The following is a 207,247-nucleotide window of genomic DNA, read 5'->3' as shown; positions in this document are numbered from 1 at the left end:
CAATTGTACAAACAAAACCACTGTCAAACCGTAGATAATATTTATGATCGCTTTCACAGTAGTACGTGTGCTATTACTTATTTGAACAACTTGTACTTTTGGCAGTATTTTCAAAAGTATTAGTACTCCATTTAGCCAGTTTCAACTCCATCCATCCATCCATCTTCTGCCGCTTTATCCGGGGCCGGGTCGCGGGGGCAGCAGTCTGAGCAGGGACTCCCAGACTTCCTTCTCCCCAGACACTTCCTCTAACTCCTCCGGGGGGATCCCCGAGGCGTTCCCAGGCCAGCCGAGAGACATAGTCTCTCCAGCGTGTCCTGGGTCTTCCCCGGGGCCTCTTCCCGGTGGGACATGCCTGAAACACCTCCCGGGGGAGGCGCCCAGGAGGCATCCGGAACAGATGCCCGAGCCACCTCAGCTGGCTCCTCTCGACGTGGAGGAGCAGCGGCTCTACTCCGAGCTCCCCCCGTGTGGCCGAGCTCCTCACCTTATCTCTAAGGGAGCGCCCAGCCACACGGCGGAGGAAACTCACTTCGACCGCTTGTATCCGCGATCTTGTTCTTTCGGTCACTACCCAAAGCTCATGACCATAGGTGAGGGTAGGAACGTAGACCGACCGGTAAATAGAGAGCTTTGCCTTTCGGCTCAGCTCCCTCTTTACCACAACGGTCCGATGCAGCGACTGCATCACTGCAGCCGCTGCACCGATCCGCCTGTCGATCTCACGCTCCATCCTTCCCTCACTCGTGAACAAGACCCCGAGATACTTGAACTCCTCCACTTGGGGCAAGGACTCCCCACCCACCTGAAGGGGGCAAGCCACCTTTTTCTGGTCGAGAACCATGGCCTCGGATTTGGAGGTGCTGATTCTCATCCCAGCCGCTTCACACTCGGCTGCAAACCGTCCCAGTGCATGTTGCAGGTCCGGGTTTGATGGAGCCATCAGGACAACATCGTCTGCAAACAGCAGAGATCCTGTGGTCCCCAAACCGGACACCCTCCGACCCCCGACTGCGCCTAGAAATTCTGTCCATAAAAATTATGAACAGAACCGGTGACAAAGGGCAGCCCTGGAGGAGACCATCATACACTGGGAACAGGTCTGACTTACTGCCGGCAATGCGAACACAGCTCCTGCTCCGGTCATACAGGGACCGGACAGCCCTGAGCAAAGGGCCCCGGACCCCGTACTCCCGGAGCACCCCCCAAAGGACACCCCGAGGGACACGGCCGAAAGCCTTCTCCAGATCCACAAAGCACATGTGGACTGGTTGGGCAAACTCCCATGAGCCCTCGAGCACCCGATGGAGGGTATAGAGCTGGTCCAGTGTTCCACGACCGGGACGAAAACCACTCTGCTCCTCCTGAATCCGAGGTTCGACTATCGGTCGGATTCTCCTCTCCAGTACCTTGGAATAGACCTTACCCGGGAGGCTAAGGAGTGTGATCCCTCTGTAGTTGGAACACACCCTCCGGTCCCCCTTCTTGAACAGAGGGACCACCACCCCGGTCTGCCAGTCCAGAGGCACGGTCCCCGAACGCCACGCGATGTTGCAGAGACGTGTCAACCAAGACAGTCCTACAACATCCAGATACTTTAGGTACTCAGGGCGGATCTCATCCACCCCCGGAGCCCTGCCACCGAGGAGTTTGCGAACAACCTCAGTGACTTCAGCTTGGGTGATGGATGAGCCAGCCTCCGAGTCCCCGGTCTCTACTTCCTCTTCGGAAGACGTGACTGAGGGATTAAGGAGATCCTCAAAGTATTCCTTCCACCGTCCGACGACATCCCCAGTTGAGGTCAGCAGGCCTCCACCCGCACCGTAAACGGTGTTGGTGAGACACTGCTTCCCCCTCCTGAGGCGCCGGACGGTTTGCCAGAATTTCTTTGGTGCCGACCGATAGTCCTCCTCCATGGCCTCCCCGAACTCCTCCCAGGCCCGGGTTTTTGCCTCTGCGACAGCACGAGCCGCGGCTCGCTTGGCCTGCCGATACCCGTCGATGACCTTCGGAGACCTACAAGCCAGAGTGGCCTGATAGGCCTCCTTCTTCAGTCTGACGGCATCCCTTACTTCCGGTGTCCACCACCGGGTTCGGGGGTTGCCGCCACGACAGGCACCGGAGACCTTGCGACCACAACTCCGAGCAGCCGCATCAACAATGGAGGCGGAGAACATGGTCCACTCGGACTCAATGTCCCCAACCTCCCCCGGGACATGGGAGAAGCTCTCCCGGAGGTGCGAGTTGAATACCCTACTGACAGAGGGCTCCACTAGACGTTCCCAACAGACCCTCACAATGCGCTTGGGTCTGCCAAGTCTGTCCGGCTTCCTCCTCCGCCAGCGGATCCAACTCACCACCAGGTGGTGATCGGTTGACAACTCTGCCCCTCTCTTCACCCGAGTGTCCAAGACACGCGGCCGGAGGTCTGATGACACGACAACAAAGTCGATCATTGACCTCCGGCCTAGGGTGTCCTGGTGCCATGTGCACTGATGGACACCCTTGTGCTTGAACATGGTGTTCGTTATGGACAATCCGTGGCTAGCACAGAAGTCCAATAACTGAACACCGCTCGGGTTCAGATCGGGGAAGCCGTTCTTCCCGATCACCCCTCTCCAGGTGTCACTGTCATTGCCCACGTGGGCGTTGAAGTCCCCCAGTAGAACAACGGAGTCCCCGGTCGGTGCACTGTCCAGTACCCCTCCCAAGGACTCCAAGAAGGCCGGGTACTCTGCACTGCTGTTCGGCCCGTAGGCCGCCACAGCAGTGAGAGACCTGTCCCCCACCCGAAGGCGGAGGGACGCGACCCTCTCGTTCACCGGGGTAAACTCCAACACGTGGCGGCTGAGCTGAGGGGCTATCAGCAAGCCCACACCAGCCCGCCGCCTCTCCCCGCGGGCAACACCAGAGAAGTGGAGCGTCCAGCCCCTCTCGAGGAGATGGGTTCCAGAGCCCAAACTGTGTGTGGAGGTGAGGCCGACTATATCTAGTCGGTATCGCTCAACCTCCCGCACAAGCTCAGGCTCTTTCCCCCCCAGCGAGGTGACATTCCATGTCCCCAGAGTTAGTCTCTGTGTCTGGAGATCTGGTTGCCGAGGCCCCTGCCGTCGACTGCCGCCCAGATCTCTCTGCACCGGCCCCTTATGGATCCTCCTGCGGGTGGTGGGCCCACGGGAGGGCGGCCCCACGTCGCTCTTTCGGGCTGTGCCCGGCCGGGCCCCGTGGGGTAAGACCCGGCCACCAGGCGCTCGCCATGGAGCACCCATCCCAGGCCTGGCTCCAGGATGGGGCCCCGGTGACGCCGATCCGGGCGACGTAAACGGCCTTGTTCGTGTCGTCGTCGTCATAAGAGGCTTCTGAACCGATCTTTGTCTGACCCAGTTTCAACTCCTTAACGCTTTAACCGATTTCAACATGTTATACCTCATTATGATCGCTTTCACAGTAGTACGTGTGCTATTATTTTTGACATTTGAACAACTTGTACTTTTTGCAGAATTTTCAAAAGTATTAGTACTTTTTCCCCAGTGAAATAAATGGGGCATGAGGGTGAGCAACCAACCTACAAGACATCTGGGTTTTATTAAAAGTTCAAGTTAAAAGACGATTGTTTGTTATATAAAAAAGAAAAGAAAACAACAGATTTCTAACATAGCTAAACCAGGAGTGGCTCAATTGTACAAACAAAATCACTGTCAACCCGTAGATAATATTTAACCTTGTCATGTTGTCCATTTACAGTGAAGAGTGAACATGTCCAAAGGCTCAGTGGTCTTGGCCTACAGCGGGGGTCTGGACACATCCTGTATTCTGGTATGGCTCAAGGAACAGGGCTATGATGTCATCGCATTTTTGGTAAGACAAATTGAACAGCCGTTTGTCGATGACTAATCATTACCAGGAATTTCGTTAAAACCGGCTCTGTGTACTTTTAGAGTAACAATAATAGAAGTGATCAAGGAAGTAAACTTTATTTAGGTGATTGTGCTTTTACTGCAACTTCAGAACCGGTTCTTGTGACAACTAAGGTGCGACAGGGTGGGATCCTACCACCTCCGCTCTTCAATCTGTATATGGGCAAACTATCTGAAAAAAACAACACAATTTAAGACAGCCAGATAGACAAGAGATAGACTCTTGAACCATTGGCTCTACACAGATCCTCCTCATGATCCCTTTGTCTGCAGTGGCTGCTGAGAGTCTGCTCCGACTATGAGGGGAAATAAGACATCAAGCTTTACTCCAAAAGAACAGTGGTAAAGGTGGAGAGGACAAAGGAGCATTTTAAGACTGTGTTTCCTGCTTTTACCTGTCTGGAGCTGAGCTTTTGGTTTTGGATAAGATCAAATATCATGATGAGTGACCTCTGACCTCTGGGATGCAGGCATTCAGAGCCAGTACTGTAAATTATATGTACAAGCTAACATGGTGGTACAAACAGTTTAAATGAACATCACTTTATACTGAAAGTACACTTTGTGTTTTAATGAAAGTCCCTCGGCCCAGTCTGTTTTTCTGGAGGGCTCTAAAAGTAAGCTACATTTTTTATATCATTAAATCAATCAAATATTTTACTGGAAGCCAGGAGCGGGACATCCGAGTGGTTCCTGTTAAAAACCTGGTAGAGTTTTACACAATTTTGAAGTCTGTTTAGAGTCGCCCTTTTAAAACTAATTTAAAACAGAGTAATCAAGCCGCGATTAAATATGTTTCTAAAAGAGAAAGTTTAAAGATGTTCCTCAGATGATTGAGCTGTTTTGAGTGGCCCTCAATAGACTGGACCAGTCATGAAGTTTACTCTGGTAAACCCTCCAAACAGGTCTCATAAAGCCCAGCAAATCTGTCTGGATTTTCTTTTTGTCCCAGTGCACTATAGAACTGCACAGCAAGCAGACCGTGGCATTGTTTAACTTTTTCTGATGGACTGAAGTTTGTGTGAGGAGTGGTTATCTGTATTCACTTTTATCCCTGAGACATATAAAATGTGAAAAAAAATAATTCCCGATTAAAACAAAAAACAAATGCAGTGAAGTTGTTGATGTGTATGTTACAGTGACTTTTGATGTACAATAAAACTGTCAGTTACTCATTGCACTTGTTGCAGGCTGATATTGGACAAGATGAAGACTTTGTGGCTGCTCAGGAGAAAGCACAAAAACTTGGTGCAAAAAAGGTAATTCAAGATTTAAAACCCCTATTTGATTATTTTGATTATTATATATGGATGATCTCCCTACTTCCATATTCACCTGCTTGTATGTTACGTGACCCATGCCATTGGATCTGTTGTAGGTTTACATTGAAGATCTTCGTGAAGAATTTGTACAAGACTTCATCTGGCCTGCTGTTCAGGCCAATGCTGTTTACGAGGACCGTTACCTGTTGGGCACTTCAGTAGCTCGGCCTTGTATTGCCCGACGTCAGGTGGAGATTGCCCGTAAAGAAGGTGCTGAGTATGTCTCTCACGGCGCCACAGGAAAGGTACAAATCTACACAATGCTTAAGGGAAATGTTATCAGGTCAGATAATATGTGGCAATTGTAAGTGCATCAGATTGAGGCAAACTGAGCCTAATGTTGTTTCAATTATTGGCCAATAGATGGAGACAGTGAACAAGCCAGGCAGTATATTAACGTTGCTTTTTATATTTTAGGGAAATGACCAAATACGGTTTGAGCTGTCTTGTTATGCGCTCTACCCCAAGGTCAAGGTGAGTTCATTCACTATCAAGACCAAATGCAATCCCCAGAGACCATTCAAGTGACAGAGATCTAATTTCATGACTTATTTCTGTGTTCAGATCATTGCTCCTTGGAGGATTCCAGAGTTCTACAACCGCTTCAAAGGACGAACAGACCTGATGGAGTTTGCACAGGTTGATTCATAAATAATAATTATGATAATCCATCCATCTTCTACCACTTGTTCCCTTTCGGGGTCGCGGGTGACTGGAGCCTATCCCAGTGACTTCGGGCCTTAGGCGGGGTACACCCTGGACAGTGGCCAACTTGTCGCAGGGCCAACACAGAGACATAACAGACAGTTCACGCTCACATTCATTCACTAGGGCCAATTTTAGAGTCACCAATTTTGCCTAACACATGCATGTGTTTGGACGGTGGGAGGAGCCGGAGAACCCGGAGAGAACCCACGGTAACACGGGGAGAACATGCAGACTCCACCCAGAGAGATCATGTAATGTTGGCCTGGTCCGGGAATCGAACCCATAATGAATAAGATATTTTGATTTGAAGTGGAAAGAGGGGCAAATAAACAAACATTTGTGTTTAAAAAATGCATGCAAAGCAGTAGCATGAAATACTTATATTTTACCCCAAAGATATTTTTATCTTAGATGGGCTCTGTCACCATTACCCTCAGGAGTAAGTATCAGTTCAGGAGCTGCTGAAGTGGGTGTAATTGGTTGTAATGTTTTGTTCCACTAGAGGGTGATCTTGCTCTGCCAGAAAGACTAATACTGAATGTAGAACTTGTGTGAAGGTATTTTAGTTGAATTCTCTAAATAATTAGCTAAGCATTTATCTGTTGAATGAATTCATTCATATGAATTAATTTAATCTTTCTGGAATAAGTGATATAATGTGATCTGTTTTTACATTTCCAGAAACATGGTATTCCTGTTCCTGTCACTCCCAAGTCTCCGTGGAGCATGGATGCCAACCTCATGCATATAAGGTTGGTGGTTTTGTTGTCTCCAGTGATTTATAGTTTATAAAAACTGAGAATATTGAAAATACATTTCTTCACTCTTCTGTTTTTCTTCAGCTATGAGTCTGGAATACTCGAGAATCCAAAGGTTAGAATTTAGTATTTTATCTTACCTTCCTAATGCTTCTGTACAATTTTTATGTAAAACCCAGCAATTTACTATTTGTCACTGCAGCATATTGGGAACTTAATCTTTTAAAATAGCACACTCCACTTCCGTGCTGTATATTGCCAGGTTTGGCTGGACCGAGCTCCCACGGTCTTGTGTGTGAGAGGGCTAAGCAATGCCGGGGTCAAGGGTCATAATTGTACATACAGGTTGCCCCTTGTGACCCCCCAAAGCTCCCATCTCTTGGTGGCTCTGTCTGTGTCTTTCTCTGCTCACCCTGGGTCCTGTTGGGCCCTGGGAAGAGCCCGGGACACACAGACACTGACTTGTCGTCAGCAACGCTTTGGCTAATTCCCGATTTCATGGGAGCCAAGGAGGGGGAAGGGTTAGGGCGTTGCGCCCAGCTTGGGCCTCCTTGGTTCCAGCCACTACTTCTCGGGACTTTATTGTTCAACTGATTGCGCCGCCGCAGGCTGCAACGTGGGAGGGGAGCCATTTCAGGGTGACACCGTGACACCAAAATGTCACCAGTAACAGTAAAGTACAAAGAGCGTGCAGCAGACAGATGAGCCCGAATGGACGGGGTGTCAAAGTGAGGCGACTGCTGCAGCAGAGATGTAGGGGAATGGCAACTGTAACTCACAGCGCGCCATCTTCCTCACCCTTTCAGTAACTTTCCCACTCCTTCACTGGCGCTTTAGTGGTCGGCCTGTTCAGAGACCTTTGAAAAGAAGGCTCAGCCTGCTCAATGGCATAGCGATGCATGTTGACTGTATTGTGCAATGGATTGAGGGGTTTTCTTTTGGACAATTAGCCCTAAACTGTATTAATAGCATTAGACACAATGAAATATTTACAATGTATAATTCCAGAGAAGTAAAAGGATTTGAATACATTACTTGAGGCACATTGTGATGCTTTTAACCTAAAACAATGACTGTATGATTCAATGTGAACAGATCAAACTTCTCCTAATAAATAAGAGTTTGTTACTCAATGCCAAAGTAATAGTCTCACCTGAATGCTTTAAAATGACGGATTCTGGGGTCATCTGAAAGAGGTCATCTTGTTCTGTGTATCAGCTGTCCTTTCTCCTCCAGTTACAGCCCTAGAGGCTCACTGTGGACCTCAGCTATTGAAGCCTCCTGTCTTCCCCCACCTGTAGTACAATAGTCTCTCTTTGCTCACGCCGTCACATCAGGAAATGTCCAAATGGTCGCTCATATGTTCTTTTACTGATAAGACTCACTAGAGTTCGAGTTACTCTCTGATTATAACACTGTATCCTTCCTGATAACCTCAAGCCCTTTTGCCTCTGCACTACAAAGCCCAATGGACGTGATTTATTTACCCCAAAGGCCAATTTGGAGGCATTAACTAGGTCCGCTCTCATGTGATGCATGTTTTTGAGTATTCCCAAGTAGAAGTATTACATCAAGAACGCATTCAACCCTTTGGTTTTTATATTTTGATGGCATGTGGGACAGTGATGAATCCTTTGTGTACACTAAAACACTCCTCTTTGTGGCATACCACTTTGTTTAAAGTTTTCTCATGTGAAATGGGGACATTTTGTATGACTGACTGTTGTTGCATCGTGTCGTCGGTGCAACAGCAGTGAGCCCTCCCTGAGGCAGTCCGACACTCGTCCCGACTCATTAGAACATCACCTCAGTCTTAATTATGGTTTGTCAGAGGGCTTCCTCCAGTCTACGCTGGCCTTTGATCAGAGGTTGATGGGCCGAATTATGTGTTGACCAGGACTAAAGGAGCGTGAAGCAGACAGAGTCCCTGCTAACCTAGAGGAAATAAAGACTTGTTTTCAACTGTTGAGATCAGGGGACAGACTTCTGCCTGTAGGGGAAGGAAGTGAGCTTGTAGGTGTGTGCATGCCACTGTGAATGTGTGCTCTGGAGCAGAGAGGTCAGAGAATGCCATGTCCCCTCTCTACCCCCAGCGCTGATTTGTTTGACCTTTAAGCTTCAGCCTTTTGTGTCTCGTCATTGTTTAAGATTCTCTGCAAAAACATTATTATTATTGTGATTTTTTTACTCCCATTATCTATGATATTTAGTTGTATTTAAAAAATATGTTTAAAGTGTCCCTGCAGGAAATGGGCTATATATCTTTAGGAATTACTGGCTAAAATCGAAAACCAATGAAGTGGCAAATATGTGGACAAAGAGAAATGTATTTCCTTTAGGTTCATGTGTTAGACTTTGCGTTAGTTGTATTTTGTGTTTAGTACAACAATATGAAAAGAGAAAAAAATACAGAAGAACCTGTTCTACGCTGCATGATAGTGCGCTTCACGCCCCATTTCCCACCAATACCCCCTGCCCACCTTTCCCTCTCTTTCAGGGCCATGGCTTTGGGACAGGTCCACCTGCAGGGGGTTAGAATTGAAATGCATTGATCTTTCACACAGGAAACAAGCCTATTGCTGCATGCTCCATTTTTGACAGCCTAGAAATTTGATTTCACTTGAGCATGCATCAGATCCAGTCATTTATTTTAAGGATTTATTGCAAACAAATCTGTCTTGTATTTCTGAGCTTAACAACATGCTGTACCAAGCCAAATTACTTATGTAAAGATAAGTTGGTTATATTGTGTGAAACATCACCAAAAACACAAATATTTAAAATTCAGTCTTGCTTTCCCCCCATCTTAGAGTTTGCATCAATAGGCTTTTAGAGTAGTCATTTTAGCCCTCTTCTGTTTGCTCTCATTTGGCATCTTTCAGTGTACTGAGGCAGAAAATAAAAGAGAGACAGATGCCTCCAAGTCAATTTTGGTGTTTAGTTAAAAGGAAGGAAAGTGATTGCTCGTTTTCTCCTCGGTGACAGGCCGCGAGTGAATGCCGATTAGTTATTGTATGATTTAGTGTCTAGTAAAGCTTTCCATTTAAATGCACCCGGTAGTTATTTTGCATAGTCTCCCTGCAATTTGTCTCAGCTCAGAAGACATTGGCCATCGTCTTTTCCTAATGCTGTGTAATTGTTGGTGGTGCACAGCGCTGGATGGATGGATCAGAACTGCACACTCTTTTTGGCGGCTGCCGTGACTTACTGAAATTGCTTCCAGCTCAGGCCGACTGGAACAAAGCGGCAGATGTCTGTATTATAAAAGCATGGTATTTTCAATTATTTTACATATCCAGTATTGTGTACACATAGTTTTTAAAGGAAGGTGGGAGAAATTCGAGTTTATAAATAACTTGAATTCAGATCAAATACAAAAAATCTGGAGTGAATCAAGCGTTTGTTTTAAAAATGTGACTCATTTCTTGGTCTTTCACTTCCTCCTTCAGCCTATTGTGTCCTCGTGCCCTTGTGCCAAGCGATAACACAGAGATTATCACACCCAATTGAGGAGAAAAATAAAACATTGATTTCTTTTCTTTCTTTTTTTCATTTAATTTAATGACGGCCTTTTCAGGTTTCTTTCTTGACTTTCATGTCCCAATTCACCCTTTCTCTTCTCACACTAGTCAGTGCTGCTGCCTGTGATGAGGTCTGGGAAGGGAACAAAGTGAACAGAGAAAATGGAGGTGTGTATTGTGTTTTTCAGAGCCACGCTCCAGCTGACCTGTACCTGATGACCAAGAACCCACAGGAATCCCCAGACACCTCCGATCTACTTGAAATTGAGTTCAAAAAGGGTCAGTCTATGTCAGTTTTCCTGTTATAAAAAGTTAATTCTACCTGTTGTGTTGATGATTGACAGCATCCTATTTTAGACACTTTTTAGCATAGAAAATTATGCAAGTAAGTATAATGCATAAATATGCGGAATAAAATATGTTCTCCTGTTTTAGTTTTTCATTTAGTTTTACAGTACCATTATGTGTTGTCATAGAATAGTCTGTGCAGTTTGTCAGAACTCATCCTATTCATTTTGCTTTTACATAAAAGTCTCAGGCCACAGCCACACACTGACCCGGCTGCTCTCTGTCACCATTCCTGACCACCCAGACTTATCCACAAACCTTCACAGCTCGACATGGTCTAAAGCTGCCATGTTTAGCCCTGGGGCACTCACACGGGCCGGAAGCATTAAGTCTGTTTAATACCCTGGGCCCTGAGGGCCAGAGTAACATTCATTATATATGATGCCATGAGGTTTGGCCTCTGTAGTAGAAAGTGTCACATGTTTGCATAAAGAGTAAAATGACAAGAAACATCCCAGCCTGGGGCGTTTGGCCCAGATGTCCCTCATTCCTAGTCACCAGTAAATGCTCAAGACCACTAACATCAATCGACAGATGGACACAAGCTTCTCTGATGGCTCAGGCCTAGCCGACACTTTTATGGCCTCTAAGAGAAATTTAAGGCCAGTCCAGAAGGTTACATTTATTCCAATTATACAAATGGACTGAAGTGGCTTTGGGATTTTACTTTACCGCCATAGTCTACAAACCAGGGGTTTGGTGCCAGATCAGCAGGAGAAGAAATATGCTTTTGTACAACTTCCAGGCAGTTTAGGGCCTGGTGTGGTTTCGCGGGCTCTTTGCAGGCCTTGGTCTGTTTTCACACATATTCTCTGTGCCTTTATTGAGCACCCTACGACAAAAGCTGTTTTAGTTGTCCACACAAAGGCTGGAGCCTGCTCCTCCCTCTGAGCACAAGATCAGCAAAAGAATGTTTCATTTCATTACCCCTCCCACCTTTTCATCCCTCCCATTCTCACCAAAGTTTTCTCACTGATTAAAAAAGAATATTTAACAACAGGAACCTTTTCCCCGTCAAATACTCTGTTTTCTGGTTTTCTCCCTACAAAAATCATCCCTCCCTCTTTTCATGCCAAAGGACTAGAGAGGAACAGGAGACAGAGAGGAAAAATGTAGAGCAGTAATTTTTCCTACAACTGTGTCTGCGCTGCCATTGTCCACACTGTTAGGCTCCAAATAACTGAAGAAAGGGATCACGAGGAGAAAAAGGCCCTTCAGTGAATGATCAGAACTTACAAAATGGAGAGAGGAAGAATAAGAACGAATGGCCAGGCACTACACTCCCACGTTCAGATACTCACTTAATTTGTTTGAACTTTTAATCTAATTATTAGCTATCTGGGAGGGGCGTAGTTTTCAATAATGCCAGTCCATACTAGCCATTTTGTTCTCCCATGGGAGCCAGCAAGGTTCCCGTGATATGAGAATGGGATGTCCACAATGCCCTTGTCTAAGAAAATGTGTCAAATCCCTCATGTGTCATTCCAATGTAGGGCTTCAAAAAGCTGACTGAAATGCTCATAAAGTTTTGTAAAGAGCATTAACTATTCTGTTCTTTCAAAGTGCAGGTTTTAAAATAAAACCTTAGGACATACAAAGTGCACATTTTAACGCTTGTATCTGAGTCTATGCCTTTTCACCAAAGTTTTTGTTTTCCGTGCTGCCACCTTTGGCCTGTTAAGCTCATTGAAGGCCATGAATAAGCAAGTCCAGGACAGTGATTGATGCATCCTTGGTTTAGTGGACTATAGGAGGAAGTGCATTTTGTGAACATAGCGTTTGTGTCTTAAAGATGTGGTGCTGATTGGACGGGTGATGAATCTGCCCGAGCTTTTGTGTCGTGCACATGAGCAAGTACACACAAACAAGCAATAATGCAAAAAACTCAGAGTGCAAAAGAGAGTTTGGGTTACAAAGCTGTGTGTGTAATTGCATTAGGTAAAGGCCTGCCCACAATTTCACAGTTTTCAAATGAGCTCAGCCTTTGAATTTATTAGCTGTTCACACCACCGCCTTTTGTAGTGCCTTTCACTCTCTGAGGAATACTATTGTGTTGTCAGTGACTCAGCTAATGAGCACTTGTCAGCACATTTAGTTTAGTTTACCTTTTCTGTCAAGTTGTATTTTACTTAAGGTTTTCTTCTTGATTGTAAATTGGTGCCATTTAAATACATTTAAATATTTTCAAGTATTAAATTTAGATACATTTTGTTTAGTTTGAATTAAAGATGCACTAAATAGCTTTTGTTGTCAAGTGTCTGCCACTTGCTCGTTTCATGGAGATGTTATTGTGTTATCAAAATTATCATTGCATTTATTCTCCACAGATCCGACCTGTACAGTGAATTGGTCTATTGGCATAATCTGTTTGCCTTCATGGAGATAGATATGTTTAATGCCATACTGTCGAGCATCTCCATGACCAGAAAAGTTACATTGTGCTGCTTTAAAAAAAAAATAACATTGTTGAAATTCAGTGTTTGGAATATAACAATTTTCTGATTTACATGTTTATATTTGTTTTCTCCACTTATGTTGTCGTCTGTAGGAGTGCCTGTTAAAGTGACTAACATGAATGACAAAACTTCAAAGAATTTGCCGTTGGAGATCTTCTCTTACCTCAACCTAATTGGGTAAGTCTTAACTCGTGTCACAAATGTGTAAGTATTCTCTCGGGCTAAAGCGCTGGTTAAGTTCACCACCTTGGGATTTATCTTTGTTCATCGCTGTTGGATCACAATTCCGACTCACCAGAGTTCTCTCCCTCCTGTGTTTTCCATTTGCTGCACTTTTGAGGTGTCCAGAAAGTCAGATGTATAACGTTGAGAGCGAGGCATATCTTGCAGGGTAGAAAATAACGCCAGGAAGTTTAAGTTCCTGTAAGTGTAACTCCCTGTGTCCGGCCTGTTTTTCTTTCAGGGGCAAACACGGTGTGGGGAGAATTGATATAGTAGAAAACCGCTTCATTGGTATGAAGTCCAGAGGTGAGTCATTATCGTAAGTGCATTCATCAATATTTCTTTTTTGAATCCGTGCTATTTGATGCTGACAGGTGGCATCATTTCCACATAGAAATAACTGTTCAGGACGGACAGGCAATCATATTTTCATCATTCTGAAATATGTCTCAAATCCTTTTAGAACCAAAAAGCTTTCATGTAATTTGCAGTTATTCGACATGAGTCCTTTAAGTGTCATTCTTCCTGTTCCACTCTGTAAAAGTGGACTGAGCGCCAAACGCGTCCTCGTCAAAGGAACCATTTTCTTTCCTGGTGATTTACCTGAAGTCATAGAAACCCAAGTTATTTACATGCACTTCAGTATTGAAAACACACTGTGAACAAAATAACACTTCACGTCTGACTGAATTCAATCACCAGTCTGTCATTTCTGCGGGAAAGGGTGTTTCTCAGATTCTTATTTTTAGTAACTTTATGTCTTTTGTGTGGCATGTGGTAATAAAAGTACCGTAGGCTACATCAAGGGCATGTTTGTAATTAAAGTAGAATCTTTAGTCTGCTGGTCATCTATTGTAGGTTAAAGTACCGGTACAAATAATCATAAAAAGGAAAGAAACATGTAGTAATTTCCTAAACACAAGTATGAATTGATATTAGTGCTTTTTTTTTTTTTTTGTTTAAAGTCCATTTGCCTTTTATGTATTTTTTTGATCCTCCACCAATTCATTTAGAGGCACGCTTTTGCACATTTATAATAGATTCAATTTAATTAACCTTTTTGGATTGTTGCGATAACAACAATTAGATTTTTTTATACATCTATTTCTGCTGCTGGTGAGTATTAAAATCTATTAGTACATCTATCAATATCTACATATATTATAATTGCCCACCCTTACCTAATATTGAATTCAATTGGCACTCAAAAATAATGTTTTCAGTTCAGTTTTATTTTAAAGCATATTTAAAGTTGATCATTGATACATTTTATGTTTTAGTCCTGACCCATCATTTGGATGAATTGCATTGTTTTTGTGATCCAAACAAATATTTAATTTAATCAAAGGTAATGATTTTTATGTCATCGATTACCTACAAATATTACAATTTTTCAGTGAACCTCCGACCTCAGTTTTCGAGCAGTTCCATAGGCCCTATAGCAGTTCTTTGCTGCACACACAATGGATACAGGCCTCTTTACAACTCCACGTGTTTTGATTGAGAAATTGACTGACTGCGGATATAGCTCGTCTTGGCAGGTAGAAATTGGAAAATGGGAAGCCCACTTTTCTCTCCCCTCTGCAAACAAAAGATCAAAGCTTTCTCTTCCACCGGCACTGAAAAAAGAGGTGGAGCATGAGATGTCCAAGCGCTCCCGTAACTACCGTTCACTGTACACACTGGCTTCCTCGGGATTGACAGTCTGGTTGCACAATAGACAGTCAGCCAGATTGAATAGGGACGTGTCATACGTGTTTGTCATGGGTCATGTTTGTTTGTGCTGGGTCAGGGAGGCGGCGGACAATTGTAATGGGTTGTCAAGGATGTTGTCACTCTGTGCTGAAAAAACACAGTGTGTGCGAGAAGAACATTTCCACCTCTCAGTCTGATGGCTTGAAACCTGATTGTTGAAATCTTTGCATCAATCAAAAAGGGACACTTTGATAATAGGCCTGAAGATTTTACATGTTTCATTCGGTATTATGTTCACTAATAAACTCTGCATTAATTTGAGCAAAGACATTATTTTACTTAAATTATTACAGATGGTTTGCAATTAATTCTTCGGCTGTATTAAAAATATTAATCGAAAAGGATGATTGTGCCCGCATTGGTGTGTTTGTTTTATGATGGTAAGGATAGGATCTTAATGATGTCTTCAATAAAAGAGGCAAAGAGGCATCCGATATTCTGCCATCTTAAAAAAATTATAACTGGTTTAAAATTATTATAAGGTTGTGGGATAGGATTAAATCTTAGCAATGAATACCATTTATTTTGTATTTATGTAAAACGGAATGCTGTGATTAAATAAATTAATTGCACTAGATTTTTCCCACAGGGTCAAGGGAGATTAACTCAATAGGCCTAAAAAATGTGTTAAACCCCATAGGCAAGTTAGTATAGCCACACTAATGGTAGAAAAGACACATTTATTGCGGTTTTATCTGTGAGCGCAACAAAACCTTTGCTGTTGGAGCTTACTGAGATTGCATTTCATTGTTTACTTGTGTCACCTAAGCTACCTCTTTTTTGAGCTCTTAAGCCAAGTTGAGTTGGAGGGCAGTTTTAACTTATTTATCTGATTGAGGCAGCGGAAATGTCCCTACATGCCCCCTTTTGGTTCTGGATTACCCGAAAGGCACAAACACTCATACACCTTTGAGGCTTGAATGAATTAGCCGCATTGCTAAGCTCGGTTTTTGGCCAGCAGCAGAAAGTGAGCACTTCTCTGTTTTGTACAAAGAGCACAGGTTTTACAGCTTGGTGCTTCGCTGCTCATCAGATTGAGCAGCAGCATCTATCTGTGAAAACAAAACAGAATAATGACTGTGTAGTGCATGGACTTGTGTTGTCTAGAAAAGTGGCTGTCTGGAAGTACACTTTTTATTTATACGTTAATAATATTTATTGAGTGGAGTTTGACACCAGACTGCAGAGAATCTGTGAAAACAACACAGGCTTTCAGCAATCATGAAATTCAAAATACAGGCCTTAAGAAAAATCTCTATTTTTATTATATATGTCTAGTAGCGTTCCTTTTCTCTTGTTTTAGTTGACGTTTGAGTGACGGCTTCATTTCTCCTCGCATCTACCTCATCTTTTCTGTCCCCACCCTCAGTATGGGTCCAGAGGGGGTAAATTACAGGGTAGACCAAGCCCTGGTCCAGACTCCAAGCTGGCAGGGGCCTGCTACCCTGTCATTTATCCGGACGCACTCCTCTGTGTTTTTGAGCTCTTTGAAGACCTGTCCATCAAGAAGCTTCAAGGCCCATGACTAAGCTGGAGTACCGTAGTTTAAATGAAAAGAGCTTTTTCCTTATCTTTTATCAACGTCTCATTCTGCAGGAAATTGCATGGATTAGTCTGAGAGTGAATGACTATTTTCTCCTCAAACACAAATGCATGCTCCATAGTGGAAGTGAAGTAGTAGTAGTGGTGGCGGAAGTAACAATAACAATGCTTTTGTAAATTATTTTAGGAATATATGAAACACCAGGAGGCACCATTCTGTTGAACGCTCATCTGGACATCGAAACCTTTACCATGGACAAAGAGGTTCGCAGAATCAAACAGGGACTTGGGATAACGTTCTCTGAACTTGTCTACAATGGTACGTTACTTACTGCATCATCATCTGTTCTCTTAAGGCACCTTCACACTTACACATTCACCACATCAGAATTGAGACTAAACCAGGCCTAACCTAAAACTAAACCTGGACAAGGACCAAATTAACTCCAAATCAGGATTAAAACAAGCTAAATTTAGAACCAAATAATGACAAGTGTGAACAGACCCTTAAAAACCTTATCAAGACAATATTTTTAAGCCTTAAACGTGCACTAGGCAACTTTTCTGGGAGAGGATACACCACTCACATTGTAGAGGCGAGCCTGTTCTTAATAAGAATGTTTTTTTTACCAATAAAAAGATGTCTAAGTGAATAGATGTAAGATAGGTACAAGTTGCATAGTGCACCCTTTAAACTGATAAAAGTGCTTTTATTGATTCCATCTTGGTTATAATTGTGGTTATGTTGTAAAAATCAGTGTTGTCTAAATCTATTTCCTAAAGGGCCACATATGGAAACGTAAACAAAGTGGACTTCCACAGACATGTAAACAATAAAGTGAAGTCCCACAACAACATGTTTGAATGGTTGAGAATGCAGAATGAAGTACTACTTATTGTTATCAGGTCGGCATTTGGCACCACAAGCTTAGTTTGGATACCTCTGGTATATACCGAGTTGGTGAACAGATGCATGTCCTCATAACATGTTTGTTACATTAGAAATGTAGGTGTTAAGTATACACTGACATACTCTCTGAATAAAAGAGCTGCCATTTTTTTTGCCAAGCAGGACCTTGTGTTATTGCTACATGTTTTTGTGTGTGTGGAAGCTCAGGTATCTTAATCCTTCCTTCTGCTCGGTGTCCAGCCCCGCCACTTTTATCCACATAATAGGATCAGTGCCATTAGAGCCTCAGTACTAGGCCACTTCAGTCATACCCTCTGGAGACTGGAGCGAGCGCACGCATGCATCATGGCGCTACCTTCAGGACGGGGGCGCAGATTAAATCCTGCACCCGCCACACTTATGTTAACTACCCACCTGTCCTGCATCTGCTTAGCATCAGTACAGTATTTAATTTCAATGGCTGATTAGAAATCACTCTTACTCAGCTACACTAATTAGTCATTTTTGTGAACTCACTCGTCTTTTTGAACAGGTAGAAGTAACATTTTATCCAACAATAGCACATGTCAATAAATGACAAGTAAAGCACTTTCTTTATGGTCAACTCATTGTGCCAGATCAGTATAAGAGGAAAAGGGATTGGATTGTGCCTTTGAACATGACCAGACAATGAGGTGGAGGTCAGCTGCTGATGAGACGAGGACCCCTGCTGAGTGGGGCGTTCCTGACCTTTGAACAAATACTGTCCCGGGCCCATCTGTCCAGTAGACTGACAGCTCGTTTGAGGAAAATGAGAGGGCAGAGACTGGGGAGGCTGGGAAGAGACAAAAAACAGCCCTAATAACTGGAGTTGTTTTTTTCCTTAGGGTTATTTTATAATATTTAAATGCTAACGCAATTAACTGTTTAATTTCCTTTTTAATCAATGCCTCTGTTTAACAGACCTGGTAAATCAGCTAATTTTTTGTTTTAGGTTTCTGGTATAGTCCAGAGTGTGAATTTGTGCGTCACTGCATAGCCAAGTCTCAAGAGAATGTGGAGGGAAAAGTGCAGCTGTCTGTCTATAAGGGCCATGTCTACATCTTGGCCCGCGAGTCACCCAAGTCCCTCTACAACGAAGAGCTGGTCAGGTACGTACCGGTTGAAATGTGCGCTTTGTGTGTGCATACAGTCAGTCTGAAGGCATCTGGTGTTTCAAATGACAGCTGTGTTTGGCTGCACTGAGCACAGTTCAACTCTTGCACATGTTCTAGTCGATCTGTTGCCCAACTTCTTCAACCATCAACACACTAAGTGACCCTCCTCACAAAGACATCAGAGAAGTGTCAAGCTCAATTCCTGGAGGGCAGCACCCCAGCCCCGCTATCCCTCGCCCCTCCTAACTGTGGTAACAGTGGGTTTGTTCAGGGGGCTGACCCCTGGTGCCCTCTGGGCAGGCTGAGCACTGACCAAAGCAAAACCCTCCATATGCCTCTCCACATCCACTTGAATCCCTCTCCAAACTCATACCCTGGAGTCATTCAACTAATGGCGTTTTCAGCCAGAGGATAGAGGTGATTTCTCTGGGCTTTTAACTGCAAAGTACCAGGCAGTTATGCTTGTTAGCGAGGTCAGAAAGAGTAAGGCTAGAGCCGACTGCACACTCTGCAACAAATGGGAAAGTAAAACAAATAATCATAAAAAAATCATATGTATCCATTCTTCTTGTGGGATCTTCTACCAAGATTACATTAGGCTCATAAATATTTAATAAAAGATGAATTAAGCCATATTGATCACCCAGTTGGTTTAATCCTTGATTAAAGGCAGCACATCTTGACAGAAGTTCTGTGTGCTCACCACAAACTCCTCAGGGCATTAACAGATGGACTTGATGCTTCCACAAAAAAGTCCATAGACATTTTGCCTTTTGCACCACTGAGAGCCATAGTATAATCACTTTCCTCATAAACTCTTACCGGGGGTCACTAATGGAAAGTCCAAAGGCAAACATGGTTCCTGATCAATTGATGGCAATCCTATTCAGCATAAAGCATGCATGATTTTGGAATTTGACCCATCGTAAAGTTATTTGTTTTATTATTATTAAAACTAAACTTAAAATTGTATTATTATTTGTCAAACACAAGGGGAGATTATACAGATGAAACACAGAAGTGAGGATCGACACATTGCCATCACTGCTCTGCAAGACCCACTGTCCCAGAGTGGAGAGAACAGTTTTCTCTTTAAAAAAAAAAAACCTAAACGCTTTATCTTGTTGTGCAGCTTCTCCTGGATATGGATGGCAAGACAATCTTTACATTTAAAATAATCCGTCAATCAAACCAGTGTCCACGGACGCTTTAGGTGAGACACAATGGAAAGTGAAGAAATAAAGACCTAGAACAGATATGAAATAATCATGTAACTATTTAGCTATTGGTTTGATATGATTAAGCTGTAATAGAAGTGCCCCTTATTTTCGTATGTAAATATTCTTTGTGCATGCTAAAGATATTACTAATGAATGAATATGTTTAAAATAAGATAGTGCCTTTAGTCATGTGCCTGTTGCATCCTTGCATACAGTGTTATTTCGGGGACAGTCCTTAATGATAAATACACGGAGCATATTTGGTCACGATGGCCCTGCTGACATCCTGTTGGCTCTCTGCAGGCATCGGTAAACGGCATAATTATCACAGTAGTGTAACAGCCCATCACTGCACCCGCCTGAGAAACAAATGTCACCCTGCTCGCTGCCGGCTCTCTCCGCTGCACGACTTCTTGAGCGGAGAAACCGAATATCACATGCTTGCACACACGCACAAAGAGGGCCATATTCTTTGCAGCCACTCGCTCATAATGGTGCTCAGGTGCTAGGTAGGAGGCCGTGTATTGAGAGTTGATGATTTAGTTGTCGTTCTTTTCTTTCTCTAGTGTTTATCCTATCATTTGTTGGCAATTTCCTCCTTTGCTAAGTGCTCGTGAAGGATAAGTGCAGGCTGTACATTGAAGTTTGGGGGTTGAGCGCAGGAGAAGGCTCAGTCAGGGAGTGTATTAAGCACTGCAGGTAGAAACTGCTGTAATTATATAGCACATAGACGCGCTTTGTGAAAGACCGGCACACTTGAGGAAAAGCGGAGCGCCCAAGCATCCTAAATAACACGGATATGACAGATTTGATAGAAAAGACTCAACTTGAAGAACAAAAACCTCTCACCATAACAGCGCCACTGCTTTACGTTATCACAAGGTTGATATGATTGGAAATGTACTTTAGGTGCACCTATTGCCATCATGTGTGTGCAATTGTGTTTTCATTCGTTAGTATTGATTCTGTTATTCAGGACAAACAAACCCAACGGGAGCATCGAGAGGAAAATAGACCAGGAAATTATTTCAAAAGAGCAGCTTATTGGTGATACAATTATCCCTGCGTGTCTCTTCAGAACTGACACCAAACATTTATTTTTTTCCTTTTTTTTTGTAGAACAGAGTAAATTGTCAGAGTCGGTAATCGAACTCACAACACTGCATTTCATTTATTTTTTTATTCATAAACATAAAAACAAACACAAAGAATGGGAACAAGATAAGAGGTAAAATACTTCTAATAGTCTATAGTCTGTCAAATTTGTCTATTTTCAAATTAAGTCCGAAAGTAATCCTTTCCATTTTACGAATGTCCAAAGTAATGTCTGTCCAGTCCCTGATTGTCTGTGTAATTTGTGTCATCCTTTTTTTTTGTGATGGCCTTTTTCGCCGCTGCAAAGAGTGTGTTCCAGAGGTAACTATTTATTGTGTCCATGGCAGGAGTCCTCAGGCCCAAGTCAAAAACTGTCTGCAGTGCATCCTTATTTTTAGTCCCAAACTGTTAAACAACAGGACTATCCCAAAATATGTGATAGTGGTTTGCCCCCTGACTGCCATCTCAGTCTGCATTTCCCTGGTGTTAGGGGTTAAAAACGTGAGATATTCTTCCAAAAAAACTCTTTCCAAACATGTGATTTTGTAGTCCTGCACAGGGATGTACAAACATCTTCCCACTCTTTGTCTGTCAAAATAAGACCACTCTCTTTTTCCCATTTGTTCCCAATATATTTAGTAGAGTAGCTATCCAAATTAGAAATGCATTGATATAATCCAGATTTTTTTCTGAACGGTTCTTTATCTGCCTGGAAGAACTGGTTCTCCTCCTGAGTGGCTCCAGCTCCACTGTCTATCTTGTGTCAGTCTGAAGGAGTTGGATCTCTCTTTCACTGTGGAACTCCTCCAGGTCGAGAAGGAGGGTCTAAGAACGGGGGACCCTGGGACATCCTCCCTCGTCACTATGGACATTGTTTAATCCGTTTTTCACTGCCACCCTCCGAGACAACTGCTGTTGTGATTTTGGGCGTTACATAAATAAATTGAATTTATTTAAATTTAGATATAATCCCCCTTGAAAGTTCCGATTTATAAGCCTTAATAAACATCTCAATCAGAAGTCTACAATGGTAATTACCTTGTTTAATTTCTTGGTTATAGTAACTCCTTATTTGTAAAAACCTATAAAAGTCCTGTTTCTCCAAGCCAAAGGATTCCTTCAACATATAAAAGCTTTTCATGTGATTATCGTCTACAATCTGGTGAAAAACCTTTATACCTTTTGTAACCCTGACCTTGAATCTCAGGTCAGTTCTATTTGGTACAAAACCTTGGTCATAACCAGTTTAATATCCTTTTTTAGTTTGTATGTTTTAAATAGCTCAGATTTTACCCAGGGATTCTCAACTTCCTCCAAATGACTCGACCGTCTGTCATCTCCCAGTAAGGCCTGTACAGGAATCCTGTTTGATCATTGTGGACCCCAGAGATTTATATTTCTTTAATCTTTTGATTGCACCTTGTATTTCCAAAACTATTATTGCAGCTCCTAATTTTGTATGTTTCTCTGACATAAGAGGCAAATTGAGAGGGTCCAGAAAGGAACTTGTATCATCTTTATCATCTGGAATCTTTGAAAAAATGGTTTTATAGAAGGATTCAAAAGCTGAAAATATGTTTTCTTCTCCCCTCCTCAGCATGGATGTACAGGGAGACTATGATCCATGCGATGCTTCGGGGTTCATCAGAATCAACGCTGTCAGGTCTGTAGTTACGTACTAAAACTTTGATTGAATTATTTTTTCTTATATTCTGCTATTTTGTGTTACAGGCTGAGAGAACACCACCGTTTGCAGGGTTTTTCAGATGTCAAGAAGTAACAAATATCTACTTCTATGAAAGTCCAGATGAATTTAGTAGATCATTTTACATCTGTTATCCCATGGTGTCATTAAATATTTAGTTTTTCTTTTGTAGCTATATTGTAAGATAGGATGCCGTCTCTTTTGGATGTACAAGATGAAATAGGTCAAGTTTAGCCGCTGTTACTTTAGATTTTCAAAATGAGAACTGGTTGCGTAGAATTTCAATGTTGTTGTGCCTTAGTGTGGTTTGGTGAAGGTGTTCAATAAACTTTGTGTTAAATTCAGTCGCTAGAAATTATGAAATTGTAGAATTAAGGCTGTAACTTTTTTATCATATCAGATAAACAAATGTTGCTGATTTCACTTTGTTAGAATAATAAACAAATGCCTTTGCCATTAAAGAGTTTAAATAAATGATAATTGATGTCATTGTGAAAGTCTTTTGTATAGCATAATACCTTAATCTTACAAAGGTTGAACTGGATGGTGAACACAGGCAAAAGTGAAGGTGGTGGCTTGCTGATAATCACTGAAGCATAAGTAACCAGGCCATTTTGAGCTCAAATGGCACAAGTCAGATGGAAGGAAAACCAATTGGTCACGTATGTATATTTGCCTGCTCCACATGCGGTCTTTAGACTCAAAGAATAGAAGAAAAGTAGGAGTATTTAGCAACAAAGACATGGCAGTCAGTAAAGCCGTTCTTTTCTTACCTATTTAAATGAATTGCAGATGAGATGTCAAATAGTTTTGAATCAAATATTTGTTTTACACGGTTTATCATTTTAGGACAGCCGAACTGAACTACAGGGTAATAACAAGCATTATAAATATTTGAAATTTCAAAATGTTAAACTCATGTGCAAAAAGATAATAAAATAGAAGCTTAAATATTGCTTTAATACACAGAACAGCTGCAAACCTCTTTTACCCCCTTCTCAACGGTGTCAATGTGCTGTATAAGCCTGCTTTTGCTGAAGTCCACACGTGGACCCCCTGCCAGGTCTAATGGGTTAGGAGCGCTCCTCGGACCCTTTCAGTCCCACAAGAGCCCCTCTGACCTCAGCTCAATTACGCGGCAGGCGTCTCAGTCTTTGCCCGGCCAATTACCAGTCAGCCCATGCACTTATACTGTCGTGCACACACCCGTCGTAAAATAATCAGTGTCCAAAATTGCATGTTTCAAATGAAAGGATGGATAGTATTCAGATTAGTCAGTCGAGCTGAAGGAAGGTAGGGGCCAGGTTTCTGTGTATCGAGGGGGTCTGCAGCGACCTTCTAAATGTTTCTGGGAAAATATGACACCTTTTTCAATTTTAGTTAACGTTTTTAGTGGTGCTGGCATCTGAGGCGTTGTTCTCACATTCATTCACTATTGGTAAATTAGAGATACTAATGACCTATTATGGTACTTTGTAAGGGTGTCTATTTAGCTCCTGTTCTGCCTCTGAGTTTACCTGAAAAACTCAGTTATATTTCCCGCCGTCTCGCCTACCTGTCTGCTCACTCAGCCAGGTATGAAATAGCTGACACCTGACCGAGGGAATTAATCATCCTTGACCCCAGACCAATTACCCCTCATTACCCACTCTCTGGGGAGAGCGCTGTAACAATAGTGCGACATGAAAGTGGGCTGGGGCGCAGGATAAGTCCTAATGGACATTCTTTAGTGTATGTGGCTCTTCAGGAGTCCCAGGTCTGCCAACCTGCACAACCTTGTCACTCCAGGGCCACGTGTACAAAGAGCCCATTGTTCATGATCAAGGCCTGTGACCTCAAGTGCACAGAGCCACTAGCGATGCAGCCATGCTTGAAAAGCTCCATTCATCAATACTTGTTGATTCTCAAGCATCTGTTGACTCTTGACTAATCTCAGATCTGTTAATGAATTAAAACTGAAGTAAAGTTGTAATTATATTGTTATACAAGCAGTGGCCATATACACTTAGTGATGTGTTAATTATATATTCATTTCCCATGATTTTGAACATTTCTACCACAAAGAAATGATTGAATTAATGATGTCAGAGGAAACTATGGGCTGTCGTTCGTTGCTCCTGTAGTTAGCTATCGTATTCATTGACCTTTTAAAGCAGCTCACCACACAGTGAACCTGGAACAATGACAATGGGGACCTAATTACCATCAATTAGGCGTCTGTGGTGCCCCACTTTAGTGTGGTTTGTATGTAACTTAAGCTCGGGCCCAGAGTGTACAGCTCTATTGTGATTACGTCTTGTCACCTGCTTTAGGTCTGTGGGTGTATCAGGGGGTTGGACCCACCAATGTTACCATATAATCTGTATTTAAATACACGCGAAGACATAGGCTATAGACTAACTCTGGTCACTAAATGACTCTTAACAATGCATACTGCTATGCATACTGTAGTAGTAATGGTAATATCAGTTTTTGACACGTATTCCTTAATAGGTTTTTTATTTTATGAAACATACTTAATGCCGAATTACTAAGCAGTTAAATGGGTGTTGAGGCCCCTTGAGGTTCCGGCATACAGCTAATGGGCCTCGCAGAGATGAGATCATTCTTGCCCCAAGAAAAATAAGAGGGACTTTACATCAGGATATGCATGTATGTAATCACTAAATGCATTCACATTTGACAAGTGCTGCAGTAATATCAGATTAACAAAATGTTTTTTTAGAAAGGTTTTTGGTGTTTTATTAGAAAAAAATACTGTTATAATTATATCATGTCATAATACTATCACTTAATTTTACAGTACTATTTCTATGCTATTTGCCCCTCTGGGCAGAACACTGAGAGACACATGTGAGAAACCTGATCTCTTGTTGAACATTGAGGCCATCTGTGAACAACCATGAAAACCAAGCAGGATACACTTTGCCTCCCAGGCTGCTCACATCCACAGAGATGGCTGTGTTTCCATTGATGTCGAAGTCTTTCCTGGTGTCAAAGGACATTCGGTGATGTCCTGGAGATCTATAGACAGATGGGACCATTAGGTCCAAAGCCTCTGGCTTTGTTTGGCCTGTGAAAGTGATGAAATATTGATGTAAAAATAGAAATATTTTGCCTGCTGCTCAGTGATCATTTAAAAAGGTTAATGAGTGTGGAGATTTTCCTGTCTCATATTACCACAAAATGTAGCCACCTACCCCCTAACATCGACTGGAATCGCTCACAGGAATCAATAACCTTTTCCCTGGACAAAGTTGCCTCTTTTGATTGTATGAGCTTTGACTGACTTGTGTTTGCTATTTCAATCTCCCATCTCAAAAGAAAAGGGTATATAAAAAGATTGCAGAGATCAATAGATATATGTCTTACTAAAGACATATATTTAATTTCATTGAGGCATCCTTAATACAAAACAAATCACTGTATTTTCAAAATTGCACATTAGCCTTATATTATACCCGACTCCACTTTCTCCCTTGCTCGGGGCGACATGAGTAATGTAGTGTCGGATCAATAGATTTAGATCCACTGTTGGCAATGGTCTCCCCTGTTCCCCTGCTCTCTCCGGGGGGCTCGTTTTTCGGCTCTTTATGCTCTTCGATCTGTTGCTGGTTCAAGGTGGCTCTGCTGCAGTTGTGTCTGCCCCACTCTCCCTCAGTCCCAAGTTGATTTAAAAGTTTAATGCCACTGGTTATTTGGTTGTTATGGCGTATGTGTTATATCTTTTGATTGATGCTAATGTAATGCCTCGGATAAATGCTGGATTATTACACCACTGGGTATAGTTGCATTCTGCTCAGTGTTTAACTGGTATCACAAACATTTGTTTTCAAGACATGTTAATCTTCTGGTGTACCGCTCATGCAAACTCATACAAGGGGACTCGGTTTTGAGTTTTTTTTTTAATTCAATTCAAACCTTAAGCTCTTTGCCATTGTGCTAGTTTGTCTGTAGTGATTGTTGATTGTTTTTCAAATAAATACTTTTGTCTTTTAGATATTTTGGGGCACTGGAAATACTGTACCTGACCAATCCAGCCAAGAGGTCACATATATAGGCTATATTCTGATGTTTGTCCCATGCAAGCCAACACAGAATTAAAAACTATATGCATGATTTTTTTAATCAGTTGCCTGTTTCTTAATGCAACCCCAGGAGGAAAAGGTTGTGAGAAAAAACAAGCATTTACAAACGCGACGAATCAGATTTGTGCTGCTTTATTATGTTTGTATTCTGTCTGAGAACAGGTTTCACAAAAAGAGAAATAAAACGAACTGCTGTTGAAGTATCTATTCTGAATGCATCATGGAAGGGAAAATATGTTTTCCCTGGAGACTTAAGGTGGTCTGTATGAGTTTGGTTGAGCATTACTTGGCGCCTTGCACTTCTACAAGTTGCACAGCGGTGGGTAAAGACTGCATTTTGAAAGTATGTTTGTGTCTGGAGATGGCTTCCACTCTCCAGACCCCCAGAGGTTGTTGTTTAAAGGAGCTGCACAGCATCACAACAATGTTTTGCTTTTAGATGAATAAAAAAAAACGTCTGCTGATGCACTTTTATGTCTGTCAAGTCTGGTGTTCCATAAGCCCTTTATGTCATTCTTGGGAACTCTCTCTGTCTTTTTGTCGCATGCTGATGGTAAAAGAATTACCGTCAAAACACTCTTTGTGCAAGGAGTCGCAAACAAGACCATTTAGCTATTATTTCCTCTCAGTCGCAGATACATCACACCTCAAAGCAAGCGTTTATCAAGTGGAGAAGGAAAAGACATCTTGAGGAAAATGGGACAGGTGTAGAAAGAAGCCAGGAGTGGCACACAAGAGGCTAGGAGGGGTCATGGAGTCCCAGCGGAGTGAAACAGTGAAAAACATCCATAATTGTCACCACAGGATGCTTTGTGTAATTGCATCATTTAAAATACAGATACAGTTGTGAAGCAAAGTGGCCCAAAAAGGGGGAGTGAGTGTCAGGAAGTAAAGGAGGCGGTAAAAACAATTGCATTATTGTAGTGCCACTCTGTTTATGTTTGTCGTCCCTCACTGTCCCTCAGACATATTGGTCTGATAGTGTTTCTCATGAAAAAGCCAATTTACCGACATAATATATAGTAAAACAATGAGTGAGGGTTTCTGTCCTTAACATTACATCAAACATATTTACATCTTTTACAGATTATTATCGTAACAATAGAACACAACCACAAAACAAATAGATTACGGTCAGGTGAATTAAGATGGCCTAGTGTGCAATAGATTTCAAAGATGCTGAGTCAATCTATAAAACATTGTGATGATGTGTGTCTGTTTAAACCTCTTCTGAGCGCGCAGGTACATGTATATGGCTGTTGTAAAATACATGTGCTCAGTCCACTTATCCTTCATACACAGCGGATCATTTGTTCCTGTGTGAAAACTAGTGCTGGAACACCCCAGAGGTTTACAGTGAAACTTTATCCATGTCTCTTATCCTGCCTTTAGAAATTTATGCCCATAGCAAAACTGTGGCAATTATAATGTAATCACAGTTAGCCCTTTCTCAGAATAAAGTAGAACAAAGTGGAGATGTACAACTTCTGCACATATTCCTGGCTATTTATTTTCACAAATTGTGGAATGGAACAAGACTTTATTGAATAATTCATCCCGACTAAATGTTATGGACTAATTTCTGCAATGAAAATGATCTCTGCTGATATATCTACCACAGTGAACCCTGGGAACAAGAACCAATTCTCTTGGAGACAAAAACAGAAGGACACTTGATCGGTCTGCTATCAACCACAGCCTGCTAACACATGGTGCTCCGTGTATCGCTTCCCATTCTGCGATTGGCAAGACTCCAGGGACCCACACCTGCTTTAATGGCTCCTTTTCTCGTCTGTTTGGCCGGATGGAGGCTGAATATTTCCTAATTGTCTGTCATTGTGTGCACTTGTATCCCTGCTGCTTATGCATTCATGTTATTTCTTCCAGTCCCTGGTTTACCCTTTGATACCAATGCTCTCAAATGTGTTTTGCAGCCACCTAGGTGTGAATATATTGAAGAGCACATGGTAGCAATATGTTTGCTGGATCCAGATCATACTTCACTCATGTTAACTATGTGGATCTGGTGGTGGTCTTGAACTGTCCTGTGCAGAGTGGAAGTTCCCACCAAATGTCTTTGCTTCTTCTTTGGAGGTGATAACATGCCCCGGGGTGAGCCTGAGCCAGCAAAGGAAATGTGTATGGTTACTGGAAGTTACACTGACACTGATCTTTGGAGGGCCTGTCGAAAAAAACAAAAAAACGCCAAACTATGAAGCAGACTTTTACGTAAACGTAAAAGGATGCAGCAAAACGTATCTTTGATAAATTATCTTAAACAAATAAAAATGTTTTATAGCCTGAACAATGTACAATAGCCAAGATTTTGACACGTACCATAATTCATTTTAGATCGCATAAAGGAGCACTTCATTTCACAGGTTTTCCTGTTTCACTAATCATTACCTTCTTTGGTGGGAATATTCCTGTGTTAAATAGGGTTGATGATTGTCATTTTACATCAGTCAAGTAGTAGTTTGTGAAGAAAAGTCCAAATCAAACGTTAAAACAAAAGAATCCCTCTGTCTATGTCATCAAACACAGACTTCCATCTAAAATGCAGGGACAATTGTATGCGCAAGGATCACAATTTTGTGACTGTTTAAACATTTATTTTACAAAAAAATGTGTTGTCAAGAAGATTTAGTCGTGAAGTAATAACAAGTAGCCTAACAGGTTTTGGCCCTTATGGTTGCTAGGTAACAGTTTTGGAATTACCCCTACGTATGTCACTTCTGGTGCCCACCAGGAAGTAGAATTATAAACACACCAAAATTCTCAAACTAAGTAAATTCTGTAAAAGTTAACTATAATTATCATATGCTTGTTCCCTTTCGGGGTCGCAGGTGACTGGAGCCTATCCCAGTGACTTCGGGCCTTAGGCGGAGTACACCCTGGAGGTGTGGCCAACTTGTTGCAGGGACAACAGAGAGACATAGACATGACAGACAGTTCACTCTCACATTCATTCACTAGGGCCAATTTAGACTTAGAGAGATCATGAGAGATTTGTTGGTCTGGTCCGGGAATCAAACCCATGATCTCCTTCTTGGGAGGCAAGAGCGCTAACCGCCTTTGCCACCGTTCACCCCAGGGATTGTGCCGGTATTTATTATATATATATTATGATTCCCCCCAGTTTTACAATTTAGTTTATAATCTGGTTGGACATAGGCAGCAGATGTGATATACATAGAGCGTATACTGTAAATGAATGGACCCATTCAATTAGCCAATTAACCCAGTAAATTGCTAGGTTCGCTCTGTCGCACTAAACCATTTGTCATCATTGTAGGAATGTGCAACATAATTTAAATTGAAGGAAATAGAACTTAATTGCATAGTGTAACCATGGAAACCAAGGTTGTAACCAAAGAAACAAGCAATGGTACTGGTCATTTTCTGGCTTCATTCACACATAAGCCATCCCCGCATTAGTTGCCAGGGGAAATGCCAGATTAAAAATTCAGTTCTGTCTTATTTCACAAATGTCTCTGCTCTGACACAGAGCCTGTTATATTCCCAGGTAAGGCTGCGTGAGCGGGTGGAGCTATAGACACGAAATTGGTTGCTACAATACAGACACTGCGTTGCCACATTGGTCTAGTGTATGTGATGATACAAATCAGTTGACCACAATGGTGAATGGTCAATGCTTTCCGAAGAGATCGGGTTGTCATAGTAATTAATTATCTTCTGTTGCTAAACTAGTCTAAGCTGTTACATTCTTGACTGGTTTATGTTTTATTTTATAGCATAAGATTAGATAAGGCTATGTCATGACTTACACGTAATTAGGCCCGAGCGCCACAAGCTGGCGAGAGGCCTATTAATCTCGTAAGGCCGTGCGAAGCACGGCTGCGAAAGTGCGCACATAGTGCGCACGAAATCGAGCGCGAAGCGCTCGCCCACTTCCAAACACTCACTAACGCACTCCTCCACTCATGCACGCCCCGTGCATACTAATTAGTTGTAGGAAAATGGAACATTACCGTTGTAAACGGGCGAAGCCCGTGCAAAAGTTCGCACTAAACGAGCACTTTACATTGGGATGACGACCGCTTCGCGGTCGTCATCCCCATATAAAGCACTCATTTGCGCTAAGTAGCTCACGAATACGTTCCCCATCTCTTGCATGTTCCGTGCATATAAGCATGTAATGCAAAAATTGAACATTATTACTGTATAGAGGGCCAAAAACACAAAGTGGGCGGAGCCCACTCAAAATTATCGAAAGTACCCGTCAGTGACCAGGGACCCACACCATGAGGTAGGAAAGCGCGAGCGCTTTCCGAAAATGTATAGTTTATGATATTTGAAAAATGGGAAACATTGTTTTCGCATCGGAATATTTAGGCCCGAGCCCCAGCAGGGCGGAGGGCCTATTGCTCCCGCAACGCTGCCGAAGGCAGCGTTGCAACCGTCGCCCCTGGCAAGTACAGTAAACTAGCCCATGCCGAAGGCATGGATCATGCATACTTACTCCTGCTATGACAGAAATAGTCAACAATTTGTGAATGGGCGTAGCCCATTCACAAATTGTTGACAACAGCAGCGCGAAGCGCTGCATTCCTCCAAAAACCCTCCTGGCATTGTCCTGTACGCGAGAATCCATGCCGCAGGCATGGGCCATGCTTGTATCTGCTCAAATCAATGGAAGTCTATGGGGAGTGGGCGGGGCATCCCGACGGAATGGGGAGTGACGAGCGCGTAAGCGCTCGTAATGATGATTCCACCCCATGGCGGCATGGGGAAGGCTTAGAGCTTTCAAACGATGTATAATTTGTTGTTATAGTGGAAACGGCTATATTGTTTTTGCTAAAAATATTATTATTTTTATTATTTTTCTTGTTCTTCTGCTTTTTGAGCTCTAATTTGACCCCCTGAACATGCTCAAAAACTCACCAAACTTTACCCAAAATTCAAAATCGGCGAAAAATTTTGTTTTTTCTGGGCCATTTTTTTTTTCGTTAAAAAATGGCGCGACAGCGCCACCGACAAAAGTCAAAATACATTGCGCCTATGGGAGACGCCCGGAGGTCAACTTTGTCGTAGAGCTACGAAATTCGGAACACGCATTCCTCTTGTGAGGACAAAAAACAAATATTATTGTGGCCACGCCCCCAGAATTACCCTATGCCCGCCATCTTCCTTTGAAAATGAAAACACGCTGTGTTAGCCATTTTGTTCACGTCAAACTTTGACGAACTCCTCCTAGGGCGTTTTGCCCACCGACTTCAAAATCGGCTGACGTCCTCTGGACAAGTGGGGCATCTAAAGTTATTCAATTTTTTGAGATACCTTTTACGGTCTGTGTGCGGCGCAGCCGCAAAGTTGGACAACTTATTTTGGGATATTGCAGATCTAAAAATTGTTCCCATTTGATCAAAACAAGTCCGATTAGGACCAAATTTGATTCAGTTGTTCAACTTTCTAGTTTGGACCAGTTTATGATGACAAAATTGAAATGGGCGCGATAGCGCCCCCTACAGAGTGACCTTTAAATTAACATTGAAGGTCAAAAATTAGTTTTACCAAAATTTTCTAAACTTTACCCAAAATTCTATTTTGGCGTCGCGATCAAAAAAGCCAATCAGACAAATGCCCTAATTTTTACGGCGTAGTCGTAGCGATGACATAAACCTCCCATGTTATCCCTATGGGAAAACCGCTAAATCTCTCGAATATCCACATTTTTCTGTTTCACACTTTAACGAAGTCCTCCTAGTGCGTTTTGCCCACCGACCTCAAAATCGGTGTACGTCCTCTAGACAAGTGGGGCATCTAAAGTTATCTAAATTTTAAGGATAGCTTTTACGGTCTCTGTGCGACGGAGCCGCAAACGTTTCCCAGAATTCTGACTATTTGGCCTTCAGAGTGGCCTATAAACAATAGTTTTTCCAAATGACATGATATTTTGAACAAAATTCTAATTTGCCATCCTGATCATAAAAGTATGAGAGCCAAAGTCATATTTTGTACGGCGTAACCGTAGCGTTGACAGAAACATCCCATGTTATCCTTATGGGAAAATCGTAGAATCGCTCAAATCACCACATTTTTACGCTTCACACTTTAACGAACTCCTCCTAGGGCGATTGTCCGATCAAGTTCATATTTGGAGAATATCATCTACACAAGCGGGGCATCAAAACTTATCCATATTTTGATTCTAAGTGCTACGGTCTCTGTGTGGCGGACCCGCAAATATATGTCAGAAATGGGAAAACAGCGAAATCTCTAAAATCACCACATTTTTACGCTTCACACTTTAACGAACTCCTCCTAGGCCGATTGCCCGATCAAGCTCATATTTGGGGAAAATCATCTACACAAACGGGGCATCAAAAGTTATCCATATTTTGATTTTAAGTGGTACGGTCTCTGTGCCGTGGAGCTGCAAATATACTGTCAAAAATGGGAAAAACGCCAAATCCTTGAAATGTTCACATTTACGCTTCACACTTTAACAAACTCCTCCGTGGGCAATAGCTCGATCAAGCTTTACTTTGGGAAAAATCATCTACACAAGCGGGGCATCAAAAGTTATCCATATTTATATTCTAAGTGCTACGGTCTCTGTGCGGCGGCGCAGCAAATTTGACTGACACTTGTGTTCATTTGCACTGGATTGGCCATGTCCAATGTGTCGCCGTCTGTCAAGTTCTTTTTTTATTCAACACACAATAAGGGCGCCATCTTTATCAAGTCAAAAGCGCAGAGTCGGAAGGCCGGCGGCCCGCGAGGGCCGTTGGATGCCGCTTGCAGCTTTAATATTCTTTCTTTCTTTCTTTCTTCTTCTTCTTCTCGGGACCAACCCCCCTATTTTTCACCCAGTGAACATTGACGAAAAGTCACAAAAATTTGCACACCTCTAAAAATCGTGCCTCTCTACATTCTGGCTATTTCCCTTTTCTAAAATAAAAAAAATTGGCGCGTCAGCGCCACCAAATGTACCAAAAATGCATTGAGAGATGGGAAATGACCCCAAAAAAATCTGATCGTAGAATCATGAAATTTGGCGCAGAGGTAGATGGTGACAAGAGAAGTAAAAAATATTATTACGGCAACGCCGTCCCCCGAACCAAATGTCGGCCATATTGCTTCAAAAATGGCTAAACATGACTTCGGAGTTTTTCCAAACGTCGTACTTTTACGAACTCCTCCCAGGGCGTTGGCCCTAAAAAGCTGAAATTTGGTGAAAATGCTACTGAGGAGTGGGACATCAAAAGTTATCCAAATTACATTGATACCTCTCACGGTCTCTGTGCGGCGAAGCCGCAAACTGTAACTAAAATTTCAGAAATCTCCCATATTTAAAATTTCTGCCGTTTGCGCAGATAAAGTCCGAATTGCATCAAATTAGAATCAGTTGTTAAACTCTTTGCCCTAAACCTACTTGAAGTGAAATAAATTCATTTGGCGCCACAGCGCCCCCTACAGATTTTATATGGAGGTTAAATGTTAAGTTTTGCGAAATTATATGAAATTTGACACACAACTCAATTTTAGCATCCCCATCAAAAAAGTCAATGAGACCCATGTCATAATTGTTATGGCGTTGCCCAACGATGACCGAAACCTTTCATGTTATTCCAATGGGGAAATCGCCAGAACATGTTTACACTTTAGACTTTCACAAACTCCTCCCAGGGCGTCAGCCCTATTAACCTGAAATTTGGTGGGACTCATCTTCAGGGGTGGACCATCAAAAGTTATCCACATTTTCATTCAAAGAGTCACGGTGTCTGTGCGGCAAAGCCGCACATTTTGCCAAGAATTCAAAATAAAATAGCTTTTTGATGGTAAAACAAAGGGGAGAAGATGTGACAGCGTCACAGATTCAGCAGTAGGCGTAATAAAAGGACAATTGGGGCGCGTTAGCGCCCCCTCCTCTTGCGGCGTGGCGGCGGTGTGGCGGCGGCGTGGCGAGGGCCGATCATTGCCGCTTGCGGCTATATTTACAATTTATTATCAGGCACGAGGTTGTAGAAGCCTGCACTGCTGGTTTACAGGGGCCCCGGGCACTTAGCAACGAACCATCACTAAAAACCTGAAATGAGACATCGAGAGACAGCGGCACCTAATTGGTCAGTTTTTGTCGTTCATGTCTTGATTTACAAAACCAATAGCAAAAATATAGCCACAAGCGGCAATGATCGGCCCTCGCCACGCCGCCGCCACACCGCCGCCACGCCGCAAGAGGAGGGGGCGCTAACGCGCCCCAATTGTCCTTTTATTACGCCTACTGCTGAATCTGTGACGCTGTCACATCTTCTCCCCTTTGTTTTACCATCAAAAAGCTATTTTATTTTGAATTCTTGGCAAAATGTGCGGCTTTGCCGCACAGACACCGTGACTCTTTGAATGAAAATGTGGATAACTTTTGATGGTCCACCCCTGAAGATGAGTCCCACCAAATTTCAGGTTAATAGGGCTGACGCCCTGGGAGGAGTTTGTGAAAGTCTAAAGTGTAAACATGTTCTGGCGATTTCCCCATTGGAATAACATGAAAGGTTTCGGTCATCGTTGGGCAACGCCATAACAATTATGACATGGGTCTCATTGACTTTTTTGATGGGGATGCTAAAATTGAGTTGTGTGTCAAATTTCATATAATTTCGCAAAACTAAACATTTAACCTCCATATAAAATCTGTAGGGGGCGCTGTGGCGCCAAATGAATTTATTTCACTTCAAGTAGGTTTAGGGCAAAGAGTTTAACAACTGATTCTAATTTGATGCAATTCGGACTTTATCTGCGCAAACGGCAGAAATTTTAAATATGGGAGATTTCTGAAATTTTAGTTACAGTTTGCGGCTTCGCCGCACAGAGACCGTGAGAGGTATCAATGTAATTTGGATAACTTTTGATGTCCCACTCCTCAGTAGCATTTTCACCAAATTTCAGCTTTTTAGGGCCAACGCCCTGGGAGGAGTTCGTAAAAGTACGACGTTTGGAAAAACTCCGAAGTCATGTTTAGCCATTTTTGAAGCAATATGGCCGACATTTGGTTCGGGGGACGGCGTTGCCGTAATAATATTTTTTACTTCTCTTGTCACCATCTACCTCTGCGCCAAATTTCATGATTCTACGATCAGATTTTTTTTGGGTCATTTCCCATCTCTCAATGCATTTTTGGTACATTTGGTGGCGCTGACGCGCCAATTTTTTTTATTTTAGAAAAGGGAAATAGCCAGAATGTAGAGAGGCACGATTTTTAGAGGTGTGCAAATTTTTGTGACTTTTCGTCAATGTTCACTGGGTGAAAAATAGGGGGGTTGGTCCCGAGAAGAAGAAGAAGAAAGAAAGAAAGAAAGAATAATATTCCGATGCGAAAACAATGTTTCCCATTTTTCAAATATCATAAACTATACATTTTCGGAAAGCGCTCGCGCTTTCCTACCTCATGGTGTGGGTCCCTGGTCACTGACGGGTACTTTCGATAATTTTGAGTGGGCTCCGCCCACTTTGTGTTTTTGGCCCTCTATACAGTAATAATGTTCAATTTTTGCATTACATGCTTATATGCACGGAACATGCAAGAGATGGGGAACGTATTCGTGAGCTACTTAGCGCAAATGAGTGCTTTATATGGGGATGACGACCGCTTCGCGGTCGTCATCCCAATGTAAAGTGCTCGTTTAGTGCGAACTTTTGCACGGGCTTCGCCCGTTTACAACGGTAATGTTCCATTTTCCTACAACTAATTAGTATGCACGGGGCGTGCATGAGTGGAGGAGTGCGTTAGTGAGTGTTTGGAAGTGGGCGAGCGCTTCGCACTCGATTTCGTGCGCACTACGTGCGCACTTTCGCAGCCGTGCTTCGCACGGCCTTACGAGATTAATAGGCCTCTCGCCAGCTTGTGGCGCTCGGGCCTAATAAAAATAAGTACAGCTTTTTATTAGCAAGTATTTTAAATCCAGAATGTTGAGGCTGACTGCAGCAGTTACAGAGAAAGACAAGCAGAGGTTTCAATAGAAAGTGAATGGGAACTGAAACTCGAGGTGATTAGAGGTAATTCCACAACTGTAGAAAACCTAGAAACCATAGGCTGCTGAAAACAAGTGCCAAAATCCATATAAATGAAAGAATAGTAAAAATAATACCCCGTAATACACTTTTTTGTTAGATAATTCTTCTCCCTCTTTGGTGTTTTATGGCGATTGGTATCCACGTGTTACATTACCACTAGACTCTATTCTTTTGACTTTATTCTTCAGACTTTATTCTTTAGACTTCATTGGCCGCCTATATTTCCAGAGCTGACTCTTCTTCTTCTTCTTTGGTGCTTCCGCCGTACATCTTAGGTTTTATTCTTTAGGCTTCGTTGTTTATCTTCTTCTTCTTTGGTATTTTATGGCGGCTGGTATCCAAGCGTTACATTACCACAACAACAACAACAACAACAACAACAACAACAGATTAATTCTTCAGACTTTATTCTTCAGACTTTGTTCTTTAGACTTCATGATCAGAACGTCTGCATTTTCGATGGAACGTCGCTTATGACGACATAGTTAGATGGATTCCATTTCAGAACACTTTGAACTTTCATGTTTCCATGTTTATTTACAAACTGCAACTTGACTCATATAAATCTATGATACATATTCACATTCACAAATATTGTCACAAATAGTATAATCCCACCAAACTAAAAAAAAAACATGAGAACCTGTCCTGTGCACTTTAAAATATGAACTTGGCCACGACTTTCTTGGTTAGATAAAAGCTCAATAAAATGAAATATTGAGTTGTTTTGATAAAGAGCGTCAAGACCATACGGGGTGTCAATAGATCCCCTCGCGAGATCGCCAAAGTCTCGGAGCTTTTGCCTGGCACGTGTCTTTTTTATTTTTTAAAGTGCACCGTGCCCGTGTGCCTCAGCTCTGCTCTCAGCTGCTGCCGAGGCGGAGGAGGATGATGGCGGAGTTGCTTCATGGACAGGCCTCGGTAGCTTCGAAAGATGACTTCGCGGACACGATTCGCCGGGTCAGACAGGTAAAAAGCCCCTCGGGGTTGACGAAGAGTGACGTTTCCGGACCGTAAACGGAGTTGAGCATGTGGTGGGCTGTGGCGGACCCCTGCTCCAAACAGCCCCGTGCACCCAGCGTGCTAACATGCTAACACTCGAACGGGACAGATTAGGCAGTGCACACAATGACTCCCGTTACCGCGAGGCCTCTACTTTGCCAAGCGACAGACGGTCCCCGTGCAAAGTAACGACGTGTCCCATTGCTGTGCCAAAGTTTTTCGACTGTAATAACTTGTGGCAACACGCTGCAACCTGTTGTCAAGTCACAAAAGTTGTGGTTAGCCTAGCATGCTAACCCATTACTGCGCTGTCAAAAAGTTAACGCTGCTTGTCAAGCGTTGATATGAAATGTTTTAAAGTGATACTCGGTGATGTGCAACCGACACGTCATCGTTGCCACGTCAGCCTGACTAAACTGCCTGCAATCATAATTATTTAGAGTTACTTGAACCAACAGGTACCAAAGCTATTTTAGCTTGTTAGCCTGCGTGGTGTCAGGTCCAACAGGCAGAGTCAGGCCACACATGTATCGTCATCTGTTCAAATAGCCCCTAGTTCTCCCCAACCGTGTGTTTATCTACTCCTGCAACGCACCCTAAAGGTACATAATCATAATAATAATCATAATAATAATAATAATAATAATAATAATAATAATAATAATAATAATAATAATAATAATAATGATGATGGTCACACATTGTTTTCATTTATGCAGGCCATAATAACCATTAATTACTCACATGAGATATTATGGATTTTTCTCAGGGAATTGCAGGTTTTGTAGCTTATTTCTGAGACAACACTTTCTATACTTTAGGCTTAAATCTGATGCCTGGACTTAAATGGTTACAACCAGGCCTCATGTCCAAATTCAACACTCACCATGTATCCTAGTTAGTTACTGTATTCTACCTACAAGGGAATATGTCTTCACAGTTGCACATTTGTAAAGGAAGGCCATACCTTCTTATTCAATGTCTGAAGCTCAGCAAAGCCGGGCCTGGTTAGTTCTTGGTTGGAAACCGCTGAGAAAAACGGGTGCCACTGTGAGGTGGCTGTGGCTCAAGTGCAGGGGTCTCCAACCACCGGGCTGGGCCCAAAAACCGGACCGCGGGCCATCTGCTGCCAGTCCCCAGATGCAAAAGCAACCTATGTTTTTCTTATTTTTGTTTTATATCTGTCGCTATGTCCCTATATTCCCCATGCAATTTACCATGTAAATATGAAGCCCATTAACCTTATAAACATCAAACATTAATAAGGTATTTTAAAAGTTATACACATTTTGTACACATTTTACACTGTCACTAGCTCTGCCCCTTCAAATGGTCCCTGTAATGTTGGTACCGGTCCTTGGAGATCCCTGCTCTAGTGCTCACTGTCGTCGTGTCCTTAGGTAAGACACTTCACCCACATTGCCTGGCATGAATCTGGTGTGTGCACGTGAATGATTGGTGGAGGTCGGCGATGCCAATGGTGCAGATTGCTCATATCAGGCCATCTCAGGGCAGCTGTGACTACAATAGTACCTTACGACCACAAAGTGTGGAATTAATGAATGAATGAATGAATAATGCAATGTAAAGCAAATTTGAGTGTTCGAAAAAGTGCTATATAACTGCATTATTATTATTTCACAGAAAACGCGCTTCAAACATGACATACATTTACGTGACATAACATACAGATTACATAATTCATTAATGGAACAGAATCGAGGGACATGGTTTACAGTTTGTTACAGAGTGTTAATGGCTGTAGGGATGAAACTGACACACATTCACTCGACTTCAACTGCATGGGAGTTCATTCATAACAGCTATTTTTACAGTGTAGTGCAAGGAAATGGCAGAAAACTCCAGAGTCACTTCCTGTCAAGAAATTACACATGAATCAATGCTATTACTTAACAGTCAGAGAACATAATTCAACTTAGAATATTAAACGACACAGAAACGTCAGTCTTTTGTGTGGCTTGCAAGGGAGAGGAAGGCTTAGCCGAGTCAAGATGTTGTAAGCAACCTGAACGACTTTCCAAAATCACTCTCAGCGTTCCTCCCTCTTACAAGTCATTTTATTAAAATCACACATAAAATGGAGGCGGGTCACATTTCTCATTGGTCAGCTTCACATCAAGGCACTTGTCTTTTACGACTCTTTGGTATTATCTTTAGAGATAAAAACCTTGGTGAATGTTCTACCCATCTGGTCCCCAGGATGGGAGGAACATTCCTCACGGCTGTTTCTACAACATCTTCATACATGTTATTAGAAATACATGCCTTTCCCTCCCCCCAGGCTAATGATGCAGATAACTTTTAACACACAAATATAATCATATATTTACATTTTATCACACTTCCAAATCATCATCTTACTCACAGAACACCTTTTCCTCTCTGTTGTCCCATAGTAATCCTTTACTAATCCTCCTTTTAGCATTAAACCCGTTTTACATTCTTGTACCAAATTTGCATAATGCTCTTTACGTTGTAAGGACTAAAGTGTGTGGAGCACATATTTGGACACATAGCTCTCAGTTGACTAAAACACACCTTGACTTTGTAGGTTTCAGGCACTCTTGATCATTTACTGAATCTTTTTAATACTTCCCTTTTCTTTAGATGTGGAATGGCCACAATATTTAACTCTTAACATGCTGCACACTGTTGCCCAGTCTCTGCATGTGTACCTGGTGTTAAAACACAAGGAGACTGTAAGAATATTTCGGAAATCATATTAAACTCCCCTTGAGACGTCTCTCAAAGCTCTTTGAGGTTTGCCTTCTCAGCACAGGTTGGACATTAGAAGTATTTTTCGTATCAAAGGGAACATTTTCCACATTTTGAAGCCATTGAAACATGTCTTTTGAATTGTCTAATTAAGTTTCTCTTTTTTGTTCATATTACAATAATTTTTGTGCCGAGCACCAGTAGGTAATGACTCCTGAAGCAATGGAAGATTGATTGCCACAACTTAATTTTCATATTTCTTTTAAAATTGTGAATGGGGCTGTCAGGGACAGATATCAATTTAGTATAATTATCTGTAATTTTATACTTCCATATAAAGGAGATGGATTTCACAAAGTGAAAATGCTGTCTCCCCCAAATTGACATCTCTAGTTGGAAATATCTTTTCAAATACATAATGTACGTAAACATTTCTGAGGCAAACGTGTTTCCTTGAATAAATTGAAAACTATGAGGATTATACAAAGGTTGACTTTGCTTGCATTTCTTAAGTTGATGCTCCATTTTATTGTTGGCATAATGTGTATTAGTCTTGCACAGTGTTTGTTACAATAAGTCTTGCATATCATCTCTTCATGCTGCTTTTTGCCTTGTGTCTCCAGATGGCTGCCAAAATGGGAGGAGACCCGATGCCCAACCTGAACAACTCGAGTCCAGTTATAGATGCCTCTCTCTACAGTTTCGGAGCCCATAAACGGTCACCAGATAATGGAGGTAACGGTCACCATATTAGTGTTGATACAACACAGGATTTTAGATTGTGACTGCAGTGATTTCAGCCTATTGCAACTGTGCAAGCAAAAAACAACTGAAAAACAAAAGGAGAGTTGTAGACCTCGCCCCGCACATGAAAAATTTTTCTTCCTCAACCCTGAATGTCTGCTGCACCAAAATACCGATGGCCTCTCACACTCAGCAGAGCCACTCGCGTCATCTCCAAACTTTTAGTCGCACTCGCACCTGCCCCAAACTTAAAACCACTACCACCACTTGCCTTTCCATTGGCCTCTCGGCTTTCACTGCGAAGTCTTGAGCTGTCGACCTGACTTATGTGAGAGATGGTTCAGTCCCCTCTCGTCCAGTCCATGTGCAAGTACTGGGGGTAAATTGTATTATATAGAACTAAGTTGCAAAGTGGTTATTTTTTCATGATGAAATGTTGATAGAGCCTTGAGGAGAGAAGGGGCCATGCAGAAATTCAGACATTGAAGCGTTGCATGTGAGCAAGAGCATGGGAGGTGATCGAGGGACTTCTGGTGAAGGGAGAGAGGATGGACCTCTGTGATTTGTCCGTAGATGAACATCCATTACAACCCATGCTTTAAATGCCACCTAATGCATTTACTTGGATAATTGTTTGTAATTGTTTTAAGTTGTATACAATAAATGTGTTCTGCTTTGTTCAGCTATTGATTATTTTCTTGGATTAATAGAGTAATTGGTTAATATATTTTTACATTCTGTAAATCATTTTTAAAAGCATCATCACATTTTATACTATTTTTCCCGTTTCGTAGTCTACTCTAAGGGCAGATTTGATGATGAGGGTTGTGCAACACTCATAACATAATAATTATAAAATATTACCCATATCTTGGACCCGCTCACAAACCTGGAAATGCAGACGGGTACACAGGCTGACTCATCCTGGCGAGTAGGCCCCGTCCGTCTGGATAGAGACCTTTCTCTAGCTAAACATTGCAAGAATAAATCAAAAGAACACTTTGGGCACATATATGAGGTAACAATAGCACTGTAAGAAGGTTAAAAGCTCTGAAAAGTTGATTTAGCATGATATGGGCCCTTTAAATAAACGTAGTTCATAGTAATAAAACAAATGGCAAATAAGGAGTTTCTGCTTAAAATAACTAATTTTATTCTTAATTTCACCAAATTGTCCCCAAAAAAAAGCATCGTTTCACTTCACTAGTCCAAATTGTTCTGTTAGGTTATATATAAAGGACTCATGAACTTGTCACCAGACTGTGTTTTAATAATATTTACCGTAGCTATAACGATTTGCATTTTATTTCGCATAACTTAAAATGAGAAACTTGTTAATACAACTATGTTGAGTGAGGCCAGTGATACCTGGTGTTTTGAGTTGAAACTCTGCAGTAATTTTGCATCCGTGTGCTGTTCACGTTGGCCTCCGTGTCTTCGCCCCGTCATCGCAGACCTTGTTTTATAATAGTCCTTTGTGCTCTTTCACACAACCTTTTGCTTTCATTGCTGCAGGTCCGTGCGCCACAAGTCGTTCCATGCTCTCCGCGTGCCACAAATTCATGTGTATTTAAATAAATATGTAAATTAAACAAATTGTCGAGGCATTAAAATATTAATCAAGGTTATTTTGTATCAAATTGCTCGATTTACTCTTACTGTAATCGTTTCAGCCCTAATCATAACCACATTTATATACCTTAACCCGTTTTGTCTTTGCTATATTATTATTTATACGTGTGTGAGTCAGTGCAACTAGTTCTTATTCCTTCAAGTGTTTTTTATACTATGTTGTTAGAGCCTCAAGCTTGTGAGTGGACATTGAAGTTTTCTCAGCTAATGTCGCCATGGATACTCACACCCAGGTAAAGGGGGTGGGGCTGCTTCTCTGAGAGGAGCTCAGACTGACTTCAGCTGAGAAAACTACTTCTGACTACGCAGAGTTCAGGGGTGGGAATTCAACATGAAGTGGAGTGAGATAATAGTCACAAAGAAAGACAAAGGCTGTTGAATTAAGATGGGGGGGATAAAAACAAATGCTTGATTTATTCCTTTTCTGAAAGTACAAATTGAATGTGTACATTCCTTTTGATGGAACGCTTGATTGTTAAAAGTTCCTCGATGCATACCAATTGTTTGTTTGGCCTACTTCACTATTTTAATTATATTTATCAGAGATTCTCCCTGTTCAACGATTTTTTTTTATATCAATCAGCATTCCATTTGCTTTTAAAGCATTGTAAATCAGTGCAAGCGACCATAAAATAGATTGAAAGTGCTAGATTTCAGCTCAGGTGTTCAAAATGAACACTGCACATCCTCCACTGACCCTGCAGGACCTTTGCTTAGTGCTACCTGTCAAAATTCAATTCAGGACTGACAGTCACTGACCCAACTGCTCTGTGTTTCTTTCTGAGTGCGTCTGATTGAACCGCTCACTCATACACTGTCAGGCTGATTTCCATGTTGGTGAAGGCGTCCTGCTGGGGGTCACACACCAGCACGATGGATTGGCAGAGCCATCGCCTCAAGCAATGGCTCTGTTCACTTTTCTGTTATTGCCTGTTGGCAACACATTTCTAATATTTGCCTCTATTGCAGGTAATCAATTCAGTACGATGCTAAATTCAAGGTGAGTTAATATATTTATTTCTCAGATAAAAAATTATATTCAGCATGTTCCTGAGTATGTCTTTATTTCACGTAGGGCTCTCACAACAGAAGACTTCAAAGTGCCTGACAAAATGGTGGGATTCAGTAAGTGACACAATCCATAATGTACATTATGATTACGTATTCCATTAAAAAAGAAACTCCTCCATAATCTTGATTTCGCTTCTCAGTTATCGGGAAAGGGGGCGAGCAAATATCAAGAATTCAGTTGGAGTCCGGTTGTAAAATTCAGATTGCATCAGGTAAGATTACAGTGCACGGAATCTAAAAGCGGTAACAATTAAATATCTACTGACTGCTTATGACAAAGGCATATATGCTGTGTATCTATCTATGTCTATGTATTGGCTTCATTTTCTGCACAAAATCTCACACATGCTAGCAATCAAGTTGATGCACTTAAAGCTAAAAGTCGTCTTGTAATAAAACAAATGCAAATTGGGGACATGCGATCATTCGCAGGTTGTTTACTGTTAAAGGTTGAATGGACGATTCTTTTGGCCCAAATCTGAGTCTTATTTCCTCGTGGCGTGGACTGCCGATTAGTCCTGCCACGTATCGATCATAAAACGCACCTACCGCTCACCTGCAGCCGCGTGCGGCTCGTCCTCCGAGAGCAGCACGGTTCCACGTGTCTAAGCGCATGGATCTATCATAATATAGTTCCCTCAGTGCACGGGACAAAATTAGGACGGAGATAGACTGTTCGAGCTGACTCCGAAATCTACGAGAGATGTGATGCGCTAATAAACAAACGCACGTGTGTGTTGTATCAGTCCGCACGGGGGAGTGCGCATGCTCACTGCCGCCTGCGTTCTCAAATCGCCGAAAAATCGTCCATTGCGCCTTTTAAATATCTTCCACAATGAGAAATGGACCTGTAAGAATGATGTGCTGCGTTGGTTGACAATAAAAGGATGGAGACTTTGTTGTTAAAGTTCAATGGTTTCCCCTTTTATTCATTGTAATCTGTAGTTTTCATCTAAAACTGCTGTGTCTGCCCCGCCTCTTCATAGTGGCATTTCACCATAGTAAGCGTGCTGAGAACACAGTGGGGCTCTAGGCTTCAGCAACCAGTCAATACATTCTCATATGAAAGGTACAACTAACTAATTGGGCAACCAAATCTAAGACGTTCTATTTAAAACAGTTGCCTTATTTAAATGTATGTTTTTGTGCAAATTCAAAACCATGTTGCTGAGGTGTGAGGCATCACTAATATACAACATGGGGAAATCTTGAATACATTGTTTTGATATGATAGTTCTGTACCCAGCTAATGTTTGCATACTTTACAGACAGTGGAGGTATGTTGGACCGGCCCTGCACACTCACCGGAAGCCCAGAAAATATTGAGTAAGTCCAATTTGACAACTATATTGAGGATCCACAAAAATCTTTCATCTAAATGTCTTAAAATCATTCAATCACCTGCACTCCACTATCCTAGAAAAGTGTTTGTTCTATGAAGGAGCTGTAATTATGATGAACCCTGTTTTGGTCCACTCAACCAAACTCGCTCCTCACCCCAGGCAGGCCAAGAGACTCTTGAATGTGATTGTGGAGCAGTGTCGGTATGGGCCAGGCTTCCACAGTGAGATGGACGGCAACAGTGCCATCCAACAGATCCTTATCCCTGCCAACAAAGTGGGTCTGGTCATCGGCAAGGGAGGAGAAACCATCAAACAACTCCAGGTCTGCTTATAGGCCACACTGCACTCTCAACCTAGACTGTAGTTTATATTTGATGATTTTACAAACACATTTTAAAGTGGTCTTTAGTGCCACTGACCAGTTCAAGGCAGTGTTGGTCGACATGCAATCTAGTGGATGTCGGTGTCTTTTATCCTTTCAATTTGCCCTTTTCTGCTTTGCACAGGGCACTTGGAAGTCATTATTGGGTTCAACACAAATTTGAGAGTTTACATGGAATGCTGAAGCATTGCAACACATAGAAATTACTTTTAATTCATTTTTTAAATGGCATCTGGGGTGTTTTACTTTAATCATTTTCAGCTAAATCTAAAATGCCTGGTATCATGTGTTACTGTTCCAGAATCCATTTACATCAATAAGTGTATGTATGTTAAATTTCAACAGTTTGTGCCTGAGCTGAAGGAATACATGTCACATTTTGCAACAAAGAAAAATATCTTAACATATTCGAAGTATGTATACAAGCATACACTTTTTATTTCAGTCATAAAATACTTTGTCGACTGGGTGCCATAGTGAAGAGTGCTCATTGTCATTGAACCTCGATGTCTTCATTTGTTGACATATATTTGTTAGCATTAGCGGTCTTGTTGCTAAATGTTGTATGAATGTATATCACTTTGTCTATTGCAGTGAAAGTTTGTGCTCCATCCCATGTATAGGGTCAGGAGTAAATCGATAAATTAAATGGGAGGAAAGGAACTTGGAACATGAAATAAAACATTTGATCCAACATTTGTCGAAGTTATTCACAAACTGTAGGGAACTGTATGTCACGAAATAACAACATAAATGAGCAATTAACACAATGTACATGTACTTTGCGCTGTGAGCTCTAGCTCTGGATAGACTTGCCTTCGTTGCTTCTCTGCTGCCTTTTAAAATCCATCTTGGCCAACATGACATTACCACGATAAAACGCTTAGAAGCAGTGTACTTTGTTGTTGTGTGCCCAGTGTTGACTAGTAGTGAGGATGGTATTTGTCATTTACATGCATGTAGGGGGTAATTGTGTTATTTTTGCAGCATACTAGGATAACGCTAGGAAAAGGATAATTCAAATGGACTTAAATCTAATAAAGAGTGTATGTAAACTACTCCATGTAATCGTAGTGAATGTTTACTGCTCTGACGCCGTCATTTAAGAGGTGGAGTAGGTTTGGATTTGTCGGTGTAGATTTAGAAGTGTTATTAAAAAATGTCACTCGGTCACAATACTGGTTCCGATACTCAGATGCTGGTATTGTGGTATTTTGATGATGCCCATGCGTATTATTGAGGTTGCACTGTTGCTTTGGATATCTGTTGATTTCAATGTCAATACTGGCCAACTTGACTAAATGTGCCAAGACAGTAGAGGGCAGCACTGAGCACCCATTCCATTTTAAATTGCTGTGTTTATGACAATTGGTTTATTCATTTTAGAAACTGGATGTGCCCTATCAATACTTTCCCCCAGAATTATTCAGTATCAATACCAGGACTTGTCTATATGAGCTGTGTCTGATTTTATGACTAATCAAAACTGAATTTGAAGAGAATAAATACAAAAAATAATAAAAAATATCATTGTAATTTGACTTGTGATGCGTATCGTCATATTGGAGACACTCCCCTAGTTGGATTATTGTCATGTAGTTGAAAGTTTTAAAGTTACACATTTGCGGAGACAAAGGTGGCATTTTGAATGTTTTGTAACAGTGCATTGTTTCTCTGCTCTTAACTTCTGCAGGAGAGAACAGGAGTGCAGATGATGATGATTCAGGATGATCCCATGCCCACCGGCGCAGACAAGCCTCTGAGAATCACCGGAGACCCCCTGAAAGTCCAGGCAAGTGTACATCAAACTCTACTCTAGTTTCATTCTATGTCATTCTGAAGCGTGTTTGTGGACATCGGCGCCATCAACCGAGTGTTGGATCCCAATAGCGTAGTGAGTAACAAAGTATTCTTCTTGTGTTACAGCAAGCCCGTGAACTGGTGACGAAACTAATCAGAGAAAAAGACCAAGCAGATTTCAGATCAGGCAGAGGGGACAATGGATACAAACTTGGTGGTTCCACGCTCGATGTAAGAAGCTGCTTACTTGCATTGTACAGGGTTGTAATGTATTCTAGATTTAAAGAGGTTTTTTTTTTTGTTAACCTTTCGTTGTAGATGGCTGTGCCCAGGTTTGCCGTCGGCATCATTATTGGTAGAAATGGTGAAATGATCAAGAAGATTCAGAATGACGCTGGTGTGCGGATTCAGTTCAAGCAAGGTCAGTGAAACCTTTTTGTTCACGGGAAGTTTTTATAAGTACCTTCTTTTAGTTCAGATTGTTATGCATTAAAACTACACCAGCGCTTTTAATGTTTTTTTCTTTCTTTTTTTTTTTTTAGATGATGGAATAAGTCCTGAACGAGTTGCACAGGTGATGGGTCAGCCCGAGAACTGCCACCACGCGGTGCACCTCATTAACGAACTGGTTCAAACTGCTCAGGTGCTTTAAACACACCAAATGTAATCGATCTTTGTTAAGTTGCGTTCCCACTTGACCAGTTTCGTCTGGACTAAACTGATCCGGCTCAGTTGGCGGCCAGCCTTAGACCGGATCAGTTGACTATGCGTTCACACTCGGGAGCGAGACAGGCGGCGGAGTGTAGTTGCCCCAAACGGACACTCAATTGCCGGTCTCTCTCCTGGCTGGTCCCACACGCTCCGGCGCGAACCCGGGGCCGATCTCGCTTCTCGAATCCGGCAATTGGGAACAAGTTGGAGAAAACTGATCCGGGGCGATCTCGACTAAAACGCAAGTGGGAAGGCAGTCATGCATTTTTAGAATTCTGACTTGATTCTGTCCATGATGCAGCAGTAATCTCTTGATCTCATGTGTCATATTAATCCCCCCTACCCCTTCATCTATCATCTATAAAGTGAAATAAAAAAACTATTGGTATGGCAGATGAGATCTCCCTAACTTACTGGGATAGGCCCACGCTCAAATCAGTTTATCGGCCCATAGGCTATACTCTTTAAATGTAGTAATTGTTTGATATTATGAATTAAAAGTAGAATCTTAAAATTCAATGTACTTTTTGAGCCTAAAACATCAACTGAACCCTCTGTTGGGCCTTTTGTAAACCTTTTCACAATGGGGCCCTTTCTGCAGCTTGTCAATGTAGTCACTTTTTGTTGTGGATTTGGGGCTACTACTGAATAAAGAAATGAACGCGGCTCTGGAAGAGAATGCTTACCTGTCTCGCTCCACGTCTTCAGCTGCATGCTCTTCTTGTATTTTTCACATCTCATCACACTAGCTCGGCCCCCGGCCCCCATAACCCTTTTACAAACTCGCATGGACCACAGCCTGCTCCTTTACAGAGCACCTGTTTATTTGAGTCGCCCCCACTCTTGGACCCATCTCATGTCTCGTCTTGTGGGAATGGTCTCGTCTCATCCCCTGATATCATTACATCACTACCAAAGGCTGATGGGGTTTAAATACATTATGATCACTAAGAATTCAAATGTATTAACACAGTATGACAAATATTGTTCATAAACAGTATTCGTGCTTTAGGAGAGAGATGGGTTCGGAGGCATGACTGGACGGCGTGGCCGAGCGGACTGTAGTGCCGGAGGAGGGCTCAGTGGCTTGCAGGAGGTGACTTATGCAGTTCCTGCCGACAAGTGTGGCCTGGTCATTGGAAAAGGTAAATATTTTCCTCCATTTGATACTTGTGCCCCGAAAATGCAACATTAACATTTCCAAATCATTTGAGTCCCTTATCCTTTCAATATGTGCACCCTGTTTGCTCAGCCTCTGCGTGAAACTGATGAGAAATGTAGGGGGGTGAGTGACCACCCTCTATTCTCCCTCCAGGCTCATGTATACAGCACAAGTGGCATTCATTGGCTTCACTAAGGGCTTAATGATGGGGATAATGCGTGTAATGTGACATTAATTGTTAAAGGTGCATAATAACAGCTCTCAATCATGTGGAAGGCTGCCTGGCATCTAATGAGGGTCTTTCAGCTCAATAGAGTGCAGCGAGGAAATGAATAGAAGGAATTAGCTTATTGGCTATTCATGCCCACTCTATTGCCAGCTATTTAAAAGTCATTGACCATTGCATTGGAAGGAGACGCGACTCTTGTGTGTGTTGCTTAGCGGTCGTGTGTGTGTGTGTGTGCAGTAGTGGGCGGGGTCTCAGGGGGCCTCTTTACCTAAGATAAAAACATGGCAATAGAAATGTCAAGTGGCTTTTGTGTATGTAAGGTGGCGAGGGAAACAAATAAACCTGGGCGTTGCGTCCCCCGCTCTGAGCATTAGCATATGAAGTGGGCCAATATGGTGAAGATGGCGGTGGGTCTGGGTGCTGTCAGAAACCCCTTAAAGAGCGCAGTGATTAATATCTTTACGATGCCATATGTAGCCCTGTGCCCCTCCATTTTGACCCCAGCACTACATGATGAAGCAAGCCACCCACAAACCTGCTTCGACACAACCGCAGTGAATACGAACGGGTAGATTAATGTTATAGCTTTTAAACTCTGGCTTTTAAACTGATCTCAATATAACATTCGCAAAACTTAGAGACGGTTCAGTCGTGTGAATTGAGAACTGCAACCAGGCAAAATGAGGGCGAGGAATTAAAATGTTTCAAAAGTTTCCTTTCCCCAAATATGAATTTTTTTAGTTTTTTTTTTTTTTCATACTACAGTTGAAGCATGTGCAGAAGTCTTGCATTTGTTTTTAAATCTGCTGGAGTATGTGGTGTGATTTTTCTTTATAATTTTGTACATTTATGGGTATTTTTTACCATGGCTATAAGTCCATAAAAGCTAGAGTTGATGATGTAATATTAAATCCAGCTTTTATGGACTGAACAAGGTCAAAGTGAATTTAGGGATTAAACCGTCCTAAACAAAAACATATTTGATGGCAAGATTTTATGTAAGAGAGACATTTAAAGAGATTAGTCTTTAACTCTAAAAAGTAAAAACATTAACATAGAAACAACACACATTTTCTTAAACGTCTGTCTAGTGGCACTGTTGTGAATACAGTCACCAGTTGCAGTCTTGTATGCCGCCTTCTCTCCTGCTCACTAAACCAGTCTCATGAATACGGCCTGTATTATCTGTCCTAACTGCAGGCCAGTCCATGAAATGAATAGTCGGGGTCTTCATTGCTCTCTGCTGTCTGACTAGAAGAGCTCATAATGGCTTCATTAAGGCAGAAGTTTCATTTGGTTGACAATGGGTTAATGGCCTGTGCTCAATCTGTTGCGAGCATGCAATAGTCTTGGGGAGGAGGCGAGGGTTTTGATGAGCGTTTTCATTGAGGGGTCAGTGGAGGTCATCTAAGTGTCAACCACAAGTGAACAAATGTGTAATTGATGTTGGGACAGCCCCAGTGTCCCCCGGGTAAGCGCCCTCTGCCTTTCTCCTTCACATGGGCACTGGGGGTGAAGTGCCCCTCGACACTCCCTCTGCACATCACAGGACAACGCCGAGTCAAAAATGAAAAGGCTAAAAGACACAAACGATATCCCAGAAGGAGGATACGCTTTAATTTTGGCCTTTTCTCCCACTAGCTATGTTTCATTCCCACTGCTGGTGTAATTGCTTTCCATACGACAGGAAGCTGGCATCTGGGTTTCAGGACGGGGGGTGTGTGGAATATGTCCCCTTTTGTTTCCTGATTTTCATGGATGTTACCAGAGAATGGCAGATAAGTGGGGAGACACAAGCCAACGTGTCAGAATGTAGCACGATCATTTCTGCCAAGTCCATAAATGGAAAGTAGATTGTAAAAGAGCCAAATACGATTCATATTTTGTTCATTTTAACTTGCCAAGTGTGATCTAATCAATAGTGTAAGGCAAGATGAGGAAGAAAGAACAGTAAAGTCTATTAAATAAAGTTGAACGACAGCATTTGCCTGTAACACTTTCTTATTATTGTAGGTGGCGAAACTATCAAAAACATCAAGGAGCAGTCCAGAGCTTTTGTGGAACTGCAGCGGAACCCACCACCGAACACCGATCCAAACATGCGCATCTTCTCTATCCGTGGGACGCCTCAGCAGTTGGAGAAGGCTCGTCAGCTGATCGATGAGAGAATTGGGGTAGGTGGTCTGCTCATGCACCATTGTCTGGTCACATTCATGAGCAAATGTCAGTGACGCAGGCTGCTGTGGAGCTGGTGGCCAGCAGAGTGTCAGCAGAGGTTAAACATGAAGAATCCATCAAATGGCCTTAATGGAGTGCATCAGCGCCTGGACCTGCCCTTTGACATTGCCTTTAAACGCAAGTGTGGTCTTTAAATGGTGTCGTCCTCTGCTTTAGGGCCCAGGAATAGGGGGTAACGGCAACTTCAGTGGGAGCCCCTATAGCCAAGGACCCTCCCCTCCACCACAGCAGTAAGACTAGAGTGCTTGCTATCACAGAATCCTTTTCATCAAGTGTTTCTTACTAATGCTTTCATTTTCTGTTCCTCGCAGTGGGCCTCAGACCTACATGACTGGAAGATGGGGCACTTCATTTCAGATATGGCAGCCTCCGGGCCAGCAGGACCACAGTGAGTGAATATAGTGTATCTGAAAACACTTGGACTGAGAAAGCAGGTGGAATAAAGGGGCCGAGCTCCTTTGACACTGGTGTTGCGTCTGGTTTCAGGTCACAATGGATCCCAGACGGGCCAGATGGACTGGGAGCAGTATTATAAAAAGCTTGGCAAGTGTCACTCAGAGAATTAGTGAAACATTTGGTTCACATTAACATGGTGATATATGTATTGTTTTGTACCGAACAAAGCAAGGCAGTAATTATTTATGTCATGAATTAATCTGACAGCTTCTTTCACACCTAAAGAATGAGACGTGTGGTCTATAGAAAGTGAATGTGTGGAGCTTTTCATTGTCTAAACATAAATCCAAATCCACTTAAAGCTAAAGCCTGTCAAACCTTTATTATGTTGCACAATTTTTATATATATATATATATATATATATATATATATATATATATATATATATATATATATATATATATATATATATATATATATATATATATATATATATATATATATATATATATATATATATATATATAACATTTGTTTTCAGTTACTTTTCATCAGTTTTAAAATGGTTTTGATGTTTGTTAATGATTGATGCTCTTTGCAGGCCAACAAGCTCAGAGTAGTCCTGAATACAAAGGTTGGGGTGAGTGTGCTTTTTGTTTTTGTCGTTTATTCTCTTCTGAGCAGGCTAAACTTAAGTAAAATGTGGATTACAAATTCTCCTGGGAGCTATTAAAAAGTACAGCTCATATTGTAATTAGAGTGCTAATTTCAGTAAAATATTTTACCTTAGTTTTCTCTAGACAGTTTTGGTCAAGTTTATAATGTTACTTCCTGGAGAGTTTATATGCGACCGTACTGTGAACAAGGGTCAAAGCACCTCTAATTTACACTATAGTTGATGGATGAATACTGTCAGAAAAAAATTGTTTTTTGGGTGTATATTGACGACATGGATGCAATTGTGATTTGTGTCTAAATTCGATCTGCCAAGCTGCTTCTGCACAAACGTGTGGTCTCCTGCTACGGCAAACATTTAATATGCAATCAATATATTTTACTCTTGAAGCACGTGTATTTTTTGTGTTAAAAAAACCATGAGCTCATATTTAACTCGGCATTTAACTGCAATTTATAAGAGAAACGTCAACGTCAGCTGATTTTAGTGTAGGTTGGTGCGATATTTTATGTGTCTATCTGAAAATAAACTTTCTTGGCAAATAATTTAACATAAATGACTAATGCGGACTAATGTTATAAATGACAGATCTCATTTTCAACACTTATTTGTGGTATTGTGAAATTAACCACAAGCATCTTTTACGAAAGACAATAATATATTTAAGAGCACTACAAAGCATTGTTTTTGGTATGTTTTTTCCCTACTTGTCTTCACACAAACTGCCACTTAACTGGTGTCTTGTTCAAATCGAATAACCGTTAACTGGTCAATACATTGGTTCTAAAACATACTGCAAACTAAGAAAAGACGTTTCATGTTTCAAATTGAGCCGCAGTTGCTTGAAAATGACACGGCAAATGTGTAAATTGAGTATTTGATGAAAACACTCTTAAATACACAGAGATCCTTAAACGGCTTCACGTCACCGGCTAATCTGGATCTAATTCAATACGAATCTATTCATCACCTGACTTTGGCGATTACGCTATAGACTAATGGATAAGCAAAATGATCATAGTTGCAGCCCTAATATATTTACCACATGTACTAAAGTTTAAAAAAAGAAGAAGAAAAAAGAGAACCTGTCATGTTTTTCTACTTTGCGCAAGTTATTTACAGCGTTTGTCCATTTTCAGGACAAACCTCTGGCCCTTCATCTCAACCACCTTCGACCGACTACAACGCTTGGGTGGATTTTTACCGACAACCGATGGCCTTCTTTAATCAGGGTGCGCAGCAGCAGCAGCAGCAGCAGCAGCAGCAGCAGCAGCAGCAGCAGCAGCAGCAGCAGCAGCAGCAGACCACAGCTCCAGGCCTCCAGGTCAGACCTACAGACACCACATGATCATGAATCCTACTCTCTGCCTGTTCAAATGTGGACCTAACGCTTCGCCCTCTCTGTAAATGCACACAGGATCATTAAGGACTTGAATCACACAAAGGATGGAAACAACCCGTTTTGTAAGGGTTTTAGATTTGCAACGCCTTGAAGATCTTTTCTTAGTGAGCAACACTAGCTGTAGAATAATAAAGTAATATTTCTAAATAAATCAGGAACTTTTGTTTGTTACTAAATGCTTCTGTACACTGTTATTTTGAATAGATTGTATTAAGGATCCCTTTTGGACTTGAGCTGTTTGGTTTATGTTTTTCTGTCTGACAGAACTTGTCTGACATAGATTGTACTGCCAAAACCAATCCAACTGTTGTAACATTTCAAAAGGCAATATAATCTAGTTTTCTTGAAATATAATGAAACTATGATAATTTGCTTAGCAGTCTTGAATAATGTTGTATGTCATTAATGTTGAAATGTGTAAAAGTTTTCCTTCATAATTCAGTGAGCCAACACTGTTTGTTACAGACTTTTTTTTTTGTTACAAGATTTAAGCTAAAGATTCAATGCGTGACAGTTGTTTAATTTAATTCTTGTGCATTGTAAGCTGTTTTTCATTGTCATTTTATTGTTGTCTCGTTTAAAAACAAGGTGCAATATCTCATTTCACTTTTGAAACAAAGATGCTTTCCTAATACTTTGACAAAGTTTTAACTTGTAGTTTTAACTTTTTTTTTCTCTTTTTTTTTTCAAATCGAAATGTAATTGATAATTTATTGCATTGATCTGATATAGGATTAATGGGAATGTTGCATATAGCTTTGTTGCCTTTACTACCTTTGTAAAACATGTATATATGCTCATATTTGACTGTTAATTTAAATGTATATGTTTCAGTACTTTCCTGTAATCATATTTACAGGGGAAGGGTCCCTTTCTGTTTTTCATACTGAAAATGTTCAAAGAACGTGAATGTCTTGAAATTAGATGTTGCATCTTTATGAAGAAAATAACTGGTTGATTTTGTGTATTCTATTGTAACTATTCAAGACTGCTAAGCCTTTGTAACTGTATGTGTGATTATTAATAGTATTTTATGTTTTAAGTATTATCAAAGTTCTTATTTGGTACCTTGGTTTAAATGTCCTACTTTGGCTGTGGGCTTTGAGATTAGTCCTATCATACTTTTTAATTATTTTATTTTTTTCACTTGATCTAATATAAATAAGATGAATACAACATTATGGAAATGTGATTATGGTATTAATGATAATTTTATTTGATTGAAAAAGGGATATTAATTTCTAATAGTGTAATCATGGTGTTTGTTTTCGTTATCTAAACCATGTATTAAAACATCAGACTACTACTCCTGTTTACTGATAATTATTATTGCTGAGCTTAACATTTTGAAGACTTCCAGAAGCGGATTGTGAACCGTGTTAATGAAACGTGACATGAAAATACTAAAGCCAACTCTGAGTTGCAAGTGTGAGGGTTTCTTTTTTTTTTTTAGTTGAATATCCTTTACAGTTTCTCTAGTGTTTTAAAACCAAAAAAATATTACAAATAAACGCGCTGCGAAAACCCGATGCACATAATATGATGTTGCACATAATTTTAGTTTTGTAAACCATAGATTCCCAGGTAATATCCAAATAAAGTGGTATTGAACTTAAATTTGGCAGTGTAGTTTTCATTTGGTGAAGTGTAATTTGTTGAATAGTTGTTGGAGCCCTCAGTCTTGAGCACGTCCATGAAGTGACCCCCTCCGGGCAGAGCGGGGCCGCTTTGTCACTGCATCTCTCTCTGTCGGGAGTCCATTTCCACAGGACCTGGTCCTGCCTCATTGACACTGAGCAGCTGTTTTCAAATTCATCCTTTGATTTTGAGCGTTATCATTTTTTATCATATCTTCCTTAAAGCTCCGACTCTTCAAAACTATAAAAATGAAAATCCGACATATTAAACCTAAAAAAAATCTTATTGGATGTTTAGGTTTGGTTCAACATTAAACAAGACACTAATTAAAATCGTTGAACAAATACGCTCGGAAAAGGTAACATTTTCTGTCCATTAATCTTGCCCAGTTGGGGCAGACGGGTGCGGGGTCTCAAATGCGCAGAAGCTGTGCCCCCCTCTCACCTTTGCGATAGATAAGCCGCGCGTCCGCATTCGGCGCACACGGCGGCACCTCCTTTAATCTGTTTTTAATGATCCTGTTCAGAGGGAGACCTTGGTCCCAGATGACAGCAAACTGTCGGCTCCACGGGCCTTTCCTGGTGTCCTCCCCCGGTGTGGGCCTCCAGGCCTCTAACGGCCGGTGCCGCTGAATTAGACCGCTTTCTTCTTCTTTCTCTTAATTTAATCTGGCTGTAAAGAAGGGAAGTGAGTGCAGGCGTATGAAGGCCTGGTTGGCCTTCAGCCCTGAGAAGGACAAAGTACATTTCTCATAATATTCTGGTTGGCCAAAAGACTTGGTGTGCATCCAAATGTGTGCAAATTCATGCATTCGTTTATTTCCAAACGAACGGTCGTCTTTGATGGTTTCCAAACAGCTCTTTGACATAAACAATTACGACACTCTTTTGTGCAATAATTGTCAATCATCCTCATGAAAATTGATAGAGTTTAAATGGACAGAATAATGGCGTAAATTGTTTTACAATAGGACTGTTAAGCTGGATGATGTGCTGTTCTTGACATGCCCGAGGCTTTACCAGATATACATAATGCCATAGGTTAAAGCATTAATAAGCAAATCAAATCCATGCGTTACCCCAATTCAATTCGTTTAATTCCTCTTTAATAAAGAGCGGCCCCGCCCCCCTGTCTCTGCCATTTACCTCGGATTTGTGCAGTGAATGCCATAAATGTAAATCAATCTAGATGAGAAAGAATCCTATTCACACAGCAGAGAAATTTCATCTGGGAACGGGAGACAAACGAAGGAGGGGCGCCCTCATAAAAAGCAGCTGTTTCGCAGTAATCTTTTTTCGTGCCCTGTCACTCACCTTTCCTTTTCACTATGGGCCTATCTGCGCAGCACAAGAACTCCGCGCCATTGTATTTGGTTGCCATATCTTCTTTCCCATTACACTGCTCCGTCCATATTCGACCAGAGAAAGAGAGCGCAAAACTTTCCCGTTTTTTCGGACAATCCCCTTGTAGTTGTAGGAGTGAAAAGGAGTGCATGGATGTCAAATTGCCCTCAAAACACCATGAAAGATTGATTTGCAGCACTTTTCAGGTCCCTGACATTACTTGGAGGGGAGTTGAATAGGAAACCTGTGAGCCGGGGATGGAATAAAGATGTCCTCTCTGCTGGAAAAGAAGGAAAACTGCCCATTTAGCCCCAGTCCATCAAGCCCAAAAAATAGGCAAGGGAGGAAAAAACGGAGCGGATTGAGACTATTGAGAAGAAAGGGGCCGTATACTCATCTAAACGTCGCCACAATACCAAGGGGCTCCGAACATCCATGAATATTAAACCGCTTACCTCAACAAGGGCCGCAAAAGTGAACCACGTCAAAACAGCTTTGCATTTTTTGCATGTGAACAATGCTGTAAAACACGAGGAGCTTGTTTCTATTCTTGTTATTCCCGCGCTAACTCTTTACAAAAAATAATATTACCACCACATGAATACGCAATGCCTGAGAAAAAATGAGCGAGGCACTCCCAGACTCATGACCCACTTCTGTCCAGAACATCGTTGTTTTATAAAACAAAACATGGTCAAATAATAACGTTGATGCAACATACCAATGAACTGCGCGTCCATTGAGTCTACAGGATTTATTTTGAGCAGTTCAAGGGTTGGTTGCATTAATTCCTAAGCCTGTATTTTTCTCAGCCAAATAATAGCAATTCTTGTTATTATTGTATTTTATTTATGGGCAATTTATTTGTATACACTATTTTCTTTTAGCTTTTAGGCCTCATCTTGTTACGGAAGCCTGCGTTGTGATCATAAACGTGTTATAAAGTAACTTAAGTTCCACTCCAAAGGCACTGGTCGCATTTTCAAGTGAAGTTTTGTCTTGGTTTTGTTCCTCAGAGTGGATTTAATCTGCGGAGCTCTGCAGCGGCGGCGGCGGCTGCTCCACACGGCGAGGGGTGTGTCATTAATAAGTAATTAGACAGGGGTCACACAGCCTCTTGTATAAAAGCGCCTCTTGCAGCTCAGGCGCACAGCTTTGCGCACAGACCGCGTGGAGAGAGAACGGCTCACATTCTCCGCGTTTGCTCCGTGTCCATCATTTGTCGTGTTCCTGGTGCATCATGGGCTCCGTGTTACCCGCAGACCCTTTGGCTATGAAGTCTGGATTTAAGTGTCCGAGCCGCTCTTTGTCAGACGTGATCACTTCGGACATCCTCCACAGTTTCCTGTACGGCAGGTGGAGGAACGTGCTCGGGGAGCACCTGGGCGAGGAGCGCAGCGGCAACAGCAGCAGCCCCAAAACCGCCTTCACTGCAGAGGTGCTCGCGCAGTCTTTCGCTGGAGGTAAACTTTCTGTTCTCTCACTGAAATATGAATGATTACTTTATTGTTCACATTTACAAATGTGTGTGAAATTACGGACGGGTGTTATATTGTGGCGTTTACATTTCTGTTGTGATAACACTTTAACACTCTTAGATAATGAACTGCAACAGCCCCCTTTATTATACACTAAAAGGAGAAATATAAAATTTACGTATTTATAAGAAAATAATTGTTGTATGTGACATAAACTTGCAAAATGTGTTTTCCGCATGGATAATAAATGTCAAATATCCACAGTTTGCGTCTGACTTGACGCAGTTATTGTTTATTTAAATGAATGTTTAAGACATGTTGCGCTCTAGTGCTTTAGTCCGTGCGGCTCCAGGCCTCGCGTCAGGGGTTTGTTAGAGGCGCTGATTGAAAGGCGCTTGGCATTAAATTAATTTGGTTAACTTTGTGCTTGACCTGGGAAAGTTTCCACTTAAACCACGCAGAGAGAAACGTTTCTATTCTTTAAGATGTCCTGGGTTTTTATCACGCATTCATCAATCTCCGGACAGTCTCTTTTCCCTCTCTTGGCAGCTATGGGGCTCCAGAGCCTTTCTCTTTCTCCCTCCTTAAAAGATTTGCTGTTCCTCACATAATGCACCGTGAAGGGTAAATCTAATGCTATTCATAGCATGTCAACCATCTAATCGCCTTTCCATTTTTTTGTTGCAGAAATTCCTGAGCCTTTTAAACAACTCCTGGTCTCATTCATTGCAGATTTATTGCTACAAAGTTCTTAAAAGGATAATGAATTTGGAATTAGCCGTTTCTTTTCCAGTAAACTTTAATGAATATCACATCTGAAGCATGACAAATTGTGGGACCCTAAGCAACAGAGGGCCATTTAACTTTTCTTCAGTTCATCCATTTAGTAGACTGACAGAAAAAAAATCTTTGATTCTGACTTTAAAGGGACTCAGTTTTTTTTCTTTCCCCTCCATTCTGCTGGGTATGAAAATGGTGCCCAATGGGTTTTTGTGCTCAACAAAACTTTCAATTCAACCACGTAATCGAATTTAACGGGGGATAATGTGTAGCTTAATATTTCGTGACTAAAATACGACCCAGTTCATTTAGTTTTTTCAGGGTTTCTGCAAGTGTATTTAATGAGAACTGTGAAGCAACTTTTACGCACCTTTGTTTTCTAGGTTAAAACGTGTATGGAATTCCACCGGTTTAACGGCTAAGTCCCTTTGTTACTCACACATTTACTCTTTATCCTTTCAGAAGTGCAGAAGTTGTCCAGCCTGGTGTTGCCCAGTGAGGTGATCATTGCTCAGAGCTCTATACCTGGAGAAGGCCTTGGCATTTTCTCAAAGACTTGGATCAAAGCTGGGACTGAGATGGGGCCCTTCACTGGCAGTGTGTTGTCACCTGAGCACGTGGACCTGCTCAAAAACAACAACCTCATGTGGGAGGTGAGAGTCTTCATCTCACTTTAACACAAGTCACATCATTATCATTCTGCAGCGGGAGTATTGAACAAGTGTCTGTTTACAGGTGTTTAATGATGATGGCACAGTGCGGTACTTCATAGACGCCAGTCAAGAGGATCACCGCAGCTGGATGACATACATCAAGTGCGCGCGAAACGAGCAGGAACAAAACCTGGAGGTGGTGCAGATTGGCAGCAGCATTTTCTATAAGGCAGTAGAGGTAAAAAAGTTACTGTTTTAGCTGAACATCACCACCATCTAGTGGTCATTTGAACAAAGTACATGCTTGTGACGTCTTCTATTGGATTTCATATTAATTAATCAGTTTTATTCTCCATCCCAGACAATTCCTCCAGACCAGGAGCTTCTTGTATGGTATGGAAATACCCACAACACATTCCTGGGGATCCCAGGTGTTCCAGGAATAGAAGAGGACCAACAGAAGAAAAGCAGAAATGGTGAGACATGGCTCTAGTCTTGCATGTAAATATGCAAATCAACAAGTGAAAGCACAGTCAAACTTATACTGCCCCATTGTTTCCCCCAGATGACCACCCATGTGACGGCTCCTCCTCCTGTTCTCCCTCCTCTGCGTCCACCACTGCTGGGCGCATGCGCTGTGTCATTTGTCATCGTGGGTTCAACTCGCGCAGCAACCTTCGCTCTCACATGCGCATCCACACTCTGGACAAGCCCTTTGTGTGTCGGTTCTGTAACCGGCGCTTCAGCCAGTCGTCCACTCTCCGTAACCACGTGCGCTTGCACACCGGGGAGAGGCCCTACAAGTGCCACGTGTGCCAAAGTGCTTACTCACAGCTCGCAGGCCTCAGGGCTCATCAGAAGAGTGCGCGCCACAAGCCAACGGTTTCATGCGCTGACGGCCCAACACAAGGGTCCCCCCCTCCTCCACAGATGACCCCCATGCCCCATCAGCACCAGATGCCCCTAGTGCACCACATCCCCACCATGGTGTTATGATAACATAAGGACAAATGACACAAACTGGAAAATGTTGCACTTTAGGTCAGTGGAGAATTTTGGGTCTGTTGCTTTAAATTGAATGATCATGTGATCACAATTCAATCAAAAACATGGGTTTGTCTGTTGTTTTTGTTATTGTTATCAACTTATTGCAGATGTATTAGTTTATGTCCAAGCCCTGCTGACTCAGGTGATCCAACTGTCAGACACCGACAGTTGTACTGAGTTGTACCTCACTGATTCAGGTGAGATGGAGCACTGTACACTGATATGGCCACTTTAATCTTGTACAGATATATTATACTACCGACAAGTATGTATTCCCAAAGTTATATACAAGCGAATGTAAATACATTTGTGCTTTCTTTTATTGCTAATAAATACAATGAATAGAATCATTAGTATGTTGTATTCATGAAACAGCCTTTGATGAAATGGTAAATGTTCACCTTCTATATGGAACATTTAGTTTATTAATCTTGCATCACAAGCACACATGTGAACAAATCCTCATCGTACATGAAGATTTGTTCACATCTAATTCCAAGCCTTATTTAATCAAGTTTTAACTTAAAAAATTAGGCAAAAGTTGAATTTTGACGCCAATCTTCAGTAATCTAGTTTCCAAAATCCCCTCTGTATATTTTGTTTCTGACATATCAACAAAATGAAGCAAGAAATTAAAAGTTGGCTATACACATTTTTTAGATTTATACATCCCAAATATGTATAATTTTTGTAATTTATACACATTAAATGGTTTGTATTAACGCAACATTATGAAAAACCTTTTCTGATGTGTTTCATGTATGTTCATTAACATGCACAATCCCAACCAAATAAATGTATAAATATAAATGTGAGAGAAGTTTCAAATTGATAGCTCTAATTTGAAGACTTTTAGATGTTTTCCGCTTCACCTGCAGTGTCTTGTTTTAACACATTCAGTGAATTGCCTTGCTCAAAGACACATCAGTGTGAAACATAGATTGCAGCAAACTTCCCCCGAAATAAACAAATATATCTTCAACATTGCAAACTGATTGAATTGTGTAGTAAATGTCCCATAAAAATAGATGTGTGAATGAATAAACTAAAACATATTACACACATTTATTGTACACTCTATAAGCCACTGCAGTACTTGTTAGTTCATCAGACATGATCCTACTTCCCAGTGGGAAGTTTTCAGAAAAGTCATCATTACAACAAGTGCAGTGAAGGTCACAATGGACCTGTTACTTGTTAGGCCCAGTTTTAAGAGGAGGATTGTTATTCTTCTCTTCATTGTTTGAGACGGTCCACACGTCTTGTCCTACAGGTGAGAGAGGAGTTTTGTTAATAACAGTTTTTGTTTTGTTTATAAGAGATCTTCTTTTAAGAGTGTTTTTTTTCTGAAACTTCCTATAAGTTATCTGTCCTTTCCCCCTGTATCTACTGCGTCATAACAACAAAATTTCCCCATGTGTGGACAATAAAGGATTATCTTATCTTTATACCTTTGCTCTGGGATAGTCATCCTGCTGATGGTTTAGTCCTTGACGAGCCACAGCAGCTAACTATCCAGTCGGCGACATGGTCCAGAGCTAAACAAGAGGCATTGTCTGCTTACATTGTAATGTCAAACACAAAACAGTTTTAAACTTCAGTAAAAAAAAAATGCTAGCTTAAAGATAAGATTAGGCTATGGTTATTATTATTTTAATACAGGATATATAGTCTAAGAAGTGTATTTCCCTTTAGAAAAAGTCCCATTGCTTACCAGAGAAGATTAGTCAAAGCATTGTCCCATGAACTTGAATATAAAATATTGTTGAATGTTGGTCCGCTTCAGCCTCTGTAATTCTGGCACTGCAGCTCCAGTGTCACAGCATTTATCCTGTGGGAGCAGTCTTGTTGCAGTTACCATGGAGCTATTTCAATAATTAACACACTTGAATATAAGATATATAAACACTGGGCTGTTGCCATAGGTCTGACGCATGTTTGTGGATATCTGTCTGCACTGTGAGCCTTCTCTGCATTGGCTCAGAATAAACTATGCACCCAAGTCAGATGTTAATGTTGAAATTACCCCTGAATTATAGGCTACATATAAACCTTCTTATGACAGTAAGGTTTAATTAAGATGGAGCAGGAATGCATTTTTGTGGGTATAATAACATGGACCTAATCACTTCAGGTATTGAATTGTGAATTGTCTTTTTGCACATTCAAGTGTCTAGATTGTGATTGTTGTGATGCAGAGGCATATCTATATTGCACTTTTAATAACAACAGGGGGAAAGAAATGTCCAGAAATGTCAAACCTGTTCACATATGATTCAAAAAAGACATCCGGATAAAAAGAAGTGAGTGGCAAATATATGATAATATTGACACATTGAAAATGTAAGAAAACTGTCAAAAATGATCTGATAATGAAAAAGATTGACTGATATAGATCTATGTTCTGAAATGCAGGTGCAAGACAAAAGGTTCTCTGGAGATGAGCCTTGTAACTGCCAGAGGTTTTGGTTAATGGTGTGTGATTTATCTGCAGGAGACAAAAAAGAGAAAAAATATCAATGTATTCAGCACTAATTGATAAACTGAAAGGTTGTCTAGTCTTTTAATTAATTTTATTTTGGAGTATTTGTATATGAAGTTCATGTTAACCCTGTAAATACTCAACATGGACATAGATATTAGCTTCTGACATTGATAAGCCCTCACACAAATAAGTACACCTGCTGTGTCTTGGTGTTCCAACACTGCCCTCTAGTGGTGTTTGTGATGATTGTTCGAGTCTGTTTGCAGTGTCTGTGTTGATTGTTTGTGTCTGTTTGCGGTGTCTGTGTTGATTGTTTGTGTCTGTTTGCAGTGTCTGTGTTGATTGTTTGTGTCTGTTTGCAGTGTCTGTGTTGATTGTTTGTGTCTGTTTGCAGTGTCTGTGATGATTGGTCGAGTCTGTTTGCAGTGTCTGTGTTGATTTCTTGAGTCTGTTTGCAGTGTCTGTGATGATTGGTTGAGTCTGTTTGCAGTGTCTGTGATGATTGGTTGAGTCCGTTTGCAGTATCTGTGTTGATTGTTCGAGTCTGTTTGCAGTGTCTGTGTTGATTTCTTGAGTCTGTTTGTAGTGTCTGTGTTGATTTGTTGAGTCTGTTTGCAGTGTCTGTGTTGATTGGTTGAGTCTGTTTGCAGTGTCTGTGATGATTGGTTGAGTCTGTTTGCAGTGTCTGTGATGATTGGTTGAGTCTGTTTGCAGCGTCTGTGTTGATTGGTTGAGTCTGTTTGCAGTGTCTGTGATGATTGGTTGAGTCTGTTTGCGGTGTCTGTGATGATTGTTCGAGTCTGTTTGCAGCGTCTGTGATGATTGGTTGAGTCTGTTTGCAGTGTCTGTGATGATTGGTTGAGTCTGTTTGCAGTGTCTGTGTTGATTGGTTGAGTCTGTTTGCAGTGTCTGTGATGATTGGTTGAGTCTGTTTGCAGTGTCTGTGTTGATTGGTTGAGTCTGTTTGCAGTGTCTGTGATGATTGGTTGAGTCTGTTTGCAGTGTCTGTGATGATTGGTTGAGTCTGTTTGCAGCGTCTGTGTTGATTGGTTGAGTCTGTTTGCAGTGTCTGTGTTGATTGGTTGAGTCTGTTTGCAGTGTCTGTGATGATTGGTTGAGTCTGTTTGCAGTGTCTGTGTTGATTGTTCGAGTCTGTTTGCAGTGTCTGTGTTGATTGGTTGAGTCTGTTTGCAGTGTCTGTGTTGATTGGTTGAGTCTGTTTGCAGTGTCTGTGATGATTGGTTGAGTCTGTTTGCAGTGTCTGTGTTGATTGGTTGAGTCTGTTTGCAGTGTCTGTGATGATTGGTTGAGTCTGTTTGCAGTGTCTGTGATGATTGGTTGAGTCTGTTTGCAGCGTCTGTGTTGATTGGTTGAGTCTGTTTGCAGTGTCTGTGTTGATTGGTTGAGTCTGTTTGCAGTGTCTGTGATGATTGGTTGAGTCTGTTTGCAGTGTCTGTGTTGATTGTTCGAGTCTGTTTGCAGTGTCTGTGTTGATTGGTTGAGTCTGTTTGCAGTGTCTGTGTTGATTGGTTGAGTCTGTTTGCAGTGTCTGTGATGATTGGTTGAGTCTGTTTGCAGTGTCTGTGTTGATTGGTTGAGTCTGTTTGCAGTGTCTGTGTTGATTGGTTGAGTCTGTTCGCATTGTCTGGTTTCAGTCCTATTTACAGGAGCGCAAACAATCAGTGAAGACAAACGACACTATCTCCAAACCCGCAATTATCACTTGCGGTGTGCCTCAAGGCCCGATCCTTGGGCCCTTACTCTTTCTCATTTACATAAATTATGTACCTTCAGCCGTCCGATGCAAGCTCCTCTTGTACGCGGACCACTCTGCCCTAATTGTTGCTGGTAGCGACCCCATGGAAATTCAACGCCAACTGTCCGTGGAACTTGAATCAATCAGAGAATGGCTGATTGATAATAAGTTATCATTATATCTAGGAAACACTGAGTCAATACTCTTCGGTTTGAAGAGGAAACTCAGTAAATATAGTTCCATTGAGGTACAATGCGCTGGTAATACATTGGCTTGTCGTACCAATGTAAAATACCTGGGGGTCGAATTAGATCAATATCTTACTGGAGAAGGAAATGCAGATCAAATAATTAGCAAATCCAATGCAAGGTTAAAATTTCTCTATAGGCAGACTCGTAATGTCAACTCGGAGACAAAAAAAAAGTTAGTGTCGGCCTTAATTCAATGTCATTTTGACTACGCCAGTGCATCATGGTACTCCGGATTAACAAAGACATACAAATCTAGGTTACAATGTACACAAAACAAAGTAATTTGGTTTCTTTTAAATGCACCTGCCAGAACTCATATTGGTGCTTCGGAATTTGAGATGGTCAATATGTTACCGGTTGAACTACGTGTACAACAACTAAAATGAAATATTTTTCATAACATTCTTAATGGTAATGCTCCAAATTATTTATCAAATAATATTCACTGTACACGTAGCCAGCATAACATCAACACGTTCCAGCACATCATCTCTTCAGATTCCACATGTAAAATCGTTTGGCAAATCCACTTTTTTATACACTGGAATAAAAGCCTGGAATCAATGACTTAGTCATGTACAGAATGCTCAAAATAAGTCTCTTTTTAAATCTCTAGTCAAAACCTTTTTATTTGAATGTCTAAATAGCCAAGAATCAAACTTGTATGTATTTTATTAACATGTTTTACATTTCCTTTTTACTTATTATACAAGGACCACAATGGAAATGAGTGCTTGCGCTTTTTTGTGTTATCCTGGCTTTTTAAATTGTATTTACATGTGATTTTATATATATATATATATATATGTTTACAACCATTTGTTTATGCTATGTTTATGTATTACATGTTCATGCACTTTATGGCAAATAAATCAAATCAAATCAAAATTGTTCGAGTCTGTTTGCAGTGTCTGTGTTGATTGGTCGAGTCTGTTTGCAGTGTCTGTGTTGATTGGTCGAGTCTGTTTGCAGTGTCTGTGTTGATTGGTCGAGTCTGTTTGCAGTGTCTGTGTTGATTGGTCGAGTCTGTTTGCAGTGTCTGTGTTGATTGGTTGAGTCTGTTTGCAGTGTCTGTGTTGATTGGTCGAGTCTGCGCATCGATAACTCTGTTTTCCTCTGGTTGAGTCTGGCGTCTCCTGCAGATTGTTGTTCTTCTGAAGCTAGTAGCTCTTTGCGCTTTTCTACTTTCTCTATCCAGCAGGTAAGCAATCGTGTTTATCCTCCACCAACAAACGTGACAATGTTTTTTTCAGCACAGGCCAGACTTTATAAAGGAGATGTTGCTGCTACAGACGGACACACGTTGTCAGTGAACACGATCGCGTTGCCCGAGCAGATAAACTGGCTACAGTGATCATAGTTAGCCTGATGTGACATTTGCAAAAACAATGGCGTAGAAAATGCTCCTTTATTCCACTCACGATTCACCCGTGAGCTTCATCGGTCCGTGTCGCGACGCCTCGGCGAGGGTTTGACACAGGACGGACTTAAATATAACACAACTCTAGCATTTCAGTACGCACAACGCAAACGTGTCCATGTAAGGTCATCCTGCTTAATCACGCAGAGCTAACGTCTTTCATACAATTTGAACCGTCTTCATGAGCATCTTAAGCCTAATGGAAATGGGGCAGTACTTAATTCGTCAATTTTAACTTAAAAAGTGTCCTCTGGTGAACGGTCATTCGCCCTTCACGTGGTCTCGTTGTGGTTTAGTTCAGGGGTACAGGCAGGGCCCCCCAAAAGACACCCGTTATTTCCTTTACTCAAAAAGAATAAAGTAGAACGAGCCTTCTCCTGGATAACTGCTGCATGGTTGATGATCTTTCAGCTGCGACGTGATATTCAAACAAACTGATCTCATTTCTGAAACAACCGTGTGGAAAGACAAATCCCGTGGTCATGGAAAAGATGTCCGTGTGTTTGAGAAGGGTCAAATCATTGGCATCAAGCAGTGAAAAACCTAAAGGAGAAGCAGAAATGAATGTCACATCATCAATACAAGATCAACTGGTGAAATATAATTCAACACTGGATGAAATAAAATAAAAAAAACATTTAATAGAAGGTTATTGCAAATGTGTGTAATCAAAGCTAAAGGCGGTCAGACGAGTATGAGCCCCTTTTTAAAAAGAAATTTGGGTGGGCAGTGTACCGTATGTTACCTTCAACAATCAGAGTTTATATGATACACTATATTTTATTATGCCCTTATTATCAGAATACACATGAATAATGTCAGTAGTGCTATATTGTATTACTGTATTATTTTCGTAAGGTCCTCCTGAATGTCCTTCTCAAGGATCTCTTTTTTTAATTTAGGTTTTTTTGAGCAATGTGGTCAATGGTATTTCAGTGTGGTCCCCAGTCCAATATACCGGTTTGTTAAATGTGTTGTTGTTCCTTGTGTGTGACTCTGGTCCAAAGGATGTTACAATGGAGTATAGCCCACTGTTGCCGGACAGCCTGGTGTTAGAGATCTTCCTGCGTCTGCCTCATGATGCTGTGCTCAGAGCAGGCTTGACATGTTGCCAGTGGTTGGCTGTGTCCCGAGATGAGTTCCTGTGGAGAGAGCTTTTTTACAGCTACTACCGCATCCCGCGCGCTGTGCCCAGACACCCAGGTACGGCTTTTAAATGAAGCACATGACATTTACCTGTCACAACTGATAACACTATAAAGAAGCTATTTTCATTCTATAAAAAAAAGCCTTCAGTTTTTCAGGTTTTTGTGTTTACGTTGCATTCATGTTATCTTTTTAACTCTGTACTTTGGGATGTCAAGATTATTCATTTTTGTTAAATGCGTTGTACTATAATTGGTTTTGTCTCTGTCTGCTAGGAAAACTAAACCATTAATGATAATATTATAAAAAAAAAAAAAAGATAACTCAGTTCAATCGATAATCGTGATTATTCAGGTCACAATATAATGGTAAGAAAGCAAAAGTCATAATTGTGGCAACCATGGCTAATTTCAGTTCCATCTATTCTCCAAAAACATCGAGCTACATGTAAAGATTTTTTTTTTTTACTGTTTATGTGACGATATCACAACATTTTCATTCAGAAGTTTGATTTCATGAACTTTGACTTGTGAAAGAAAGCTAATGATTGAGGGTTTGGCGCCAACAATCTTGAATAATCATGAAACTGTGATAACATTTTTTGACATCCATACTTTTATTGTTTGCAGCACTAATATTTAGTTGATATTGATACATTTATGTGTTACATCAAAATTGTATGCTCTTCATCTGCGATTAATTGCTCTTTCAATTGTATTTAAACTCTTACTGTTGTTGCAAAAGCTCAAACGCCCCTCCTGACCTTTGTTGACAGCGGCCGTGTCCTGGTACAGAGAGTTCAGGCGTCTGTTTGACTGTATTCCCTGCGTGGAGGTTCAGACTCTCAGACAACACACTGACCAAGTCCTGCACCTGGCCTTTTCCCACAGAGGCCACCGCTTCTCCTCCTGCTCCAAAGACTGCACCGTGAAGGTAGAACGCTGAATGCGTGAAAAGCGAATGCTCATTTGGCAGTAAATGCAGCTGTAGGTCGTTTAGTCGGTCGTCTAACATTGATAAGAGCAACGTTCTGCAAAAAGAGATTGTTTAATGCCGTGGTTCACAACCTTTTTCAGTGGCGACCCCCAAAATAACAACCGTTGGCATTTGCGACCCAAAAAAGATAAAATGAGTAATGATGTACTAGTTAGCTCTATTAAACGCTGTTAAAAAGTGGGTTCCTGAGGGGGACATGAACGCAGCATTAGTCGAGTTTGTACCCTTTTTACAGTGTGGTTGTTAGGCAACGGCTGTGGAGTCACCTGTCACATCTGCTGCTCATGCCAAACCAGGAAGTAATGTTATCAACTTCACCAAAATGATCAAACTGGGGAAAAATGTGAATTTGTTTTAGTAAAACCCATAAACAGAATTATGTTCCTTGTCATATGCACTTTAATAGCTTTGAGACGACAATCCCTTTTAGTCGATTAATCAATCAGCAGTTTTAGACGCCCTAAACCTTCTTTAGTCATCCACAGGCCTAATGATCGTGTTCTCCCTCAACAGTTGTGGGACACAGAACGACCAGATGGCAACATTTCCTTGGTGCACAGTTCTAGTATGCGGCCGTTTAACTGGGGCTACACACAGTTCTCCCAGTTCAACGCAGACGACACACTGCTGTTGGTGTCTGGAGTGTATCTGGGCCCACATCATTCCTCCTCAGGGGAGATAGCGGTCATCAGTTTGGGTAGGAAACTCATGTCATCAACATCACAATGATATGCCAACCTTTCTGTACTTTACCAGCCTTTCTTTACCGTTTTATTACAGAGAACTATACATTGTTGTCAAGAGTGAGGAACAAACCATATGATGTATTCGGCTGTTGGCTGAATGAAACTCATCTAATCTCCGGAAACCTGCACTGGATTGGGAACACGACATCCTGTTCGGTCCTCTGGCTAAATAAAGCTTTCCAGGTAAAAACACTGATGATGTTTACCTTTAAACATGGTACCAAAAGTAGTGCCTGGAGAAATAAAAATGTGCCATGAACTGAAATAAATAAACAAAAGTTGAAATATTTTCAGCATGTTAAAGCTATCCAATTTTAAAAAATATATATCTATTGGTTTTGACAAATTTGACAAGGTTTTTCAAAGTGTTATTACATCATACTGATCTCACTGTAGTTGACTAAATATAGGAACTCTTGTCTGTGCAACACTATGCAGGCCTTAGTTCTTTGGTCTATTTTGTGATTAACTGATTTTGTGAGTTTGAATTTACCACAGAAAACAACATTATCAGTGACACAAATATGCCAACAATTACACAATCAAGGACTTGTTAAACAAAGATAAGCCATTTAGTCTTCCTTCTCACCAAACTCCACTTCTGTTTACCCCCAACACTGCACACGGCCTTTACCCCCAGGCCAAGATCATTTTCACTGGAATCAGTCGTGACTTCTCAGAAGAGCTGCTGACAACACTGTAGAATACTGTCCTCAACCACATGGCTCTGACATGACAAACGCATACATTTAAAGCTCCAAGCTGCTGTTAAAATAATTCAAACAAAATAAATAATTATAATAGAAGTCTATGGGACCAAAAATGTAAAAAACAGTATTAACAATTATGTGCACGATATATAATGGAGACAAATTGACAGAATTGGACAGTTTAAACTCCAAATAAAACACTGATCCTGGCCAAATTTAGTAAATACATCATTGACAATGACAAAATGATTGAATGGTAGCTAGGGATGCATAAATGTTTATATCCCAGTATTGTAAGCAGCAGTTGAGGCCATCATAAATGTGTATTAAAACTAAATATACTGTGGAAACACTGGCTCTTCTGCCACCACAAACCAGGACGTAACGACGGCGGTTTGTCTCCATTTTGAAGGATATCGAGTCGGAGAACGTAAACGTGGTGAAGCGCCTCTTTAAGATTCAGAACGTCAACGCCAGCACCATCCGCACTGTGATGGTGGCCCACTGCCGTCGCCATGACAACCCCGACCTGCTGCTGGACTACGACGCCCAGTCTGAGGCCCGGCGAAAGAGGGGCCATGAGCCGCCGCACCAGCCGCTCCTGTTTGACCTCGGGACGTCGGGCAGCGAGGACGAGGAGGAGGGGGGCGGCAAAGAGGAGTGTGGCAGGGGTTTCTCGTCGCCGCGCCACACTCTGCCCACTTACTCGGGTCTGGAGCACGTCATGCAGGTGAAGGCACGCTGCGGCACTTCTTAAGTCTACTGTTCCAGGAGTTCAATAGCCGTGTCGTTCTGTCTTCTAAATCGATCCCGTCAGGGCCCAGTGCGATTCAGTCGTTTCAGATTTAACACCGACAAATTTGACATTTCCTTTTTTGTGTGTTAAATGGAAATGATTAAAAGTATGTCTTGTTTATGTTCAGGAAATCAAAATTGGTAGCCATTTTTATTTGTTCATTTTTATTTGTTTTTAGCGAGGCATAATAAAAATGAATAAAAATGCTGATCTGTCAGTATGAGGACTTGCAAATGTAACACTTAAGGACAAAAGGCGAAACAGAATAAAATCTAAAATTGAGATCAATCACTATAAGGACGAACAAACTGTGACCGTTGCCTAAAGTTGATAACCATTTCAAACAAAATGGTGTATCTATAGAAAGGAAAAAAATCCTCAGATTGTTGAAAACCATAAATATGAATGAATATATGAAACTACACAGCATCATGACTATTGTATAATGTCAAATTGGGCCATAACTCCACTTGCCACATCTGATATTTTATGTCGTTTCATGTCTTGTTTTCAGAGTTGTAAAAACGTTGGCCAAAGGGAGCTCCAGATTGAGACCCATGTGGCTAAGATGATGGGCCGAGCTCACACGAAGGCGCCCGAGTCGAGCCTCATCGATCACTGTGATTCTAGTGACGGAGAAGACAAAACGTATCTGCTGTTCACAACTGGCAGTCTTACGTATTCCCCGCACCAGATTGGTAAGAGCGATTACTAAAGCTACAACTGACGGAGAACGTTTTGAACCGTGTCTGGTGTTTTAAAATGATGAATATAGAGTGAAGCCAACAACTAGCATGATCCAAGCCTGTGGAATCCCTCATGTGTTCAGGAGTGTTCCATTGTAGAAAAATATTTGTTTTGTTCTACAACGGGCACGATTGTCTCAAATTGGGGAATGGCAAAACATAATCCCTCTGTGATGTCATCAACAAGCGACACAGGGATGATTTACATGCAACTTTTCTGACATTTTAAACTATGATTTAACAAAATAAAGGCATTATCAGGTGTTATTATTGTGTAATTTATGTGGATTTTGGTCCTAGTTTACAGCATGGTTGCTAGGTAACAGTTAAGGAAGTACCTCTACTTACATCCAACCAGGAAGTAACGTTATAAACTTAACAAAAATTGTCAAACTGCGGAAGAACAGGCAAAATCTTTAGTCAAATCTTAAATATAATCATGTTCATTATGTGTTAATGACATGTGTAGTCTAACATCACGTCATAAGCACTTTAGGGTGACAGAGAAGGCCGTTGTGACAAGGTGAAACACGACAAGAGGGTGTTCGTCTTCACACAATCACACGCGCTTAGTGTCTGGAGTCGTTTGTGAGCGAAATATTGTGAAATTACTCAAATGAATGTTTTTGTGTTGTGCCTTTGCAGGTATAAAACTCATCAAGCCTGACCAAATGACCACATCCGGCCCTGTTCTGGGGGAGGAGCGCAGTACTGACGAGTTTTTTGATTCTCTGGACCACGTTATTGACATTCACGGTCACATTATTGGAATGGGCCTTTCCCCAGACCACAGGTTAGGGGCACGAGGCAGTCTTTGCTCTGACTGTGTTACTCGGGAAATGGTGTAACTTGTTCAATTTCCCCCCTCCACAGATATCTGTACGTTAACAGCAGAGCTTGGCCGGCTGGATGTGTCATCTCGGACCCCATGTTGCCGCCTCCAATCGCAGAAGAAATAGACCTCCATGTCATTGATCTGAAGAATCTCAGAGAGGAAAGAAGGAGCTTACGTGCGCACAGAGCCTTCACTCCCAACGACGAGTGCTTCTTCATTTTCCTGGATGTCAGTAGAGACTTTGTTGCCAGGTAAGTTACGTTTGCCTGGTTTCGACACTGGGAAATGTCCAATTGGCTTTCTTCTACCGAAAACGTACGGTAAATTACCCATAGTTATCAGACAAATGTGAAATGTCTGTCAAATAATTACCTTGTACCCTTATTTGAAAGTTTATAACATAACTTTCGATCAGCCATTTTGTAACAATATACTCGTACTTCAAAACGACATTCCCGATTAATTGTCTAAAGCTCAATATATTCCCCACCCTTAAGTGAGTGACGACTATAATGTCTTGAAACTAGAAGACTTTTTGCAAATCTTTGATAAAAATAGTTCTTTCCCTTTAAATCTAATTTCAATAGAATCTTAAAAGCTAAGTACTAACTAAGATTGCTTTTTTCAAAACTTCTATGCTACAAACAGAGAGCGTGGATGGATAACACTACAACATAAAACTTCTGATCACCTCTTTATGGTTAAGGCACATTCACCACATATAAACCTGGACTGAAGCTTGAACTAGACCAGAATTAAGCCTTCATCCCCCACATCCTTGTCTTGCAGAACACAAAACTAAAATGGAACAAATGGCATCCTCATTTTCATTGATGTGTTCTGCTTTGTCGTGTTATTATGTGTATGTTTTGTTGCATTTGTCAAGCATCAGCTCAATTTCGGATTAAAAAACGAATGTGAACGCACCCTAAACAGACCTGTAAACCCCCCCCACATAACCGTCTCATCTTTGGCTCGTAGTGGCGCCGAGGACAAACACGGTTACATCTGGGACCGCCACTACAACATCTGCCTCGCCCGATTGGCGCACGACGACGTGGTCAACTCCGTGGCCTTCAGCCCGGCCGACCAGGAGCTGCTGCTGTCGGCCAGCGACGACTCCACCATCAAAGTGTGGCGCTCCCCCCGCATGGTCCGCCTGGCTCAGACTCCGGCTCGCCCGCACAAACCTCGGAGCCTGCTCACGTCGTGGCTCAGCCGTGGCAAGAACTCCACCCCGGGAAGTAGCGTCAATGGGAAATCTTGAAAAAACCAAACGGAGGCAAGACTCGGATTGCATTCTACTGTAAAAGAGGGTTCTCGTTTAATTTATATAGTGTGGTGAACGCTAAATTCATTTGTATTGTGTGTTGAAGTCACTGATGGAGGGCTTGGAATGCCAGCAGAGGGCAGCAGTCGCCATAAATGCAAAGTAACAGCAGGACTGAGTGAGTCTGAAGCTGCAAACCTGGTGGAAAAGGAAGCGTGCCTCTGATTGGCTTGTACCAACCTTTTCCCCGACCTTAACCATTTCCAGCCAATGCCTAACCTGACTCCGAGAAGAAGTGCAGCCAATCAGAGGCCGCGCATCCTGTAGAAAAATATTTTTTGTGTCCCGGAGTTGCACCCAAGGGACTCTTCTTCTTGGCGGTTCTCAGGCTCCCCTTAACGTCCCACTTTCAAAATGAATTATTATTTTGTAGAAATATGTTAAAGGAATAATAGAGGATTTTTTGCAGAGTTGAGAACTCAAGCGACTGCGCACACTCACCCCCACCTTCCTGTTGTTTCCAAGAGGCCGCCTCCCATCTAACAGCCCCACTGCTACGCGTGCGTTTGTTTATTAGTGCGACGGATCGCATCGCATCGCTCGTCTCTGTGCATTTACGTCTCTTCTGAGCTCGAACAGTCTTTCTATGTCGTCATAACAACCATGCATGCACAGCCAGGGAAACGTGCTGCTATCCTGGGAACAAGCCAGAACGAGGCTGCAGGTGTGCAGTAGCACGCAGGGAATGATTGACATGTGGGAGAGCTACTTGGCTGTCCACGCCACGAGGAAATAAGATTCAGATTGCTCGCCAAAAATCCTCTATTATTCCTTTAATCATCAATGATTGTAGTGGAACTAAACCGACAACACTCCTGAATTATGATGATTAGTATGAATAAATCGACTACAACATTTATTTTTAATGCAAACTATTTCTATAGGGATTTTTGGGTAATTGTGAATATTAATCTTCACTTTTTCTCTATTTATTATTAATATGATGTAGTGATCCCAAACGCAGCACTTTTCCAGTCAATACATTATGTAACTTTTACCTTTTTAATCTGAAACTTATTGTCAGGGTGAATCGTGATGATTTATGAGATTTAACATTCAATCATTTAACATACTCTAATTTACCGTCACCAAACTGGCATTGAGAATGAGCTATTGAAGTTTCATTTTGGTAAAGCCCCTGAACAAATATAAATAAATGTAGTTATAGTTAGTTATGTGCTGTGTCTTTGGTGTCTCTACATCAAATCATGTAAAAGATGTTGAAGATTAACATTCATAAATCATCATAAAGAGCAGTAAATGTTGTAGTAAATGGACATCGTCATAAGTTTAGGGCCACTATACAATCCATTAATCAAAACGACTGACTTCTACTTCTCTAATTGTCTAAAGAAAAAGAAGGTTAAATCTAAAAGAGTTGCTTGTGGTACATTTCGTGCTGCTGTTTGTTACTAAATAATAATCTGGTTTGACGGAGGACGTTACGACAGCCAAAAGAAAGAAAACCCTGTGAGTGCAGCTCCGAGTTTGCAGTTTTACGCACAAGCCGGTCTGGGGCATGTTTAGCCTGTGACGTGTTTTACTCTTAATTGTCAAACTAAAATGGCTAATGAAGCAAGAGCTGCTCCTGCTTCTTTTTAAAATGTTCTCGAGAGACGGCGTCGTACAAAGAGCTATTGTGTGATGCTGTAACACGCTGTAAACTTTGCTCTGTTGTCATCTTGGGGTTTTAAAAGCAAACTTAAAGACACTATCTCATTTTTAAAGGAAATGTAATTATGTTTAGGATCAGTGGCTGGGAAGAATTTGTGGTTGGGTGTAAAAGTATATCTTTAAAGGCATGTGAAGCTGCAGATGGTACCGTTTGTCATGTGTGCCTGGCCCCGTCATTAAACTAACGTAAGAATTGGTCTGTACTTTAATCTCCATCACTACAGTAATTTTACTCGCATCTTCTAACAGTAATGAATGAGTCAGATTAAGCTTAAGGTTGTGGGATGTCATTTATGAAACATGTGCTCCGAGAACTGTGATGATTGTGTAGTTTCACACCTGAACATGTGTACAGAAAATGATTCAATTATATACATCTTACAACCCCGTTTTACTCAGATTTAGAGTTGTACTAATTTAACAAGTACTTTTGACTGCTTTGAGTACTTTTGAGCACTAATGCAAGAACAGAAGTTCACGTTTACATTTGAATGTCCCAGAGTGACAGTGGTTATTGATGTGTGTACTTTCTGATCTCAACATTCTCTACTGATATTTCACTATTGGTTCCAATTAAACGGATTACAAGCAAATGATTGATCACCAGTTAATAACAGTTACTCTTCTTTGAGACCTTAACATGTCAGGGCCACTCTTTGTAACACATATTTTTAAAATACTAAAACTACTCTAAAAGTGGCTTTTCCTCTCATCAACAGCATTTAAATTTTGTGATGTTCAAAATCACAACTGCAACTGCCTCGATGCGCGACAGTGAAATCGAGAAGCAGATTAAACAATGTTCACAGAAAACCTTTTGTGTTTTTGAGTATTCAGGTTCCAAAGCGTTACGTAAAGAGATCTGTATAAAAGTATGAGAATTTGTTTTCTGAGAAGAGCAGACAGAACTGAATGTGCAGCATGACTGGAGTTCCCCTTCAGCGCTCACACCAGAAGCCAGGGATCAAGTTTGTTTTTCTAAATGATTCCTGCATAAAAGTTCACAAAGTCCTGACAGCATTTTATTTTGCAACAATTATATTTTTGTTAATAGTATAATAAAAAGTCAATAGAACAGATGATACAAAACTATGGTGTTGATTACACAGTAATTAGGAAGACACACACACTATCTGCTTATGTAGTCGACTTGCAATGGTCAACCAAAGCAAAGCAACATCCAGTGTATTATAAAACATTACCTAAAGTCTATACAGAATACATGATCCTGACAGGTTCTATTATATCATTATGAATTAAAGTGTTCAGTGTTATTATGAGTAGCATTAAAGAGGCCGGTTAGTTGGGCAGGTTATTCTAATTATCATGAGGCTGGTGAAATCTGTTATAAATACATCACAATATAACTGTAAATGTACCACTCGCTCTTGTTCACTTTAAACACGTCTTTCACGCTCAGCAAAACATGTTGATCTTTCAGGAGATCCTCCACTACAACTTGGCTCAAGTCTTTCTCAAAACAGTTTAATCTATTTAGTTTTAGTTCAGTTTATTCTAGATGAAACAAGATGAATAAGCAATAGCAAATCTGAAGACCACGGTCACAGTAACTACATCTTAAGTTAAGTGTGATACACAGTGTTTGTATATATATGTGTACGCCCCATTAATGACACTATGAAATATATATTGTAAATATACAGTATATACTATGTATATAATAATAGACTATTAGACCGAGGTAGTCGAATATAAATGATTATAATGTATTTGTTAATTATATAATAATATAGGTGCTCTTTAATATATAACGATATCTTTCATAAAATGTTTTAGAGGTGCAGAACTTCCACAGTTTTTACACCTTATAAACCTGTGAGATCCACAATAGCTTTGATAAAGATGGTGTCATCGCGCAGATACGGGCTCTTTCCTGCCAGTTTGGCCAGCGGGCAGAAGAGCGGGCAGCCGCTGGCGATGTTCATCTCACTGATGGGCCGCTGGAACGACGTGGAGGTGACGTCAGGCCGGAACGCATCAATAATGTGCTCTCGGTTATTTTGATCCAGGAGCATCAACGTCACCTATTGAGGAGATTTATCAACGTCAACTCCACCAACTGGATGTCTGTAAACTCACTGCAGTGAAACTTACCTTCTGACTGAAAGGCCATTTGAGAAGCGCGTCACATTTGCCCCTCATCACCACAAAGAACAGAGACAGGTGAGTTCCTCTCCCAGTGCCATCTCCATTCAAATACAAGCGCAGGCACATTTTGTAGCCATATTTGCTGGAGTAAAAGGCTGTGAAAAGACACCAAAATGATTATAATAACAAAAAACAGCTTCACAAATAACAGCTTCTCAAAATATGTCATGTCGTTTGCTTCATTTGTCCAAGCACACACTTTCGCCCTCTCACCTGGGGAGAACATGGCAGGGGTGCGACCCGCAACAGCCTCTTGTCTGCGTCGGGAAAACTCCGTTATCTTCCAGACAAAAATGCCATCGTATGTGCAAAACTGTAGTTCCCTCAGAATCTGCTCAGTCTCTGAAAGCTGCAGGTCTCTCATGGCCAAAGTCCTCTCCAGCTGACGCACTTTATTAGACAGGTTTTCGATTTTCTCTTGATCCAAACGATGCTGCTGTGCAAACGCCTCCATCGTAACAGAACTCCGCTCCACCTCACGGTTCAAGACGCACACTATGTTTTCCAAAGCGGTCACCTGGCAAAACAAGGACATTGAACAATTTGAGAAAGTCATCAACTCCGATACCGCCGACGCAAGTTTGTGACTGATGGCAAGAAAACGTCTGATTCCGAGATGGCAGAGACGATTTACTATTTTAAAACAAATGTCCAAAAAGAAAATTCAAACTTTTGGGTTCACAATTTTGCCATATAAACATATAAACTGCAGAATAAACAATGAGGAGCCATGTGTTACATAATTTGAACGCACCAATGCAGAGTCTAGTAGAAAACACTTATTGGTGACACATAAACACAGATTTGCTGTATCTCAGCAGTTATCTCAGTTTTAGTTGAAGCTAGTCCCTTCCTAAGAGTAGCTCATTTGTTTACCTATTGCTATGGTGATTTCCACAGCGTAGTGATATAAAACGTGATTAAGTGTTTCCAAAACAGCCTATGCAGTTATTAAAAAATACCACAGCAGTTACGCTGCTTTCCAGTCGCCTGCGGAAGTCAGATTCACGAGTTCCGACTTGTAAACTCACAGTGGAACAGGAACATCCTCACAAACCTAAGTTTATCCAAGTCAGACACTCCAACATGGCTGTGTCCTGTGTTTGGATAATGTTTTCCACCTGACAGTTGAAATATTGATAGTCCTGGTGTTATTTTCTCTTTCGTTGCTGAGGTATCTGGCCCAGAGGAATGTGTTTTCTGTACTAGTATTCTGACACTTAGGGGCCTCTCTATTTATGATAAACTTTGGAAAGGCTCTGCGGAGATGTCCATGTAGAGGCATGATGGGGCTTCGCATAGGAACGGCCATGTATGGACACTTTACAACATCTGGTAAGCGTAGAGAGGTCAAAGTGCAGTCTAAGGGGGGTTTCTGCCTTTGTGAAGGAGAAGTATAAAGTCTACTGTAACACTAGAATCGAGGAGGCTCTGATCTGATCACACTGGAGCTCCCAGGCAAATGTCGACTTGTCTGTTGTATTGATGCTGTTTTCTGTGAATAAATCCTTTCAAAACACAGACGCAAGTGTCAAGCGAGTTCTTCCTCTGCTACCAAACCACCTCGAACAACACCTTTAAGACACCACATTGCTCCCTACTGCCCCCTGCTGTCTGTGAACTTGCTGCCGTTGAGCCTCTGTAGTTATAAATGCATTGTGCTAATGTTGCTACATGGAGCTAATGACAACAAAACAAAATTGTTGATTCATAACAAAGATGTAACATCACTGTATGGGTTAATAAATTAACTTAATTAGATCCATCATTTGGTTGATTTGAACACGTTCTTGGGTTTTATTGTTTGATTTGAGTCGTTACAGTCCATACACTGTCCAACACCGCATTAGTATTACAATTCTCACTGACCATGGAATAACTATCTCCAAGCCTTGAATTAAAGATGGCACGATTGACTAACCTTGCCAGTAAGATGAATTTCTTAGAGTTCACAAACATCTTGAGAATCCATCTTGTTAGGCTCCCACAGGATTGTGGTTTGGTCAGAAGTTAAAACAACCCGAACCTAAACAAACATGGCAGTGATGGTTGTACTTAAGACCTATTTTAAGAAATACGGACTATTTCACTCAATTCAGAGTGAGATCAATCTGACGCCTGTGAGTGAAAGTCACCTCACTTTGAAGCTAGGGAAAAAAAGCTAGAAAATGTCAAACCTTTTTATCCAAGTCCACTGAGGCACTGGCGCCCATTGAGACCCCTTCCTCAGGAGCCCGGTACAGGCCCAGCCCAGAGTCCTCCTGCCACTCGCCCAGACCCGAGGCGTCCACTCTTGTCCGCACCATGGACAGAACCATGGGCAGCAGCAGACGCAGGTGCTCCACGGTGCAGCTGCTCTCATGGTCACTGAGCTTACCATTGTCAATCTGCAAATGAACATCAGTGCGTTTAGTGTCGACTTTTCAATGTGAACTTCTCAAACATGTGCTAGCACGGCCAGCCAAGACTAACAGTTTTCCAATTCACCGCATTCCGCCCCGCCCACTTTTACCTCTGACCGTTACTGACCTGCACTTTACTGGTCCTGTTGGCATTTCCAGTTTAAGTTGATCATTTTGATATTTTAACACCTAAATTTCATATTTCTTGTGACTAATTTATTTGAAACACTGAGTTATAAATGTCTCTTGGTGCAATACTTTAGGTAAAAAAGAATTAAAGAACTGATTATTTACCCCCCAATTTACTACCTCAGCCCCTTCGAGTGGCCACCAGAGGCGTAGCTACCCCACAGGCAAGAGGCCCCCGGGAGCAGTCCTTAGGCTACGACAGGCTAATTACAGTAATTACATTTCATTGACAGGTCGCTCTACTGACTGTTGAGTGTTAGATTGACCACAATAGGTGGGGGACGTCAGTGAGCAACTGCAATAACTAAATGTAGCATTATTGTTGCAAAGCAGAAGAACCACACTAATGTTTATAGGACTTAGGAGAAGAAGGGGTGGAGCCTGTCTGGAAGGCCCCTTGTGATGTTTCGCTTGGGGCCCCAGGACACCTTTGCAACACCACTATGTGCCACCACATGTCACCGTAGAAACGCCCCTGGTGGAAATTAACTCTTAATTTCAAGGGAGAACTAGAGAAAAGTCTCATGGCGCTGTGGCATGTTCACGGTTACATCCTTCTCACAAGAATCAGACTTACCACAGCTTTGCAGCCCACTTCGCTGAACGGACACGCGCTCTTGGACTTGGCACAGGAACGGAGGTGGTCACTGAACTAAAAGGTGTAAACAGACACACAACATTAGAGTTGTCCGCCGTGAACTGAAAGCGACCCTTGCAACAGTTTACTCCACGTCGTTGCCGGTCATTCGCAGGTAAATACGAGTCGTCGACAACAGTAATAACCTTTTCTCTCGGGATCTTTTTCTTGCCACAGTCTTTGCATTGCAGGGGAAACTTCAAACATATTTCATCATGTGCCTGAAGAAAGAGGACGGAAACGTTCAATGCCCGCGCCGAGATGTGCGCCGATAACGCGAGTCGTGCGCTACACTTGCCTTGATCTCCTTGTAGTTGAACGTCACTTTGCAGTATTTACAGTTGAGCGTCCGCGCTTCGCATTCGCGCTCGTTGTGCTTGTCCCTCTCTGAACGCAGAATGTAGTTTTGACAGCTGCTGCACTGTATCTTTTCAAATTCACAGCGGCCTTCGTGTTGAGCCTGAGGGGAAATGACATGCAAAGATCACGTACAAACCCACAGCCTTTTCGTTCAGGAACACGGTGTTGTTCCACGAGCTTTATAACGAGCGTTGTGCAATTAATCAAATTTAAATTGTAATTATTGTGTAATAGCGAAAAAGAAACCAAGAGAGAAAAGAGAAAGAAAGCAGGGATTTTTCTTATATAATGCTTTTCACAGATAAAAATCACAAAGTGCGTTAAATGAACAAATTTAAATCAAATTAGGTAAAAATACTGATCAAATAAATGAAGTTACAGCCTAGTCAACTAAAAGATGTTCTTGTGTAATAGAAAACTTTAAAATTGTATTCTGAACATGGGAGTTCTTTTGCCTCACAAACCTGGAGCCTTTTGGATTTTAAAACTTCCATCATAAAACGTCACTAATAAATGATGGCTAATAATCTAATAAAGGGAACTTTCCACAGCACATCGTTTCAAATAATCCCGATTTAAATTATGACTCAAACGATTGTGACTTTCCTTTCCCACAATCAAGCGGCAATTTTTATATAAAGGACCTGCTGTCGTTAATTATAACCGCCATATTGTGTCAGTTCAACCGTCAACAGCCATAAAACTAGATGTGGACTATAATGTGGACTATTTGGTTTGACATTTCAACAAAGCAATCAGAGTCTCTGAAACGTGACTTTTCGATGCGAATTAGAAAACGTAGCGCTTTGATTGAACCTTGTCGTGTTTGGGTTTAATCGTGTAGTGTGTAAAAGGCTTCGGTGAGCTTTGCAATACTTTCAAAATAGTGGGTAATAAAGACTCTAGGCGGGGCGACATGTGAAACTCAGAGCTGAATCAGCCTCAGTGTGAATTCACAAAGCCTTAACCATAGGCAGGTTCTTTCTGACTGCGCTTTGGACATTCACAAGAAAATTACACGTAAATAATCCACAAACCTTATTTTCTTTCTAAAATTGACTATATTAGGTTTTTAAAGCAGTATTTTGACATATAATTTATGACAGTGCCTTGAACTTTTTATTTATTACATCTACTGTAACATTGCACATTAGTTTCTACATTCCAGTTCAACAAGATAAACCGACTCAACGTCAAGATTACTAGTGTTCACAAACTAACTCATTCCTTTTGACACACATTTACATACAATGAAAACAAACTGGAGTTGTACAGCCAAATCTACACATAAAAACACGCCACATTGTCTCATCAGAATAATATCTGATTCTGTGCCAACACATTTTCTGGAGCTGGAGTAATAATAGCAGCCTCTTTGCACTCGGAGACAATTAGCCCTGTGAACCTTTTATAAAAGGTCTTGGTATTCCCCCACTGAGGCGGATGCTCTGTGGTTACAGGGACTTTCCAGACCATGTCCAATTTCACTTCCTGTTTGCTGAAGCACATGTTGTAAGAGGAAACCTTAAAGGGGAAATTCACAGAGCAGCAGCAGCAGCAGCAGCAGTAGCAGAAAAATGCCACAGGGAAAGCTTTTCTCAATGAGGAGCTTGTCAGATGTCTGGACTTTTTTTACAGCGCGACGTGCACCTCACCTCATAGTCTTTGATCGAGCCCGTCCACAGGCAGCCCTCGTTCAAACACCTGGCCGGCAGACTGGCGATCTCTCGACCGGCCGCGTTGTCCGGGAAGGCCTGGATACAAACCGCATGAGTGAATCGACGCCCCAAAAACCCCCAGTCAGACTACGACCGACCTCAAGTATGCTTCCTTAAACGGGGCAGGTCCGAGACAATGAATGATTTCGACTCCCGGTCAACTCACCTCATTACTATTCAAAATGGAAATGGGTTCTTCGTAGATCTCCTCTTCCCGACAGGCATCACAAGGTTTAGGGCCAGAACTAAGAGCGAGCACAGGGTCAATAGTGACAATAACGGGTCAATCCAAACAATAAAAGGTCGTTACGCAGCCTTGATATCAGATGTAAATGTACAGAACGTTGTGTTGGGCTGAATATGAATTAATATAATAAATGAATATTTTAGCAGTCGACTATTACAATATTGTGTTAACTAAGGGCTTCCACTTAGAGAATATTCACAAATAGTGCATTATTGACAAAAAAAAGAAACAGTTTATTGTTATTTTTTTTTATATTTTATATTTGATAACGACTGTTCGGCCAGGTTTAACCCTGCGACGAGTTGGCCACTGTCCAGGGTGTACCCCGCCTAAGGCCCAAAGTCACCCGCGACCCCCGAAAGGGAACAAGCGGTAGAAAATGAATGAATGAATGTTTCGGCCAGGTTTCTGTTTGAGTAACGATTCGGAGAAAGGCGTGGCCGCGGCGTTTACCTGGTGAGCTGTTTGAAGCAGTGGACGCAGAAGCGATGGCCGCACTGAGCCTGGACCGGCTTCCGCAGAACCTGAAGACACTGCTGGCATTTATATTTGTTTTCCATCGGCACCGACAGCACGCTCAGGGGGATCCCTGGCAGCGAGTTGGCGCAGTCTAACGAGATTCGAGCCATTGTACGCCATTAAACTGGTCCCCTGTCAAATACACAGATACAAATACAAAATTAACTTCACCGTGACGATCATGACGACCTCTTTGACACTTCATACAAAACTATAACGCACGTGTTATTATATATTTAAGAGGATACAATCAATTCTGCGTTTGAAGCAGCAGAAGCTCACGGGAAGGTAAACTCATCACTAAAACGTGTGCAAACATTTGATTTAAAATGTAATCCTCTTGTGACTAGGAACAGCTTAACACCCAAACACTTTTAAATGTAAGAATAACCTAAAGAAAATCAAGTATTCACGGTCTGAGCTTGGTCATAACAGGGAAGTGGGGGGGGGGGGAAATAACAGACAGATCGATTTTGGTAAGCTATTTGAATCTTGCTCACTTCCGTCTGATGCGTTTCATTTGCGCACGTCACATTTGCCATTCGTGGTGTGGGTTTTGCGGTGCGATGATGTGCAGTTACTATAAGCACCGACGCAAACATGCAGACACTTGCTAAATGATATGCGTCGTTCACAGGAAGGTGCAAAAAGAAAAAGAGTATTAGCACACATGTAGAAGCGTTTTCCAGCAAGGTCCACAGCAAAACAGCACATTATTCATATTGTATGACTAACCTTGACTGAAATAAGAGTGTCTTTTGTAAAAGGCGCGACAACCAGAAAGACGACACTGCCCGGATCCAAAACAAACAAGGGAGTTTTGGTTTGGTTTACTGATGTCAACTTGATATTGGTTTTAAACATTCAGAAATTGAAAATAAAAGGAGTTTGACAGAGAGGAACTGCAGACGTTCTGTTTTGGATAAAACACTAAACACTATCGCTCATTTCAGTTGCATTCCTGTTCGACAAGAGGCTTGACGTAACCTATAACTAATTCTCACAAGAGTCACAAGGGTTCAGACGCAGCTCGTGACCACGGGACTGTTGAGACTACACAACGACATTTGACCCGCACAAGAACAAGTAGTACAAGGCACATAAAGGTTAAGAAACTTGCTGGGGAGGTGCCATCTTATCTACAGTGTGGGCCGCCCGCACTGCCAGCTTCTCACACAATGACCAACAGGTTTATGGATCGTCTCTGTAAGAGTCATACACTGTGCGCCACCCATACTTATGTTTAAGCTCTTAAATATGTCGAATGTACTAGAGCTGAACATTGTGAAAGTGCAACTGAAATACTGCTCAGTAAGATAAGATAAGATAAGCCTTTATTCGTCACACAATGGGGAAATTCTAGTGTTGCAACACAAAGCAGGTACAGAAGTGAATCATAAAATAACTTATAAACCTACAATAAAAACACTCTTATAGAAAAGCTCCTATAAAAGTCTTATTAAAAGTCTTATTATACTATATGATAATAACAATAGTGACACTCTTATTTACAGCTGTTATATGGACAGAGAAAATTGAAAAAATTGCACATGATTATGAAGATGAATGAGCAACACTGTCATATTCATGTCCAATACTGTTGTTGTTGTTTTTTGTCCTGAGAGTCAGACACGAAGTCAGACACAAAGTCGACTAAATACATTCTTGGTCGACTAAAAACGTACTCTTGTCAATCGATTAAAGGGGGTGTGGCAAAAGCTCTCAAACTATTCAGTATTTGATCCAAACTGCACAGAGTTCGCGCAAAAACACACAATTTCTACAGAAAAGTACTCGGAAACGGTGCGATTGTGTGCAATAAGGCCGATTAAACTGCCGATTCACTCACAAACCCTCAGTAATCTTGACTAATTACAAATGTTGCTCGACTAAAACGCCACGCACCGATTAATCGACTAAACGATTTTTTTTTTTTATCTCATAGCAAATTTAAATGATTTTCTTCAATGCATCTTGAGTCTTTACATCTTGTTTTCATGTTCATGTTGCACCGCTTGAATGTTTAGCCAATACGTAGAAACAGTACAATGATCGATCTGTAAACACAACAGGTTGGACTGTACAACACACTAGACTGTACAACACATATCCAGCACACACTATAAAAACACACAACAAAAGCAAGTCTTTGGGTCTATTTACAGCACATTTACACCCAAGATCATCTCCAGGAAGCTCAAGTCCAACACAACTGCCACAGAACTAGTCCCCCACCACCTCAAAACCAGTCTGAACGTGTACTCACCAGCTGCAGTCGACTTTATACCACCACAGACTCGTATAAGAGTATTTGAGGAGAGACACGCCCACTCGCTACGATCCATTCACCAGCGCGACCACGTGACTCACAACACCGACCGCACACGTAAAGTCATGCTATTGTGCCGTGTAGTGTTGTGGATTAGCTAATCATGCGCGCGCGGGGGAAGCACACGGAGCAGAGAAGAACGTTTCAAAAGGAGACATTTCGCAAGTCACGGAAAAAACACGCCGCGTCAGGAAACGGAAAGTGTAGAGAGGAGATGAAACTACGCCACAGTGTGCTCGCCACACGCACACACACACACACACACACACACACACACACACACACACACACACACACACACACACGACGCGGGTCAATTAGTCACTTGCACGAGTTAAGGCTGTACGTGTGGAGTCACTACGGGGTTTCTGGCGGCGGTTTGAGCGAATGGAAGCCACGTTTACCCGAAAGCGGCTGACACAAACCTGTGCTGGTGCCTTTTGGCAAACTGACCTTTGTCCCAGTGTGGATGTAGCAGTGAGACGTAAAGCGAAAGTCCTCCCGGAGTGGAGAAGGACGTCTCAACCTTTGCTTGTTTACAGTGAAAGATACAATCTGGATTCAGCGCGTTTGATTTGTGCACAGGAGCCGCGGAGCTGTGCGGCCATAGAGTTTAGTTTATAGCGGTGCTATAAGAATGACGGGCTCTTGTTGCCGTGGCGATGTCGGCGGCCATCTTAAAAGGGGAGGATGAGCAACGTTCAAGCGATAAATAATGTAAAACAGTCAAACAAATGTATTGATGATTGACATAATGGTATGGTCCTTTTTATTTGATGTATTCATACTGATTTTATATGTATTTATTTGTTTATATTTATATTAATGAACATATGATACATATAAGATAACCTTTATTTGTCCCACAATGGGGAAATTCTAGCGTTGCAACACAGATTATGTACAGAAACAGATTGGGCACAGAAGTATAATAATACAAACAAAACGAATTACTTAAATCAAACTCTCTACTAAAACACTCTTGTAGAAAAACTCTTAATAAAAAACAATAATGACACTCTTATTTACAGAAAATGTTGCACCAGGATGATTGACAGTATGTCACACTTTCACAGTATTGCACATATGTAAATATGCCACAGGCTAGTTTCCAGGTTGATGTACCTCTTCAAAGTTAACAATATTAAACAACAACAATACAGAACACATCACAAGCACACTCTAGGTCTAGGACCACAGACAATTACTCCACGCATAAAATATGTTTTATAATGTAGGTAAATCTACAGATGTCTCAATTGCTCATTGAATTAAGAAAATTAATATTCACCCTAAAACACTGCACTGGTCTGATCTATTTCTACAGCCATTATAATAATGTTTGTGTGTCAATACACCATATAGACACAACGATTCATTTTAAATTCTGTTTACTTCAAAACTATTACTACAAACTTTATTAAAAATCCAATTTTACACTCACAACATGGCTGTTTCTGTAGGTTACCGTGGTGATGGTCTTTCTAGCCTATTCATGTGTTCTAGTTTTCTGTTTTATTCAACATTATAAGGACTTTTTCTCATTCAAACGTTATAATATTTTTACATTTATGATAGCTATGGCAACGATCCTAATTTCCCATTATTGTGTATCGTATGACTGATTGGTTTTATGTTAAACTAACATAACCCCGCCCGCCTGGACTGTCCAGGCTGGAAAAGCACGCTAGTATGCGGAGCAATGCTGGCGCATGCGCAGTACGGCTCAGAAATGTGGCTGACTGTCAGTCGCCCTGTCAGTCGCCTGCTCCGTGTGAAACACCGAAGATGTGGACTACTCACCGCAGGTACAGCTCTATAAATGCACTATTAACACGTTAAGGAGAGAAACAAGCTTTAGATAACATTTATTGTGAGTTTATCACTGTAAATATATCTGCTCACGCATGTTATCATCTCTCTAGGACCATGTTATAAAGGATCTTACAGAAGCTGCAGCGACTTCACTCAAACTTATCACGACCATGGTTTATATCCAGGACACATCCCCACTACTGTCCTGCAGAAAAGTCTGCTGGCGGTCGGCTCTGGAGTGGCTGCACTTCAAAACCCATACAGACATGGTAAGAGCTGTATATAGCACTCCAGGGTAAAACCCCACTGTCTCCACTGAGCTGTCAGAGGACAGTGGAGACAGTGGAGACATTGGGGTTTCCTTGTTTTGGGGGAAACATTTAAAAAGCTGTGATGACATTTTCTCTTCAGGTTGTGGTCTAAGTGTCATTTGCCATGTCATTACTCTGCCTGTGTGAAGGCGTAGCATAAAAGGTTCATTATCCATTGTAATCATTTCTGAATTGTAAAAAAAAATCTGCAATATAAGTTGCATCGCAAATACATTTAGTAACTGTTCAAATCTTCTCTAACAAAATTAGTAATCCAATACTCATTAAGTGGTCTTTAGGCTCCATAACATCCCGTGTGCTGAGAGAAGAGGTTTTATGACAGAGCATTGACATACAAATAACATGGCAAATGTGTAAATGTGTGCTCTTTTTTGTTTTTTATTTATGAAAACACTCTTTCCACTGTAAATGTACTACACCAGAATGTCCTCACGCGGCTTCACTTCAACTTCATCTTATTTAGTGCAAATCTCATATCTCATTTTGCATTTGAAACCACCGACATCTGCTGTATTGATCGATTTAAAGTAGGCTGATTACGAGGCATCGGTTCAGCAAACACACACGTCTTTGGCTGAAGTGAGGCAACCGCAAACTTAGAACCAATATTCGTTTAATTCTCCATTCGCAGTTCTTATATTTCCTTTCGCCTCTTCCCTGCAGATATGGTGGCTGTTCTGGGAGAGACGACGGGTCACTTGGCGCTGGTCAAACTCCGAGACCGCATGAGAAATGACCCGGAGGGCTACTCTATACTGCTGTGGGTGAAAACATGGCGCAGTATTTGGCCGTGTAGTAGTGTTTTACAGGCATAACACGTACATTTGTGTTCATATTCAGGGAAAGGCCCAGGATACGACTTTCTACTCTAGATCTAACAGCGATGTCCTCGATGCCTGACGGGTCATTTGGAAGAGAATACCTCAGTTTCCTGGATGATAATGTTTGTTCAGACGCATTTTATTCAACACGATTCACATATTTGTTCCCGTTTGTATATGGTTGTTATTTTACTTGGCATTTTTGTGTCTTTTTCATGGTTTTGCTTGCGGCCTCAGCACGTCACGCCCGACTCGCGGGCTGAAGTCAGGTTTGTGGACGACGAGGAGCTGGCGTACGTCATGCAGCGATACAGAGAAGTGCACGATTTCCTGCACACTCTACTGGGCATGCCGACCAACATGTTAGGTACGGTCCCAAAAAGCCCTGTCAATATCGACCGCTTTTGAAGTGCGATGTATCGTCAGAGGAAATGTCACGATGAGCGGAGATCTTGCCTTTGACACAATAACCTTAAAGCAGGACAAACCCGGTGAACCCTGTTGTTTTTAAATGAACAATATCATCAAAAGCATGAATTGCAATAACTAAATAGCAGAAGGAAATGATGAAGTTGCTAGTTAGTATCATTAATGAGGTGTAGATGTTATTATTCAAACCTCTACTGCTCAAAAGAAAGGTTTCCATTTAGTGCCAAGAAAAGCGCCACACAAGAAGCAAAAAAAATATATAAATATGTTGTTTTACGATTATTGTGAGAAAAAACGTCACAATTATTGAGACTGTAACCGACCAACAGTGAAATATTACATTTTCTTTCATTGTCTTTGTCTAACATGTGAACTATTCCTCAAGTTTGTGTCTGACTTTACAAAATTCAAGTTAAATGTGACAAAACACAGCCAGATAAAAAAAGTTCTTTCTATTTAGGTCTATGTTTTGGGTCTGAAACTGTCACGATTATTACTTTTTGGTTCTTGCGATTATATTGTGACCTGAATAATCCTGATTATCAATTAACCGAACGATCTTGACATCCCTTGTTCCAGCTTTCAATCATTGACCACTGAGTCGAAAGAGCGATTGTGGTTACCTGAATCTGCTAGTTTAATATCAAACTGTCCTGGATCCTCTCATGTTTTAACACGATAAAGTGACACGTTCGTGCTTTTTAGGCGAGGTCGCTGTAAAATGGTTCGAAGCCGCCAACACTGGACTCCCGATGTGTGCGCTCGGAGCCGCGCTGGGGCCGCTCCGGCTCAAAACCAGGTAATAGAAGCACTTCCCATGTTTACTGTGTTGTACTTTTTGTGAATGCCCATGTGTCTCACTAAACAAACCACAAAGAGAAAGAGCAGCTGTGTGTGGGCGCAAGAGGAAGCGGCTCAGACTCCAATAAAGCAATTTCAGTTGTCATGTTTTAACGGAAGCGTGCGTGTCCTCGTTTTGCCCCCGTCGCCGCTCGTCTTGTCGCGTTTTTACACTAGCGTTTATTCTAATGTCGGTGTTTGTCTTGGTCTTCGAAAGTCAGTTGCAGAAGCTGTTCCAGACCCTGGGCCCGTGGGCCTTGCAGAACGGTCGGAAAGCTCGGTGTGTGCTGAACGTTTTCTATGAGAGACGATGGGAGCAAAACGTGGAGAAGCTTCGTGAGGAACTTGGCATCGAACCGCCGCCTGACGTCAACGGCGGCAGAAAAATGGACTGACCAGGAATGATGAGAGACTGGATGTTTGAAAATGAATTATAGCTTTTTTGCCATTTTTTATTGTTGGTTTAATTTTGCCCCTGTAATAAAGAAAAGAAGTAACTAGGCTCATGTTTCATTTTTCTACTCAATACATCCAAACACAAGTGACAGTTGGTTCTTTGACGCTGCTGCCCTCTAGTGGTAGTGAGCGTAAAAAGAATGTAAATTGGCCAGACTCGTTAAACTACTTACAGTCACATACCCCACAATAAAAAAACACAGTACTTTTTTTTTTCCTTCATACAAAGATATTTATACTACTACAAAAATCAACTCAGAAAAACTGAACTGTAAAAAAAGTACTGCAGATAAGCTTTAAAAACAAAATACACACGATTTAAGAAAATACGAATTTAAAAGTAAATGTAAAAGTACAAAATAAATACTTAGCTACTTATAAAAAAATAATTGAACAGGCCTTTCTTACATTCGTGGGTCTGCTTTTCGGTATTGTCAGTGCACAATGGTGATACTCTGGTCGGTCACAGCACACGCAGGCAGCAGTGGAGCTGTAAAGGTCTGTGTTATTGAGTGTAGAATAGCGTTTGAGTCGGGCTCGTAAAACAGCAGCGTCTGACTGGGCCAGTCCAGCAGAACGCCGATCTTTTGGGGCCTCTTCACAATCTGCAGGGGCACTTTTTTCCCAGCATGGCAAAAGGAGTAGTCCCCATCGTAGTTGGACAGCACCCAGGACTGACTGTTATAACCCAGCCGGGCCTCGTTCCCGGAGCCTTTGCGCTCTAAGCTCGAATAGCAGACTCCAACCTTAAAGGCCGCGCTCTGGCCCACATCCAGCACCCAGCAGTGTGTGTCCGATGACAGAGCCTGGGAGCCCAGAGCGTTGGGCCAGCTGTCAAACCGGGCAGGGTCGTAAGGACAGGGCTGACGGGACCTTTTATTAGTGAAGGTCAGAGTGAAGAGGTCCTGAGACAGGGTCAGGAGAGGGCCGACGGTGCGTTCATCGAACTTTAAAAAGGAGGTTCTATGAGCTAGAGGAGACATAAAAAAGAAAATTACACTAACGCAAATCTAACTCATTTTATTGAGATGATTCACAGAAAATGTATAAACATTCTTTATAACTGGGGAGGATCCTTCAGTAAATTTCTACAGTGTATGTTCTAGGAATGTCACAATATACACTTTATTGTGACAAGAAAGATTTCAATGTAATTATTCACAGGGTTAGATAATTAGGTTATTATTATTATTAGGTTATTATTATTGACACCATGACCAAAACGACAGTATTTCCGTTAGCTTTCCTCCTGTAAGTGATCGGCTCTATCAAATCAAACTTTGCGATTGATGACGTAAAGTTTCTGTGACATAAACTAATATAAAAGCACTTTAAATTCAGCTTTACCTTTTCAGAGTACAATTGAACTGAAATCACTTAATTTTGTTTCTAAAATGCTCGCTATACAATATTTTATGCTCTCACAATTATTCTGTAATAATCTTGACCATTGATTAACCAATTCATCTTGACATCCCTCCACATGGCCGGATGGAAACAACACCCTCAGTGGGCATAAAGGTGCAGGCAGAGAAATAAATGGTAGCTCACCGTTTCGTCCGAGCAGCACTGCAGTGGCCCACAGACCTCTGAGCAGTTTACTGTTGCTGCAGCTGGCGTTCAGGTTGAGCTGCTCAGTGTCACAAGGCTCCCCGACTCCCTCCGCCTCCTCCACTCTGACGCAACAGAAGAACCAGGCGTTACGTCACAGCACAAGACATGGCACTTTATAGGCTTCTCCTCAACCTCTTGTTCAGTACATGAGTTATTCGTGGTGGGCAGTCGAATACAAAACAAGTATGACTCATCAAGCGCTGCAGTTGACCAAAGAAAACTGGCAAAGGCTCTCCAAACTTTTCAGTGTCAGTGTTTATTTGCTAAAAGGCTGATTAAACTCACGATTCACTCCTAAATCGTCAGCTAACCTCACTCCAAATCCAAATAAATAAATAAAGTCTAAAGTTCACCAGATTCATAATAGATACAAACTAAGTGTTTATTTCTGCCATGTATTTATTCAATTATACATTAGAGTAGTATTTTTGGGATAATCCTTCGTTAAGGTTATTGTGTCAAAAGTTAGCCTCTATATTATCGCACCTATATTTTCTACAGCAACTTCAACATTTGTTATCGTGACAGGTCTAGCAGCATGAAGTATTTTAAAGAGGTAATTACCGGTCTGCTATCTCCTGGGCGGAAGTCTAAAGAAGAAAATAGGAAACAATTAGAGTTAGTTCCTAAAATCTAACTTTAAATTGTTAATCTTGGAAATATGTAATATTCTCTTGAGTCCCTCACCACGAGCTGTGCGTCTGGAGTGTGCGTGAGCGTGTGCACCAGATGGACACGTGTTTGGGAGAGACGGGCCAAAGCCTGCTTCCAGTGGGCCTGTTGGGTCAAGAGACACTGCTCCACCCGCTCCTCCTCCCTCTGCACCGCCTCCAGAAGTCGCTGCTCCTCTTCCTCCAGGGCCTCACGAGCCGCGCTGACCCGGGCCAACACCTGCTCACGCGCCCGGCTGGCAGCGACCTGACCACAGTAACGGCACAATAGAACGTGTGTTACAATAGGTTTGAAATAAAGGAAATTATGGATGCAAGTTTATCTACTTTTTATGGTCCAAAGCAAGGGAACAATTAAGTGAGGAAGTGTTTATAAGGGCAAAATACATTCATGTTTGAAATACAAAGTGGAAATGACACAGTGTTTGGTTTTCTCCATGGTTTATCTCCATGGAAACAAGTGTGGGCACAAAGTGTTTGAATTTTATTCGCTCCCCACTCTCGGAGATGCAAAACTACTGCTGTGGCCGTTGACTGATGAACTAACACACACACACACACATCTTGAGAGACGATAAATCTGATTAGAAGATGTTTGTAGATGTCTACACAATAGGTTTTACATAAGGAAATGATTGTTTGCAGAGAAGATTATCATAATTGAGTAAATGCAGCAAATTGCAATTTTGATTTCATCGCAATTAATCTTGCTGACCTGCGGCAGGGACCACATTGCTTATATTAGTCAAGTTGTTTCGCTTGAGTCGGGTTAAAAATGTTTAGCGTTTCATCCTAACTTTCAAAGTGACACATTCAACATTAACAAAGTACATTTGCATAAGTTTCACGTACTATAACAGGTAGAGTCTATATGACAGGTTCTCCTGTTTTTCTAATTATTACTTAGTTTGGTAGGATACCACCTGGGCTGATTATTTTTCGTTACGTGGCAGTTTGTGAAGACATTTTGAAAAATAAAGGTTTAAAAATTACAGGAAGTAGAGCTTTTTTTTTTTTAAATTAGACATCACATGAAATTAGACATACAAACATACCATACATAACTTAAAGCAACAGAATATTATAAATTAAATATGACTTTTTACAGGAAGTAGAGCTGAGTTCTGAACCAGAATCTCTGTGATATTGTCAATGTGCGACGAGCCGTTAAAAACACAGATAATTTACACGGCTTAATCAATCATTCAACAAAATAAAGCTGTTCTCTGATGTTTTTGTCAACTCATATGTGTAATTTATAAGGATGTTTGCTCTTGTTTTCAGTCTGGTTGCTAGGTAACAGCTGTGGAAATACCTCAACCTATGTCATATTTGCTGCCCATGTCCAACCAGGAAGTAACATTATAAACTTTACAAAATTGTCAAACTGGGCACCAATAGGCAAAATGTTTAGTAAAATCTGAAATATAACTGTGTTCACTACGTTTTAGTGACATGTGTATTCTAACCTGTCATACAGACTTTAAGAATACATGAATGAAATAGAATCTCAGATAAACCAAGACTAAAAGGCCTAAACTATTCATCATATTAACTATGTATCATACTGACTATCATACTATATAAACTTAGTATAATATAACATCTTACATTAAGCACTGCTTTGTGGGAACAGTTCTTCTCACCTGCAGGTTTTGTTCCTTGTCTGTCAGAGTGTGTTCGATGAAACGATCAATCCTCAAGGCCTGAAGCTGTATTTTCTCACAAACGTCAACCAGCTGATTCTGTTAAAGACATGCATGATTATGACCAAAAAGTCAACAGGAAAATCCTGTTTTCCCAAAACCCGGTGGAGGAATCATCAAGAAAAAACACTTGCGAAACCTGGCACACCCAAAACACAGCTGAAATAACTTTGACAGTACTGAACTGTCAAGGTCATATTTTCTATTGGCAAAAAATATTGTAAAATGTTAGTGTAAAGGTCAATTCACTGTAGGACAGCCTATGTTTACTTGGTTGAAAAAAGCTCAGTGAACTAAAAATAGTCTTGGCAAATAATAACTGAATGTTAGTTAATATTTAATAACCACAAGGTGGTTTGAGACTGATGACTAAACTCAAGTGAAGAAACAAATGCACACCTACAGGAACGTCTGACTGAAGTCCCCATTCACACTTACAAACTATACACACGTACAAACACCACATTAGAACTGGGACTAAACCTGACCCAGAACTCAACAAAGCCAGGGCTAAACCAGGACTAAACCAGTGCTAAACCAGGACTAAACCAGGACTAAACCAGGGCTAAACCAGGACTAAAACCAGGACTAAAACCAGGGCTAAACCAGGACTAAAACCAGGACTAAAACCAGGACTAAAACCAGGACTAAAACCAGGACTAAAACCAGGACTAAAACCAGGACTAAAACCAGGACTAAACCAGGACTAAAACCAGGACTAAACCAGGACTACAACCAGGACTACAACCAGGACTACAACCAGGACTACAACCAGGACTACAACCAGGACTAAACCACATCTGTGTCAGAATGAAAGTGGGACCCCACTGTACAAAACACACCCTAAAACAATCCCATTGACTTCCTAAAAGCAGAGGTGGAAAGCAACAAGACAGCAAGTACAAAGTAAAAGTACTCTTTTAGGTGCACTTTACTTCAGTAAATATCACAGTTGATAAGTTTTACTTTTACCACTACATTAAAGAGTGGATATCTAAACTCTAGTACATTTAAGTTTAAGACACTTCCTTGGACCAAAAATCAGCACTATTCTTCTCAAGATGTGTACACTAACAGAAACTAACTGCTACTTTAATACTTTTACTTTTTATGCGGAGGCCCACTTTTAATTCGACTTGAGTAATAGTTCTGTTCTGCAGCACGGCCTAAAAGAGCACACAGGTGTAAGTGTCGGGTCAGCTGGAGAATACCCTCACTGTGGAGACGCGCGTGTCCAGCGGAGTGAGCGAGTGCGCGCGGCAGGGGCCCAGTATGGCGCAGTGGGAGCAGATGAGTTTCTGTTCCGTGGCACAGAACCAGTCCAGCTCAGCCTTGTGCGCCTCACACAGCTCACATTCACCGGAGAAAATCCCGGACTCGTTGTCAGAGGCCGCCGCCGTTGGCAAGGACGCGCCGTCACCACGTCCTGTCGAGAGCCGCTCCTCCTTCAGCGACTGACCGCGGCTCGAAACTGTCAAAAGTGCCCGGTCACTTGCCATAATCGCGTTTTCCGACGGTTTTGTGTTTCCGTTCTGTTCATCCGACGAGCACAGAAAGTCACGAGTCACGAGTCCGTCCGACATGGCACAGGGAGCAGCAGGTGCACCTCCTCCTCCCGTGTGTAGATACGCAGGTGTAACAGGTGAACGGGACACGGAAGTGACGCGGCGCTTACGTCAGCACACGTCATGTTTGACTGTGGCTCACGCAGCCTTTACCGGCATGAAATAATGTGTTCCACAGTCTAATGTTCAATAAATACATACACAGTGATGATCTGTCATTAGCTAAATAATTAAACAAATAAATAGACAATGAATTAATTTAATTTGTGTAATTACATTCCCAATTAATGTAACTAATTTCACATTTTTTTCAGTAATTATGAACTAATCCTGATACATTCTGAAATAAGTAAATGTACAACCAGTGGTGAAAGAAGTACTAAATGTAAAAGTACAGATATGTGTGCAAAGAATAATCCGTAATTTACTACAACAACAATAACAAAAATCTACTTAAGTGAAAGTTTTGAAGTACCTGATCAGGTGAGTAATGAAGGCAGAGTCAATAATCTTTTGGTAGGCAAATTTAAAGCACTTTCTACTTTCCATTTTAGTTAAAAGATCTAGTGGAGAAAAACGTATATTTTGGTCTCAAATGTAGGGAACTAAATGTTATCACTATAAAAAATGAAAAGACCTACAAATGTTACTTAAGTATTTCACTTTTGGTACTTGGTTGTTTTCCACCACCGTGTATAACACATTAATTAAATAAAACATTTTAAGAACCACCAAAATATATAGCCTATTTTATTTATTTATGCTTATTTTCAAAGAATTATGAGAATTATATGAATCAGCAAGTCAATTAAAATCAATAGCCTTTTAAGCTTATGACCTATGTCTATTTATGTTCTTTCAGAAGCTTCTTTAAATAAATCATTTGAATGTTAAGAAGTAGGATATCAATACCCAATGCTATAGCACAGAACTCTCCTGTTTTGACCAATGTGTAATTTGAGAACAGTGTTTAAAACAGAGCATGTTCCCAGTGACAGTTGTGTGTGACTGTATTGTGTCAAATACAAAGACAATACATGACCACAACAAAGGGCCCTTCATCTGAGTTCCAATCAACGACTATCTTAAATGGATGCCTGTTTAGGTAAGTCAATACAATTGACCCATAAGCCAGTGTATATATATATATATATATATATATATATATATATATATATATATATATATATATATATATATATATATATATAGCTAACTCTCACCTCACCCTCCGCGGGTGGTCTCCTTTCAAGCTCAGGTCCTGGGAGCTTGAGGGTTCTTCAGTATCTTTGCTGTTCCTGCACTGCACTTTTCTGGACCCAGATCTCCGACGTCCTTCCTGAGATCTGCTTGAGCCATTCCTCCAGTTTGGGGGTCACTGCCCCAAGTGCTCCGATCACTACGGGCACCACTGATACCTTCAGGCTCCAGGCCTTTTCCAGCTCCTCTCTGAGGCCTTGGTATTTCTTTAGTTTCTCGTGTTCCTTATTCCGGATGTTACCATCCCATGGCACTGCAATGTCCACCACCACGGCTTCCCTCTGACCCTTGTTAACCACCACTATGTCCGGTTGATTCGCCATTACCATTCGGTCTGTCTGTATCTGGAAGTCCCAGAGGACCTTTTTTTTAATGGTCCTAGATTCTCATCATCATTCTGAAACCCATTGGATATCATTGTTATTTCCCCTTTTCTATAATCTATATCCAGAAGTAGAACTACTCTGTGATTAAAATAACGATTTGTTCTGCGTGTGCGTGCGTTTGTTTGTTTGTTTGTGTGTATGTTGGACAGAGGGCAGTCCCAGGCTGCACTTTCTGCAGTGGACCTTTTTACTTGATGATGATAAGATAAGATAAGATAAGATATTCCTTTATTGTCCACACATGGGGAAATTTCATTGATACAACGCAGGTAGATACAGAGGAAAAGGACAGATAACAGAATATAGGAAGTTTAAAAAACACTCTTAATAGAAGAACTCTTATAAACAAAAACTCCTATAGACAAATCCTCCCATTTCCCAACAAGGGATGGAGGGGGAAAATTAGGATGTCCGCCGGGATAACGTGACGATCTCCGGGTAAGACGATGGTTTCCCCCTCAGTTTCATGAGTTCCTCCTTTGTATAAACGCGCACCAGCGGCGGTGGCCGGGGGGCGCGATGGGGCCGGGGCGGCTAGCTCGGAGCTAGCGCACATCGCAACGACACGACAAAAAACACTCAATAATCCAGCCGAATAAAGTCGAAAGAAGTTGAATTAAAGCGATTCCAGCGCGTGTCCCGATCGTACAACTAAAGTAGAAAAAATATTTACAAAATACAAAAGATAAAGCACAATAAGTGTCAAAAAAGTGGGAAAAAAGAGCGGAGCGTTGCACCGGGCTGCCAGCTGGACCGGCGCCTTTGTGACGTTTGATGATGATGATTATGATGATGATGATGGTGATGATGATGATGATGATGATGATGATGATGGTGGTGATGATGATGAAGATGATGATGATGATGATGATGATGATGGTGATGATGATGATGATGATGATAGCACCCCGACTCTGGAACTCCCTCCCCCAACCTGTCCGCCACTCTCCCTCACTCACAACATTCAAATCCCGCCTAAAAACATACCTCTTCACCCAAGCCTATGACCTCCCCTACCCCTAGCCTCCTCTACCCCATTGCCTACTCTTCTACCCCCTGTTACATCCCCATCTTTTTCTCTCTACTTCTTCTGTCTTGTTCATTTTATCTGTATATTAATGTGTTCTGTACGTGTTGTCCCCCCTGTCTGTAAATACCCCCCCCCCCCCCCCTTTTTTATTATGTTCAGCGTCTTTGGGTCACTGAAAAGCGCTATATAAATAAAAGTTATTATTATTATTATTATTATTATGATGATGATGGTGATGATGATGATGATGATGACGATGGTGATGGTGATGATGATGATGATGATGATGGTGGTGATGATGATGATGATGATGATGGTGGTGATGATGATGAAGATGATGATGATGATGATGATGATGATGATGTGATGATGATGATGATGATGATGGTGGTGGTGGTAGTGGTGGTGAGGTGGAGGATGATGATGATGATGATGATGATGATGATGATGGTGATGTGATGATGATGATGATGATGATGGTGGTGGTGGTAGTGGTGGTGAGGTGGAGGATGATGATGATGATGATGATGATGATGGTGATGATGATGGTGATGATGATGATGATGATGATGGTGGTGATGATGATGATGATGATGGTGATGATGATGATGATGATGATGACGATGGTGATGGTGATGATGATGATGATGATGATGATGGTGGTGATGATGATGATGATGATGATGATGATGATGATGGTGGTGATGATGATGAAGATGATGATGGTGGTGGTGATGTGATGATGATGATGATGATGATGATGATGATGATGATGGTGGTGGTGGTAGTGGTGGTGAGGTGGAGGATGATGATGATGATGATGATGATGGTGGTGGTGATGATGGTGATGATGATGATGATGATGATGATGATGATGATGATGGTGATGTGATGATGATGATGATGATGATGGTGGTGGTGGTAGTGGTGGTGAGGTGGAGGATGATGATGATGATGATGATGATGATGGTGATGTGATGATGATGATGATGATGATGGTGGTGGTGGTAGTGGTGGTGAGGTGGAGGATGATGATGATGATGATGATGATGATGGTGATGATGATGGTGATGATGATGATGATGATGATGATGGTGGTGATGATGATGATGATGATGGTGATGATGATGATGATGACGATGGTGATGGTGATGATGATGATGATGATGATGGTGGTGATGATGATGATGATGATGATGATGATGGTGGTGATGATGATGAAGATGATGATGATGATGATGATGGTGATGTGATGATGATGATGATGATGATGATGATGATGATGATGATGATGATGGTGGTGGTGGTAGTGGTGGTGAGGTGGAGGATGATGATGATGATGATGATGATGGTGGTGGTGATGATGGTGATGATGATGATGATGATGATGATGATGATGATGATGATGATGGTGATGTGATGATGATGATGATGATGATGATGGTGGTGGTGGTAGTGGTGGTGAGGTGGAGGATGATGATGATGATGATGATGATGATGATGGTGATGATGATGATGATGATGATGATGATGGTGGTGATGATGATGAAGATGATGATGATGGTGATGATGATGATGATGATGATGATGGTGATGATGATGATGATGATGATGGTGGTGGTGATGATGGTGATGATGATGATGATGATGATGATGATGATGATGATGATGATGATGATGATGGTGATGTGATGATGATGATGATGATGGTGGTGGTAGTGGTGGTGAGGTGGAGGATGATGATGATGATGGTGATGATGGTGATGATGATGGTGATGATGATGGTGATGATGATGATGATGATGATGATGATGATGATGATGATGATGATGATGATGGTGGTGATGATGATGATGATGCTGATGATGGTGGTGGTAGTGGTGGTGAGGTGGAGGATGAGGATGATGGTGATGATGATGATGATGATGATGATGATGGTGATGATGACGATGGTGATGGTGATGATGATGATGATGGTGGTGATGATGATGATGATGATGGTGGTGATGATGATGATGATGATGATGATGGTGGTAGTGGTGGTGAGGTGGAGGATGATGATGATGATGATGGTGGTGATGATGATGATGGTGGTAGTGGTGGTGAGGTGGTGAGGTGGAGGATGATGATGATGATGGTGGTGATGATGGTGATGATGATGATGATGATGGTGATGATAGTGATGATGATGATGATGATGATGATGATGATGATGATGATGATGATGATGGTGGTAGTGGTGGTGAGGTGGAGGATGAGGAGGAAGAGGAGTATGAGGATGATGGTGGTGGTGTTACAGACCATTCACTTAAACTGAACTGTCAAAGTTTAGGCACTCTAACATTTCGCGCGAAAATGGCTGTGTTTGGTCACGAGAGTCAGGTGACGTAACAGATTAAGGCCGGCCTTGTAAAATCCGTGCACGTGATTGGTCAAAAAGGTCGGACGTAGTCCGTTAAAAACGAAGAGCGTGACTTCATTGGGCCGTCCTTTTAAGCTATGCCCCGCCCCCGCTGCTCCAGCTCTCTGCGCTAGCGGTGACACAGGCTGATGCCGCTGGATACCCGAGGGAGGCTTGTTCTCGTCGGTCCACCCTGACTGGCACCGCCGTGGGGCCGAGGACCCGCTTCTCGAGGTTTAAGCGGTACTGTGTCGGTGTCGGTGTCGGTGGCCTTCTACAGCCTGGTCCCGCTGTCCTGATGTCGGACTTCAAGCTCGGGATCGTGCGGCTGGGCCGTGTGGCCGGGAAGGTGAGCTGCCATGTGCGGCGGGGGAGGCAGGCCCCGGGGCTCCCTTAAAAACACCACAGCCTCGTGTTGGTGTTTTGGCGGGTTGTTATTGTCAGTGTTTCTAACTTGTCAAAAGCGTGTTTGTGGCGGAGACGCTTAGCATCGTGGCAGAGCCGTGTTTGACGGGATTACAGCGGTGTGTCTGCACACGGACTGAAGCTAAAGCTAACGCGGCTGAAGCACACGATGGACAGTCTCTTTAGGGAGACGAAAGGGCCCTTTGTCTTGAACACAATTGTACACTTTTAAGTGTGTGTCCTCCTTTCATTTGGGAGAATTTACTCCAGCAGTTGTTACAATATCTGACGGTAACAGTTAGCAGTGCTTCACGCTAGCCTTAGCTTTAGCCTGGTATGAGGATTACACGGCGTGTCTTTAATGGAGAAGCCATTGCTCTAATCAGCTGGAGCCTTTATTGTTCAGACCGACAAAGCACTGTTGGACAGGGGCCCTACCGCCAATACAACCGTCAAGCCCTGCCCGTGCTCGGACTTAAAGAGCATGGTACCAAGTCCCTGGTGAACGATAATGTTTTGGTCGTTGCAGATGTCACCAGACTCTTAAAGCCCACACGGAGCAGATCAGCTGCCTCCTGCTGACAGCAGTCTGAGACTCTACAAACTTCAGTCTGGTCCAGGACTCATGTCTGACATTATCATTCACTGGCAGTGCAAATCTGACTACTCCAAATCTCAACTTGTCTTACAATAAATTATTGATAAATACTTTGTTTTATAATGACCATGTCATTGGTGGATTGTAATGATTTATTTGATTTACCTCGTGGTATTATGTATTTATGCAAACAGACAATTGACACTAGCTTGACAATATGTGATGGAATGTGCTTTTTTCTTTCAGACCAAATACACACTGATCGATGAGCAGGATATCCCACTTGTGGAAAATTATGCTTTTGAGGTAAGTTGCCCTGAATTTACTAATCATTTAGTTGCAAACCGATCTAAGCTTTTTCTTGTTTTTGTCAGGCACGTATGGAAGTTGATGCAGATGGAAATGGGGCCAAAATCTTTGCATATGCTTTTGATATTGGTAAAGGTCGCTGGGCGGGAAGGCCACTGCATGAGCTCCTTTGGTAAGCAATGTCAGATACTCCTTTGTACTCTAGACGATTAGAGTACAGTTATAATTGGCTTTCAACATGTTAATACATGTATACTTGATTTGTTTACAAAAAAGTGACTGCACTGTAGCAGCACTAATGTTTTATAATGGGTGCAACTTTTCAATGTGCATTTATCATTCAGGGAGAAGCACCGAGGAGGCATTGCACCTAGTTTTCAAGTCATCCACATAAATTCTGTTACCGTGGACAATCGGTTAGATAATCTTCGGCTAGTGCCCGTTGGGTGGACCCCTAAACCTGAGGAAATTTCTAGCAAACAAAGGTAGTTGTTGACTATCATGCACTGAAAATATGTTCTAGATATTTTTTGTAATTCTTGAATGTTGTTTCCAGAGAGCAGTCTCTTTACTGGCTCGCCATCCAGCAGGTGCCTGCTGATCCTGTGGAAGAACAGTATTTGGAATTGAGCCGCACACGCTACTACAATGCCAATGGAGAGCTGGTGGAGGAAGAGGAATGCTCCTGCACCTACTACGAATGTCACTACCCTCCATGTTCCCTAATTGAGAGGCGGGTACGTATGCTCTGGAGAACTATTGGAGGCAATTTAGATCAGCAGTGTTGATGTGTATCCCTGGTGGGCACAAGTGACTGGTATAAGCAAAACATGTGCAGACATTTTGAGCAAAGGGTGTGTCTTGTGATGTGATTTAAATATGTTTTTAAATATAATTTCAAGAAACTGATTTCGACTTTGATTATTCCATGTAAAATTAAATTAAAGCACCGGTAGATGCACTAAACTAGTGTCAACTGCAAAATTGGTGCTGTGACGACAAAAATCTGAATGTGGGAAAATCTTGTGGCTCAAACCGACCAGAGACGAGCTGTAATGTGTAAAACATGTCTGATATTTTAGAGTCTTGGTGGCAGAGTGAGCCCTCCCTTTGCCTTTTGCTAGATTTTCCCCACGTATTGTCTGACATCTATAAGACGAAAAAATCTGATCGTGCGGTGGACACCCTGTTTTGAAATTCCTTGGACCCCCTCGTAGCCACATTGAACCCTTTTTTTGAAATGCCGAGCTTGGTCCCAGTTTGGGCACTTTTGGTTTAATTGTCAAACACGGTGATGAGAACAAACAACCTTTTCCACCACATTGCTGCCTGCTAAAGTCAGAACCTTAAACCATTTTGTTTTGTGTTTTAGCTTCGGGAATTTAATATCTGTGGACGCTGCCAGGTTGCCCGCTACTGTGGCTCACAATGCCAACAGAGGGACTGGCCCGCTCACAAGAAGCAGTGCCGCGAACGCAAGCGGGTCCTGGCCCTGGAGTCGGAGCCCGAGCGGTGATCCACCTTTTTATCCTCATCTGGGACACAACATGGAGATGAACTGGGTGGGATGGGTGAAACTTTATGAGAGTCGAGATGTGACTTATGATGGGAAGGTTGTTGTTTTTTACAAGGACTCAAAAGACTTGTAAGGCAAACAAAAAAAAAATGGACTCTTACCTTTTCCCAGAACTGGTCAATCCTCATGGCTTGTGTTTATGTGGATAATGGGAAACGGTATAACATTTTTTGTCTTCATTACTCTGGAGGGAAGGACCACTCTTGAGCTCCACCTGCTGCTATGGGGTTTGTAAGCGATGGATGGGGGGGGGGGGACAAACATCCTCGGGACTACAGTTGGACATAGACTGCGTGCGTTGACATCCGTGCAATGGGGACCCAGGAGCTTCGGTACCTGTCATTCTGCTGGCACAACACACAAATGGACCTTTTCACTGTACTGCTTCCCCCTTCTGATGTCCGACGCACAACGCTGCTGTCAAGGCCGCCTCAGCCGCCTCACTGTCAAACTCCCCTCACGGCCAACTCGGATTCCACTTGACGAATCGCACTACCAGTATTGAGTGTCTGTGCGCGTGCGTGTACTTGCTGCCGATGTGTACTGAAGGATGAAAAACGATCAAACTTGGGCAGGGCTTATCTTTGTCTTCACGGGGGCCACATGTCACTGTTTTTTAATCTAATATTTAAACGTGATATTTGGATCTCAGAAATATTCCACCCGTTCTATACAATAACGTAGCAGGCGAAACACTGGCTTTGAATTGGTGACCGGTTATAAATGTTGCCATGTTTTCTCGTTTATAACGCGGGGCCAAATCGCACAGCTAAATGGATAATATTTACCGTCATGACTAAATCAAATTTACACTTTTATCGTTTGAAGATGTGATCCAAACTTGGGTTTGCCAAAGCATCTTTTCATTCTTGAGGTTTTTCTTTTTTTTTTTTTTTAATTTATGAACTGTGGACAAGGCTTCAGTTTCATCTGTGAAGGTTTGCTTTTGGGTCCAGTATGTAGAAACTTATTGGCGATATATTTAATGCTGTTTCTGTCCCGCAACATGAAGCGGAACCGTTTTCACGGGGCACGTTTTAACTACATTTTACCCATATTGCTTATTTATTCATTGAGTTAAGGTGAATTCCTACTTCTCCTGCGATTATCCCCGTCAAAGCTGCGCGCCAACTGTCAAGACCTCCATTTGACAGACTCCTTGGTGTAAAAATAAGAAGACTTGAATTCCTCCTTTCACAGTTTTCCCCCTTTAGACGGCTGTTCAAGTTAAATTGTTCAGTGTCGACTTTCGCCTAATCACCTGCCTTCCTTGTATTACCTGTAATGCACACATGCTTTCTGTGTCTTCTTGTGTCTTAGGTGTGGAGTCCAGACACTTACAAAGCATGTGGTATGATTTACATGCGACTCGTTGATTGTTGACCTTTTGTATGAATGACGATTTTCACTGCACTAAGATGAGGATCCCATGTTTGGTGCACATGTCGGAGTGGAGTTGAAGGGAGAGTGAAATGTGTCTGAGCGCTTGTTTTGTATTAGTATTAATCACAAAGAAATAAAGAGCTACTATGTGAATGAAGCAAAATGGTTAAATTATTATTCATATTGTGTGTTTTTGAGAATATCTACAAATGTGTTGACAGTTGTTTGGGATATCTTTATTTACTTAGTTTGTTTTCATTTACATCGTCACACGTTCTTACATTTATGCATTTTCACCTTGTGTCAATGTCTTCCATGTTACCAAAGTATATTTACCTCATTCGCTTGAACTGTAGTGGGAAGATGAGCTCAATTTAATTTATTTTACTAAAACTTGCTCACATTAGGAATAAAATGCCTCTATAAATGTGTTTTGGGGAAGAGAAAGGCAGAGTAGTTTGTTGCCTTTTACAAATAGTTAAATTATGATTAGATAGTGTTGGAATGTGTGAACATTTTATTGAGCCAAAAAGACCTTGTGTTTTGAACAAATACAGCAGCAGATGCGCTAACGACATTGTAACCAAAGCTTTGAAATGGAATTTGTGTGACTGGATTTCATCCATCTGCCACTTTGTTGGAATTTGTATTTGTTTTTCTTTTTTTTAAGTCAGCGAAGCCAGAAGAGGCTAGTTTAGGCTGCTCTGGAAGAAATATTCCATTTAGTTCAAAAATAATGTAGGCTGAAAATCTTATTGTCAACAGTGCGTACAGTTACATGACCGGTGAAAAGTGAAAATGATACTTAACAAGGCAAAGGGAAAATGTGTGTTTTAAAATGGGCTTAAAAGCATTTACTGGTAGTGAATCTGCTCATCTTAGAGTAAATTGTCATACATGCACAAAAGACATCTGGTTATTAACGCCCGCCAAACGGATATTTGAATAGATCCTTAGGTGACATGTCAGTTTTAGAGTAGCTGCTGTTTTTGGAAGGGAAAAAACATTTCTTTTGTCTTTGCCACAATATTTAGAATTTTTTTGTACAATCGTCCTTGCCTAAACTTTCACCGGTGTGAACTACCTGAAAGAAATTGGATTCCTCACGTCATACAATGGATAAAATCTGATCATTATCTAATTTCTGGATATTCAATATTATTTAAATGACATGTAAACCTCAAAACTGATCAGAAATAAGTCGGATATTTTTTGCTGTTTACACATTATCTTAACAGCTATCAAAATGTAATTTCAGCTGTTGTGAAAAGAAAACATGACATTTCGATGATCTGATAACTCCATAAATGCGATAATAAGATTGTTGCTGTGCATGTGAAATAAGCAGAGGTTTGTCTGCAGTAAGACCGCCCCGCCAGTAGTGGGCGTCGGAGACTCACAAAAGCCTTCTCGCAGGACTGACGTTTTATAACAACAATGACACGAAGAGGAGCCGGACACAAATACAGCGACCTTAACTCAAAAATACAGCGACATTAACTCAAATACCGTGGCATTAACTCAAAAATGGTGAATCTCGGCTTGACCAAGGTGGACGACGCGGTGGCAGCAAAACATCCCGTGAGTTTCTCTGTTTCCTCTGAATGACAAGTCGAAAGTACAGAGTTAGAACAAGCTGTGCCCTGTATTTGCCATTTCAGATGTACTTTTACTTTATGTAATGGTGTTTGAATTAGGCCTAAAATGAACTGATGCGTGCAGGGTCTGCAGAGATATGCTGCCTGTCAATCTGGCGCTTTTATGAAAGGAACTGGGACCTTTATTTTAGGTAAGTATCCAGTTCACTATTACAGCCACCCTGGACTTGTCATGTGTATTATGCTGTAAAGACAATTATCTGTCTACATTTGTACTTGTATATGATTCATATAGGGGACTGATTGAGTTAGTAACTTAGAACATTGATTATTGGTATTTATTTATTTTCTTTTTACATTTCCAGCTTCAGTTGGCCTCTTTGCTGCCCAGACAGCTCTTAAAACTAAACTTCCTTATCCTCTTCAATGGAACCTGCTGATTTCAATAGGTTTGTCAATGTAGGGCCTCACATGAAATAGCACGGTGTGGTCAAGGTGCTGCACACACTAACATGTTTTTGGAGTTTGTGATGTTGCCTTTATTCATGTTTACAGTTGTGTTTTTTGTAGTTTTGAGACTTAATCTTCTGCACATGGTCTTGTAGCAAAATACTTTCACGCAAAGTCTTGTCTAAAATGTCAAAGCTTTGTTTTTGAAAGCAAAGTCAGCTGAATGATTGTGTTTTGTCTTTGTCAGTCTTGTCATCTGTTGGGAGTTACTCGGTGACACGGTGGGAAACACAGAAATGTGCAGATCTCTGGATGCTTCTTGAAACAGGAAAAGTTCCAGACAGATCACCTCCACAGGGTTAGTAATATTCAGTGAAATACCTATGTTCATCATAATGCTTATAACACCGCAAGGAAATTCTGCTTTATAATGTATAAAATTTGTTTATTTCAGTGCCAAAACCAGAGGATTCAACACCTTCTAAGACAAAATATGGGGATGTAATGGATTAAAATATTCTATTTGATGGGATGTTTTATGTAAATGATGATATAAAGATTACAGATATTGAGTGCTTCTGTTGTACTTTCCTCAACACATAAACACATATCAGGATTTCACATGAAAGTGGGATAAACCGATTCAAAGGTCAGGATTTACCTGATGCATTTGATGGTTTGGATGCAACGTGCACAGCCAAAAACTGCACTGAAGGTGTGTATTTCATTACAGTGCATCCATTTTGTTATGTTACAACCGTAATCCAAAATGGATTAAATTCATTATTTGCCTCAAAATTCTTTACCAAATCTCATATGGATCTTATATAGACAGGTGTGTGTTTTTCCAAATCATGTCTAATCAACTGAATTTACCACCGGGTGACTCCAATCAAGTTGTAGAAGCATCTCAAGGATGATCAATGGAAAAAGGATATACCTTAGCTCAATTTTGTCACGGCAAACACTGTGAATACTTATGTACGTGTGTGTGTGTATGTGTGTGTGTGTGTTAAATACATTTACAAAGAACTCAAAACAACCTTTCATGTTGTTTGTAGAATTTTGGAGCAAATATAAATTTAATTTATTTTGGAATAAGGGTGTAACATAACTAAATAAATAAAGTGCTAAAATAAAGCGATGCACTGTATGTAAACTACAGACTTACAGATTGCATAATTTAAGATCAATGTGTTCAAATCAAATAGTCTATAATAAAAATGCCATTTACAAAAACAAAAGACTATTAATATGCATAGAACTGCACCACATACTTGGAGTCTAAGGGCTGAAAAGACTTGGAGAAATGTTCATTCCCTGCTGTACAACAAAACCAAACCCTTTAAAAGCGGCTTTAAACCTGGGATGAATGATGTGACTAAAGTCCATCTTTGAGTCTATAAGGCCCGAACCAAAGCTTTGTTTTTTGGTGGCTAAAACACGTGGATAAAGACAAACAAAATTGTGAGGTGGAAATGCAATGCAAAACATAGTGAATATGACACTGGCTACATGTATTTCTCTGCATCGGCACCATTAATATGTTTATTCTATTGTTAATTGAATTCAACACTGAGAATTTGAGCATTATTATTTCTGAACCGTGTGACCAGCTCACACAGCTTATACACAGCGCAGAAATGCACAAGAGGGATAAAGCTAGGGACATGTCCAATAGTCAAAACCAACAGAGCTATGAACTCGCCTTTGGCACACTTTGCAACCACTGCATGGCCCAATAGAGATTGTGAGGCTTGTTACAGAAACAATATTCTGTTTGGATAAAATAAGAAGAACCAAGATTGGCTTTTATCTACTAAGGCTTTTTAAATAGCAATGTGCTGTTTTATGTCCAAAGACATGCATGTGTTAGGTAAAATTGGTGACTCTAAATTGGCCCTAGTGAATGAATGTGAGAGTGAACTGTCTGTAATGTCTGTGTCTCTGTGTTGGCCCTGCGACAAGTTGGCCACTGTCCAGGGTGTACCCCGCCTAAGGCCCGAAGTCACTGGGATAGGCTCCAGTCACCCGCGACCCCGAAAGGGAACAAGCGGTAGAAAATGGATGGATGGATGGATGTTTTATGTGTAATGCGGAGAGTAATACCACCACATCACATCAATATGACACGCTTCATGTTCAAGTCTAATATAGCCTAAAGGTTTCTGTATTAATTATAATTTGGATTTATCAAAGAGATTTTTTTTGTCATCACCTTTAATCAATACCAACACTTTGGCCACAACATTTTAGTACAGAAGTTTGTCATTTTGTGGGGTCAAAGTTGCTCACTTCTAAGATACATTTGATAAGATAGATACATACATTTATTAGGCCTACTAATAATGAATCATCTCAATGTTTTTTTCCTCAAAGTATAATTACAAGCAAGCTGAGATAAATGCACAGAATGGAATAGGCGCGCACTACACTACACAGGGTCATTTTAATTTATTCTATTGACTCTTGTTTACTGCCCCCAGTCAAAATCAATTAACACAAAAGTTGTTAACCACAGCGGCTGGTATGAAGCTCATCATCGAAAGTCAGGCTCCAGTAGTTTATCAGCCTTTCCCTAATAGGCTTTGTTGGGGAAAAAGAGGGTTGCTTATAATATTGAATGGTTTTGTTAGGACAGGCCACAGCAGGAGTTTCTGGGGCAATAAATAACAGGGAGTCCATTGTCACAGTGGGACAAGCCCTGTCAGTGCTTTCAACACTCCTTTACCTGAGTTAAAGTTGAAAGTTGAGGCACGTCTGGACAGGTTTTGGAGGAGCAGGAAGACTGGGACTGAATAGCTGCAACAAAGGCCAAAACTATAACCACTGATAAGAGACAATAACAACCGAAACACTTGCATCTATTTATAAAAGAATGCGAGTTTGGGGCCCGTCAAAATGTGTTCATAAATGACTGATTTCGCTATGAACAAGTTGTCCAGCCGGCTTTCTGTGATGAGTCATAAGAGGATCATAACCAGGCTTTATGAATAACGTCCCAACTTGGTAATAACAAAAGCGCAACTCAAACTGGAGCCTTGTCCACGTCTGAGCCAATCCGCAGAGAGCTCGCGTGCGCCTCGGCCAATCAACGTCCTCGGTTCCGGCGGCGGTTTAAAGGGGCGGGGCTTGACATAAAATAGGAAAAGTATGAAAAGTACACACACATGAGCACACGGACGCTCACGCTGCGGGACTCACGCTGCGGGACTCACGCTGCGGGACTCACACTGCAGGACTCACGCTGCGGGACTCACGCTGCGGGACTGAGGGGGAAGAAAGTGTCTTATTGACTGAGGAAACACTTTTTCTATGGCTTTAACTGCGACGGACCGACACCTCAGAATGAATGGGTCCGGGACGCACGGGAGAGTCGGGCCCAGGAAAGACGCGGCTCAGGGAAAAGCGGCCAAGCTTCAGTTCAAAGAGAGCGATTATTGCATAGACGGACTTCCCAAAGCGTTCCTCCATAGCCTGAGGACTCTGTTTGACATCCTGGATGACAGCGGCCGCGGTTACGTGCACATCTCAGAGATAGAGAGCCGCTGGCAGGGGGCCGACACCGGGGTCCTGGGCTGCCTGCGCACGGCCGCCCCGCCGCATGGCTGCCTCTCCTTCCAGCGCTTTGTGGCGGGTTTGCGGTACTCGATGCTCAACCCGGAGAACCACGCGAAGGTCCAGGCAACAGTTCACCCGCAACCGGCGCCGAAACAGCCCCCCAAAGCTGCCCTCGCGCCCCAGAGCAAGGTCCGTCCGCTCGGTCCGAGTAACTTGACCAACACTCAGCCCGCGCGCCGACCGGAGGAGGCCGTGCGCCCCGGTGCGCCGCCGCGGTACGGGGCGGAGAGGCCCGTGAGAGGTCTGCAGCGGGCCAGTGTGGCTCTGGAGCCCGGCTTTTACCGACTGGACCAGAACCATGTGCCCCGGCCCGGTCACACGTACATCAGGTCCATAGAGTCTCTGGATCTAGAGTCCCCTCGACTTTCAAGACCAAGTAAGTGAAGGATGGACTCAGGGGTTCAAGGATGAGCGTTTCTCTGACTCTATTACAGTGGAATGTGTGTTTATCATAAGTAGAGGAAGATAAACACATAGTCTCTGCAGTTACAGATGTTTCTATAAAGAGGAACAGTTCATCCAAGGCCATTCAAATTATAGCAAATAATACGTTTTCCAACCCACTGTCTCTGAATAATAACACTTCTCATCAACACATTGCTGCGTTCACACACAGCGAATGTTGGCTTTGTTTGGGACAAGGAATACTTAACATTTTCCTGTCAAGAATGTGTGTTGTTATGTGGCCCATCCCATTTTCAGACATTTTTCCCATGAGCAGACATTTATTGCACGCATAACTGAGCGGATATATTTACTACAATCTTGGCAGGACCGAGTTCACACAGTATAATTGGGCCTCAGGGTCTGACACATTATGATTAATTATTGGAGTTGTATTACACTCTGATATTCGCACTGAGCAGGGCTTTAATGTGTTTTTAAAGCTCATTAACTTGAATGTGGCCCATGTTTCGAACTTTGAGATGGAACATTCAAGATCAGGTGTCCAGGGGTCACGACCTCAGTGCCAGAGATCAGAGCTGGGTCAAAGGCTCAGCATGTGTGAGTCTCTTGTTGACTGACAGTGGTGAGGTGGTGGGGTTTGTGTGAGATTCCTGCACATGTTCAGAGTCTCTGTAGTTTTTCACACATCATTTTCAAACTGCTATGGCCATTTGTTCTGGTCAGGTTTATTTAGTCTTAAATCATATATAATAACGGATGAATTAGTCTATAGTTTGACATTATGTAGATATATTTATGATGTATACATTATTTTCTTTATTATTATTGAATTATATTGATATTGACAACTAATCTTTCTGTAGTTGTTACATTCTCTCTGTAATGATTTCCAGGAATGTGCTAAAATGGGCCTCTGTCTTAGTTGAGGTTCAAGTTTAGACTATCTTGTATTGATTGATTTACAATTTTTGATTCAATTTATTTGTACTAAAACAAATAAATAACTTTTAATTCTAAGGTTCCTGAACATCAGTGCATTTTAACACACACATACACACATGCACGCACAACAAAATCCAGTTTATGCCTCTAAAATCTGAACTTTCCATCACTGCCACACGGTTGTCAGTCTGCTCACGGTTCACTGATTGATTGAAGTGATTAACGGCTAAACATTTGGAGTTTCAGTCCTGCAGAAGTAAGCGTTTTCTCTTTGCAGACTCTGTGATCTTGCCTCTTTTACGTCAGGCCTGTCTGGAGCTTTAACTATGACTCTGTGACTCTCGTGCCCTGGAGGACTCTCACTCAGGACATTGTCAGTGCTTACACAGATGGATTAACAAGGCAGTGTTCAAGATCCACGTGCAGCTGGGAACCAAGTCAACTTGTGACCAGGGATGTCAGAATAAGCGTGCAAAGTTAAAACTAATAACTGTGACCATTTAAAAAAACTCAATATCTGACATTTTTTACTGGTCTTGGCGTCAATAATCAGAAATAATCGTTACATTTCTTCTTTGACAGCTATTACCAATACTTTGCAACTTCATATAATGATGATGATTCTGGGTGTTGACAAGCCTGTACATTTTAAAGAGCTGCAGAAAAAAATTGTGTAATCTTTCTCATGCGCCAAACTCTGATGGATTAGTGAAGATTAGAACAGGCAGGCGAGAGCAGAGCTTCTGTGTTATTACTTTTATTTAAAGACAAATGTATGTGGAAGTACAGGGTGGTAATCAACTAAAGACATTCTTGGGGGACTGAAGGCATTGATTCATTGACTGAAAGGGGGTGTGGCAATATCTCTCAAAATGATTAGGATCTCATGCTAAAATACTAGAAAAGTACTAGAAAATGACATAGCTATCAATGAAAGGGCAGATTAATCTCTCAAATCTCCAGTCAATCTTCTAATGATCATACCCTAATATTCAATTCCATTCTAAATGAACACATCCTGCAGTGATTGTCTGCATTTAGCTCCCTCGTGTGGTTCCATCAGGTTACCACAAGCAGACAGTGTGAAATAGTTTAAAATGATACTGTCTGCAAATAATCTCCTCATCTTCTGAGACGTTTATTTAATTTGCTAATAATATGTTGGTTAATACGTTGTCATTATACTGTGTTTTTTAACAATCAGCCTTTAGAATACAAGGTAAATGAACAGTTACGCTGAAGTTATGATATCATCTTTACCCACCTCTTATCGTGCTCAGGTGGGGTCGGGAAATCAGGTTTACCAAGATCGCAGAGTGAATCAGCAACAGGACTTTCCAGCGGGTCGAGACGCCATGGGAGGAGTCGTGATGAGCAGAGACGACACACGATATCTAATGGAGTGGACTACGGCATGGTTAGTACTTATTAAATGTGATTATGTCTTACTCTCAGAGGGGGGGCAAGACACGTTTGTTTTGGTTATATGGTATTTATGTAACATAGATTGTCCAAGTACAAGATCATACACAAGAACTAAGTCCCTGGGAAAGAGGAATCTGTGTCAGTGGACATTGTAGCAGAACAAAAAGAAATCCCATGAGAAGAGATTTGAAAAAGTTTTCCAGTGTGTATTTCAACATTTCACTTCCAATTGGTTGCTACTTCCCCCTCCCATCCCACTGCCCCCTGTGTCCCCCTCTCTGGGTGGGACTGGGACCCTCCCACCCATGGTCCCAGCTCATGCCTGTTTTCACTCCATCTCTGCCTCAGCTCCTTGCTCTTCCAGACTCACCTTCTCTCTCTGTCTTTCCTCTTTGTCCTTCTTCTACGTGCGACTGGCCTCTGTGTCTGGAGGGCCACTGACCGACCCCTCCCCACCCGTTTCCTCCCCCTCAGCGCGTACCTCCCCCCCAGGCCACCTCGGCCCGCTGCTGTCCTGATGGTAGTGAGTCGGGTCGGGCCCAGGGGCCTGGTACAAGTGGAGGACTCGTTAGGACCATCCGGCCCGACCTGGACGGCCGTGTGGGCTGCGTACACAACAGTCTTCATCCCTCTCAGCAACAGTATCTACAGCAGCAAGGCTGTGCACTTTTTCCTCTGGGTGAGTAGGATTAGAGTGAGATCAAGGCAAGGGACGAGGGTTTGGAGGAAATTAAGCCACTCTTTGATTGTGTTTGTAGTAGGATTTGAGGTGCTTGTTTTGGTTGTATTTGGGTTGTAACTTCAAATGCATTGTGTCAAGTTTGTCAGTGGAATAAAAGTGACATATGTTATTTCTAGTCCTATTCTTGGGTCACCAACATTATTCTTCTTAGTTTAAGATGTTGTTTACTTAGCATTTGGAATGTAATGAACCCCAAATGTTGATATTCGGTTTACAGTTTTAGAGGCTGTTGTTGTTATTGTATTGTGGCTGTACTTCAAAAGACCCTTATGCTGCTTTGTTTTTTGTAAAAGAGCTTGTGTGGTCCTATTATTGTGGCATATGTGTTATTGTTCATTGACAACTGAATCAGCAAAGATGTGAAACAAGGGCTCAGACTAACACGCCAAAATGTGACTTCATCGTTAACCTTCCTACTTCCTACTGTGTTCTTTATTTATGTCTCTTTTAAACCAGGCCTTTCCAAAAACTCTATTCTTCTAAATGTGACACTGAGGCATTCGTATTGTAAACAGCAACCCACCCCCATATCTATCTCGTATTTCGTTCTGATGCTTTTTAAGTTAGTTTGATGTTAGTCTTTTTACCCCAGTGTCCAAATGTACAGGTCTGTGAACACTCAGAGATGTGGCTAAAAGCCAGCACCAGCACGGAGGCCTGGACTGTGGACGCTCGGTCAGCATAACTCAACACTGCGGACACACAAACCCTTTCTCTTTCACGCACACGCGGACAACACACATGGGGCGGCCGGGGCAGAAGTGGCTCCGCTGTTTACCCCATTCTGCACGGTTGCCATGGCGCCGGAATGATGGCTCCTCTAAACATTGTTGTCGGAGAGAGAGTTTGGCACAATTGGTACCGCGCCATTGTCCGGATGGCACAAAAGAGGAACTACTGCTGCCTGTGTGCCCGTGTGAAAGGTTCTGGTGCCCGACGGGGTAACGCTGCAGCAGACGGTGGCGCCGCAGAGCCCATCGGGGACACATTTAAACATGTAATGGATCCAAAACCCATCTGAACTGGGGTGAACGCTATGATGTTTAGACAGAAAAGAGCACACTTAGCAGAATCAGAATCAGAAAAGGTTTATTGCCATTGTCAATGAACACAAACATAAGAACTTGCTTTGGTTCACCTTAATTTGACTCGTTGAGCAAAAACCTCCCACTACTATTTTAACTGTGCAGTCCCGGATATTCTGAATTACATAAACATAGAATAGTTAACCAGTGTTTCTCGTTAATAGAAGAGACTCTGCCCTTGGTCCTCCATAGCCAAAAAACAAGCTGATCAAAAAAGTGGCTTGTACTAATTATCATAAACACAGAAAATTAACTATATCTGATCTGTCGTTAAATGTAAATTATGTTTCTATTTGTTCTTAAATGTCTTATTAGAGTAATTGTTGTTATGAGGTCTCGAGCTCAGTGGGTTATTTACCTGGTTAAATAAAGGTTCGTAAATAAATAAGGAAGTACACATTTTTCTGATCAGCAGAGACAATAAGTGGTCTTTATTCTCCATAAATTGTGTTGACTTAAATGATTGTCATTATAAACCTGTGGAAATGCTTAAAAGCAACACTTTTACCTTTAAATCTGATATTTAACATTAGGTTCAAAGATTGATATTACAAACCCTAATATTTACCACAGCTCTGTTCTGTGGGTGGTTGGTCATCTTGTCTTCTTACGTCTGTTTCCGAGAACTCGTACATGCCAGGATCAGAGCCTGCAATATATAGATAATATTGTAAACATTGCATAATTTAAATATCGAGTGTATTGTCAAAAATTTGAAAATGAAAAAAAGTTATGTTGTAAACTTTAAAATAAGAGTAGAATGTGATCTTTCTGCTGTTATTTCAGATCAGTCTGATAATTAAACCTCAACTATTTACATAATATTGCCTGTCCATCGTTATCGGGATACGGGAAATAATATCGAGTTGTTCATTTATCGTCAATATCGCCCAGCCTTGGCCTTTATAATACATTTCTTCTGATTGTTTTCCTTTCCATTTCTGTTTAAACTCCCGCAGCTGAAGCAAATGAAGGAGTTGGAGCAGGAGAAGGACTCGCTGCTTGCGGGTCTTGAGGTTGTTGAGCGAGCGCGCGAGTGGTACCAGAGCCAAATCCACAATGTCACGGAGCGTCAGAGACAGATTGGCCAGAACTCACAGTGCACTGTGAGTATAGAGAGCGACGCTATGTCTCAGGAAGGAGATTTGACTGTATTTCATGTAATTGCATCCATAATCAAAACATTCCTAATATATATTTTCTATATTTTAAGGATTTCTTCAATGAAGCAACACAATGTCGCATGAATGTTTTAATTCCAAAACTCCAAGAAGTCAACCGATGTCTGAGCGACTTGATAACCTGCACCGGAACGGTATGTGCCACGTCACATAATGTTATTCAGGTGATATTTGACAGTGCATTGTGATGATTCTTTTTTGTGTGCATTCATTGAGGATATAGTTTTTTCATCTCTGATACTTGATGCCAGGTTCTTTCCCTAAAACTACTTAAATGAATCTGAAAGTTTAAGAGTTGTTAATGCCATAATAAAGCAATGTTATATTTTCCATTATTGTAAATTTACTACAGCAACATTTTTTAATAAAAAAATAAATAAAAAAAGAAATATATATATATTTACATTGACTGAATTCTGTTGGTTCTGAGCTTTAAAATGAGGTTTCACATTTTTTAGGGCTGTAGTTGTCTCAGGAAATTCTTGGTTGACTAAAGTCATGCCTTTTGAACCGTTTGGTCTAACATCAAATAATGAATGCAAAAACAAGAATTTATATTAATGGGTTTCAGCTTCCTGTTTAATGCAACATTTTGAGGACTTTTTTCCCCCCATTGAAAATATGTATTTGGTTATAAATTGTTAATCACTATGGCAATGGGGCTACATACTCATCATTCTGAAGCCCATGGATAAGTTACTCATGATTCACTCCAAAATGTACAGCTATAACTCACTCCATAGCGTCTTATTTTAAAATAATTAATGAAACACCATCAACCGAACCATAGGATTAAGGTGGTAGATTTATGTTTTCAGTTTCTGCACCAATCTGGATACTGGTATTGGTGCATCCCTGGCAATAATGACATGTTGTCCTCTAGTTTTAATACTTCCAGATCGTGTTAACATATGTGTATTTTGTGGCAGCCTGTTTCCCCCGGCGGAGGTCAGACATCTCCAGTGTCCAGCAGCTCACAGCCGCCTCCAGCTCCTCCGCAAGCCATCCAGAGACTGAAGGACCAGAACAGACTCCTCACACAGGTTAAAAGAGAAAGGCCTCGCGTACTTCAGGCCCTGCACCACTTTACAGCTAAACAGTTTGTTCTCCTTTATCCAGGAGGTGTCGGAGAAGAGCGAGCGCATTACTCAGCTGGAGCAGGAGAAGTCCGCGTTGATAAAACAGCTTTTTGAAGCCCGCGCTCGCGGCACACAAGACACGAGCACCCTGGACTCCACGTTTATCTGAGACCTCGACAGACCTCTCAGTGTGACCCCCCCCCAACGACAGACTGAAACACTCCGAGCTTTCTGTTTACCCGGCTGTCCAGAAGCGACAGTGGTGCACCTTTACCCCTGTGACACGCCCGCACAGGTGTGAACTGTCCCAGGAGGGCTCTTCAAAAGCTTCTTGTTCCAAACCAAACGCAGAGACCTCACAGTCCCGCTAAAAACGCGCCGCTGTTTCTTTGAAAAGTGTCTCTAGAGAGCTCATCACTCCGTTTCTTACAAGGTTTACCGTTCCCCCAAGACTAACTGGCCCGAAGATCCCCCACTAAATCAGAAACAGCTTATTGTTCCAGTCTTTTGCACAGCGCTGGAAAACAGACGGAACAAATGCAACCTTTCTAACGAGTGTCACTATTGTAGTCCGCTTGCAGTGATCTTCCAATTATCTTCTAGACTTTAATGTTAAGGTGCTAATATTGTTTATTCTTTCATGTCGACGTGCAGCATTTTACTTTTTTAATTTCATTCTGTGTGTCCACTCGATGCGGAGGATGGTGTTTTTCGTTTGCAGCTGCACGTTGGGTTTGTTTCAGGGGAGAAAAACGTTGCATAAGACAGCTTTAGGATGTAGAGGAAGAAGTCGAGAGATGAGAAGGTTTTGCACGTAGCGGAAAATTTAATAAAGCACAGGTTGAATGTTTCTCCGTACACGCTTCACAGACGGCGAGTGTTTTACGTTGATAGTTTGGTGTTTCAGGGTCACATCCACTGCCTGTTATGGCATGTTTACACATTTGTATTTTATAGAGCCAGTTTACAGCTGAAGTACTAACTCTGTGAGGACTTTGTTAGTTAAATATGTAGTACACGGGCGTTTAATCACTAAGCACAAATATAAAAAATGTTAACTTGTGCATTTGAAACGTTGTTGAGGGAAGAGGTGGATAGAAGAAATATAAAAAACTACCTTGATTTGCTTAGCTTTGAGGCAGTAGGAGACATTTTGCAGTACTTATGGTAAAGCTGCCCTCGGACTGGCATTAAAGCATTGGTGTCTCTTTTGACTCTGTGATTGTATGTGTGTATATGCTGCTCAAACCATGTTAGTTGTGAGTTAAACTGTTGTAATTACTAGAATAAATAAGATCAAACCAGTTGTGTGTTGTTTTGCGAACGCTCGACAGTGTAACTAAACTAACAAGTTATAAGCAGAGGCCTACTTGGACACAAAAGCCCTAAATGTGACACTACAGGTTAATAATACTGATATTAAACATAATGCTCTGGACAATTAGGATTAAATGGCAAACAAAGATGATCCAGACAAAGTTACGGTGTAGTTTAAGGGCACATGAAGATGCGCCCACTGCTGCAGGGTTTGACAGTAGATTACACAGACTTGCCTTTAATTAAAAATGTATTTGTTTAAAGAGCAGAAGCCAAGTCCGAATAATTACAAATGAAATAGGCTACAACTCTTTCAAAGTAAGCCCCAAAACCTGAGAGTAAATTTATGAAAATAACACAATATTTCTAAAAGAACTCCAAACTTCCTGTGAGAATCAGCCAAAATATTTTTTTTATAATATAGTGAATAAAGTCTTGATTTAGCGTATAACGCTTGGATACCAGCTGCCATAAAACAACAACAACAACAACAACAACAACAACATGTAGTTTAGTTGTGTAAAGAAGTATAATGTGCCTAATTTGTGGAAATGTTACTGCATTTGTGTGAAAGTACTACATGTGTGTAACACATTATGTATCAGAGTACTCCATGTGTTGTTGAAAATGTTCAGCCTTCCCGCGTGGCCACCTTCCCGCCCGTCAATGTTTTCTGCTGCGTTTTGCGGCATACCAATGACGCTCAGTAATTCACAGTTGATGATTGCGTAGTTTGCGACTAATGCTAAGCATTAGCCTTAGTGTTAGCATTAGCAATTTACTTTTGTAAATACTGAAAAATATTCTGGTATGTAAAAATGTCAAAAGCAATGGCAGCAATAAGACGTTGAAAGCGATCGTAAAGAGGTGTAACTTGTTGAAATCGGTGAAAGTGTTAAGGAAACTCGTAAAAAATCCTACAATCCTAAAATCAGTGCCATGTAGTTCAAAAAAGAGAAAACATGAAACTCTTAATTTTTGGCCTCGGCACATGAGACTTGGGACAGTGATAGAGCGACCTTTGAGGAGTAAACCTCAAAGCGATGCACCTGGCAGCATCGCTGTATGATAAACAGGAAGTCAGCCATATTGAATCCAAGTGGCACCGCCACATTTGACTTTCTTTTTTCAAAATCGTACTTGTCCAAGGGTTTTCGTTCGATCGAGCTCAAAACAACACTTTTTGCATCTACAGACATTGAAAATTAATACAAATCCCAAAAAATATAATTTTTCGATGGGGAAAAATACTGATACTTTTGCAAATACTGCAAAAAGATGGTGAAAGCGATCGTAAAGAGGTATAACTTGTTGAAATTGGTGAAAGTGTTAAGGAGTTGAAACGCGTCAAAAATCAGGACAATTCTGGAAAAATACATAAGAACATATTGCCTGCTTTATGGCATAAGCAGACACTAAATTATTGTGTGGTGAATTTATAAATGTAAAACTGTTTCTGAAAGAAGTATAGTTTGATGTTTAGGAGAAATACTTTCCTACATGGGCTCACCTCTAAACATGTAACACGTTACACAGAGTTACACTGAATTGAATCAGAAGTGATTATCTTGCATCATTTGTTTACTGCCAATTTTCCATCAGGCACCAAAGGTTTGTTGCATCATTGTCAATCGGATTAAATGGAAATTTACATTTTTAACTAAAAGTTAAAACTTTTTTTTGTTTAAAACAAACAAATGATTGTTTCATTTATTTTGCTTGTGCTTCCTCTTAATATATCATTCTTTGTGCACGTTTAAACTGTGTGGTAAAAGTACAGGGGCCAAATGAACGGATTGACCTCGTCAGCTCAGCTCTGCTGCTGATTGGATGTCAATGTGAAGCAGCATCCAAGTGTCATCTTCCAAAAGGCTTTTCCCATCTTATCAGAGCTGCTGCCCACATGAAGAGAGGGACAACTGGACAAATGGACATTTCACTCAATAGGCAAAGACAACACAGGTAAGCAGCTTTTTGTATGCATTTCCATCTCCTTTACGCAGTACAACTTGTGTGAGGTCTCTTCTTCGTGTCTGTTCTTGACAGAGACAATATTTGTACATCACAGCCCTTGTAAAGGTCCACTTATAGACTTATGTTTGGAAGAACAAGGCTCTGTTTGCTGTCAGCACAGCTACATGTCGCCTACAGATAGACAGATAGTGAGACAGGTGCTGCGATAACAAGATTGCTTTCATTAGAGCAAAGAATCCGTTTTATAATTGAAAATAAATTAAACATTTTACACTGACAATAAACAACCCAAGATAAATATGCCAATAATATATAAACCAATTTACTGAGCACTACTAAAGTCTGAAATATAAGCTTTGGTTATCTTCAGCATTTTAAGTTGTAAATGTTGTTTATTGTTGTACTATAGTTGTTATAAATGATTTTACGTAAACATAAAAGTGACACCATTTTTTAAATGTTTTTACTTGCAAGTAATATACAAACAACATGCTAACATGCAAACAATCCTAATTCACCCACAAAAGTAGTGCTGTCTATGTGACGTGTCTGACTCCGGAGAGGACAAAGTGACACGAGGGACAGACAACGTGAGCTTGCTCAGGTGTTGGATGGGGGTCCGTATGGTTCAACTGCATTACCATGACATAATTTCATGATATTGCTGTCTCCTGTAACATCCTGTGTGACTGTTGTGTATATTGTTTCTTTCAATCAAACACAAGAGGCAGACCATGACACCAAAATGCAATTAAAGCCACGGCAGCAGCGATGATGGCTCTCGCCTCCCGCCCGACCGCCTTCCCGCCCGTTCATGTTTTCTGCTGCGTTTTCCGGTATACCAAACGACACTCAGTAATTCACTGTTGATGATTGCGTAGTTTGCGATTCAAATAGTTGTTTGTTCTGACAAATTGCAAGATCGTGCTGAACGCAGACCTGAGCAGGGAGAAAGAGAGAGAGCCTCTGTGACCCGGGACTTTTCATCGAAATTCAGGAGGTCAAAAATACCCGAGTTGTGGCAGAAATAATAAAGTCTAAAGAATAAAGTCTAAATAATAAAGTCTAAAGTCTAAAATAAAGACTTTATTCCCCTCCTCCCTGTGCCTCCGTCACCTAGCAACAGAGACCCGCCGCTAATGCTGATGCTAACGCTAATGCTAACACCACGGCACGAGAGGAAATGTTCCATCAAAATAAAAGAGGAAGAGGAAGTGAAGGCATTCATTGCGCCTCTGCTGGCCAATTGTGAAAATACACAATATCTGTAATGTACTTTTTTCATGGCGTCTCGAGGAGAATATAAACCATGAGTTTCAAACAAATCAGACAATGTTGAGTTTTTCACACAATGGGTAGGGGGCGCTATAGAGTCAATTTGTTACATGGGTATTTCTTTCCAATCAGACCATAAAAATGAAATATGAGCTCCGTAGATCATTTCCAATAGGCGTGACTTGTCCTTGAAAACACTGAAAATTAAGCCTTTTTTGGGGGCGTGTTACGTGGAGACCGTAAGGAATATCAACATTCTTTTGAATATTTATTAAATTTCAATATCTTTAGATGCAAAAGGTGTTGTTTTGAGCTCGATCGGACGAAAAACCTAGGACAAGGACGATTTTGAAAAAAAAAAGTTAAACGTGGCGGCGCCACTTTGATTCGACATGGCTGACTTCCTGTTTATCATAGAGCGACGCTGCCAGGTGCGTTTTACTCCTCAAAGGTCAGAGGTCAAAGGTAGCTCTATCACTGTCCCAAGTCTCATGTGCCTAGGCCAAAGATTAAGAGTTTCATGTTTTTTAGTCGCCGCTGTTGTGACGGGCGTTCTCACAACCTCCATTTTATTCAAGTTTGGGCCGAGCCGATCGCGTCTATGTCCCATGTGACCTATGCCCCCATGTGTGACCTATGTCCCCATGTGTGACCTATGCCCCCATGTGTGACCTATGTCCCCATGTGTGACCTATGTCCCCATGTGTGACCTATGTCCCCATGTGTGACCTATGCCCCCATGTGTGACCTATGCCCCCATGTGTGACCTATGTCCCCATGTGTGACCTATGCCCCCATGTGTGACCTATGTCCCCATGTGTGACCTATGTCCCCATGTGTGACCTATGTCCCCATGTGTGACCTATGCCCCCATGTGTGACCTATGTCCCCATGTGTGACCTATGTCCCCATGTGTGACCTATGCCCCCATGTGTGACCTATGTCCCCATGTGTGACCTATGTCCCCATGTGTGACCTATGTCCCCATGTGTGACCTATGCCCCCATGTGTGACCTATGTCCCCATGTGTGACCTATGTCCCCATGTGTGACCTATGCCCCCATGTGTGACCTATGTCCCCATGTGTGACCTATGCCCCCAAGTGTGACTTTCATCAATGTTCAGGGGGTCAAAAACGCCCGAGTTGGCTCGAGCCAATTATCTCGAGATCCATGAACGTAATGCTATAGGTTAAAGCAAGCCATTTTCCTAAAGGTGTTTTCTGTCCCTGCTGTTTTTACAGATTGTACTTTGCCGGTGCGTTTTGGTGGAGAGTCGACATGGAGCGCTTCTACATAAACTCCTCGCTGCTCTTCATCTCTCACAGACCCGGCAACACCACAGAGGGTGAGAAGACCGTGTACGAGGCGTGCATGATGATGCCCGCCGTCTTGATCTGGTATCTGACGCTGCAGTTCATCAACATGTTCCTCGGGATCCCGGCCAACATCTCGGTGCTGTGGCTCATCCATAAAAACAAGGGAGACTCGTCCACCTCTGACATTTTCATCCTGCAACTGGCCGTACTGGATGTCTTATTCTGCCTCATCCCGCCTCTGGAACTGGCCAACATCGTGTTCCTCACCGACAGCAGCACTTGGTATATTCTGCGTTTCTTCTACGGCATCAAGGATACCTCTCCTCTCTTTCTGTCCTGCATCTGCCTGGACCGATACATGGCCGTGGTCCATCCCATAACCTTCACAAAGCTCAAGGACCGCAAAGACAGAGCAGTTCTTGCCATCTTGGTCTGGCTGGTCATTTTGGCCTACGCCGCAGCCAAGTGTGTAGGCAACATCGTCAACTTTGAGAAGGTGTTCACGGGAATGATCCTCACAGCGTTTGGATTCATGGTCTTCTGTAACATTGTCATTTTGTGGGCGCTGCGTCAGTCCGGGCCGGGCAGGGACGAAATGCATCCAGTTAAGAAGAGGGCTTTCAAAATGGTTCTGATTATCTTGGCCATCATTGTGTTCAACTACTTTCCCCCCGTGGCCCTGTTCCCCTTTCAAGAGTACTTTTCCCCTGATGTCTTCCGCTGCTACATTCACTATGTGGCCTTTGGTTTGATGGACTTCAGCAGCAGCATTCAGCCCATGCTCTATCTGTCCAAAGAGCTGCCTCTGAGACTGAACTGCTGTCAGACCAGCACAAGTCAAACGGAGCAGTCAGCAAACTGTTTAGTATGAAGATTACTGTGGGCAATGTCATGGTTCGAATCCAGACTCTAACATAACCTGCCCTCTCTCTCATCCCCATTTCACACTGCCCTTTCCTGTCTAATAAAGCCTACAGGCAAAAAAAAGAAAACGTTTTTTAAAAAGGAAAGTTTTTGAGATTCTGTTTCCTGCTTTTAAATGTAACATTGCTTCATTCTAAAAGGGAAGGGCATAAACCACACACTTATGTCAATTGTCGATCTATAGAGACATGTTTGAATGCCTTCTTGAATAAAAGTGCAATTGGAATAATGCATGTCTTTATTTTCAAGTCTTCATTCACAGAAAAAAAAAAAAAAAAATCAGCAGGACTTAAGTTTAGCCCTTTTGCCAATACTGTGTCAAGACATGAGCAAAATAAACTCTCCTTCAAATCAGAAATATGTCACATATCAATAAATGTCAATACGATTGAAAGAGATTGAACAACAGTTTATTTCAGTCTATGCTGTTTTAAGGCCTATTGTACTTCCAATTGACATTTAAGACCATAATACAACATTAGCTGTTCATGAGAAATATTTCCAATTCAATGACAATACCACAAACACCACAGACATGTGCAGTCATTGAAAACTGCTCATTTTGAATCTGAGCAGGAACAGTATTACACAATAATCCAGTATTAGAATTTCTATCTTGACCTAAAATACACACAATCATACATTTAATCATAGGTCCTTTGCGGTGTCTCCAACACAATCAGTAAACAAGGCATGTTATGTCCTTCGGAGATAAAGTTATATTGATGTTACAATAATTGGTGTAAAAATACTAAATTGTGGTTTCCACAAATCAATGTCAAATCATATATCTAAAACACCACACAACTGTGGTTGACTGATATATTATGATTATACAGAACTATTTGATCTTTAAATGTTTTTATTCAGGTGTAGGGATGGGAAAATAACTAATAATATTTTTAACACTGTATTAAAAAGCCACAGTGTCAATACCATGAGGATGAACCTCTGGTGGTAATGACAGAGAACATTTATTTCACTGGGTCTGTGGAAAAATCTGTATTTCTCAGCCTTAATTTCACTACAGGTAATTCACAGAAAAAATGTCTATTTCAGACCATGTTTGCCTATCCCAGTACAGTCATACTCTAGGATACTTGTCCAGATCATTCAACTGTGTTTACACAAATCTCTGCACATTAAAGTTGGACATAACCAAGGGGCAATATATATAAAAAAAAACACTTTTCCCCTTAAGAAATCTTTGTTTTTGTTAAAATTATTTGGTCGAGGTTGTCATAAAGTGACATTTTCATACTGTCATACTATTGTTTGGTTCAGTCGCACTGCTGGTGCCCTCTAAAGTCTGATCCTGGGCTTCGTGCAGCTTCTGGTGCTTTCTTAGTGAGGATTGGTCAGTGTAAGTCTTCCCACAGTGGCTGCACAGATAGACACGCTCTTTGGTGTGGACCAGCTCATGCCGCTTGAGGTGTCCAGCACGGCTAAATCTCTTGCTGCAGAAGGAGCAGGAGTACTCTTTCTCCCCTGTGTGAGTCCTCAAGTGCAGCTTGAGACTGCTGGCCACAGTGAATTTTTTACCGCACTCAGTGCAGCTGTAAGGACGTTCTCCTGTGTGCATTCTCATGTGTATGGTGAGGTGTCCGGTCTGGCTGAAGGTCTTTTTACATAGTTCACAAGTGTAAGGCCGCTCGCCGGTGTGAATCCTGTAGTGAGTCTTTAGGTCCCCGAGGCCGTTGAATCTCTTGCCACACTGAGCACAGCAGTAGGGCTTTTCGCCCGTGTGGATCCTCTCATGGATGCGCAGGTTTCCTGCGTTACTGAAAGTTTTGCCACAGTCTTTGCAGCCGTAAGGTCGCTCCCCAGTGTGAGTCCTCAGATGCACTTTCAGCTGGTTGTGCTCCGTGAAGCTTCTGTCACAGAAGGAGCATGTGTAGGGTTTCTCGCCTGTGTGCAGTCGTTTGTGCACCCTCAGCTGGCTTGGGTGGGCATATGTTTTACTACAGAGGTTACAGCTGTACGGCCGTTCTCCAGTGTGAGTCCGCTTGTGAGCTTTCAGAACCTCAGAACGGCTAAATCGTTTTCCACAATAGGAGCAGCCATGGATCTTCTCACCTTTGTGCACTTTCAGGTGCATATTGAGTAAAGCTGCACGATTGAATGTTTCGGGACAGATAGGACAACGCAAAAAATTGTCACGCATGTCCAAGTAGTCTTCAAACTCACCCCCCTCCTCTGGTTCTTCTTCCAATGGCATGAACTCTTGACTGAGCACAGGATTTATTTCTGTGTCCAAGTCCTGGTGCTCATCAGGTTCAAGCTCGTCTTGTGAGTCTATTTCTGCCTTGACTTCATCGTCAATGTTTGTATTTTCCAAACTTGAGTCATGAGCTTCATTAAGATCAGCGTCACTGTGATCACTGACTGGCTCCTCTTTCACTTGTGTTATCTGCAGATGTGTGTATGACTCTTCATGTGTATAGCCTTCATCAACACATTCCGTTTTAATTGGTTTCATAAATGATGATGAATATGAGAGATCAACTGCTCCAATTTGATCAGAATTGGATTCTACTTCAAGTTTTTGTGTATGGCATAAAATACTCAATATTGACGGGCTTGGACATTCTTCTAGAACTGTGTTGTTTGTTTGAGGCGAATTGAAGAGCAGCGCCTGACTCTCTCTTGTTGTGGGTTTTTGTTTCCTTCGGCTCTTCTTGTCACTGCTGCAAATGGACATCTTGAATGAAGATTGTCCAGAGACACTGTCTGGCACCAGACATGGTTCAATCACTTCTTTTCTTGGCTCAGCTGTGGCATCTGTGAAAACTAAAACACAGAAAGATTTAGAAGACAATAACAGCAGACTGTGAAATAGCCAACACAGCAACAATGCATTTGCATCTAGTCTACTTCTGAAACTCAATTGGTTTTATTTATAATGTGTTGGCTTTAGGTCTAAGTGTGTCTGAGCAAAGACAGAAGGTGTTAACGTGAATAGACCGAGAGTTTAGCTTTTACGTGGCCTAACGATGACTGGACACTGGCCTTGGGCGCCGCCATACTGGCAGCTGACTCAGAAAAAGATGTGTTAAATTAGCCGTTAAGTAAAAAAAAAAAAAATACATCGCCTTTTCCAGCACTGTACCTGCTACTGGGACGGCCTCAGCACAATTTTGAGCAAACAAAAGCCGCTTCAGGCCTTCATTTTCGCTCTCGATCCTGTGTATTTTCCCCTGGTATTCACTGAGCGTCCTGTCCACTGAGTCCATTATGTCGCCCACAGTCGCCTTAAAAATCTGATTTAACGAAAACTCCAGGGCCATTTTGAGCTCCAGGGACTCGGACATGTTGCAGCAACTCTAAATAAACACGCATGCGTTTTAAGATAGCGGGAAAAGTCCCGTTAAATGGGAATAAGAGCTGTTTATGCGCAGAACAAACAAAGAGCGCTGGGGTTTGTTTTGGCTGCGCGGCGCCGCGAGTAGCGCCCTCTGCAGGCGCCGGGTGGAACCTCTCAGCCCGGTACCGAAGATCACTATGACGCTTTTGAGGATGCTTTCGAATTATAAACGACGCAAACAACACGCCAACAACGCGTTTTTCATCAGTAGACAATTTCCCATAAAATAGCGATGACTCTGGTTTCGTCCAGTCAACAAAACAGTCTTTTATTTATCTTTATCGCGGCGGAGACCTTGCAGAAGAAACCAGCGCCTGAATTCCTACGGTAATTTATAAATGCTAACGCTAGTCAAATGCTAGCTTAACACGCCAAATAGACAAATGCTGCTCCATTTTAAAGCTATTTCACACACAAACTCGAGTTTGCAGTGCGATGGAAGGAACTAAGTCTTTCTAAATGACAGACGAGATGGTGAACTGCAGCACAATGAAAAACATCCTCAGCACAGACGCAACAAAGAGCAAGTCAAACCTTTGCAAATGCCTTTTTGACTCCCGAGCTGTCAAAAGGGGTCAAACACACACCGAGATGACATATTTTGTAACGTTACCTGAAGCTTTGCCTTTTCATAGTCCGGCAAACATCAAATGAATTATTAACTAAGATGAACGTTGTTTTAAATAGATGATTCTTACGGCGAGTTTAGAATAGTCACTCTGCAGATAATGACACTGAAGTAAAGCAGTGAAACAAAACAACACATTTAAGTGACCTGTATGTTAGGTTATTGTATTTATTATATTATGCATGTCTTTCATTCACATTATATTCATATCATACGTTTTTGTGCACAAAAGGAGTAGAATGAAGTACCGTATTGTGCACTAAAACTACCCACTATTTGATATAACGTAACATAACGTTATATAACAGAAGTCTTTCCCAGTGCAGGCTCAGTTTGTTTAATTATACATGTGTGAAAGATAATATTGTGGTTGCTTTCTCTCACATCTATCTTCAACCATTATTATTTTTAAATCACTTTATTAATCCTGAAGGAAATTCTTGGGCCTGAGAAGCAATTACAAGTCTGATGGATAAAAGTATTACTAAACCCCTATAAAAGAGCACATTTTAAACGTAGAGTGCTTCTGCATAAATAAATACAGCCTCAGATAACATCAGCGTGTATGAGGATGTGTGGCCAACATGATACTATTGCTCTAGAGTTGTATTTACAGGAATGAGGTTGGACCACTGCTCTTACCTGTCCAGTGTGTTTGTACATGTCTTTAAGACTAAGGGTGGGGCTCTGCGTGTCTCTACTCACCACACTGTTGATTTAGTTTCACCAGCCATTTCTTAAATAATCAATGCTGTTCTGTATACTATGGGTACATTTATCTGGTCAGTAAAAATGTAATACATGGTGTGTGTTATATGCACAGAACCAATCTGATCATCAAAAACACTTGTAGACACATGTAAATTTGTGTGTGTGTGTGTGTGTGTGTGTTTTGAGTAAACAGTTGTATTTGGAAGAAAAAGTGCAATAAATTTTATAATAGCTCTTTCAATGTCACTTTCATTTTTGTCTTGCCACGTTAGTTTTGCATACCTTTCCCATCAAATGGAACCGTGTACATGACATTTCAATGATCCGACAACTCCAGAAATCAGATAATGATCAGATTTTTGGCGTGCAAGTGAACATTTTTCCTACTTGGATAGAGACTAGCAAAGATGAGGGATCGATCAGAAGCCGAATTATGTGTAATATTATTCCCTATTTTTTCCCACAGAACCACACAAGGCACGAGGTCATATGATATTAAACCTGGCGGGGGTAAGTCATGCTTTCTACACATTTTCTTCTTTTCTTTTATTGGAGCTAGCTGATACATATTCTGTGATCTGTCCTTTTTCTCTGTATCTACTGCGTTGTATCAATGAAATTTCCCCATGTGTGGACAATAAAGGATTATCTTATCTTATCTTATCTTATAATGTAATTACACCTTAATTAATGTATTACATAGGCCAGTGTTTTCCAACCTGGGGTACGCGAGCATATAGCAGGTGGGTCAGAATCAGAATCAAAAAACGTTTTTTGTCATTGTCATTGAACACAGTTTGCAAACTTAGGAACTCTCGGTATGTACACAGATATTTACACAAAAATGTACAGATGGTCGGAAATAGTGCAGAAAGTGCATGAATAGTATTGGTTGAATTATTGTTAAAGTGGCTGGAGTCAAGTGTGCATGAGGGAAAGAAACTGTTCCTGTGGCGGGAGGTTCTGGTCCGGATGGACTGTAACCTCCTGCCTGAGGGGAGTGGCCTCCTGCCTGAGGGGAGTGGCCTCCTGCCTGAGGGGAGTGGCTCAAATAGTCTGTGTCCAGGGTGAGAAGGGTCGGCTGTGATCCTGCTCGTCCCAGAGCCCTGGAGACGTACAGATCCTGCAGAGATATAAGGTGATATTTCTGCACTTTTGTGATTTGTTTTCCCAACGTTTCACATATTTCTCATAATTAAACCGTGATTCATACATTTAAAGACATATTTTAACACTTTTCTGTTGGACTGGCATAATATTGTCTGACTACCGCTTTCGGGTAACTCACACACACAAAATACAACTAGATTTGGACACAATGACACAACTTGGGAAGTCAAGATTATCGATCGGTTAATCGATAATCGTGATTATTCAGGTCATAATATAATCGTAAGAACCAAAAAATAATAATCGTCATAATTTCAGGATTTTTTGTGTAATCTAGAGTCCAAAAAATAGAGCTAAATGTAAATAACTTTTTTTTTTAATCTGGCTGTTTTAGTCACATTTAACTTTATTTTGTCTTTCGAAAAGTTTAATTTTGTAAAGCCGATCACAAACTTGAGGAAAAGTAACATGTTCACAGGAATGAAATCAAATTGAAGAGTTTACTGTTGTTTAGGCACAGTCTCAATAACCATGAATAATCGTTAACTCTTGATGTTTTTTCTCACAATAATCGCAACACAAAAAATGACAATCATGACATCCCTAGACACAACATCTCAGTAACTTGAGATTCACTCAGCCTGAAGCTCAGTATAATGTCCGATACAGTTGCTTGAACTTCAACAGGAACTGACTAGTGCAGGAAATGTGGTGAGGGTCTGTCCCGGATGTGTTGGTTGCACCTGAAGGTTCAGAGCTGCAGCGTCAGCTCAGAAGGCTGTAAATGAAGGTGAAAATATACTTATGCAAGGTGTTTTTAGCAACTCTCGTGATTGTCCTCTCATAATCACATTGGCACAGCTAATATTTTTGTTGTCAGTCGCAGTGTTGGTGAGACAGAGACTGTTTGTGTTGTCAACAGTGATGAAGGTAAAGCCTCCTTCACGCTCTTCGGGCGAAGGTCACATTGGTGCAGGCAGATAATGATAAACACAGATAGTTAGAACGTGCAGACACTTGGAACAAGATACAGCCCATCAGCTCCGCCCACCACCATGTCTACTCCTTTTTTCTCTGCACCATTCTCACTTTCTGCTGTCAGGAAGTAGAAATGCGTGTATTGTGCAGGAAATTATTGTGCTCAGAAAACAAGGAAAACAAGCCATCTGTGGGACAAAACTTTCATTGGATGATTTTTAACATATGGTAAGTTTGTTCAAATAATCAATAATGTACCACTTGATGTATTTCTCTTCCAGGAAGTGCCTCAGATAATCTCCTGTGCATTTGTATCAGAGGCCGGGCTTTGTATTGATCGCCCAAGCTAGAGGTATCAAAATACCTAATTGATGGATTCTTTCTTGTATTTCAGATCAGGCTCCACTTTTGTGCTGCAGTCAGATGACAGATTTATAACTGTCCCGTTACCCAAAGGTCAGCTCTTCTTAAGCTACATGCTGTTTTTCCATTACAACCTCTCTGACCCAAAAGTGACTTGCAAATGGAGGAGGACGACCTGTGCTCCTCACTTCCTGAAGCCGCAAACTCAGTGCTCTTTGCGCCTTGCCAAGAACCACGGACCTCTTCAGAACATCAATACCTCAATGGACAGCCAGATGCCGTTGCAAATGAGCGCGCGGAATTGTTTGTAACGCAGGAAGAGGAGCCGCCACGTGTTTATTTCTGCACGGACGACAAAGGTACTGCGGCGCAGACGGAGACTTGGGAACAAATAATATGGTCAGTTTGCAACACGCCTCTGTCGCTGTCTACAGTGGAGTGGGAAATGCCGAGGCCGAGCTCCGGGACGCCGCCGCTTGTGACGGACAACGCTGTGGCCAATCGGCTGGACTCTGACAGTCTGACACAAGCCCTCAACGCTTCCTTCCCCATCCATGCTGAAAGTGATAATAGTGATCTTTTCAAAGAAGCGGAGACCGAGGAACAAGACGAGTTCGATTCGTGGCTTCTTCTCTGCTCGGAGTCGGAATGGATGGGACCCAGTTTAAAGGTAAAGTCGCGTTAATAACCTTTTTAATATTGTGTAACAAATAGAGATGATCGTGATTGTTCGGTTAATCGCTAATGGGGATTATTCAGGTCAGAATTTTATTGTAAAAATGAATAAATAATAATTGTGAGAATCGTTTTGTTTCAGTTAAATCTATAAAAGAAGTGAGACTAAATGTAAAGTACTTTTTATCTGGCAGTTTATGTGATAGTCATAAAGCTAGACTTGTCAAAGAAAGAGAATGAAGGATTCCATTGTTGTTTGTTTGGTCATAGTGTGAACATGAATGAATAATGGTAAAATTGTGACTTCTTCTTGGTATCCAAGTAAGTGGTAAGTGTTACTATTCAGTAATGAATAAAGTCTAAAGAAGAATAAAGTCTCAAGAATAAAGAATAGAGTCTAAAGAATAAAGCAGGTGGTGGTAATGTAACACTTGGATACCAATCGCCATAAAAGACCAAAGAAGAAGAAGAAGGAGCGATGACTTTTCTTTTGAAAAGTCTAAAGAATAAGACATATACCTTCTTCTTCTTCTATGGTGTTTTATGGCGGCTGGCTCCAAGCTCCAAGTGTTACATTACCGCCAGACTTTATTTTTATAATACATTTTTATAGTACAACTGTGTACAATAATTGTAACGCTACTATTTGATATCCTTTGTGACATCATTTGTGACATCCTTAGTGACAAAAGGACTTAGTCAGCACTACACCATCAGTTGAATATTTATTTTCGTTGGCATCTTTAAGATGTTGGTATTTGAGTATTTTCACGCTGATCTGTCGGGTTCTGTTGTTGTCAGTTTAAAATAAAATAACAATTACCGTCTGCGTTTGTACATTTCAGCCTTGTGACACGAAAAGCACAAAAGCTCAGAGAACACAGGAAGAGGAACATTCTGAGCTGTTGGACCATCATTTTGGTAAGTACTTTAAAGCCAGTTTATTTTTATACTCACCTTGTTTATAACATACTTGTATCATGTTTTCAAGGTACATCGTTGAGGCCATGTCTACAAGGGCAGAAACACAGAGAAACTGTTGAAGCGGACTTCATACACAGTTGTGTAGAAATTCAGTTTGCTGGATTCATAGAGGACGATATTGAGCATTTACGGCTGGCAGAGAGTCCTGATGACACTGACACTTTGCTGACGGGACAGACAGAGTTGGAGGAAGAGCCAGTTTTACTAAACGGTGATGAAATCGCAGGGGGAGGAGACCAGGAGCAGCTTGTGACTAATGAAGAGGCCACAGCTGCAAGCCATCTGAGTGCACAGTGAGTATGGATACTTCTCTATGAAAAGCAGAACAGGAAATGTGTGCACAACACTGTGCAGCGTTGTTATGGAGAACCCCCATTGAAACGTTCCTTTATCATGTGTAGGGAAGTCGCTGCTGAGGAACTGCGACCAGATGAAACGGGCTTCATCATAAACCCGGACAAGCTAATTGATTTGCAGCAGCTTCTGGAGGATTTAGAACAATACAATTCGGACCATTTTTGCGAGGAGCCGAAGAGCAAGCCAGTCATGTGCCAAGATGCTTCTGAAAATGTGCAGCGTGAGCAAGCGGACGAGGAAGAGCAAACGGGGGTCAGTGAAGTGACGGCAGGTGGGAGCGCCGCACACGCAAACCCCTCAGAGGCGTTCAGTCTGCAGGAAGACCGTACGACTGGCATGAACGCACAATCGCAACATGCTGCGTCCGACCGGGTTCTGGTGCCGCGTGACGATCCGCCGCCCGCGGAAGAAGAGATGGAGGTCATTTATGAGGTCAAAGAGGAGGCCGCCGAAGGGTGTGAAAACGGGGTGCGAGGAGAGCCGGTTGGGGAAAACGGGCAGCAGTTGGAGGTCGATCAAACTGTGGAGCCTCACGTGAACGGCGACTTGGACAGAGAAGAGGCACGTCTTTTGGCCGAGAGGCTTTTCAAGTTGGACGGCATCCAGCGGAAAGATGTGGTCAAACACCTCGATAAAGAGTAAGTCAGTTCTTATTTCCCTCCACGGCCCAACTTCTAAAACCACCGTCAAACGTTGTAGACCTGTCACGATAATCACAGTATCGACTTATCTTTCAAGACATTACAGCTTATACAATTAGAAGTGGGCAGTATATTAAAACATGCATAATATCGAGAAGTTAGTTTTGAAAATTTGAATTGCGAGTACCGTATTTTCTGGACAATAAGTCGCACCAGGCAAAAAATGCATAATAGAGTCGCACTGGAGTATGAAATAAGATAAGATAAGATATTCCTTTATTGTCCCACATGGGGAAATTTCATTGGTGCAACGCAGGAAGATACAGAGGTAGATACAGAAGAACAGATCACTTATAGGAAGTCTGAAAAACACTTTCAGTAGAAGATCCCTATAAATAAATAAAAACTCCCATAGACAAATAAATAAATAAATACATAAATACCATTGCATGTGATCACGACAGTAATTGCACATGAATATGTGTCACGACAGCACATAGATTGCACATGAATTTCACAGTAATTGCACATGAATTGCACATGAATTCCAACAGCAATTGCACATATGACAGAATTGCACATGGTTAGGTCAGTATTGCGAGTGTTCAGTACTAACAGTTTTTGTTATAAAGTCTGACAGCAGCAGGAAGGAAAGACCTACGGAACCTTTCCTTCACACATCGAGGGTGGATCAGTCTCTCACTGAAGCTGCTCTCCAGAGCGGAGAGAGTGTCCTGCAGGGGGTGACACTCATGGTCCAGCATAGATGTGAATCTAGCCAGGACCCTCCTGTCCCCCACCTCCTGCACCGAGTCCAGAGCACAGCCCAGGACGGAGCTGGACTTCTTGATGACTCTGTCCAGCTTCCTCCTCTCCCTCTCTGTGATGCTGCTGCTCCAGCAGGCCACACCGTACAGGAGGGCTGATGCCACCACAGAGTCGTAGAAGGTCTTCAGGAGTGGCCCTGTCACTCCAAAAGACCTGAGTCTCCTCAGGAGGTAGAGCCGACAGTGGCTCTTCCTGTACAGTGCGTCTGTGTTATGAGTCCAGTCCAGTTTGTGGTTCAGATGAACACCCAGGTACTTGTATGAGTCCACTCTCTCAATGTCCCGTCCCTGGATGTTCACTGGTGAAGGGGCAGTGGGGTGGCGTCTGCGGAAATCCACCACCATCTCCTTGGTCTTCCCCGCGTTGATGAGGAGGTGGTTCCGCTGACACCAGTCCACAAAGTCCTGCGCCAGTCCTCTGTACTCCGCGTCATCGTCGTCCGTGATGAGTCCGATGATGGCAGAGTCGTCAGAACTTCTGCAGGACACAGCTGTCCGTGTCATGTCTGAAGTCTGCAGTGTAAAGGGTGAAGAGAAAGGGCGCGAGGACAGTGCCCTGGGGCGCCCCCACACTGCAGGTCCGAGTGTCAGACACACAGTTCCGGGCTCTCACAAACTGGGGTCGGTCTGTGAGGTAGTCCAGGATCCACTCTGCCAGGTCATACTCCACACCAGCCGTCTCCAGCTTGTCCCTCAGGAGCAGCGGCTGGATGGTGTTGAAGGCGCTGGAAAGATCGAAGAACAGAATCCTCACAGAGCTGCCAGGCTTCTCCAGGTGAGAGAGAGAGCGGTGCAGCAGGGAGATGACGGCGTCCTCCACTCCGATGCCAGACCGATATGCAAACTGCAGCAGGTCCATGGCTGAGCTCACGGTGGAGCGGAAGTGGTCCAGGACTAGCCGCTCCAGTGTCTTCATCAGGTGGGACGTGAGAGTCACTGGCCTGAAGCTGTTGAGGTCTTTGGGGCACGGTGTCTTAGGCACAGGTACCAGACAGGAGGTCTTCCAGACCTGTGGTACCACCCTCAGCTTCAGGCTCATGTTGAAGACATGCTCCACAACTCCACACAGTTCATCTGCGCAGGACTTAAGGAGCCTGGGGCTGATGCCATCAGGTCCTGCTGCCTTCCTCACTTTAATCCTCTTCAGCTCACTCCTCACCTGTGCTGCTGTGACAGTCAGTGGTTGGCAGGGGGACCGTGTGCTGGGGGGATGGGTGAGTCCAGGCGAAGTGTGGAGCTGATGGTCCGGGGCAGATAAGCGAAGAGGAACAGATGCAGGGCATTGTCCAGCTGTGGAAGAGGGAGCATGCAGCTGTGCAGGGGCAGGGGCGGGTGACCGATCAAACCTAAAGAAGTGAGCATTTAAATCATTCACCCACTGTAGATCCCCCTCTGTCTGGGCAGGGGGGATTTTGAAGCCCGAGATGGTTTTCAGGCTCCTCCACACTCCCTGAATGTTCTTTTGCTGCAGCTGCTCCTCCATCCTCCTCTTGTAGCCGGCCTCAGCCTGCCTGATCTTCCTCCTCAGCTCCTTCTGCACAGTCCTCAGCTCCTCCTTGTTCCCTGACCTGAAGGCTCTCTTCTTCTCCTTCAGCAGAGCCTTCAGTTCACGGTTAATCCATGGCTTGTTGTTTGGAAAACACCGCACCGTCCGGGAGGGAACAATGTTCTCAAAACAGAAGTTGATGTAGTCCGTGATGCACTCTGTGATGGTGTTGATGTCCTCCCCATGTGGGTCATAAAGCTCAGTCTAGACAGTGGTGCTGAAGCAGTCCCTCAGAGCCTCCTCGCTCTCAGCAGACCACATCCTCACCTCACGGGACACCACAGGCTGCCTGCGCACGATGGGTTCATACACAGGCCTCAGATGTACAAGGTTGTGGTCCGAGCTGCCCAGGGGAGGGAGGGGGGAAGAAGAATAAGCCTCCTTGGTGTTGGCAAAAAACAAGTCCAATGTTCTATTCTCTCTGGTGGGGCAGGTAACATACTGGGTGTATGTTGGTAGAACAGAAGAGGGAGAAGCGTGGTTAAAGTCACCAGAGATGAGGAAGAGAGCCTGTGGATGCTGTGTTTGCAGCCTACAAGTGCAGGAGAGCAGTGCTTCACAAGCATTTTCAGCATTGGCAGACGGGGCCACATAGACTGCGATCAAAATCACATGTGAGAACTCCCGGGGCAGATAATATGGCCTCATGCCAATAGCCAATAGTTCAATATCCTTGTTACATAGCTGCTCCCTCACTGTGCAGTGTTCGGGTTTGGACCAGCTCGTGTTCACATACACCGCCAGACCTCCACCTCTTTTCTTCAAGCATTCTCTCGTTCTGTCCGCCCGCAGCAGATGAAAATTGTCCAAACCTACAATAGAGTCTGGCATTTCTGCTGTTAACCAGGTCTCTGTGAAAATCAAGACGCTGCTGTCCCTATAAATCCTCTGGGACCGCATGAGGCTCGCTATTTCCGTCATTTTATTTTGAAGGGACCTCACGTTACCCATGACTACGGCGGGAACCGACTTCCTGTTTGTCCCTCTCTTCTCTCGGAGTTTACGTGCAGCCCGTCTGCCTCGTTGCGTTTTCCTTAGGATGTCCGCCGGGATAACGTGACGATCTCCGGGTAAGACGACTGTTCTCCGCAGTTTCATGAGTTCCTCCTTTGTGTAAACGCGGTACGGCGCCGGGCGGGGGGCGGGGCCGGAGCCGGGGGGCTCAGAGCCAAGACACATCGCAACGACACGACGAAAACACTCAATCCAGCCGAATAAAATGTGGTTGCAAGTGTGAAAATAACAAATAATATCACATGTAAGTCGCTCCGAAGTACATTATAAGTATACGAGTATAAATATAAGTATGAGTCGCACCCCGGCCAAAAGTATGAAAAAAAGGTGCGACTTATAGTCCGGAAAATACGGTATGTTGTTTGGTATAATTTGCAATACAAGACATACATTTTTGTCAATATCGCCCACCCCTCAGTGCAATAAATTTTTTGCATTACGGTATGATTCAAGCTGTTTAGGTTCAATAAAAGATTTAGATGATTAGCTATGGATACTATTTTATATATTTTATTATATTTTTTATGATAGTATATAATGTTTACTGAATTATCTGGCTTTAAATGTACTTAATATTATCATTTATTGTATATATTTATTGTATATTGTATTATTGCACTTCAAATTGGTCTACTCTTTGTTGACTTGTGCGAAACAGTTTTGTCGTGTTGTGTTATTTCTCGCGACTGCTAAAGTAATTTTAAAATGTCTTTTGATATTGAGGGCATTTCCAAAGGCGTCGTCCACAGTAAACGCAATGTTTGTTTTCGTCTTTGTGCAGTAACGACTTCAGCCACGCAGTTGGAGAAGAATACCTGAAATACTTTGACTTCGATGAGCAAACTCTGGACCAGGCTCTCAGGTGATCGAGCGGCGCTGAATGCGGCGGAGTTATAATTACAGCTCGTAAACCTTCGCATAAATCTGGTTTCCTGTGCGCTCAGGTCTTTCCTCGCCGTGGTTGTTCTCATCGGCGAGAGTCAGGAGAGAGAGCGGGTCCTGCAGCATTTCTCCAGACGCTATCTCGAGTGTAACCGAGGCTCTTTCTCCTCTTCCGGTGAGAACGAGCCTTAATCGTCCTCCTTTTGGTTTGAATGACGGGCCGTGGTGGCAGCACTGATACATTTCCCTCCCGTTTGTATGTGTATCCTCAGGGTGTGTATTGGCTCTCACGTGCGCTATGATGCTGCTCAACACTGACTTGCATGGACAGGTAAGAAACGACACTCCTCTAAAGAGTGACGTGCACTTTCCCGTCGGGGGCGGCAACTATGAATGTACTTCTTGTGGCTAGTCGACAATAACAAATCGTCATATTCTGTAATTGCTGTCTGGATTATACAGACTGGATTATACAAAAAGACCTTTTATGACAAAGACAAACAACGGTAAATATACGATAAATATACCGTTCAAAAATACTAAACTATTTATCCATCCATCCATTTTCTACCGCTTATTCCCTTTCGGGGTTGCGGGTGACTGGAGCCTATCCCAGTGACTTTGGGCCTTAGGCGGGGTACACCCTGGGCAGTGGCCAACTCGTCGCAGGGACTATTTATTTATTTGTAAATATTCTCTATCTTGAAGTCGTCAGTCACCATAAATAAATGTCCACCTGTATTTGCGTCATAATGTATTATAAACGTCTCATTATACAATAGAAATACTAGTTTGACTTTTGAATAATCGCCGCATAGTCGGCTCCTGAAATAATCGATAGTTGCAGCCCTAAACTTGGCCATAAGAGTTTCCTTTTCCCCTCAATAGCATGTAGGAAAGTCCATGTCCTCCTCCAAGTTCGTGTCCAACCTCGACGGGATGAATGAAGGACAAAACTTCAACAAGGACCTCCTGAAGGTAAACGCTATTTCTGGCGTGAACTCCAAAAAGGTCGAAAATGCCAGACCCGATAACGATTCCTTTTCCGTTTCAGAGCCTTTACAATTCCATCAAGGCTGAGCCACTACAATGGGCCTTGTGAGTCGCATTCCCCAAGTCGTTTTCAAAGTTCTTTATTTATGTTGCAAACCTGGATGTATTTTGTGCTTTGAAGAGACGAGGAGGAGTTGAGCTCTGCGCTGCTGGAAGAAGACACCGGCGTCTTGGCACCGCTTCGCTCCAAAGCCAATCCTTTCCTTGACGTCCCACATGACAAGAACGCAGTAGTGATCAAACAGGGCTTTCTCCAGAGGAAGATCCACGCCGATGTGGATGGCAAGCGCAGTAAGTACATGGAGGGAAAAGGACATACAGATAGATTTGCTCATTTACAATGTCATTAGAGCTGCTTTTGGGGACTTCAGAAAGTCACGGTCGACTAAAGACTGGTCCTGGCTAAATCTTTCAAAATGAATAGGATCTTGTGCAAAGAATAACTTTGTCGAAGAGGTGCGAGATGTATCGTAAAACAGATACTATCACAATTGTTGTTTCGGAGATTTGCACTAATTACCTCAAAAAGAGACTAGTGGTACAAGGTGGTAAAGTGATATTTCGGCACATTTCTGGTTCATTTTATGGTCCGTCTTGCGCAATACTTGAACCAATTTTCGATTGGCAGGCACATTCAAGCACATTTCAGAAGCATTGTTCAAATATCGTGTGAATATTGCTGCAAAAAAAAGACTGGGGATGTTCGTTTTTGTCAGTATTGCCCAACCAACTGTAAAAAGAAGTGAAAACGCCGATTAAACTGTCAAAACCCCAGCTAATTCACGCCATGTCTGGTGTTGTGCATAAAAATCCTTAGCACACTATTAATAAACAGGAATTACAGCCCCTTAATGCCATTTGATTTGCACTGCAGCTCCGTGGGGGAAAAGAGGCTGGAAGATTTTGAATGCCATGCTGCGCGGAATGGTTCTCTACTTCCAGAAGGTAAGCGTCAAGAAGGCTCTTTTTCAAACGCCCGTTGAGCCCGAGTGTAATGGGCTGCTGCTTGGTCGTCAGGACGAGTACAGGCAGGAGCCGCAGCTCAGCGAGGAGGTCGTGAGCGTGCACCACTCTCTGGCCGAAGAGGCGGCGGAGTACACCAAGAGGCCGCACGTGTTCCGCTTGCAGACGGCCGACTGGAGGGTGTTTCTCTTTCAAGCCTCGTGAGTCCCGCCGTCGCTCGGACTTATGCCGTCGTTGCAGGGGGAAAGCCGGGCCCCGTGTCACCGTTTTGTCCTGTCCCCAGATCGAAAGCGGAAATGGCGTCGTGGGTCAACCGCATCAACCTGGTGTCCGCCCTTCACTCGTCGCCCCCTTTCCCCGCCGCCGTGGGCTCCCAGCGGAGGTTCTGCCGGCCGATTCTTCCCGCCTCGCAGTCGGCAAACACACTGGTAATCACGCATTGCTCACCGTTAGCGTCCAGAACTCTGTACTTTTCTTTGACGGTTTTTGACCAGAATCACACAAGAACTGCAATGGAAACTGAGAATTCTTGTGAGAAAATACAAGTTTACTTTAGGGGCGGGTGATGAAAATAAATATCTCGATAACAATAGTTGGAGGATATTATGCCAGTCCAACAGAAATATGTTATATATGTCTTTAAATGTCTTTTTTTTGTTCTTTTTGGACATTTTTATTCAAACATTTTGGTTTTGTTATAAAAAAGGTCTTTCCACATGTGTTTTAGAGTTTGGATAGGGCAGATAACAATCACGAATATCAAAAAAAACACTGTGATCATATTTAACTAGTCACAATAAGTCGATGAATCGTATCGCAGCCGTTTTGCCAGCCCTCTAGTTGTTTGTTTGTTGTTCTGTCTCAATGTATATTCGCCTAAGTAATTGTTGTTTTCATTTGTTATTCTTGATCCAGGACCGTCAGCTGCAGTCTCATGTGGGAATGCTGGACTCCTTCAGAGCGGACCTGTCGTACCTCCATGAGAATCCACCAGAGGGCAGAAGAGCCAAAGCCAAGGACCTGGAAGAGCATCGTTTGAGAGGAGAATACCTGCAACATGAGGTACACAGGCTTTAAATGTGGCAAAGCTTTCATTTGTTTGCATTACTTTGAAGTGATCCTCTCCTTGAATCAGATTTGCCGCTACGAGGCCTACATCCAAGTGCTGCAGGTGTGGCAGGGCACAAAGACTTCGGACGACGGCACGTTGAACAGCGCGGACCTGCACCGCTTTGACAGAGACCTTTGCCCTGAGTTTCTGGAGGAGGTTGAAGAGGGAGGACTGAAGAAATCCCACTCCAGTCCCTCTCTGGAGCTGGAGGATGCTGCCCCCGCCGTGGTCAAAGTCAAGCGTAACATTTCAGAGCGCAGAACATATCGCAAGGTCGTTCCTAAATGGAATAAAGAGGATTAAAGTGTTATGCCGAGGGAAACTTCATATATACAGTTGTCATATGAGGAGGCGTGGTCTGATGTGGGGGAAGCTTGCCATTGATTCAATAGAAACGCAACTTTTTCATCCTTCTAACGTGTTTCCTGGCAAATTATGTGTATTTTAAATACAAATTATTCAAGTTAAGTCACAACTGAGTCTTAATGGAAGGAAAAAGTACTTAACAGAAAAGTAAATGGATTGTTCTGTAGATACAAAAATTTAGCCTGCATCTGGCGTTAGCATTCTTGGATAATTATACACATTGTGCTGTTCTTCTCCATATCTTTGTGTCTGTATTTGGTATAGTGTACATCCTAAAGTTGTTGTACAGCGGGTGATAGAGCAGCTCTTCTACAGTAAAATGAATGGATTGCTTCCCCCACAGAGGTCCGTTAGTGAGCGTTCCCTCAGATGTATCTATGCTGTTTCATAATATAGACATTTCTGGAGGCACTGAGTAACCTACCACCAAAGTCTTATTATAAAAAAAACCTTACCTTGACAGGTATTTTATGTTATGCACTTTTAATGAAGCATCCTCAGGGGATCTGTTACAAAGTTTTTAGATTATTATAGAAAACTATTTTATTTTTGTGAATTCATGAGTTCATGTTTTTGGACCTATAATTTATTTAGCTTTTTAGCTGTTTTCCACACGGTACAAACTGGATGTGTTTCATGTGAGCCAGCAGAGGGCGCTGTTGTACAGAGGTGATTGCTGTCAGGTACTTTCCAAGTCAATTGCACTTTTATGTTTCATGTTTTTTTTTCATCCAGTGTGATATGTTGTAATAGACACTTTTTAATGAAGGATTTATTTTTAATGTTTGTCTTCCAATGTTATTTTCATTTTTGTAGAAAATAAAATATTGCCTGATAACGTTGCGTGAGTTTGGCCTCTACCTTCAAACTCTTATCTGAATAAATCGATCTGAGGAAAATATTTTTTATACTTTAATGTTTACTTTGTTTCACATAAATTATTACACAAAATGTGTGCCATTTGCACACATTTTACATTTGCTCAATATTCTAAAGTGAAGGTGAAACACTTATGTGAAAGGGTAATGAAAATGTAAAAATAATAATAATAGTCATCAGTTAGAAAGTGCTTGTGTTTGCCAATTACAAAGGAAAAAATAATAATACTTCAGGTTTTATATCATCAAAGTGCTTTTTGTGGGAAAAGTCATATTTTGTCCTTCACTGATTATGAAACATCACCATTAGTACAGTTGACTGTTTATTATGTTGCAGAGGATTAAGGTATTAACCCCTCACCAAATAATATTACACATTTGATAAAATACATTTATAAATTGAGTTAGCAGCTGTTTTGTTTTTAACACGAGCAATGACAAGCCGCATTGTCATTCACTCCAGGCCCTTGTGAGCAGTCAACCTACGTCGAGCAACAATAGAAGCAGGATGTCCACAGTTGTCTTTATTATTGAAGACCAATATTAACAATATGTGTCCACAACAGAAGCCAGAGGAATGTGACGCGTTCAATGGAAACTATTAAAAGTGCAACTGGCACATTCAGCAGAGCAGACTTGGACCTGCTGCTCCCTCTTCATTCATTAAGGTTTGAGTAATAATAGCTATTTTGTTTCTGAATGGATGCTGTCTTCTTTCATTGAATGTCACAACAACAGCCTATTAAGATAAAGTCAGATGTTGCAGATGAGGATGACGGATGGAGATTGTGAGTGACAGGGGCCTCGGGCCATCGCAGCACTTTGAGAAGAAGAGGCAGCAATCTCATGCCAGTCCACCTAACCTAAATGCTCCAAATGTTGAAACTTGTGTGTTTTGTTGATTAATTTACAGGTCAAAGTGTTTTAATGACGTGGTATCACGCTGGAGTCAGTGCTAAAGTGCCCTTTGGTTTGGACGTCACAGAAGAGCTCTTGACCAAAAGCTTCTTCACTTGGCCTGTGGACCATGACTTCAACAGTGGTGGCCTTGGAGTGTCAGCTCTTTGCTCTTCTCCAGAAACAATAATGACTGCTTAGAGCAGCAGAGGCTGCATTAGCTGCTGGGTTCAGAGGGCATCCGTCCCAAGGAATTGGCTTGTTTTTGTCCCATCTGTGCCATTCCTTTCTGGAGAGCTTTGTATAACTCAGTCAGGCCTGGGTGAGTTTTTAAAACAGCAAGAACTCAAGTTGTTATCATTAAGGGCTTGTCTTACATGTTTTTTCAAGCAACAAAAATACTTCAACACACACTTTCTCTCTTGTCTTTTACTCCATTTAAGTAATTTTGCACATATAGTTTCCATGTTCATTCTGGAACGCTCATGTGAGGCACTCAGCAGTTCTCCTGACGCACACTCTCTGCTTCTGTTTTCTTTGACATTCCCTGCTTCAGCTTTTTCTGTACTTTCAGCCTTGCTCTTGAGTCCATTGTCCAAGTCCTTTAAAGGTCCTACATCTTGTTGCGGTTAGTTTCTCTTTAATTCACTTTGGGATATTGTTAAGTGATACTTTTCTTTTCTAAATGATTGCTCCAGAACACTTTATTCCAGAGTGTATGATCTTTTTACAGACAATTCTAAACAACACTCATAAGTGTTGCTTTTTTACATTCAGAATTCAAATGTTTTCATTTATGTGAATTTGACCAAATTTTTGACAAATGGTATCCAGTCTATTTTTTTAAAACACATTTTAGAGCTTATACTAAGAGCTTTTCACAGAAAGAGTTAAAACAAGTGCCTTGCTTAAGGGCATTTCAACGCATGACCTCTCTCTGCCCTCTCTTTCCCCACATACATTTGTGCCTCCAACAACACTCCTTAGGCAGCTTTTAAGATGCAGGACCTGGACAAACATCCCGGGTAGAAGCTTAAGGGCAGCACTGAGTCAGTTAATGTAACCTAAGGAATGTGTGAGAACGTCTAATCTGCGTATGTCATCTCAAGAGGGGTTTTCATCATGTAAAAAGTATCCATAAACAGGCTTTCTTTCACGTGTAATATTTGGCAATCAAACCAAAATCGGCCAGTTAGCGACATAGGAGGCCTTTTTCCACTGAGGTTGACTCCTGGCCTCTGCAGGTCAGCCGTTTCCCTGAGGGCAGTACCTGATACCTGGCTGATTTTATCCACCTCTGTGTAAGCGTTGAATGTGTGTGTGCTTTGAAAGGTGTGTTTTTCTTGATGTCTCTCAGTCAATAGTAGCTTCCTGCCTCGGGGGCCTGTGTGCTGTTTAATTGGCCAGTCCAACACAGGGCACCTGTGTTTCCTCTCCGCCTCTGGTTCTTCAACACAAACTCCCTCTGTTTGGCCACTGCCATTTTTTATTCCAGGTGCATTATTGTCAAAGGCAGAGGAGATGGGGCACCTTCTTGAAATTTGAGGAAGGTGCAACCATTTGAAGTGCACTCACATTTCTCATTCCACAGGTCACAGCTCGCTTTAGTGACGATATTTATCTGACCACATTAGTGAATATAATATAGTGTTTATACTCTTCACTGTAAAACAATGGGTAGGTCTTAACTGTGTCTTCAGAATTTCACTGCAAACCTGACTGATCGAACCCAAGATCTATGTCTTGTAGGTGGTGATAGACACAGTCTGCAAACAATCGCTCCTCTTCTTGATTTTTGTGTCCTTAGATGTAACACACAAAATGTCAAGTCGTTAAAATCTCAAAGGCTGTATTTTACGTAACTGATAAGATGTTGAATGCACATGAATAACTAATATTTAGTCAATTTAACTCAGATGATGAAACAATTAGATAAAATAAGAAATTGTTCTAAATTGATAATCTCAGTTATCGATCAATTCATTGACAATGAATAATGATCAAGGACACTAACTGTTTTGCACCTATTTTGAGAGGACACATTTTAACCCTTGTGCTACCCTCAAAGATAGTACGTGGGTGAAAAAGGTTTTTCTTATTTTCTTATTTATATTTCAACATGAAACAACAAACACAAACATAAAGCAAACAAACACAAAACACTTTCATGTTGTGGAGGGAGGGGGTTCTACTCCAGACTCCTGTGTGTCATTGGGACCTGAAGGCAGCACGAGGGCTTTGAGTGAACAGAATACCCACAGTCAGTCTGAATGAAGCACTTTCCAGATGACTGGTGCTGCTGCAGGACAAGCCCGGCCCGTCATCCCACTGACTGGGCCACACTCCTCTGCTGCCTTTTTGGCAGCACTTCCTCTAGAGGCCCCCATTCAGTGGTGGAGTTTAGCCCCCATAATGGTAATGGGACACATGCCTTGTCCTCCACAGAGTTATATCACTCTCGGACAGTGTCTCATCATCACTGTAGACACACATACCAGGACTGTGTGGTAGATTTAGTAAATCCCAGTCGCCTCGTCCAGCCAGCTTTGTCTGCGCTCAGCTGTTCCGGCCCGGTGCCTGTATTGTGCTGCCGGGCTCATTACTAGCACTTCTGTGGCCCAACCGTTCCTTCCTAATGGGCCCTCAGAGACACTGAGAAGGTTTTTTGCTACTCTGGCTTATGTGTTTCTGTGTTTTGGCCCCGAAACTGTTAATGTTTAACGTTGGTGGCTGCTATTTCTCTTGATTGCTGTCAGGTGGCTAAAGCATTATACATAAAGCGCAGCTAAAAGGTTTGCCTCATCTGTGAGGCACTTGAAAGACTCGTGCGTATGACTCCATATGAATGTGTGTGTTTCTGCATGCCTGAGCAGAGGATTGGACAGAATGGTGGCCAGTCAGTCGATGGGCTGTCAGAAGTGGGCCGGGACACTTGGACAATAATTGGATGAAGTGCAGCTATTGTTTAAAGTTTAGAGGGTGGTATCCAGTGTTTGCCCAGGAAAGATGAGTCCAAAGTGATGGAGGAGGTGAGATATAAATGACAGGACATTGTAAACACAGAGTGCATCCGCCTCAAATCAAACATGAAATCTAGAACTCATATGTTTAGTGGGCTTAGAAGTCAGACACAAGCCCAGATGTGGTCCAGTTCAAAGTGTCTTCAGTGAGACATGATCATCAATATCACAGAAAAAAAACTAGGTCAAATAAAGACATGCCTTTGTCTCAAACAAACAGGACAATACAATCAAATACATCACAGTGTATATTTTAACAGTGCAGTTAGTTAGAATGAAGTTGAAGGCTTTTTATTGATAGTAGACTACAAATTACTATACAAAGAACAGCATCTTCAAAAGGCAGATTAAACTGTCCAGTCACTTCCAAAACTCCTTATTCTTGTACTTATGAATCATTGTGACTCTCATAAAATCATTTGGAAAGCTTAGACACCATCGACAGATGAATTGACTAAACAATCAAATGACTGCAGTTGTTTGTTTCCATGGCAGATTTACCATGGAAATAAAAACAAAACATGTAACAAGCACATACAAATATGTTGACCTGATGATATCCGGCTGTGTTTTTACCAGTTTTGATGCAGCATTGGAGATGGAGCAGGTTAAGACCTTTTCTGACCTTTTGTGTGTTTGGAGTGTCAAGCTTGATCCAAGGCATTTGATCACAAGTTATTTTTTTTTAATCTTGGACTTCGATTTAATATAATCGACCTGCCATTTACAGACCACAACTCTTTCTGATCATGTGAGCTATTTTCATTTTAAACACGCCTATAGCTCTAAATTCAACAGGTGGTCGTGACATCCAAATGTAAGTCTATTTTGATCTTTGGAGAAAGTTGATACTAAAATTATAAACTGACAAGCACTAGGGATGTCACGATAAATCACATTTTAGCGTTACGAGAGAAACTAGCACAATTTACCGATTTATTCACGATTATGTGCTCATTTTCTTCAATTCCCGTTACTATGCTTCAGATTTGTTATCACCATTTTTTTTTTAATACAACGTTGTGAATGAAAAAAATAAATAAAGTGAATATGAGAAAACCAATCCGATAAAAATGCGGTTTACTTTGTGTATTTCGGACAATATATTGAATAAAAAATACTTGCTTTTGCTTCCAAAATGGTGACGCTTATATTTTTTTACTTTAATTTTTACGATCATACTGTGACCTGAACAATCACGATTATCTTATATATTATGAACTTAATAATAATAATAATAATCTTGACGCGCGTGCGTTGGTTTGAAGCCCGCGCACGAGCGTTGTGAAGAGGCGCCAGGTGGGCCGCGTCACCGCCGAACCGTGGCCTCGTTATGCCTCCGCCGTAATGAGACCACAAAGAGCCACGCGATGATTGCAAATAAAAATACATGATGCAGAAAATAAAAAAAGAAATTAAACAGATGTGCGTGTTTTCGGGATCATTGATTTTGTCCTTTTAAAGAGCTGTGCTGCAAAAGTGGGAACGTTTCAAAATAACTTCTTACAGTAAAAGCAAATATAAAGGAACTTAATTTATATCCAACATTTAGAATCGTTAATTCCAGAAATAATAATAATAATAATAAATGTAAAAAAAAATACACGATTTTAAATGTGTCATGCTTTAATTAAAATATTTTTTTTAGAAATTCATATTTACACATTGAATAATATTAATATCAGTATAAGAAAAAATAGTCACAGTTCTTACCAAACATTAAAACATCAACATGACAAATTGAACAAATGCATTTCAAGCTGTATTGGTTTTTCATTCTCCAAGACCGTCCATCCATCCTTCAGTTCTCCATAGTCATCTTCATTTACATTATATACATATTGCCAACAGATCAGGTGAACACCACATTTTGATAATATTACGGAGACTGTAAACCATAGAACTGACGACAATTGCCAAATAACATAAAATCATGAATGTAAACAAATGTAGGCATAGTTTAATATAAAGTTCTTGCATATTTTTAGAATCAGTCAGTGTGTGGCAAACTGGCAATAAAACTCTTTGGTCGTATTACGGAAATTGGTGGTTGCCTGTAAAAACATGGTCAGCAGTAGTAATAATATACTCAAATACTTAAACATAGATGAGATTTATGTCAACAAATAACCAGATATAGAAATCCAGTGGCTATTTCCTCAGCAGCATCACGTGCTCACATCCTCGGTCCAGTCATGCGCCAAATGTTCCTGGTTTGAGTCCTTTGTATTTTAGCTCCCTTATTGGCTCAAAGTCCTACTAAAGATGGTCGTAGGCAGCTGTGGACGGTGGGGCTGTGCGTGATGCCGAGCTGTAATAATAAGGCGAACCTACGGACAATACAAGAAAGGGGAAAAGGCGTTAGGAGGTGGTGATATGGAGATATGAGTTAACAGCACGGCAGATGGCCCAGAATGTTGTCTGTTTGTGCCACAGGGGAAGGATTTAGCCTAAACCCCAGTCAAGACTCTTAAGAAGTCATCATAGTCACAAAACACTTTCCATTTCAAACCTGACACTTTAAGATAAGGGAGCAACTGAGGCTGGAATTAAAGAACATCATTACAACTGTGATTCTTTTCATGCAACTGTGAATACGTGAACATTTAAGGGATTTTAAAAAGAGGATGCACTGTTAAAACATGTCTCACATAGATGTCGACCTGTAGTCTCCTGGCCTGACTACACTACACTGCATTTAGTTTGAAGTAAAGTGGCTGGTCAAAGAGGTTTCATCATCTGGACACTGTTTCGAGGTCTAAAACGGTGTGTCCAGATCACTATCTTTGAAACCTTCTCTATGTTTGATGTGATGCGTGTTTATGTCTGATACTTACCCAGTATACCGGAGTTGGTGAATCTCCAGGCCTCACTATAGGAAGTGTACGGGGAATGGCTATAGGACTGTCCCGAGTAGTCTGCACCTGAAAGAAGAGGAAAAGAAAAGAAAAAGCCTTTCATGAAACATCAACACGAAACTTATTACCTCAAACCTGCTGAAGTTAAGGGTTGTTATTATAATGTGGACAAAAACATCACGACAACCTTTGTAGTGTTTCCTTCTATGGCTCATAATTCACCAACGGTTAGTGCAGCCTGTAAACCATTAATCTGTGGTGCAGGTGGGTGGCTCAGGGTAAAATCCCTCGACCCAGTGGTGCGTGCATGTCGCTGTAGCCTCTCAGCTCTTTTCAAAGACCTCAGCCCCCCGAAACGAACCTCCTCCAACCCCGTCTCGCCCTCTCCCTGCCCCGCACTTCCTTCTTTAACCTAGTTTCACTCTCGTTTTTTGTTATATTTCAATATCTAATTGGTAATTATGTTGGCTGGTAAAAATCCCTCCTCCCTACCAGTCTTTTTTCCTCTCTTAACTCTCCCTCCCTCTGCTATTCCACTCAGTAATTGTGTATCAACGCTTCCTTGCAGTGAGCCCACCAGAAAAATAATAAATCAGAGCCTCTCATTTCGCGCTTCGAAGGGCAGACTTCAAATAAAAAAGGCGCGCACACACACACACACACACGCACACGCACACACACACACACACACACACACACACACACACACACACACTCACACACACACACACACACACACACACACACACACACTCACACACACACTCCACGCACACACATTTGGCACACTACACTCACTGGGACGGGACTTGGCAGCCTTCATGCCGCTCACATAAAGACAACGCCTCACCATTCTGCTTATCAGAAACATACTATAGATTACAGTGACGTCAAAACATTGTCCAAGTAAATTCCTGCTGATTTATTTGAGAGGTTTGAGTAACGAGCGTACAAAGTGAACACACACACACACACGCACACACACGCAAACACTATGACCCTCTTCTCTTTCTTACTCTTATCAACCCACCGACTGAGACAAGGCGCAAACAAATTCACCAAGCCACACACATCTCTTTCTTTTGAGCAACAACTTTTGGATGCAGCCGCACTCTGAACGTGTCCACGCCGTATTCAAGTCCGAGTCTTTAATGCGGTCGAAAAACAAGTCAGATGCCCAGACTGGACCTCCTCCCCGTTGTTTCCTTCACAGATTTGAGACCACGTCAGCCTCTCTCGCTCTCTCTCTTTCTCTCCGACTCTCCCTCTCTCTCCTGGGCCCCCTGTTCCCATGGCGATGTGTGGTCAGCGGTGTCTGGGCGATGGGGGGTGTGGGCAGCAAGGCGGAACCCCCAGCCTGTTCCCCTCGCAGCCCCTGGGCAGCGAGTGCAGCGCAGCGTACACCCGTAAAGCCGAGCGCCCCGGCACGTCCCAGCACAACGCCCAGGCCACTCATTAACACAGCCAGACTCCCGTTTAATCTGCAAACCGTCTGCGTTTCTTTCCCGTCACGTCCGAGTGCAATATCATGGCGTTTCTTACCCGCCACCATGCTCGTGATGGCAGAAGACGCGTATCCCGACTGCGCTGGAGGCGGGATGTGCGGTGGGTAGCCGGGCAATGTGGAGCTCACCATGTCACGCCCTGTAAACACAAACACATTAACTTAGCTTTAGACCCCCCATAAAGACATACAGTACTTATGTGTATGTGAGACACTACTATACTGAAGCTATTGATTTAAACGAATGATAACCACATTTGTTTGTTCTATTTGATGGTTTTGCACTATTATTCTGTCTGTATGTTGTACATTGTCTGCTTATGTTCAGTCAAAGTCTATTTTCATTAAATTGGCCATTAGTTCCCATAAATAACACAAATAAATAAATATTGGAATAGCAAATTATACTATTATGCTTTGTCATATTGTCATAAATATATTCTACTACTGTACTAGTCTTCCCCCCCAAAAAAAGAAATGTATGCATTTGTGTTACATGAGACTATTCTGTTGTCATGTTCATTTTAAACTAATTTAAATGACAACCATGTGTATTTATAAATCAGAAAAAGATTTGTTTCCTACAAAATCCACAAACAGCAGGACTTGGGTGATGTGGTGCCACAAAAAACAACTCCAAATATAAACTATGATACGGTAAATAGCATGCATAAAGTGAGGCGTTAGACTAGAAATGTGTGTTATTATGATTGTTTTAGTCCAGCACTGTTTTCTGCTTGTACTGTAGATGTTTTATTCATATTCAGTCAAAGTCCATTTTAATTCCGGTGTTTTCCTTTATTTCCCATGTTTTTTTGCCCCTATAGTCCAAAGACAAGCTGAAAACAATGTTGGGAAAACACATCATACTTTTGTCATAAACAGAGTATGTATAAGGAACAAGTATTTAATCTGTAATCAGGTATTTTTTTATTTGAGAAAATAAGTGACATTTATTCTACTGTACATCTATAAATTGTATTGAATAAAATGATTCAAATATGTACTGTTTGTGTGTCTGTGCTGCCATAGTCCTTACTTTACTATTATGATTCTCTCATGAGACACACACACACACACACACACACAGCAGTTTGTGTCATGACCAAAAGCATGAAGGTGATGGATGCCCGGCGTTACCTGAGATGATAGACTGGCTGCTGAACTGGCCGTACACAGGTGCATGATGGGAGAAGGAGCTGATGGCGTTTGGGAAATGGTTGGAACTGCTGCAGCTGCTGACAGAGACGGGCTTCTGCAGAGCCTGAAGCTCCACATAGGCCAGGTTGGATGGTGTAATGTGTGGGGAAGGGCTGGTGCTGGTCACTTCTGGAGACATTTCTTGTTTCAGGCAGAGCGGCAGTGGCTGCACATACTCTGAGGTGGAGACAACCGGCATGCACGGAGGGGGAGACAGCCAAATGTGAAGGTATGAGCGGGCGTGACCTCTTGGAATGTGCAAAAACCGCAACAAACGAAATGGGGAAGCGTGCAAATGAGCTCGGCGCAAACTCACCCGTCACCACTGTGTATCCCTGATGCCCTGCCAGGTTGCGACTGAGAGCTGCGCTGGATGACGACAGGCTGTTCTTTGCCTCCTCCAAACTGCCGTTGATGAGTGTCAGCGGGTACAACGTCTGGGTTGAGAATAGGAAATGCAATTAGGCACCGCTTTAAAAGTACAAAGCACATCCACCATATATACAACTTTAACCATACTTGTTCTGTCTTGCTGCTGGATGGCGAGTTGAAGGCGTCGGTTGGATAGTGGTGCCGGTCGAAGCCGCAGTCCAAATGCTGCGATGCTGCCGTGAAATGGTCGAGTCTCATCTGTTTTCGAGGGATGCTCCCGCTACCCTGAGAGTCCACACTGTGCCGACAGCTCTCCTGATCACCTGCGAGCCAAAACGTGTGCATATTGAGCTGGGTTTTCGAGGTTCATTCGTTTATGTCCTAATTATATGGTATTAATGTACTCGATTGTGTGTTTGTGCGGGAACATTGACCGTTACTTTTAAGCCAATATCATGTCACACTAACAGATCATTCTTACTGTCGTCATGGCTCCTCTTGCCCTCGGCACCGGTCTGGGGAATGCCCAACAAGCCGTTGATGGAGTAGGTGGAGCCCAGAGAGTCTGACTGTGGAGATTCAGGAGGAGTGACTGCTGAACTCGGGACTGTTAGAACAAAAGTAAAACAGACACAGAGAAAGTGTTATGTACAGATCACAGCACAAGGTCAAGGGCTTAATCCACAACAACAAGCACACTGGCTCTTTAACCCAAATCCTTGGCCATAATACTCAGTGTATTACATGTCTGTATTTATAAATGTGCTGGAGAAAAACCTACTTAATGTTTGACCTGGGCTCAGGCCTTTTCCATCCAGAGGCAGGTTGAACGGCTGCTGGACCTTGGTGCGAATTATTCTGCAAGAAAAACAAAAAAGGAGGAATGTTTGAGCGAGAGAGCGGTGATGTAATTACACAACATTAATAAGTTAATATCCAACTGCCTTTTGAGTCGCTCAGAGGTCACATTTCCTACAACAATGACTTGCCTTTGCCTTTGGTCAGCTTCATGCAGTCAATGTCATGGATGAATGAGATCAGTCACCTGTTTATGGAGCTCACGCTGGGCACAGTGTCACTGTCACACACGGCCTCGGCCAGCAGGCGGTCCCGGATCTCCCAGGCAAACATAGTCGGGTTCTGTCTTTTGTACTCTGCAATCTTGTCCACAACCTTTGGAGTGGCCACCTTGGGCTTTGAGCCGCCGATCACACCAGGTTTAATGCTGCCGGTTTCGTAGTAGCTGCAAAATCAAATATAAAAACGTTTAAATCAATTCAGTAGGCAGTGAATGAAATCAAGAATAAAGTTATTGGTCACATGAAAAGTGAGATGTTCATACCGTCCAAGGATTTTACTGACACAGCCATGGCTGACCCGGAGCTGGCGGGAGATGTCGCAGGGCCGCACTCCCTGATGAGCCATGTCCACAATGCGTTGCCGGATAACTTCCGGAAGTGGACGTCCATTTACAAACATTCCGCCTAGTTGGTTAAGACCCCCATGACCTGGGGGAAGGAGGAGGATGAACAACCATAAATGTCATGGAAAAGATTAACCTCGACACAATTTTACCTGTAACTCCATTTATAGGCTGCCCCTGTAAGTTATCAATATCGGGGGGAAATTCCATTTGTTTGCAGTTTACAGTTTGTTAGAAATGTGTTTGCTTCAGACATGATGATATGCTTCAGGTAGTTGCAATATTTCTGATTTATGTGTCTGTCTTTTTATGAAGTGATTTATTTTTAGTCTTGAAAGTGTGATTTAACTGAGAGCATTTTGTTTCTTTGTTGTGCAGTTTGTGCAGTGACAATAAAGATATTATGATTCTAAACTTCATTTATATCAGATGTAGGAGTAGCCTAATGTGCGACAACACAGTTTGTGAAGTTAAGCGCAGAAGTTTGTATAATAATTATTTATGTAAAATATTATGTTATATTAATGAGGTCTGAGTTAAGAGTTAAATCTTACTTAAATACAGAGATTTAATTATGAAATACAGAAGGAGAAAAACAAATCCTGTGAATGCAGCCTATTTCACATTCATTAAGTTACATTTTTGAGTCTAATAATTCGAAATGGCCTGAAGTCAGTCTCAGCAAACACAACTGGCACAGCATAAGATTTTAAATGTTTCCTAATTATGACAAATGACAGTCCGTTCCTTACTGTTTCCACAAAAGAAAAAGTTGGCGCAGAGAAATATGAGTCTAATAAATGAACGGACCAACAGAAGGAAGCACATTCACACTGTCGGATTGTTTAAGCTCCAAATTAAGCTCGTGACGTCTCAAATATGATTTGATTTGTTTTGTGGACGATGACTTGTGCCGTGGCCGTCCTGCGTGCGTCTAAGCCGGTGTAGTGTATTTACCTCTTCCAGTGTTGCCAGACATTTCCCTGAGTTGTCCTTGGTCCACGTGTGGAAAGTGTGCGTCTTTTCCAAAATTGTATTAGTCTTGTGTTTGCATGAGTGTCCCCCGGAGAACACTGAGACCAAAACCTGCTAAAATTATAGGGAGTTAGCTTTTAAAAGTCTGCAGGCTTAATTTGTATAGACTATATTTAGGGCTGATCATTTAATTCATGATGTATTATTTAATTAAACTGTATCGCCCTCAACAGTTAAAGGGTATTATAGGAATGTTGTATAATTGTATGGAAAATGTGTGTATTTTGGTTCGCGTGGGCCTGTATAAAGACCATAATTACACCAGATCAGCCTGTGCTTTGTGTCAGAGCTTGAATTGATGCCAGACTATTTGACCTATCGATATGTCCTGACTGTAAGCATGACAGTGACATGACATTTGACACGGTGGGTGTTTAGTTTAATCCAGTGAGTTTTCACACTGTAGATCGAGTTCCTGCTGCGCATTACGACTTTAATTAACTCCTGTCATATCACGCAGTGTGTGTGGATTCAACAAGGATTTTAAATGAAAGTTAATTGCTGAAAATGTGTCTTGGTCTATTGTAGTCAAATTAGTTATTTTATAACAACAACTCAATGAAATAGAATTCATGACTCTCCAGAATAGTCTATTTTATAGAATGGATTTGACATTGATGGATCACTGCTTTTCACCGCACGACAATTTCATGGTTATTAGTGGTCAATTAGTGGTTAATTACTTGTGCATGTCAATATTTTTACCTTTCTTTGGACTAAAATGTCTAGTCCCGAATATTTTCATAGCCGTTTCCCTTAAAATTGAATTCGTTTAATTCTCTCATAACAATCAGAAAATAACACCAAGCAACCCACAGCGCACAGTCACTACCCCCGTGCTCAGATCAATAGTATTTCACTTCAGTTTAACGTGAAATGACAGAAAAATGCGGTACGTAACTGTGTTTTGTATTACTACGCACCAGATTCATTTGGACAGTTCCCCAGTGTGTGAATTATAACAGTTTCAGACTGTAGAGAACCCTCGTGTGGAGCATCTTCTAAGGCACTTGTCATCACTGAGCCGTAAACATAATCATCCTTTTATCAAACTAACGCTGCCATAAAACGGCCGTTACACAATCGCGCCTCTTCACACTCAACAACAACAGCAACAACAAAAATCACAGAATTACTCTCACCTTTAGAAGCACCGTTTGTCCCGCAGATGTTCAGAAATTATCCAAAATGTGAACCCAATTGTCCCGGAGCGCTCCTGGTGCTGTGTGTGTTGTGTGCGACGCGGAGACGGGCCAGGCTTTATTCGAAAAGCTGTGCGCGAGGGACGGCGCAATGCTGCCATTGGTTAAGAGCCAGAGGAGGCGTGGTCTGCGGAAGACGAGTCTCAATTTCAGGCTCTAGAATTAAAAAAGAGAAACAGTTAGCGTGAATATTCAGATTTTTAAGCCACCGCCAGATGTTTGCTCGACCTGCTGTTCACACGGTTAAACTGTCACCTCACAATGAAGACACAGATGTAGTGAAGCCACGAGTTACAGCTTTGTCATTAAAAGAGAAACGTTTCAATAGTTTATAGAATTGTAGAGCACTTAAAATGTGTTAAATATAAATCCTTTGGCTTTTTTCATTAAGCTGTCATTAAGGCACAAAGTTACGTCTTTGTGTCTTTGACTTATGAATCCAACAAATATATTAAAATAAAAATAATAATAATAATGATAATAATAATAATGATAATAATAACAATTATTATTATTATTATTATTATTAGGGAAACATTTGGTAAATGTCTGAAGCTATAGAATAGGCCTGATGAAAAGCTCCAGGCTGACTGTTAAAGCTCATTGTCAGGCACATTATTTGCCTTCTTTTATGATAAATAATACCATTTCAAGCACCAGAAACAAAATTAGTCTCAGCTGATTTTCTGAGCAGAACACCGATTTTCTAGGCTTTACGACGAGCTCAGAGTTGCACATGAACAAATATTGTCCTGAGTGCCTTGTTCTAGGTGTGAAAGTTTGTGTAAAGGCCCTAAAGTGAATGTGCGCGAGGCGCTCACCCGCGGCGTTATGGGCCCTGCACGAGCGTGATGTCACACCAGGAGTCAGGAGCCCCCCGAGTTGAAACGCAGATAATGTTGTTCTCAATAGTCTGTAAAACAAACACGACACCTTTAATGACACATTCGTGGCACCGTTTAGTCTGTGCCAACATAAAGCTGCTTTATGTCGAGACAAGTTAGTGAGATGTATTTATTATGATTTCATTTGACGTATGGAGCAGAAATGCACCGTGGATTTGAGTCTCGAGTAAATCCACATTTTTAAGAAACTATCTGAGAACGAATCAGAGAGAAACGTGAACGAGGACCTTATCTCATCAGCGCCATCGAGATCCACAGCTCTTCATTGACTTCAGAGGCAGCGCGGGACAATGGTCTTAGTGTTTTTAAATAAATACTACTGTAAGAACACTAAGGGAATCATAACATGAGCTGGAAACACAGCAGCTCTGTGTGAAGAGGAGAAGATGACATGTGCACTGCCCGGAGGCATCAGCGCCCAGAGGTTACCCCGAGTTTAACAAGGGATTTAAAGAGTGGTAACTCCAGCACTCTGAATTAAAAAGGTGCGTAATTACTGTTTTACTGTCACACACCCGGTTTGAAACAGAACTCACAAACAACCTGAAAAGTTTGATTCACTGAAGCACAAAAGTGTTACGCACAATTTACAAAAATATTCCTTAGTCTACGTACACAAAATAAATGACAGTAGTAACGATAACCAATTATAAATCATTAAAAGTAAAATCATTTGTTTTAAAGTGACATATGATGTGTGTTTATGATGCTAGAATTAACTCAAATATGAGGGAATAGACCCACACCGGCATACTAAAGAGAAAAAAACTATAGGCTACTAAAATAATCATATAAAACTCCATGGAAAACGAAAGTTAAAACCACACAGCATCGCAGATTTTAAGTTTTATGCCATACTGTAGAAGGCCAAGTACGAGTCAGATTTGTGGAAAGGCGTGCCCACTCATAGTAAAACAAACATACAAACAAACAAACAAACAAACAAACATCTTGGTGCAATAAAAAAAACAAAAATATGCTTTTGTTTTTAGTCTATTTTTTTGCTAAAAACGACGTGCTGTGCCTATAAATACATACATACTATAAGCTTATGGTAAACCCAACATATTGTAGTAACAATATATTGCCTGGAATAAGCTTCTTATTAATATGTTTCTATTTCACAGCCCAACATTCATCTTCATGAGTTCCATTATCCTTTTCACTCATGTGTTTCATGTGAAAGGGGCAGTATTTTGGCCCGCGCTGGGATCAGGGTGTGTCTTGTTGATGCTGTCACTGACTTTGTTCCTTTTTGACTCTCGTGCGGCAGAATGCGCGTGACCCGCGGCGACAGGTGCCCACAGAGGTCAAATGTAAGACTTCTGAGCGCGAGGCCACGGCGCGGACACGATTGGTTGATCGTCGGGATATTCTCAATTTGATTCCGACGGGAGCTGTCATTAAGCCATCAGGTAAATGACACAGCAGTTTGGAGACATCCCTGTTTAGGCTCAACAGAACACATGATTTACTGTTGTGTTTCTGACAAATCTATGAACAGCATCAATATGAAAAGAAACTGGCAAATTTGGGCACAATTCATTCAAATAACATTGGGATGTATTTGTTCCCAATTGAATAAATATTTTCTATGCCGTGTGTTTCAGGTTTACTATTATTTTTAAACTCTGTAAGTATGCTGTATTCTAATGTTCTTGTTCAATTGTTAGATTGAAGTCTATTTTAGTTGGTTATCTTTATTTTTGCATTGCATGTATAGTTTTTCATCTTCCTGCTTTCCTTGAACTGCACATTGAAACACTGGAATTTCCCCGTGCCTTGTGGGACAAATAAAGGTTCTCCCGTCTTAGTTTGAGCCTTTATCGGGGTGAATTAGTTGTCCAATAGCCTCTAACACGATTAAATCCGTGGTCTGTTAACTTCACAGTTAAACGCATTCAAGTCAGAAAATCGTTCAGTGGTTTCTGATTTAATTTCATAAAATTCATATAACCTCTCATTAAATTCCCAAATTTGTGTAAGACAAGCAGAGACGCCCTTTTTGTGATGCTGTTATTACATAAGCTATGGATTTTTATAACCTAAAGTCACAAATCCTACATATGAGGCTAAATGAACACTTTCTGCACACTCAAAAACAAAGAAAAAGGGATCAAATTTGAGCCGCACCACTTGCATGGATTTACAGCAATAGAACTAAAGTTACAGGACCGTACAAGGCAGGTTTTCTTTCTCCATCCCTCACACGAAAGGACACTTGCTGGACGTGCACACTCTGTATTTCCCAGTCACTGGAAGCAGCTTTGACTGAAAAACCCTACTTAACGACAACTTTTATAAATGCATCCGAGCACAAATCTCCCTTTGTGGTCAGCCAGTCGAGATGAGGCAGATAATTAGATCATAATAGCTTCAGAAACAACTTGGTATTGATGTTGCCATTACGCTTTAGATTTTCTCTGCAGTGATGAAGCATGGCTCAGCTGACTAAGTGCAATTTAACTACACTGTAACAGATAGCAAAGTTAATCTTGTATGATTCATTCATGCTCAATGTATGTCACTTTTACAATACCACCATGTCACCTTTGTACCGTGCGCTCTATAAAAGCGTAATAGAAATTGTGATGGATATAAAAAGATAAAAATGTGTTAGCTTGAGCTAAAGCGGATATAAAACCCTGAGAAGATTAAACCCAACTCCATAATTTTACACCTAGTTGGGCTACGCAAATAGACCTATAACCGATAAGTTAAAAGTTTAAATAAGCACTGACTGTATTATTAGTGGAAGTGTAAGGACCTTTCTACTGAATTTGAACCAGGCTGAGATGAAAGTGTAAGAGATTTGACCAAGTCAGAGCTGTAGTATCAATACAATACGTGATGCATTTCTCATGGAAAAGAGGTTCATTCCAGTCATTGTCAAATGGCAAATTTTATCATTTTATGCCAAATTTATTTTAATTGCTTTCAAGATATTTTGTAATAATTTGAAATTGCAATTTCAATTAGCAAATTGCAAGGATTGCAGTTATTCAGCTAAAATCTTATTATGCAAAAAAAGGCTAATTTAGATTTCTGTCTTCTCCCAAATGTGAATGCTGAACAGATTCCTATCAACACATAAATCACAAATCAAATCATATTCGCGATGCTTCTCAGAAAAATCACAATCCGATTTCTTTCCAAACGTGTTCAGCAAATGTAACAAATCAAAGATGTTTGGAGAAAATGTATGGATAAGCCACACAGTAACTGTTGTCCCTTAATCTGATCCATCTGTCCTGAAAACTTGTCCATTGACCGCTCCCAGCCTGAGTCTTGTTGTCTCCATATGAGACGTCATGTTCGGGTGCTGTGCCTCTGTCCCATACAGTCACCGTTGCTCTTTGGCTTTCCCCTCCACCATCTGCTTTGGACCCCTCCATTCTACACGCCACACATCTTTTTCTTCTCGCCTCATCTTCCTGTGTTTTGTGCACTATCCGCCCTCCCCTCGGCCCTGTGTGTGTGTCTCGGACCGGCCTTGTCCATTGTCTCAGGGTTGCGTCCCATTTCCGCTTTGGTGTTGCCCTCTGACCCCGCACCCCCGTCCCTCCTGCTGCTGCCCCCCCCCCTGGAACCCCAAATCTTCTTGTTCTCTCCTCGACTGCCCTCCCTTAAGTTTTTGGGGAAGGTAATAACTGTTGCCGGCAAGTGCTGCACAAAATCCCAGCGTGGTTGCTATTGTGGGCTGTACAAAGGCATACAGGCAGTAATGGCCATTAGCTACAGAGGGGCTTAAGCCTGTGAGCCCTGTTTACTTGAGTTTAGCCCACATGCCGTTCAAAAGTCACTCTGTGGATTCACGCCATCGTTTTGAGTTTGTCCACAAAGTTTTTCAAAAATCGTTTTCTTTTTTGTTTTAACATAAACAAAAGGAAAACAAACAGAACAAGACACAGAGAGCGACGAACACAAAAAGAGTATAGTCTGTATAAAATCAGTCTGGCATACTTTTGTTTCCTTTTTCTTTTTTTTACCAATGTCCTGCAAACTTGTCCATTTTCAAATTCACTGCAAAAGTTCCATTTTATAAACGTCCAAAGTTATTTCAGTCCAGTCCTTCTCTTTTTTCTGCTGCAGCCTCAAGTACATTCCACAGGTATCCATCCATCGTCTCCATTGTTGCAGTTTTACATCCGATCGTATTAAAGTGTTGAAAGAACACGTGACATGACAGTGATGAGCTTTTTAACAGTTTATTAAATATCTCTGTGACTAATGTGCACTTCGACATGGTGTTACAAAATACCGTGATACATTTTTCCATCAGAATTGTTGTTTCGGTTTGTTTCTTCACATCCTCCACAACATATCTTTCTTTCTCCCAGACCACGATCATCATAAAGTTGAAAGAATAAGTGATTTCCTCGATTGAATTGAGTTCGGCGATACAGGTCACAAACTCCCCCGCTAACACACACTATAATTGCAGGACACTTTGAGGATCAGAGAGACTGGTCAACCTTGTCTTCATGCCTGTCACTCACGCCGTGTCGCCACGGAGACATTCATCACTCAGACGGTCAGTGGTTGTTGTAGTGTTTTGTCCGGGATCTGAAGCCAAAGGTCCTCTGATGTCGGGACACTGACAATAAGAATGGATCAAACACATTGCGAACAAATAGAGAAGGTCTGTTTTTCTGAAACACAGGCTGAATCAAAGATGAGCGGGAGGTTCTTTCCTCTGGACCTTTTGTGCCCACTCCTATAATCTTATTTGCTTTATAAACATGTTTGCCAAAGAAATGTATATAGTCTGGTTTGTCTGATCTGTACATCAACATATTATGTATTTTTTAAACTTTGGACTCATTTCAAATATTGGCTTATGGACCAGGACTACTATTTTAAGCTGAATGATTGGTCCAAATACCGTTTTATAAAAATAAACTATGAATTGTCTTGAATTTAACAATTATTTTGCCATGACAGCTTTAGAAAAAATGATAAACTTCGTGATTGATCATAAAGCTGTGATGTATTTTTCTTTCAGACTCGATGTTAATTCAGGAAATAGCAGACTTGTGAATGCCAGGGCACTTCATGACGTTCCAGGCGAGCAAAAAAGCCTCTAATTGACACAGCGTTTGCTTAAAAATGATTTCAAAATGTAAAGTTTTAATTTGGTTTGACAAGCAGAACATGACTGAATGTAGCCGCACACACTGATAGTACATGTAATGAAGTGCTGCTCATTTGAACATACTGTCTCTGCTGTCAAACAGACAATAAACAGGAGAGAAATATTAAAAGTGTAATGCCAGCAGGCGTTAGAAGGAGAGGAAGCCGCTGATGGTTTGACGATTATGGATAGCTGTGGGTAATAGCAGTGTAATTAGGCCTTTACTGTGGTGTAATTCTCCGTCAAGCACATTGTCAATATCTTGGTTGATGAGGGTGAGAGTGAGATTGGGAAGCCAGTGACCCGGGCCCGGGGGCTGATGATGCCCCTCTTCATCACACACCGCCTGTAATACTCTTGCCGCGGCATTGATATTTCCCGTTGTCACAGTGTTGATCTAAGCTGACATTATGCAGCATGGGCCTGATCGCTGTTTGTTTGGGTGTTACATTTGTCATGTGTGGGAGGGCAAACGAGGGATCAGGAGGACCGCGCGGAGAGGGGAGCGCGGCAGGGGCGGCAGGTGAAAGGGAGATTGGGACATGGGTGTATGTGCTCATCTCTTGTGTGTCAGTCGAGGATCTGCTGGTGTGGAAGCAGATCTTTTCCCTCAGTGACTCTATTAATTTACCTCATTTATCTTAACCAGCCCCCCTTCCTCCCCCCAGTAAATACCCGAGACCTCAACCTGCGTGTGTGGGAGTGTGCGTGGCGACAAACGCTGCTCTCAAGTGTGTGGCGCTTGTGTGTGCGTGTGTGTGTGCAAAGGAATAAAAACACAGCCGCTCTCCTTTCTATTCCCAGAGGACAAATCCGTGGCGGAAAAACTCATTTTCCTGCAAATAGTTTGTCAGCCAAGCTAGGAGGAGTGATGAATTATCACAGACGTTAGGTGAAGGAGGGTGAGCGCAGCAGAGGAAAGCCCTCTCTCCTCCTCTGTGTGTACGTCTCAAACACATCCCTTTGCTTTGAACTCTTCTGCTGCTTCTGTTTACCTCTGACCTGTCCATTCAGCTCCACCTTCAGCTTTGACCACACACTATCTTATCAACTACACACCTTTTTCAGCATTCGGGATTCTGTGGCTGACTGCACGGATGTTTATGCTTGGTAAAGTAAAACGCTTAATCTTGGACAATTAAACACGGATTTGTTGAAAATATGTATAAAAAAGAAACAGTGTAAATTCTTCAATATTTGTAACAGAATGAGAAAAATGTATTCAAAATGTACAAATGTGTAACTGAAACAATGCCCAAATTACAACTGATATAGGCCTGATATAAGAAATAACAACTTGGCATTTACACGTATATTGAGTCTATATTAATATTAAGGGTATTTAATTAGAGAAATAAACCGATACAGATTTATACACACAATAAGTACTTTTCATATGCTGCATGTTTCTAATTGTACTTTAGGCTGCAGTAAACTGTACAGTGTATTGCTCTGACACACACACACACACACACACACTCACACTCGCACACACTCGCGCGCGCACACATCCACACACATCCACACACACACACACACACACACACACACACACACACACACACACACACTGGGGAAATGCGGCTGCCCCTACAACTCAAGTGTGACTCCCCATTCCAAATGATAAATTGATGGCCAGAAAAATGGATTTGTTTTCAACTAGTAACACATCAAAGAAATAATAATTCTGTGCGGGGAAGAGTGGCGGGCGAATGATGAATGGCCTGGACAGCTGGATCACAACAGAACCTCCGAGAGTGAGACGAGGAGAAGAGTAAAGTGTAAAATCAACACGCAAACAAAACTCGTGGAGACAGCTCAAATATGTGTCCTTGTGCTCTAAAAGACTCAGGACTCTCTGACGCTGCTGTCACTAAGTAAACAATGACGACTCTTCATATCACTTTGGATTGGTTGGTTGTGTTGGTGAGAAAATAGTTAACAATATATGCGAAAAAAATCACCAACTGTGCAGTAGCAAGCAAGGAACATTTATTTGTACGGCACAATTTGTATCCAAGTGCATTAAAATGTATCAAAATTACAATACAAATGCGTTAAACATGTGAAAACAGTTAAATAGTCAGTTTAAAATGAATGTTTGAATGGACACTTAATTGCTGTGATTTAAGATAACAATTTCACATAAATATTCCACATAAGCCATACCTGAGGCCCAGATAATAAAGCTAAATAAACCACTTTACATTGTCCTCTTAATACAAATATTGCCATTTCTTGTAGCACATTTATATTCAAAACTATTAGAAAATATGAATTCATGCCGAACATATGAAAAAGGTGTTTATTTGTGGGGAAACTTAAAGTCTTCCCATTGAATTCTTGTGACGCAAACACAAACATGCCATTATTTGCTTATTCATACAACCAGATGGTTCTTAAAATATGAACAGTAAAAAAGCTTAAAAGAGTGAGGCTGATAGATGCATGTTTGCTTTCCTAAAAATAATCTCCATTTGCGTGCCTCAGCCAGCTCCTCCCACTCGCAGTCAGGTAATAACTGTTAGCACTGGCACTAAAATCACATCATCATTACCGGGCTCATCCCTGGCTCCATCACCAGCTCGATTAGAGCCAGAAATAACATGTATATTCACACTGTGCTGCAGGTATTTGGACTGGCGCTGTGCAAAGCGGATCATTAAATATAAGACCTTGTTCTTTGCTAAGTTTCTCTTTCAGGATTACAAAAGCCACTTCTTCGCCTTGTCCGCGTGTGATGTGTTTCCATCCCCTCCTCTCTTTTTTTCCCCCTTTCTTTTTGCCAACCATATCGTACATTTTTATTGTTTTTTATCACCTCCCCCCATATCTGCACTCTCTTCCCCTCGCAGTGATTGATGGAGTTCGGCAGCGGAGCACAGAGCACCGTGTGGCCAACAGTCCACGACAGCCTGCACTGGAGAAAGACGGAGGGAGAAGGATAGATTAGAGAGAGGGAGAGAGAGAGGTAAAGGGGTGGGAAGGAACGGAGGTATGGACTCGGAGGAGGGTGTGTGCGAAAACGAGGGGAGCTCAGCTGAAAGCCACAGACTTAATTCTATGCATCATTAAGCAGTCTCACTCAATGCAACATCCCCTATACATCATCCACGCTCAGTAAACACAACGATGACATTACATTAGCAACTGCAAATGAATTTTCTTTTTAGAAGGAAATTGAGAATGCTCGGCTTCGCTCTCCTCTCTCTTTCAGCCCACTCCTCTGCTCGTTCTGGGGCTCGCAAATCTCTGCCCGTAAAAAAAGGCAGATATAAACAGAATAAAATCCGGAACAACACATTTTCCTCTGCCTTCAAGTTCTGGCCTAAATAGTGTGGATAATTGTGCAGAATGACATGTTTATTTACATGAAAAATATCACCATCATCTCCTACTCTTTAACCAAATGTTATGGTATTGCAAATTACATATCAACTTTTATAACTTCCACTCCATTGTTATTTATGTTATTTACAACAGACTGCACAAAGGCTGACATGCAAATCCTGGCTAAAAGCTAATAGTATTTGAGCTACATAAATTATCCAGCTTGTCAAATGAATAATTATGTTTTTATTGCACAGATTATACCCTTTTCCCCCTAAAGTGGCTCGCCTCTGAAGCCTGGGAAATCTATTAAGGCCGTGCTATAGATCATCCCATCCACTGTGGCGTGTATATAGATTGGCCGGCTCATTTGAGGAATATTGAATCAGTTACAGTAAAGTAAGCCCCTGGATTGAGTCAAATGTAAAAATCCATGCATGTGTGAGGAGCTGTCAGCATGGGCCTGTAATGACGGATGGCTCCGACTGCCTCTTGCAGCGACTAGTGATAAAAAGTCAAATTATGAGCAGTGGGGAGCGACAGGAGGGAGCGGGGGGAGAGGAGACAAGACAAAAATAAGTGGACCAGATCCGCCAAACGATAAGTGTAATCAGTCAATGTGTGGGAGCGTTTCAGACGACAGAAAGTGTTTCCTCCTCGGTGCAGTTTGGAGTCAGAGGTCACGGAGGGGTCAAGAGTACGACCCCTGACCTCCTGCTCGTGGAGACTGACACACGACTGCTCATATTGATTCAACATTCATGGTTTACTCATGCTATTAATGTGTCTATTGGACATGATTGGTTTTCAATTGCATTGATTTTAAATGTCACCTTTAATCTTGGGTTAGAGAATATTTAGCAGGGATGAAGTAGAACGCTTGTTTACACCGGTCCACAGCCCAGATAAATAGGATCAGGTGGGACGTCCAGCTGAAAGCTTACACCACGTAAAGATAGATACAAAATATAATATGAGTTAAAAGGTGGCTTAAGAAAGGTTTAAGAAAAGGAAAGGAATATAAACCAACTTGCATATGATTTACTGACAGTAATAGTTTTGATCTCAGAAACAAATGTCACCTGATAATTATTTGGAGTATTGTTGCTCGTTCTGCTGGTTGACAACGGGTGCCTTCACACAGGGCTGAACAATTTAGGAAAATGGTGGAATTGGGATTTTTCTGTCAGGCATTGCGATTGAGATTATATTTGCAATTTATGTTTGAATAATAGGAATCTGTTCAAAGTTGACATTTTAGTTAGTCAAGTACTTGCTAGTTAGTTTATCTGCCATTTTTAGTTTAAAAAACACATTCAAAATGTGTCAGAAAAGCTCAGTATGAACAGTAAAGTGTGTGCAGAAGAACCGACATTATAGTACTGTACTTACAAATAAAACAGCAGCCCTTGCGATTTGCTAATTGCATCCATTCAAATTTCGATTTAATTGTGATTAATCTTGCAGATCGTCATGGAAACATGGATTAAACCACGATTAAACCTGCTACAGCTGGACTAGACCCGCAGTAGAACAGAACCAAACCAAGTCCACATTTGGACTAAACTGGGCTCAAACCAGGACCAAACCACACCTGATGTTTACATTATTGAACATACATTTTTTTGTTGACATAATAAAGCTCAGGATGGATCGCTAACAACAACCCGTTACCATGGAAATCCGCCATGTTTGTTGCGTCCGTAACGATACATCAGCCAAAACTATGTAAAAAAGTAAACAGAAGATCTGATGAACGGCTCAGTCACTTCAGGTGAATACATTCATCACTCTATAGTGTCTGTCGTTTGAATGCAAAGTTTAGTTTTAGTATCTGACGATCTCCATTGGTTTAACATCAGGCTGTGACGTGTGACCACACATCCCGAGCTCTATAATGATGCGCAAATAGTGACAATATAAATGATCTGGAACTTCCTTTGGTTTTGCATATAATATCTTGGTTCACCCCAAAAGCCATGGTTCCCTTCCTTCTTGGTGCCGTGGGAGGCAGACTGACCCCTGGTGACCCGCTTCGTGCCTGACCCACTGCGAGGTGTGAACTCCTGTCCCCCGCTGACAGAGCCTCCCGATCATCTTTATAGAGCCCGTCCCACACTGTTTATGACTCGGCAGTTTAATTAGAGCAGAGCAGGAGTGCAGAAGTGAGAGCCCCACAGAGGCAGCTCCACATCAAAGAGAGGAATGTGTAAGTTTACTGTTTGTATCACACAACGATGACTCTGACTCTGATCCTGACACGTCTCAAATCATTTCCATGATTAGAATCACCTTATGTGCAATTGTAAACATCAGCTTTATCATGAGGATCAAATATTTGTAGAGATCTTTTGCTATATTTTGCCACATTAACATTTCTTTCTAAGTCCAAGAGCTAATAGATATAGAGATATGATAGATACTTAAGTTACGCACAAGATGATTTGATTACACTTTATTATGCCTTATTAAAAACTATTATATATATATTAGGTTTCCTGATAACAATAGTAACACGATATTATGTCTTTAATAGTATTAGCTGAAGTTTAATTATCAGAAAACATGTGAAATGTCTGCAAAATTATTCTTTAAAAGTGCAGAAATCTAATTTAATACTCTTGTTTTATTAATTGAAATTGCTCTTTTGTTGCATTATTCACAAAATATAATATATATATATATTTATAATTGTATTTATATATATAAATTATATACTAGATATTCAAATGTTGCATATCTTCAAAAGAACACTCACGACATGATCTAAATTTTGTCCAGCGTAGGGATTTCAATACGAAATTCCTGAACATTACAACAAACAAACAAACAAACAAACAAACAAATAAATAGATAAACAGACATACAAACATACAAGCACACACAAACATACAAGCACACATGCATACAAACATACAAATATACAAACACACATATAAACATACAAATATACAAACACACATACAAACATACAAATATACAAACACACATATAAACATACAAATATACAAACCACACATATAAACATACAACTATACAAACAAACATACAAACACACATACAAATATACAAACACACATATAAACATACAAACACACATACAAATATACAAACACACATATAAACATACAAATATACAAACACACATATAAACATACAAATATACAAACACACATACAAACATACAAATATACAAACACACATATAAATATATAAACATACAAATATACAAACACACATATAAACATACAAATATACAAACACACATACAAACATACAAATATACAAACACACATATAAATATACAAACATACAAATATACAAACACACATACAAACATACAAATATACAAACACACATATAACTGCTAGCCCTGAACATGTGCAATACTGATGTAACCATGTGCAATACCTGTAAAAAAGAGTGTTCTATTTTGTTTTTATTCTGTTTACTTACCTGCTAATAGTATTACCTAGTCTTGTGCTAGCTATTTTTACTTTATTTTATGTTATTCTATTATCATTATTTTATTATTATTATCTTATTTTTATCTTCATATTTTTATTTATCTATTTAATTTTATTTCCCCCCTCCATTCCCTATTAAGACAGGTGAGGAGTTTTTGTTAATAAGAATTTTTTGTTTTTGTTCATAGGAGAGTTCTATTAAGAGTGTTTTTTGAAACTTCCTATAATCTGTCCTTTCCTCTTGTTCTGCTGCAGTGCAACAAAGAAATTTCCCCTTGTGTGGATATTAAAGGATTATCTTATCTTATCTTATAGACATACAAATATACAAACAAACAAACACACTTACAAACATACAAATATACAAACATACAAACACACACACACAAACATACAAAAATACAAACATACAAACACACACAAACATACAAGCACACATGCATACAAACAAACAAACAAACAAACAAACAAACACATACAAATATATAAATATACAAACACACATACAAACAAACATACAAATATACAAATATACAAACACACATACAAATATACAAACATACATACACACATACATACATAAAACACACACAAACATACACACATACACATATACAAATATTATTTTACAGAGTGAGGCTTGGCTGTGGATTAAACACACTAAAGATGATCATTCTCCTTTCGAAAAGTCTGAATCTCAATCTTGAGCTATATTTTACACGATTTAACCAGAACGCTTTAATTCAGCAGCATCTGAGTGTTGGCATGAAGCATCACAGCCACAGCAACAGACGTGTTTTTATTTATTTTTGGGCTTTTAATCTTTTGAATCTGTGCCACTCCAAGTAAATCAGTGTTTAGAGGAACGCTGCCCACATCCACACCGAGGAGCGCGTTTACGATGTTTGTGTAAGTACAAAAGTCTAATGAAGCTTTTGCCACTGCAGCTGGGTTTAGTCACTGGGAAAGGCTCCTGATTTATGACCTCGAAGTGGCTCTCAAACTCGCAGAAACCACAGGTAACGTTTGGTCCACTGTGAATTAATGCAACAGAATTGACGGATTACAGACATATACATATACATATACATATACATATACATATACATATACATATACATATACATATACATATACATATACATATACATATACATATATACTGTGCGTGCCGGAGTGAGATTTGTCTTGTTACAGGTTGGGCGATTACTCCACGAATTAGACGTTAATGATTAAGCGGCGCAAATTGAAAGAAATAGGGGGGTATTTTATTCTCTGTCTCGCTTGGTAAGTTTTCATTTCCTTTTTCATTAGTTTTTGCCTTTTGATGTACGCTCCACGGACCCCTCGTAAAAGTGTGTGGGATGTACGACTGCACCTGGGAGCAAGTGCGTCCAAAGTGATGCTTGTTTCTCTCTTAAAGACGCGCTGCAGATGAACCTTGTGCGCGCGCGCGGGGCTCTCTGTCCCAGGTCAACGCCGCAACAACGCTGCGTCGACAATATTCAAATACACCGCGCGCACCAATTATTAAAAAGTCCATTTGGGGGTCCTTTGCGCTTGTTTCGGCGCGCATCGTGAAGTCAAGCAGCTCTGACATATTAAAATCAGCCAACCTTACATTGCCAGTGAAACAGCAGAAGTATCACCACGCAGTAACTCAAGGCCAAAAGAGGTAGTTTATTTTTTATCACGGGCAAAGGCGCCAAATCATGTTGGTATGAAGTGGGCTATATAAATGCAAATTGTATTGGAGAGCTATTAGGCCTGGAAAGGGTTTGTATGTAAATGCCCCAAAGGATCACAGTGGAGCAGTTGGTCTGTTAAGATTAGTGCAGTTTGTATCACGGGAGATAAACCGGGGGGGGGAAAAAGGGAGAAATTGCAATTGCCTTGTGGAAAATGTGTGGCGAACAAGGTGAGGTGTTTAGAAATTGGATCATTGTTGCGATTATGTGGAGTTGTTTTGAGTGTGAGAGAAAGACTGAATTAGATGTAGGTGGTCGTTATGGCTCCTTGAAGATGACGGAATAACTTTTGTCAGTTTGAGACAAAACAAAGATGTGTCTGCCAATTCTTTTCATCGTGATTTTGTCAAGGCGTGTTCCAAGACGTGTTACATGTAAGTTGAACTTTAAAACTCGCAATAGATTAGGCTAAAACAACAAATAAGCAAATATTCAAACCTGATTGTGTCGTCAATTAAAGAAATCCTGAGCCATTATTGCCGTTTGGCCGCATGCGACGCAAGGGTGACCTCTAGCGGTGGTCAGAGGAAACGCTTATGGACCCAAAACAGAACAGAATCAGCAGACAGCCTTACCATTTCTATTCAAATCTATACATATATTTAGAGTACGGACAAAGAATTACATTTTTTTTTTTGCACCAACTAAAATTGTATTCCTTTTAGGAAACATCACAATGTCAATACAATACAAAACAACGAATTAAAACAAATACAAAACAAATATAGATTTTTTTATTTCTTTGCTGGGAGCTTTGTTGTATCTTTGCTGTTCCTCGCAATGCACTTTTCTGAAATGAGACGTCTGATGTTTTTCCTGGGATCTGCTGTAGCCACCTATGACCACGGGCTCCAACTTCCACGCCTTCTCCAGCTCCTCTCTGAGCTCTTGGTATTTCTCCAGTTTATGTTTTAACCAATGTTGCCATCACTTGGTATTGCCACGTCAACCAAAACGGATTTCCTCTACGGCTTTCCACCACCGCAATGTTTGGAATGTTTTGCCATTACCATTCGGCCTGTATCTGGAAGTCCCAGAGGACCTTGGCTTGGTCGTTCTCCACCACCTTTGGAGGTGTTTCCCACCTTGTCCTTGGGGTCTCCAGCCCGTACTCTGCACAGATGTTTCTGTATGTTATGACGCTCCATGTATGCTGTCCCTGCCAGCATCTTGCACCCTGCAGTTATGTGTGGGATGGTCTCAGGGCCCCCTTTGCACAGCCTACACCTTGGGTCTAATCTGGTGTGGTAGATCTGGGCCTCTATTGATCTGGTGTTCAGGGCCTGCTCCTGTGCTGCCATGATCAGGGCCTCTGTGCTGTCTGTGCTTCAGTATATATATTATATTAATGTACATTTGTTGAGTGTTTTTAAGTTTAGCCATAATGCATTTTAGTTTAGTTGATAAAAAGATCACTTTATTTTATTTTTACTGTGATTGTGATGTACAATTTTATAAGTGAGATGAATAAACTGAATGTAACACATGGACTCTACACAGATAATGCAGAGTTTAGCAGTTTGATGGTGACAGCAGGAATTCTTTATGATTATGCATGTCTCAGTGGGGCAGTGTGGTCATAACAGTCTACACCAGCACATTTCATCCTCACATAATCTATGCTTTGTTTATATCAGTCATTGTCTTATTATATGTTGTATCAGAGTTATGTGCACAATGTAGATATTGTACCTGGAGTCCTTCAGCTATTAATGCTGAGCAGGCCTGGATCTGCCACATGCGATTACGAATCGTGTGGAGATGAAGACCCTCTGCCAGCTCGGCCGCTGAGGAGGCTGTCATCAAGTCCTGCTTGTTAGCGAAGATTAACAGTGGCACTGCAGCAAGTTTATCCTCCTCCAACAGCTCAGACAGAAGCTGGGAGAACAGCACAACAGTGGAATCATTCATTTGTCACGACAAAACGACAGTAGCCCAATTCTAATGTCTCACCAAACTGCTCTCCCCAAGTTGTTTCCTGTCTAAGCTGTCAATGACGTATATCTGCAAACTGAAACAATATGAGCTCATTTCTAAGTACTAGCTTATGGCAAAATAAAACAATAATTCTGTCTGCACACAAACAGATTGTACCAGCACGTCTGCATTTTCAAAATAATTGTTCCAGTACGGGCGGATTCTCCTTTGGCCTCCAATGCCCCAAACCTTTCACCTAAATCTGATGACAACACTTTTTATGTTGAAGCCCGGGTAAAAGAAGAGACACATCATTTCCAGTAATGAGACTTTAATGAGTCTTTAATGTTTTACTTTACATGTGTGGGCATTATGTGAGTGATATTTTCAGGTGTAAATTGGTTTAGCAAAGTTATCTTTCCAGATTTATCCAAATCTAGTAACAGTAAGTTCACCTCTTGTTCTGGAGAATGATTCAGTCAAATGGATAATAAGCCCTTTTTGGGATGAGAACACAATTTAGGGATTTCCCTCTCACAATTTCCAACAAGAATGTTTTATTTTCAAGCTAAATTAGCATTAGGATCAGGGTCTGAAAGTGATTCAGAGACATCTGAAATATTAGCCAGGCACTAGAGAAATCACGTAGGATTTAGGCTCTTAATCTGATTTAACTCGTTACACTTAAACTCCAGACCAAGATAAGCCGTGCTTCAGTCTTATTATTGACATGAACATAGCCAACTGGGCTACTTAACAAACTGGTTACAGTAGGCTACTAAATGTGGTATCATACTCTATTTATTATCATATTACACAACAAAATGAGGCAGTCTCCTGTTACTGTTAAGTGGCAGTTGTTTAAGTATCATTCAGCCTAAGTGTTGTGTCGAAGTGTGCGGTTAAGAACACTTTTCTACACATTACAGCAAGGTAATTAAAACGTACTGTTAATATGAGACAGATCCTGACTGGATTAAACTGCTGCTTCAGGGCTTGAACCATAACAGCTGTCAACGGTTGCCGAGGAGACCGTGACGTCAGCCTAAACAACGTAGAGACACTTTGACATTTGTCAAAGTGTCTCTACGTTTTCTATATCTGATTGGGCAGATATAGAAAACAGGCTAAAGGCGCTAAATGGGAGTCGGAGTGATGGGGGTCTGCTTTTGGGGAGTCAGAGTGATCAGAGTGACGAGATGGGGGTGGGGGTGGTCTCCTGTCCTCGCCCAGTCTCGTAGACGCACGGCTACCAAGCAGCGACATCAGTGGAAATATTAAAGCCTATAGAATGAAGCCTAAAGAATAAAGCTGTACGGTGGAAGCACCGAACGTCAAAGAAGGAGAGGAAGATGAAGAAGAGTCTCCCTGGAATAAAGCCGGTTGTTGTCTGAAACAACAACAACTATTCTAGTCACAAAGACATATCATGACCTCATGGGCTTTGTAACACCAAAGCAATGGAAGGAGTACTTTTACGGACTACGACAGAGTCTGAGGAATAAAGTCTGGCGGTAATGCAACACTTGGATGCCAACCGCCATAAAACAACAACAACAACAACAACAACAATAAAGTCTGGCGGTAATGCAACACTTGGATGCCAACCGCCATAAAACAACAACAACAACAACAACAACAAAATCCACATTGTGCGGAGCTTTTTGTTGCGTATACGTGGGGTTCCAGAATGATGAGACATTATGACCGTTGCCATAACGACCGACAACATACATCTTTCGAATGGAAAAGGCTCTGAACACGCTGCATGGGCTTTGTACTTCCAAAGCAATGGAATAAGAATTTTTAAGGACTACGACAAAGTCTGAGGGGAGGAAGAACTTCTATAGGATACAATGACAAAGGCATCTCATGACCTCTTGGGCTTTGTCAAAGCACTGGAGGTCAAATCACTGGAAGAACAACTTTTAGGACTACGACAAAGTCTGGGGAATAAAGTCTGGCGGTGATGCGACACTCGGCTGTCGACTGCCATAAAACAATAACAACAGCAACAACAACAGTCTAAGGAATAAAGCCTGGCGGTAATGCAACACTCGGATGCCAACCGCCATAAAACAACAACAACAACAACAACAACAACAACAGAAAGAAACCTTTGTCAGTTAAGGACGCATCAGCGCGCGGCCCTCTCTGACGATGACGGCCAAAGCGCTTTGTTGTTTAGCTCATAACAGCTGGTAAACAGCGCCCCCGCCCGCTCAAAGCTTTACCTTTCTCATTACTCACCGCCTTTCCAGGAGCTAGAAAAACAAGAAGCAACAGAATCGGGCTCTGCTTACATCTCCAGAAGTATTTATTTCACCGAGTACTATCTATATGATTCCCGTCGTGGCTGTAAACCCAGAGAGATGCCGCAGAAAACACTGGGATCCTTTGTAGGTCTGCTTTGTGCCGGGGCCTGTCTGGCGCAGGTAAGCCGCCCGTGGGGCTCTCGGGGGCGGCGGGATTCACACGCAAACACGGGGACTCCGCGTCGAGCCGAGGCCTAGTTCTTTCTCGTCTCCTCCACAAAGGAAAGAGGCACAGCTCGTTACTGTGACACCGACTCACGGCACTTGTATGTCGGTTATTTACAAAGAGGAAAGACAAACTAAGCAGGCAAAAAGGGTTCACAGCTTTACATAGTTTTAATTTATATGGCATTGAGATTAGCTCTGGCTAACGCTGACATCCGGCAAGTGTTATTCATAGAGGCTGGAGCCAGAACAGCAGCTAAACTAAACTAAACTAAACTAAAATGGATTTGTGCTGTCATTTCAAGAGAACATCAAGGCTCATAACTTTGTTTTTGCTGCTCTACAGATGACGCACGCTTTCATACAGCACATAACACATCAAATGCAAAGCTTATTGGCCACATAAAGCAGACTCTAGAATATGGTGGTGGTATATTGAGATATAGTAATACTTCCTCCAATTCAAAGGGACCAGCAATCACTTTAGATTGAATACTTCTGTTTTTAGAGCATGAGACAACTGTAGGCTTCTGTGCTGAGTGAAGTTGTAGGAAAGTAAGATTAAACAACGTAAAAAAACAATGTAAATGTCCTGTCCTTTAAAAAAACAATGTAAATGTCCTGTTTTTTTTTGTCCAGGCAAAGGAGTTTTGTTTTGGGGTAAATAATGAGCAATATCGCTGTGAGATGGGTTACTGCTGTGGGGAAACCGAATGCTGCACCTACTACTATGAACTTTGGTGTGAGTATTTGCTCGCCTTTGTCATAAATTGGGTGCTGTGTTATTTCCCAATTGTCTTGGAAGCATAATTAAGATTGAGCGTGTTGTCACGATACTTCCATTTCAAACTCTATTCCAATAGTAAGGAATAGGCTCTGATTTTAAAGACACAATCAGAGTACTTTCTATGTTACTATGTGGTCCCATACTAGTCCTGATGAAGCTTAAGATCATTCTTAAAACTGTTTTGTTTTTTAAATTTATTTACCTGCTCATCTTGTTTTGATACTAGTTTAATCATCAGATGTTTTAAACTTTTGACTACCCTAGTGTATGTTAGTGATGTTATTCATTGGTTTCTGCTTCATGTTTAGCTGTAATACTGTGAGGACTTTTGCCCATTTCAAATGTCTAATGCACTGGAGGTCCACGGTTCTGAACAAGCTCGTCTCCTGTAGGGTTCTGGCTGGTCTGGACCCTGATTATCATGCTCAGCTGCTGCTGTGCCTATCGTCACAGAAGAGTTAAGATGCGTTTGCAGCAAGAGCAGCGTCAGCGTGAAATCAGCCTGATGGCCTACCAGGGCGCCTCCAGCTCCTTTATTTCTCCTCCTCCACTTAATTTGAGTGAGTGTCGGTGCATTTTTGTACTATTATTGAAACGTAAGTGACAAAAGGATGTCTTGACATTTAGTTGGTGGTACAGGTGGGCAATATATATGAAATTTAGAAAAGAAAATCAACCAAAAAGAGCTGATTAAAAAAACAAATAATAAATGAGGGTATAAGGTTATATTCATTCACTTTTAATGATTTATTTTACAGTTCACATTTGCCTTATAATTAAACTTCGACTAATACAATTAAATACACATTTTAACACATTTCTGTATTGTACAATATTGTATAATATCATTATCTACTCCAAAGAAATATATCAATTGTTGTCAATATCGCCCACCTGTTGTAGTCTGGTTTAGTATGTTCTCTTGTAACAAAAGAGACTAAAGAAAACAGACAGTTCAAAAAGTATTGCGTGTGACATTTTCCTAGGGTTTTGGAACGACTGCAAACTTCCCGACTATGAAGAAGTGGTAGGCCACCCGCCCACACCTCCGCCTCCGTATTCAGAGAACCCCCTGGACGATGCTCAGGTGGCTTCTCCGCGCTCGCAGGTAAACCCCGAAGCAGTGGCCCCGGAGAGCACGGTGGCCCCGGAGAGCACAGAGGCCTCAGCCGGCCCGGCGTCCACCCGGGTCCAGGCACAGCGTCTGCCTGCGGACAGCGAAGCCGCGGAGGAAGACGAGGAGCTGAACACTCGCCGCCGTCACGTTACGGGGGATTCGGGGATCGAGGTGTGTGTGTGTCAAGTGGACGCCGACGAGGAGGACAGTGATGAAGAGCACCGCATGTGTATGGCGACGGGTGGCGACTACTGCTCCGCCCGACAGCAGCAGCCTTTTATACAGAAAGAGCTTACCGCCGAGGTGCCAGGCCAGAATGCAAACACCAGCGCTGCCGATCACATGGTGTGACAAGGTTTTACCCACTGACCAGCACATTGATATTATGGTTCTGTAGATGAAACAAGCTGCAGCCGCCATTATTACCACAGGGAATGTTTGGTTTTTTCCCCCCAACACATGAACATTAGCGTTATGATGATGGATATTAAGCTTTAAAGAAGACAAAAAAGATGAGGGAAAATGAACTTTGAACATATTGTTTTTGCCTTTGTTTGATGTGAAATTGTTCAAGGCAATTGACGTTCCAACTGCTTTTTTTGGACACATTTTTGAAACTAAAGGAGAACTGACCCTTTTTTGCTCCCTCCCTCTCCTTTTAAAAATAGCGTCGTCATGTTTCAGTAAATGTCTGGCTCCTCGTGGCTCGAAACGTTTCTATCCAGCGAGAGGCCTGACCTTTCCTCTTAATACTACCTGCTTGTAGCTTGCCAAATTGGTCAACATAATTTCTCCTGACTTTCTTCCCCAAGTTGTCGACGGGAGCCCCGAAGAATGATGAAACAAAGAAACAAAAGCCTTGTTGTCAGGCTCTGCTTTGAGAGCATACAGTTTGTGTGGCCTGTGAAATCTGGGGCACAGCTGCATGGTGACGTCAGCTCTGAGCTCAGGGTAACCAACATCTGGTGTGAAGCCCATTGGGACGTCCACCATGGAGCCGGTCCAGCCCCCACATAGTTCAGAACACTTGAATCTAGTCAATTTGTCTTTTTTATTTTAGTATCTGAAAGTTTGTAGTTTTTCCCCCCTTCTTTTTTATACAAGACTTTCTCACATTGGACTTGTGTTCAACAACGAGCATGAATGTTTGAGTGCTTTGGTTACATAATATATGGATTTGATGCACGGAACCTCCACGTGTCATGACAAATGGTCAAAGATGAGAAGGCACAGCAAGCCACCTAAATCGAATCAATAAAAAGCCTTGCGGTGGCTGTGCAATGAAAGTTGATTTGTGCTGCCGGTTGCATCAAAGTGAGCTGTGTCTTCTGCACGTCAGATGCTTGAACGTTTAAAGAACGTTTTGTACACGACCAACTTGTGCTTTAGTAAATGTCACAGGTCATTTTGTTTCTCGAGCTGCTGATGTAAAAAATTAGATTGGGTATTTGTATAAAGTAAACCCAAGGGGGTTTTGGCACTAGTTCAGTAGTTGAAGTTTAGGTGGGCCAAACATGCCTCTGATAATTGCGCGCTTGTCTTTCTCGGGCCCTTTTTTGAGAGTGTAATTTAAGTTACGGTAACCGGCTCCAGACCATCGGTGCTTTGTGAGGTGAAGTCTGTTCGGGCCTAGCAGCAGGTTTTTATTTAATAGCTGCAAGCCTGTTGCCTGTTTTTTTTTTCTTAATGTATGATGTATATATTCAACATCCAAAAAAACAACACATTTCCTTTTATTGATATCATGCAGATGGCGTCACAACATTTGGAGAACGGTTTGATTGTCTATCATTGTGCTATTGTTTGCATAACCTCTACTGCAATTGTGTATTGCCACAAAACCACTAAATGATGGATTTTTTAAATTTGTGTAATTTTACAATTTGTTTTATTCTAGTTGCATAATAAGCAACTTATGGCAATAATAAGCATTTTGACGATGACGAGATGGACACAAATCAGCAGAATAAAGAAAAATGCCTTGATCACACAAACGGTTGTTTTGTCACATTGCGTTTTCCTTTTGTAATCTGTAATTGTACAGAGATGTTGTTTTCTATTGAAAGTGAAATGCTTGCTTTCCTTGCTTGTGGGGGAAAGGATGTGGCTTCAAACATTTACCACCCACAAGATTTAAAGCGTCACATGTTTTTCAGGAAGTGAGACATAAATGTATTCTTGGTCTGGAGTAGATGTTCTAGTGTTTTGTTGCTTTGTATTTGAATTGATATTTTATTGTTTCCAACTTCAGCATGTTAAAATGGAAAGAATAATTTCGAAGCATTTTGTCATGCTGTTTTTATGTAATAAGATTCCAACAAATCGATGTGTGTGTGGCACTGGAGCTAAATACTTACTACTGCATAGTAGAAATGTACATGTTTACCCAGAACAAGGGCTATAGCATCCACCTGTTTACCCACTCATTGTTTTCACTTGTTTTATATAAATGCTGCCAGAGATCGACTGAATGGTCCCCAACTTCGTGTGCTCTTCAGTGTCTTCAACTTTATTTGTTTCATTGGACTTTTTACCAAACCCAGAGTTCCTATGAAGATGTGTTCCTCACAAAGCGTTTAGTTTCTTCCGTCCCATTTTTGTTCCCAGCAGCGTGCCCTTTTCCATGGGCATGTCCTGTTTTCCCATGCTCAGGGTTATTCAAAAGGACTGCATGAGTTGTGATTGTGATAAGCCAAAGGAGATCTGTCATTGTCTGGATCTGTAAACATGTTGCATCTTTCATCTTTCCTTACGCTAGGCTATGCAAAAACATAACATGACTGTTATGTGTGTTCCTGTGGGTACCTGTACTAGCAAAATAAACATACTTGTGGCACTGCACAGTACTGTAATCTACTTAGTTGTGTGTGTAAGCAAAGTGTAAGGAGTTGTGTGTATTCTTGGAGGTTTATGATGTGGCTGCAGTTTCTATATTTTTACCATGAGACTTTTTCATTTACCCTCATCATAAAGGCATGTTTGTATTCGGTTGTTAGATTTAGAGGCCGTGTAAAGGTTGCGATTTAGTTGACTTACATGGTGTCCCGTGTGCAGACATGTGGCACTCATTGAATGTGTTTTAACTAGTTTCACAGAATGAATATATAACTGTTGCCTTTAATCACCAGTTATTCCATCACTAACACATTGTATTTATATTATACATTTGAATGACCTTGACCTGGAACACAGACGGCATATGTCCCAATGTTTCTTGAATCATAACACAATCTAGTATATTGTTTTTTTTTTAATACTCCACACGTGCCATGTTTTTGTTTCTAAAATGAAATGGCCCTGGCTAAAGTGGCTGGAAGACCGCTCTCAAAGTTGGAAACGCACTGAATAAGATAAGACAGGCTTTGTTTTAAGTGTGTCTGCTGTGTACTCTTTGTCATCATTTGTATTTTATTTTTTTAATAAAAAACTTGACATTTAAATGCTTTCTTTTGCACTTTCTTTAAAGAAAACATGTTTTCTAATTAATGACCCTTGTCTTTATACAATAGACTTCATGCTAAATCAGCTTTAGGACCATTAAAATAATTTGTTTTTGGCATAGCCATTTTCAAAAGTAAATCACTAAATTAAAACATCACTATCACTATCATAGCAGAGAAACACATGCAGTTTTGAACAGGAAGTCTGGCCTATTTCTCATCAAATTGTGGTTTACACGGAACATGATCTACACAGGTGTCATATTACTAGTGAGTAGAAAAAAAGGATACGTCTAAAGCAATTGTTCATAAATGTATTTTATATTGTGGTTAAGACAAGAGGCTGAACAACCACTAATCTGTCAATAAATAAATGCAATCATAAATAATGTAAATATATAAAGAATTAAATAGTTGAGAGAAATATATAAAATTGTATTAATCTAACTAAAATTCATCCAACACCCCAACATGCATTTCTACATTATTGTGTATGGGGCCCAAGCAGGCATTTTCAATCATACATCATCAGGTAAAAGATGTTTTAAAATGCACACATTTGCAACAGCGGGCTGTAAATGGTAAGGCTGGGCCGGTGTGCTTCAGGCGGGAGAGAGGAGTCCCCAGCATCACTTTCTTCAGCCCAGAGGCAAACTGCTGAAGGTAAACCATGTCTAGTCCTCATCTGGAACAACGTTTTTGTGCAAGTGTTCTGGTGGACCAGACCCTCCCTCGTGGGTCAATAGAAGCGCTTGCGTCTGGTCTCATGCCAGTGACTATAGACCACTAATCCAATAACGATGAGAAAAATACAACCCAGCATGGAGAAAAGCACGGTGAAAAAAATGGCTATGCTGCTCATCCCCTCTTCATATTCAATCACTGAAAAAAATAAGCATTTTAATTTAAAACCTCTAGAAAGTTACAGTAACAATAATGACACTTACATCTGAGTAGTTCTATGTTATCGACACTTGGTACAGTTATGTCCTCTTCATCGTCCTGAGTTTTTTGACTAAGAACTGTGATTTGATACAGCTTCATGGAAATTATGTCATGATTATCTATGAGGTAAAAGGTCAAAATTAGTTAAAAAAACACTTAAGAGACACACATGAGAGCGTGAGACACTGGTGTTTTTTACCTGTAAGATCTCCAGTCAATGCTGAAGCTCCAAAGTAGAATCCCTGTGGCAGGCGCACCCCTGGTAGGTCCAAGCAGTCCCTCCACTCATGCTGTCCATCTATGTCTATCATCACCTAAGAAGGTAAATCATGTTTACACAGCAATGTTAAACCTATTTCCTTAACACAAGAGTGTGTTTCTCACCGTTAGCCTACGGCTGACGTATCGAATGAAAAGAAAAGTATCATGTTTGAGGTTGCGCACCATGGCGTTGCAGCTACTTAGCTCTGTGGGCCTTCCATCTCTTTCATGGTCGTAACCGATTGTGCCGTTACCAACCATGGCCAAAACAAGTGGGAAAATCCTCTTGTGGTAGCAAGAAAACATAATTGAACATTGTCATTCATTTGCTATAAAAAATGTCCAAACAAAACAATGACAGTAACTGTTACCTCAGAGCGAGGAGTGTATCTTTTCTTCTGAGCCTGTTTCCAAAATATTGACCAAAAGGGTTAAAATCTGAGCAAATAAATGTTATAGTCTCTTAACATACAAACCTCCAAGTGTTTTTCCTCATTGGGATATGTGTCAACAAAGACACCCAGGCCTGTAAAGTTGTCCATGTTTCCAAATACAGGACCTGCCAATCACCACATGGAAAAAAATGTACTTTGCACAGTACAAATAATCTCATACTGCAAGTTATCAACCGTGCTTGAACCTTTCTGCATCCTCTCTTTGGTGTACCACACAGCCAGGCCATCACCGTTCAGATTCTTCTTTCCCTGACCATGGACTTTAAAGTGCACCTGCATTTCCCAGTCTTTAAGATGACAAGGCTGGAAACATAGGACAGACTATATCTTAAAAACAATTACAAAGGTAATGACAAAACAGCTCCATTCATTTAAACTGAACACAACCTTTAAGACTGTAATATTTGTTTTACTTACCATGCGGCTCCACACTGCCCCCTGTCTGCTTTGCATGGCAGGTGTGAGACGCACCTGTTCAGTGGTTACCATGGCATCCCCCATCAGCTCCCAGTAGGAGGAGCCTAAAGATCCCACACCTGGAACACAAAATACATCAATGCAATGACTGACACAGCATAAAGCACAGAGCAGCTCAAAGAGGTGGCGCCCTGTGTATTATACTAGAATAACGAACAATAACCATGAAACAATAGGCTTAAGCTGTGGATTTTCTTTGGTAAATTATTGGTAAATTATTTGGTAAGTTATTTTGAATTGGATTTGAGTTACATGCTGCATGCATTTGCTAACGAACAGAGATCAACCAAATGGACGCGTTACAATCTATGACACAAACAAACGGAGCCAAACCTTGGTAAGGTTTGGAAAGGGAAAACTCTCGCTTCAAAAATTCTTCCATTTCATGGTCGTCGTCAGAAAAACAGCTGCCCATTTGCAAAAATAGAAGAATTGTGCTACAAAGTAAAAAATACATTTTGTCGCTACAATAAAAGCCCCTAAACCACATTCTGGAGGCAGTAAATCGCTGTCTCCTGCTGCAGTAGGCAGCGGCCATTGTGGTCCCAACGCACAGCCCACATGCGTGAGACGCTCCTATTGGAGCACAGACTTACAGGCTTGACTCCTATTGGTTCAGCAGACTGTCAGTCACAACACTCCGCTGCTAAACTGTCCGATAGAATGGGCTAGACATGTATTTATGCCCTATTATTAATTGGGCTACGCATGTTTCTTTCCTGAGTTGAGCCTGAATATAATAATAGTAATAGATGTATGGAAATAATTCCAACAATCGGTGACAATGCATCTGTTTCTAGATTGTTCTAGCTTTCTTTCCATGTGCCACACACATCCAATGGGTGTACTTTAGAACCTAATGTTTCTTTTTACTTGTTTTGGTATTTTGTATTTTTGTAAATTGTCATGGTTATTTTCCCATTCACATGTAAATCGAGTGCCTTCTGTAAAGCGGGGCATTGATCGGATCCTCTCCAGTTTTTCACTGTTGTGATTTTGGGCGTTACAAAAATACATTGAATTGACGGTGTATGTTGTGTGGTTGTACATTTTGTTTTATGTTGCACCTTAACGCCAAAACAAGTTCCTATGCTTGTTGCTTGTGAATTTTGTTCACTGACAATGGCAATAAACCTTTTTCTGATTCTGAATTTTGATCATAAGACGTGTCCGGGAGAAACTAGACCCGCGCGGGTCCATGCGCAGGTCCGACCGGTGTCACTCCACGTTGGGGTTTCCGGTGTAACCCTATTGGTCTACACGGGGTTGATGGGCGTGTTTACTACGCTCTCATTGGACCTTCAACTCTCGTCGATCATCCAGACGAGGCGCAGCTAAACTACAACACTGTGCGTGAGCCGCTGGAGGGCGCTGGAGCATCCGGACCGGGACCGGGACCGGGACCGGGAGCAGTCACGCCTCCTTCACGGTCGCGTCTCACTGTTCACCTTTTTAACACGACTACTATTACACGTATAGTAACATCGCATCGGGGAATGGAGTAAAGGAACCATGGAGTCCACCGAAGGAAAATCACCCAAAGCCGTCGATATCTACCGGGACACGTGGGTTCGCTTCCTGGGTAAGGACCGTGAGAGGACCGTGAGGACCGTGAGGACAGTGAGCTATGTCGGGTCGTTTTGAGGAAGTCCTTTTACCCTTGGTCCATGAACGGCTCTGACTGCGGCGCTAGCTAAAGACATGACTTTGTTAGCTCTTCCGTGGAAAGGACTATTATAGAAGTTAACCACGTTACGTCACGGGAGCACATTTATACAAACACAACATGTGACAATATCCTACTGTATCGTGTCAACATTTTTGACAGATTGTCGCCAGGGAAACGACCCTGAGACTTTGGGGGGTCAGACCTGTGATACTCGCGTATTCATGCAAACACAGCTATTTGTCTGTTCGGTATTAAATATTCTCTCTTTTGAACGACCGAAAGTCTTACAAATATCACACGTAAACATGTAGCTTAATGAGTAGAGTATGGGGAACATTCTGGGGAACATGATGGGGAACATGATGGGGAACATTCTGGGGAATATTCCGTGGAACATGATGGGGAACATGATGGGGAACATTCCGGGGAACATTCTGGGGAATATTCCGTGGAATATTCCGTGGAACATTCCGGGGAACATTCTGGGGAATATTCCGTGGAACATGATGGGGAACATTCCGGGGAACATGATGGGGAACATTCTGGGGAATATTCCGTGGAACATTCCGGGGAACATGATGGGGAACATTCTGGGGAATATTCCGTGGAACATTATGGGGAACATTCCGGGGAACATGATGGGGAACATTCCGGGGAACATTCTGGGGAATATTCCGTGGAATATTCCGTGGAACATTCCGGGGAACATTCTGGGGAATATTCCGTGGAACATGATGGGGAACATTCCGGGGAACATGATGGGGAACATTCTGGGGAATATTCCGTGGAACATTCCGGGGAACATGATGGGGAACATTCTGGGGAATATTCCGTGGAACATTATGGGGAACATTCCGGGGAACATGATGGGGAACATTCCGGGGAACATGATGGGGAACATTCTGGGGAATATTCCGGGGAACATGATGGGGAACATGATGGGGAACATGATGGGGAACATTCCGGGGAACATTCTGGGGAATATTCCGGGGAACATGATGGGGAACATTATGGGGAATATTCCGTGGAACATTATGGGGAACATTCCGGGGAACATGATGGGGAACATGATGGGGAACATTCCGGGGAACATTCTGGGGAATATTCCGTGGAACATGATGGGGAACATTCCGGGGAACATGATGGGGAACATGATGGGGAACATGATGGGGAACATTCTGGGGAATATTCCGTGGAACATGATGGGGAACATTCTGGGGAACATTCCGGGGAACATGATGGGGAACATTCCGGGGAACATGATGGGGAACATTCTGGGGAATATTCCGTGGAACATTCTGGGGAACATTCCGACATTCCGGGGAACATTCTGGGGAACATTCCGGGGAACATAGACGCATGCGCGCTAATAACTGCAGAGTCGTGAGTTCGAATACCGGCTTTGTCAATTTACTGTATTATTTCACTTTTTGAACAGCTATTATTATTTGATTTCAGGTTTAAAAACAAATAATAATCAAAATGTTGAGAGTGTCAATCATTTTAAATATCTACATAAATCGCCTATGATAAGAACACAAACTTTGGAAATGGGACTTCGCTACAATCTGGTGTGGAACAGCTTTGATTTGTTTCTGCCTAAATGTTCGTTTACATTGTTTCTTCCAATAAAGACTAAACTAAACTAAATTATTTCATTCTAGAAGGAGGTATAGAGTAATATCAGCAAACAATAATATCTTTAAGAACTCTTATACACGGAGGGCGGGTCTCCACTGATAAGTGTTATCAGTTATTATCTGTTATTACTTGAGCCGTGTTGTTTTATGTAGCAAGTACAGTCTTTTAATACTTTACATTATGAACTGTAGAGCAACGTTTTTAATTGTTTTGTGAAACCATCTACCACATATTCTCCAGCCCTGTTGCCAATACAATAAAAAATCGAATAGTAACAGATTTGTTTTCTTATCTCATCTCCTACTACTGTAATCTCTTGATTCATATCTATATGTTCACAGGCTATGCCAATGAGGTGGGAGAGGCGTTCCGTGCCCTGGCCCCTGTGAGCCTGGTATGGGGCAGTTATGTTGTTGCCACTACTTATGTTACAGCAGATGCAGTGGACAAGGGGAAGAAAGCAGCCAAGGCAAGTTCCTTCAACATTTAGCCAACATTTTCAAAAATAATTGTTTACCACGTGAAGACTGTTCCATATGCCTCTCCTCTCCAGGATCATGGAGATAAACCGGGGAAGACGACCCGAGTGGCAGTGGCTGTTGTTGACACGTTCGTGTGGCAGGCCCTGGCCTCCGTCATCATCCCTGGCTTTACCATAAACCGTGTTTGTGCAGCATCACTGTATTTACTTGGTAAGACCACCAAATTGCCCTTGTCTGTCCGCAAATGGACCACCACAGCCATCGGACTGTCCACCATCCCCTTTATTATCACTCCGATTGACAGGTGAGTTCATTTGCTATGGTGTCATAGTTTTACAGGTTCGTAAAAACTTTTACATTGCCCTTGTTGTCTTCAGGTCTGTGGATTTCCTGCTGGATTCAAGCCTCAGAAAAGTCTATGGTGAAGGAGAGAAGCACGAGTAGCATTGCTCCACTGTGAGCTCGGTTGTTCAACCACTGAATTGTACTATGCATTGAGTTTGGTTTTTTATTCTGCTTGAGCTCTCAGGGTATTCAGGATTATCCTTGCCACAACAATTTGTCACACAATTACAAATGTACTACCTGCATTTATTTAGTCTTGAGTCATGATGTCTTCAGTCTGTTACCTGTGTTTCCCAAGCTTTTAAAGAAACATAAGGACAAGGGAAAATAAATAATATTTAGTTACATCTTGTAAAGATCTAGAGATGTAAATAAGGAAAGCTTTGAGCTTCTCACGACAAGGGAAAGTTACAAGGTGTTATCCACTGGGTTCTGTAGTTTCACACTTTATAGAATGTTTGTCCTTGTTGCATTTCACTATAAGTTTACAATACTGTGACAAAAGTGACCTATTCTTTCTGGAAGTTTAACATTTAACTTTCAGACATTACAACGGATACCTCTTGCTTGTTTCAATACTTTCCTTTTTATAGTTCTCTTGCTGTAAAGATGTCAAAATGATTATTTAAGAAATGCTGAAGCATTTGGGAAATCCTGAAAATTAGTTTTTATGAATAAATAAAAATGCTTGAAAATAAAACAAAGGGAATATTGAAATGCATTAAGAATATAGTGAAACGCATATTTAGAAATAATGTATGTATAACAGTTCAACTGAAAGGGTGCCAAGGGTTTGGGAACTCACGCATGTTCTGTACATCTACTACTGTAATGAACATATCTTGATACTGATGTAAAAATATTGTCTGACATAAATGTGACGACTTTTAGAGCTACATGTTAAGACAAATGTTAAAAAGCAGTTTATGGTGCAGAGTCTCTGACTGAAAAGTGAGACCACATAAAGCCAGATACATATTCATGTTTTATGTTAAATACTTTATGTAATTATCATACTGCATATGTACAAAATATATATTTGTGATTGTTGGGAAAAGGGTCATTTTCACTGTTTGTCATTAAAAATATATATATTTTGTTTTTCAAATAAATATATAATTAACTTGTTGACTTGGTTAGTTTGATCTCTTTTAAACCCTCTGAACAGCTATATTCATGTTTTATATTTCAACAATTGACGAGAGTAATTGTGAGTTGGACTGTCAGATAAACCGGATTAAAACAAAGGGTGTAAACTGCTGCAGTGACTTGTGTTGATTGAGTGAGAGGAGTCTCAGCTGAGGCCAGTTCAGTGATGAAGAGGCTACATAAGCTCAGGCAGAGGATGTGGAGGAGCAGTCATGTTCACCACCAGACTGGTCGTGTTGGCGCTTGTGGCTGTGTCATGTGGCGTCTCAGGTTGGTACAAGTGTTCTCAAGTTATTGTGTGAATCTAGTAGTTACAGGTAAATGTCTTTGGATCCCTCAGGATTTATGTCAACTTGGTCTAAAATGGAATATACTTATCACAAGGCTATTAAGTCAAATTCCTCACAGCTCAAGTCACTTAAAGTTGAAATGAACTAAACTGTCTTTTCTTGTGTTTTTTTTTTTTTTGAAGGAATGTTTTTGGAGGAGGCTGACCAGGACATGGTTGACTCACTGAATAAATTAGAAGCCCTTGCAGCAGAACAAGTGCATGAGTGGCCACAAAGCTACTCAGACATGCCAGAAGATGATGAAACCGCTTCACCTGAGCCACTTGTCCCAAAAGAGCACTGTAAGCTTCACATTGTGTAAACCGTAGAACCAAGCTCGGTTTGAATCCTCTGCTTTGGTGCTCTGTAGGTCACTCTGCTGTGTGGAAGGTGGTCCTGGTCTTGGCTGTGCTGCTGCTGGTTGTGCTGGGGGTCATGGGCACAGTCTACTACCTGTGTGTTTGGAGAGGAGGCCGGGTGCACTATGAGCAACAGAAGGATGTCTCCACTTGAACTTGTCTAATGTGTTAAGTCTCCTGTTCATCTGCAAAGAGCCAGGACTTAAACCAACATTTCATAACTCCATACTCCACTAGAGGGCCTCAAATCTTTGCCATTTAGCCTATGTGATTGTGTGCATTAATGTAAAAGTTATTTAATTAAAAAAACTAAAAGGGAACATGCTGTTTTTGTCAAGGTACTTTTTTTTTTTTTTTTTTTTTTTTGATGCTGTGTAAATGCAGACACTTGTGGGAAAGTTGACTGAAAAGCAAATTACTGTGTCATCTTCTAATAGCCAGGGACAATCATCCGGTAAGGTGCATGAAGAGTTCTGGGGTAAACCGCAGTAGATTCCTTGTTGGTGCATGATCGCGAGTGAAAACAGAAGAGCTTTAATATCAGATTGTTTTTGAGTCATGCTCCAATATCAGGCAAAAATAAAACTTGTTCCTCTTTCAAAGTGACTGATGGGTATAGTGTAAAATAAAGCAGCACATTTAGCCCCTGTTTAAGATGACTGTGGTACATTTTTATGAGTCTAACGTTCCCTTGGTCTCATGGCGTTGCGTGAAATGTTCTGTGAATTGAATAATCCCTCTTTAAAGTGCAGCTACTTTCATTTCACACAGGTTTTTGTTTTCTTCTTGGCCTTAAAACACAATTCCTCTCATAAGGCTTCATCTTGATCAGAATTATGGCAGAGAAGCAGTCCACAGCTAGAGTAATGTTTTAATTCAATGTCAAGCGTTCGAGCTCTGATCAAATCCACAAACATTTATATGTCCCCCTTGAGCAATATCAGGTGGCATTAGGGGGCCCAAGGAGACAAAAAGCTGATGAATTGAATTAATCTCCCCTCCTGTGATGGATGGACCTGTTCACAGGGGGCTGGAAAATGGGAGCATTGTTCATCTGTCACTCCGATTGCCATGTCCCTCTATGATTTGTGCCTGGGCTGTGAAGGCCACAAGTGGCTAAGGCAGACCTCCCTCTTCTCCTCCTCACGCCTCGCACTGCCGGTTTCCCAGCGTTCAGGCGCCTTCACCCCCTCCAACCTTTCACGCTCATGCAGCCATGTGAAAAGAACAGGTTGGCTACTACAGAAAGTAAAAACATTTATTAAACTTAATTATGATTGGGAAAACATGCATTTATTTATGTATTCATTCATTCTTTATTCCTTAAATCTCTATAATGAATTGTCTATCTGTCCCCACAAAGCCCATAGTTGCCGGGATTGGCTATAATTGGAAATAAATGTTGAAATATGATACCTTTTCACATTTAAATACTCTAGCCTACATTCAGGCTATATCTAGCAACTCTAAGTTAGACCATTGGAGTTGGATAAACATAAGACAATTAAATGGAAAAAGATGATAATATAATTAAGCTAGAGGTTTGTGATACAGATAATAACTTCTCTGTTTCCATGGTTCCTCTTAACTACAACTCTCCAGAGAAAAAAGCCTTTACTGTACATCAGAAGACTTTATTTTTACTGGGGAGTAAAATGATAGAAGCCAGTTATACTACTTGAGTCACATGAAAAACTGCTGTCCCAATACTTTGACAGAGTATGATGAATTGATCTATACAGCAACATATTTAGTTGCATTTAGTAAAGTCACATAGATCAGGGATAAAGCTTATTAATGACAGTTTGCAGTGTTTTTCTTTTATAAAAGACATTCGATAGACAATAGTCAAACTCAACACGAGGAGTGCAACTGGCACAAACCGGTGTTTCCCTCTGTGGACCAAGGTTAATGTGATTCTGATGTCTTGGACTTGCTGTTTACCTATTTAAAGCATGAACAACAAAATTATATATGAATGTTATTCTGCAATTGACAATGATTTGGGACAGCTACCTTTCTCACACTCCTCCCTCAGCTCAAGTGCCTCTTCTCCAACATTCACAGACTATTTTAGAATAAAGGGCCACTTTAAGGGCACTAACTGAAATGCTTAATGCTCAGTGGTCGATTTATTGAGGTCAGTGCGAGGCTACGGTTTGCCAAATAGAAGAGCGCTCCATGTTTGGATTGATTTTCATGAATGATTTTATGCCTTGAGCAAAAGAGAAACAAAAGACGATCACGGAACATCAATTTAACCCAGGAAACAAATCAGTCACAGCAACATAAAAATGAAGGGCGGAGGGCAGGGCTCTAAATGAATGAAAATCAATATAGGGCTCGGAAATGTGAAGACAAAGAGCCGGGAGAAGTGTAATACATACCATAATGCTGTGTAATTGTGATTGTGCGCGTGATGGAGCGCCTTATTGTTCTCAAACCAGGGCATGTTTTGTTCATTACTGCACTAAACGTGAATTGGTGTAATACTTTTAACGTTTAGAAGTAAAGCTTTTGTAATTACCTATTAAATATGAACACTATTTGTAGTATTTGATGTTTAAAAATGGTTTTATTTTCATACAGCAATGCAACAGCTCTGCATCTGAGCCAAAAGTTATAAATCCTCCAGAATATTCAGTGTAATGTGTGCCATTTTACATTTACTTTAACGTCACAGTTTTACATATTTGGGCTCAATTTGTATCCATCAAACGTATACATTTGTTTAACCATCCATAAAAAGGTAAAACACATACATTCATGAATGATTGCAGAAACAGCAACTGCATCGTTATCACAAAATATTGAATGCGATTGGAGGAATTCATCGCCAAACCCATCTCCGTCATCCAATGCACATATCTATATTTTCTCAAATCACTCCACTTCTCGGCAGATCTCGTTTGGTCCGAGCGTCTCCTCTCACAAACAGTCATTCCTTTTCATGAGCGCCGTAAATGTGCTGGACACGCTCCCTGTTCTCTGTCTCTCTTTGTGAAATGAATTAGGAGAACATGAAAACTGAGTACACCTTCACCAATACATTATTTATGAGGTTTCCAGGGAATTCTGTTCAGGTGGCATCGGGGGAGTGCAGTCAAGCGGAAATGCAGCCCGGTCACTTAAAGCACACTATCTGTAATATTTCTACATGAGAGCACCTCGCCTGCGCGGCCTCAGCTCTATATTCTGTGTTTAAGATGTGAGATTCAGCTCCATAGTGGGGTTTGACTGGGAAAGAGGGGATTAAAAGGCCTCACTCTAACCTCCAGGGCGTTTGCAATCCGACATGCCTTTAAGCTACTATTTGCAATGTAAAACAAATCTATATTTTCTTTACAAGCAACACATAAAATGAATAATAATCTCTTAGGACCGTTGTAGACTGAAAACACACATTGAGCGTACGCAGAGTAAACCTCTCAGAATAGTGTTGTGGATTTGATAAGGGGTGATTTTGTGATGGAAACGGGTTCAGAGCATCTGCAGAAAGTGCTGCAAAATGGGTAATGTGAGTTATAATATATATACTGCGGTGGGTGAAACGGTGATGGATAAAGCTTAGAAGTGGTTGTGTGGATTTACCCAGAGTTCAACGTTCAGATGTCTTTGTGTTGTGTTCGTATGCACTTTTGCACTTATCTGTTGTTTTTTTCTTGTGCATGTAAAGCACTTTGACCAGCAGTGTTGTTATGTAAATGTGTGTTATAAATTTGACATTGACATTGTGAAAAATGAGAAAAACCATTGCAGGTTGTTGCATATGGGGCTCCGTATATATCACATATAACATCTACCTGAATCCTCATTTATCCAGGAGCGGTCGGAGGTAGAAAAGGTTTCACACTTTTCCCCCCCATATTGAGTTATCTAAATTTTTAATTAAATTGTATTTGGTCTTTCCAAAAACAAAGTAAATTAAAGCCGCAAGCGGCATCCAACGGCCCTCGCGGGCCGCCGGCCTTCCGACTCTGCGCTTTCGACTTGATAAAGATGGCGCCCTTATTGTGTGTTGAATTAAAAAAGAACTTGACAGACGGGGACACATTGGACATGGCCAATCCAGTGCAAATGAACACAAGTGTCGCCGCCGCACAGAGACCGTAGCACTTAGAATATAAATATGGATAACTTTTGATGCCCCACTTGTGTAGATGATATTTCCCAAAGTAAAGCTTGAGCGGGCTATTGCCCACGGAGGAGTTTGTTAAAGTGTGAAGCATAAGATGGGTATCGATGCTTCCCTCTGCAACTGGGTTCTGGACTTCCTAACCAACAGACCCCAGTTTGTTAAGCTGGAAAACCACACCTCCTCTACACTCATCCTGAACACCGGTGTCCCACAGGGCTGTGTGCTGAGTCCTCTCCTCTACTCCCTCTTCACCCACGACTGCACACCTGTACATGGTTCTAACACCATTGTCAAGTTTGCAGACGACACATCGGTGGTTGGCCTCATCAGCAACAACGATGAGACGGCGTATAGAGAAGAGGTTCAGCATCTGGCAGTGTGGTGCGCCGCCAACAACCTGGCTCTCAATACCAAGAAGACCAAAGAGCTGGACTTCAGGAAGAGGAGTGGCACACACACCCCCATCCTTATCGACGGGATGGAGGTCGAGCGTGTCACCAGCTTCAAGTTCCTGGGTGTCCACATCTCCGAGGATCTCTCTTGGTCTCTCAACACCTCAACCCTGGTCAAGAAGGCACACCAGCGTCTCTTCTTCCTGAGGAGGTTGAAGAAGGCCCACCTGTCTCTTCTGATCTTGGTGAACTTTTACCGCTGCACCATCGAGAGCATCTTTACCAACTGTGTCTCAGTATGGTATGGCAGCTGCTCTGCTGCGGACCGGAGGTCACTCCAGAGGGTGGTGAAAACCGCCCAACGCATCACAGGTTCTTCACTCCCCTCCATTGAGACTGTCCAGAGCAAGAGGTGTCTGCGGAGGGCGCGCAGCATCGTCAGAGACAGCTCTCACCCCAGCCACCAACTGTTTGCCCTCGCTACAGGGTGCTCCGTTCCCGGACCAGTAGGTTCAGGAAAAGCTTCCTCCCCCCACACACACACACACACACACACACACACACACACACACACACACACACACACAGACATGCACATACAGAGACTGTAGACTGCCACACACACACACAGTGATTGTGGACAACTGCTCATACCCCATACTGCCCCCTACTGTACATTCTGTATTTATTCACTGATTCACTTTACATACTCTGCACTTTTAACTGCTGTTTTGCACTTCTGGTTGATGCTAACAGCATTTCGTTGTCTTAGTACCTGTACTCTGTGCAATGACAATAAAGTTGAATCCAATTGAATCCATCCAATAAATTTGAACATTTCAAAGATTTGGCGTTTTCCCATTTGTGACAGTATATTTGCAGCTCCACGGCACAGAGACCGTACCACTTAAAATCAAAATATGACAAACTTTTGATGCCCCGCTTGTGTAGATGATTTTCCCCAAATATGAGCTTGATCGGGCAATCGCCCTAGGAGGAGTTCGTTAAAGTGTGAAGTGTAAAAATGTGGTCATTTTAGAGATTCTGCGATTTTCCCATAAGGATAACATGGGATGTTTCTGTCATCGCTACGGTTACGCCATACAAAATATGACTTTGGCTCTCATACTTTTATGATCAGGATGGCAAATTAGAATTTTGTTCAAAATATCATGTCATTTGGAAAAACTCTTTTGTTTATAGGCCACTCTGAAGGCCAAATAGTCAGAATTCTGGGAAAAGTTTGCGGCTCCGTCGCACAGAGACCGTAAAAGCTATCCTTAAAATTTGGATAACTTTAGATGCCCCACTTGTCTAGAGGACGTACACCAATTTTGAGGTTGGTGGGCAAAACGCACTAGGAGGAGTTCATTAAAGTGTGAAACATAAAAATGTGGATTTTGAGAGATTTTGCCGTTTTCCCATAGGGATAACATGGGAGGTTTCTGTCATCGCTACGACTACGCCGTAAAAATGAAGGCATTTGTCTGATTGGCTTTTTTGATCGGGACGGCAAAATAGAATTTTGGGTAAAGTTTAGAACATTTTGGTAAAACTAATTTTTGACCTTCAATGTTAATTTAAAGGTCACTCTGTAGGGGGCGCTATCGCGCCCATTTGAATTTTGTCACCATAAACTGGTCCAAACTAGAAAGTTTAACAACTGATTCAAATTTGGTCCTAATCGGACTCGTTTTGATCAAATGGGAGCAATTTTTAGATTAGCAATATCCCAAAATAAGTGGTCCAACTTTGCGGCTGCGCCGCACACAGACCGTAAAAGGTATACCAAAAATTTGGATAACTTTAGATGCCCCACTTGTCCAGAGAACGTACACCGATTTTGAAGTCGGTAGGCAAAACGCCCTAAGAGGAGTTCGTCAAAGTTTGACGTGAACAAAATGGCTAACTCAGCTTGTTTTCATTTTCAAAGGAAGATGGCGGGCATAGGGTAAGTCTGGGGGCGTGGCCACAATGATATTTTTTTTTTGTCCTCAAGAGAGGAATGCGTGTCCCGAATTTCGTAGCTCTATGACAAAGTTGACCTCGGGGCGTCTCCCATAGGAGCAATGTATTTTGACTTTTGTCGGTGGCGCTGTCGCGCCATTTTTTAACGTAAAAAAAATGGCCCAGAAAAAATCAAATTTTTCGCCGATTCTGAATTTTGGGCAAAGTTTGATGAGTTTTTGAGCATGTTCAGGGGGTCAAATTAGAGCTCAAAAAGCAGAAGAACAAGAAAAATAATAAAAATTAAAGCCGCAAGCGGCATCCAACGGCCCTCGCGGGCCGCCGGCCTTCCGACTCTGCGCTTTTGACTTGATAAAGATGGCGCCCTTATTGTGTGTTGAATAAAAAAAGAACTTGACAGACGGCGACACAATTGACATGGCCAATCCAGTGCAAATCAACACAAGTGTCAGTCAAATTTGCTGCGCCGCCGCACAGAGACCGTAGCACTTGGAATAAAAATATGGATAACTTTTGATGCCCCGTTTGTGTAGATGATTTTTCCCAAAGTAAAGCTTGATCGAGCTATTGCCCACGGAGGAGTTTGTTAAAGTGTGAAGCGTAAATGTGAACATTTCAAGGATTTGGCGTTTTTCCCATTTCTGACATATATTTGCGGGTCCGCCACACAGAGACCGTAGCACTTAGAATCAAAATATGGATAAGTTTTGATGCCCCACTTGTGTAGATGATATTCTCCAAATATGAACTTGATCGGACAATCGCCCTAGGAGGAGTTCGTTAAAGTGTGAAGCGTAAAAATGTGGTGATTTGAGCAATTCTATGATTTTCCCATAACGATAACATGGGATGTTTCTGTCATCGCTACGGTTACGCCGTACAAAATATGACTTTGGCTCTCATACTTTTGTGATCAGGATGGCAAATTAGAATTTTGTTCAAAATATCATGTCATTTGGAAAAACTCTATTGTTTATAGGCCACTCTGAAGGCCAAATAGTCAGAATTCTGGGAAACGTTTGCGGCTCCGTCGCACAGAGACCGTAAAAGCTATCCTTAAAATTTGGATAACTTTAGATGCCCCACTTGTCTAGAGGACGTACACCAATTTTGAGGTCGGTGGGCAAAACGCACTAGGAGGACTTCGTTAAAGTGTAAAACATAAAAATGTGGATATTCGAGAGATTTAGCGGTTTTCCCATAGGGATAACATGGGAGGTTTATGTCATTGCTACGACTACGCTGTAAAAATTAAGGCATTTGTCTGATTGGCTTTTTTGATCGCGACGCCAAAATAGAATTTTGGGTAAAGTTTAGAAAATTTTGGTAAAACTAATTTTTGACCTTCAATGTTAATTTAAAGGTCACTCTGTAGGGGGCGCTATCGCGCCCATTTCAATTTTGTCATCATAAACTGGTCCAAACTAGAAAGTTGAACAACTGATTCAAATTTGGTCCTAATCGGACTTGTTTTGATCAAATGGGAACAATTTTTAGATCTGCAATATCCCAAAATAAGTTGTCCAACTTTGCGGCTGCGCCGCACACAGACCGTAAAAGGTATCTCAAAAAATTGTCCAGAGGACGTCCGCCGATTTTGAAGTCGGTGGGCAAAACGCCCTAGGAGGAGTTCGTCAAAGTTTGACGTGAACAAAAAAGGATTTGGCGTTTTTCCCATTTGTGACATATATTTGCGGCTCTACCGCACAGAGACCCTAGTACTTAAAATCAAAATATGCATAACTTTTGATGCCCCGCTTGTGTAGATGATTCTCCCCAAATATGAACTCGATCGGGCAATCGCCCTAGGAGGAGTTTGTGAAAGTGTGAAGTGTAAAAATGTGGTCATTTTAGAGATTTTGCGGTTTCCCCATAGGGATAACATGGGATGTTTCTGTCATCGCTACGGCTACGCTTTACCAAATATGACTTTGGCTCCCATACTTTTAATTTGGGGATGGCAAATGAGAATTGTGTGCAAAATGTCATGTCATTTGGAAAAACTCTTGTTTATAGGCCACTCTGAAGGCCAAATAGTCAGAATTCTGCGAAAAGTTTGCGGCTCAGCTGCACAGAGACCGTAAATGTTATCCATAAAATTTGAATAACTTTAGATGCCCCACTTGTCTAGAGGAGGTACACCGATTTTGAGATCGGTGGGCCAAACGCACTAGGAGGAGTTTGTTAAAGTGTGAAGCGTAAATGTGCCCCGCCGCCGCAATTGTCGGACCATGTCGGCCTCGGTGAAACTGAGAAAAACAGCATTTTACTTTTTTTTCCCCAAATTTGTGATTTTCATTTTTTTGCAGAATGTGCTAGTTGAAGTTATGAATAAGCCCCTGTGTGCTTCAGATAACACTATTGGTTGTCTTAAACATATACATTAAGCATTTAAAAATGTGGAGTTTTGGGGTCTTTTTCCTGCTCTCCTGGGGGGGGGTCACCTTTTTCTAGCCAACATATTTTTTACATTTTCCACCAATCAGCTGTGATCCGCATGGCTACAGCTGTGTGCTCCGTGTTTTCCTCTCATTACTCCAGACCGTCTGCAGAGCACAGTCTTCAGAGCTTACATTTCCTGGACTACATTGCAACGGAACTGTTTACTCAGGTACACTTTTACTTTACTACTAAATTATTGCTTTAACGCTGTGTTTTAAGGCGGTCTCGTGATCACTTTAGAATCTTACTTGTCTGCTCCGGTGGAGCTAATGCTAAGCTAACATGTTGCTTCAGTGCACTCTGCAATACGGGCTTAATGTGACTACTTGCTGTTATCACCATGTTATCGGGTTATTTTTCGGCGTGGGTTGGCCCGTGGGTTGTGTGGGTCGTGCTTTGTGTCTGTTTTATGGTGCTAAACCGGCTGTTACCCCCACAGCCCGGAGCTAAACGCAGCTATTCGGAGCTAAGTTGTAAGCTAAACTTTGCTATGTTATCGGGTTATTTTTGGCGTTTTGTCCGTACAAATTATATACTTATGTAGTATTTCTTGACCCGTGGGTCGTGCTTTGTGTGTGTTTTTATGGTGCTAAACCGGCTGTTAGCCCCACAGCCCGGAGCTAAACGCAGCTATTCGGAGCTAAGTTGTAAGCTAAACTTTGCTATGTTATCGGGTTATTTTTCGGCGTGGGAAGAGAAAAGAAACTACAACTCCCAATACCACTTCTGGTCACGTGGCTTACGTACGTTGCACGTCACGCACGCACTGCGTCACTCGACCCAATCACGCGCTTGCCTGGCCATTATCAGCTTCCTGTGTGTCTCTCTGTGCACGGTGTTGGGAGAGACAACAGGACGGCTGAACCAGGTAAGCTTTGCGACTAAAACACCCGCTTTTAATCACTTTAATGTGCGCCGGTTTTAAACTCGAGTGTATGTTTATGTTTTGGTGTGCTGTTCTGCAAGTGTTTTGCTTTTACGAGCCGTGTTATCTCAAGTGAGCTAGCTAGCCCCGCTAGCCGAGGGCAGATGTCCCAATATCTCCGCGTTTTGCATCTTAAATACACCGTTAACGTCACAATGTGAACTGTTATCTGTGAAGCGTGTTATTCCCATATTACTGTTAACCCTAATCCTTTTTTTCCCCTTTTCAGAATTAGCAAAGACACCCTGACTGACATGACCTGTCTCTACGTGAAGTCTGCTAAGGAGCGTGGTAAGTGTAAAACATTATTTTGGTGATTTTCATGTTTTAATGATTAGAGTATAATTAACCATAAGTAACATCTGTTTTTCAGGTGAGCCTGCAGTTTGTACATCAAGCTTCAGATCACTGTGGAAACAGCTTCTCCCACACATCAGAAGCTGCAGGCCACGCACAGATATCTACAACAGAATCTAATGTGCTGTCTTTCAAACCCTCACCGCCAACGTCTCACTTCAATATCCCACAGCTTGTTTGAACGGCGGATGGCAAAGTGTTTGTCAAGAACTTGGACTGGCAGAAGCATCTGAGTCCCTTCTTCAGACGGCTTCCAAAGATCAAGAGTTATCAGCACTTCAGGTATTTAGATTGAAACTCTCACATTGTGTTAAAAAAAATAGTTAATGAGTGTTTTATGTGAAATAGTTAGCCATTTCTTAAATGTCCTGTTATTTGTTTACAGCTTTGATGCCAAGAGCCGAGAGTCACAGCACAGAAGAGTGCACGAAGAAGAGGATGAGGATGTGATCTCTGATGTAATTGGACTCTGCTGGTGTACATATCATATCGATTATCTCATATATTCAAAGCCATGGACCCGTTGCAGTTCGTATACCTGGCATCTGTTTATAAGAGTTCTTCTATTAAGAGTGTTTTTTAAACTTCCTATAAGTTACTGTCCTTTCCCCCTGTATCTACTGCGTTGTAACATTAAAGGCTATCTTATCTTATCTTTTGTTGTTTGTGTTGAATCATTCAGTGCACCATTGCTGGCACTGAATCACCTGTGAATTATGTTTATCGACAAATGCAATGAACCCTATTCTGATTCTGATTCTTTGATTCTATTCAGGGCCTTTTGTAATCCAAGTATTTCCATTTTAATACAGTAACTTCTAATTCTGATTCAAGTCCAGTTACCATCAATAACAACACTCCTCTTGAGTCTTCAGTGACAGCTGTAGGGGGAAGGTGGTGTCAGTGTGACAGGGGGGAGGGCTTATCTCAATGAGATGCAAATGAGCCCCGCCCCCCCTGTGACTCTGGGCTCACTCAGGTGAAAAACTTTGAGCCCCGTTTTCTCAGTGAATGGGTTTGAGAGTTGTATACATTCAAATGACCACAACTTACTCAAATATTATCAGATCTACATGAGTGAGACATCATTGGAAAGCTTTGAATTCACACTTTCAGAATAACTTGTAACTGGTTTAGCCACGGTCAGTCACAAATGTGAATATTTCAAGGATTTGGCGTTTTTCCCATTTGTGACAGTATATTTGCAGCTCACCGGCACAGAGACCGTAGCACTTAAAATCAAAATATGGATAACTTTTGATGCCCCGTTTGTGTAGATGATTTCCCAAAATATGACCTTGATCGAGCTATCGCCCTGGGAGGAGTTCGTTAAAGTGTGAAGCGTAAAAATGTGGTCATTTTAGAGATTTTGCGATATTCCCATAAGGATAACATGGGATGTTTCTGTCATCGCTACGGTTACGCCGTACAAAATATGACTTTGGCTCTCATACTTGTATGATCAGGATGGCAAATTAGAATTTAGTGCAAAATGTCATGTCATTTGGAAAAACTCTATTTTTTATAGGCCACTCTGAAGGCCAAATAGTCAGAATTCTGGGAAACGTTTGCGGCTCCGTCGCACAGAGACCGTAAAAGTCATCCTTCAAATTTGGATAACTTTAGATACCCCACTTGTCTAGAGGACGTACACCGATTTTGAGGTTGGTGGGCAAAACGCACTAGGAGGAGTTCGTTAAAGTGTAAAACATAAAAATGTGGTAATTTGAGAGATTTTGCGGTTTTCCCATAGGGATAACATGGGAGGTTTCTGTCATCGCTACGACTACGCCGTAAAAATTTAGGCATTTTTGTGATTGGCTTTTGTGATCGGGACGGCAAAATAGAATTTTGGGTAAAGTTTAGACAATTTTGGTAAAACTAATTTTTGACCTTCAATGTTAATTTAAAGGTCACTCTGTAGGGGGCGCTATCGCGGCCATTTCAATTTTGTCAGCCTAAACTGGTCCAAACTAGAAAGTTTAACAACTGATTCAAATTTGGTCCTAATCGGACTGGTTTTGATCAAATGGGAGTAATTTTTAGATCTGTAATATTCCAAAATAAGTTGTCCAACTTTGCGGCTGCGCCGCACACAGACCGTAAAAGGTATCTCAAAAAATTGGATAACTTTAGATGCCCCACTTGTCCAGAGGACGTCCGCCGATTTTGAAGTCGGTGGGCAAAACGCCCTAGGAGGAGTTCGTCAAAGTTTGACGTAAACAAAATGGCTAACTCAGCTTGTTTTCATTTTCAAAGGAAGATGGCGGCCATAGGGTAAGTCTGGGGGCGTGGCCACAATGATATTTTTTTTTTGTCCTCACGAGAGGAATGCGTGTCCCGAATTTCGTAGCTTTACGCCAAAGTTGACCTCGGGGCGTCTCCCATAGGCGCAATGTATTTTGACTTTTGTCGGTGGCGCTGTCGCGCCATTTTTTAACGAAAAAAAAAATGGCCCAGAAAAAATCAAATTTTTCGCCGATTCTGAATTTTGGGCAAAGTTTGGTGAGTTTTTGAGCATGTTCAGGGGGTCAAATTAGAGTTCAAAGCGCTGAAGAAGAACAAGAAAAATTAAAGCCGCAAGCGGCATCCAACGGCCCTCGCGGGCCGCCGGCCTTCCGACTCTGCGCTTTCGACTTGATAAAGATGGCGCCCTTATTGTGTGTTGAATAAAAAAAGAACTTGACAGACGGCGACACATTGGACATGGCCAATCCAGTGCAAATGAACACAAGTGTCAGTCAAATTTGCTGCGCCGCCGCACAGAGACCGTAGCACTTGGAATAAAAATATGGATAACTTTTGATGCCGCGCTTGTGTAGATAATTTTTCCCAAAGTAAAGCTTGATCGAGCTATTGCCCACGGAGGAGTTTGTTAAAGTGTGAAGCGTAAATGTGAACATTTCAAGGATTTGGCGTTTTTCCCATTTGTGACAGTATATTTGCAGCTCCACGGCACAGAGACCGTACCACTTAAAATCAAAATATGGATAACTTTTGATGCCCCGTTTGTGTAGATGATTTTCCCCAAATATGAGCTTGATCGGGCAATCGCCCTAGGAGGAGTTCGTTAAAGTGTGAAGCGTAAAAATGTGGTGATTTTAGAGATTTCGCTGTTTTCCCATTTCTGACATATATTTGCGGGTCCGCCACACAGAGACCGTAGCACTTAGAATCAAAATATGGGTAAGTTTTGATGCCCCGCTTGTGTAGATGATATTCTCCAAATATGAACTTGATCGGACAATCGCCCTAGGAGGAGTTTGTTAAAGTGTGAAGCGTAAAAATGTGGTGATTTGAGCGATTCTACGATTTTCCCATAAGGATAACATGGGATGTTTCTGTCAACGCTACGGTTACGCCGTACAAAATATGACTTTGGCTCTCATACTTGTATGATCAGGATGGCAAATTAGAATTTCGTTCAAAATATCATGTCATTTGGAAAAACTCTATTGTTTATAGGCCACTCTGAAGGCCAAATAGTCAGAATTCTGGGAAACGTTTGCGGCTCCGTCGCACAAAGACCGTAAAAGTTATCCTTAAAATTTGGATAACTTTAGATACACCACTTGTCTAGAGGACGTACACCGATTTTGAGGTTGGTGGGCAAAACGCACTAGGAGGACTTCGTTAAAGTGTAAAACATAAAAATGTGGTAATTTGAGAGATTTTGTGGTTTTCCCATAGGGATAACATGGGAGGTTTCTGTCATCGCTACGACTACGGCGTAAAAATTTAGGCATTTTTGTGATTGGCTTTTGTGATCGGGACGGCAAAATAGAATTTTGGGTAAAGTTTAGACAATTTTGGTAAAACTAATTTTTGACCTTCAATGTTAATTTAAAGGTCACTCTGTAGGGGGCGCTATCACTGCCATTTCAATTTTGTCAGCCTAAACTGGTCCAAACTAGAAAGTTTAACAACTGATTCAAATTTGGTCCTAATCGGACTGGTTTTGATCAAATGGGAGCAATTTTTAGACCTGCAATATTCCAAAATAAGTTGTCCAACTTTGCGGCTGCGCCGCACACAGACCGTAAAAGGTATCTCAAAAAATTGAATAACTTTAGATGCCCCACTTGTCCAGAGGACGTACGCCGATTTTGAAGTCGGTGGGCAAAACGCCCTAGGAGGAGTTCGTCAAAGTTTGACGTAAACAAAATGGCTAACTCAGCTTGTTTTCATTTTCAAAGGAAGATGGCGGCCATAGGGTAAGTTTGGGGGCGTGGCCACAATGATTTTTTTTGTTTATCCTCACGAGAGGAATGCGTGTCCCGAATTTCGTAGCTTTACGCCAAAGTTGACCTCGGGGCGTCTCCCATAGGCGCAATGTATTTTGACTTTTGTCGGTGGCGCTGTCGCGCCATTTTTTAACGAAAAAAAAAATGGCCCAGAAAAAATAAAATTTTTCGCCGATTCTGAATTTTGGGCAAAGTTTGGTGAGTTTTTGAGCATGTTCAGGGGGTCAAATTAGAGATCAAAGCGCTGAAGAAGAACAAGAAAAATTAAAGCCGCAAGCGGCATCCAACGGCCCTCGCGGGCCGCCGGCCTTCCGACTCTGCGCTTTTGACTTGATAAAGATGGCGCCCTTATTGTGTCTTGAATAAAAAAAGAACTTGACAGACGGCGACACATTGGACATGGCCAATCCAGTGCAAATGAACACAAGTGTCAGTCAAATTTGCTGCGCCGCCGCACAGAGACCGTAGCACTTGGAATAAAAATATGGATACCTTTTGATGCCCCGCTTGTGTAGATGATTTTTCCCAAAGTAAAGCTTGATCGAGCTATTGCCCACGGAGGAGTTTGTTAAAGTGTGAAGCGTAAATGTGAACATTTCAAGGATTTGGCGTTTTTCCCATTTGTGACAGTATATTTGCAGCTCCACGGCACAGAGACCGTACCACTTAAAATCAAAATATGGATAACTTTTGATGCCCCGTTTGTGTAGATGATTTTCCCCAAATATGAGCTTGATCGGGCAATCGCCCTAGGAGGAGTTTGTTAAAGTGTGAAGCGTAAAAATGTGGTGATTTTAGAGATTTCGCTGTTTTCCCATTTCTGACATATATTTGCGGGTCCGCCACACAGAGACCGTAGCACTTAGAATCAAAATATGGGTAAGTTTTGATGCCCCGCTTGTGTAGATGATATTCTCCAAATATGAACTTGATCGGACAATCGCCCTAGGAGGAGTTCATTAAAGTGTGAAGCGTAAAAATTTGGTGATTTGAGCGATTCTACGATTTTCCCATAAGGATAACATGGGATGTTTCTGTCAACGCTACGGTTACGCCGTACAAAATATGACTTTGGCTCTCATACTTTTATGATCAGGATGGCAAATTAGAATTTTGTTCAAAATATCATGTCATTTGGAAAAACTCTATTGTTTATAGGCCACTCTGAAGGCCAAATAGTCAGAATTCTGGGAAACGTTTGCGGCTCCGTCGCACAAAGACCGTAAAAGTTATCCTTAAAATTTGGATAACTTTAGATACACCACTTGTCTAGAGGACGTACACCGATTTTGAGGTTGGTGGGCAAAACGCACTAGGAGGACTTCGTTAAAGTGTAAAACATAAAAATGTGGTAATTTGAGAGATTTTGTGGTTTTCCCATAGGGATATCATGGGAGGTTTCTGTCATCGCTACGACTACGGCGTAAAAATTTAGGCATTTTTGTGATTGGCTTTTGTGATCGGGACGGCAAAATAGAATTTTGGGTAAAGTTTAGACAATTTTGGTAAAACTAATTTTTGACCTTCAATGTTAATTTAAAGGTCACTCTGTAGGGGGCGCTATCACTGCCATTTCAATTTTGTCAGCCTAAACTGGTCCAAACTAGAAAGTTTAACAACTGATTCAAATTTGGTCCTAATCGGACTGGTTTTGATCAAATGGGAGCAATTTTTAGACCTGCAATATTCCAAAATAAGTTGTCCAACTTTGCGGCTGCGCCGCACACAGACCGTAAAAGGTATCTCAAAAAATTGAATAACTTTAGATGCCCCACTTGTCCAGAGGACGTACGCCGATTTTGAAGTCGGTGGGCAAAACGCCCTAGGAGGAGTTCGTCAAAGTTTGACGTAAACAAAATGGCTAACTCAGCTTGTTTTCATTTTCAAAGGAAGATGGCGGCCATAGGGTAAGTTTGGGGGCGTGGCCACAATGTTTTTTTTTGTTTATCCTCACGAGAGGAATGCGTGTCCCGAATTTCGTAGCTTTACGCCAAAGTTGACCTCTGGGCGTCTCCCATAGGCGCAATGTATTTTGACTTTTGTCGGTGGCGCTGTCGCGCCATTTTTTAACGAAAAAAAAAATGGCCCAGAAAAAATAAAATTTTTCACCGATTCTGAATTTTGGGCAAAGTTTGGTGAGTTTTTGAGCATGTTCAGGGGGTCAAATTAGAGATCAAAGCGCTGAAGAAGAACAAGAAAAATTAAAGCCGCAAGCGGCATCCAATGGCCCTCGCGGGCCGCCGGCCTTCCGACTCTGCGCTTTCGACTTGATAAAGATGGCGCCCTTATTGTGTGTTGAATTAAAAAAGAACTTGACAGACGGGGACACATTGGACATGGCCAATCCAGTGCAAATCAACACAAGTGTCAGTCAAATTTGCTGCGCCGCCGCACAGAAACCTTAGCACTTGGAATAAAAATATGGATAACTTTTGATGCCGCGCTTGTGTAGATGATATTTCCCAAAGTAAAGCTTGATCGAGCTATTGCCCACGGAGGAGTTTGTTAAAGTGTGAAGCGTAAATGTGAACATTTCAAGGATTTGGCGTTTTTCCCATTTGTGACAGTATATTTGCAGCTCCACGGCACAGAGAGTAACTTTTGATGCCCCGTTTGTGTAGATGATTTTCCCCAAATATGAGCTTGATCGGGCAATCGCCCTAGGAGGAGTTCGTTAAAGTGTGAAGCGTAAAAATGTGGTCATTTTAGAGATTTCGCTGTTTTCCCATTTCTGACATATATTTGCGGGTCCGCCACACAGAGACCGTAGCACTTAGAATCAA

The 207,247-nt window shown here is 41.7% G+C and overlaps 17 protein-coding genes, 1 long non-coding RNA gene and 1 pseudogene across 22 annotated transcripts; 12 read left to right on the top strand and 7 right to left on the bottom strand.

Moving 5' to 3' along the window:
- The first annotated feature begins 3,734 nt into the window (after positions 1–3,734).
- On the top strand, positions 3,735–23,095 carry ass1 (argininosuccinate synthase 1). The gene is made up of 14 exons (XM_072453109.1): positions 3,735–3,858; positions 5,108–5,176; positions 5,296–5,484; positions 5,657–5,713; positions 5,804–5,878; positions 6,629–6,699; positions 6,790–6,820; positions 10,415–10,505; positions 13,123–13,207; positions 13,494–13,558; positions 16,737–16,868; positions 18,433–18,589; positions 22,508–22,573; positions 22,642–23,095. Exons 1-14 carry the CDS (start codon positions 3,757–3,759, stop codon positions 22,688–22,690), a joined length of 1,239 nt encoding a protein of 412 aa, XP_072309210.1. The 5' UTR covers positions 3,735–3,756; the 3' UTR covers positions 22,691–23,095.
- A 14,436-nt stretch (positions 23,096–37,531) lies between these two features.
- Positions 37,532–55,569, top strand: fubp3 (far upstream element (FUSE) binding protein 3). The gene is made up of 19 exons (XM_072453108.1): positions 37,532–37,707; positions 41,100–41,211; positions 43,822–43,852; positions 43,928–43,977; positions 44,064–44,135; positions 45,192–45,249; positions 45,426–45,588; positions 47,342–47,444; positions 47,579–47,679; positions 47,767–47,869; positions 47,991–48,091; positions 49,172–49,304; positions 51,564–51,724; positions 51,945–52,018; positions 52,100–52,176; positions 52,275–52,337; positions 52,787–52,825; positions 54,001–54,185; positions 54,279–55,569. The coding sequence occupies exons 1-19, from the start codon at positions 37,627–37,629 to the stop codon at positions 54,285–54,287; spliced, it is 1,716 nt and encodes a 571-aa protein (XP_072309209.1). The 5' UTR covers positions 37,532–37,626; the 3' UTR covers positions 54,288–55,569.
- Positions 55,570–58,410: 2,841 nt separating this feature from the next.
- On the top strand, positions 58,411–61,549 carry LOC140366902 (PR domain zinc finger protein 12-like). Its single transcript, XM_072453107.1, has 5 exons — positions 58,411–58,707; positions 59,965–60,155; positions 60,238–60,393; positions 60,517–60,631; positions 60,721–61,549. The coding sequence occupies exons 1-5, from the start codon at positions 58,485–58,487 to the stop codon at positions 61,149–61,151; spliced, it is 1,116 nt and encodes a 371-aa protein (XP_072309208.1). The 5' UTR covers positions 58,411–58,484; the 3' UTR covers positions 61,152–61,549.
- A 715-nt stretch (positions 61,550–62,264) lies between these two features.
- On the bottom strand, positions 62,265–63,000 carry LOC140368026 (uncharacterized). The gene is made up of 3 exons (XR_011928143.1): positions 62,917–63,000; positions 62,654–62,740; positions 62,265–62,469 (listed from the first exon to the last, which is right to left on the bottom strand). It is a non-coding gene; the product is annotated as an uncharacterized lncRNA (long non-coding RNA).
- Positions 63,001–66,792: 3,792 nt separating this feature from the next.
- On the top strand, positions 66,793–74,366 carry fbxw5 (F-box and WD repeat domain containing 5). The gene is made up of 10 exons (XM_072453104.1): positions 66,793–66,895; positions 68,122–68,317; positions 69,036–69,193; positions 69,770–69,953; positions 70,037–70,185; positions 71,125–71,442; positions 72,023–72,206; positions 72,900–73,047; positions 73,128–73,340; positions 74,071–74,366. Exons 2-10 carry the CDS (start codon positions 68,131–68,133, stop codon positions 74,354–74,356), a joined length of 1,827 nt encoding a protein of 608 aa, XP_072309205.1. The 5' UTR covers positions 66,793–66,895; positions 68,122–68,130; the 3' UTR covers positions 74,357–74,366.
- A 2,742-nt stretch (positions 74,367–77,108) lies between these two features.
- traf2b (Tnf receptor-associated factor 2b) lies at positions 77,109–87,237 on the bottom strand. Its single transcript, XM_072453105.1, has 11 exons — positions 87,117–87,237; positions 84,269–84,466; positions 83,735–83,813; positions 83,506–83,604; positions 81,789–81,950; positions 81,637–81,711; positions 81,431–81,505; positions 80,440–80,649; positions 78,476–78,779; positions 78,209–78,357; positions 77,109–78,138 (listed from the first exon to the last, which is right to left on the bottom strand). Exons 2-11 carry the CDS (start codon positions 84,442–84,444, stop codon positions 77,920–77,922), a joined length of 1,548 nt encoding a protein of 515 aa, XP_072309206.1. The 5' UTR covers positions 84,445–84,466; positions 87,117–87,237; the 3' UTR covers positions 77,109–77,919.
- A 1,092-nt stretch (positions 87,238–88,329) lies between these two features.
- On the top strand, positions 88,330–91,355 carry coq4 (coenzyme Q4 homolog (S. cerevisiae)). The gene is made up of 7 exons (XM_072453100.1): positions 88,330–88,471; positions 88,589–88,747; positions 89,474–89,570; positions 89,651–89,753; positions 89,869–89,998; positions 90,766–90,859; positions 91,118–91,355. Exons 1-7 carry the CDS (start codon positions 88,366–88,368, stop codon positions 91,293–91,295), a joined length of 867 nt encoding a protein of 288 aa, XP_072309201.1. The 5' UTR covers positions 88,330–88,365; the 3' UTR covers positions 91,296–91,355.
- Positions 91,356–91,380: 25 nt separating this feature from the next.
- Positions 91,381–96,965, bottom strand: bspry (B-box and SPRY domain containing). Of its 2 annotated transcripts, XM_072453099.1 has the most exons (7): positions 96,909–96,949; positions 96,559–96,818; positions 95,288–95,386; positions 93,658–93,888; positions 93,535–93,560; positions 92,908–93,032; positions 91,383–92,326 (listed from the first exon to the last, which is right to left on the bottom strand). In XM_072453099.1, exons 1-7 carry the CDS (start codon positions 96,928–96,930, stop codon positions 91,791–91,793), a joined length of 1,299 nt encoding a protein of 432 aa, XP_072309200.1. In that variant the 5' UTR covers positions 96,931–96,949; the 3' UTR covers positions 91,383–91,790. The 2 variants fall into 2 exon arrangements, with proteins under 2 accessions (XP_072309199.1, XP_072309200.1); XM_072453098.1 differs by having other exon boundaries at positions 91,381–92,326; positions 96,559–96,965.
- Positions 96,966–102,087: 5,122 nt separating this feature from the next.
- On the top strand, positions 102,088–106,413 carry zmynd19 (zinc finger, MYND-type containing 19). Its single transcript, XM_072453097.1, has 6 exons — positions 102,088–102,338; positions 103,239–103,298; positions 103,367–103,473; positions 103,646–103,786; positions 103,858–104,038; positions 104,674–106,413. The coding sequence occupies exons 1-6, from the start codon at positions 102,288–102,290 to the stop codon at positions 104,815–104,817; spliced, it is 684 nt and encodes a 227-aa protein (XP_072309198.1). The 5' UTR covers positions 102,088–102,287; the 3' UTR covers positions 104,818–106,413.
- Positions 106,414–107,646: 1,233 nt separating this feature from the next.
- tmem141 (transmembrane protein 141) lies at positions 107,647–108,891 on the top strand. The gene is made up of 5 exons (XM_072454065.1): positions 107,647–107,841; positions 107,983–108,049; positions 108,224–108,307; positions 108,556–108,666; positions 108,763–108,891. The coding sequence occupies exons 1-5, from the start codon at positions 107,788–107,790 to the stop codon at positions 108,819–108,821; spliced, it is 375 nt and encodes a 124-aa protein (XP_072310166.1). The 5' UTR covers positions 107,647–107,787; the 3' UTR covers positions 108,822–108,891.
- A 2,717-nt stretch (positions 108,892–111,608) lies between these two features.
- Positions 111,609–120,095, top strand: sapcd2 (suppressor APC domain containing 2). Its single transcript, XM_072453096.1, has 6 exons — positions 111,609–112,305; positions 114,560–114,696; positions 117,491–117,637; positions 117,745–117,846; positions 118,642–118,755; positions 118,832–120,095. The coding sequence occupies exons 1-6, from the start codon at positions 111,624–111,626 to the stop codon at positions 118,958–118,960; spliced, it is 1,311 nt and encodes a 436-aa protein (XP_072309197.1). The 5' UTR covers positions 111,609–111,623; the 3' UTR covers positions 118,961–120,095.
- Positions 120,096–124,625: 4,530 nt separating this feature from the next.
- hcar2 (hydroxycarboxylic acid receptor 2-) lies at positions 124,626–125,546 on the top strand. Its single transcript, XM_072453527.1, has one exon. The coding sequence runs from the start codon at positions 124,638–124,640 to the stop codon at positions 125,544–125,546; it is 909 nt and encodes a 302-aa protein (XP_072309628.1). The 5' UTR covers positions 124,626–124,637.
- A 395-nt stretch (positions 125,547–125,941) lies between these two features.
- Positions 125,942–129,027, bottom strand: LOC140366893 (uncharacterized). 2 transcript variants are annotated; one of them, XM_072453095.1, is made up of 2 exons: positions 128,709–129,027; positions 125,942–128,380 (listed from the first exon to the last, which is right to left on the bottom strand). In XM_072453095.1, exons 1-2 carry the CDS (start codon positions 128,908–128,910, stop codon positions 126,855–126,857), a joined length of 1,728 nt encoding a protein of 575 aa, XP_072309196.1. In that variant the 5' UTR covers positions 128,911–129,027; the 3' UTR covers positions 125,942–126,854. The 2 variants fall into 2 exon arrangements, with proteins under 2 accessions (XP_072309196.1, XP_072309195.1); XM_072453094.1 differs by having other exon boundaries at positions 125,943–128,389.
- A 69-nt stretch (positions 129,028–129,096) lies between these two features.
- Positions 129,097–144,015, top strand: LOC140366892 (uncharacterized). The gene is made up of 17 exons (XM_072453093.1): positions 129,097–129,290; positions 130,769–130,812; positions 132,785–133,423; positions 134,274–134,349; positions 134,420–134,705; positions 134,814–135,407; positions 139,579–139,659; positions 139,742–139,854; positions 139,952–140,010; positions 140,568–140,657; positions 140,734–140,777; positions 140,854–141,023; positions 141,607–141,677; positions 141,750–141,895; positions 141,979–142,123; positions 142,611–142,757; positions 142,831–144,015. The coding sequence occupies exons 3-17, from the start codon at positions 132,914–132,916 to the stop codon at positions 143,107–143,109; spliced, it is 2,811 nt and encodes a 936-aa protein (XP_072309194.1). The 5' UTR covers positions 129,097–129,290; positions 130,769–130,812; positions 132,785–132,913; the 3' UTR covers positions 143,110–144,015.
- A 5,560-nt stretch (positions 144,016–149,575) lies between these two features.
- Positions 149,576–156,427, bottom strand: pax8 (paired box 8). 3 transcript variants are annotated; one of them, XM_072453089.1, is made up of 11 exons: positions 156,282–156,427; positions 155,244–155,409; positions 154,947–155,144; positions 154,683–154,759; positions 154,383–154,508; positions 154,049–154,224; positions 153,846–153,966; positions 153,470–153,706; positions 152,368–152,469; positions 150,805–150,891; positions 149,576–150,297 (listed from the first exon to the last, which is right to left on the bottom strand). In XM_072453089.1, the coding sequence occupies exons 1-11, from the start codon at positions 156,301–156,303 to the stop codon at positions 150,227–150,229; spliced, it is 1,383 nt and encodes a 460-aa protein (XP_072309190.1). In that variant the 5' UTR covers positions 156,304–156,427; the 3' UTR covers positions 149,576–150,226. The 3 variants fall into 3 exon arrangements, with proteins under 3 accessions (XP_072309190.1, XP_072309192.1, XP_072309193.1); XM_072453091.1 differs by having other exon boundaries at positions 155,244–155,385; XM_072453092.1 differs by lacking the exon at positions 153,470–153,706.
- Positions 156,428–162,961: 6,534 nt separating this feature from the next.
- Positions 162,962–175,067, bottom strand: LOC140367173 (ADP-ribosylation factor-like protein 3; annotated as a pseudogene).
- Positions 175,068–176,271: 1,204 nt separating this feature from the next.
- wbp1 (WW domain binding protein 1) lies at positions 176,272–180,112 on the top strand. The gene is made up of 4 exons (XM_072453088.1): positions 176,272–176,497; positions 177,182–177,284; positions 177,722–177,889; positions 178,316–180,112. The coding sequence occupies exons 1-4, from the start codon at positions 176,435–176,437 to the stop codon at positions 178,795–178,797; spliced, it is 816 nt and encodes a 271-aa protein (XP_072309189.1). The 5' UTR covers positions 176,272–176,434; the 3' UTR covers positions 178,798–180,112.
- Positions 180,113–182,254: 2,142 nt separating this feature from the next.
- Positions 182,255–184,579, bottom strand: lman2la (lectin, mannose-binding 2-like a). The gene is made up of 9 exons (XM_072454064.1): positions 184,358–184,579; positions 183,965–184,083; positions 183,733–183,850; positions 183,569–183,651; positions 183,464–183,496; positions 183,216–183,377; positions 183,031–183,145; positions 182,834–182,950; positions 182,255–182,768 (listed from the first exon to the last, which is right to left on the bottom strand). The coding sequence occupies exons 1-9, from the start codon at positions 184,560–184,562 to the stop codon at positions 182,626–182,628; spliced, it is 1,095 nt and encodes a 364-aa protein (XP_072310165.1). The 5' UTR covers positions 184,563–184,579; the 3' UTR covers positions 182,255–182,625.
- Positions 184,580–185,471: 892 nt separating this feature from the next.
- On the top strand, positions 185,472–188,865 carry mtfp1 (mitochondrial fission process 1). The gene is made up of 4 exons (XM_072454061.1): positions 185,472–185,606; positions 187,676–187,803; positions 187,888–188,120; positions 188,194–188,865. Exons 1-4 carry the CDS (start codon positions 185,537–185,539, stop codon positions 188,258–188,260), a joined length of 498 nt encoding a protein of 165 aa, XP_072310162.1. The 5' UTR covers positions 185,472–185,536; the 3' UTR covers positions 188,261–188,865.
- The last annotated feature ends 18,382 nt before the right edge of the window (positions 188,866–207,247 follow it).

Source organism: Eucyclogobius newberryi, unplaced genomic scaffold, assembly GCF_026437365.1.
Source record: "Eucyclogobius newberryi isolate DKJ021-1_F unplaced genomic scaffold, fEucNew1.0.hap1 SCAF_2, whole genome shotgun sequence".
NCBI classification, from domain to species: domain Eukaryota; kingdom Metazoa; phylum Chordata; class Actinopteri; order Gobiiformes; family Gobiidae; genus Eucyclogobius; species Eucyclogobius newberryi.
The sequence above is the reverse complement of the archived record's forward strand: the minus strand, read 5'-3'. Positions and strand labels throughout refer to the sequence as shown.

Excerpts from the sequence above, each read along its gene's own strand:
- sapcd2 (XM_072453096.1), top strand. The coding sequence starts at position 111,624 with ATGGCTTTAACTGCGACGGACCGACACCTCAGAATGAATGGGTCCGGG. Across the intron at positions 112,306-114,559 it reads CCCTCGACTTTCAAGACCAA|GTGGGGTCGGGAAATCAGGT; the intron begins GTAAGTGAAGGA and ends TATCGTGCTCAG. Across the intron at positions 117,638-117,744 it reads GCCAGAACTCACAGTGCACT|GATTTCTTCAATGAAGCAAC; the intron begins GTGAGTATAGAG and ends CTATATTTTAAG.
- traf2b (XM_072453105.1), bottom strand. The coding sequence starts at position 84,444 with ATGGCTCGAATCTCGTTAGACTGCGCCAACTCGCTGCCAGGGATCCCC. Across the intron at positions 81,951-83,505 it reads GCTCGATCAAAGACTATGAG|GCTCAACACGAAGGCCGCTG; the intron begins GTGAGGTGCACG and ends ATTTCCCCTCAG. Across the intron at positions 80,650-81,430 it reads AAGTGGGCTGCAAAGCTGTG|ATTGACAATGGTAAGCTCAG; the intron begins GTAAGTCTGATT and ends GTTCATTTGCAG.
- lman2la (XM_072454064.1), bottom strand. The coding sequence starts at position 184,562 with ATGGCCGCTGCCTACTGCAGCAGGAGACAGCGATTTACTGCCTCCAGA. Across the intron at positions 183,146-183,215 it reads ACGTCAGCCGTAGGCTAACG|GTGATGATAGACATAGATGG; the intron begins GTGAGAAACACA and ends TTACCTTCTTAG. Across the intron at positions 182,769-182,833 it reads TAACATAGAACTACTCAGAT|TGATTGAATATGAAGAGGGG; the intron begins GTAAGTGTCATT and ends TATTTTTTTCAG.
- bspry (XM_072453098.1), bottom strand. The coding sequence starts at position 96,930 with ATGTCGGACGGACTCGTGACTCGTGACTTTCTGTGCTCGTCGGATGAA. Across the intron at positions 93,889-95,287 it reads ACAAGGAACAAAACCTGCAG|GTCGCTGCCAGCCGGGCGCG; the intron begins GTGAGAAGAACT and ends TACTGTGGTCAG. Across the intron at positions 93,561-93,657 it reads CTCCAGACGCACAGCTCGTG|ACTTCCGCCCAGGAGATAGC; the intron begins GTGAGGGACTCA and ends TTTCTTCTTTAG.
- LOC140366892 (XM_072453093.1), top strand. The coding sequence starts at position 132,914 with ATGGAGGAGGACGACCTGTGCTCCTCACTTCCTGAAGCCGCAAACTCA. Across the intron at positions 139,855-139,951 it reads AGGCTCTTTCTCCTCTTCCG|GGTGTGTATTGGCTCTCACG; the intron begins GTGAGAACGAGC and ends GTGTATCCTCAG. Across the intron at positions 140,778-140,853 it reads GAGCCACTACAATGGGCCTT|AGACGAGGAGGAGTTGAGCT; the intron begins GTGAGTCGCATT and ends TGTGCTTTGAAG.
- zmynd19 (XM_072453097.1), top strand. The coding sequence starts at position 102,288 with ATGTCGGACTTCAAGCTCGGGATCGTGCGGCTGGGCCGTGTGGCCGGG. Across the intron at positions 102,339-103,238 it reads TGGGCCGTGTGGCCGGGAAG|ACCAAATACACACTGATCGA; the intron begins GTGAGCTGCCAT and ends TTTTTCTTTCAG. Across the intron at positions 104,039-104,673 it reads GTTCCCTAATTGAGAGGCGG|CTTCGGGAATTTAATATCTG; the intron begins GTACGTATGCTC and ends TTTGTGTTTTAG.
- wbp1 (XM_072453088.1), top strand. The coding sequence starts at position 176,435 with ATGCCGCAGAAAACACTGGGATCCTTTGTAGGTCTGCTTTGTGCCGGG. Across the intron at positions 177,285-177,721 it reads CTACTACTATGAACTTTGGT|GGTTCTGGCTGGTCTGGACC; the intron begins GTGAGTATTTGC and ends CGTCTCCTGTAG. Across the intron at positions 177,890-178,315 it reads TCCTCCTCCACTTAATTTGA|GGTTTTGGAACGACTGCAAA; the intron begins GTGAGTGTCGGT and ends ACATTTTCCTAG.
- ass1 (XM_072453109.1), top strand. The coding sequence starts at position 3,757 with ATGTCCAAAGGCTCAGTGGTCTTGGCCTACAGCGGGGGTCTGGACACA. Across the intron at positions 5,879-6,628 it reads ACCTGATGGAGTTTGCACAG|AAACATGGTATTCCTGTTCC; the intron begins GTTGATTCATAA and ends TTACATTTCCAG. Across the intron at positions 22,574-22,641 it reads ATCAGAATCAACGCTGTCAG|GCTGAGAGAACACCACCGTT; the intron begins GTCTGTAGTTAC and ends TTTGTGTTACAG.
- fubp3 (XM_072453108.1), top strand. The coding sequence starts at position 37,627 with ATGATGGCGGAGTTGCTTCATGGACAGGCCTCGGTAGCTTCGAAAGAT. Across the intron at positions 43,978-44,063 it reads TGACAAAATGGTGGGATTCA|TTATCGGGAAAGGGGGCGAG; the intron begins GTAAGTGACACA and ends TTCGCTTCTCAG. Across the intron at positions 47,445-47,578 it reads CCCCCTGAAAGTCCAGGCAA|CCCGTGAACTGGTGACGAAA; the intron begins GTGTACATCAAA and ends TGTTACAGCAAG.
- tmem141 (XM_072454065.1), top strand. The coding sequence starts at position 107,788 with ATGGTGAATCTCGGCTTGACCAAGGTGGACGACGCGGTGGCAGCAAAA. Across the intron at positions 107,842-107,982 it reads CGGTGGCAGCAAAACATCCC|GGTCTGCAGAGATATGCTGC; the intron begins GTGAGTTTCTCT and ends TGATGCGTGCAG. Across the intron at positions 108,667-108,762 it reads AGACAGATCACCTCCACAGG|TGCCAAAACCAGAGGATTCA; the intron begins GTTAGTAATATT and ends TGTTTATTTCAG.
- LOC140366902 (XM_072453107.1), top strand. The coding sequence starts at position 58,485 with ATGGGCTCCGTGTTACCCGCAGACCCTTTGGCTATGAAGTCTGGATTT. Across the intron at positions 60,156-60,237 it reads ACAACAACCTCATGTGGGAG|GTGTTTAATGATGATGGCAC; the intron begins GTGAGAGTCTTC and ends GTCTGTTTACAG. Across the intron at positions 60,394-60,516 it reads TTTTCTATAAGGCAGTAGAG|ACAATTCCTCCAGACCAGGA; the intron begins GTAAAAAAGTTA and ends TCTCCATCCCAG.
- LOC140366893 (XM_072453094.1), bottom strand. The coding sequence starts at position 128,910 with ATGTCCGAGTCCCTGGAGCTCAAAATGGCCCTGGAGTTTTCGTTAAAT. Across the intron at positions 128,390-128,708 it reads TGAGGCCGTCCCAGTAGCAG|TTTTCACAGATGCCACAGCT; the intron begins GTACAGTGCTGG and ends TCTGTGTTTTAG.
- fbxw5 (XM_072453104.1), top strand. The coding sequence starts at position 68,131 with ATGGAGTATAGCCCACTGTTGCCGGACAGCCTGGTGTTAGAGATCTTC. Across the intron at positions 69,954-70,036 it reads GATAGCGGTCATCAGTTTGG|AGAACTATACATTGTTGTCA; the intron begins GTAGGAAACTCA and ends GTTTTATTACAG. Across the intron at positions 72,207-72,899 it reads GTATTCCCCGCACCAGATTG|GTATAAAACTCATCAAGCCT; the intron begins GTAAGAGCGATT and ends GTGCCTTTGCAG.
- mtfp1 (XM_072454061.1), top strand. The coding sequence starts at position 185,537 with ATGGAGTCCACCGAAGGAAAATCACCCAAAGCCGTCGATATCTACCGG. Across the intron at positions 187,804-187,887 it reads AGGGGAAGAAAGCAGCCAAG|GATCATGGAGATAAACCGGG; the intron begins GCAAGTTCCTTC and ends TCTCCTCTCCAG. Across the intron at positions 188,121-188,193 it reads ATTATCACTCCGATTGACAG|GTCTGTGGATTTCCTGCTGG; the intron begins GTGAGTTCATTT and ends TGTTGTCTTCAG.
- coq4 (XM_072453100.1), top strand. The coding sequence starts at position 88,366 with ATGCTGGCGCATGCGCAGTACGGCTCAGAAATGTGGCTGACTGTCAGT. Across the intron at positions 88,748-89,473 it reads TCAAAACCCATACAGACATG|ATATGGTGGCTGTTCTGGGA; the intron begins GTAAGAGCTGTA and ends TCTTCCCTGCAG. Across the intron at positions 89,999-90,765 it reads CATGCCGACCAACATGTTAG|GCGAGGTCGCTGTAAAATGG; the intron begins GTACGGTCCCAA and ends CGTGCTTTTTAG.
- hcar2 (XM_072453527.1), top strand. The coding sequence starts at position 124,638 with ATGGAGCGCTTCTACATAAACTCCTCGCTGCTCTTCATCTCTCACAGA.
- pax8 (XM_072453089.1), bottom strand. The coding sequence starts at position 156,303 with ATGTCTGGCAACACTGGAAGAG. Across the intron at positions 154,509-154,682 it reads GAGCCCAGGTCAAACATTAA|TCCCGAGTTCAGCAGTCACT; the intron begins GTAGGTTTTTCT and ends TTGTTCTAACAG. Across the intron at positions 153,707-153,845 it reads GGGATACACAGTGGTGACGG|AGTATGTGCAGCCACTGCCG; the intron begins GTGAGTTTGCGC and ends TCTCCACCTCAG.